Source organism: Schistocerca piceifrons, chromosome 1 (genome assembly GCF_021461385.2).
Source record: "Schistocerca piceifrons isolate TAMUIC-IGC-003096 chromosome 1, iqSchPice1.1, whole genome shotgun sequence".
Taxonomy (NCBI): domain Eukaryota; kingdom Metazoa; phylum Arthropoda; class Insecta; order Orthoptera; family Acrididae; genus Schistocerca; species Schistocerca piceifrons.
In genome coordinates, this window is record NC_060138.1 from 1,002,685,205 (window position 1) to 1,002,973,562 (window position 288,358).

At 41.3% G+C, this 288,358-nt stretch overlaps 2 protein-coding genes across 7 annotated transcripts; one reads left to right on the plus strand and one right to left on the minus strand.

The window, feature by feature from the left end:
• Positions 1–3,518: 3,518 nt before the first annotated feature.
• Positions 3,519–29,063, minus strand: LOC124794964 (acylpyruvase FAHD1, mitochondrial). Of its 3 annotated transcripts, none has more exons than XM_047258899.1 (4): positions 29,017–29,063; positions 26,454–26,550; positions 7,113–7,256; positions 3,519–3,941 (listed from the first exon to the last, which is right to left on the minus strand). In XM_047258899.1, the coding sequence occupies exons 1-4, from the start codon at positions 29,046–29,048 to the stop codon at positions 3,597–3,599; spliced, it is 618 nt and encodes a 205-aa protein (XP_047114855.1). In that variant the 5' UTR covers positions 29,049–29,063; the 3' UTR covers positions 3,519–3,596. The 3 variants fall into 3 exon arrangements, with proteins under 3 accessions (XP_047114855.1, XP_047114768.1, XP_047114685.1); XM_047258812.1 differs by lacking the exon at positions 29,017–29,063 and adding an exon at positions 28,938–29,005; XM_047258729.1 differs by lacking the exon at positions 29,017–29,063 and adding an exon at positions 28,106–28,304.
• Positions 28,955–144,932, plus strand: LOC124794726 (beta-TrCP). Of its 4 annotated transcripts, none has more exons than XM_047258363.1 (12): positions 28,955–29,288; positions 94,813–95,035; positions 95,250–95,436; positions 95,530–95,623; positions 95,715–95,885; positions 100,728–100,919; positions 116,898–117,160; positions 123,560–123,670; positions 124,010–124,088; positions 124,811–124,998; positions 136,415–136,463; positions 144,071–144,932. In XM_047258363.1, exons 1-11 carry the CDS (start codon positions 29,235–29,237, stop codon positions 136,419–136,421), a joined length of 1,569 nt encoding a protein of 522 aa, XP_047114319.1. In that variant the 5' UTR covers positions 28,955–29,234; the 3' UTR covers positions 136,422–136,463; positions 144,071–144,932. The 4 variants fall into 4 exon arrangements, with proteins under 4 accessions (XP_047114319.1, XP_047114479.1, XP_047114403.1 ...); XM_047258523.1 differs by having other exon boundaries at positions 124,811–124,980; XM_047258447.1 differs by having other exon boundaries at positions 124,811–124,976.
• The last annotated feature ends 143,426 nt before the right edge of the window (positions 144,933–288,358 follow it).

Consider the following 288,358-nt stretch of genomic DNA (forward strand, 5'->3'; position numbering starts at 1 on the left):
CCCAATCCGGCTTGTTTAAAGCCCATCTGGGCAGGCATGTGTGTGCCTGACGATGGGGAGTGACAGCGAGATGGGTAAGTGGTCATTACCACACAGGTCGTCATGTGCTCTCCAGTGGATAGATGGGAGAAGTCCTGGCCTGCAAATTGATAAATCAATGGCCGAGTAACTAGAATGAGGCAAAATGAAATGTGTTGTGGCCGCAGTATTTAAGAGGCACATGTCGAACTGAGACAGTAAAGTTTCAACATCTCTGCCTCGGCCAGTAAGCACAGTGCCACCCCGCAAGAGGTTATGGGCGTTAAAATCTCCCTAAATTAGGAAAGGTTTAGCGAGTTGATCAATCAGTGCAGTTAATACAAGCAGGGATACTGCACCACCTGGAGGAAAATATACATTGCAGACAGTTATTTCCTTCGTCGTCCTTATTCTGACAGCCACACCTTCAAGAGGGGTTTGAAGGGGAACAGGTTCACTACAGACTGAGTTTAGGACATAAACATAAACTCCACCCGACACTCGATTATAGTTGCTATGGTTCGTGTAATATCCCTTATATTGCGGAGGGAGGGGACCACATTGCCGGGACCCAGCTTTCCTGGAGGGCAATGCAGAAAGCATGTGTAAAGCTTAACAATTGCCGTAGCTCAGCCAAGTGGTGGAAAAACCACCGCGATTCCACTCGAGGATGACCTCATCATGAGACTGGGAAGGCATGGAACAGTCAAGGGGCTGGAACATTCAATGCGGCAGTTTACGCCTCAGGGTCGCCTGCTGCCACCGACTTTTTGCCTGAGCAGTCTATACCCATTGTGTCCGAGGGTCCAAAGAGATCTACATCGTCAGCGAACGCGAGAAGCTTCACCTCATCCGCAGATGCAGTTTGTAGGTAGCGGTGGTGTGGGTACCACCACAATTCCCTTGGTCTTGGGGACCTTCTTTTTGGATTTCTCTCCCTGCCTGTGAGGACTTCACTGATTCAGTCTCTGGGACTGAGCATGAGCGTGAAGACCTACACCAGGCTAAGGATGGCAGTGAAGCTTGTTCGCCCCGGAACATCGTATGTATGAGAGTTGATGGAGATCTTTCATGTCCATGAAGCCTCAGTTTTTTTGTGGAGTATTTGGAGGATAAGTTTGAGGAGGTGGAGGGCTTGTCCAAAACGTGATCTGGGTCAGTCTTGATAAAAGCAGCATCTTCTGCCCAGTCATGGGCATTACTTGCTTGTGACAAGTTGGGGGATGTTTCTGTTACCATCACGCCCCCATAAGAGATAAAATATGGTCCAGGGTGTTATATTCCACAGGGACCTTCTTTTGCAGTGTGACGATGAGCTGCCCCTAACCGGGGCAATACTAGAGAGTGGCACCCCTCCTCCCTCGAGCGTTTGAGGTAGGGCGCCAAAAATTTTAAAAATTGACTTTTCAAAAATATGTCCATTTTGTAGCGCACCTCTTTCTGAAGGGTCTGATACATAAAATATATGTGTTTGAGTAAATGTAATACATATTATTTGGTCTTAAATGTGCCAAAGTGTAGTGCCACACCTCTTCACACAGCATTCTTTTATCGCAGGTCACTGTATTTCGTTCTGTGGAACTCAACCGTGTAACATTTTGTAATGGTTTTGTGAGACATAAAATTAAATATAGGATACATAAAACCAGTGAAGACAACAGACAAACAAGACAGTACACATTTCTTCAATCCTTAAGTCCTTGCTTTGCTTTTCTCACTAACCTCAGTACAGCTTTACACGGCATGCTTTCCTTTTGGGCAAGATACTATTAGCTCATCATCAAAGCTCGTCAAACGTTTTGCTACATAGAAAAACCAAATATCGTTGTCTAATACTGAAAAAGGTATTAATACGAATAGTACCCAAGACTGGGGTGCTTTTTTGATCTGATTACGTGTATTTTGTCACTGTGTGCTAGATAACAGGCCTGTCTAATATTGCAGGAATTTTAACACACACCAAATAAACGACACTATTTTGGCACAAATGGTCATTTTTATAACACGCCAGAATATAATAATAAAGTACCAATATCAAATGCCCATTACACCTACTGCAAGCAAAAAGTTTCATGTTAGGAAATAGTTTCACATTTCATTCATACGCTCTAGCTTCTGAAGCATGAGATCGAAAAGTAGTAGTACGAAATGTTTATATAAATTTGGAATCATCGTATTCTTCCATAATTTGTGTGATGTCTCCCTTTCTTCTCCTTCCTGATTCTAACAAACAATCTTGTCAACATTAATTCTGTAACTATTCCTGCCAGGGTTAAAACTTATTCTACGGTTAACTTGACTAAACCTGCCACAATCATCATTTTAGTTATCTCGCGTTCATTCTTCGGTTACGCGTTATTACGTGTTGATACAACACGTTTTCTGCGCTACTCCCAGAATAGAACTTTAGCGGCTGTGCTAGCTGGGGACTGTACAACTGGCCCTTACCAGTGTACCGATGTGGCAAAAAAAAATTCTGCCAAAATTTCATTTTCTTGAATACACCGAGAAGATAATACGTTATCTTTCTTATCTGTTATTCAACAAGAATGCGTTTCAAAGTCATACGAATAATCGATAGACCGACGTGCGCAGGATGCTAGGCACTTTTTGGAACAAGGTTCCCCCACCCCAGAAATTGGCGGACGGGCCAGATACACCGGTTTGCTCCCAGCCCCCTATATCCAGGCCTGTTGCGCATGCCTGAATCTGACAGCTTAGGCACGCCAGTAAAATTTTTTCCGCTTAGCCTGTGGCTGCTTCCTGCCACACTTCTGTAGCCAGAAGCGGGAGAAGGTACTACTCTCACGTGACTCAACTGCGCATGTGCTCGCTCTCAACTGCTCAAACGAATCTACTATAAGCAGTTGTAACGTCACACTCATTGGAGGCAACTTGATGTTATGAAGTATTACATAGTCATTCTAAAGCCGTTGACACATTTTGCTGTTGGCAGACGCTTGTGTCAGCACTAATATCCTTTGTTAGAGTATTGTTTCTTACCAGTCAATGTCACGAAAATTTAACTGGAAACTAGAGCAATGAAAAATTCATGGATTTCTATTTTTTAAAAACGGTTTTCTCCTGGATGAAAAAATTCCTGGGTTTTTCCCAGATCTCCCGGGTCATATACACCCTGTGTTTGTGGCAGAGGTGATGGTAGTGGTGAAAGGGAAGGACAAGTGTAAAGCACAATGTGGACACACAGCCTACCCAAGATCACTAATCCACAAAACATGTCACATGCTCACACTGCGCAAGAGACTAATTTGACCCAAGAAACTGGCAGACAGGAACTTCCGCCTCCTCTATTCCCATTGCCAGCCAAATACTGATGACAACTACTTATACTGTCAGATGTGAAAAGGCTGCCTCAGAGGCATGCAAATGTGTAAATGATCCCTGATATGTAGGAGGTTTTTTTTTTATTTGGGGTGGGGGTGTGGGAGGGGATTATCAGGTGAATTAATAGCTAGGTACATATGACAATGAACACAAACTTCAGACACCTACTTTATTTCACAAAATTTCAAGTTAACAATTCCATTGCAATTTAAAGCAGCATACATAATAAACATTTATGTTCTAGCTTTAACAGGGAACTTCATGGCCAGAATATTTCCAATGCCTGCTTCTATAACATCTCCAGGCTGAACACGATCGAAGCCAGGTGGAGATCCTGTAAGGATCATATCACCTTCTTCCAGTGTGATATATTTGGAGACGTAACTTATTAACTCTGGGATTGAAAAAAGCATATCTGAAGTATTGGAATCCTGGAAAGTCTTCCCGTTAACTTTTAACCATAATTGTAGATTTCCTGGGTCCTGTATCTCATCGCAGCTTATGAATCTGCTCACAGGACAAGCAGTGTCAAAACCTTTGCCCAAAGCCCAAGGTAAGCCTTTTGCTTGGCACTCATTCTGGAAAAAAAGCAAAATAATATTAATTAGAATCATTAATTCTGGCTGAAATAAAGAAAAAAAAGCTATAGAAAGCCTAACCACATCTACATCTTGGGACTAACTTCTTTGCCCTCTGAAAAAAAATTTCTATTTTGGCAAAAGCTAATACTTTAATTTTTCACCATTTCCACCCAATCTTTGTGTCATCTTTCCCCATCGCCCTTTCTTTTACTGGGAGCAGTACACCAATGTCAGAATTATGTCCAAGTGGCATTTCAGGTTATCCCTGCATGCTTCCATAAATAGTACTCTCTGCCAATGACTACACAGTCGTTTGCCAGACTATGGATGTAGATGGTATTGAGACTCACTTGTAACATGAGAACCATTCAGAAATTAGGCTCACTCAGCTAGCACAGGAGATACTCATACTGGGAAAAACAGAGAGAAGTACACAGACCAGGCAACAAAATGGAGTGGAAGACATAATTATGACTTCCATGAAAATGAAATGAATATACATCGGGCATGAAGTCAGATTAATGCATTGTACGGTAAAACCCCTTTTACATTCCTGCATTTTATGTTTTCCCACTTTTATGTTCATTTTTGTTGGTCCCAACAGAAGTCCTGTTCTCTCAATACAATCCTTTCACATCATTAACAATGCTGTGTTACAACATTTCCTGCATTTTAAGTTTTCTTTGATGTTATCATGACCTTTAACACTGATTTTAATACAGATTTCTGCAAAAAGTGCATTGTATTCCTGCTCAAAGACAATCCTGGAACAAAGCAGAAAATGCAGACTATACACGAAGTTAATGATCATGTAATGCAGCATTAGCACAGAAAACAGTTTTATTATCAGTGTGCTGGGTTGTTGTTGTTGTTGTTGTTGTTGTCTTCAGTCCTGAGACTGGTTTGATGCAGCTCTCCATGCTACTCTATCCTGTGCAAGCTTCTTCATCTCCCAGTACTTACTGCAACCTACGTCCTTCTGAATCTGCTTAGTGTATTCATCTCTTGGTCTCCCTCTAAGATTTTTTCCCTCCACACTGCCCTCCAATGCTAAATTTGTGATCCCTTGATGCCTCAGAACATATCCTACCAACCGGTCCCTTCTTCTTGTCAAGTTGTGCCACAAACTCCTCTTCTCCCCAATTCTATTCAATACCTCATCATTAGTTATGTGATCTACCCATCTAATCTTCAGCATTCTTCTGTAGCACCACATTTCGAAAGCTTCTATTCTCTTCTTGTCCAAACTATTTATCATCCATGTTTCACTTCCATACATGGCTACACTCCATACAAATACTTTCAGAAACGACTTCCTGACACTTAAATCTATACTCGATGTTAACAAATTTCTCTTCTTCAGGAACGCTTTCCTTGCCATTGCCAGTCTATATTTTATATCCTCTCTACTTCGACCATCATCAGTTATTTTGCTCCCCAAAAAGCAAAACTCATTTACTGCTTTAATTGTCTCATTTCCTAATCTAATTCCCTCAGCATCACCCGACTTAATTCGACTACATTCCATTATCCTTGTTTTGCTTTTGTTGATGTTCATCTTATATCCTCCTTTCAAGCCACTGTCCATTCCATTCAACTGCTCTCCCAAGTCCTTTGCTGTCTTTGAATTTGCAATTGCATCGGCGAATCTCAAAGTTCTTATTTCTTCTCCATGGATTTTAATACCTCCTCCGAATTTTTCTTTTGTTTCCTTTACTGCTTGCTCAATATACAAATTGAATAACATCGGGGAGAGGCTACAACCCTGTCTCACTCCCTTCCCAACCGCTGCTTCCCTTTCATGTCCCTCGACTCTTATAACTGCCATCTGGTTTCTGCACAAATTGTAAATAACCTTTCGCTCCCGGTATTTTACCCCTGCCACCTTTAGAATTTGAAAGAGAGTATTCCAGTCAACATTGTCAAAAGCTTTCTCTAAGTCTAAAGCTGCCTATATTATAGGTTCCAATGTATGGAAGGGTGGGAAAGTATGCCTTAATGATAATCCCAATCTGACAACAGTGACTCTAGTAGCAACCTTCCTTCTGCTCATTGCATTGTATAATAACAGCTTAAATTTAATTTCACTGTCATTTACACAAATAAACTCTGCTTTTGAAGACTGCCATCTGTATATGGCCTTTCACGAATCACTGTTTCTTCCACGTGATATATGCTAATCCACACTAGGCATGCAGTCTTATGTTGGTATGACCTGTTGTAAGATGTAAGCATTGCTCCTCAAGCTGCTCCATAATATGACAATTTCCACCCTCTTTCTCACCCTGGATGTCCTTGAATTGAGTGATCTTTTCAGCGACAAAATGTACATTTCATGCCTATTGCTCTCTGTTTATGAAGACTGCCAACTTTATTGTTTTAACCAATACTGTGTTACAAGTCCTAATTACCATAATTTTATAATGATTATCAGTAATAAACATCAAATAGAACACAAATATCTTTTTAATGTGGTTTCACAACAGAATTATGCTTCCGTGTTTTATTTACACTATGTGACACGATCAGAATGGAGAGGGAAACCAGTGTGCACATTTGAGCGAGCCAGCACTCTGCCACTGCCTTAGTGATTGATGCTTAGTATACTGCAGGGAGACAAGCAGAGCTAAACAAAAACAACTGATTATGTCACATTTTTTAAATGGTCAAAATTTAAATTGTTTTAATTTCATGTTTTGAACAATAAAAAGGGAATGACAGTAAGAATAATTTATTCATTTTTGCTTGTTGTTTGCTATGATTTTCTGTATTTTACACTTTCTTGCACTTTACACTATTTTGGGTCAGTTCGCTGAAATATGTAAAAAGGAGGTTTTATTGCATATGAACCAATAAAGATTTTTCCTGAAACCCAAGAGGTAAGAATAAATCAAGACAATGATCAAACTGCAGTTGAGAAGATTAAATTACAAAAATTGAAATGGCAGCAAGGACACACATGCATGGAGAAGTCTGGCAGCATTTATTCAGAAGTGGATGAGAAGTGGTTGTTGTTGTTGTTGTTGTTGTTGTTGTTGGTGGTTGTTGTTGTTGTTGTTGTTGTTGTCGTTGTTGTTGATGATGATGATGATGAAGATGGCGATGAACAGAAATTAAACTTGCTTGGAAAGGCTAATTAATATTCAACTATTACAAGAAATTACTTACAATAATACTTATTTCAGTCATGTCCAGTCCCAAACAGTAACCACCAACATGAGACATAGCATCAGCTACTGAAATATTTCTTCCTTTTCGTCCAATTATGACTCCAAGTTCCACTTCCTCATTTACATGGGAATCAGGATAAATCTAAGGAAATAATAAAAAGAATACCATATAAAATCTATGCTACAGTGTTACAGAGAATTTAATAACATAATACCATACAAAGAGTCAATATGCACCTATTATAATCATCATTTCTACCAACTTCCTCAGCTCTTCCAGAGGATATGAACTGCAGCAAGCTCCTCCACATGTATGAGGGCAAAGGAAATATGAATGAAAAGGGGGAGTGGTAGTGAGACTGGGGATCAGGGTGGTACGAGAAGTGGAGGGAAGGGGAAGGGAGGGGAGGGGGGTGCAGGATTGCGCACGGGCAATGGCAGGGCAGTATGAGGAGGTAGTAGTATTAGGAGGAGAAGGTAGCAATGAGGGGGCAGTAGCTCTGTGGCAGTTCTGGCACAGTTAATAATGGGCTTATACTGTATGGTTTACAAGTATTTGTCATTGCATGTTTAGTAGTGAGACACAATCCTCTGCCAGAATACTGCTCATGTAAGTGATGGGAAACACTCCAGGCCCTAGCCTCATACCACTGTAGAGAACAGGATACAGCATAGTTAACAGAGATCCAAATCCTGTGTATAGCAGGCAATCAAATCGACTGAGATAGATGGGAGGGAGGGATAATAATTAAACTATTTGTTACTTCAAAAGTAATCATCATAACTTTCAATATATTTATCTCACTTTGAGACAAGATAGTCAGTGACTTTATCAAAAAATGTTTGCGGCTGCCTATGAACCATGATTATACCCAGGCATGCACCTCTTTGTCCAAAGCAAATCGATGGCCACGAATGTAGTCCTGCAGGGCTCCAAAGGTAAGGGAATCACATGGGGAGAGATTGGGACTGTAGGGAGGATCTGTAAGGGCTTCCCTGGTAAACTCCTCCAACGTACTCTAAACAACCTTAGCAACATATGGGCCAGTCTACATTTTGAGTTTCATTGGGAAGCCCTTACACATCCTCCATACAGTTACAATTTCTCTCCATGAGATTTCCATATTTTTAGAGCACTGAAAAAATACATTCGTGGCCGTCAATATGCTTTGGACTCGAAGATGTGCAAATTTAAATCATGGTACCACAGGCAACTGCAAACATTTTTCCATGAAGGTGTTGACTGTGTTGTCTCTGCATGGGATAAATGTATTAACAGGTACGGTCATTACTTTCTTCCATCTATCTCGTTTTCATTTAACTGGCCTTTACATTTGTAGTCTAGGTGGAACAGTATTAATGATGTAAAAGTATGGAGAATTATGTTATCAGGTCCTAGTATGGTACCACTAAAGAAGGGAGAAATTATCGCTTTTGTGGCATGCATGATCATTCTGACGACATTTCGATGATGATGCTGATGTGTTTAACGGACTAAAGTGCTGGGTCATCAGTCTCACACGTGAAAAGGTAAAAGTGAAAAGTGAAAAAAGTAAATCAAAGAGTTTGAAAACGGCCTTGACAGTGGTTATAACACAATAGGTAAAAGAAAATAGAGAGAACCCAGGCAGTATCTTGAGAAGAGAGTCTAAAGGTACAATGGGTTGAGGGCGGGAAAAAAGTAATCTGCGTTCACATGAGGAGGTACGCGCCACAGGGAGAGGCTCTCTCACCCACAACCACTACTAACATTGAAAGTGGAGGCATATTACAGTTTAATTCAAAATCCACTCTCACTTCGGAAATGCAACACTCTTGAAGTGGCTGTCTCATCATCTGCAAGCATCTGAGATAGTGAGGTAGGTAAGTTGAGAGTGTGCCACCGATCATCCCACAGGACACACTCAACAAGAACATGTGCTATCATCAGGAGGCTACCTTAGCTGCAGTGAGGAGGATCCTCCAGATGCACAGGGAATTCATGGATGAGTATCAAGTGGCCGATGTGTAGACGACATAATACAATGGCATCTTTACGAAAGGCCAGGAAAGATGTATCCACATCTTAGTGGGTACTTTAATTACTCTCAACTTGTTTTGTGTCGTAGTAGCCCACCATTCCAATTCCTAGAGTCTCAACATACTGTTTTTATGTTGTAATCTTAAATTGGTGCCCAGTATTCCAGTGTCAAATTGATCTCCTACAGTTGTATCTTCAGCTAGACAGTCAGCTAGTTCATTCCTGGAATGCCTATGTGGCTTGGTGCCCAAATGAAGGTCACTGTCTTTCCTGAGCTGTGGAGGTCAACCAGTAGGTCCTCAATGTTGGTGATCACTGGGATATGCCTTTTAAGCAACTCATGGAATCACTACAGATCAGAAAGTTCGTCATGGCCAGGGATTTAGTGTAACGCATAGCCTGATATATGGCAACCAACTCTGCAGTGTATACACTACAGAAACTCAGCAAATACATAACCAATACTGCCACTGAATTTCGATTTGTCTGAGTAGATGCATACCAGATTAGAATAACCGTGGATGATTGAATAAAATAGGTGTCAGAAGGGTAGGATCACATCCTTCTTGGTCTCACAAGAGGTCTAGCCTATTCACATGACAGGGTACAGGCCACGGGAGGGGGGGGGGGGGGGGGGGTGCTCAAGACTGAATTCAAGGAACACAAACTAAAGGAGTTTTGAGTCAGATCCCAGTTGGTCTATCCAGTTTTGGACAATGTGTGGGGCGTGAGTCGTGCTTGGGTAGTTCAGTTTCTAGAGCACTTGCCCGCGAAAGACAAAGGTCCTGAGTTCGAGTCTCGGTCCGGCACACAGTTTTAATCTGCCAGGAAGTTTCGTATCAGCACACACTCCACTGCAGAGTGGAAATCTCATTCTGGAAACATCTCCCAGGCTGTGGCTAAGCCATGTCTCCGCAATATCCTTTCTTTCAGGAGTGCTAGTTCTGCAAGGTTCACAGGAGAGCTTCTGTAAAGTTTGGAAGGTAGAGGCGAGATACTGGCAAAAGTAAAGCTGTGAGGACGGGGCGTGAGTCGTGCTTGGGTAGCTCAGTTGGTAGAGCACTTGTCCGCGAAAGGCAAAGGTACCGAGTTTGAGTCACGGTCCGGCACACAGTTTTAATCTGCCAGGAAGTTTCATATCAGGGCACACTCTGCTGCAGAGTGGAAATCTCATTTTGGGAATGTGCAAACAGTCTGAACTGTTGGTTGTAGAACGCAGCTGAGTGAAATGGGTGAATAGGCACTTGACAGATTGTGGTTGCATAATTTGTTAGAAGCTGCTGCCGTCTAACTCATAGAGGTGAGATACCGGTTTCTGCCGGGAGGCTATCAACAGGGCTCGTATTGAAGGCCCCCACTGCCAACTGCACGTCAGTGTGGGGAACAGGATCCAACAAGTTCGGCACGGATGGTGCTGCTGATCTGTAGGCAACACATCCATAGTCCAAGCGGAATAAGATCAGCACTTTGTACTCGTAAAATCTCAGAAGAATTATGTGATTCATGCCCCACGAGGAATTACTAAGAAAATGAACAAAATTTAGCTTCTCTATGCAAGCTGTCTTGAGCTGGTAGACATGTGGCACCCACGTTAGTTTGTACTCCAGTAAAATACCTAAAATTGAAAAGTTTCAATGATTTCAAGTAACTGGTCACCAAGATAAATTTCTGGGTACAGGTGCACAGTCCAGAGTCAGCAAAAATGCACAACTTGAGATTCTGCAGGAGACAAATGATAGCCATGATTCAGGGTCCAGTCATGTACTCTCTATACAGCCCCTTGAGGTTGGCACTCAGTGGTGCACAGTGGTGCAGGGGCATAATACAGGCAAAGATCATCTAAATACAGTGACAGAGTGACTGTCGGGCCCACTGCATTTATGACAATAGCGAACAGCTTTACACACAGAACCACCCATGAGAGACTCCAGCTTCCTGTACATATTGATCGTTGAGAGTTGAATCTACTCAGACCTGAAACAGTTGGAGAGATAGGAAATTCTGGATAAAACTGGGTAAAATGCTCTAAAAACCCCACTCATGCTATGTAGATAGGACATGATGCCACCAGCTGGTATCATATGCCTTCTTTAGGTCAAAGAACACAGCAATCAGATGTTGGCAATGCGCAAAAGCATTGTTCACTTCAGATTGCAGATGAACCAGATCTATGGTTGGCTGGAAAGCCAGAAAGCCACTTTGGAATCATGATATATGCCCTACGGCTTCAAGTTAGTTAAAATATGTGGGTTCCTTCACAGTTTCAGGAAAGAAATAATATCTTCCTGCCATTGAGAGGGAAATTCTCCTTACCACCAAATACAATTAAAAAGCCAGAGGATATGTTTAATGCTGTCAGCACAAAGATGTTCTAGCATTTGGTCGTGGATTTCGTCAGGTTCACTTCAGCGAAGTGTGCTGCAAAACAATCAGCAAGTACCATAGGATCAGTGCAGATTTTGCCACTGACAAGGATGCCAGGAACCACCATGGGTGGTGGATGGCTGCAAATGCGGTGGAGTTTAGTCCATACTTGGGACGACAGGGTGTGGGATCGTACAGATGATACATATTGCTCCCAACATTCCTGCTCGACAGGGTGTGGGATCGCATAGATGATATGAGGGCTATGCCGAAAGTTTTTAGCAGAATGTGCGAAAAAAATTTATTTGCAAAAAAAGTTTACAACTTTTCAAAATACTCTCCATTAGCATGTATACATTTTTCCATTCTCTGAAACCACTTAGAAAATGTCTCAGTCCAAGCTTCTTTTGGGATGTCACTTAGTGCACTCTCGTATGCTGCAATGGCCTCTTCATCTGATGAAAACCGCTGCCCTTGAATTTTTTCCTTAGTCTTAGGGAACAGAAAGAAGTCACAGGGGGCCAGGTCAGGAGAATAGGGGGGATGGGGTAACACTCGCACTTTTTCCTTCTCCAGAAAGTCCATCGTTCTGGCAGCCCTGTGCGCAGATGCATTGTCGTGATGCAGCAGAAGGTGCCCACTCTTGGACTTTGGATGCTGTGACTTCCATGTGGCGATGACTTTTGGAAGACAATTGTTCACGTACCATTCAGCACTGACTGTACGACGTAGTCCAAGCTCACAGGGGTGAGATGCCCGATATTTGTGAAAAAATTTGCCACCATCTTTTTCCCAGAGCTCCGACTTCGTTGAACTTTTGTGGATGGTTCCTCCCCTGGAAAGCACCACACAGAAGACTGTCTCTTTGTTTCAGGGTCATAATGGCAGACCCACGTTTCATCACCTGTGATGATCTTGTAGGTGTCTTGGGACTTCCCTCCATTGAATTTTTTGAGCATGAAACGACACAAGTCCACTCTCTCCTCCTTTTGGCTTTCTGTCAGGGAATGTGGCACCCAACAGGCACATCTCTTAGTACGGCCTAAGTGACCATGGTCTGTGCTGCTGTTGATCCAATATTTAGGGTCCCTTCAATGTCACAAAATGTAAGATGTGGATCTTCTTTTTTCCTCACAGCATCAATGTTTTCAGGAGTCACAGCTGTTGCTGGCCGACCGGGACGAGGTTCATCTTCAATTGACTGCCGACCCCTCGAAAACTCGCGAAATCAATTTCCAACTGTGGCCCTAGAAGGGGAAGCTTCACCAAAAATACACAGCAAAAAAGAATGGCATTCTTCGGCACTTAAACCCTTTTTATAATCGTAAAAAATCATGGCGCGAAAGTCGCGACGCGACAGCTCCATCCTGCACCGTCTCTGACTCAGCACTGCCTGTGCTTTCTTACCGCACCATGGGGGGATCACCGCTAGCCAGGGGCCGCGCGCGCACGTCCCAAGGTCAAAAAACATCGCTCTATCAAATGAAAACAACCCCATTGTCCTCCGCCTTATGGTTTACGGGCTGCTAAAAACTTTCGGCATAGCCCTCGCACATATTGCTCCCAACATTCCTGCTTGACAGGGTGTGGGATCGTACAGATTATACATATTGCTCCCAACATTCCTGCTTCCTTTTCTTGAATTGTCTTGCTGCTCCAGTGTTGAGTAGGCAGACATCCAATTCTGAAAGGTGTCCTAATATTCAGCCTCTGGGATACACTCTCATTGCCCCACAGAGGATTATGGGCATTAAAGTCCCTCAATAACAGGAAGGGGAAGGTAGCTCTTCCACTAACTCAAACAGCTAGTAATAGTGGAAAGGTCCATGAGGGAGTATAATTGCATATTGTCATTCGAACTGAGAGGAAGACATGAACGCCCATGGTCTCCCCTGTAGTGGTAAGGGTCACCTGCTCACTGGAAGTGTCTGTGTGTGAGGATAGTACAGACCCCATCGGACGCTCTCTCAAAATTAATGTGACCAGTACAGCAGGGTTTGTAGTTTACTGGAGCAGGGAGGTGTGTTGCCATAAACCCTGTTTCCTGAAGAACTATGCCAATTATGGAGCAAGTAGCCATTAAATGATGGAGTTCGGTCAGATGGAGATGGTAGTCATTATTGCAGTGAACGAGGAGGGTGTGGTTCCAGACAGTTGATACACTGGTGAGACAGATGGCCCTACATCTAATGCTAGGCCGTTAATGGCCACTAAAAACAGAGATACTCTCAATACAGAGCCCTGCAGGACCCCATTCTACTGGATATGGGGGCACTATGAGAGGCACCAACTTTGACACAGAAAGTATGGAGGGACAGAAAATTTTGGATGAAAATCAGGAGCGGGCACCAGAGACTCCACCCATATAACGTGGCAAGGATGTGACGTCGACAGGTTGTGTCATAAGCTTTTTTTTAAAAAAAAAAACGGCAACCAAGTGATGGTGTGTGAAAAAGGCTGTTCAGATGGCAGACTCGAGGAACACAAGATTATCAGTGGTAGAGCAATCCTGGTGTAAACCTCCCTGGCATGGAGCCAGTAGGCCACATGAGACCACGACTGAACATAACCGCCGGCTCACCATACATTCTAGCAGCTCACAAAGAACGTTGGTGAGGCTGATGGGCTGCGGCTATTCACATCAAGCGGGTATTTACTAGGTTTGAGTATGGGAAAGATGGTGCTCTCCCGCCATTGAGATGGAAAGATGCTGTTGCACCAGATCTAGCTGAAGATGAAAAGGAGATGTTGCTTGTAGTCAGACGAGAGATGTTTAATTATCTGACTGTGCATTCGATCTTGTCCAGGAGCTGTGTCGGGGCAAAATGCAAGGGTGCTGAGAAGCTCCCACTCTGTAAATGGGGCGTTATAAGGTTCACTTACATCAGCCATTTAATGGTGCAAAAGGCTGGGGGGTAATTTGCCGACGCAGAGGCTCGAGCATAGTGCTCGGCAAGTGCGTTTGTGTCTGTAGATAGCACGCCATCGATGTTAACACCAGGGACACCTGCTGGGGTCTGGAACCCAAAAACATGTGTGAACTTCGTCCACACTTGGGGAGGGGACGTATGGCACCCAATGGTCAAGACATACCTCTCCCGACACTCATGATTCCGTGTTTTAATAAGCTGGCACAAGCAAGCATCGAGCCGTTTGGAATCTATTAGGTGCTCCAAGAAAGGGTGCCACTTATGTCGCTGTAGGGCCAGCCTATGCTCTTTAATGGCCTCAGCAATTTCCGACGACTGCCAAGGTACTGATTTTCGCTGGTGGCACCCTAAAGAATGAGGGATCATGTTTTCCACCACAGAAACGATCTTTATAGTGACCTGCTCAACCACCACATCGTTGGTACTATGTGGGGGAGATCAGTAACAGCAGAGGTGAAAGCACCCCAGTCTGCCTTGTTTAAAGCCCATATGGGTAAGTGTCCGTGGGCATGACGCTGGGGGAGCGACAGGAAAATCGGGAAGTGGTCACTACCACACAAGTCATCATGGACTCTCCAGTGGACAGATGGGAGAAGTCCTGGGCTGCAAAGTGATAAATCAATGGCCGAAAAACTACCCTGAGCCACACTGAAATATGTTGGGGGCCCAGTATTTAAAAGGCACAGGTCGAGCAGAAACAGTAAAGTTTAAGTAAGCACGGTGCCGTCTCACACGGGGGTGATGGGCGTTAAAATCTCCCAAAATAGGAAAGGTTTAGGGAGTTGATAAATCAGTGCAGCCAAGATGTTCAGGGGTACCACACCATCTGGAGGAAGGTATACACTGCAAACAGTATTTCTTGCATATTCCTTATCCTGACGGCCACAGCTTCAAGAGGAGTTTGAAGGGGCACAGGTTCACTACATACTGAGTTTAGGACATAGATGCAAACTCCACCTAACACTCTATTATATTTGCTACAGTTCTTGTAATATCCCCTACAGCCATGAAGGGCAGGGGTCCGCATTGCTGGGAACCAGTTTTCCTGGAGAGCAATGCAGAAAGCAGGTGTAAAGCTTAGGAGTTGCCGTAGCTCAGACTGGTGGCAACCGATTATCCGTCAGAGCCCAGTGGATGCGCCGGATGAAATGAATTCCTCTCCGCTCTAAATTGGCGTGCAGCTCATCTTTTGCAACAGATGGTCCCTGTGAAATATGATACCGTGGACCATATTTAAGCTCTTGTGGGACATGATGGTAACAGAATCATCCCTCAGCTTGTCACAGGCGAGTAGTGCCCGTGACTGGGCAGAGGATGTTGTTTTGATCAAGACTGACCGAGATCGCATTTTGGACAATCCTCCCACCTCTCCAAAGTTGTCCTCCAAATGCTCAACAAAAGCCGGCCGCAGTGGCCGAGCGGTTCTAGGCGCTTCAGTCCAGAACTGTGCGACTACTACGGTCGTAGGTTCAAATCTTGCCTTGGGCATGGATGTGTGTGATGTCCTTGGGTTAGTAAGGTTTAAGTATTTCTAAGTTCTAGGGGACAGATGACCTCAGATGTTAAGTCCCATAGTGCTCAGAGCCATTTGAACCATTTGCTCAACAAAAAACTGTTGCTTCATCGACACGAAGGATACCCCATCAACTCTCGAACATACAAGGTACTGGGGCAAATAAAATTCGCTGCCATCCTTAGCCTGGCGTTCCTCCCATGGTGTGGCCAGGGAGGGAAATGATTTGGGGTTATACTCCTGTGCATTAAATTGAACACTGAGAGACAGCTGGTGGTTGACCACCAGCAAGAGACGACGTACTAAGCTTCATGGCATGTCATCCGCCCTGGTGCCACTCACTCTGACCACAGGCCTCCCCCACAGGCACCACCCCACCTCAGCAAGGGCCACCTGGCGGGATGGCTATTGTCGGGAGTCTCAATGTCCCTGGGAGACGGGCATCTATTCCTTGGCCTACGTGGGGAGTTAACAATGCAGGCATCAGCAGAGCAATCCCTGTGTAGTCAGGGGACTACAACCAACAGGGTGCATGGCGGCCCTACCACAATGGACTGACTACTGAGCTGGGTATGAGGTGCAAAGAAGTCTATGGTCATGGTCAGCACAGAAAACGTCACCGTATAGTGGAGGGAGGAAAATGCACACAGGAAGATGTCCTTGCCCAATAGATGGAGAATGAGCAGAACTGCAAAATCACAATGAGAAAAAATGGATGCACCACGTAAGGTGCCCTTCCCTAGTTGGCTCGCTCTTCTGGAAAATTTTGAAAAATGGATGTCAAACCCTACAGGGGACCATCACATAAAGGCCAAAATGTGAGAGACTCTTTTCAGTTGCCTCTTATGACAGGCAGGAATACCTCATACCTATTCCAACACCCAGACCCGAGAGGGTGGGGGAGGGGCACAATAGTCTGAACCTTTGGTACCTAAAACATCTCATCAGAGAAGAGGAAAATAAAGCCTGACATGACACCTATAAACCAAGAACTTAACCTTCTCAGGTAAAATGTTGCCTTCAAAGGCTATGATAAAAATTCCAGTGTCTACTGTATTATCCCTGGATCACCTCTGAATGTGGCGAACACAATGGACTCCATGTTGTGCCATATTAGCACCCACCTCTTCATCAGTTTGTAGCATTAGGTTCCAATGGAAGATAACATCATAAATTCTATTGAGCTCATTATGAGGAGAAACAGTGACTGGCATATCTTCTATCTTGACAAAGGCTTCAAGTGCCTGCGATTGGTCAGCATGCAGTATTTTGATCAGCAAAGATCTATTTCTCATCATTTCTATTGCAGCAAACTCCCCAAACCAATCTTCAATATTTTCAACTAAAAAAAAAAAAAAAAAAAAAAAAAAAAACTTGGCAAATTGTCCACATCCATTTCTCCTTACATGGTTCCCGTCTTGAGGCATGATCAAAGACGGAAGTGGTATAGGATTGTAAACCTCTGCATTAACATCTCTCTTCCTGACTGTTGAGATGGCCATGTTGACAAAACCACCATTAAGTTTGACCCATTTTCATTGCAGATCATCCACTCCAATACCACTCACTCCAGTCAGAGGCTCTCCCCTTGGGTACTACCCCCCCCCCCCCCCCCAAGTTGTCAGTGGGCTACCACCAAGAGGGTACATGGAAACCCCACCACGGTGGACTGGCTGCCATACTGGTGTTTGGATGTAAACACAGATCCACTTGATTGGTAGTTGCAAAAGATAACAGTGCAAGTGGAGAGTTAATGCACCACAGTAAGGCATCCTTCCCCAAATGACCAGCACTTCTCTAAAATTTGGAAAGTTGAGGTCAAACTCAAAATGAGGGCCACATTTTAAAAAGCAAAAAAAGGGTGAGGGGGAAAGTATTAAGAAAAAGTGGAAAGAGTGACAACCTTCAGAAGTCCAAAGAATAGTCAAAATACCAAGGTGAAAATGACCAAATAAAAAGACTCCTGTTAGTCACCTCTTATGACAAGGAATGGCTGCAGGCCTGTTCTGGATCTCGACACCAAAGGCGACTAATGACATCTCATGTTGGATCTTCAGCTTCAGTATAGTTATGAATGTAAAAAACCTGAAAACTGGACAATGTGTGCTACAAAAAAGCTCTGGTAATGGGCATTCTGTAATTGGATGATAGAAACAGAGGAGATAGATGGGAAATAGTTGCTGACATGGAATTCCTTGAAGTTACTCCATTACAGGGGTGAGGATGGGACCGCAAACTGGTCAGCCAACACTGGAGAAAGTGATTTGTTTCTCGGTATTGAGAAGGCAGAATTCATGGTACTGGATCATTCAGATTGATTAATATACCTCTGATCGACCCACTTAGGTGCGTAACCCCACAGTGCAGTGTGGGCTATAAAGACTGCCAGTAACAGAAATGCTGAAGACTGTTTCTCTGCTAGCCATTTTCAATCATTACCTTCGTTTTGGGTAGGAGGATAATCTTGCATTCTGGTACCTTGGTATTTACAGTTACGTATTTAGAAGTACCTTGTCACTAAGCACGTAAGTGCAGAAGCGTACAGATCCTGGTGTAGTTTCGGCTTCCGAGGGGGCTTCAACAACTGTCCCTGGGAAAGACAAAGCCAGTATTAGTTTGCATCCTGTCACTGTGGTGCTTTCAGCCACTGTCTGATATCTGGTTGAGAATCACACTTGAAAAGTTCCTCGAGGAAGGTGTCACATTGCACTTCACCTATTAATGAGTTGTATTTTGCGTTATTAGATATGTTGATCTTATCCTTTAATTTTGTGGCTGTCTTTACGTAGGTATTTGTTTTCTCGAGGTTTTTGGCGCAGTTGTGTGTTTAGGTAATTATTTTGTTTCTGTGTGTTTACCTGTTCAAAGATTTCTTTAATTGCTGATCCTTGTAGTTAAGCTGGATGCTTTGCTTAGGTTTGCTTTCCATTCGCCTGGTGCACACCCGAGGGCAGTTCTATTGTTACTATTTACACGTAAACATTTGCTTCAGGACAAGTTGTTAAACATCTGTCACAAATGACTTTGTAATTATTGAAAACTGTGTCACCTTATACCAACTTCTTTGCCTAAATGTATGTTATATACTAGCTGAACTTTATTTCTTGGGTTTTATTTTCTTCCAGATGATGATGATGATTTATGGTGGAGGGCACTAAACAGCAAGGTCATCAGCACCTTTGCATTAATGATTAACCGCCAAACATAATGGAAAACCTATGGAGAAAGGTAAAAAAAATGGACTATCAAGTTTAATCTCACTACAAGAGTCTTAAGGCAACCCCAATAAGGTGAGCTTCAGAAAAGCCCATAATAAAATCCCAATGAGACACAGCAGAGTAACTGGATAAAATCATGGATAAAACACCTGTAAAGACACGGTTAAAAACGATCAGATAACCACTGCTGGATGACTACCTATAAATAATACGTGATCCAGCCACTTTGTGACACATTAAGATCTCGCACCCAATATTTTGAGAAGAATTCTGGACACCACACAAAATCTTAACACACGAACAACACTCACCTATTTATCAGTTAGAATAGAGGACAGATCCTCAGGGAAACCTATTTCAACCCTCAGATCACCATGTAAAACACACTCAGTTAAAATAAGTCATATTGACAGCTGTGTCCCGGCCCTTCTTCAGACAGTCATGAGCAGAAGGAGGTAAACCATGGACACACTGAATTTTTTATGGAATGTAATTTATTATTCCTTGTTTCCAGCCACTGAGCCACCGACACATGGTCTTCCTGGTCACAAATGAACTGTCAGCCTGCAGGGTCCTGAACAGCAAACAGGAGGAAGGGAGCAAGCCACCTTGTCAGCCAGATCAGAGAGTTCTTTTCCCTGAATTCCTATGTGCCCTGGGACACAGTAGAAAATGATTTCCTTGTCTTGCCTTTGCAAGGGAAGGAGAGCATCCTGCACTTGCTGCACCATCCGATCTGCTGGGTACATCTGCCCAACAGCGAGAATACCACTTTGAGAATCTGAGCAGATTAGGAATTTCTTGTCATTATACCTTCTCAACTGCTCCATTGCCCTCAGGATAGCAAAAAATTTCGTGTAATAAACAGGAAACTACCCTGGGAGCCATGTCCTGAGGACACTGTCAGGGAATATAACAGAACATATGAGAAAATCTCCCTGCTTCGAACCATCCATGTAGACAGTAGTAAACTCTGGGTGGCTATGTAAAATCCAATTAAATTTAATTGTAAAAATGCTTCCTGTACGTAGTAAGTTCCAAAAGCACTCTGGGTCTGGGTAGTAGCCACGAGAATACCCTACTCCACCCCTGGCTGGCTTTGGACCTTAATGCCCCCTCCCCCCCCCACCGTAATAGCTCAAGGCTCTCCCTTGCACGGATCCCTTGTTGCTTGTAGCCAATAGTCGAAAAGCTGTACCAGTGGCAGTTGTAAAACTTAGCTGGATGCTGGTACATAGGAACGAAGGAAGTCCTACATGCTTGGTGTACCACCAGACAACGATGCTGAATGGCTTCTGCATACAAGCTAGCAACAGGGATTGTGCAATAGACCCCTGTTGACAGCCTGATACCCTCGTGGTGAATTGCATCCAGCATTTTGAGGTATGAAGGCCTCGCTGACCCATAAATCTGGCCTCTGTATTCAAGCCAGTTCGCACAAAGGCCTTATAAAGTTGGTGCAGACATGCACTGTTGGGTCCCCAAGACACATTTAAGGATGTTTAAGGCCTTGCGCCGTCTCAGTTTCAGTTCTTTAAGGTGTGGTAGGCATGTTCATTTATCATCAAAAGTAAGGCCCAGATACTGCACCTTTCCCCCAGTTTTAAAACAGATAAATTCAAAAGACAGCAGGAATGATTAAAATCAACACAAACTTTTTTCTCCAATGAGTATTTAAAACCTGTTGTGCAAGACCATTCCTCCAACCACCTGATCATCAGTTGCAATTGCTGAGTAGCTGTCACGAGGCTGGAGGATGCACATAAGATGGAGTAGTAGTAGACAAGCGCAGAACACAGTATGGGACGTAGCACTGTGGAGGTGATACTGTATATTGCAATAGGGAATGCTGCGACACTACCTCGTGGGACACCATTCTCCTGCTTAAAATGGTCAGATAGGACATTTCCAAACCTGTATCTAAAATATCTGTCCAAGACAAAGGACCATATGACAATGGGTAGACATCCATGGAATCACCACTGATAGAGCTGCGACAAAATATTATGCCTCCAGGTAGTATCTTAGGTCTTTTCCAAATCAAAGAAAACACAGATAAGGTGTTGTTTATGAAGAATAGCTTGTTGAACTGCTGCTTCTAGCAGGGCCAGGTTGTCAAGTGTGCTGTGATACCTCTTGAGCCCACACTGGGAGTGACTGAGTAGGGACCTGGTTTCAAGAACCCACACTAGGCGCCGATTGACCATGCGCTCCGGTGTCTTTCCTACGCAGCTTGTTACGCTAATACTATAACTACCGGTGTCTGACCGATCCCTCCCTGATTTAAAATAATGATTAAAATAGATCCTTTCCATGAACTGGGAAAGTTGCCTGCCATCAAAATTTCATTAAAGAGCTGAAGGAGGACCTCCTCCGACCGTTGGTCCAGCTGCTTCAACATGCTACAAGTTATCAGGTCATTTCCTGGGGTCATATCACAAGCTACTGACAATGCAGAATCCAGCTCCCACAGAGGGAAAGGCTGGTTGTATTCCTCCATGTTGGTGGAATGGAAATCAAAATCAGCCTTCTCTTGCGTCTCCCAATATCGACAGAAAGTGAGATCCTGGCTAGAATCACCCGTAATGGACTTATACGATTCAACCATTGTCTGAGCTATGTCTCTCAGCGATGTTACAAGAGACCCCTGTATTCGTACAGCTACTATTGGCGGTTAAGAGCTGAGCCTTGAGATCCTCCTGATGGCTTTCCATACTTTACTTGTGGATGTGGACCTGTTAATGGAGTTCACGAACTCTTGCCAAGACCTCTGCTTACTCTCTCAAATTATTTGCCTCACCTTTTCACACACCCTTCCGAAGTTTGCAAGTCTCAACTGCAGTTCATCGACTGAATCTGCACATTGCCACCATCCTGTGCCTGATTGGGGATCGACACTCATGATGCCACCAAGTGACAGGTCGGCTCCTAGGTGTTTCTATTGACTTTGGGATGGCTGCATCAGTTGCATGGTGAATCACAGCTGTAATGTAATCCACCCAGTTCTGGACACTGTCACACTGCTTGAAAACCGCTAACTGCCTGTAAAGCATCCAGTTAGCCCATCTGAAAAGGTCTCTCAGTGGCATCTATTGTATGTATCAGATTCTCAGGTACCTGACCCTTGGGGCAGGTTGTGTTAGAACCCCATAGTCAACTGCATGGCTTTAAGTCCCCTAAAAGGAGAAAGGGACAGGGTAACTCATCAAGATGATGAGTGAGGATTCCACTGTCAAGAGGCTCATGGGGTGGTAGGTACACAGAGCACACGGTGATGGCAACATGGGCCTCTACCTGAACAGTGACTGATTGTCATGTTGTGGTTAAGGGAAGAGGTGAGAAATGAGAAGTGTCCTTGACGAGCACTGCAACCCCACCTTTTGCCCTGTCACCAGAATGTCATCTTTTCTGTAAAGGTGAGCCTCTAAGTACAGGTGTGTGTCATCATCATCAGTCAGATGTGCCAGAATGATATCTGATGGTGCCTGGGATAACTTTTGACCCGAATGCTGAGGTCCTTTCCCTGTCCCCTTCTAAGCAAGGACGAGGGGGAAAGGAGGCAGAGAGCCACTATTCCTTGAAGAAAGTGGATGTTGAGAGGCACTCTATGTTTGGGGTGCCTCTGGGCTGATCACTGTGAAAGCATTACTGGTCTCTTCCACAGTAGCTGCATGGATCGTTATTTCTGTAACTTTGCTTTGGCACATGCAGGTGCAAGTACAGATGCTGTATGTCACCTGTGTCAAAGCGTCGGCCTTAGGAACGGGTTTCCACACCAAGGAAGAATAAGAAGTGGCAAAGACAGGGGGTTTCATCGCCTTATATTCCTTTCTGGCTTCTGCATAGGGGATCTGCTTGGTCACTTTTATTTCCTAAATTTTGCATTCCTCTGCAAAAACAGGGTAGTCTCGGCTCCAGACTGGGAGGCTCCCAGAGCAATTAATGCAGACTGCTTGAGATGTACAGTTGCACCCAGCTTAATGGGCTGCCCTTCCACACTTCTCACGGGCTGCTTCACCTCTGCAACTCAGCTTTGTACGGCCAAAATGCTGGCATTTGAAGCAGCGAATAGGATAAGGTATATAGGGCCTAACCCTGAGTTGGAAGAAATGTGCCATGATGTGTTCAGGTAGCATCGTAGAACTGAATGTCACAGTGAAGGTGGCATTCTTCTCAATTTCTCCATTATTCTTATGTGTCCTTTGCTCCACATCTCTTATCCCCTCTGATGCTCATTCTTGTTTGAGTTCGGCAATGTCAATGTCCATAATATCATGACAGGTGACCACACAAAAAGGTGTTATGCAACTCAACAATGACGTCATACTCACCCAATTTTTGTTACCTCCTGGACTTTGGGGTGCCAGCAAGCCCTCCTGGACATTTATGGCTATAGAAGGGGGCACTGTTTCAAATGTCCCATCCATCCTCTTGAACACTACAAAGACATTCTGAGTCATGACTCCTTCAGCCACGTTACTAACAAGTTTATTTTCATGAGGACTAGCCTCCCTCATTCTTCTCCTCCTGCTGGGAGGAGATGATGATGTTGAGGGTTCCATCTCAGTCCCTTAAGCAGCTAGGGAAATAAGGGTCCATTCAGACAGAACCCCGCATGCCTGAGTAAGCCTTATACAACTGAGATGTGGCAGGCTCCTGAGAGGTTGCCTGCTAACGACTGTTCCACCTCAACGGGCATGCACCTGCTAACGACTGTTCCACCTCAACAGCGCAGCACACCCTGAGACTGAGGTTTTTTTTATAGATGTTTATTCCATCCTCGCAATCTGGGGGTCAAGCCAAGATCCCCATTCCCCGTGACACACAACTTGGCCGAGTCTCAAAAACTATCATTGGAGCAAGAACAAGCAATTGTGCAGCACTGCAATTCCCTTGATTATTATTATTATTATTATAATTATTCTCAGACCATTATGACATTTAATTTTGGAATTTGCTGAAAAATTATGAGTTCTTAATACATTTATCCATATATTTATTTGTAATTCTTTTTATTCTCTTCATTTGGGGATAAATGTATGCCATTGCGTCTCTTGCCCCCAGGCCCATGTACTCTTTCCCCCCCCCCCCCCCCCCTCCTACTTGATTGGAATCAGAGTACGCAAAATTATTTTTTTCAGAAAACTATTATTACTCCCCTAATAATAATTGCATGACGACTTTTACACGATGTTACCAAGATGTCAAATTAGGTGTCGCATGAATGACTGATATAATATTGCTGCAAGTATTTAAAAAATACTTAGTAAAACAAAAAATGTGCACTTTTATCCCCATCTACCCTATGGCTTGTTTTCCTGACAAATAAATCCATCATACATTTTAATTTTACTCTTCACTCGTTTTGTTATATACCTTACTCTGACACTCAATTGCCTTCCAAATTACTAGGATCATTCTTTGGTGGCAGTTTATAAATTATTACCCAATGGCTGCGGTTTAGCGAAATGCTCAGCTCCATTACATCAACTGTCTAAACTACCTTAGATCTAAGAGGATTACTAGCTGCTGAGCTCTTTTTGACTAGGAGTGCTCCATTCCAGTCTCTTTACCAATTTCAGTGAACCTTCCATAGTATTGTGGGCACTGATAGATGACATTATCAAAAATGCCTTCCCTCTTGTCAGACCAAGAGATTATTTTGAACAGAATGTGGTCTTTCACTATTAATGACGAAGTTGTGTTTTAAATCAAACAGTGTGTCATCAAACTGCATAAAAAGGGCTTTATCTAATTCACAAACAAACTCCAATTTTCCAGTACAATAGCAGTAAATCAAAATTTACTTTACATTTTACACAAGACTGAATTAGTGTGATAATTCACTACATGCTGTTAACCCAGTATTATTTCCAAATTTGTTACAAATTCAGAAGACCATATATTCACAATAGCACAACTTACACTTACTCAAGTTTACTAACAGTATAAATCAAGAAATATTACCTGATGATTATTTCACAAACATCATTGAATGCTGACAGGTTTTCAGAAAAGTAAAAACATAACAAATTATCTGATGGGAGTATGCATTACTAATTCAGCAAAAGTATCTGGTCCCCTGCTATGGCAAAATACCTTCTGGCCTTACTAGTTCTTTAGATGCCCCTTGCTGTCCAGACCCATTTCACAATGTGTGCCCACAGTTGAATAGTTGAATTACATACTCAAAAATAGTTTGTTCAATTGATTCCCACTAGTTAACATAAAGATTGATATGATATCTTAAATTTCCATGGCTGGAACAATGGCAGTGTGCTGAATCCAGACATTGCAATGAGCTCACATGGCAAAAACAAGAAACACACAATGAAGTGCAAAATATATAGGAATATGACAATTACAAAGGATGATGACACATGATTTGGGAGTGCCACAATTGATCCAAGAGCACTGTGTATCACTGCAGCAGAGTTTAATTATGGCACTAAAAACAGTACGGGGTATGTTCACCTTTTCTATGGTGACTATAACCTCAGATTTTTTTCCCCTAGGATAACATTCATCCTTGTAGAATTGCTACAACATTGCAAATAATGACACTGAATGAACGGAGTGGTCTCCATATTTGCCAGACATTAATAACATAGAGAATTTGGAGGACACTTTCAGGAGATGTCACTACCTCACACCTTTCAGGATTTATAAAACATATTCAGGAAGGAATGGCGTCCCATACCGACAACACTTTTGAACACCCAAATTGTAAGAGTTACAGACAGATATTTGTTGTGAATTGTCATCTGTAATGAATATACCATTTCTTGAATTATTGAGATGCAGGGAGTAATGGAATTCGTTGTGACTACTGATCAGAGTCTAGGTTTCTGATGTATGCATTAATGTGACTGTCCATTGTGTGGAATCCCTCTTCTGTTGCACGAATAATACTGATATTTTCTCTAAATGTTCATGAAGTCTTTTGAGGCACACTTCTGTATTAGTAGGAACTACAATACGGCTTGAGATTGTTCCTTAAAAGCTGCCAAGAGCTGACAATTAGTTGTTAATTTTTTTTATATTGTTTGATATGAGGTTAAAATCAGCACCATTTTAGCCTTGAGAATAAGAAACATGTCATTGTACATAGACAACACAGGCCTAACTAATAAGACCACTATGCTCTACCTACCTAACTCCCCACCTCTCCCTCTCTCTGATGGATCATTGTTACAAACAAGCCAAATTCAAAAAGCTAAACAAAGGTATCTTGCAAAATACAGACTTCATAAACACAGTGATTAAAAAATGTGTGCACAAAGTGCTCTCTTACCTCGATACTGGAACCTTCAGTAATGTACGCTGATGTTGGTTTTAAAAAAATTATAGGAGTCTTTGGTGCTGGTTGTTTGCTTAGTTTCACCAGTTCTCTGCAATAAATATCACAAAAAGTAATAAAGGTGTTTAAGTGTAACTCAGACAAAAATTCACTATTAAAGCCATAATGGATACAGCCCTGAATAAGCAATCTGAAACTGACAGACTTTGTACAGTTAGTATTTTAGACTTTCAAATTTTGACGTGAACTCGTTTTGTCAGATGTCAGTCTGGAGATAATGCATAAAGCAAGTGATCAAATCATTAAAAAAAAAAAAAAAAAAAAAAAAAAAAAAAAAAAAAAAAAAAAAAAGAGAGCAGTTACTGAATAACAAAATACTCGCACCCCTGCAGCAGTTTATTTTCTTTCTTTCTTGAAAGGCATCACTAACTGTGCTATAAACTTTTTTTGATATCATTGTTTGTGCTGCTATCTGGTAATAAAATATTAACTATAGCGACTTCTCAATTTATCCTATGTTTACATACAACATACATTTTGTGGTGGAAGGTATTCCACACCATGATTACTCTGTTTTCCTGCCTCAAGTCTGAATGGATAAAGGGAAAAATGATTATAAGTATGTTTATTTCCCAGATCTTTCCCTTATGTCCTAGCACCGAACACACAATAAAGGCAGCAGACCTTTGGTACTGATACTTCCCATTTTAATTTCTCTTAAGTATGTTTGTCAAATACTGTCTTCAGTTTTTTAAGGTCAGATAGGAGCTGTTTTAGTACAGTTATATGGTGTCTTTTGGTATGAATGCTGGAAAATGAGCATATGTATTAATAGCATATACAATGTTACACATTCCTCACTGGGAACTGTCACAATACCTTGAGAAAGTTATATGAGGAGGTACTCATTAACCTCAAGAACAAATAGATGGAGGGGAAGAGACAAAATTCTCTTCACCAAGTGTGGTCCTATCTGTTACATACTATGGGGATTAGAATAACGAGGGGAATGAAGTTGTACTAAACCTCTTTAGTGCGCCCAGTGACACACATTACAGATTAATTTTCATTCGTTTTGTAAGTATATACAAATGTATAACATACGGCACCCACACTTCAACTCATCCCTCGTTTGTCGGATGCTGGGTGCAGAAGAGTGAACAGAATCGATTTCTTACATTAACTCTTCCTTTACAGACTTCTCGCAAATATACTCGTCTCATAGTGCCCTAATTTTGAAATTTGGCAAAATACTCTAATACACAAAACCGCATACAAACTAGGGCATTAAGAAAAGGTACAACATTCTCTTCAGTGAGAAGTTTTGTATCATTTTCACAAAATCATGCAAGTGTCAATCGCTGGCTGTAGTTTTCTTATTAACATTGGTAGGGTCCATACGTCTGTATAATAAAGAAATATTCTTGTACTTCCAGAGAACAAAATCTAACAAATGTGATGAGTTGAAAATCTACGGTCCATATTTAAAGTTTCGACAATGATGACAAATAGATGGATTACCCTTGACTACAGAAAAACTTTAAATTGCGACGGAATCGATAAAAGGTATATACTGAGACACGTTCAAAGTACCCCTTGAATATACTTAACAAGAATGTGAATGTTAACATATGTTACAGACATACTTGTAGTTTAACCCAGCGCCAATTATTTTCTTTCCAATTTTAGTGAAATTTTTCAGCTGTTCAGTAGTGTAAGACATTTTTCCTGCTCACTTGACGATCTGCCTACAACGTCACTATATTTCGCACAGCACTTGAAGTAACCCGGCCGATAAGATAAGAGAAAGTTGGCAGCGCGAAAGAGAAATTGCGATAAACTTCACTAATCGGTCCATAATTTATTTATGGGTTGTTCTAAATTCTAATGCGTGGACACTTTTGTGAAACGCCTTGTCGACTACCGGCAATATAAAACAATATTGGTAGTTACTCGCGCCGTTAAGTTATTCTGTTAATCACGAAACGCTACAAAACATACCTTGAAATGTTGATTCATAGCGTACGCACGCTGCATCGTTGGGACAAAATTGCTTATACTCATTCTATGAGCACCACTACAATATTTTACATTACGAATCCACCTCATATTTACTTTTACTTCACTTTTTCTATATCGAGGCAAGTAGTAAGTGTGCAGGTACACAGAATTACGTCGGATTAGATTTGGACATGACTGAGTGTGTACCAAAGTGTAAGAAAACCACTTCAGCTTTAATCATGGGTGAGGAAATATCACACAATGAAAGCTAACTACGCGGTCTTCCCTCTTCGGAAAGCGCTTCGTATCTGTTCGGTGTTTACTGTCAACAAACGGGACACGGCTACACCCGCTTCTCGGTGAATCCAAAACAATCTTCCCTTCCCAATTTCGTTCGTCCATTGTTTCCGTTCCGTACTAGGTACCAACATCAACACGCGAAGTGTAGGAGAAAAGGCGAATGTTGTTAAGGTTTACGAAGTTGTAAGCACTGCTGCAGCGTAGGTGTACGCAATCGGTACGGTGTACATCGTTTGTCACGTGTCGCTTTCTTCACCTTTTAGCCAAATAACCGACGAATGTAATCATGTACTGCACTTAATATGAATGCGAACGGGAGACGGCCCAGTATTGTATGTCACTCGCGTCGTTACCACTGCCATCTATAGAGGTCAATGACGTCACTTCATGAAATAAGGGCATCGACTTCCGGTTTGTTCAAGGAGCAGTGATTGTCTTGTATTTAGACTGATTTTGATAGTACTGGTGTAAACAATGCTCAATATGGAAACGGACAAGATCATGGAAGACAGCAATTCCAGTACACAGGTAACTGCTCGATAAGATGTCATTCAGTTTGTGCTAATAGTTCACTGCTACTCACAGTAATGTTTTATCGCCATCTTGCGACCTACAACCTTATACCTGATGGCACCGACTCCACTTCCTTAAACTATGGTGATGGTAGAAATGTCATTATCATGCGTCTAGACGTGTGTAGTTTAAAATTAAGTTAGTTTGTAAGTTAATTACACATACCTTTGTGTGTCAGTTATTTGTAGAGTGCCCTCAGCATCGTCAGTAAATTTTCCCTCGTAATAGAACTGTTTGAAATTTACTAGTAGAATGTTACAGAGCTAGGAACAGTAGAATTACATTTAGGATTGAGTTGCGTGCTGACATTGCGGACATGCATTTGCAGTGACCTACTAGTTTCAGGTGCCAGAAATCGCTTATCATGTTGGTAGAATGATTTCGGCAATATAGAATATCCCTTCTCAATGCGATCTTTGTTAGGAATCTTACAATTTGTATGTTGCGGAATTTGCATTGATATCGTATGATTTGTGTGAAATGGGTACTAATAATAAAACAACCAAAAAGCATATGAAGCTGTTAAACTAGTAGGAAAAATAAACAATTCATCTTAAACTATTTGAAATATGTGTCAGTAGGGTAAGATTGAACCGTAACCCCAAAATTTAAAAAAAAAAATAAATTCTATTGGCGAATCAGTGAGGAACATCGTTATGGATTCTGTCAAATGTAAATAACAATTCGAATTTGAAGGAACTCTTAATAACTCTCCTGAATATTTATACACCCTCAGTTCATGCAGTGTTTGCAGTTAATTACAGTTAATGGTAATGAAGTTAATATGCTCAAAATTAATACTCAAAGTGTGTTTGCAAACCTCCATCATAAATCGGTAATTTTTATATTAGAATTTGCTGCTTCACTATCAAGCAAAAAGGAAAATAAGTAGATACTGTTTTGCAATAGTTCATTTTCTGTGCCTGGTGCTGGAAAGAATATAATTATTATATTCCTGGAGGATGTTAGTGGTACTATGTTGATTTCTGTTTTTCTTCCCCCCCCCTCCCCCCTCAGTCCTCAAACACTACTTCAGGTTTGTGATGTACAATCATCAATCTCTAATTGCAAATACGAATACTCAATCTCAAGGGATCAGCTGTTTGTGGGAGACGCAAACTTTTAACTTCATCTCATCAGCTTCGTAGTTTTGTGCCCTTATGGATATGTGGTATTCTTCATTTATGCACAAAATGTATAATGAAGATATATTTACAGTCTCCATTTGTGCACAAAATGTATAATGAAGATATATTTACAGTTTAAACAATTCATTTGTGTAGCTGTAAGAAAGTAACTTGTTTAGCTGGATAAATCGCGTGTTAAATCCGAAACTGAAAAATGCTAAATGCATGGCACTCACACTTACGGGATATAACTTAATAGTTGATTAAATGTGGTGCTAGTTCAACATGAAACTTAAATTGACTTTGTCATGTAGTTGAGAACAAATCAGTCTCTTTGCAACGGATTTTTTTAGAGGCGTGTTTTACTTATTCATTCTTGCAGTATTTATGGCTTACACATGTATCCATTGGTGCTTCTTCAGGCACTAGAGGCATAAAGTATAGGTTTCCAGGTGGTGGTGTCACACCTCTACAAATAATCTTTCCTGTTGCACATTCCACATGACCTTGCTATGTGCAAGAGGAAGTTTGTGTGTAATCAAATGTATAAGTGTGACAGTTAGCAATAAAGGTAATTGTGTTCAGCTAGTGCCTTCAGAACAACCCGTGGGCACATGAAAAGAACGTGGAAATTAATACCACTGATGATGAAATATGTTTGATTAAAATAAACATTCAGTTGGAAAAGGCGGCCTGGTGTTACCTCCATGATAAACATGATTGAAGTGGCAACTGAGGATTAATGACAAGTACCTAAACAATATTGAGATCATTACACATTGTGGCGTCACCCCTATTAGAGAATAGTTTGATCGCTAGCTATAGCTGTACTTCGTAGCCTAATATATTGTAAATGAGTCCTGTTAGCGCTATGCATTTCCGCGTGTCATGTCACGTTGTAAGAGCACGGGGTTTATACTTTACGGCGTAAATTTACTATTAAGCCATACGTTTAGCAAGCCGAACTAAAGAGTCTTTCACAGATTATCATGTAGTTATACACCGCTAGTTTTGCACAGTATGTTGTGTAAACTACGTAAAATGCTGACAGTCCCGTATCTCCATAGCAATATGATACGGATTTCGCGTACCGACCAGCAGAAGCATGATGTAAAATTCCACGCATCCTGAGGTAGACATCCACATATCTTTGTTTCACTGCTTGAGCCGCGAAGAACATAACCAAGTCGGAAGAAAGGTCTAGTTAAATTTAGTAGCGTAAGTCTAAGAAAAGTGCTTTCCCAACCGACTGCTCGTCCTGCAAACATGTATGATCAGCATTTTCATCTGTTAATCTATTTAGGACGGCCGATGTTGCGGCATAATTTCATTTACATTTTTTGGCCACACAGGCGACTGTACTCCTACAAACGGGTCAACACTTCTGTTGTAGATGTTCTTAGGCTTATTGGAAAGACATGACTAAAAAAAAGCTGGGCTCCACCCTACAATTGAACAAGAGTGCCTTACTATTGGAGGAAATACACAATTAGCTTCCTTCAAATTACTTACCCAGCCAGTTAACATGAAATACAGTTTCACATGGACCGTGAATCAAGGCGCACCTTGACATTATTCTTGTATGTAAACCACTGACAGACTTCAAAGAAGCGGTGTCAGAAAAAATTAGAGCGCCGATCGGGGGAGGGGGGATCACAGCCATCTGTTTGTAGTCTAATATTGGTATTCTGAGCCAAGGAGGCTATCTACTTCCCATTTATCGCATTAGTTCCATCTGTTCTACTACTGGTGGTTCGTCTTGACTTACTTGAAACCTAGTGGTTACAGAGTAATTGTCATATTTCTTAAGTTTCTTGTTGAATGTACAGTTTTTTTAGAAATTTGCAAACTAATACCTAATATTCATACTATTTATTTTTGAATCGTCCATGCCATGAACTGTTTCAGCCATACAGCCGCAATTTCGAACAGTAAATGGAAGAAAACAGCACACGTGAACAGCAAATCTATTTTCTGTAAATATTTATGCTAGCCAGATGCTTCTGTGTGACAGAGAAACGTACAACTCTGTACAGCTCCATTTTTATGCTTATTAATCTGCTTATGCTTTGACACGTTTGAGCTTAAGCTTTGCTGTCGAAAGTTCCTGTAGATTACAATGGTTCAAACTAGAGGAAAATAATGAATTACTGTTAGAGGTGTTTAGTCACCGGTTTATATAATACAGACACAAACAGGTAGCTGATTGTTTTCTGAACTTGACCTTAATATAAATATCGGTATGACTGGATTATTGTCATTTATTCACAGGATAGGCTTACGCTGGATATAACAGAAATATATTCTTTTATTTATTACTACTGATAAGTAACTAGCAATATATCAACAGAAATTAAAGGCCAGATTACATGCACATTTTACTCAGCATAGCCAAGGTATGCTTGTTGTGTAAGGGGATATAATTTACCAGTGTCATTAAGTCCCTTCTCAGTTGTGTTACGTAATTGATGCAGCCATTTCCGTCGTCCGGTGATATAATTTCAACGACAAAGGCATTTCTGTATAGGTATCAAAATGAATTAAGAACCTTAGGTGTAGTTTTGGGGGAAAGTTTCTTTTGTAGTTCATTCGGATTGAGTTTGAGAGAGCCAACGTTCGCGTGGCCTCCTATTGATGTTTTATATTGGCCTGACAGGCTGGCGCCGCCTCTGCGGCCGAACCGGACCGCTCACATCGATCTCGCGTCTGGCGTCGCGTTGTGGCGTCGCCTGGCCTCGCATCGCTTAGCTTCACTCTTCCCTTCGCGACAACTTTGTGCTCCCCCGATGCTGAAGAGCTGGAGTACATACGGCTGCCATCCCATTTCGTCTGTCTCCGCTACTGGAAAGGGAGCGGTTCTTCGTGCTTGTACTGGTTCTCACGCTTCATGTAATTCGGTAATACGCCAAAAGAGATGAATTGTTCACGGTCGTTGACATGGGCGCAGGTGCGTACAATGTATGTGGTCGGCCCTGAATTCCAATGGGACGTCTCCGACTGGAGCTTTGAAAACTGCATTATCGTTCAAATAATCATTTACATCCATAAACGCTGTGGAAGTAGTTTTCGTGTATTGCATAATTGCATTAACGTAGTTCTTTCAAAAGATGAGGATTATTCGATCCTCTTTAATTACCAAGAAGTCTTTTGTTTTGCTGTGGACAACCAACGTGATTTTTCCTTCGGAAGCCCATGAACGCCTAAATGAGCGCTTTTAGGCACTACATTCAGAAAGTCTTCAGAGCGAGCGTCTTTCTTTTTCCACTTTGAACTTTGCTGTGAGGAGCGAAGAACGTTTAATCGTGTTCTTCCTGCTAAGTTGCGGGTTTGTTTCTGTTGAAAGCTGCAGCGTGCAGCAATAAAGTTTACAATTCAAATGTGGGAAAGCAGCATCAGAAACATTTGAAATGATGTATTTAGTGGAAGACTAGTGTAGATCTAGTTCGAGCTTTCGCATTTCCATTTAAGATTCTGTACTTTAGCTCTCATATTCAGACTTCTGATATACCACCCTCCGACTTGTAGAATGTTAACATTTCGTTGATTGTTCAGTCATTTACTCTTGGACAGTACCCCTTCAAAGTCACAGCTCGATGATCCGAATCAGACTAATCTGGAATGTTTTGCCAGAGGAAAGATAAGGGGTCATTGTTTAAAGTACATACTAAATGTCCTGTGGACACAAGTTTTATATTCTTAAAGCAGTGGTTATCATTGCCCTCTGCAACCTCATGCCATTGATCATTGCTGATCCTTCTGGCCTTCAGGGGCAGTTTTTCACCGTAAGGGCATGGGGATGGGCTGTGGGCCTCTATTTGAACCTCTGCCTTCTGACAGATTGAGGGTGACCCATTGTACCGAAAGTCTTCGGCCGCCGTTCGTGGTGATTCTATATTCATAATATAATCAGTGCCCGGAATTGAATCCTGGATGAAGGGTATTTTGTGTAGACTCGTTTACTCATTTCGGTACTATCTTAACAAACTGTACATGAAATATTACTCAAGGTATTAAACAGATATTTATCTACTGTCAGTGCTAACATCGCGTACTGTAAAATATACAAAGTAAGAAGAAACTATCTTACACCAAATATAGTTCATACAATTTGCCCAGGAGCGGGCGACTATAATTATCTCGTCAGTGACATAAATCCGTAAGATTTCAGTCTGTTTCGTCTTCGTTGTAACGTCATTTCTAGGCGTGTGCTTTTATTTGCTAACATACTAAGCTATTCGCCTCCGTCGACGTTATTTTTTTAGAGGACGGAGATTTCAGCTAGTGCCTATCAGCTGCTATGATACAAATTTTAACACGGATTCGTGAATGCGCGTTATAATGACGACCATGTTAAAGAGCGGTACATATACTATGTGATCAAAAGTATCCGGAAACCTAGCTGAAAATGACTTAAAAGTTCATGGCGCCCTCCATTGATAATGCTGGAATTCACTGTGGACTTTGCCCAACTTTAGCCTTGATGACAGCTTCCACTCCCGTAGGCATACGTTGAGTGTGGTGCTGGAAGGTTTTTTGGGGAAGGCAGCCCATTCTTCACGGAGTGCTTCACTGACGAAAGGTATCGACGTCGGTGGGTGAGACCAGGCACGTAGTATGCGTTCCAAAATATCCCAGAGGTGTGCTATAAGATTCAGGTCAGGACACTGTGGAGGCCAGTCCGTTACAGGGATGTTACTGTCGTGTAACCACTCCGCCACAGGCCGTGCATTATGAACAGGTGCTCGATCGTGTAGAAAGATGCAATCGCCATCCCGGAATTGTTCAACAGTGGGAAGCAAGAAGGTGCTTGAAACATCAATGTAGGCCTGTGCTGTGATAATGCCACGCAAAACAAAAACGGGTGCAAGCCCCCTCCATGAGAAACACGACCACACCATGACACCATCGCCTCCGAATTTTACTGTTGACACTACACACGCTGGGCAGATGGCGTTCACCGGGCATTCGTCATACCGACACCCTGGCGTCGGATCGCCACATTGTGTACCGTGATTCGTCACTCCACACAACGTTTTTTCCTCTGTTCAATCGTCCAATGTTAACGCTCCTTACACCAAGCGAGGCGTCGTTTGGCATTTACGGGAGTGATGTGTGACTTACGAGCAGCCGCTCGACCATGAAATCCTAGTCATAGTAATTGCAGTGGATCCTGATGCAGTTTGGAATTCCTGTGTGATGGTCTGGATAGATGTCTGCCTATTACACATTATGACCGTCTTCAACTGTAGGCAGTCTGTTAGCCAACAGACGAGGTCGGCCTGTACGCTTTTGTACTGCACGTGTCCCTTCACGTTTCCACTTCAGTATCACATTGGAAACAGTGTACCTAGGGATGTTTAGGAGTGTGGAAATCTCGCGTACAGACGTATGACACAAGTGACACCCAATCACCTGACCACGTTTGAAGTCCGTGAGTCCCGCAGAGCGCCCCATTGTGCCGTCTCACGATGTCTAATGACTACCGAGCTCGCTGATATGGAGTACCTGGCAGTAGGTGGCAGCACAATGCAACTAATATGAAAACCGTATATTTGTGGGTTTTCCGGATACTTTCGATCACGTAGTGTATTTGTACCAATGAATTTGAAATTAAGGCTGTTGTAACACAACGCAATGAGTAGAAAAGGCATTCATAACATTTAGTAAACATTTTTGATCACAGTTCATATCACATAATATATTTAAATGTATGTACGTTAATTGATTAGCAACAGTAATCAACCGGTCACACAGATAACACAGCGGCACCTAGTCTGGCAGTTACGGTATCTCAACTTTGGGTCGTTGCAATCTGCAACTGAGAACTGTTGACACGAAGTGTTCCGAATGACGACGACTTTTAACGATCAGCAATAGTTGGCTCGTGGCCGACGGCCAACTTATCGCACTCTTACCATAGTCTACTGGGTAATTTATGTAGTTACCAGCTAATAATAACGGTACATATGCGTTCTGAGATACCGTCCCACAGTGTCAGTGTTGGTTCTTGAGCGAAAGTGTTTGACAACCACTGCACTGGAGATTATAATATTGGAAACATTCTTGCCTAGCTAGTTAAAGTCAATTTCTTCTTTGTCATTCCTGGTAGCTAGTGATGTACATCTCAAATGGTTTCTCTTTTAAGCGGACGCTACTAATTAAGATAAACTGGAAATCTAAATAAAGTGGGTGTACCAGCAGGAGTCTTTTTGGATTTATTCGGACAATTAGGGGAAAAGATCAAAAACCGTGTTAACCTTTAGCATGCACACTGATATGTTTTCGAAGGGTACAAGGAAAGATGTGCAAGTCGAGGCTCTGGGTGGGGAAAAATGTCTGAGTGTAAAGTTAGTATAGATGTATTCACACAGTGGCCTCGAGAGCCACCTACCATTTTAGGTTAAGCTGTTAGTCTGTTGAAGTGAACGTCGGTACGGTATAGAAAAGAGTGATTGAGTTCTGCAGTACCAGTTTTTTCTGCTGCTAACAGAGGATTAGTGCCGCGAGGAAATGAACGAAAAAAAATAGTAATCGCGTAGCTATGGAACTATTGCTGCCAGGAAGAACAATGTTATCAGCTGAGAACCCACAAAAAATATTCGTCTTTACATAAGACAGAAAAAAATAGCAGTTAATGGCCGTGACAGTGAAAGAGGGGATTGAGGGTGACTATTCCATTCTTTATTAATAGCGATTTCGTTATCTTTAGACATTGTGGCATAAACTCTTATACTGCCGCACTTTAAAACTATTGGCAGGTGCCGAAAAGTGATATTCTCGACAAGTAGCTGTCTTGAGTTCTTAGATGTATGCACAATTACTTTAATATAAAGTTGCACATGTGAGGGATCAGTACTTTCATGGACCTGATACTGTCACCCCGAAAAAAACACAATCCCATTGCTTTATGACTTAACCAGTTGGCTTTGCAATTTCTTTATTGTCTGAACATGACAGTTCAGCAAACCGAATGGTATAGTGTACCTGCTTTCATAAAACCATAACCACTGCTAAGCAAAACCCGGCTACCAGTACTCTCAAGAAAGTCGTTGCGTACATAAAACCGTTGGGCCACCATCCAGTTGTATTTCCGATTTTCTTAGATACGTGCTCCTACTGCCTCGTTGGAAACTCGAAGGAAAACGTGCCACCCTTCTGCGCAGTTCAAGCGAAGATACTGAGAAGCACTACGGCTTAGCCCCCCGTCCCGTTTGCAAAGAATCTTTTTGTACGAACTCTTTGTAGTCATATGTAAATTAGACAGTTAAAATGAAGATAGCATTGTGAGGAACCTCGTAGTGACGCATGAGAAGACAAGGAACTATGTTGCTTTTCAAAAGTGCAACCATATGTTCTGTTGGGGTGTCGAAAGGTAACGCTGTGCTGTCTTCTCATCAAAGATTGTTTCGAACATCTCAGTGTGTAACTAGGCATGACCCTCTTAGCGGTGGTATGCCCATGCCTTGTTCGAACCCTCGAACTGACATACCTAGCTAGGCATAGAGGGGCCGACAGAAACGTGGACTTAATCGTCACGCAGCTTGACGTTTTCGTCGCGTAATCTATCACCTGAAGAAACAAAGATCAGAGAAATAGGATGTTATTCTCATTACGATGCAAAGTTCGTTTGAACGTGTATGCATATGGAAGTTCGGGTCTGGTCGTGAGTCATGCACGAATAACCAAATGGTAAGGTGACCGCTCGCGATAAGGGGGAAATCCCGGTCAGAGTCCCGGTCCGGCACAGATTATCATTGTCATTCAGTTCTACAGCTGATGCTAGCCCTTATTCACAATTGCGAATTCATTTAATGAATATCAGGGAAGTCTTTATACTGATTTGAGAATTGGATTGCTGACTTCATGATTCGTAGTCTTCAAACCCACATAGCCTCGAACCCACACTGGTGTTATCTTACACATTCTAAAACTTCCTCCAATCTAATACCAGATCCCCCTCGCAAACTTTTTCACTGACGAGGCTCCGGCGGTGAAGTATACACTTCCTACTCTAGCGATCGAATGAGTTGCAGATTAAGCAGTCATCTTCCCACAGTTTGTCACTGTCACATTCCTGCGTTGTTAAGATGGTTCGCTACTTAACTGAAATCTAAGAAAGAGGAAATCTAGAGCTAACACACTATTAAGACCGCCAGTTTTTCATCAGTTGCTGCATGTAATCAATCTCTTCGTAGTGGCGGAGTAGAAATATACGCTGACTATTTAGTGCGCAAGTAAACACCCGTGCTTAACGCAGTTTCAGATGTGTGATAACTTTACAAATGAGTAAATGTGTTAAATATGCACATAAGTATGTTAGCAAGAAAAAGTTTCGAAAGGGTTTGAAATCATGTTTAGTAAGTATGTTGGAAGTCGCTAAGTGCTCTCATTCTCAATAGCTGGATGAATAAATCCCGTGTATTTGTGCACCGTGTCACACTGCCTCAAGACGCACGGTTACTAGTGGCCTTATTGTGTTAAACTTGCCATAAGGTCATACCTCTTAAAGAATAGATAATGACAGCATTATAAATTCGGCCAATATTTTTGGATCAGCCAGAACATTATGACCACGGACCTGCTATCGATATAAGCCTGTCCAGGCGATAGCAGCGTCATTTGGTGAGGAGTGACAGCCAGACATACGCACGGTGCATGTAGTATCAGTGAGCGAGCTGTCCGTATGTAGAATTGGGAAGGCGCGCGATCTATCAGTTTGACTGAGGGCAGATTGTGATGGCCGGAAGCTCGGCACGAGCATTTCGAAAACTGCATGTCTTGTCGGGTGTTTGAGTGCTGTGGTGTCAACACATCAAAACGTCGTGGGGTTGGGTGGCCACCGCTCATTACAGGTATCAGATGTCGTAGGCTGGGCAGACTGGTAAAACTAGACAGGCGGTGAACTGTGGCAGAACTGACATCAGACTTTAACGCTGGATAGAGTAAAATGTGTCAGAACACATACTGCACAGAACACTCGTAACGATGGGCCTTCGCAGCAGATGTTAACACCAAATCGGCAACTACGACTGAAATGGGACCATGATCATCTGCACTGGACGTAGGCGCAGTGACAGAGCGTTGCATGGTCTGATGAATCCAGATACCTTCATCACGCCGAAGCGAGGGCGCGAACCCGCCGTTTTCCAGGGAAACTTCTTCTTTACACCTGTACTGCAGGACGGATAAAAGCTGGCGGCGGCTTCATTGCGCTCTGGGGAGTATTTCACGTGGGTATCAAAGGGCTCACACGAGCTCATGCAATGCACCATGACGGCCAAGGAGTGTCGTACACTGGTTGCAGACCACGTACAACCTTTCATAACAATCGTGTTTCCCAACAAAAGTGGCATTTCTCAACAAGATAATGCGTCACAAGGCGAGGAGTGTAATGGAGTGGTTCGAGGAACACAGCGGCGAGTTCCAGTTGATGTGCTGGCCCTCCAACTCGCCAGATCTGAACCCGATCGAAACCATCTTGGTTGTGATTGAATGTGGCGTCAGAACTCATCGGCCTCCCCCCCCCCCCCCCTCCCTCCCTTCCGGGACCGGAATTTACGCGATTTAGGTGACTTGTGTGCGCATGTGGTGCTAAATCCCTCTAGCGACCTACCAAGATCTCATTGCTTCCATGCCACGCCGCGTTGCCGTTGTTATCTATGCCAAAGGTGGACATAGCAGCTATTAGGTAGGTTGTCATAATGTTCTCGCTGAGCAGTGCACATACATACGGTACATACTATATACAGGGTGATTCCAAGATAAAGATGATTCCAATTCATTATAGAAAGTGTAATTGTGCTGGTCACTAGTCGAGGAAAGTTTAAAGTTTTATGTCCGCACAGATGCTATACCATACAATCAACATGAGCAGGTTGCGTTGCTCGAGGAACATCGTAATATTAGTCCATTGCATACACGAATCAACAGGTCCCTGTTTTGTATCGACAGATTCACCAATCCGATTTCTCAGATCTTGAAGAGTGGCTGCCATAAATGGGAAAGGACTGTCTTTTATGTACCCCCCCCCCCCCTCCACACACACACACACACACACACACACACACACACACACACACACACACACACACACACACAAAAATAGCAAGATGTGAGCCTGATGACCTGGGAGGCCAGAAGCAATGAACAAGTTGCTGTTGATCACCTTCTTCCAATCTAACGTTGTGGGACGGTGTTAAGATAACGCCTTAGGGTGAATGTGAGGCGGGGCTCAGTCATGCATGAAAAATGAAATCACTGGAATCTTCGCGAAGTGGAGGAAACAACCAGTTTTGCAGCATGTCTGGGTATGACATTCCTGTGACAATTTCCTCCGCAAAAAGGAAAGGCCCATAAAGTTTGTGAAGGAAATGGCACAAAAGTTTTGGGTGAATCTCTTTCATGCTGAACGACGACGACAGGATTTTGTGACCACCAAATTCTTACATGAGGACGGTTCACTTTACTCGTTAGATGAAAAGTCCATATGTCCATGAAGATGAGTTGTTTGGCAAAGGTATCCTCTGCCATATCTGGAGAATTAAAATGCAATATTCATACCTTCTATTATGGTCGCCAGGACGCAATTGCTGTAATAAATGCAGTTTGTAAGGCTTCATATGCAGGCGTCGTTTCAAAACTCGTCACACCATTGTTTGAGGAAGTTCGTGTCGTGTCAGGAGGCTCCATGTTAACGCATCTCGGATACGTCGGCATTTTCCTCCTAGACGTGCGTGGCCACTAGTGCTCTTCCCTTTGCATGTGCAACCAACCACCAAGAATCTTTATGACAGCCATGAATCTGCTTGCGCAGGGGCGGCGGCGGCGTGTTGAATCGGCGGCGGAAAACACATTGCATTTTAGCAATGGATTGACTTCGACTAAATTTCAACACACAATTATTTCTATTATTGTGTAGTCGCCGTGTTGCAACAAACAGCGCAGCTGTGTCAATTTTGAACCTTCCTCTATATAGTGGCATGCACATGCGATTCTATTATAGTTCGTCTTAATAAACAACTGAAATCTGTTCTTTTTGTATCACCCTAACTCTGCAGATCACTATGCAGTGCAGCCTTGAGAGCACTTCGTATAAGTGGCGACTTCATCCATCCCTCCGTAAAGTTGTACCCTGGTTGTGAGTCGACACTGGTGCTATGTAAACGCCTTTCGGAAATCTAATATGATGAACTCGACCTGTTCTCCTACTTCTACTATTTCCGATATTTCCTGTTAGGGAAAATAAGTTTTTCGTAAATAAGTGCTAATTTTTACTACCGAGAAGTTGTCTAGATTGCAGTTAAGCCAGGGACAGCATCCATTTCTTTTTACCTACTGTCTACTTGTGTATCTCTGTTAATAATAAAATCTTCTAACCGTCCATCGGTTACATATAAATGATGGCTTATAAAGTAGGAAAGAACTTAATAAAATTTATAAAGCAGAGTTACAGCACGTTAAAACATATAATAATTATTTACCAGATTCTTTGTCAGTTTTAAGAAATCCTAATGAACAGGTTTTTTATAAATCCCTGCCGCCCACGTTGAAAGCTGGAAAGCCCACTAGTGTGGGATACGGACCAGGTTGACTACCACTGAGATAAGATATATTGCGATCTAGACCGAACGTATGAGGAAAAAGTGGGAAAATTATCGCGGTCTCCTACACACTTTCATCTGTATAATAATGCTTTTGATTCTTTACTATAAGCGTGTAGTCCAGGAAAACAATTATACAATAAAAATTAAATGTAAAATTCCTGATGTACTGTGTTCGGATCATGTAGTTAAGTTCAGCGTGACAAATGAGACGCGCGTGCGTGTAGAACAGCTTTATTTTCATATTCGGCCAGAATATCCTTGTACTTTCTTTAGCTCTTAAGCCAGCTGTTGAGATGTTGCGCCTGATTTTCACCTTGAAATACTTCGGTTTGATGATATCCAACTAGGGGCATTCACCATTGAAACGTATGCTAGAAGTCAATTTACAGAACTTAATTTTCGTGTTGTCATATATATCCATTTTCTTAGTCTCTCAGGACTTGTTAAGCTTAAACATATCGATAAATTTAAGATAAAACTGCGTGACCGAGTAAGTAGGAGAAGGCTGCTAAGAAGTGAAGCATTGAGGGGTGTCGTGAGTCGTGCCTGTATAGCTCAGACTTCAGAGTACTGCACGCGAAATAAAAGGTTCTGGTTGGTCCTGGTCCAGCACACAGTTTGAATCTGCCATAAACTTTCGAATACATTTTTTTTCTTCAGATCTTGCTGTCGCTTTGTTTTTGAATTGCCTATTGAAATTATGATAGTAGCCGCGGGTACTCTGTCCATGAGAATCCTCAACCTGTTAAGGATTTTTTTTTCCTGCACAGTCTTCTTTTACATTGAAACTCATGCATACGGAGGTGAAGAAATTGAAGAAAAACCTTGTTAGCGCTGAAAATGAAAATCATGCAAGTTGGTTACATCGTTTTATGTGCAAGTATACCCAGACAAAGACGACAATTCAAGGCAGTACAGTGAAGACAGACACATTCTGAAGAAGAAAGAGAAGTGTCAGTCCCTGGAGATAAGTTTTAGTGGGCGACTTAATCGAGCACACAATGACCGGCTGCTCTACGTCAGATAATGCTTATCTAAGGAGGAGTAAACTGTTAGCATACTCAAGAGCATCAGTAACGTGATACTGAACGTTATTTATTAAACTACTCGTCATAGCTGTAAATGACGATGCTTCACTCAGAGCCGTTTTTGTCAGCAAATCTGCTGTACTAAGTACAACCGATGTAAACAAACTCTACCGTTAATCAAAAATAACCGTACGTCGCGATGATCCACACGGGCAGTAAAAATGAACAACTTGAAGGAAATACAGGTTGGGAAAAAGAAACGTTAGAAACTTTCAGTTGACGTTTGGACTAGCACAACAGGTTCTGTATAGGCTTTCTGTGTGTGAGGTGCACCGACCGAGGTGGATTCGCATGCGGGAGGGTTGGTGTTAAATTCACCGTCTAGCTATTCAGCATTAAATTTTCCGTCGCCTTCCGAAATGAAGGTGAATACGGGACGTTTCATTTGATACACATTCGATATCCTTCTCCATCTGTCACCAATCAGTTCGTGCTCCGTATCTAGTGACCTTGCCGTCGACAAGAATTAAACTTTACACTTCCTCCGGTGTAAGATGCGCGAGTCTGTATTAATATTCCGGTGTACTGTTAACACCCTCATGAAGTACAGCGAGTGTGATATCTTTCGATTGACCCTGTGAAGCTTCAACGCAAGCGATAAGCACAGTGGTTGTGTTGACTTCAGGGTCGTGGACAGCAGTTACTATCACAAGTAGGGTCGTGCGGTATAGTCCAAACTGAGATATCAGCCATTCTGTTGTGGTTACCGTCCCCACGTCCGCAGCAGACCTCCATCGTGAGTTCCTGGGAATTGATAAAAGTCCGTATGATCGTTGCACAAGGGTATCTGCCCTTTCTGCGTGCAAATTATGCCTGTTACTTATTTGAAATTCTGCTAAACCTTGCCATACTGACAGTACCACATATTAGCTTCGTTGGTGACAGAATGGTTACTGCTTAACAAACCGCAAAGAAGGCTTGGTATGGAAGCCGTAATGAGTGACCCCAGTTCTGCCCAAGGAAGTGGCATGTACTGATCGTGACCTGAGGAAGGAAAATACACTGAAGAGACGCTAGTTTGTTGTAACATTATCGATAGGTGCGTTGTTGCAGGTCCTTTAATAGGATTCTGGCGCGGTGATGTCCAGTAACTTTGGTCCAGTATTATGTAAAAGAACCAGACTAATACGGAATGAGGGTGCTATTAATGTAACGCATTCATTAAGAGTTTTAGAACAAAGCAGATCTCTAAAAATATGATCAACATCTATACAGTATTTTATTCGCCGACGTACGGGGTTTCCCAGAGACCGCCAAATTTCCAGTATGTTTTAGTAAGTTTACCCCTAAAGTGTACGCACAACGTGAGAAAACAAATATTTAAAGACTCCTATGTGCTAGATCTTAGTATTCCATTAATTTCCAGAGGACTCTTAAAGAAAACTCAAAATAGTAGAAATGCCCAGCTTAAGTGAAAGTTCTTTTAATTAGTTGGTGCTATTAACAAGTTGCCTTAAATTCCTACACAGGTCCCATGGAAGCCCAACTGTCTCCACGGGCCCGTGTTCGTAGTGCGGTGCACGTTTCGAGCAGCTGTTCGTCACGTTGGCGTATTCGGACACAACCATCGAAACATTATTCATCCAACCAGGCGACACTTTTCCATTGATCCACGGTTCAAGCTCTCGATTTTATGCTCACTGCGATTGTAATTGGCAACCTCGTTGGGAACTGACGATCTAAGGGGAACTTGTAGGGGCCGTTTGCTAATGAACCCTATGTTCCATGTGCACTGAACGGTGTGTTCCGAACTACTTTTCCTGCGCCGGCTCTGTTATGTCGTCAGATCTGCCACAGATCGCCACCTGTCATGCTCTACAGAGCGGAGAAGACTCCCCTGTGATGAGGCGTGGATGTCCAATTCCTTGTCGCCTACTCGCGGTTTCAATGTCCTTCAACTACTTTCGGAAGAAGCTCGAAACAGGAAGTAGTGCGCCAAACTTTTGGGATTTTTGACTGTGTAAGACGGGTGATGGTGCGTAGTTGTACACGCTATTGTGATCATTATGGTCGACGTTTTGTACAGTGCATGTGAGAGAACAGTTCGGCATTTGCTAGGTACTGTGCTGGATGCTGACAGAATACATTGAACATAGTCTGATGAAAAGTGTTCGTGTTTCGTCTGAAGAATGTTGCACTACTATCTTTTGCGTTACACGTCTTGTTGATTGCATACTGCAGGTCTGTCTTTGCTGTCGTGAAGGTACTTCAACAACCGAAGGTAATTATGGTAACAAACCAAATAAATCATAACTAAATTTTCTCTCTGTGATAGGATGCAGTAGACCACGGATCCCATGTATCAGAATACCGAGAAAATGTTCCTGAACACCCTGCGGGTTCACTCTGTTAACATATTCGAGCATTTGCTCCATGTTACAGGCATGTCGAGGAAGAAGTATTACAGTGTAGCTTTTCTGGTCTTTGTTGATGACAGTTGATGACCAAAATGGTGTCATATTATATGATGATTGGAAGAAGATGAAAAAAGTAATAAGAAAACTGTACAATGAACAAAATCACATTGAAAAAAACTAACAAAATCCTGTATTAAGAATCAGTGCCCCAAAATGTGAAAATTGTCGCTCAGCCTAGTTAATCACGCATGTATTTCTACACCGTCCTGTCACGTCAATGTGACCAGACTATGTTCGACGTCAGCGTGCAATAACCACTCAAGCGGCAGGTGGCAGCAGTAGCAGTGCAGGGTATACGAGGTTTGTCCGGAAAATACGTATAAAAGTTGAATAATAACTTTATTTTACAATTATTCAGGTATTACAATATGGTCTCCTTCAAAGTACTCGCCCTGAGACGCGATACACTTCTGCCAACGCCGTTTCCACTGTTGATAACATTGCTGAAAGTCTTCAGTTGTGATGTTGTGCAGTTGCCGTGTCGTTTCCGCCTTGATGGCTTCCACATCTCCCAAGTGCCGCCCCCGAAGCACCATTTTGCATTTCTGGAACATGAAGAGCTCACACGGGGCTAAATCGGGTGAATAAGGCGAGTGGTCTGTCACGGTGATTGAGCTTCGGGCCAAAAACTCGCGCACAACGAGCGACGTGTGAGCGGGCGCATTGTGATGAAGGATCCACCAGCCCCCTTTTGCCAACTCCGGTCGAACTCGGGCCACACGAGCTCTGAGACGTATCAGAACTTCAACGTAAAAATTTCCGTTCACTCTCTGGCCGGTAGGGACAAATTCCTTGTGAACAATGCCCCTAGAATCAAAGAAACCAATCAACATTGTCTTCACATTGGACCTTGATTTTCGCGACTTTTTTGTTCTTGGTGCTCCTGCTAGTGTCCATTCCTTGCTTTGAGATTTGAGGTCCACATCGAATTCGTAAAACCAGGACTCGTCTCCAGTGATGACTCGGTTGAGAAAGTCCCCTCGTTCCTCTGCTTCCAACCAATCCTCACAGCACTCAACGCTCTTTGCTTTCTGTTCTGGCGTCAAGAGCTTCGGTACGATTTTCGCACACAATTTCTTCATTTCAAGTTTTTGTGTCAGGATTTCGTGGACGATTGTTTTGGAGATTGACAGCTCATCAGCAATCATTCTGACTGTTAATATACGATCTTTAAGAACACAAGCCCGAATTCGTTCAACATTTGCATCGGAACTCGATGTCGACGAGCGTCCTGGGCGAGGGTCATCGTTCACTACTTCTCGGCCATCCCGGAACCTTTTTAACCACTTGTTCACGGTTGGTTCCTTCAGAGAATTGCCTACGTAAACCTGTTTCAAACACTCAAAAATCTCACGGCCATTCTTGCCTAGCTTTGCAAGAAACTTGATGTTGACACGCTGTTCTTCAATCAGAGAGAGCTCCATGCCGACTGCAGGTGAAAAAGGGTAACTGTCAACAAGGTGACTGCAACCTGTAACATAAAGACATTATTCAACTTTTATACGTATTTTCCGGACAAACCTCGTATAAAGCGTATCGGGGGACGCAGAAAACAGTGCTGTCGTTTCGTAACACACAAATGGAGCGACTTACGACGTTCAAAAGATGATGATAATTGGCCTTCGGGCCAAGGGTGGAAGAATTTCCGAAACGGCTATGCTTATAAACTGTTGCGTGGTGCCGTGGTTGGAGTACACCGTGCATGGCAAAAAGGTGCTATCCAAAACTGGCATCAAAGTAATTTTTACGCATCACGGGCCATGGATGACAAGGGGTGAACGACGGCTGCGGAGATCCGTACGGGCGAATAGACGTGTAACTGTTGAGCTGCTGACTGCACAGATGAACCTAGTGGTCTACCAACAGTGTCTCCTCAACGACCGTTCAGCGAACGTTGCTGCGTATGGGCCTCTGCAGCAAGCGCCTGGTTCATGCACGCAAGCTAACTGCTGCTCATCGGCGACGAAAGCTGGAATTTGCACGCAATTGGACGTCCGCTGAGAGGTGGCAAGTGACCTTTTCAGATTAATCAAATTTTATGCTCCATCAGGCAGATGGCCGTTGGCGTGTACGGCGTGAAACGTGTGAAAGCAAAAACCCTTCAACAATCGTCGGAAGGGTGAGGCCGGATGAGGGAGCGTTATGGTGTGGGGAATTTCTCGTGGCATCTCGTGATTCTGGAAGGCACACTGGATCAACACAAGCATGTATCTATCTTTGAGGGCCATGTCCATCCCAACGTGCAGTTTGTTTTTCCTCAGCATAATGGTATCTGCCAGCAGAATGTTTCAACGTGTCACACGGCTCACGCTGTCCGTGTGTGATTCGAAGAGCATCAAGATGAATTAGCCGTACACCCCTGGTCACCAAACTCGTCGGATTTAACCCCTATCGAGAATATGTGGGACCACTTTGGTGGGACTGTTCGCACCGCGGATCCTCAACCAAGAAACCTAGCGCAGACGGCCGCGCTGGAGTCGGCATCGCTTCACATCTCTAAAGACACCTTCCAGAGAGCGAGGTGGCGCAATGGTTAGCACAGTGGACGTGCGTTCAGGACGACAACGGTTGAAACCCGCGTCCGGGCATCCTGATTTAGGTTTTTCATGATTTCCCTAAATCGCATCAGAAATCACCAGGATGTTTGCTTTGTAAGGGCACGGCCGACTTCCTTCCCCATTCTTCTCTAATCCGATGGGACCGATGACCTCACTGTTTGGACCCCTCCCCCGAATCAACCAACCAGCCTTCTAGAAACTCACTGACATTCTTCCTGCACTTCTCGCAGGGGTTCATCTACAAAAAAAAAGTTCATGTTTTTGACAGGTGGTCGCATTAATGTGACTGGACAATGTGGAACCGCCATTGCCCGCAGTCGGATGGAGCGAAGTTCCGCGGAGTGAGGTTAGCACCTTGGAGTAGCATTCGGGATGAGCAGGATTCAAATCCCCCCCCCCCCTTCCGCTGTAAAGTTTTAGATTTTCGCTGTATCTCTTGAGACAAATATCGGAGCCTTACTGACATTCATCCTGCACGTCTGGCAGAGGTTTAGCTGCAAAAGGAGGTTGTAAACGACATCTCTTCACAGAATGACTTCCCACTGTGCAGTGGTGTGACTGCCGATTTCAACCTTCCTCGTAAATTAAAGCTGTTTGCCGGGCTGGGACTGAACTGGTCTTCCTTCCAGCAGTACTAGTCCCTCCAGGTATGTAGGAGAAGTTACGTGAAGTTTGGAAGGCAGGAGATTAGGTTCTAGTGGACGGGTTGCGAGTCGTGCTTGAGTAGCTCAGTCCTCGCTAGCGGAGGCATAGGTTCCAGGTTAGAGTTCGTGTCTAGCGCACAGTTTTCATTGCCGTGAATTTTGGACACCCTTCTCCCATATCCGTTGCGATTTTTCAACACGTCTGTAATGAGTTCTTCAACAGAAAGTTAAAGCAATCGAATTTATTTCGGAAATCTTCTGAATAATCACAGGAACCTTAGAACAATTTAAATTTAGCTGTCTCGAAAGGAATAAAAATAATTTAGCAGCGTAATTGTCGTGGCTATAGAGTAAGCTTTCGATAAAGCAAATTAATGGCAGTTCCATGAAGCAATAGCTCTCAGTAACAGTATCTGTTTCAAAAATGTCGCCACTTTTCAGTTTTCTGGTGACACGAGGGAAATCAGACAGTGCTCCATCGACCGGCCAGTTATACACTGAGAAATTCTCCCAGTGAAATGCAGATTAACACACAAGCGTACGCATGTTGATTTATTATGAAAATACCAAACATAGCATATAGTGTCACACTGATACCACGTAGAAGGCGCGGAGCGTGCTAAGACTGCGTAATCAGCGCCAAGCACAGCTGCCGCCGAAATTCGCGGGGGGGGGGGGGGGGGGGGGGGGAGAGGGAGAGGGAGAGGGAGAGTGTTCAGTAAACGTGAGAGCGTGCTGAAATTACTTTGGTAGAGGTTGCGAAGTTTGTGGACCCAGACTGAAGCTGGGGAGTGGATGCGTGTAAGGAGATCAAATATTTTAATTGCATATGCACTTGATTTTTGGTCTTCCAAATTGCTTGTCTTACGCTGACTAGTTCCTAATCTGTTGCAAGCATCGTAGCTACTAGACTGTAGCAAGTTGCGCGCGCACACGCACGGAAAGGTCAGCATCGGTGGTAATGCCACCTGCTGTTTTTTTTATTGCAGATCTGGATTTCAGCGAACGATGCAGCTATTTTAAATGCGTTATAAGTTGTGTAGCTCGGCGTAATCATAACGACACATACTCCAATCCAACTTCGGCGGCATATACAAGCATTAGTTGGACTTACGTTTGTACATGCCTACGTTACATGGGAATATCTGCCCTTGTTATTACGTTGAGTCTTCAGGGCTATTTACTACACACTATTGATGGCTGCATTTCTAGCCGAATTAACAGATCTGCAATAAAGGAGACAGGTGACATAACGACAGATGCTGATCTCCTTTCCCTTGTGGATTGCATCACGATCGAGGGGCACAGTCATTCCTATGGAATCGAACATGAAGTTGCACACAGTTGCAAAGTCATTTTAGCTGGTCGTCTGACAGTCTCAGGTTTCGGTAGATAAATCTGGTAATGGGGCCAGTTTGTGTGAAAAGAAAACTCTAAAACTAATTTATCAAATTTTCGGGATGTGCAATTGATAAATTTGCTGTTCGTAGGATGTCGTAGCACAGAGGTAGGGCTGTGGGATGAAGGTGGTCGAAAACTGTAGATAAAAGCTGACATCCAATCCTTAACCACGACAAGATCCAAAATATTCGCGGATTAATCTAAATCTAGTCGACGTTCTCTCAACGTAATAAGCACGTCGATGCTACAATGGTTTTTAGGATATTCACACACCCTGCAAGTACGACTTGACTCCGTCGACGTTAACTTTTTAGCGTAAGCGGAAATTTTATCAGAAGTACTCGCTGAAGAGAAAAATGGTAGAAACCGATAATAGAATGTGTATACAATATGAAAGGGAGATCGGATTTTTCATATGAGTGAGAGTTTGATTCGTGGTGCAAGGGATTCAGATTTGTTACTCAGTTTATGCGATGTTATTGTTTGGCTGAGTGATTATCTTTATAGAGTAGGGAAAGGCAAGTACATACTACATGAAATAGGACCACACCAAAAACCCACTGTTTTTAAAATTTACATCAGCTGTTACGGACTAAGTCGGCAAAAAAAAAAAAAACTCGTAATTCATGAAGCCGAAATATGGTCTCAAGCAGAACAAAAACACTGTTGCAGGAATGAGTGATAAAATAAGAATTCTATGGAGACAGTATGAAGTTGTGGACCGAAGAGTTGAAGCGCTTTAACGCATTATCAGAAAAGCATTAATTACATTATTTGACAACTTGCGTCTAAATAATTCCAGGGATAACCAAAATGGGATAAAAGGGCAATTTAGATGGGACAAAGGGCTGGACAACGAGAGTACGGCGTGTGTAAAACGAGATATACAGAAAATGAAGACTCAGAAAATAAACCTGAGCAACGTGACATTGTTTAAAGTTGAGATTGTATTCGGGGGAGCGTGGTTCAGATCCCCGTTCTGGTCGTGTAGTGAGGATTTCCAACTAAATGTTACTGCCGTCCCTTCAGAAATACTGCGGCTGCTTATCTGCGCTGCTCTTACCCGGCTAAATCTGTGATCAAACTTTAATGACTTAGATATCGATGGAGGATTAAAATATAACCTACCGCTCAGTTTGTGCGAAAAACTCATGCCAGAATATCAGAATACAGAAGACGGGAGGAGAGATGTACTGAAGCTCAAGACCTAATGGACTGTACGATCGACGAGTAAATGAGTATCTAGAAATCAACGAGTAACTAATGGATAATAGAGTTCGGTTCTTGTACTGTCGGGAACGTGATCGGGACGAAACTGTACACCACCCACGCAAGTGCTAAGTACTCCGTCTTTGTAGGTCGAGACGTAAAGTGGATTGGCCTGGCTGTGTAACAGGTCAAGTGTGCTGCTAATGGACGCGAAGACGACAGTAGCACTCCGTGACAAGCAGATCTTGAAGAACCCGGAAACACGGCGCGTCGCCGCCGCCGTACTGTAGGACGGCTAACAGTAAACTCGGCAGCCGGCTGCAGACATGTACCTGCACGACCGCATGCTGCTGTGCTTGCGCTCTCTCTCTCTCTCTCTCTCTCTCTCTCTCTCGCTGTTTTTCGGCCGTCGCTGCTAAATGAACCGCACAGACAAAGCGTCGACTAACGGTACTTGTCCACTGCCTCGTTGCCCCCGATTCGCCGCATGGCCAGCTTGTCGCTTGCCTAGTGTTCCTGAAGTTCAGCTTTGTTGCTGTTCCTGTGTAAAGTGCTTCTTCGGCATCACGAACGAACGAACGCGTTGCCTGTCTGTCTTTCAAAAACAGAGGCATACATACTAGGTAATTAACAGGGTGACAATTATCGAACTATATGAAAAAACTTACATTAGTTACAAACTACGCCGTGCACACACTTTATTCAATATAGAAACGTCACTACAGATATTCGGATTTAGGTTGACATGTTCGATATGCCTGCCACCATTGACGATGATGTGGCGCAAACGAATAGCGAAATTGTGCATGACCCGCTGAAATGTCGGCACAACGATATTGTCGATGACCTCCTGAATGGCTGGTTTCAGTTAAGCAACGGTTTTGGGGTTATTGCTGTACATCCCGTCGTTAACACAGCCCCACAAAAAGGAGTCGCATGTGTTCAGATCCGGAGAATTGGGCGGTCAACAGAGCCTGAAGTGCTCCTCCAGGACATAAAACACTCTCCTGCTTCGATGCGGTCGAGTTCCGTCTTGCGAGAACCAAATCTTGTCGAAATCAGTCACTTCGGGTAATGGGAATGAAATCATCTTCCAGAAGCTTCACGTACCGTTTGGTAGTCACCATGCTATCAAGGAATATCGCACCGATTATTACTTGACGGGACACTGCACACCCCTAGAGGTTGAAGATTCCTCAATCGCGAAATGCGGATTCTCGTTCCTCCAAATGTGGCCGTTGCGCTTATTGACGAATCTATCCAAATAAAAGAGGGCTTGGTCACTAAACCAAACCATGTATGTATTTATTTATTTACACGTCTGATTCCGTAGGACCAAATCGAGGAGCAATTCTCCAAGATAATGGAATGTGTCAGTACATGAAATAACATAAAAATAAGCTAAAAATAAAATGTTTATCAACCAAAAAGTCAGTTTCAGTAAACACATTCTACAAATAACATAAGAATCAGCTTAATTTTTTCAGGAACGCCTCAATAGAATAGGAGAAGTGACCCATGAGGAAACTCTTCAGTTTAGGTTTGAAAGACTGTGGATTACTGCTAAGATTTCTGAATTCTTGTGGTATTAACTTATTGATAATGGGTGCAGCAATATGCCTAATTTTCGTGTCGAACGATTGCTTACTTAGATGCCATTCGAATAGTAAAAATGGCAGCATTAATTCTTTGAACAACATACTGAACATGGGCTTTCCACGACGGTTTACTATCTGAACACCAAGAAATTTGAAATGTTCAGTTTTACTAATCATATGCCCATTCTGTGAAATTAAAATGTCAGGTTTTGTTGAATTGTGTGTTAGAAACTGTAAAAACTGAGTCTTACTGTGATTTGGCATTAGTTTACTTTCTACAAGCCATGAACTTACGTCATGAACTGCACCATGTGAAACTGAGCCAATGTTGCACACAACATCCTTTCCTACCAAGCTGGTATCAACAACAAACAGAAATATTTTCGACTTAATACTAGAGGTCACATCATTTACATAAATAAGGCACAAGAGTGGCCCCAACACTGATCCCTGGGGCATCACTTGACAGTACCCTACTCAAATCCCACATCACAGCCATTCTCAACACTGTGAATAACGACCTTTTGCTGTCTCTTGTTAAAGTAAGAGGTGTACCAATTGTGAAGTACTCTCTGTATTCTGTAATTGACCAACTTCTGGAGCAATATTTTGTGAGCAACACAATCAAACGCCTTAGTTAAATAAAAATTATGCCTAGCACTCTGTTGTTAAATGACTTCTAAAGCCGAACTGTACATTTGATAGCAAATTATGTGATATAAAATTATCAATTATGCTTGCATACATGGCCTTTTCAATGACTTTAGCAAACAATGATGGCATAGAAATAGGTATAAAATTGTCTACATTCTCTTCCCCCTTTTTAATATAGCAGCTTTAGTACTGAGTTCTTTAATTGTTCAGAAAACTGGCCATTCTGAAAGGAAAAATTACAAACATGGCTAAGTAAAGGACTAACATGTGCAGCATAGTACTTTAATATTCTACTAGGCACTCAATCATATTTATGAGACTCCTTAGTCTTCAGTGATTTAATTATTGACTCAGTCTCCCCCTTGTCAGGATCGCAGAGGAGTATTTCAGAAATCAGTCTCAGTATTTCAGAAATCAGTCTCGGAAAGGCGTTTTCCAAGAGTTATTGATTCCCTGTAGAAACTAAGTTTTTATTTAGCAATGCTCATAAATTGATTGTTCAATACTGTGCATTATATGACTTATCAGTAACGGAACTATTTTTACTACGAACTGACTTCATATTGTCGACCTTGTGCTGCTGACCAGACACTTCCTTCACAATTGACCATATGGTTTTAATTTTATCCTACGAATTAGCTATTTTATTTCCGTACCACATACTCATTGCCTTCCTAATATTTTTAAGCACCTTAAACGGTTTGTTATGGGCTACTGTAGCTTGATTGTGTTTACTATTAACATTTTTATATAATTGCCACTTTGTTCTACATTCACTAGTCACCCACCCAGGCTGCCTTTTACTGTTAGTACCCCTTTTTAGAATGTTCTAATGGAAAGCAACTCTCAAAGAGCATGAGAAATGTGTTACGGAAAGCATTGTATTTGTTATCTATGTTGTCGGCACTATAAATATCGTGCTACTCTTGTTCCTTACTGAAGTTTAAAAAACTCTTTATTCGGAATGTTTTCCTACATAGTTTGTAATTATGTGACAATTTGTTCAGTACAAAAGCCTTTTACTGTTAAAATTGGTGCATCATGGTATGAAAGGCTATTCACTCTTTTACTAACAGAATGCCCATCTAGTAATGAAGAATGAATAAAAATATTGCCTATGGCTGTGCTACTGTTCCCCTGCACCCTATTCGGAAAGAATAGTGTCTCCATCAGGTCATATGAGTGTACGAGATCTGCCAACATCTTTTTTCTTCCACATTCACATACAAAATTAAAAGTGAAGTCACCACGTATAACTAATTTCTGGTACTTCCTATAAAGTGAAACAAACTTGAGCAGAAATACTCTTAAGGCAGTCAGGGGACCTATAGACAACAAGAATTAGTTTAGTTTCACTAAATTCAACTGCCCATGCACAACATTCAAATATCTGTTCAGTGCAGTGCCATTACAAGTCTGTGGACTCAAACGGAATACTGTTTATGTTCATGGCCACTCCCCCACGCCACAAGGAGCTCCTTGAAAAATAGCCAGCTTATCTGTATCCTGGTAAAGGAAGCCTCTGAAGTGGTGCGTGCTAATTCCCATCATGCCCCGCAGCCAACCATGAAGTTTAAACGTCTAACGCAAACTGTTCAGAAGGTATGACGGTTTTATTTCATGTAGTTCAGTAACTGTCGCCCTGTATATACGCGGACTTAAGTTACGTTTTCGGATTTTCAGAAATTCTTTGTGTGCTAGGACAGAATTCGTTGGCGCAGAAATCCGTAGCGGTTTTTCCCTAAGTTTAATAAACACAAGAGATAGATATGAGACTTCAGACACCAGTAAGAGATTCTCCTTGACTATTTGTCTGCCAACGCTGGGATATTTTTTCGATCCCGCGGCTGTAGAAATCATGTGGTTTTGAGGCGAAGAAGTCGTCGTGCCATGTTCGGAGTATGTTTTTATGAGGAAAGAAAGTTCCTTGAAAGCTGTTCGATAAGGAGCGGAAAAGATGAAATCTTAGGGCGCAATATGACTTCCCAACCAAACTGCTGCATAGTGTTCTTCGTCAGTCTGGCACAATGTTGGCGGACGTTATCGTGGAGTAGCATCACTTCACGCAGTTGTGTATTGCCTCAGCAGTACGTCTCAGTTGTTTAAAATAAATGTCGTCGGTCATGGTTACACCTCGGCGAAACAATTCGTGGTATACTACACTGTCGCTGTTCCACTAGATGCATAGCATTATCTTCTGTGGACGCGCGCAGATGTCTGTACGGGGAGTTGCTGCTTCGTTTAGGTTCAAACATTCCTTTCTTTTCCTTATGTTAGCATAAAGACACCATTTCTCGTCTCCAGTAATGATACAGGATAGGAATGGTTAGTGTCGTTCACGAGCCAATTTATGATGAGCAAGCAGCGATTCACATGTGGCCACCCACTGATTTTTGTGATTTGTGGCTTGGAGCATGCAGTACCAATGCAGTCCATTTTTGGATCTTCTCCCATTGCATGCAGACATAGCACTATTGTGAAATAACAGTTCATCTCCCCCTGCGGGTCCAGGTGTTAGAATAGACCCGAGGTATTCCTGCCTGTTGTTAAGAGACGACTAAAAGGAGTCTCAAACGTTTCGCCCTTTATGTGATGGTCCCCTGTAGGGTTTGACCTCCATTTTCCAAAATTTTCCAGAAGAGCGAGCTAATTGCCAAAGGGTGCATTACATGGTGCATCGTGCCCATCGTGCACTGAGACTTATCGCATCCTTCTTCGACGTGTGCTCATTATCCAACTAATGGGCGAGGTCTCCTTCCTGGGTGGGTATTTTTCCATCAACTGTGCAGTTTTCTACACTGACGATGATGATAGACTTGTTTGCTTGGTTGCACCTGATACCCAGCACGGTAGCCAGTCCGTTGGGGTGGGGCCGCCATGTACCCTGTTTGTTGTAGCCCCTGACCAGACAGGGATCGCTCTGCTGATGCCTGCACTGTTAACTCCCCATGTATGCCGCGGAGTAGATGCCAGTCACCCTGAAGCATCAGGACTCCCAGTAATGGCCATCCTGCCAGGTTGCCTTTGCTGCAGCTGGGTGGAGACGGGGGGAGGGCCCCTGGTGGGAGTGGGTGACATCAGGGTGGATGACAAGCGATGAAGCGTAGTACATCATCTGTTGCTGGTGGTCAAACACCAGCAGTCTCTAAACGTTTATGGGCTCAATTCAACCACAGAACTAAGATCCCAACTTGTTCCACTCCCCGACCCTTACCAAGGGAGGAACGTCTGGCGAAGGATGGCAGTGGCTCTTACTTGCCCAGGTACCTTGTATGTATGAGAGCTGATGGGGAATCTTCCATCAAATCCCAATACTCAATGTGCCCTGCCTCCCATCTGTTTCAACTGCGGAGAGCACCATTCACCTTTCTCGCTTGACTGCAGGATTCTCCAGAAAGAAAGGAAAGTCATGGAGTACAAGACCCTGGACAGACTAACCTGCACTGAGTCTAAGAGGACATTTGAACGCCTACATCGTGTATGTATGACATCTTCTTACGCCGCCGCTACAACAGTTTTAGCCCCATCAGCTCTGCCATCTCCAGTCACCTCTGACAAGGGGAGGCCGCCAATTGTGAAATTCAGATTCGATTCATACTGCGCATAATAAAAGCTCATGGCCAGAGGTGTAATGTGGCAAAGCACCAAGATGCACTTCTCAGCCGTTGTCGAGAAAATAGACAGTTAAAAGAAACCGGTGCGGTGAAATACTCTCTACGATTAATAATTTTCTACAGCGTCGTGGCGCAGCGGTAAGCGCTCGGGTTCATAATTCGAAGGTCGCCGGTTCGAATCTCGCGCCATGCAATTTTTTTTATTATTAGTTTTAGTAATTGAAATATATATATATATATAACTATTAATGAATTGCTTATGCATGTTGGTAAAGGCGCATCGCTCTCCAATTGTACGGCCTCCATTTTTCCGTTTGTTTAACAGGGTGTACCAAAGCTCTCCCGTCCGCACTGATTTTCGACGATGTTATAAGTTGCGCTAGCGACCGCATCTACCTTCTTTCGAAGTTAGCAGGCAACTACGCTGTTATGCGGCAGCTCGTTTCGGCCCATTCAACATCTGTCCTTAAAGTGTAACGAGCGAGTAACAGAGTTTATACACTCCTGGAAATTGAAATAAGAACACCGTGAATTCATTGTCCCAGGAAGGGGAAACTTTGACACATTCCTGGGGTCAGATACATCACATGATCACACTGACAGAACCACAGGCACATAGACACAGGCAACAGAGTATGCACAATGTCGGCACTAGTACAGTGTATATCCACCTTTCGCAGCAATGCACGCTGCTATTCTCCCATGGAGACGATCGTAGAGATGCTGGATGTAGTCCTGTGGAACGGCTTGGCATGCCATTTCCACCTGGCGCCTCAGTTGGACCAGCGTTCGTGCTGGACGTGCAGACCGCGTGAGACGACGCTTCATCCAGTCCCAAACATGCTCAATGGGGGACAGATCCGGAGATCTTGCTGGCCAGGGTAGTTGACTTACACCTTCTAGAGCACGTTGGGTGGCACGGGATACATGCGGACGTGCATTGTCCTGTTGGAACAGCAAGTTCCCTTGCCGGTCTAGGAATGGTAGAACGATGGGTTCGATGACGGTTTGGATGTACCGTGCACTATTCAGTGTCCCCTCGACGATCACCAGTGGTGTACGGCCAGAGTAGGAGATCGCTCCCCACACCATGATGCCGGGTGTTGGCCCTGTGTGCCTCGGTCGTATGCAGTCCTGATTGTGGTACTCACCTGCACGGCGCCAAACACGCATACGACCATCGTTGGCACCAAGACAGAAGCGACTCTCATCGCTGAAGACGACACGTCTCCATTCGTCCCTCCATTCACGCCTGTCGCGACACCACTGGAGGCGGGCTGCACGATGTTGGGGCGTGAGCGGAAGACGGCCTAACGGTGTGCGGGACCGTAGCCCAGCTTCATGCAGACGGTTGCGAATGGTCCTCGCCGATACCCCAGGAGCAACAGTGTCCCTAATTTGCTGGGAAGTGGCGGTGCGGTCCCCTACGGCACTGCGTAGGATCCTACGGTCTTGGCGTGCATCCGTGCGTCGCTGCGGTCCGGTCCCAGGTCGACGGGCACGTGCACCTTCCGCCGACCACTGGCGACAACATCGATGTACTGTGGAGACCTCACGCCCCACGTGTTGAGCAATTCGGCGGTACGTCCACCCGGCCTCCCGCATGCCCACTATACGCCCTCGCTCAAAGTCCGTCAACTGCACATACGGTTCACGTCCACGATGTCGCGGCATGCTACCAGTGTTAAAGACTGCGATGGAGCTCCGTATGCCACGGCAAACTGGCTGACACTGACGGCGGCGGTGCACAAATGCTGCGCAGCTAGCGCCATTCGACGGCCAAGACCGCGGTTCCTGGTGTGTCCGCTGTGCCGTGCGTGTGATCATTGCTTGTACAGCCCTCTCGCAGTGTCCGGAGCAAGTATGGTGGGTCTGACACACCGGTGTCAATGTGTTCTTTTTTCCATTTCCAGGAGTGTATTTCATACCTGCCACAGCAAGTTTACGCTATGCGTATTCGTTTCGGAATATCGTTTCTACGTCTTCCGTTAACTATACGTGGTTAACATTATGAAGATAATTAATAACATTTGTGAAATACAACTTTGTTTGCGGAAAACATAATGATGTTCGAAGTCGCCAGTTTTTCCACGACAGACTACTTTCAACAACTTATTATATGCATAATTGTTGCAACTGATTGCCGGGAATATATATGCTTACTGGCCGAGGTAGAGATGTCGAAACTTTACTGTCTCTGCTCGACCCGTGCCTTTTAAATACTGCGGATATTCAAATATATATATATATATATATATATATATATATATATATATATATAATTTGAATTACAAAAAACAAATACTAAAAAAAAAGTAGCATGGCGCGAGAATCGATCCGGCGACCTTCGGATTACGAATCCGACCGCTTACCGCTGCACCACGACGGTGTAGAAAATTAGTAATCGTAGAGAGTATTTCACTGCAACCGTTTCTTTTAACTGTCGATTTTCTCGACAACGGCTGAGAAGTGCATCTTGGTGCTTTGCCACATTATACCTCTGGTCATGGGCTTTTATTATGCGCAGTATGAATCTAATCTGAATTTCACAATTGGCGGCCTCCCCTTGTGTGCCGGAAGACCACACCTGCCCCCTTGATGGTGGGTGGCTCTTCCCTCCCTGCTGCTCCTGCACCACCTACTTCAGGAGCAACACCCCCCACCCCATCCAACCATCGGGGATATTAGTTTCCACTTCTGTGCCGGAGGAGCGTAAGTCTACTTTGGCTCCTCTCGCTAGGAAGGGGTCATTTGGGTCACTCCCTTCCCAGGTTTCTGTTAGTGGGAAAGATGACACCCACCAGCGGCTGAAGAGTCCAAAAGCAGCTGGTCATAGGGCTTCACGCTCATTCTGTCCGGGAGACTGAATCAGTGAAGTCCTCCCAGCCAGGGATACCCAAGGAGCAGCGAGAGAAATCCAGAAAGATCCCCAAGACTAAGAGAATTGCTGTGGCACCCACACCACCGCTACCTACAAGCTCTGGGTCTGCGGATGAGGTTGAGATTCTGGCGTCCGCTGAGGACCTAGATCTCGCCGGACCTTCGGACACAATGGATAGAGACTACTCAGGCAATAAGTCGGTGGCAGCAGGTGACCCTGAGGCGTAAACTGCCTCATTGAATGTTCCATGCCTTCCCAGTCTCGCGATGTCGTCCTCCAGTGGAATTACGGCGGTTTTTTCCAGCGTCTGGCTGAGCTTCGGCAACTGTTAAGCTTTGCACCTGCTTTCTGCATTGCCCTCTAGGAGACCTGGTTCCCAGCATTACGGACCCCTGCCCTTCGAGGTTATAAGGGATATTACAGGAACTGTAGCGACTATAATAGTGTGTCAGGTGGAGTTAGCAAAACGTTCGAAACTCAGTCCATTGTGAAACTGTGACCCTTCAAACCCCTCTTGAAGCTGTGGCAGTCAGAATGACGACACAGTAAGTAACTGTCTGCAATGTATATATTCCTCCAGATGGTGCAGTATCCCTGAGTGTATTAGCTGCACTGATTGATCAAGTCCGTAAATCTTTCCTACTTCTGGCACTATGCTTACTGGCCGAGGTAGAGATGTCGAAACTTTACTGTCACTGCTCGACCCGTGCCTTTTAAATACTGTGCCCTAACACATTTCAGTGCGGCTCATGATACTCAGCCATTGATGTATCAGTTTGCAGCCCAGGACTTCTCCCATCTATCCCCTGGAGAGCACATGACCACCTGTGTGGTAGTGACCACCCCATCTTCCTCTCACCGCCCCGACGTCGGGTCCACGGACCCCTACCCAGATGGGCTTTAACCAAGCTGGACTGGGAAACCTTCACCTCTGCTGTCACCGTTGAATCTCCCGCACACGGTAACATCCAAAGTGATGGTTGAGAAGGTGAGTATAACAATACTTTCTGTGGCAGAAAACGCGATCCCTCGTTCTTTAGGGTGCCCCCGGTGAAAGGCAGTCTCTTGGTGGTCGCCAGAAGTCGCTGAAGCAATTAAGGAGCGTCGGCGAGCTCTACAGCGGCATAAGCGGCACCCTTCCCTGAAGCACCTCATAGTCTTTAAACGGCTCCGTGCCCGCGTTCGCCATCTTTTCAAAAGACACCAGCAGAAATGATGGGAGAGATACGTCTCAACCATTGGGTGCCATACGGCACCTTCCAAAGTCAGGGCAAGGATCAAATTTTTTCTTGGGTACCAGACCCCAACAGGTGTTCCCAGTGTTAACATAAATCGTGTGTTATCTACCGACGCAAGCACGATTGCCGATCACTTTGTTGAGCACTATGCTCGAGCGTCTGCGTCGGAGAATTACCCTCCCCCCCCCCCCCCCCCCCCCTTCCCTGCCTTTCGCACACTCAAACGGCGGCTAGAAGGGAAGTCTACTCGTTCACTACACGCCACAGTGAATCCTATAACGCCCCATTTACAGAGTGGGAGCTCCTCAGTGCCCTTGCACATTGCCCTGATACTACCCCTGGTCCAGATCGAATCCACACTCAGGTGATTAAACGTATCTCGTCTAACTACAAGCGACATCTCATCGTGATCTTCAACCGGATCTGGTGCGATTGCGTCTTTCCATCGTAATGGTGGGAGAGCATCATTCCGGTGCTAAAACCCAGTAAGAAACCGCTTGATGTGGATAGCTATCGGCGCATCAGCCTCACCAACGTTCTTTGTAAGCTGCTGGAACGTATGGTGTGTTGGCGGTTAGGTTGGGTCCTCGAGTCACGTGGCCTACTGGCTCAATGTCAGGGCGGCTTCCGCCAGGGTCGCTCTACCACTGATAACCTTGTGTCCCTCGAGTCTGCCATCCGCACAGCCTTTTCCAGACGCCAATACCTGGTTGCCGTCTTTTTTTGATTTAAGAAAAGTGTAGGACACGACTTGGCGCCATCATATCCTTGCCACATTATACTAGTGGAGTCTGAGGCCCGCCCCTGATTTTTATCCAAAATTTCCTGTCCCTTCGTACTTTCTGTGTCCAAGTTGATGCCTCCCATAGTTTCTCCGCATATCCCGGAGAATGGGATCCCGCAGGGCTCTGTATTGAGTGTGTGTCTATTTTTAGTGGCCGTTAATGGTCTAGTAGTAGCTATAGGGCCGACCGTCTCACCTTCTCTGTATGTAGACGACTTTTGCATTTCGTACTGCTTCACCAGTACTGGTATTGCTGTATACTGTATTTTTCTAATTGGACATACTGTATTTTCCCTCAAACTCCTCCATTTTCCTGTATTTATTTATATTTATTTATTTCTGTTTATCTTATTGATACTGCTTAAGTTCCTTGTGTATTCTGTAGTTACTTTGATAATTGTTTCTTCTCTTAATTGGTTTGTGTATCACTCTCCATGTTTTATATCTCCTGAAGTAGCCTTGTCGAAAGACTAATTTTATTATTTTTGTTCATTAATAGAAACTGTTATGTAGACATGCTGTTCCTATTTTGTTAGTTTTCTCCTGTCTACTCCATTTTTATTTACTGTTCAATTTTTACTTTTTCAATGCATTACCATCACTCTGTCAAAGACGTTACCTACTGTATGTCTCTGCTTCAGTCTAGATGTGCAACTTATCTTCCAATGTAGTTTACAAACATTGTAACTTCTTTAGTGACAATACTCGGTAATCGTCTGAAGGTGGCCTTGTAAGCCGAAAACCGGTTAACACAATAATAGTAACACTGTAGAACAAAAGCAAACTCGTGCTTTCCATTTATTATAATGTTGTTCTACAAAGAATTGACGGCAGGTTGAGATAATATCGCATCTCCAACATCGCTGCGGCCAAGAAAAGGTCCTGCAAGAAGGGGACCAACGACGACTGGAGAGAATCGTTCAACGTGACAGAAGTGCAACCCTTCTGAAAATTGCTGCGGATTTCAACGCTGGGCTATAAACAAGTATCAGCGTGCGAACCATTCAATGATAGATCGATATGGGCATTCGGAGCCGAAGGCTCACTCGTGTACCCTTGATGACTGCCTGACACAAAGCTTTACGCCTCTTCTGGACCCGTCAACACCGACATTGAACTGTTATCCGACATGGCAACATTTTTCCAGTCATTGAGTCTCGTTTCAAATTGTATCGAGCAGTTGGACGTTTACGGATATGGAGACCGCCTCATGAATCCATGTACCCTGCATGTCAGTAGGAGACTGGTCAAGCTGGTGGAGGCTCTGTCGTGATGTGGGGCGTGTGCAGTTGCAGTGATATAGGACCCTTGGTACCTTTATATACGACATTGACAGGTGACACATATGTAAGCATCCTGTCTGATCACCTGCATCCATTCATATCCATTGGGCAATTCCAGCAGGATAATGCGACACCCCACACGTTCAGAATTGCCACAGAGTGGCTCCACGAACACACTTCGGAGTTTAAACGCTTCCGCTGGCCACCAAACTCCCCAGACATGAACATTATTGACCATATGTGGGATGTCTTGCAACGTGCTGTTCAGAAGAGATCTCCAGCCCCTCGTACTCCCACGAATTTATGGACAGCCCTGCAAAATTCATCGTGTCGTTTCCCTCCAGCACTAGTTTAGACATGAGTCGAGTTCATGCCACGTCGTGTTTCGGCACGTCTGCGCGCTCTCGGGGACCCTACACGATATTAGGCTGGTGTACCAGTTTCATTGGCTCTTTAGTGTAGCATGGCAATTACCAGTTAGTAAAAGCTTTTGTTTTGTATAGCATAGAAGCTTTCAGCATGTACATTCTCAGTAATTTCGTAAAATTTGTTTTCAGCAAGGGGGAAGTTGTAAGTAACGATGAAAATGAAATAAGATTGCATATTTATTTTCGACATTTAAATTTTCGTTAACCGCTGTCATAGGATTGTCAGATTATTACCAGATCAACACAGTACATCAAATACACGTGGGCGAGAGTAACAAAGGTATTGACAGCCAATGAATTCAGTTTTCTCGTTCAGATTGGCGTGGTAGCAACAGCTGAGTGACTCCGTAGTACAGGAATTCTGAAGTTCACGCTAACACGCAGCATTAAATTCGTTTTGTAAATCTACTAGTTATCACTTTTATCTAAAATTTCGCTGTTGGCTTCAGACGTTCTATAGCATAAAATGAATACGCTGCACAAAGAAGCAAAACAGACAACGAAAATTAGTCACAACGGTGACGTTACCGGCTGAGACACTTCATTTGCAACTAACCGTTATAACCAACACATAAGGTTTTACAGCAATATGGCAGAACGGAAGCAGCGATTCAGCTCGCCCGCATTGGTTGTCATTGTGATAAATACCTTTTTTCTGGTCCGGATATACGTCGCCACTTGTCAGTGGGACTTTTTTTTTTACAAATAAACTACCGCAGAAGCAGCCACGCTGTGAGTGACAGTGCGGGCAACAGAGTACTGCGTAACTAATGTGAAGGACAATGGATACCCCTGGAGTAACCACCGCTATTCTTCGTTGCTAGAGATACGCGTCAAAAAATTTATTTTGCTGTAGTAAAGTTCATGGTGTGGGTTCCTGTAGTCATGTCCTAGTTCATGAACCACGGGCAACGTATGAGTGGCCAAGTAAGTGGTCCCGACAGTCGGGATACCAGTTACTTTGGAATAAGGCTGGGCATCTCGGACATATTCTGAGTCGTGGTCACCTTTGTGCTCATACGGCAAAGACTACCAAATCCACCGGTTAGTCCCTCAGCCGTTAGGGGTAAAACCCAATGGGACTCGGGGCAAGTAAGGCTAGCAACCTGCTTCCCTGGTACTTTAAATATGATGCTGGCAACAATCAGAGCAAAATGCCTCGGAGCTTTGGAGGTGACGGAGTCCCACCTCTAACTGACAAACCAGGGACTCATAAGATACGACTTGGCAAACAAATGGTAATGAGATGGGGAGCTATTAATATCAATGGGGACTACTCTGGGAAGAAGGTAGAGCTGGCAGAGGCTGCAAGTAAGATGGGGCTGGAGGTTTTAGCTGTTAGTGACATTCGGGTAAGGGGTGAGAAAGAAGAGGAAGTGGGAGAATACAAGGTCTACCTGTCAGGAGTCAAAGCAGGAATAGCACAATGGGGTGTAGGGCTTTACATCAGGAAAGAAATGGAACCCAGCGTAGTTGCAATAAGGTATGTAAACGAACGACTGATGTGGATAGATTTGACAGTGTCTAGCAAGAAAAGTAGGATTGTGTCAGTATATTCGCATTGTGAAGGGACAGATCAAGATAAGATGGATAGTTTTTATGAGGCACTCAGTGATGTAGTTGTTAGAGTAAAGGACAAGGACAGTGTTCTGCTCATGGGTGATTTTAACGCCAGGATTGGAAATCGAACAGAAGGGTATGAAAAGGTTATGGGTAAATTTGGAGAGGATATGGAGGCCAACAGGAACGGGAAACAACTCTTGGATTTCTGTGCAAGTATGGGCTTAGTAATCACAAACTCCTTTTTTAAACAGAAGAACATTCACCGGTATACTTGGGAAGGCAGGGGAACCAGATCTGTCATTGACTATATAATAGCAGATCAGGAATTCGGGAAGGCTGTGAGGGACACACGTGTATTCAGGGGATTCTTTGATGACACTGATCATTATTTAATCTGCAGTGAAATTGGGATTGTGAGGCCGAAAGTGCAGGAGGTCAGGTCCATTTGTAGGAGGATAAGAGTGGAGAAACTTCAGGATAAGGAAATCAGGCACAAGTACATAACAGCGATCTCAGAAAGGTACCAGTTAGTTGAATGTAGTCAATTACAGTCATTGGAAAAGGAATGGACAAGGTACAGGGACACAGTACTAGAAGTGGCTAAAGAATGTCTTGGAACAGTAGTGTGTAAAAGTAGGATGAAGCAAACAGCTTGGTGGAATGATAGTCAAGGCAGCCTGTAAAAGGAAAAAGAAGGCGTATCAAAAATGGCTACAAACCAGAACCCAGGTAGACAGAGAAAGTTATGTTGAAGAAAGAAACAAAGCCAAACAGATAATTGCAGCATCCAAGAAGAAATCGTGGGAAGACTTTGGAAACAGGTTGGAGACTATGGGTCAAGCTGCTGGAAAACCATTCTGGAGTGTAATTAGCAGTCTTCGAAAGGGAGGTAAGAAGGAAATGACAAGTATTTTGGACAGGTCAGGAAAACTGCTGGTGAATCCTGTGGATGCCTTGGGCAGATGGAGGGAATATTTTGAAGAGTTGCTCAATGTAGGTGAAAATGCGATCAGTAATGTTTCAGATTTCGAGGTAGAATGGGATAGGAATGATGATGGAAATAGGATCACATTTGAGGAAGTGGAAAAAATGGTCAATAGATTGCAGTGCAATAAAGCGGCTGGGGTGGATGAAATTAAGTCGGAACTCATCAAATACAGTGGAATGTCAGGTCTTAAATGGCTACACAGGATAATTGAAATGGCCTGGGAGTCGGGACTGGTTCCATCAGACTGGACAAAAGCAGTAATCACACCAATCTTTAAACATGGAAACAGAAAAGATTGTAACAACTATAGAGGTATCTCTTTAATCAGCGTTGTGGGTAAAATCTTCTCAGGTATTGTTGAGAGGAAAGTGCGAGTATTAGTGGAGGACCAATTGGATGAAAATCAGTGTGGGTTTAGGCCTCTTAGAGGTTGTCAGGACCAGATCTTTAGCTTACGGCAAATAATGGAGAAGTGTTATGAGTGGAACAGGGAATTGTATCTATGCTTTATAGATCTAGAAAAGGCATATGACCGGGTTCCTAGGAGGAAGTTATTGTCTGTTCTACAAGATTATGGAATAGGAGGCAAACTTTTGCAAGCAATTAAAGGTCTTTACATGGATAGTCAGGTAGCAGTTAGAGTTGACGGTAAATTGAGTTCATGGTTCAGAGTAGTTTCAGGGGTAAGACAAGGCTGCAACCTGTCTCCACTGTTGTTCATATTATTTGTGGAACATATGTTGAAAACAATAGACTGGCTGGGTGAGATTAAGATATGTGAACACAAAATAAGCAGTCTTGCATATGCGGATGACTTAGTTGTGATGGCAGATTCGATTGAAAGTTTGCAAAGTAATATTTCAGAGCTAGATCAGAAATGTAAGGACTATGGTATGAAGATTAGCATCTCCAAAACGAAAGTAATGTCAGTGGGAAAGAGATATAAACAGATTGAGTGCAAAATAATAGGAACAAAGTTAGAACAGGTGGACAGTTTCAAGTACTTAAAATGCATATTCTCACAGGATGGCAACATAGTGAAAGAACTGGAAGCGAGGTGTAGCAAAGCTAATGCAGTGAGTGTTCAGCTACGATCTACTCTCTTCTGCAAGAAGGAAGACAGTACCAAGACTAAGTTATCTGTGCACCGTTCAGTCTTTCGACCAACTTTGTTGTATGGGAGCGAAAGCTGGGTGGATTCAGGTTACCTTATCAACAAGGTTGAGGTTACGGATATGAAAGTAGCTAGGATGATTGCAGGTACTAGTAGATGGGAACAATGGCAGGAGGGTGTCCACAATGAGGAAATCAAAGAAAAACTGGGAATGAACTGTATAGATGTAGCAGTCAGGGCGAACAGGCTTAGATGGTGGGGTCATGTTACACGCATGGGAGAAGCAAGGTTACCCAAGAGACTCATGGATTCAGCAGTAGAGGGTAGGAGGAGTCGGGGCAGACCGAGGAGAAGGTACCTGGATTCGGTTAAGAATGATTTTGAAGTAATAGGTTTAACATCAGAAGAGGCACCAATGTTAGCACTGAATAGGGGATCATGGAGGAACTGTATAAGGGGGGCTATGCTCCAGACTGAACGCTGAAAGGCATAATCAGTCTTAGATGATGATGATGATGATGATGATGATGATGATGATGATGATGATGATGATGATGATGTAGTAAAGCAGTTGGAGAAGGGGAATGCAAATTTTATGTTGCCACGAGAGTGTATAATGGACCGGTCTGTTGTCTTTTGTATGCCGCGAAAGCAGCTAATTCAGCATTGGGCTGTTTAAGACTTTCCCGACGTAGTAACTGCTTCATTGGTTCACGGGCGTCGCGTCGGATAATGTTGCGGAAGCTGCACAGTATTTCTACGAGACAATTGCTCGTCATCCTCAGGTGCTTACTGACGTATAGCTGACGCATTCAGCATTGGTAATCATGAGATTATTATTATAAATAACAATTCGTCACTATTATTAACATTCCACTCAGCGTAGTCGACGTTCACTTTTGGTCGCACGGTGTTAAAACTTATTTGTAAGGACTGGAACCCTGTATTTTCCTTTCTTTAACGCTTTTAATAAATTCCCCATTGACTATTTGTTGCATGCTTTAAGCGCAGTTCTTTTCTAATAAGAGGAAAATCAACATGTTTTATATGGATCACATATTTGAGAATACCAGGTTGTCTAGTCACCGCTTATCAGCTGAACGTGTATGCAAAAGCTTGGAGCACGTCGTGGGAGATTAGACAGACAGATAAACTGATATAAGTCTTTGTAGTAGCTTTCAGGCTTGCAACAGTAATAGACCTGTTGCACGTATTGTTCGTGAGAGTAATACTTTCCTTTCGAAATTTCAGTGTACGCAGTAGCCGGGAGATTAATTTGGAAGCCTAGTTCATTTTTTCTGCTTTACTGCTTCATGAAGCTTTGTCGCCAAATGTCGTTAGCAGTGAACGTTTGCGCGTTTGTCGGATGCTATAACTGTTTTCTGAAATACTGTCACGGCTGCTTCGCTGGTTTTTTCCGTGTGGATAACAAAGGAAACTTTATCCGAGTATAATGGAGCAAAAGAGTATCATATCGAAAAGGCGATTCCACGGTCTGTCTTCATTCCAGATGGTACGATCGTCTGTTTTTCAGCAGTCAGGGATTACTTTAACATCATAACAAGATTTTATTTTTATAAAGATACTCTTTTCAGTATGCCACCCGTATAAAATAGTCAGATTTTAATTATCTCATTTGCCTCATTTCCAAAACCCTATTCTCTATTGACAGCCATGTGAATGATTTGCCGTCTATTAAATGCGATCCTTTCGTTTGATAGTAGGTTCCCTTCAAATATAGTTGATTTTGAAGCAAGTCAAGGTAACTATGGCAAATATAGTAGTATTACATGAAACCAATGGCGAACTAAGCGCTCTGGTAGGAGACCAGAGAAAAATAATGTACTAGCTCCATAAGTTGCAGTGGAAAAGTTTTTTTAAACAGAAAGTTATTTAATTTCTAGCTCGACCAGATGGCTAGAATTTATACATTTCCCGTTGACAAGTTGTTTGCGAGTCTGTTTAGTAAGATTTTAGTGTTCTCCAGTGAGGCCATCAGACATGGTGCTTCCACAAGGACGGTGGAAGGATACAGCTATGACCTTGGTGGACGAGCCATCCTGTCCATCTGAAATCTGAGTAACTAAGGGAAATCACTTGACGGTTAAATAGGAGAATACTGTATTGGCACTGAGGCAAATGAGAATTTATTTTATATGACTAGCATACTGAAATAATTACCTATATAGCTCAATGTTTCTTATCCTGTTCCTGATCAGAATAATACCACATTCCTCAGTAATATGCAATGTGTTGCAAAGTTCACAGTTGTGTCGGGGTGCTTTGCACAAAAAGTGATATACTTAAGAAACGAATATCGTTCGTTAAAAGTGCTCCTTTCCAGACTGCAACTCGCTGTGTACAGTTTTGGACAGTTTCGCTCAATAGCACGCAACTTGGCGCGAAGTGAATTTGAAATGGCAGTAAGACTCGTCAATCATTACATTATTATAGCGTTTCCGCGAACTCGGCGTGAAGCTCGCACCTAAAATATCCCTGTGAAGTCTGTTCGCTGAGACGTGATGCGTTGCTTGAATTCGCTGTACCAAATAAGAACATTACATGCTCTATTCAAGGGACGTATAGAACGTGGATAAAAGTAAACTTTGTCAGATGTGGTTCTCTGATAACACTTGTTTACTTGCCCTACCTTTTCCTTTCTCATCTACAAAATGGCAGGCTGTGGCGATGATCTTGTCAGAGAGATGCATAACAAAAGTAGTTTAACTCATTATGTAAGTTTTACCCTAAGTAGATTTTTGACGAACATGTTTCTGCTCGAAATTGTCTACTTATGGTGGGTGCGCGTCACTTAACGTTAAAGCAGGCACCTAGCGAGTTGTACAGTAAAGTTAATCACTAGGTTTACATGCGGCACACCTTCCGAAAGAAGCAAACCTAATTTCGGAAACCGGTTTTCGCTGTCGTGTTTGCATGTTAAGGGCTGAAGCGGATTTGCGAGCTCAGTTAAATATGGCGTCTGGAAAACGGTGATTCCAGTTTCTGATTTAGTCAGCACTATCCGTATTTCCCTTCACTTAAGTTTCAGAGGTTGACAGTTTCGTGCCCGATCTAACATTTCTGCTTGGCTTTCGTTGCATTTCACCACGTCCACATTAGTCGAATATTTTGAAAGCAAAACGTAAGCTGATAGTCAAATTGCGTTTCAAAAACGGTTGTACCTTTACATGGGAGCGACAATCGATTGTGGACGTGGAAAACCGGCAGCTAGAAACGGATTACCAAAATCGATTTAGGCGTGTTTATATGACCAATCACAAACGGTTTTGGGAGCTTTGCGTAAACATAGTGTACATATAAGAATCCTCAGTTCGTCCCCCGTTTCTGCTCATGCAGTCTGCAAAGTAGCATCGTCTTCTGACGGTGGAAGTTAACCTATTCTTACTGAGTTCACTCATATTACAGTAATGGATTTTGTGTGTGCTTTTGTGTCTTCCTAAGACTTCGACACACATTCCAAAGTTTGGAGGAGGACTTCTTTCTTTTCTACTAGTATTCTAACACCAGGGAGCAGTATTTAGGTTCTACAACACCTGGACAAAAAAGCGCACACACAGCATAAATCTATAAATAGGCAAACGTCTTTAATTTAATCGATTTGCTGTTATTTGACACTTAGAAAAAAGAAGTTGCAAAGGATTAAGTAAAAAGGCACCATTTATTGCCTTATAAATAGTTCAATGTGTTGGAGAGTATAAATTTTTTCGAGCAAATAAAAATACATGTTTTGAAATGTTTGGACGACGCTCTCCCTATTCTTTTCTCAGCAGCGTAGAGAATTTACCATACGACCTTCGTCGAGAACGTCCACTACGAATATTGCTTTGTTCGATAATAAACTGTTACTATTGCGGGAGACAGTCCACACAACACGAGCAGTATCGGTGCTGACGTGTACTCGAAAATTAGAGACAGGCGAGATTCAGCACATGAATAAAAAGCGAAGGCCGCTGCGGTAGGTTCCCGCTGCGGTAGATTCCCTTGCCAAGAGTACTCGATTGAGACAGTCGCTTCGTTCGTGTAAAAGGGCTTAACACTTTGCAATGCTAACTTTGAAGTCACAGTATATAATACCGTCTGGAAGTGTAGATTAAAGCTAAAGCAAAAGTCGTATATAAAGTGTGATATATCTCAGCGGGAGAGACGGAGACGTGGACTCTCGCTACTCCTGAACAGTACGTGTCGGACGACAGGTGCATAGCCTCCCACTCGGGCGGGCGGTGAGCTGTGCCGGTCACTGCTGGTGGGTGAGTCATGAGCCGGGCTGCCTCATCTTGGCCGTCTCCTCGCTGTAGGAGGGGAGGCTAGGGATGGCGTGGTGGGGGTCGAGGGTCTGCACGCTGCCTCTCCGTCACGCCGCTAGCGCCAGTGTCGCAAGCGGCGCACTGGCGAGACCCGCTCGCTGCTCCCGCGTCACGGAGAAAATCAGACACGAAACCGCGCTCGCGCCAGCTTTCGTCATTTCCCCACTCCCACCTAGTCCAGATCAGCCCAGGCGTGTCGTGGCCTGCGGCTAGCTTCTGCGAACGCCGACAGCCCTTGGGAGTCCCGCCGTTTCGTTCGGCAACGAATATAGCTCACGCGTGTGTTGGCAGCGCAATACAGGTAAACCACGCGAGTGTCGTGACTGCGAGAGTGCTTACATACAGTGTTGTGCAACTTCAGTTATTTTCCCATTTTTTTGTGCCGGAGACTTAGGAACGTGAAAGTGCGATCTGCTCGATTCCTTTGTTTTGTTGTAGATAGAGTAGGGCGAATCAAGTTAGATCTTGTTATATTATCATAATGGTGTAAGCATATTGAGATGAAGACTGAAGATGTTTCTAGGCACAAAAATTTGTGCAAAATGTAATTTTTCTGTGGGTATTTTGATGGAGTATGGCAGTCTTCTAAATTTGGCGTGATAAAAAAATAAATCTTGTCATCTTTTGTCGAAAGCAAATTACCGTACTCGAGAGAACAGTGAAATGAGAACACACAATATGCGCAATTGGCATTGAGAAGACAGTAGAAAATAACGGCGAGACTTGGGTTACTAAGCACAAACTGATTTCGATACAGTCATAACACGCTTCCTGGGCCAAAACGATAACATACCCTTGATTGCTGCTGGCCTTTTGAGTTTTACTTTTACGTATGTGAGAATCTTGCGTTGAGATTTGTGTCACTTGAACGTTTACTGTGAAGCGGCTTCAATACAACACGTTTTACGTCCATTGCGAGACTAGTTATACATATATCTATGGAATTAATTTCAATTAAGTGTTCAACTTCGCCTACTTTTGACATTGTAAGGAATGAGAGTTGATTTAAATCCTACTTGTATAATCGGCAATTCTCATGTCCAGCATCTCAGCTGAATCAGTACTTTGAATGCTTTCTTGCTCAAGCTTGGAAACTCTCTTCCTTACTGAATACCAAAATGTTGGCAGTGTCGCTGATGAAAATTTCACTTGTAGCGAAGAATGTGTTCACTTGTAGCGAAGAATGTGATGGAAGTTCCATCATATATTTCTCATCTGCTGTAATGAACTATGAAGGAGAATCATTACTGAAGGGATTTTGGACCCTCTGAAGCCTATCACAGTTTTCAGGAAAGCATTTTTCAAAATGAACATGAAGTTCAGAAAAGTCCTTCAGTTATAGAAGTAGTATCTGCAGTAAGGCCTATCTCATTGTCGTGTGTAAAATGCGTGGTAACATGGAAAGTAGTCCGTTCCTCCTCCGTCATTCATTTTCCTCTCCAAAAGAAGCAGATTCTTTTTTGAAGGCCGAAACTTTGTCAATAAGCTGAATGAAATGAGTTTCACTTCCCTGCAGTGCCTTATTCGGCGAGTTTTAATTCTCAGATATCACACAAATATGCGACCTTCAATAAAAATTACGTCCAGAAAGCACCAAGCACTGATAAGATTTTCTTCATCCAGGTGAGAGCAGGCTTCTCACTTAAGTTCAAAGACGCGATAATATACTTCCCCTGGAATGCCAACGAGTGCTGCTATAAAATAAGAGATGTTTGTACAGCACTCGTGTCGTGAAACATTTGTCTAAAAATCGAGCCTCCTGAGGACGAATTTTATTAAATTTCGCCTTATTTGACAATTTGCTGTACTTCATTTAGATAAACAACCAAATGTTGCGAAGCGATCGCTTCTTTGTAGATAACGCATTGGGTCCACATAATGTCAGGAGTTTCGCCCCGGATAAGTGCTTGTAGACCACAGTAACGCTCCAACATGGAGTTTTATCAGTACACACATCAGCACAATGGGCCCATTTAATTTGATTATGAAGTTGTCCACTATTTCGAACAAATCTTTGCCTGACGTACCTGCATTTGTTTCCTTTCAAAAATGGTCTTCCATCATTTTTCATCAACAAATCGCATACAGCAAATAAAATGAGCATCTCTATTGCTATCAATGATCGCATCAAGCTGCAAACCAAAATCCCGTCCTCTAATTTTTTTTCTGTAGTTTGTTCATGAAGATCCTCTCCAGACTCTTCGACGACTAATTTTGTCAGACAGGGGAAATGGCAAAGTCTGTTTCGCCATGGACTCGCCTAACATCATCGACACCACGTCAATAGCACACGGTAGATTTAGTTGTTCTTCAATCTTGTGGGCTTCCTTACGTTTCGCTACTCAGTAAGCTATAACATACGACGCTAGAAGTGATGTATTATATATTTTCTCCTACTTAGAAAGCTTTTTTCTTTGGTTTGATCCAGTTTCTAGAAAGTATTTCATTTCGTTGACCATGTCATTATTATGATCACTTTCTAAATGACGCTTTAATTTCCTAGGTAGTATACATCCAACAGAAAATACTTTCAAACACAGAACACTTTGTGGACGCTCTCATTGTTCTACAACAGTGCAAACCAAAATCTAAGTAGCTATCATTTTCTTACACTAGAGTTTCCTATCTTCATTACCACTTTCCTTGTTACCCTCAGAAAGTTCTCCTGTTCTACTTCCGCTTGACAAATGTGAAAACTTTTCCATAGTTTATCGCCTTTATCAGCTTCATAACTATATAATAAAAACTGGTTGAAAACACTTCTGGCGCTAAGTGTAACGCGCGATAGTTCAGCTAAGAGGTTATGATAATTTAGCTACGAAGTTGACTTCTTCCACAGGCTGGATAACATTTAAAGTGGAATTTCTCCGACGCCACACAAATTGACGCCAGAAATGAAATTTCCCACAACTGTCTTCTATGCCACTAACTGAGAAATAAATCCATGGCGTCCCAGGCGGTCGTTCATGGTGCACCAAGGCGCCGTGGCACACAGGTTGAATACATCAGAATTCGAGGAAGAGGTCTGTTTAAAGCCACATAAGAGACGGTGCGCCCCGCTAAGAATTCAGGTTTTCGTAACATCAGAGCACTTTCTTCTAGAGCTTTCAAAGATACCTCAAACTGATTTTCTAGTGTTATATCAGTCTTCTGTTTGACAAGAAAAAAAATAATGTGCTTGTAGTGGAAAAATCCATTTAACTTTCTACGCCTCCAACCCATAGCCGGCCGGAGTGGCCGTGCGGTTCTAGGCGCTGCAATCTGGAGCCGAGCGACCGCTACGGTCGCAGGTTCGAATCCTGACTCGTGCATGGATGTGTGTGATGTACTTAGGTTAGTTAGGTTTAATTAGTTCTAAGTTCTAGGCGACTGATGACCTCCGAAGTTAAGTCGCGTAGTGCTCAGAGCCATTTGAACCATTTGAGATAAACCCATATTTAGGGCTTGTGTTTGTGTGTGAACGTAACAATTTTGAAAACTATTGGTTCGACAAAAGTACGGGTCGGTTCGTTTTTCTTTATTATTCTTCGCGTCACTTTCCCACCTCTGGTTCAGTGTGTGTCAATAAGTTCTCCCAGTTAATGAACTGGAGAACAATTGTGTGTTGAAGCCGTTGGTATCTAAGCATGCTTAAAAGAACGTAGTACTGCTTAACCCAACTTTTGTGGTCTCAAAGCTGCTAACACGTATTTTGACCATTATTTGCATCATGTGGCAGATTATGTAGTGGAAATGTTGGGGAGTAAAATAGTCGTTAACGTAGATTAACGGACGGATATCTGACAACTCACCTGAGTAAGGTGCATTGATATGTCAGATTACCTACCTGTCTTCAGTTTGTACTTCATTCGACACCGTCTTAGAGTGCAGTCACGTCGCAGTTAAATGATTTTAACATTCATGTGAAATGCATATCAAAGTACACAGTCACTTTAAAATTATGAAGACTACGAACATTTTTTAAACATGGGGCTCTGTGCTTTACAACAGTTGTAATGTCAAAGCAGTCTCCAAGAAAATGACGCACGCAGACTTTAGTCCAAAGTTAGGAACAAAATTTTTACTCTGATTTGTAAATTACTTTCCCAAATTGAGATGGTCATTTATAGAAGATTGACTCAGAGGCTTAATGGTAAAGTTCCATAGTATGAATCTCATAGGTATAGAGTTCCATCCCCGATCAATCTTGGATTTTTATCTATCACTTACCACTTCTTTCACGTCTGGCAATGTTTATTAATGTGAAATGCAGAGTTGCTCCGTGGTAAGGCCCATATAACCGGCTGGATAAGTCAATTCAAAGATCGAAGTAAGGCAATGGCAACAGAACGATAGTTTGTAAAGCACTGTGGTGCTCAAATCAAACTACGGGTTGGACAACTTTTTTGAAAATTAGATGTCTATAGATACCCTCACTGTGAAGGACGTTTAGAGTTTTCCTTCGGTTTCTGCACATAGTTACTCTCTTTCCTGCATGTTCGACTGAATGATTAACATCCCCTGACTCCTTGTTGCCGCAATTACAAGTGTCGGTAAGGTTGTGCGCGACGGACAGCTTCGTCGTGAAACCTCTGAGAAACCTCTTCCGCTTTAAAAGCTAGGCTTTAATTGCTACTCATTGCGTAAGACTTGGGAGGAAACGTCGCCTGTGTTAAACATCCTAAACCTGTTATTTCACAACTTCGTCTGGGTATGGGACTGCGTAGAACCTTGTAGGTTGCACACGTAAATAATGTTCATTGTTAATGATGTTAAGTTTCCGTAAAATTCTTGTTTTCAGCACTTAATGATTATGCATTAGTGTGAATGATGGTGAAAACTACTTCTGGTACAAGTTTGTCGGAAAATCTCCTTATCTTTTCACTGTTCATCAGTTGATGAGCGGAACGGAATGTCCTAGCGCCAGTAATACGGCCAGTCAGCTGGGTTCAATACGAATTTTTCGCTCTGTCGCGGAGTACTCTTACGAAATTTCGTGACAGTACATGCTCACTGAGATTCGAACCCAAGATTACTAATGCATATGATTTAACATGCCCGAAAGATTTAGATAACGATATCCGAAGTTTTCATCATTTAAAGAAAATGGTAGAAGATTGTAAGATGAAGTTCCGTGAGAGGTCTGCTTTTACTTTCATGGGCATAATCTACAATATCATGAATTCAGTAAGGAATTCCGCTCGCCGTTCTTTTGCCACATAAATTTCCATCCGATTGTGCAGGTGGCCAGCTTTAATAGCCCCGTGACGTAGTAAGGCTTGCAAACCGCTAAAAACAGCGTAAAGGCTCAGGAGGAAAGAAAATATTTAAGATTTTCTATGAGGACTCCGGCATAATCAAAGGTTTCGAGGACTTTAGAAGATGGTCATTGTGCATCAATCAGGAAGAGTTAAAAGAAGTGTCGTAAACTAGTAAGTTGGTTTGTGCATCGTGGTGCTAGACACGGCCTGTACTGGGGGGGGGGGGGGGGGATTGTGGTGCACTTCTGCCTTTCTTAGCTCTTAAAACTCTTAACACTCGGTAAGGGAATTTGATACGTTATCCGAGAATCCGGACAACGGTGCATCTTGATATTTGTCACGTACAAACCACTGCTGAAAGTAAGACATAGTTAGAACAACGTCGTAATAGCAAATGGTGATTCAACTACGGACATGTGGTCTACTACGTACCGCTAAATGGTTTTTAGACGTAGCCTTCTACAGCTTCAATAAAATACTGTTATTGGTAGTGTGAGACCTTAATGTAAGTTCGCAGCAGGTGTATATTGCCAGTTGCGTGTGAATTTGTTCGCAGATTAGTAAAGACGGTGTTGACATTCAGACAAATATAGTCTCTGCTAAATTACCTGAAGTTGCTCGGGGCAAGAATTCAAATTTTATTCACTTACCAGCAGCTTAACAAGTTTACGTGCTCTAGGGGAAGCAAACTATCAGTTCAATAGGCACAACTGTTGATCTCCCTACGAAGTTTGAAGGGGTTAGAAACTTAAGCCCTATCATCATACACACGGTACAGCAAAATGTAGTGGGCATAGTCAGAGAGTGCGATCAGCGTTTTGATTGCAAATAGTTGCGTTATCTTCTTCACATTTGTTGCACTTTTTTTTAACCATTCCATGTTTTAGATAATTCTACATCGGCAGTGTAGCATTGTCAAACTAAGCACTCAACCAACGGCTAGTGCTTGCTACTTTCGAATCTTCTATTTCTAAAAACTAAGAAAAAAGGAAGATTTAGGATTTATCATCCCGTCGATGGCGAGGTCGTAAGAGACGGAGCATAAGCTCGGATTGAGGGAGACAAGGGAAGCATATCGACCGTGCCTTTTTCAAAGGAACCACCCTAGTATTTGTCTTAAGTGGTTTAGGGAAACCGCGTAAAATCTGGTTGGGGGTGACGGAGCTTTGAGTTCGTGCTCCCGAGTATTGGTGTAGTCTACTAATAATCATACCAACTCAGTCTGTCCTAAAACCTAAACAGCGATGCGCGCTATAAATGCTTGTACTCACACACATCGAAAATCTGCACTTGCAGACACAGCCATTTCACTTGTCTGGTCACTATTATCACCATGTCTTTGTGTCTCTCAAAGACCAACCCCACGTCCAAGTTCGTGAGAGATGGGCAACGCCTTGAAACAGGCGGCCGACGGGGCTCTGGTGAAGCTGCGACAGACGTTTCTTAACATGTTACCGAAGACGCCACTCCTGGTGGCAATACAGAACTAAAAACAGTAGTTTTAAATTATCCAATGTCTGGGTCTTGTTTTAAAAGTTTTTAGTTTCTTCTCAGACGTCATTTGTTTACCTGCTGCAGTTAGTAAGATGTTGACTTTGATTATAGCCTTAGGTCACAGCATTGGGGAAGCGGGATGAGATTTTACAGATTTATATAAACAGGAGATGCTAATTCGCAACTCTTGTTATAATGCAGGAATATACCTTTAGATACAGAATAGTATACTGAAATACTGTATGTTGTTCCATGATGTTTCGGGCATGCTGTCGGATGGCGTCGACATTTTGCAACAGTATTTAAGCTGACAACCATTCAGCCATATTCATGTGAGCTGCAATCTCAAAACTTCACAGAACACCCATTACGTGAGACAACTTAGTCAAATGTATTTTTGTTGGCAGTTAGTAATTCTTGTTTACATAGCTGGGAATTTTGTATCGATCAAATTGTTGAGGAGGAGTAGCCTAATTTCTGTTAACAAATAAAATGTGTGACCAAGCACTACGCAGACTGCTTTTAAACATTTTTTAAATATAATTTTTGTGTTCATCTATATTAAATAAATTTGGACCATAGGTGTGCTTTCAGATAACGAGTCTTTGGTATTTTTATAATCTTTAAGAAGAAAATGAAAACTGCGATCCAGCTAGATCTCCATTGGCGAATCTTTGTTGCAAGCGTTTAAAGCTTTGTTGTTCGCATTATATGGGGTACTACTTTAGGTTCATTGGAGTTTTGGGGCTTGTCTGAAACATAATCATATAGGGAAAAAATCTGACGATTTGTCGGTGCTAAGGAATTTTTTCTGGGCGAATCTGCAAAGTTTTCAGTGATAGTTTAAAAGAGATCTAACAATTGTAGGGACACAACGAATGGAAACACTGTAAGTATCCAAAGTTGTATATTTACATTAGGAAACAGCTTTAAGTAACGGTAGCAAATGCCAATGTACCATAGAATATAGGTAGGGCAGTAGTCATTTGTTGCGAATTACCGTAAACACTATTCTTGCGAATGTAATTGAACAACTGAATTCTGTTTTTTAATGTAAATACCAATGCTTAATGCGGGTATTATTTCTGTATTAATTAACTCAAAACCCTTAAAAAGCGAGAAAAAACCACAATCGAATCGAAAGTACGCGTGTTCTAAGTAGCCCCACCTGTATTTGAAAAACTGACACTTCCACAAACAAAAATAATTTAAAAAGGCATACCACACTAAGATGAATTTTTAACACGCAAAATCCATTAAAAAGAACCAGACCATTATTTACGTAAATTTGAAAATCATACGTATTACAGTTCTTCCTAGATCCATGACTGCAAATAAAAAATGCTACTTTCGGCGGCCGAAGAAAAAGCCTGTAACCATAGTATGTGTACTTTCAAAGATAATAGAAATAATTCTGTATTGTAATAAAGCAAGAAACTAGGATTCTAAAAGATGAATAAATGGTCATTTTTTGGTCATGCTGTATTACATTTTTGGTTTGGCCATTTTGCCAACACCCAGCGAGGTGGCGCAGTGGTTAGCACGCTGGACTCTCATTCGGGAGGACGACGGTTCAATCCCGCGTCCGGCCATCCGGATTTAGGTTTTCCGTGATTTCCCTAAATCGCTCCAGGCAAATGCCGGGATGGTTCCTATGAAAGGGCACGGCCGACTTCCTTCCCCGTCCTTCCCTAACCCGATGAGACCGATGACCCCGCTGTTTGGTCTCTTCCTCCAAAACAACCCAACAACCCACCATTCAACAATAAGATCACTTTTCACATTTTGTTAGAGGTAGCTCCACTGTTCAAAGTAGAACTGCGTATTGCTGAAGAATCCCTGGAACAATGAGGGGCTAGCCTGTATGTTCACAGCTAATGTCATCTTTTCTTTTAGTAAAACCGTCTGAGCTCGTAGCAACGGTGTTGCGCTATGTTCCAAATAATAAACATTTTACACAGTTTCTAAACAAACTTGTTGGCTGTCAGACTCTGTACTAAATACGCTCGTGTGGAAAGACAGAGCTTCAGTCAGTAATGCACGCGTCCACGGTGTTTGATTGCCCGATTCGAATGCTATGATACCAAATGAGACGTACACAACTCGTCTGCCTGTGTCGAGGCCACCTCAGCTAACAAGATTGCGGGCACTTTGGGCTAATATTCCACGTCTCGTCGTAGCTGAGTTGCAATTTGCCGTCTATTTCCATGAGCCGTGAGTCAGAGGTCCCGATCAAGATCGCCTGTTGACTGTATTTACTCGTGGACGACATTGCACTTATCTTCTTTGGAGAGTTGTCTGAATCTGAGTATACGGATGTGGGTTTGCACTGTAGGAAATTTCAGTAATTTCTGCTGTATCACGCTGTCATTGGCCAGCTCTTTTGTCATACCATTGCGTCGCCGTCAACAGGTCATTGCACGATGTTTGTCCTTGTCGATGTGAGCGCTAGAACCAGGCGCAGTTAGTTCGCAAAGCTCCGGTATTGAGCAACGTTCCCCTTCACAACCACCTGCTTTAGTAAACGTGTCCATCCGAGCGCAACGTCGTTTTTCCTCGTACTTAATTTTCCTCTTCTGTAGTAATATTAGGATTTGTTCTTATGCCCTAATTGTTTTTCGAATACTGCGTTTCGCGACAAAATTAAAAAAAAAAAACCGAAGTCTCAAGAGGAATAGTCATTATTCGGGGATGGATATGACAGGAACGATAATTCGAAGCAAAAAGTCTAGCAAACACGGGCTGCAAAAAAGCGTATCTCAAGAGCTATGAGCAGTTGTTCATCTTCGGTACTGTGAAATCTCTCTCTCTACTGAACAAGTGCTCCTAGCTCTTGAGATATGCATTTTTGTAGCCCATGTTTGCTAGACATTTTTGCTTCGAATTATAGTTCCCGTCATATCCCTGAATACTGGCCATTCTTCATGGGACACCTTGTATAATGTAACTCTTCGTAAACGCGACGAGATCCGATAGTATTATTTGAAGGAATGGTTGTGACCAGGAAAGTGATCGTGTCATACACAGTGGATCATGCTGGGCTCGTTGTTAATTTATATTAAAAGCGCTGAACAGAAGCGTCGTCCGCGGTGAATGTGTTCACTAGATGGATTCATACAGTCACGGTGCACAGATCTCAGTTTTTGTCAAAGCCGAGCATTCATGAGCACAGTCTACACATTTCTATCTACAGCACAATGTGCAGTTACTTGCAAGCCGAATTTCTGCTGTGTCCAAAGATAATGTGGATTTCCCCAGATAGTAGTATGCTACTCCGGAGAAAATTCTTGTAATTAAGAATATAAGAAAAATTCAGTACAAATTTTGAGCAATATTGGTGCACCGTAAACTTAAAAACGGATACAGGGTAGCAGGCAGCGTACAGAACTTTGTATATGTACGAGGGGGCTTTCTTACACAGAGGTATTGTAGAACTTCAGTAATTTTCTGGATGCACAGTTGACTCTTTCATATTGGTCACTATAGATTTAGAAAAAAGTCACCACGGATGCAAGAAGAGAGCATGAACCTGTATCTTTAAAAGAAAACATTGTAGGATCTCTGACGTCTCCGCGTTGGCAGAGAAGGAGGTCTTGGTGACAAACGGCTCCACCTGTAGAGATTGCCGTACCCTTTGATACCGTGGTACTGTTGTTTACAGACTCTGATTAACGGAGAACACTAGTAATATTTACGGGATTTAAGATGGGGTGCTATTAGGATGAGTTGCTCGAAAGAATGAAGTCGCAGCAATTGTACACTCTTCACTGTCAGACGTTCTTTGTGTTACTCTTCGTGCGGCAGATCAGTAGTTAAAGTGAAGATCCTGTATTCACTGTTGGATATAAAAAGCGTTACTGCAGATACATTTACACGAACTGAGTTGCTGAGTCAAAATGAATATTCACGTTGCAGGTATTGAACGTGCGGATTTGAGAGGGGTGATGTCTTTTGCTGTGCCTTGTCTGCCGTACTCAACAATATTGTTTGTAATCGATGACGTACATAGACTTTTTACACTGAAACAGCGAAGAAACTGGTATAAGTATATGCATATTCAAATACAGATATATGTAAACAGGCAGAATACAGCACTGCGATCGGCAACGCCTATATAACACAAAAAGTGTCTGGCGCAGTTGTTAGATCGGTTACAACTGGTACAATGGCAGGTTATTAAGAGTTAGGTGAATTTAATGTGGTTTTACAGTTGGCGCACGAGCGATGGGACACACCATCTCAGAGGTAAAGATGAAGTGGGAATTTTCCCGTACGACCATTGCACGAGTGTACCGTGAATATCAGGAATCCGGTAAAACATCAAATCTCCGATATCGCTGCGGCCGGAAAAAGATACTGCAAGAACAGGACTAACGACTGAAGAGAATCGTTAGACGTGACAGAAGAGCAACCCTTGGTGCAGATTTCAATGCTGGGCCATCAGTAAGTCTCAGCGTCCGAACTATTCAACGAAACATCATCGAAATGCGCTTTTGGAGCCGAAGGCCCACTCGTGTACCCTTGATGACGGCCCGACACAAAGCTTTACGCCTCGCATTGGCCCGTCAACGCCGACATTGGACTGTTGGTGAGTGGAAACTTGTTGCCTGGTCGGACGAGTCTCATTTCAGACTGTATCGAGCGGATGGACGTTTAAGGATATGGAGACAGCCTCATGAATGCAAGGACCTTGCATGTCATCAGGTGACTGTTCAAGCTGGTGGAGACTATGTAACGGTGTGGGGTGTATGCAGTTGGAGTGACATGGGACCACTGATAAGTCTAGATACGACTCTGACAGGTGATCACCTGCATCCATTGACTTCCATTGTGCATTCAGACGGATTTGGGCAATTCCAGCAAGACAATGCGACGCCCCAAACGTCCAGAATTGCTACAGAGTGGCCCCAGGAATACTCTTCTGAATTTAAACACTTCCGCTGGCAATCAGACACTCCAGATACGAACATTGAGCATATCTGGGATGTGTTGCAACGTGCTGTTCAGAAGAGATCTCCAGCGCCTCGTACTTTCACGGATTTATGCACAGCCCTGAAGGATTGATGGTGTCAGTTCTCTCCAGCGCTACTTCAGACATTAGTCTAGTCCATGCCTTGTGTTGCGACACTTCTGCGTGCTCGCGGGGCCGTACACGGTATTAGGCTGGTGTACCAGTTTCTTTGGCTCTTCAGTTTATGTACTTTTGGCTTGTTTGATGCACACACAGTGAAAATTGCGTCAGATGTAGTTAGGCGCTCGAAGAAGCAGCACAAATTTTATCCCCCTTTTACTATAACATAAAATTGGCGAGAGGTAGAAATGGACCCTACAGGAATCTCGGGTACTGCGACTATTGAAGATCAGAAATCGTACATCAAGATCGAAACTTCAAGCGACAAAAACTTGACAGAAATCCACAGTGCGTTAAGTGAAATTCGTGGTGAGTTTACAGTGGACAGTTTCACATTGGGATACGAAGTGTGAAATTTGTGGCAGGTGCTCTAAAGGTCGCAGTGCGACTTGTGAGGAACTCTCTGGAGCCACAGGAATTTACCACATCAGTATTCCGTATACTGACAAATGATTTGAAGAATATGAAAATTTCTGCTAGATAAGGCCCAGACTGTTTGACTGCCGAATAAAAGCAGAAACTCGTGGCTTCTGCAGTCTTGCTCAAACGACGATTTTGGTTTGAAATTCAAGGATTCGTGTGTGGAATTGTCGCTATTGGCGAAACGTGGCTTAGAGACTTTGAATCGGAGTCGAAATCACTGTCTAGTAAGTGGAGAGCTTCAGATGCTTCAAAAAAAATTTCGAGGCGCTCAATCAAAGCTCAAGCAAATGACGATTTTGCTTACGATCACCAAGGAATCGTAAACAGTCCCATGTGGAAAAAGTGTAATATCAATGCAGTCGTTGGAGGCTGGGGCGCCCATTCTCCACGAGAATGCTCGCCCGCATATCGGCAATGTTGTAGCCCAAAAACCGCGCAAATGCGGATGGGAAGTTCTGCTGCATCGTCCCTACAGTAGCCCGGATGTGAATCCACCAAACTTCTACTTCCCAAAGTTGAAAAAACCTACGCATTGGTATCATGTGGGAGGGCTTTCTGCCACAGTTACTGGAGCCATTCGACATATGAACAGAAGTTATGTCCTGCATGGAATAATAGATCTTCCGAGACGTTGGGATTCAGCTATAGAGATAAAGGGAGATTATGAAGAATGATACACCAGCAGTGAAGAGAATGAAAGAAATATACTCCGATGAGCCAAAACATTATGATCACTTGTTTACTTATGTGTTGGTACACTTTTCAAACAGCGATTCTGGTTGGATGACTTCTACAAGTCCTTCATAGATTTTCAAAAGTATGTGACGCCAGATGTCTAATCACAGGTCACTGAATTCCCGCAAATTACGGGGCGGTGGTTCGTCGGGACGCAGCTGGCGCCCGATGTGCGTTCCAGTGGGTACAGATCAGGGGCATATGCTGGCTATATCACTTTGTCACGCTCCTCAAACCACTGCAGCACGATTCTGGCCTTATCGCGGAGAATTATCTTGATGGAAGATGTCATCGCAATCAGAGAAGACTTCATACATGAATGGATGCATGTGGTCCGCAATAATTATCACATACTTCATTGCCGTCGTGGTGTTAGAGCACCACAGTAAGTCCCATATAGACCAACTAGATATACCCCATAGCATAATTCTGCTCGCACCGGGTCTCTCTCTGTGGCACTGTGCACGTTTCGAGCAGCCATTCGCTTGGATGACGGCGTGCAAGGACACAACCAACGTCCTGGTGTAACAAAAAAAAAAAATGCGATTGTTCATTGATGTCCCCACTGCAATCTTAATTGAATGTGTCGTCTAGTCAGCCCGGGAACACAAAGGGAACACAAGTTCCATGTTCAACAGTGGTCTTCGAACCCTGCGCTCCGAAACACTTCTGCCTATCCTGAGTTACACAGCCGACGATCTTCCGAGCGCCACTTTCTGTGGTGATGCTGGACGCCCAATAGTTTCACCATTCTTAAACCACTTTCCATAGGTGCTCACGACAATAGCAGGCTTAAATTTATTTATTTACACGTAAAGTTCCGTAGGACCAAATTGAGGAGCAATCTCTGTCATGGAACGTGTCAGTACGTAAAATAACAACTTAAAAGTAATAACAGATAAAAATAAAATGTTTATGTACCCAAAAAAGTCAAGCCATAAGTTTCAGTAAACGCAATCAACAATATAAAATAAGAATCAGCTTAATTTTTCAAGAACCTCCCCAACAGAATAGGATTGACCCATGAGCGATATGCTGCACACCTTTCTGCACAAAAGTTAAGGAAGTCCGATCCAAATGCAGGTCGGATTTCTGCCGAATATTAACTGAGGGAAAGCTGCTCATTTTTCGAAATAAGCTGATTTTGTTGACAAGACAGTAAAGAATATATATATTGGGAGGCCAATGTCAAAATACCCAGGCTAGTGATCAGGGGTCGACAACAGGTTCGCGAACGTACACCACTTATTGCCCAAACCGCTTCTGAGCCAAGAATAGCCTTTTAGAATGGGAAGAGTTACCCCAAAATATAATACCATACGACATAAGCGAATGAAAATGAGCAAAGTATGCTAATTTTCATGTCGAACGATCTCTCACTTCAGATACCGGTCGAATAGTAAAAATTGCAGCATTAAGTCTTTGAATAAGATACTGAACGTGGACTTTCCACGACAGTTTACTATCTGAACACCTAGAAATTTGAACTGTTCAGTTTCACTGATCATATGCCCATTCTGCGAAATTAAAACGTCGGGTTAAATAAAAAAAAGTTAGCGCTTAGTTGTTAAACGACTTCTGAAGCCGAACTGTACATTTGATGGCAAGTTATGTGATATAAAATGATCAATTATCCTTGCTTACACAGCCTTTTAAATAACTTTAGCAAACACTAAATAGGTCTAAAAATGTGTTCGCCGTTCGAGATTCTCGTTTCCAGTCGCAGCGTCACAATAATGTGCCCTTTGTCAAAACCGCTTATATCAGTGGATTTCCGAATTTGAGGTCTGTATATTCGCTATTATGACTACACACTCGCCTCTGTTCCGCTTAATTCTTTCCTTCCTGCATCACGTGCCCGCAGCACCACCAGAAGGCATTCAGCCTCGCGGTGGGCAGTGGTCGTAATGTTTTGACTCGTTAGTGTATGGTGTTTCCGACTGCATGCAACAAACTTACCAGCTGTGAACTCCATTGTTGTGTGTAGGGCCAAGGAAAAAGAGAACCTGATTCGAGAACAAAATCGCGATAGGCAGTCCCAAAAGATGTACTTCGACATTACCCGATCTTCGGTGCGTCGTAGAGTATATGAAGATGTGTAGATGAAGGCAGGAAATTTAATTTCCCACTGTTTCTGCACTTTGTTCCCCGAAGTTACTTTGAACGCAGAGGCAGACAGCGGCCAGGCCTGGGCTGAAGGCCGGGGCCTCGCTGGCTGCAGGGGGCGTGGCCCGCCACTCGCTGCAGCGCTTGCGTTCGACCCTGTACCGGACGGCCGCTTTGAGGGCTGCTACTCGAGTGAAAATGAGCGCGCGGAGGCTGTGCGCTCGGCAATGGCGCGGGGGATCTGAACACCCAGTGGAAGCAACAAAGTGCGAACTTTTCCACGCCTCCTATCCCGTGCTGTGCTCATCCAAGTCAGTTAAAACACATGAACTGGTATTATATTCAATTACAGCAAGATCCCAGTTATCCGGCATTGTTAGGCGATTTTTTTGAAAAAAAAAAAAGGAAAACTGAATTATTGTTATTATTAGAACGAATATTTTCGTTTAGAATTCAAATTTCTGGTCGTGAAGAAGTAGATTTCGGAAAGTCCGTGGGTGGTTAACTAGTGACACCTGCGAAGGGAGATTCGAGCAGCAAAGTGGCGTGGATATACAGGGTGGCGCAGTTAAAAATAGCCCGCCTCCGCTTCGAATACGAATGCAATATTTCGACTTACAAATGAAACAGCTACAACAGTTTTATACAATAACAGATTATTAGCATTCTTCTGTCAGCTTTTCAGTTTATTTCATGTCACATTCGAAATTTCTCATTGCGGTCTGCAAAATGAGTTTTTCGATGGAAGAAAGAATTGAAATTGGGGAAGCATGCGAGAACGGGTTCGATTTAGGAAACTCCCGAAATTTTCCAGGTTAGGTACGTGGATAAAGGACTACCAGCAACGATAGCAATACAGTGTCTGTATAAAAGTTGGAGCTTCTGCAGATCTATGCAAAATATAAAAAGACAAAGAATTACTTCAGTTCCCCCCACTAGAAGCTATTGCAGGTATACGCCGACAAATTATTCAGAATCCAGAAGTCTACACGTAAATTGGCCCAATAGGCGCTTGTAAGTAGGAGTTGCCAGCCGATATTGAACAGTCTTAATATGAAGCCACATTGAGACCCTTTCCTTTATACCATGAGTGATGAAGCATGGTTTTATCTTTTTGGCCACGTAATTTCGCGGAACACGAGGTATTGGGCAACGGAGAACAGTAATATCGTGTGTCAACAACCACTTCATGATGAGAAAATCGACGCTTGGTGCAATGTAACAGGAATGCGCACCATAGGACATATAATTTCCGACACCACTCTCAACACGGTTGCATATATGGACATTTTTGATACATTTTGTGCTCAGCTCACTGAATGTGAAAGTCAATACTGCTTCTTCCAGCAAGAAAGGGCAACATGCCACCCGTCTAAGGTATCCCTGGACCAAGTACATATATCTTCACTGAGGAACGAACTCTCAGGAAATATTTTGGTCACTGCTTTCGCTGGATCTAACATAATGTGATTTTTGCTGTGGGGACACTTGAAGGGCAAGGTCTTATGAAACAAATTGACAGAATACAGAACTTTACGACGGTTGTATCTGAACATACTTAGACGTGCACAGCTGTGTATTGATGTCGCAGGGGATCACTTTCAACGTCATCTATAAATGTAATTTCACTGTAAACAAATGGTAAGTCAATTTCGGTTCCTCGTTTCTGTAATGTCACTGCATTTCCTTTATGCTTAACACGGGCTAAATTCCAGCTGAGGATCTATTACCGCTTTATAAGAGGGTTCTGAATGAATGGGACAAAGAATGGCAAGATTCTCGGGTAACGAAAGGAAAATACGTCCAAGTAACACCAGTACTATCAACCGTACCGTGGTACCATGGACTGACGTGTACACTGAAATTTGCAGTTGCAGCAGCGTGGTTGAAATTCAACCACTGCTGCTGTGCTCAGCACATACACTGCGCAAGCATAGCGCTATCTCCACGTTGTGACTGCGACGAAGTGGAAGACATAAACTTCACATATTTTTGGATACATCAACCGGTGGGGCCTCAAATTAAAATTTATATGGGATGTTGAATATTATTACCAACCACCGACTTTGCGGTTTATGAAGAACTTGACTCCTTTCTAACAGAAGCGAAACGAGAAATACGAAAAGAAATAACTCTCTGTAATCTCAGTACGTTATTTCATGCGGTTTTTGCTGTTTTATTTCGTCATTAGCGATTGCTTACCCGTTCGGTTTTGTTGTAGTATTTGTGTTATTTTCGTTTAACTATACCGATGTCTTGACGCTTTGGAAAATGAGAACAGTCATTAGGAAAAGTAGGGAATGATGAACACAAGGAAAAAAACTCGGACAATTGTTTCGCTAAACAAAGTGCTGCGAAATAGCGTATTTTAAGTGTAATTGCCGGGCTCAGTGGAGAGCGGTTTGAGGCGCCATGTCACGGACTGCACGGCCCCTCCCGCCGGAGGTTCGAGTCCCCCCTCAGGCATGGGTGTATGTATTGTTCTTAGCATAAGTTAAAGTAGTTTTTAAGACGAGGGACCGATGACCTCAGTTTGGTCCCTTAGAAATTCACACACATTTGAACACACAAGTGTAATTTTGTAAATAAGTTGCCAGTTTCCGGCGAGTAACTAGTAATACAGTGAACTTTCAAACGTCGCATATAGCATGTTTTGCAAGTGGCATAAATAAGTTTTTCGGTGCATTTGTGGTTTGGATCCATATCGTCTCGGGTCCGCATTAAACTGGGTAATAGTGAGCGTGCTGTAGCCGTTTCTGAAATTCCGCAGTCTTTCATATTGCACACAAGTACTTAATCCTTGTACCATAATTATATCCACTAAAATGTCAGACAGCAATGAATATGGGGTGGGAAAAGTGCAATTCTTCTTTCCCGTGGTGTGACAGATTTTACAGAAAAAATTGTGCCTTCGTTACTTACCTGAGAAACGATATATAGAGGTAATCGTAAGCATGAAAGCATTACGAACCCTCCACGTACCTTTTTCCTAGGAGCTAACACGCTCCTTAAACCAGAATGGAATGTAGGTTTGTAATAAACTGCTGTAATCATTTAAGCACTGTGAACTAAACTTTATTTACGCAGGAGTGTAGCTGCCGTTTAAGTTAATATGCGAATAGGTTGAGGCAAATTTAAACCACTATTACTGCTTTCGCTCGTCATATGCGAGTATTTAACGACGAAATCAGATAAAGGACTCACGAGAAGTGTACTTAACAACACGTGAGGGATTGGAAACATCGCTCTGTAGCACAGATCTGGTGACGAGCGAAGTAAGTAATAATCAATTACATTGTGCACTAACTGTTTTATTTGAATATTAACCAGAATGTATTGATGAAGCATTTTTCTCTAGCAAAAGACTAGTCGCTTTTAGGAACCGACGGGATACAGACGAAACGCGACATCGTACTGGGTGGTTGTAATTAAAGTGCAGCTATTCACGGAGGTCCTGTGTGGTCTGTAATTACCGTATGGCAGCGAATCGTGTCAAATACGCAAATGCTTTAATGCAGAACAGATTTACGCTGGAAAAAATTAGTTCCAATTTTTGCCATCAGGTGGAAATCTGGCGCTGTACAGCATGTTGTCTCCACTGCTCACACTGAACAAACTGTCAGCTGCAGTTAATAATAAAATCAACATTATACCTTTCTAATTTGTTTGACCTCTTCCGTCGACATCCTGTTCCTAGTCCATTACGTACGGAAAGATTTCTATACGTGGTTTTTTTTTTTTTTTTTGCGTTCACAGCGCCAGGTTTCCACTTGGTGGCCAAAAGCGAACAAATTTTTCCCAGCTTAAATCTGTTCTGCAGTAACACATTACAATATCTACAAATTTTCGCTGCCATACGATAATTACAGCCACATTGGACTTCGGTGAGCAGCTGCATTTTTTATTATAACCATCCGGTAGATACTGTTCTTAGTTTTTCCGAGACCTCACTGTCAAAGGTTTACCAGGGTACACGGAAAAGCTGTTACGTTGTCGAAATCCGTTGTTGGAACTTCCAGCCAGCTGCACTTCGACAGCGGAAACTAGCCAGAGAGAATGGCCGACGTGGAACAGCGACGCCGAAAAGTGAAAGCGGAGCTTCCCTCGGCGTTTAATCGCGTGACTCTTAAAGAGGAAAGGAGACTGGACTTTCTCAAGCAGCGAAGACTCTCACAACGCTGTGAGAACGCATTATATAGGACTACTGCAGAAATGTTCCCTTTGGCTCCGTGTCATGTAACAATCTCGAGTTGGAACTGGGCAGACATCATTATGCAATACATACACATTGCGATAATGGAACGCTGTTGCGAAAAACGCCTTCTTTACATATATCTGATTTTGGTGTGGTTTTAAAATTGCTTCACCACGCAATAGTGTAATGACAATGTTTTTACTCAAGATTAACATCTAGAAAAGTTAGGATATCAATGTCTTTCATGGAAGGCATAGATTGAAGGAAAAAGAAAAAACACTTGAAGTAGTTTGAAATTATTTCAGTGCTATGCATGCGGCACATACTTCAGATACAACATTCTAGAACTCCTTAATTTATGCTGTTGAATTCTTCAACTTGCTATGCTATTTTAAATGTGCAAGATTTTAGCTCAAAACTTAAGAACAATAATTCACACCTGAAAAGAATAGGGAAGTAGCCAGTATGTTCTTTAATCATCAACATAAAAAAATGAACGGATGCCACCAGTTGACATAATTGGCAGGAACTGCACTATACATGACACATTTTTAACTTTATCGTTTTTAGTAAAAAATTCGCAACATTTTACTAACCCATTCTCTATCCGTAACAGTGAAGTTATTGTTGGAAGGTACTACAGACAAGATCATGATATAAATTCTAGTTATATAATAGTCCATATTTATTAGTGGTAACACAAGCCATGCTGCAATTATAATGTTAACCTTTACAAGCATCTGACTTACAGCTGAACACAAATTTAATGTGTTTTTGCTTATTTTTGGCCAGTCATGCTGTAGCACTTCAATGCAATAATTAAAGCATTGCAGTTTTCCGATGCTTTATCAAAGGGATTTTTTAAAAGTGAGCAAATATATCTTGCATAGGAATGCAGTGACAATCTCTTTTTTACCAAAAATGGAGGAATAGAAAAGTGTTAATGTTCCGCTCATATTGTGTGGAACGGTGTACAGGATTATAGTTTTTCTTCAGCTTGAAATCTGCGAATTTACTCTTGCTATGTTGTTTTAGAATAAAAATCAATATACTACAGGAGACTGCTACGTAAATCATTTTCTTACACCACTGTTGCATCAGTGGTACATTATAAATATATCTGACAGTGACCTTCTTTATGTAAAAAAAGTTAAAATTTATGCTGCTGCTTCGTCTTTCAGGTCAATGCATTTCGTCCAACATTTTTTTATCTTGTAGATTTCATTTGTACTGCACTTCTGAAAGATGTGCAGCATACCTGTCTAGGGCTTCCATAACACAGTACTCAGCAAAAGGGTGCATACAGAATTTAGGTAAAAGTATAACTGGGGAGACCAGAAGAGGCATTCACACTATAAACAAATCTTTGTATGGTTGGTAGAACTGAAGACTGTACTTAACTACACAGTAGTACAAAGAATGCATCTCTTAACTTGCAAAAACAATTTTTTTATATCCAAAATTTTTACTTGTTTTTGCTGTATGACTACATCTTACAAAAAAATTCATGTTGTGAATACTTTTAATCTTGTATTTGCAATTTAATCATTGCAGTCTTTTCACTATTCCACAATTTACTGTGGCCATTAATTCTGCCAATCAGAGTGCACAAATGTTCACATTGTTTATGCTGAGTGCAGAGAAGTTGTTCTGAGTTGTTATTTAGTTTCTTCATACTTCACTTCCCCCACCCATCTTTTTTTACACACATTTGATTGCAACTTTCTGAGAAATTGAAACTGGAAGTCTGGAAATCATACAATTTGTGTGATTAGAGGCTGGAATGATCCAGTTAGGATTTAAACTTTTTAATTTACTACAGCATCATTTGAGAAACACTGCACCTATGTAAAAAGGAATGAATGAATGAACATGGGAGAACAATAACTCTGGATAAGAAACTATATTATTATTATCATCACATCCAGGACAGTAAAATAAAATTATTTACAAAATCAAACATACCTACTATGTATACATGGGATACTTAAGTCATAACATGTATTGTACTTTGGAAGATGTAGTGGGTTTGTGCAATGTTAAATTTACAAGAAGTAGTAAAACATCATACAGCTTCATACATATTATAACATAAACAGGAGAAAACATGTCTACAATCGAGTCAATTTACGAGCTGTGTGTATTGATGCTTGTGTGATATGCCACCAAGCAGCTATGTGGATTACAACCTCTGATTTTATTTAAATAGTTGGGCATGTAATGTCTGTGAAATATGGCCTCCTTTCAAACATTTCATTATTGGCAGCTCAGTTTACTGATATCCAACAATGGATATCAGGTGTTCTCAGTCTAAAATGTGAAGGAAGTCTTGTGTAAACTTAATCCTACATATTGATGAATTGTGTGAATTTCAAATGAACAGGAACAAAGAAACAATAATGGTCACATCTATTATTGATATATTGTTAGGTTCACAACCGGTACCTTCATATTTGTACTGTCATTTATATTTGTCTTGTACCATTTTGTTCAGTTTAGCGGTATTTTCATTACCAACTTCAAGAAATAAGAGTATTTCTATAAAATAAGAGTATTTCTATAAAATAAGAGTATTTCTATAAAATAAGAGTATTTCTATAAAATAAGAGTATTTCTATAAAATAAGAGTATTTCTATAAAATAAGAGTATTTCTATAAAATAAGAGTATTTCTATAAAATAAGAGTATTTCTATAAAATAAGAGTATTTCTATAAAATAAGAGTATTTCTATAAAATAAGAGTATTTCTATAAAATAAGAGTATTTCTATAAAATAAGAGTATTTCTATAAAATAAGAGTATTTCTATAAAATAAGAGTATTTCTATAAAATAAGAGTATTTCTATAAAATAAGAGTATTTCTATAAAATAAGAGTATTTCTATAAAATAAGAGTATTTCTATAAAATAAGAGTATTTCTATAAAATAAGAGTATTTCTATAAAATAAGAGTATTTCTATAAAATAAGAGTATTTCTATAAAATAAGAGTATTTCTATAAAATAAGAGTATTTCTATAAAATAAGAGTATTTCTATAAAATAAGAGTATTTCTATAAAATAAGAGTATTTCTATAAAATAAGAGTATTTCTATAAAATAAGAGTATTTCTATAAAATAAGAGTATTTCTATAAAATAAGAGTATTTCTATAAAATAAGAGTATTTCTATAAAATAAGAGTATTTCTATAAAATAAGAGTATTTCTATAAAATAAGAGTATTTCTATAAAATAAGAGTATTTCTATAAAATAAGAGTATTTCTATAAAATAAGAGTATTTCTATAAAATAAGAGTATTTCTATAAAATAAGAGTATTTCTATAAAATAAGAGTATTTCTATAAAATAAGAGTATTTCTATAAAATAAGAGTATTTCTATAAAATAAGAGTATTTCTATAAAATAAGAGTATTTCTATAAAATAAGAGTATTTCTATAAAATAAGAGTATTTCTATAAAATAAGAGTATTTCTATAAAATAAGAGTATTTCTACAAATGCCAAATAAAAGTAGCAGATATCATTCATGCTTTTGAAATAATAAATTACTAGATTGTTGCTGTTATTGTATTGTATGATGTTTGCAACAACTGCTTTGCTTATTGTGGAAAAAAGTAATTATTTCTTGCACTTTTTTTCAGTACCCAATGACGATACTCTATGATCCTGCACGGAAGAAAGAACCATCACCACAGTATGTGACTGAAAGAGAAGTGTGCTTAAAGATGTTTGAAAAATGGAGCGAACAAGATCAAGTAGAATTTGTGGAGCACTTGCTCTCACGCATGTGCCACTATCAGCATGGCCATATAAATACATATTTGAAACCCATGTTGCAGAGGGACTTCATTTCACTTTTACCAAGTATGTTACTGTTTTATTTGCTGCACATATTTGTTATAATTTCTGAAGTTTGGGTTCCTGTTTTCTGAGTCTGTGTGTTGTAGCATAAAATATCACTGTTGTTATTGTAAGTATTGATCCTAATATGGTATGAAGTCATTTTTGTAATTCTGATTTCAAACTGGTTCTGTTGTAATTTACACTGGGCTTATTGCTTTTCCTTTTTCTGTGGTAGAAAAAGGTCTGGACCATGTTGCAGAAAATATACTGTCTTACCTGGATGCAGAGTCACTGAGCTCTGCTGAATTAGTTTGTAGAGAATGGTACAGAGTTATTTCAGAAGGGATGTTGTGGAAAAAATTAATTGAAAGGAAGGCAAGAACAGATTCCCTGTGGAGGGGGTTGGCTGAAAGGAGAGGCTGGTAGGTTTGAGAGGACATTTTTTCCTCTCTTCAGCATATTGAATAAGAGTTCAGTTTGATATAATTCATTTATTTCTGATTTTGTATTTACAGGATACAAGACTTGTTCAAGCCCAAGCCTGGTGAAAGCCATCCTAATCACTCATTTTACCGATCACTGTATCCCAAAATTATTCAGGATATTGAGGTGAGTAGATGTACGATCTTGTCATTGCCCATGAGATTGTTATGTGCTGTAATTACCCAGTGACACTTACCTGTGGCTTTGTTTTGTGCAGAGTATAGAAAACAATTGGAGAATGGGAAGACATAACCTGCAGAGAATTAACTGCAGGTCGGAGAACTCTAAAGGTGTATACTGTTTGCAGTATGATGACCACAAGATAGTATCTGGTCTAAGAGACAACACAATTAAAATATGGGACAGAAGTACACTGCAGTGCACATCGGTATAACGCATTTTTATTTGATTTCCTTTATCTGATATCAATATCTCTCGTAATTGATGAAATTCTCAAGTTTAAAATTCAACAAGCAATTTTTTTTACCTCTGCTGCTTGCCTAATGCATTTATATTTAAGTTTACTAATAGTCAATATGATGGGTTCAGTTGTCTTCCTCTTAAGGCTGCAGTCAGTCAGATGGCCTCATGTAATCAACAAATACGTTAAGGAGCACACTGCATTGAGCCTGTGGCATGATAGTCATAAAGATTAAACATTATCACTGTTGTGAAAAGAGACTAGTGCCATATTCAAAATTAAAAAGGAAACCTGAAATAAATAAAACCTATTGGCAATAAGAGGACTAGTTTCCAAAACAGAGAAAATTGGTTGGAGTTAATGTAGAAAATTTGAACTATAAGTAACTTTCTAGTGAAAAGAAGTCCCAGTAATTGTAGTTACCATATTTGTTGACTAATAAGACATACTTTTTTCTTTTTGAAAATAGAACAAAAACTGTGCGCGTCTTATTTACTAGTGGCAAGTTAAGGTAGATGTTGATATGCTACATTTATTCAAAATGGGCTTGAAGCTATTCATTGTCAGTTTCCTTGTGAATTTTGGGCATTTTGGTTGTAGTGTGTTCACTGGATGTTCAGGCATCAAATATTGTTGTTCTTAGTCTGGAGCTCTACTGGTCATAACTGTATTGTGGTTTTATTTACAAACTGTGGCTGAAAAATGCCATTGCTGTACAATAGCATTTAAGCTGCAAGTGATTGCATTTGCTGGAGAGTGTGGGAACAGGACTACAGAGAGGTGTTTCAGACCAACTCCAGCTGAAGAAAATAAGGTCTTTGCAGAATCGGGAAAATCTTTTGAAGAAAGAACCTAGCAATAAACATAATCCGAGAAGTGGCACTGCTAAATGGCCAAAACTTGAAGCAGAACCCAATACTTGGATTTTAGAGAACAGGTGAATGAGAATTTAAATTTCTGCAAAAATGATCATTCAAAAAGTGAAAGCAATATCCACTAACAAGGCATCACCAATTTTCCTGGATAAACATTGTGTGTTAAAGCTGTATGAAGATTCATCAGCTTTGTATGTGGGCAGAGACACAAATATCACAGAAGATGCCAACCAAGTGTGAAGAAGAAATTTTTGAATTTCATAGATTTGTCATTAACGTGAGAGAAACAGAAAAGTTTGAACTTTCACTGAGAGGAAACAGTGACAAGGCTCCACTAATGTTTGATGTGCCTTCTAACAGAACTGTGTATTCCAATAGCACAAAAAGAATTATTGTTAAAACTTCAGCTCATGAAAAGACTACAGTCATTTTATCCTGCTATGCTGATGGGACAAAATTGCCACCACCTTTCTTTCTTCGAAAGAAAGCCACTTTTTATAGAGCGGTTGACAAAAGGGTATTAGCCCATGTACACAATAATGGCTGGATGGATAGATGGAGTAGGAAGGAGCTTGTGGATGGATAAAATTTGGTCTATGTGACCTGGAGCCTCATTGAAGAAGTCTACAGTGTTAGCATTTGATCAGTTTCATTCTCACAGAACAGAGGAAGTTAAAAATAAGACTGAATGAATTGAAAACTAGGTTACCTGAAGTTCCAGAAGGGCTAACTAGTCCACTTCAAGCAATAGATGTAAGCTTGAACAGACCATTTAGGGAAGTTACAAAGGAGGAGTGGATCAGATGGATGCAATCTACAAATATTGAAAGTACACTGTCAGGAAGGAGGAAGAGACCTTGCATTTTTCAAGTTTGTGAGTGGACCAAAGGTTCATGGGACTCGTCAAAAACTGAAACGGTGATTAAATCATTTAAGAAGTGTGGAATCAGTAATGCACTGGATGGTACAGAGGATAATTTATTGTATGAGGATTCAGATTCTGACATGGTGGCTTCAAGTATATCTTCCTTCAGGTCTGAGGATGAATTTTTGGGGCATTGAGGATGCAAATTAAAAGGTAAGCACTTTTTCCTACTTACATGCGTATATATTTGATATACATGCATGTATGTTATAATTGTTTTGCAGTAGATGTATTAAATGAGAGTTTTTTTCCCTAAAAATCTTTTAAGTGATGTGCGCCTTACATGTTGGAATCTTAAAGGCTCTTAAATTATTGCAAAGAGAGCTGAGATGACTTGGTGTGAAAACAGAGTAATAATTACATGGGTTTATGTGTTTAATGGGGAAAATGACACATATGCTTACAGAGAAATGGGCTTATTGGCAGAAAACTTGCATTATTAATACATTATTGAAAAAGAAGAAAAATATCTTAAATACTTCTAAAAATGGGTTAAGATATATTCACATAATGCTGTCTTCGGGAAGTGTTTTTCCTTTCTCAGACCAAGTGTGACAATATGACACACAGAAATAAAACATTTCTTGATGTATGTAGGTTAACAGTTCGCAGATTATAGAACCCACATCCATAACAGTGTGCTAATTTACTTGTTACTTTGAAGTCCTGGATGGAACACACAAAAATTAATCATCAAAGTGTGGGCATTGAAGCACTGACAGACATAAACAAAATGGAAATTGTTGTTGCTAAGCTATTGGATATTGTGCTTCTTCAGCTCAGAGCTAAAACGTCCTTCCCTCTCTGCCCTTGCAAGCATGCATATTACATTACCAAGACTATGACAACTACTATATAGTTGTTACCTTTACTCTCTCTCTCTCTCTCTCTCTCTCTCTCTCTCTCTCTCTCTGTGTGAGGTACCTGACCATGCGTGCCACTGTGAATTATGTATGGCAAGAGAGACTAAATAAATCTCCATATAAGCTATAATTTTTATGATTTTCTGATCAAGGTCATTTTGAGAGACAGAAGTTGGGAATGGATGTTCGTAGAATTTCAATATTGCACCTCTAAACTTCTCCATGATGATTCACAACGCGTCCCTTGTAGCAACTGCCACTGGAGTTCTACCACCAGTCCCTGCACCAATTGTCAATTATGTACAGGTCTTTCAGCATTTCACTTAAGTCTTCCTGCAGGTAACAGCATAATCTGTGAATTGCCTAATGTAGCTTCCAGGTAGATTGTTTACAGTAATGGCCCTATATTGCTTCAGAAATTATCTCTACATCTGTTCGTTTTGTCCCAATAATTATTTTGTTCAGTTATATCTGCCAGAAAGTCTTACATCAATTCATAAATGTGGCCCAGTAATTGATAAGCTCTTATTTTGTTCATTGAACATCTCTGTGGAACTGTATCAAATGGCTTCTGGAAGTCAAGGAACACGACACCAATCTGGATGCTCTTGTGTAGAGTGCACTACATTTTAGGAAGAAACAGAGCAAGCTGAGTTTTGTGAAATTTGTTTTGTTTGTGAAATTTGTTTTGTTTGTGAAATTTGTTTTGTTTGTGAAATTTGTTTTGTTTGTGAAATTTGTTTTGTTTGTGAAATTTGTTTTGTTTGTGAAATTTGTTTTGTTTGTGAAATTTGTTTTGTTTGTGAAATTTGTTTTGTTTGTGAAATTTGTTTTGTTTGTGAAATTTGTTTTGTTTGTGAAATTTGTTTTGTTTGTGAAATTTGTTTTGTTTGTGAAATTTGTTTTGTTTGCGAAATTTGTTTTGTTTGCGAAATTTGTTTTGCGAAACCCAGGTTGATTTTTATAATAGAGATTGCGTGAGCACATCATATTTTCCATAACTCAAAAGGCAGACATCAGCAATAGTAAAGCCTCAGTTAAGTGTGCCACTACAGTGACCCTTGTTTGTCGGCTACACTTAAATCTAAGTAATATTTCATTATAGTGTGTCATTTCGAGAATACTTTCTGATCCAGTTGTGAGCTTGAAGTGTCTAGAGAAGCAGAAGGAATACTCAGTTTGCTCAGCAGACTAAATGTAACACCTGCAGACACTAGCGGCTGCCTTTCTGCTGCAGCCAGGAATAGACATGTTTTGGACCTAGAAGCTCCCTGTAGGGGGGGGGGGGGGGGGGGGTGAGGTTTAAGCCAGTGTAGGTCTGACCTGCAGTGAGTTAACTTGCACCCTTCGAAAATAAAATTGCTACAACTACACTTCACACGCCTGATCTCGTCCCTCTTTGAAGTGTGAAGTGTGCGTGAGGAAGTGTTAAGCAGCATCACCAGTCCTGGGAATGAAAGGTTGAAAAAGAAATTTCTTTCTTAATATGTAGAAGGTACAGAAAGGTAAGAGTCCTCAATCCTCTGACATGGTCATTTCTCATGTCTGGAAAATTTCATTGCAATATGAATAGCATTTAATTTTCTGAAATGTATTTCTGTTCTATACCAAAACTAGAGCTGCTATGTTGCTGCTATGTTGTGTGACATAATTTTAAATAGGTGAGCTTTATTTGTGACTTCACGGAATATTGTCATATATAAATTCATTTTGCTTTATGCAGTAAAGTCACTGACTTTCTTTTGTTGTACTCTATACTTTCACAATTTTCCTCCAGTGACCATACTTCCCTTAGTTGGTGTCTTATTAAATTGTCACGTGATAAAAAAAATTCCTGGTTGAGGAGACTCAGCTTAGAATAGAAATTTTTGTATGATTTGTAACAAATTCTTTTGTCGGTGGCTATAATTGCCTGGAAGCAGTCTGAAATCTCTGCAACATTTAAATTAAGTCTACCTTCGAGTACTGTTCGTTATGCAAGTTTTTGGAAGAATATAAGATAAAGTAATAGTAGCAGCTATTTTTCACCCAATAACAACTGTTGTATTGTGTGTAAGCTGATCATGATAATCGTATAAGTAAAAATTTTGTGAGAGTTTCCTGTTTTGTGATTTGTTAATGTTAGATATGTTTTGTTTTTTTTCAGGTCCTGACAGGTCACACAGGTTCTGTATTGTGCTTGCAGTATGATGATAAAGTCATCATCAGCGGCTCAAGTGATTCAACAGTTAGAGTATGGGAAGTAGAAACAGGTGAAATGGTGAACACATTAATACATCATTGTGAAGCTGTGCTTCACTTAAGGTTCAACAATGGAATGATGGTTACTTGCTCCAAGGTAAAGCTGTTAATTTATAGAAGCTTTACTTTAGTATTTGAAAACCAAAGAGAGATTCGTAGAATAAAGATAGGCTCACATTTTTTGTAATAAATAGAGCTTTGATCTGAAATCTGATGAAACCATTGTTTGGAATATTACTTCATTTTTTTATCTATAAGGTGCTGGTACTACATGTAACAAGGCTTGAAAAAGACACATTGAATTGCTGCTGAGGAACTGAGTTTTATTTTATGTAAAAGGCTTAATTATTGTGGGTATTAAAGGGGCATCTAGCTTCTTGAAAGGAAATGTAGTTAAAAAAATTAATTCATTAATGTACAGCAAAATCAGTGTGCCTGACAGGCACGATAATTACCATTATAAGGTGCACAGATGAAGTGGTCCTGGATGTGACAAACTAATTATCTTCCTAACTGTCATTCATTATTTGCATTGTAAATAGCCAGGATGCCTGTCTGGTGCTGTACATGTTTCTCCATAAGCTGTTGAATCTATTTGATTGACTGAAAGTATTAAGTTTCATTTACTAGCAAAAGCCACTGAGAACTTTGGTTGGTGTTCGAGGTAAATATATTTTGGTGCCATATGAACCTTGACAGATGGGTCCAGTGTTAACAGTTCTCATGCATTAGAAGGGGAAAGAGTGACAAAATTATGATGAACAGTGAAAATTTTTTAACAGTTTAAAAAGAGCAATGTAGTGACTCCCCAAATGAGGGACGAAAGTTCAAACATATATTCAGCAACAAAAGGCTTATGCTAACAATCTTCATAGACTAAAATGAAATTTTGTTTGTCACTACATGCTGACCGAGATGACAATTGGTGAAGTTGCATATTACATAATTCTCCTAACACTGATCCATTAAAAATAGTGTGTTGTCATTGTGGTGTTTGATGCTGCATAACAATGTTCATTGAAATCCTGGTGTATCAATTTGACAACTTTGATTGAAAGGGGGGGGGGGGGGATCACAGTCTTGATTTGGCTCAAATTGACTTAAGACTATTTCTGGAGGCTGTGAAATGGTTGGGAGGTGTTTCATCTCGGATAAGGAATTGGCTGGGATGATATGATCTTGCAGGAGGAATAGAAAATACAAATGTCTCAACTGCTATTACAGTTATGTCAAAACATTACCTGTAATTGTATTTCATCATACTTTGACATGAATCATGCTTATATTCACACTTTTTATAATCTCAGGTTGTGTTGAAGGTTTCAAGAAAGCCCTCTTATTACTTGGAACTGAATTTGCTTTTTTAGTTTAATATGCAGTTAGTTTCACTCAAAGTTGTGATTACTATCCCTTCAAGCAGATACAGTCTCACAGTGAAAGGCATACAAGGCACACCAGTGTTTGATGTTAATCTTTCATAAACAGTTTGCCTGAAGTGTAATGACTTGCAAAATCAGTTCTGCTAACTGGTAATGAAATAATCCTTATCAACTTTAGGGCATTGTATATCATTTTTGGTGATACAATTATAAGGTGCAGCTATATGCTGAAGTAAAACTTCGTTTGTCAATAATTTTAAATAGTTTTCATTTAAGAAAAAAGTATTGTGAAGGCACTGGCATTGAAAGATCGTTTGCAGGTAAGTTCTATCACAAGAAAATTCTTACAAAATATAGTTCAGTCTAACAGTTTCCTTTCTACAATAACGTGGGACCTGAAAAATTTGCATTAGTGATAAATGTGAATATAGGTATGAATTCTGCCTCAGAATGCAAGGGGGGGAGGGGGGGGGGGGTAATAAATGTGATTTCATAGTGAATTGTACCCTGATGAGCTATTTTATGGGAGAGGGTTTGAAATAGCTTTATTTTCTACATATAAATATTGAAGAAGTAACCAGTTTTTGGTTACTGGTATTATGCATCATCTGGTGAAGCCCAGTTCAGAAAGAGAATGTATGTAAGAACATCTTTGCTAAGTAAAGATTTCACCTATGTCCGTACAACATGCCATTGTGCTTGTAAGATGTATGCTATCTGTGGCAGTGTAGGAGTTAGCAGTGAGATTTAACATCTTAGAACAAAGAAACACAAATGTTTGTGTTACTGTAATGAAAAACTGAGGGCTCTATAGCTTAATGGTGCATTATGAAGTACGTTTGCATAAGATATCAGTGGAAATTGTGATGTTGCTAGCCTCATCAAGCAGTTGTACAGTAGTAGTCTTTATCAAATGTTTTGTGCGCTGCACTTTGCTTTACATTGTGCATAGCTCATTATGTTTGTTTTTCATTTTGAAATAAGTGAAGAGACTATTGCTGGTACATTATGGAGTCAGAGTATGAATCTCTCAACACCAGAATTATGCTTTCACAGAAAATCAGAATGTGGGTGCTTGCTGGCTGATCTGCAGAGGAGGTGGGGCTTGGGGCTCATTTCCTCTTGCATGGTTGCTAGAAGTTACCAATTATTTACTCTTGCAACTACCTGCTATATTGCAGTGCCCATACTGTAGAAACTATGCCGAGAGTCTTGCTGTGAAGCGAGATTAGTTACTTTAGATTTTACTTCTATTATAAGTACCTTGTCAATCCTGTCTGTAATGTTGTCAAGTATACATTGCATGGCCCCCAAAAGGCCTCTGCAATATGCTCTTTAGGCTTATATGCTACAGTTTGGAAGTAAATATTTTGTAGAGTTGTTAAAATTGCTGAACCAGTGGTCGTTAGATGATACCAAGAAGCACATTCAATCAGAGGCACTCTTAAATCAAGTCAACAAAAAAAATCATGTAGTCACAAATCATACAGTGGTAAGAGCCCTTAACAACATACTAAAAATCCTGACAGGTGGGGTGTGAGCACTGGGATGAGGGGGGGGGGGGGGGGGTATGGGCGGTAACTTTTTTGTTTTTCTTGAATAACTCGGAAACAGTGACTTCTAGTGAAAATGATTCCCAGTATGAAAGTGACGTACATTAGATATTCTACAAGAATGTTCCTTCCCCCCCCCCCCCCCAATCTATGTGCGGAGCATACAACTACCACCACCGTCACAACTAGGCAAAAGATCTGACAGAGAACCAGAGAAAATTTTGGTCGTATGTAAAATTGCTAAGTGGGTCTGAGGCTTCCATTCAGTCCCTTGTTGACCAGTCTAGTGTGGCAGTTGAAGATAGCAAAAGGAAAGCAGACGTTTTAAATTTTAGGTTCAAGAAATTGTTCGCACAGGAGAATCATTTAAACAAATAAATAACCAGGTCTGAATGGATTCCCAGTTTGGTTTTACAAAGAGTACTTTATGGCATGGCATTGGCACCTTACCTAGCCTGCATTAATTGGAATCCCTTGCCCAGCACCAAAAGTCCTAAGTGACTAAAAAAAAGCTCAGGTTGGCTCCAGTATATAAGAAGGGTAAAAAGAAAGGACCTACAAAATTACAGACCAGTATCCTTAACTCCAGTTTGCTGTAGAATCCCTGAACATACTCTCAGTTCAAATACAATAAACTTAATTGGGACAGAGAAGCTTATGTCCACGAATAAGCTAGATTTTAGAAAGCATCGCTCGTGCAAAACTCAGCTTGCCCTTTTTTTCACATGATGTGAACTATGGATGAAGGGCATCAGGCAGGTGCCATATTTCTAGATTTCCAGAAGCCATTTGATACGGTGCCCAATTGCAGCCTGTTAACGAAGGTGCGAGCATATGGCATAAGTTCATGCATATGTAAGTGGCTCGAAGCTTTCTTAAGTAATAGAACCCAATATGTTGTTCTTGACAGTGAGTGTTCATTAGAGATCAGGGTATCATCAAGTGTGTCCCATGAAAGTGTGATAGGATCCCTCTTGTTCTCTATATACTTTTTGATTTGGTAGTTAGGGTGGGCAGCAAGCTGTGGTTGTTTGCTGATGATGCTGACCTGTACAGTAAGTTGTTGAAGTTAGGTGACTGTAGGAAGATAAGAGACGATGTAGGTGAAATTTCTAGTTGGTTCAGTGAATGGCAGCTAGCACTAAATGTGGAAAAATGTAAGCCAATGAGGATGAGTAGGAGGAACAAACATATAAATGTTGGGTTACAGTATTACTAGTTTTCTGCTTGGCAGTCAGCTTGTTTAAATATCTGGATGTAAATATTGCAAAGTGATAAGAAATTGAATGAACATGTGAGAATTGTATTAGGAAAGACGAATAGTCGACTTCAGTTTATTGGGAGAATTGTAGGAGAGAGTGGTTCACATGTGAAGGAGACTACACTGCGTATAGAATGCTGGTGCGACCTATTCTTCAGTACTGCTGGAGTGTTTGGGATCTGTACCATGTTGGTTTGGAAGAAGATATTGAAGCAATTCAGAGGCATGCTGCTAGATTTGTTACCAGTAGTTTCAAACACCATACAAGTGTTATGGAGACGCACTGAGAACTCAAATGGGGATCCCTGGAGGGAAGGCAACGCTCTTTTCAAGAAATGCTGTTCAGAAAATTGAGAAAACCAGCATTTAAAGCTGACTGCCACACAATTCTACTGCAACCAACATACATTGCGCATAAGGACCACGAAGTTAAGATAAATTGGGCCTCATACGGAGGCATATAGACAGTCGTTTTCCCTCACTCTGTTTGCAAGTGGAACAGGAAGGGAAATAACTAGTAGTGGTACACGGTACCCTCCGCCATGCACCGTATGGTGGCTTGTGGAGTATGTATGTAAATGTAGATGTAGATTTTTGCATCATGTTTTCCCTTGTTTGAAGTTCACTGCGAGGCCACTAGGAGCACTACTGTCATTCTCAACTGGGTATTTGTGTTGTCCTCATAATATCAGCATAAGCATGTCGTTCTCAGTTTCTCTATCGTCACATGGATCTTGAACTATTTATGATTTGGTGTTACGAAATGAACACTAATAACAGAGATAGACATAACTTTGTATTAGTGTAGGTTCTTTTGTGGTGCTGTATAAATGAGAGTAATGTTCTTGAAAGTTCATACATTCAGATAAATCTCTGAATATTAGTATTGCTTTGTAGCATTGTGCTACGTCGATGTAATTGTCCTTCCTGCAGTCTTCCATTTTAATACTAATTCTATAAATGCACGGAATCTGGGGTGAAGCTCGGAGTTGTGGCTGCTTTAAATGACGTGCCGACTAATTGGTCGCAGTATTGAGGTCACATCAAGGAAGCATTCTCTGTTGGGGTGTGTGTGCATGTAACAATTGTGCACGTGTGGCTGAACCCATCAGAGAATAGCGAACAATGAGAAGAGTGAGCTAGCCTGGCAGCAGCGTGCTGGCGGGAGATTTAAATGTGCTCGCTCACATAGCTATAAGTGGAATGTGGCATGCATGCGGTAGTAGAAAATTCTGTCGATACCGCATTCCTCTCTCCCTAAATTGTGCGCTGTTGTCGCATAGTGAAGTGCGGGTGACAATTAGGTAAAGTCTGTGCCGTAGTGCTACTGATTGCAGAATGGTACCAACTAAACTGCATCTTGACATTTGTCTTGCGAACCACCAGGAAAACCTGCTGAGAAATTGGAGATAGGACGTCCCTGCAGCGGCACTGTAAATGCCAACGGGTGCAGCAGCTGGTGGCTGTGGAGCTATCAATGACTGCATAGGCAGGCAGGCAGGCAGGTAGGGGTCAATCTCCATGGCAGAAAAGTCAAAAGACCCATGTGCCTGGGCGTTAGGTACTGGCAAGGGCTGCCTATGGGCAGCAGGCTAGGTTACAGGCGGCTGTCGGCAGGTGCCTGATGCGCCATGGATGGTATAATGAGTGAGTGCAGCCAGACATCTGATTGAAAGTGCCAGATTTCCAGTTATGTGGCTTGATATAGATACAGAAGAAAACATGCAGCAGAGGGCAGTGCCGGTGACCCATGTAAGAGTTTAGCTGTTGAAGCATTGTGAGTAGGCATAGTGTGATAGGTGCTCATAAACAACAAAAATAAAGCATTTTTCCTCTAGTGCAGAGCATGAACTTTGGACATCTTAGTCTTCAAAGTGCAGGCTAAACATTCAGCTTCACTGTTCGATTGAGGTGGGAACAGTGCCATTCAGATATTTTGAATTCCATTATGTTGGCAAATTTGTTGAAATTATGATAAAGAAAATTGCAGACCATTGTCCTAAACAATTGTTTGTGACAAACCTTGTAAACAAAACAGGAGTGAGTGCTGTGATAGTGGTCAACTGTAGTAGTAGAGAGCATTGGAAAGACGAAAGGGTATTTGCTGTATGCATTGATAATGATGATTGATGTTATATTCCAGAAGGGACCATCAAAACTGTATGACTATGATGCCAAGGAGTATCAGGTCTAGGCAAATTGGACAAAATTTTTGTTGTGGTGTTGCTGGATTCGCGCATGTGCACGCACCAGTGGGAAGTCATATCGTCTTTTTTTATCCAGCGTGAGCCACATACAATGCTGGAGCACTACCTGTTCAGTTCTAAAGATTCTCGAGTCCTCTATGTTGTAGTTCCAGCACACATTATTGCATAGATGCCGGAATCAGGACTCGCGCTGTTCTTCAGGACAGTGCAATAAAATTACACCATTCTGAAGAGAGAGGCTGTTGCGTTGTGCATGATATTTGGAAACTACTGCATCTGAAATTTATTTTTGATTGAAGCCAACTCATCCAAATGTACTACTTCAGCATTCTTAGTGACCAAGTTCAGTAACCTGGGCGATCTGCTGAGAAACAATGGGAAAAGTTTGGAGTGCTTGTAAACAGAACAATCAGTTCAAAGAAAAGAAACTTGTGATGCATAGAAATCCAGATCATTTCCCTTATGTAAGCAAGACAGTGTGTTTGCTTTAGCATGCTGTGCCATAGGGTGTTAAAGAATTTCATGTTGATAATAGGAAAGAAATACACTCGTGCTCATAAATTAAGGATAATTGCAGAATGTGGTGCCATACAACATGGCACTACACAAAAGTGGCACTAATGACATAGGCACATAGGGAACACACACAACACAGATCTATAAGTCCACGGTATTGGTGATAAGTTGAGAAAATCGTCCCGAAATACATGTGCTACAAAAGACAACTGTTTCCTGCGCATGTACCCCAACATCAATATGGTATATGATCACCATGCACAATGTGGTTTAGGTCTGGAGAACAGGCAGACCACTCCATTCGCCTGATATCATCTGTTTCAAGGTACTCCTCCACAGTGGCAGCTCAGTGGGACTGTGTGTTATCATCCATCAGGAGGAAGGTTGAAAAGGCGGACATACTGGTGCAAAACGACGTGAAGATACACCTGACTTGTTACAGTTCCTCTGTCAAAGACATGCAGGGGTGTACGTGCACCAATCATAATCCCACCCCACACCATGAAACCACGACGCCCATACAGGTCCCTTTCAAGGAAATTAAGGGGTTGGTATCTGGTTCGTGGTTCATGCCAGATCAAAACCCAGTGAGAATCACTGTTCAGACTGTACCTGGACTCGTCTGTGAACATAACCTGGGACCACTGTTCCAATGACGATGTACAGTGTTCTTGACACCAGGCTTTACAGGCTCTACTGTGACCAGGGGTCAGTGGAATGCACCTTGCAGGTCTCCGGGCAAATAAACCATGTCTGTTCAGTTGTCTGTAGACTGTGTGTCTGGAGGCAACTGTTCCAGTGCCTGTGGTAAGGTCCTGAGCAAGGCTACCTACAGTACTCCGTGGCAGTCTGTGGGCACTGTTGGTGAGATATCAGTCTTCTTTTGGTGTTGTACGCTGTGGACGCCCCATACTGTAGCGCCTGGACACGTTTCGTGTCTGCTGGAATCGTTGCCAAAATCTTGAGATCACACTTTGTGGCACACGGAGGGCCAGTGCTACGACCTGCTGTGTTTGACCAGCGTCCAGTCACCCTAGTATTCTACCCCTCATAACGTTATCAATATGTGTTCTTTGAGCCATTTTCAACACACAGTCGCCATTAGCATGTCTGAAAACGTTTGCACATTTACTTGCTGCACTGTACTCTTACATGTACCAATGCACCTCTGCGTATGTGGACTGCTGCCAGTGCTACCATGCATGGTCATACCCCGAGGTGATTTAAACCCGCAAACCATCCACCATTGTGTTGTTTCACCATGTATCCATTATCGTTAATTTATGAGCATGAGTGTGGCAACCAGTGTTGCAGTTTCTGTTCTGTAAGATCAGATAAATCTTCTGCTGTATAAGAAAGATCAGTCAGTGGCTTATGATGAGTCAGAAGGAAAAATTTTCCATCTTGCAGGTATTGATGAAATATTTTGAGATGGTAAAGTATGGGTAAAACTTCCTTCTCCAGCCGACTGTAATTGAGTTGTGCCTTGTTCAGTGCCTTGGACACACATGCTTAGAGGGCATTCAGTTTTGCCAACTGTGTGGACAAACTGCCCCTATTCCATGTGGCGACGTGTCAGCTGCAAACACTACTGGTTTTTGCGGGTCGAAATGAATAAGACAAGGGCAGTTGAGCAATGCATATTTCAGTTTTGGAAAAGATTGTTGGCATTCGCCAGTCTATTTAAAAGGAACATTTTTGTGTCTGAGACAATGGAAAGGAGCAGGTATTTTCACTGCATTTAGAATGAATTTGATGTAGTCTGCAAAGGAAGGACAGCTTGGAGTTCTACATTTGTGGGAGAATACAGTCTCTTTATAGCCTCTAAATGCTTAATTGAGGGGTGAGTGCCATGGGCATCAATGACATGTACCTCGAAAAGTGAAAATTTCTGTAAATTACAAGAGGACTATTATCAATTGAAACTGGAAAAAGAGACTGCATATTTTTGAGATGGTGGTCCGGTGTTTCTCCGGATACACCAATGTCATCTAATTAATTTCAACAGGGACAGAACTTACGATGTCACTTGTTCAAGAAAGTATTGAAATGATGCAGGAGTGGAGACACTTCCGTGGGGAAGGCACTGTGTGGCATGGGGGGTTATGGTTGTGGTGTGGTGTAGTGGTTTGATCACTCTCTCTCTTCGTACTGTGCAATGCACAAATTCCACCTACCTCAGAACGGCATCTGATCGCCAGCCAGTTTCTCAGCATATGTAGATACTGTTCAGGCGGCATTAAAAGCAGCGTTTAAGAAAAACACCGTCAAAACTATCCTGTAATATCTTGTAACAATTTTCTGGTCGATGGCGATTGCCTCAGCTCTTTAGAAAAATGTCAGAATTCTGCAACAGGTTCTTTTATTTCTTTAGGTTCAAATTAAAACTTGCCAACAGCCCACATTTAATTAATGAATAATATCACTGTCCTCAGTTCACAGTTCAGACAACCCAGTACACACACACACACACACACACACACACACACACACACACACACACACACAGGAGGCTGCCAGGAATGTACTTTAGTCAGACTCGAATTATTATGCGATTCACAGTCATTACTCTGCTACAATATGAGTTTCACATTCGGTCCTTTTACAGTGGATATCTAATAAAGAAAGTGCTCACAAAATATTCCATGGATGAATATGAAACATGCCATGCGGAATTTTACAAAGGCCAAAAGTTCACATGCGGTTCTCTTTCCAACAAAACAATGCAAAAACGTCCAAACTTCACAGAATTGTCTGTAAATGCAACTGATATTATGGCCACAAAATCTGAATGCGAGAAGCCAATTATTTCTTCATTTTACACATAATAAAGTCGGAAGCGTTCAATGTGACCAACAAGTCCAATAGCTGACTAGCGACTGACTAATGCCATTCCTTCCAGAGCCTATAATTACTTCCAATGCACGGAAATGTTTAACTCTGATTGGTTGTTAGAAATGACCAGGCAATCAAAAAAATCTTTTGAGATCATTTTTGCACTAAAACTGTCCTACGCCAATCATTATTCACAGATGCATTTGTCACTTCATCATGCAAATATTAATAAAATGTTTAATAAAACCAAACAAACACTAATCTTGAAATAACTTTAGAAAAAGATTACTCTACAAACGACTATTCTGGCTGCCTTCCTACAAAAGCAAGTACCCTTGGGCATAAATCAGCAAGGTGGGGAAAATGCAGCTTTCCCATGACACACTTATGCAATGCTGTACATGATATGATATTGAATCTTTATGTATGTCCCACATACACACTCTCACTCATTATCATTTACTCACACAACAACAAAAGAAAAGACATGCTCTCTCTACAGGAAAAATGTTTCATACAGGAGGACACAATTAAAAATCAAAATATTCTCTATAACCAGAAAAGCAACAACAGAAGACAGTCAAACTAATTCACAGTCTACCATAAACAATAAAAATCATTACTGAAGGTGACTAATAGGAATATGTGGAAAATGTCTGGCACATAAGAATAAATTTCAGTTGCAAAAGACTGAAGTCGTCTTATATTTATGATGATAGATAAAGTGCACATACAGGTGAGAATGAGTCACGCTAAGATACAAGTGACTTTTTCTATCACTGCCACCGGCTCCAAAGCTTAGATCCGCACAGCAAAGTAGTGCAATACATCTACATCTACATTTACACTCTGCAAGCCACCCAACAGTGTGTGGCGGAGGCCACTTTGCGTGCCACTGTCACTACCTCCCTTTCCTGTTCCAGTCACGTCTGGTTCGCGGGAAGAACAACTACCGGAAAGCCTCCATGTGCACTCGAATTTCTCTAGTTTTACATTGGTGATCTCCTCGGGAGGTATAAGTAGGGGGAAGCAATATATTCGATACCTCATCCAGAAACGCACCCTCTCGAAACCTGGACAACAAGCTACACCGTGATGCAGAGCGCCTCTCTTGCAGAGTCTGCCACTTGAGTTTGCTAAACATCTCCGTAACGCTATCAGGCTTACCAAATAAACCTGTGACGAAACGCGCTCCCGTAAATGCTATTGCGTATTGACCCGTGATGTTAAAACTGGTATGTTAAAAGCCAATGTGCATGTTAACCACCATTTTTTTTCTTTTTCCTCCTTATCCAGGGAAAGCTGAAGAAAAGCATTGCCAAAATAATTTTTTGAAAAGAATCTTCCACGTGCTAGGCTATCCTTAAGCTTATCAATATGAGGAAGCGGGAAGGAATCCATTACTGTTCGAGCATTAATGGTAGCATTAGAATATGCCTAAAGTCTTATCTTCCTGTTTGCTTTTCTTATCTTAAGAGGAGATGCCCATTGACTTGCAGAATTGGGTTTCAAAACTCTGATTTGTTCTAATTTGCTGAGTTCAGAAGTAGCTTCATCACAGATAGCGTGGGGTATGGGACGACTCCCATGAATTGTCCTGTAATGGGAATGTGAAAATTCTTCATGTATCCTTGTGTGTTGTTGAACAAATGCCCATATTTTTCACGTGGCTGAAGATTACTGCCTTGGGAGATCTGCATATCAGTAGTATGCACATCGTCCTGAATACGTAAACCAAATAAATCTGAAGCATCCATGCCCAAAATAATGGGACTAGAACAGGATCAACTACTGTGAGTAGCACTGATTTACTAGTATTTCTATATTTTGCTTGCAAAATGCACGTTCTAAGAACAGAAGTGCTTTCGCTATTGTAAGCCATCAGGTACAGGCATGGTTTCTGTAAGTGAGGATGTCCCACTTGCTGAGAAATATTGTTATTAGTCAGTATGCATGAAGCACCGGTTTCTAACTGAAATAGCGGGGAGGGGGGATAAACAGTTTCAGGTTGACTTTTGAATAGGACTATTCATGTTCCGGAAGACTGCTTTTGTCTGAATTGTTATTGACAAAGTGTTTAGCTGTACTTGTAACAGAGATGAGCTGTTTAGAATGAGGCAAATTTTACACAGAATGTGAGTTGTTGCGCTCTCTCTCTCTCTCTCTCTCTCTCTCTCTCTCTCTCTCTCTCTCTCTCTCTCTCTCTCTCTCTGTGTGTGTGTGTGTGTGTGTGTGTGTGTGTGTGTGTGTGTGTGTGTGTGTGTGTGTGTGTGTGTGACCTATTTCAATTGTCTTGAGTCACTACTTGGGTAGAGGAGACTCTGCTTTTTGTTTAAAGTGCAAGCACACTTGCTGTGTGTGCCTTGATTTATGGTAGTGTCAAAATTCTGTGAGGTGATGAAAACAGTTTTTGTGATCATGCATTAAATAAGATTTCATGCAAGTCTTTGGAAGATTTGAATGATATAAAGAAGTAGCTAAATGCCTCACATTGTGTTTATGCTGTTGATTGTGATTGTGGTTATCGTATGGCCTGCAAAACTGGGGCCACTTCCAGCTATCCACAGTCAGCGTTTCAACAACAGGTGTGTTAAAAGAGAGTTAAGCAAAGTCTTGCACTTCCTGGGCTCCAATTACTTTAAACTATTCATTCAGACCAGGTATGCAATACTTTAGAATCTCGGCCCATATTCTTATATCGGCAAGGTTTTGAATAATGAGATCACAAAGCATTTTGTCTTAAAATGAGGCTCCACAAGAAGAGTTGAATTTACAATTCCTAATCGTGACCTTATGTTTAGCAATCCATTTCTTGTGAGATTGATTATTATGACGTGTGTGTGAAAAAAATTTGAAACAACCAGCAGCTGTGTGAATCTGAGCTTTGAAGGAGTTGTCTAATGTTTGAATAATGTCGTTGTAGGGGAGGGTTTGGTGCTGTGAAGGAACTGCACACAATCAGAAAATACACACTCCTACCCATGAAGAAAAGAAAGCTCATCGTGATACACCCGATACATTGTATGCAGTGAAATGTTCCTGTAGCTGCATGCTGTGCTTCAGTCATTGATATTTGTTGAGCTTGTCGTGCATCCAGCAATCTGCCAATAGTAGTGTGGAAAGAGATAATTTGTTGGCTCTGAAACTGAATAACTGCAACGAGTGGTTGCTCTCCAGAAGTTGTCTTTCCATACACAAATTAGACATTTGAAATAGATAAGTGTTTCACACAAAAATTATGAAAAATGCTACATTTGCCAATTACTGCCACAGTGAAACACTCATCGCCAGGTCATGTCTGTTGTGTTTGTAGTATCGGTGGTTGGTAAAGATGATAGGAAATCTACAAGAAGGTAACACATTAATAAGTTTATTTACAGTATGTGAACTTATATCTATCATCATAAATATAAGACGACTTCAGTCTTTTGCAACTGAAATTTAGTCTTATGTGCCAGATATTTTCCACATATTCCTATTAGTCATCTTCAGTAATGAGTGTGAGTGTATAATTTTGTATTTCTTTCTTTAAATTTTTTTTATTGTTTATGGTAGATTAGTTTGACTCTGTCTTCTGTTGTTGCTTTTCTGGTTATTGAGAATATTTTGATTTTTAATTATGTCCTTCTGTATGAAACATTTTTCCTGTAGAGAGAGCATGTCTTTTCTTTTGTTGTTATGGCATAAGACCACCATTTCTGTTTCTATCCCAATATGATGATTATTTTCTTTTATTAAATGTACTGCATATGTGAAATGGGTACAGTCACTCTTAAGTGTCCTTACATGATCTTTATACCAGATGTTGAAATTTCAAATAATTTACTACTTAAATAATTTTATGTTTATTATAGACCAACGAAGATGCCTAACATGAATAGGTGGCACATGTTTGGTACACAAGAATAAATTTGAGTTGCAAAATATGGGAGTTTTCTTATTTTTATGATGAAACAAAACCGAAATTACAATTGAAGAAAACTGCTGCAAATGTTAAAAATATAAAGAATAGTTTGTACTACTGTAGGTTTTTCGTGGTGCTGAGCATATGCAACAAGAGTAATGGTCTTGAGAGTAACAAATAGTCTTGATAGCTGATTCAGTTACGTAAGTCTCTGAATGTGAGTAATGCTGAGTAGGGTTGTGCTATGTCAATGTAGTTTTCCTCACTCGCAGTAGGTGCTGTAGATAATGCACAGTCGTTACCCATTGGTTGTAGGGCTGTATTGTAACTCACGCAACTGCAAATAAGTACTCAATTTTAAAAAACTGAAAATTACTCCACCATATACATGTGAGCTCAATAAAGCTCTGCCTACACACATAAGAGAACTGGAGAGTAAATGCTAGGGAGGTAGATTTTGTCACTGAACTGAAAAGCAGGCAGTGCTCATGGTGGGAAGTTGCCCTTCCTGGAAGAATACTAAAACTATCATAAAGGATGACTAAGAATCAGTTTCGTCTCTAGCAATGATTATGTAGAACCTCCCCATATGTGTTAATATTATTGGTAACTCATTCCTGCATTTCAGTGGTTTACTTTGTGGAAAAACAAATGCTCTCTGGTCCTCTGGTCATGTCAGTGCACTGTATCACCAGCGATTCATAAGGTGATTTGCAGAAGGATCAGTATAACTTTGTGAAACACACTGTAGTTACTTTTTGTGATATATTAGTGTAGTAAGTGGTGGGGACTTGCTGCTTGCTCTACAGTTTGAAAACCTACTGAGGAGGAAAGTACACAGCCAGTCTGACAACCTGCCTTCCCTCTTGCAATCATCCTTCACCATCCATCAACCCTAGTCCTACCATGCCACCAGAGTACAATTTATGCTTTAATATGGCAGTACCACACTTAGATACGGTACACACATTTAATATTTGTTCCTAATCCACTTCGTTTTAAATTAAACATCAATTTTATACTTTTAAATCACTGCGTTTAATAATTTGTGATGGTGAAAATGATAGTGTGTTTCTTCTAGGAAATTTAAGGTAGTTCAATTTTGTACTGGGAAACATTGCCATTAGAAACTGTGGTTTTAGTGTTGTTCAAGAAAATATAAAGAAGTGATGCTAGGAAATGGCTGTAGAAGCGTCAGAAATGCCAAAGAAACATTATTAACTCATAACATCTTTATTCCTGCCGAGTACAATGTGGCTTGGTGATATCAACGACCTTCCCAGAGTCCTTGCTGACTCGTAGCAATGACACCAGATCCGGGCCACGCAGTCTTGCTAGCACAGCGCCGCGTGCTGTGAGGTAGCGGAGGAATGCCCTTCCATCGGCCGCGCGTGGATGGCAGCGTCCGGCTTGCCGGCGGACAGCAGGTGGCTCCGGGTTGGAGTCCATGGTGCTGTCGGCACGAGAAGCGTTCTCGTAGTGCGGAGTGTACTCTATCCCACCCTGTCATCTTCCCTGCTCCTCCTGGTGGCTCATCCGCGGTGAACGGGCGGAATGGGCTGCAGTTCCCCAGCGTCGTCGGCTCACCCAGTTGTGACGGCGGATGCACAGGGCCTAGGCCCCGCACGATCTCAACGACGGCTCACTGATGTGGTCAGCAATGTCCGGTGAGCGAGTCTGCCGCGATGTCTGCTAATCCTGGGTTGATGATTGACAGCGGCAGCAGAGAGGACCGGAGCCGGTACTGTCCCCTCACGTCTGCTGCTGGATGGGCTGCCTTTACTGCAATATCTCCTTAATAAAGATTACCATGTCGATCACCGAGCTGAGCGCTACGCAGCGACCCAGTACACATCTAACTGAAAGTCTAAATGCGAGTGCAAGTGCCTTGTTGCTATCAAAGCTGGCGTATTTAAAGGAAGCACGAGCGACGTCCTGACGTCATGCTCATTTGTAATGACGGCATTCGTTCCACTTAGACTGCTGATTCATCTGTCGTACTCGCCCCTTAGGTGTTCTTGCGACAGAGTTACATGTTGTTGCGGCAGACTTACGCGAAGTTGTGAAATGCAGTACAGCTGACGCAATACCTCTGTCTTTCACTCTACGAAAGTCTCCATCTGACACACACCCGCGTGCTAAGCAATTCTCTCTCGCCTGTTATGCGTAACCAGACCATTGCCCCTGCATGACAACACATTCCATACATGCGCAATCCTCTTAACTCTTGCCTAACCTACTGCCTCTGGCTCTCAGCATAGACAGCGAAACTTTGACAATATTCCTCGTTTCCAACTCTTTACTATTCCTCGACACTACAATGCTAATAACAAACTCGTAAGTTAAATTTCTGAGGTTGCTGCATCATTCATCACTGCTTTGGTGGAGTGCTATATTCATGAAAACTTGTCTCTTTCTAGGATCGCTCCATCGCTGTTTGGGACATGACGTCTGCAACGGAAATCATGCTGAGGCGTGTGTTAGTAGGTCATAGGGCAGCTGTGAATGTTGTAGACTTTGATGAAAAATACATAGTGTCGGCTTCTGGTGACAGAACTATTAAAGTGTGGAATACATCAACGTGTGAATTTGTGCGGACTCTTAACGGTCATAAACGAGGAATTGCGTGTCTACAGTATCGAGATCATCTTGTTGTCAGTGGGAGTTCTGATAACACCATCAGGTGATGTTACTTAGATTTTGGATTTAGTTTCCTTTCTGTAGTATGTATTTCTGTCTGATTATATTTTAGTGATATTATGTGAGTATTTTCTAGTAATTGGAAAAGAGGTGTTAAGGTAGGAATGAAGGCAAAAAAACTTCAAGTAAACGTTTTTGAATTTTTTGCTTGATGCCCTTCCTCGTTATAAATCTTAAATTGCTGTGGGAGAAATTACTATTATTTCAACAGCACTATGGAAAGTGAGATTCCATGATTATTTTTCATTTTCCTGATTTGTGATAACAGTTATTCAATTTTGTGCTAAAATACATAGTTCTAAGCAGCCTGACCTTCAGTGGCATTTATGTTACCTGCATTTTCCTGCATCTCTGAGGAATGAAGATTTTGATTTTGCGGTTTAATACCTTCTAATCTAGTGATTCTGTGTCAGTTCTGTTTTACTCATTTATGATAGTGACTAAAGTATGGGCCATTTACTATTAATAATCCATCTGTTGCCACAATTCTGTGCACAATTCTCAAATTCTCAGTGCAGTCTTGGTTATTATTCTTCTGCTTCGACCGCCCCGCCCCGCCGCCTCTCCCTTGCTCCCTTAATTCTCACTGCAGTTAGTTTACACATAGCCTGGTCATCAGTGTAACACATTCTGTGGAAATGGTTTCGGTGTTCCACTGCTGTTACTTGTGGAACAGAAGATAGTGAAGTGGAAATATATTGTTCCATATTTGGCTCCAGTGTAGAGAGATAATTAGGTTGTCAAAATGCAATCAGAATTTCTCTGTTCAACACTGAGGAAAAAGAAAAAACTTAGTGAGTCTTGAAATTCCAGGGAGGAATTATTTTTGCCCAGTTTACTGCATGAGTTAGGAAACATTAAAACAATGTTAACGAACTTAAGATTTAATTTTTCCATTAACAGGGTGTCTTTTTATGTTTCCTTTGTAATATTATTATTGTTGCAGTCTTTGGGGAAATTAGTCAGAAATTACAGGTCTATTACTACTCTATAATCACAAGCTGCAACATTGTCACGAATAAAACAGCAACCCACTTATACAATAAGTTTCCTTTAATTTACGTATATGGTCACACTTTTTGTTAACAGATTACCATTTTCAGTCTATAATGACCATCATAATATTTGTTTTATAAAAACAGAGTCCTAATGTACTGCAGTCATAGTGGCATTGTGAAATGTTAAATGCAGAATCAGCACCAGCATCGCTCGTTTTGAACAGTACTGCTACTGACGGCAATTTGTGCATGTTTTTATATATATTTGATGATGCTGGTGCTGATTTTGTATTTAACATTTGACGTTGCCACTATGGCTGCAGTTACATTAGGACTCTTGTTTTTATAAAACAGATATGATGATGGTAATTATAGACCAAAACCGGTAATCTGTTAAAAACAAGTTTGCGACCATAGATGTAAATTAAAGGAAACTTACTTTAAATATCTTTTCAATGTGAAGGGGGTGACTCAATAAACGTTGATGAAAGTTACCAAAGATGAGCAATGCTGGCCTACCTATTAATACAAGTGAGTGAGCACTTGTGAATGGCTAGGGAATGTCACACTTGTCCACAGTGATACCGCACTCTCTCACTCACTTGCATATAGGCTGTGAATTTGCAGTGCGTGCGTGTGTGCGTGCGTGTGTGCGTAGTGTGCTTCCTTATTGCAATGTGTGGGGCAGCATGAGGCGGCTTGAACCAACACGGAAAATATCCCCTTCTTATCGACTGAGACAGCGCACACTGACAGCCAGGTGGTGGTGCCAACGGGCATAGTCTCATAGCTGCTGGTGAGATGCAAGAGAGATTCTTTGCCTGCTTGTGGCGTACTGGCTAGCAACGTTCTACACTGACAGAATTGAGACACATGTTCTGCAATCTTTCTTAAGCAAATTTACACAAGTTATTTGGTAAAAGAATTGAGTTTTATGTTGCTTGTAGTGGTAGTATAGGTCAGCTTCATGGTGAAATGCTCGTCGTCTCACTAATGCTCCTACTTATTGCGATATTCACATTTAAGTAAGACACTGTGTGAAACTCAAAAAGCTTGCAATGAAAAATGTGGGTTGCTATGGTTTTGTGTTTGGTACATATTACACCATATGGTGTTGCATATGAAATTTAGCTATCATACTGAATTTGTCACAAGACCACTTTGAGGGGTGGTCTCTCTCTCTCTCTCTCTCTCTCTCTCTCTCTCTCTCTCTCTCTCTCTCTCTGTGTGTGTGTGTGTGTGTGTGTGTGTGTGTGTGTGTGTGTGTCAAAGGCCTTGTTGGCCAAAAGCTTACATTGTGACTTGACAGTCTTTTTGCTGTGCCTATCTGCAACTCCGTATCTGTGCTATATAGATAGTAACAACTGCTCTTTTTGTAATATTGTTACATTCCCTCCGGGATATTCCATTTTTAAAACATAACATTTTACTTCTATGTTCCTGAATACCATTGAGGTTTTCTGTAAGCTATTAACCTCTTTGTTGCCAGTAGCTTGTTTAATACAACACTGTTTAACAATTACGTTGCAATAACTACTGCAAGTCCAGTTTGTTCAAATTACACTGTGTTTTGGCAAAAGAAGCAAAATTAAATGTGTCACGAGAAAAACATAGCCGTTACTCATAAATGATAATGCTTCTTCGAATGAGGAAAGGTTAACAATTCAGACAAAAATAACATGCCAGTTGTGTTGCACTTTGGCGGAATAATTTAACTTGTCTTATTTTTAATTATGAGCAGCTGAAGTGGAAATTTAGCAGTGGGTTTTCTCTCTGTTCTTCATCTGAGAAATATGAAAATAAATTGCAGAAAATGTTGTACCATCTTTCTGTTTCTATCCCCATTCAGAGTATAGTGGTGATCTTCTTCATCTTAATTGTCATTTGATGTGTTGAAGATAGAATAGAGAGAGGCTGCATTTTTGCTGCAGAGTAAAACTGACTTGGTAAAACTCTTTTGTAACTCTGAAGCTGTGAACACAATGGCAACTTGCAGAACCTTGCCAGAAATTTGACTGTCAGATTAACTGCCGAATTAAAAGATATTTGTAGTAAGATGATTCATTGGCTCACTCTGTACATGGATGGGAATGGGAAGATGGTATGCTACTTGTTCCACTTTTTCACTTGTTAGAGTGTAGAAATATAATACTTTAGTAAGTTTCTTCCAGCTGTTCATTGCTAAAGGTAAGCTGGATTTTAGAATACCCTGGAAATTGCAATATAATGGGCAGATTTATTTTTATCTGACGTGTTACACTTTTCCACTACAGAAGTGTAAATAGTGATGAGTTTTGAGTAATGCATATGGTTCATTTATCTAGAGGTCACATTAAATTTTGCCTCTTTTCCCAAACTCGTCTTGCAGTAGCTATTGCCACAGAATGTTGAAAAAGTGTCATATTAAACAAGCAATAGATGATAGGAGAGGTCAATATCTTTACAGAAGTTCTCATTGTGTTGGATAGCAGTAACAAAAGAAAAGAAATTTCACTTTTATTTTTATACTACCAAATTGTTTTTTCACTAGCTATTGATGACTTTCTAAAAAAATTACGGTAGTGGATTGAAAAGAATCTTAAAAAAAGGTATACGGCTTCAGCTCTGTCGATGTAGATAAGAAAGTTCCAAATGTTAACCAAATGGCAAAATACTCACTTCCCATTTTGATACCTGGAATGGTATGAGATATAAGGTATGTAATCAATATTTCTTTCTCTTGTGCATGCATTTGGAAGTAAGCGTGCTACGTGAAACCCATTTTCTCAAGACTGGAGGTAGAACAATTCACTTTGTTAGCTAAATTTCATATGCAGTGACGTAAGGTAGGGGTGTGTGTGTGTGTGTGTGTGTGTGTGTGTGTGTGTGTGTGTGTGTGTGTGTGCCATATTTTTCATTGCAAACTTTTAACTTCGCACAGTGTCTTACTTAAATGTGAATATTGCAATAAGTATGACCATTAGAAGATAAAGAGCATTTCACCATGAAGTAGGTACAGAGAGCTCTGAGTACCATAATTTTTCTTTGTATTTTCTCGTGCAGATTTACGGTTTCGCAGTTTCATCAGCGACCAGCAGTAACATCCAGTATTAAAATATATCTTCAATTTTTGTTGTACGTAATCATATGCTGTGGTAATATTTGATGAATCTCAGATATGCAGCATATACCGTATTTACTTGAATCTAAGCCGCACTTTTTTTCTGGTTTTTGTAGTCCAAAAAACCGCCTGCGGCTTAGAATCGAGTGCAAAGTAAGCGGAAGTTCTGAAAAATGTTGGTAGGTGCCGCCACAACTGACTTCCGCCGTCGATTATATGTAGCGCTGCATGGGCATGCTTTGCCGGCACAAAGATAAATACTAGCGCCAAAACCTCCGCGTCAGTAAATAAATTTAAAAAAAAGGGCGGAAGACGAGCCTCCTTCTCCGCCCAGAGTTTCGACCACTGCATTTTATACATTATCCACGAAGTAAATACAAATTCCGTATTGTTCATCTTCAAATGTAGCAGCATTTCGATGTACTACAAAAATCCGACTGGCAAGACTGGGATGTTTTGTCAATATGGCCAACCCTACGTTCTGAATTTTTCCCTACCTGTGGGAAGAGATGGTTGCTAATAGGAACTTTTATGAATTGTGAATCACATACAGTATTCTCTTCGCCATAAGAATAATACGAATATAAACATTTTGCCGTGTATTCTTTCGTGTTTGCTGCTATCTCGTTTAAATCCTGTCTGCCTAATAAACTACAAAACTAGGGTGAGACAACAGCAAACGCGGAAGAATATACATATAATGTCATGTTTATATTCGTATTATTCTTATGCCTAACAGTGATACAGTCAGAAATGAAGCACGGCAATTGACTCGATTTTTAAATCTAAGATGACTCTAATTTCTGTGCAGAATGTAATGTACTAAAGAGGCGTCTGCAAAGATTTTCAAACGGAGAAAAATTTTCGCTAAACTCTCGTTCAGAACGCTTTCTATCAAAAGCAGTCTATTATTTGGTTCTTGTTGATCATTATCAAAGAAAGCTGCGGTGTAAGTAACAACAAATAGCAGTCTCTTGCCATTGTTTTCCTATGAATCGATTCCTCTCTTTTTTTTATTGTAAGCGGCGGTAGCGCGCACAAAAACAAGCCATGCCGCGAGCGGGTACAGGCCGTAAACACTCATCAGAATGCGACAAACAACTTATGACACAGTACAGTAATGCATTTTCAGCTTAGAGTGACGTAAACACCTATAACAAAGAGAACGGCACTTACCAGATCAAAGCAAAATAAGCAATCAATTCAAGCCAGACGAGGCACGTTAAAAAGGAAAGGTACCCGTATAAATACGGACGGAACGCGTGACGCATAGCAATGGCTACCTAGTAAAGCTTAACTGCTAAGCTTACGACTCGAACCTACTGTAGCTGTATCGTCATTCATTCGACCTAAATTGTGTCTCATATTACAATGGGCCAACTTTGTTTCGATTTGGAGGTGTGGCCTAAAACTTTTCTCTCTCCTTGAATTTAGAGTCTCAAATTTCGGGTGCGGCTTAGATTCGAGAAAATTTTTTATCTTGATTCGAGTCTCATTTTTCAGGTGCGGCGTAGATTCGAGTAAATACGGTACTTTTTCCATAGAAAACATGGAAACTGGACCACTACAAAGAAATTCTAATTCCAAAAAACACTCCAATGCTTGTTAGGCCCATTAGTGCTTCTGTGTTGTGACGAAGCTGTATAGAGTGGAGGCACCTATTTCCTGAAATAGTTCTTGATAATTTTGAGCATTTATTGCTAGCTTTCTTTTATAAGTCTGCCCATCTCGTAAATCCACAATGATAGTTTTCTTGAAATAAAAGTTGATATGTGTGGAATGGAGACACCGAAAAACACAAATTACATTCTTACCCATCTGGATATTATATCCTGATTCTTAACAATCTGGATATTATATTCTGGACTTTCCATCATTTAAATTATAATCTTAAGATTTTTGCATGTCAAAAATGTAATATTGACTTCACCACTGCCGGCCGCTGGTGGCCGAGCGGTTCTAGGCGCTTCAGTCTGGAACCACGCGACCGCTACGGTCACAGGTTCGAATCCTGCCTCGGGCATGGATGTGTGTGATGTCCTTGGGTTAGTTAGGTTTAAGTAGTTCTAAGTTCTAGCGGACTGACGACCACAGATGTTAAGTCCCATAGCGCTCAGAGCCATTTTGAACCATTTTTGAACTTCACCACTGTAACATGTAGTATGTCTTTGAGAATTGTGCTGGTGTGGATTACTGAAGTTTGACAAAAGTTTGAGATTATGAATGTATTACCTACTGTTTTTTAATTAGAACAACATCTTTTATTAAAGTATGACTGTTACAGACTTTGGGACATTGAATGTGGAGCCTGTTTACGTGTTCTTGAAGGCCACGAAGAATTGGTTAGGTGTATTAGGTTTGACAGCAAAAGGATTGTCAGCGGTGCATACGATGGGTAAGTAATAAATGCTCTGTTGTTATATACTAGGTGCATGTCAGTGTGTGTCAAAATGATTTGAATAGTGTGTGCATTGGGTCAGTGTTGGAGAAATGGTTTCTTTACTCCAGTTTCTTAAGATGATTTGATTGAGGGTTGCAATAAAAATTGTGTAATTTACTTTTATGTTGATTGGTGTGCTATGTAATGGGAAGTTTCACCATAGTTTTGTACTTGTGATTGAAATATTTATGTAACTCGTGATTATTTTTTTTTTTTTTTTTTTTTTTTTTTTTTCCACTGCATTATTACTGGAGTAAATCTAGAGTGTCAACACACTCTTTTTTTTTTTTCCAGGAAAATTAAGGTCTGGGACTTGGTAGCTGCCTTAGATCCTCGTGCTCCTGCAAGTACGTTGTGCCTACGAACTCTTGTGGTAAGTTAAGCCAAGATGGCCTGCACACTGTTGAATTGTAATCATTATCCCCTCCCCCCTCCCTCCCCTCCCCCCTCCCTCCCCTCCCCCCTCCCTCCCCTCCCCCCTCCCCCCCTCCCCCCTCCCTCGCCCTCGCCCCCCACCCCCCACCCCCCACACACACACACACACCTACCTTTGGTTTTGTTTATAGCCTTTGATAGCAATAATAAATTTTGGTTTCAAAAGACTGTTTTTAGGCTAAAATAGGGTTTATGGTATCCGATGTGTTACACTCTTATTTACATGGACAGAAGCACAAACATTACAGAATTTTTAAGTTGTGCCTAACTTTTGAAGAAATTAATTTGGTGAATATTGCAGCCAACTAAACTAAAAATTTAACTTTTCTGTTCCGCCAACAAATTCAATGTGTCAGAACTTGTGATTCTACATTACGTGCTGTAGGCAGTTACGTGTATAATAGTTTTTGTAAGGTCCTTGGTGGAATATAACTAATAGAGGGCATAAAAATGGTGACATTTTCAGTCTTGTGTGTTTCTGAACCTTCTCATGATCTTTTCCTAGTCTTTCATTAGTGGTTTAAAGAAAATCATCTTTTGTATGTGCTCTCAATTTTAACAGAACCTTAAGTTTGCTTAGAGAATCTGTTTCTATGCAGATAAATGGCTGGTAATATATTTTAAATAACAGTTTCATTGATCTTGAGTTTTGCTTTCTAGGAACATACGGGAAGAGTCTTCCGCCTCCAGTTTGATGAGTTCCAAATTGTTAGCAGCTCTCATGACGACACCATTCTAGTATGGGATTTCCTGAACTGCAACCCGCCAGAAGGAACGCCCCAGCAGCAAACGTCTATGGTGCACGTTGACATCCGCTCTCCAACACGCACGTACACTTACATCTCAAAGTAATTATGTACAGTGATGGCTCTTCCAGACCAGGACACAATCAGGGCTGTAGTATGTTAAAATATTTTTTTTTAAATTTCAGACTGTCATAATTACATGACCAAGACATACAAAGAAAAAACTGAAATATTATATAGACATGTGTATGGTCCCAGTTGGTCTGTTCTGAATCTTAGTGATGGAGCATTGGTGCAACGTACCTGATTGGGTATATATGAATTTTTAACAGTATTGTGTGTTCAGTCAGAGGTATAACTTCCCAAGCAGACTGATTCCTTCACAGTGGCTACAAATAGAGTGAACAATCTCTTTTATTCAGAGACAGTATGTACTAATGGCATAAATGGGTATTGAACATAAACGTGGCCCCCCTCTCTGGTTCTGTGTGCACACTTCTCCTTGTTTTCACATATATATTTGTCAGTTGCTGTGTGGTCAGTTAATTTCTAGGTTGCTACTGTTATTTTGACCAAAACTCCTTAAGGTTATTTTCTTTATTGATCTCAGTAAGGTACAAAGAAACTTTCAGTGTGAGTGACAGATGCAGGAAAATTCAACCCAAAGAAGGATCAGTTTGTGGTTGATTAGGTGTAGTGCATAACACATACGAGGCCAGTGTACAGTCATGTGAAAAATGTTCCTTTTAATAGTTTCAGAAGTAAAGATCTCCAACTTTGAAGATGCTACAAAATCAGAAGACAGAATTACTGTCCAGTACTTGTCTTTGAAAAGTGAAATATTAATACTGCTTATAGGAACACATAAAAGTACACATTATTGTAGTGTTCAGAACTACTAGTTATTCATCTTGGGGTTAAGAGACAGATAGGTTGGGGAAGGTTAAATAGGAATGGCAGGTCACTTCAGGTAGAGGGAACCCATTTTTCACACACTAGATTCTACTACATCCTGGAATAACACAAACCTCAATCAGTTACCAAATATGTTCTTGACTTGTCTAAACTGTGTCAGCTTTTAAGAATGCAAGAGTCAGATGTCATAAGCACTGTGTTGGGGACTCAGAAGAGTATTTCTTTTTAAGCTAGTTCAGAGCACCTTGTATTGTCACTAGGGAAAAGTCTCTGAGCATAATGTTTGTATTTGTGTGGTAGTCTTGTAATGAAAAGGCATGGAATTCTGCCACTGTAGACTACATTGTGCCTGTAGTAAAGCACTGCCAGGGTTTGTAAGACACTGTTTGCCTTAATCCAGCAAAATGCAAAAATGTGATGTGGAGTAAAAAAATGTTGGGTGCCACTAGGTGCAAAAACCCCAACTACAGAATCTCTGAAGCTAAGTACAGTATATGTGGAAATCCCCCAATACAATAAACAAACATCTATGTTAAATTAATCTAAAGTGAAGGATGCAAAATTTACTGAATTACTGAGATAGTAAGTTATTGAATAATGTTTACATTAAAAAACTGCAAATATGGGAACCCTAAGGGCAAATTGAATTTGGAATCTTATTATTTTTGAAAATTTATTTATGTAGTTAATATTGATGTGGGAGCAGAGTACCTGCCCTTCACTAGCTTGACGTTCTTAGGGTATGCCATATTAACTTGTTGTTTTTGTAAGTGGGCTCTTGTACTGTTTTGCTTACTCGATCTGAGTTCCCTTCACATGTATGTTGGAGATTTACAATAAACATTTTGGAATATGACAATTGGTGCTAATAAATTTCACTACTGAGGGCCAGGTAATTGGCTAAGTGAGGAAGTTGCTATCTATGGATACTTCTTGTTTGTGTTCATATGTGTCAGGAGCCTGAGAGGTAAACATGATTCAAAGAATTTGTCTGTGTGTGTCCTTTGCTTCTCCCTCCACAAAAATCTTTACAGTTAGTTCCCTTGTTAATGCTTTGTAGAAAGTGAAGATATCGAAAGAGGTTTTTGCCACGAATATAAGAATGACTCGGTCTGCTTCATGGAATAAATATAAGCAATAGTAAAGTGAATAACCTGCTGCATCAATGACATGTATTAAATATAACATACAAAAGTAAAATTTCATAGTACTGTTTATTAAAGATTGAAATGTTACACAGCCCTGATTGTGAATGAGGAGATGTGTGTGGAATGAAGAAAACATCTTTACTAGTCTTTTGGTGATATCAGATTGCTTCATCTTGAGTATGTTCAAATGTTTCACGTTGCTTCTCTTAACTTGTATTCCCTAATTCTTCATGGGTGATTACCATTGCTGTTGTAAATATGTTGGAAACAGTCTTGTTTTACTTAAGTCTACCTTCTTTGCTGCTGATGGATTGTTGCACAAAAGTGATGTGTGTATCCATGCAGCAACAGTTATGTAATTTGTGTGAACAACACATCAAAATACTTTTTAATCTTCTTGTTGATTCTATACTTCCACATCTTGTATTAATCCTTTCTTTACCTGAAGAAGAGTGCAGAAGATAGAGTAGAGAAAGTATTAGAAAACTGATAAGCTGCAGTTGTATAAATTGCAGATAGTATTGTTGGGCAATGATGTTGGTGTAGGAGAAGTGGATGTGTGAATTGGTGAATATAGAGAACATAAAGATTTCAGTGTTAAACTCAGTAGTGGTTTCGAGGAGTAAAATAAAGTGGAAATCAACACGAGTTTAGTGTGGGAAAACTACAGTAGAAACCAAAAAGAGAGGTTCTGGAGACAGTAATAATCCTGAGCACTTAACCAGCACACAATGCATGAAAATGTAGATGTAAATCATTTAGTATAGAAGAAAAGATTTGAGACCATCCAGTTCTTAATATTCAGGCTACCAAGAGCAGAGTTTTTTTGTCTATACATACTGGGTGTACATAAAGTGCAGGAACACTTTAAATTATTTATTGCACAAGAACTTTCATACATATTGCATTTTGAAGAAAGACTCTGAATTTTTCTTTTTACAAACGTTCAATATGCGAACCACGAGTGACGCGGCAGACGTCAATACGGTAATCGAATTCTTGCCATACCCGTCCCTACATGGCATTGTTGACTGTGGCAGTCACTTCCCTTATTCTCTCCCAGAGCTCTGCTATACAACAGGGTAGAGGTGGTACTTACACCAGATCTTTAATGTGTCCCCACAGAAAAAAGTCACACAGATTGAGATCTGGTGATCGGGGAAGCCATTTTATGAAACAGCTGTGCCCTTCTGTAGTACAGCCGATCCATCGATGCGTCGTTGAGCTTCTGCACTACCTCCAATTTGAATGGTTTCATAGATAGTTTCTGTTGCAGGACTTTCCACACTGTCACTGGAGCCATTTAGAGTTCATGGGATGTATGACTTGCAGATTTCTTTGGATTCCTTATGACTGTCTCTCGTACACCGTCCACATTCACTTCACTTACACTGGGGCCCTTCTCTTTGCTGGGCACAAGCAACCTGTCATAACGAAATTGTTGTGCCAATAGTAAATGGCTTTCCTTGTTAGTGGCTTTTTACCATACTCCGTTCAAAACTTCGGTTGAGCAATTGTAACACACTTGTTTTTGTCGAACTCCAACACATCGAAATCTCGCACCGCACCTGAACTCGCCATGTTTGTGTGACTATCGGCAAATTTGCCAAACTATGTTTTGGCGGTATACATGCAAGAAAAAAACTTTCAGGGTTTCTCTTCAAAATGACTTATGTATGATATCTGTAAAATGTTTCATTCTTGTGCAATAAGTAATTGAAAGTGTTCCTGGACTTATGTACACCATGTATAAGATGATGAAAACAATGTGCCATGCAAAAGAAAGATTAAATTAGTAATGTGGACTGAATAGAGGAAGGAAGCAGTAGATAGCGATAGGGGTTCAGCTCATTGTGACACTGGTGGAGATGTTCAACTTGTCTAATGGGTTAATTGGAAGCACTTTCCTGAGTCATGTTAGTATTATGGATTTTCATCACCGTAGTGCAACTAAAACTGCTGAGGAGATGCAAAGAAAAGCTATGTGATTTGTACCATGGTTTTCTAAACTAACTGCTCATTAATGCAAACATAGCCAGAAGGTGACAGAAGAATACAAAGCCCATAGATTAAAATTTCAGTGCGTTTGTGAGTTGAACCACTGTGCCCTGCTTCCTCAAGTTCCTTGTTGGTCTGTTTGAATTGGAGCAACATTAAAAGAAATTGTCCATTGGTTGTTATTTGCAAGGAGTGATCCTCATATTACTATCTGGTCATGAGGATTTAATCACTGGAAGTGAATGCTACTGGTTTTCTTAACCAAAAATGGTGGGCTATTTTCTTCCTTTCTCGTCCAATCCGAGCTTTTGCCCCCTCAAATTATGTATACAATAAATTAATTCTGACCTTCCTTCCATCCCTGGAACTGCAACAGTAAAGATTGTTAGACTTTTTTCCCCCTTCATTATGGAAGAGTCCATCAAGATACTGAGTAATGTAATGGAAGACACTTTGAAGATCTTTTGCTTAGTTGTTACCTTCCATTTTAGTCTTTAAAAAGCAGTACTACTGACATGGAAACTTGCAGACATTTGATTGGGAGAAGATGGATGCATTTATGTTCAGTGGAAGAAGTTCATCTTCTGCAACATTGCACTAAACTTGATAAATGGGAAGTTCTCTTTGAAGATACACAATTTTTGTGTGTATTGTTGTAGTGTTTACAAAAGTTGTAGTTCTCTGAAGTCTGTCCAAACAAGAGACAAAAGGTCTTTGTTGTGAATATTGCATCCATAGAAAGTTACTCATGGTTTCTGATTCATAAGGTTACATCTTGTGATTTTTTAAAATGAAGTTTTCAGAGCCATTTTTGTGTATTTTAGGTTGTGACAGAGATGTTACGGAGTTGTAATCCCTTCTTTTTTTATTCATTCTTCTTACACATTAAGGAAGTCCATCACTGGAAATTTTACTAGCATTATTACATCAAACATATGGTGCTGGGTATATATAATTTTAATTTTAGGATCTACTCAGTGCTGTTACCAGTGTCAAAATACTCAAAACATAAAATTTAATTAACATATTGCATGATCTCATTGTGAATATTGATGGGAAGATTTCCTTAACATTTGTCGAATTTGTGTTCCAATTATCTTTATGTAAAAACCAACTTTCTGCTTAGCAGATGATTAAATTCAGTACAATCAGAAAAATTCAGTGCTAGCAAGTGTCGACACATATAAACTTAAATTTCATGAAGTGAAGTGTTTTGTGGAAATGTAGAAACAATAATAAAATATCAGTTACTAACGAGCAGTTTCCAAGTACAATGATTCTAGTGGTGTGGTTAACATTTAGGTATCATTTTTTATGCATTACCTCATTTTAAGCAAGTTTGCAGAGTCTTCCTTCAAAAAGGTCAAAGTTAATTTCTTCTACCTTCCTCCCCAAATCGGATGACTCCTTTCTCTCATGAGCAAGTTGTTCATGAGATTTCAATGATTCTATTAATATATTCCTCATGAACTAATAAGGCTAAGCATAAACCCCCCCCCCCGTCCGGTCCCCAAATTAATACTATGTGTCTGATAAAATCCAGACTCAGACTCGGTCACAGTGATGCTTCTCCAAACATTGTCACTTCATAACTCGCGATATGAAGCTATATTGCTTCCTTCACCATTGTTAAAGGTTGTTGATTTTGATCCATATTTATTTAAACACTAGATATCTGCATATCTTTAAAAGTTCCGCAACTATTTTGACAATAATATGCGTTTGATGAAAGTGGGAAGAGGGAATACTGAGAACTGTAAGAGAAGTCAGTAGTACATAAAAGGCAGTAACAGTATTGTGAGGTAGAGTAAAAAATCTTAAAATTTATAATATTTGTATGAGATTAGTGATTTTTAGGTAATACAGGTGTACAGGATAAATTGTACACCATTTTGGGAGATGGCTGGTTGGTGACTGGTTATCCTGCACGGCTTTGGCCCTTTTTGGCTTACTTAAGCTTTGTTTTCCTAGGTGCAGAAATTTATCATAGTTTCTGTGGAGTACACTTGCATCTTAAGCTGTCTGTTGCTGGCTGCAGGACACTGTATGAAATGATTTCCTAGGCAGGGGGCAGTGCACATTAGAACGTAAAAAAAGAAAGTGGTATTTCTGATTTGGCAACTGTACATTATAGAATTAAATGAGAACTACCTTCTGATGCATTTTTCTAATTCAGAAAAAGCTTTTAAGAAAAGTTGGTTGCTTTTTCACAATACTCAGTGTTTATCATGCCACATCTCCTAAATATTGTGTTGTTAAAAAGCATAATTTTATAGTTGACCTCAGTGGTACATGTTGATGACATGTACAAACCTCCTGGCCAAAAGTCAGTAACTGTGAAGCAATAAGTTAAAATGTCACAGATGATTTGGAATTTTTAGCAAACCAGCATCTGAAATGTAGTAAGTGACGAACTTTCTCCCTTTACACTTTCCGTGGGGCGGGGGCGAAGGGTCAAAGTGAGAAGTAGTTTTGGAAAGGTTTTAATTCATTTTTACAGTTAGTTGGAAGTTGATGGGTGCTACAGCTTACCCTAGCCAAGAGCAGTATTTGTGGTTCGTTGGTGTGATGAGAGTTCGTTCCATTAAGAGGTACATTTTGCTATTATAGGAGCAGTGCAATGAGACAGTAGTGGTAGAGACAGCCAAGGTAAAACATGTAGTGTTGTGTTACATGTAAAAATCTGTTAATTTTGGTACTCTGAAAGTACATGGAAGTTACGGAAGAGAACGATGACTGTATATTATTGGGAAGAGTACCCAGGAAGTGCAAAGCGGTCTGAAAAATGTTCTTACATCGTGAAGAACAACAAGCGTATAATGTTTTAGTAACAAAACAGTTGTTCAATTAGGCAGAACACTGCCAGTTCCCAATGCCTTATAATGCAAGTGTATCAGAAATTAATGGACTGTCAGAGGACAACATGACGACCTTCTTCGGTGTCAGTGCTTTCGCCAAAGCTGAGGGATTCACTATATCTGTGATTACGAGCTCAGTACAAATACATTTAGAAATGTATTACATTGGACATAATCAAAGACATTTCATCTTGCATGTTCCATTCATTTTTCTTCTGATATCTGCCCAATTAACTCCTCTTGAATTTAGTTTTTCAACATGTCAGCCATGTTCCACAAAATATGCTGTTCACATGCCAACTCGACAAGATGCTCATCCTTGGAGGCAGAGAAGCAGCCATTCAACGTACACTACTGGCCATTAAAATAGCTACACCACGAAGATGATGTGCTACAGACACGAAATTTAACAGACACGAAGATGATGCTGTGATATGCAAATGATTAGCTTTTCAGAGCATTCATACAAGATTGACGCCGGTGGCGACACCTACAACATGCTGACATGAGGAATGTTTCCAACCGATTTCTCATACGCAAACAGCAGTTGACCGGCATTGCCTGGTGAAACGTTGCGATGCCTCGTGTAAGGAGGAGAAATGCGTACCATCACATTTCCAACTTTGATAAAAGTCGGATTGTAGCCTATTGCATTTGCGGTTTATCATATCATGACATTGCTGCTCACGTTGGTCGAGATCCAATGACTGTCAGCAGAACATGGAATCGGTGGGTTCAGGAGGGTAATACGTAACACCGTGCTGGATCCCAACGGCCTTGTATCACTAGCATTCGAGATGACAGGCATCTTATCCACATGGCTGTAATGGATTGTGCAGCCATGTCTCGATCCCTGAGTCAACAGATGGGGACGTTTGCAAGACAATAACCATCTGCACGAACAGTTAGACGACGTTTGCAGCAGCATGGACCATCAGCTCGGAGACCATGGCTGCGGTTACCCTTGAACTGCATCACAGACAGGAGCGACTGCGATGGTGTACTCAACAACGAACCTGGGTGCACGAATGGCAAAATGTCATTTTTTCGGATGAATCCAGGTTCTGTTCACAGCATCATGATGGTCACATCCGTGTTGGCGACATCGCGGTGAACGCACATTGGTAACGAGTATTCATCATCGCCATGCTGGCGTGTCACCCGGCGTGATGGTATGGGGTGCCGTTGGTTACACGTCTCGGTCACCTCTTGTTTGCACTGACGGCACTTTGAACAGTGGACGTTACAATCCAGAGATGTTATGACCCGTGGCTCTACCCTTCATTCGATCCCTGCGAAACCCTACATTTTAGCAGGATAATGCACGACTGCATGTTGCAGGTCCTGTACGGGACTTTCTGGATGCAGAAAATGTTAGACTGCTATTCTGGCCAGCACATTCCGCAGATCTCCCACCAATTGAAAACATCTGGTCAATGGTGGCCAAGCAACTGGCTCGTCACAATACGCCAGCCACTACTCTTGAACTGTGGTATCATGTTGAAGCTGCATGGGCAGCTGTACCTGTACACGCCATCCAAGCTCTGTTTGACTCAATGCCCAGGCATATCAAGGCCGTTATTATGGCCAGAGTTGGTTGTTCGGGATCTATGCACCCAAATTGCGTGAAAATGTAATCACATGTCGGTACATGTCAGTTTTAGTATAATATATTTGTCCGATGAATACCCGTTTATCATCTGCATTTCTTCTTGGTGTAGCAATTTTAATGGCCAGTAGTGTAACTGGTGATTGTTTCAGTAATTAGGTCAGGAGAATTACCTCCTCTCTTACTGCCTGTAAGCATGAAACAGATAGTGCACCTGTTGCCTAGTAGTTTGCTGCTGCTGCTGCTGCTGCTGCTGCTGTTAGACTTTCTCCAGTCCTCCAACCAAGCAAATTGCTGCGACGTGCAGGACAGATACCTCCCAAAGCAAGCAAGCTTGCAATCATTTCCCACAGGTAGAGCCCACAAAGCACTGTGTTGTCTGCATCCTAGGAAAACGGTCTATGTTTGCACTGTGCAAGTGGGGAACGAAGTCTCGCCCTTTTTTATGCTGAATTACAGGCTCGTATCACTAACATCAATTTGCAGTAGGGTTTTGGAACATACACTGTATTCGAACATTATGAAGTACCACAAAGAAAAAGATTTATTGACACAGTCATCACGCATTCAGGAAATATTGTTCTTGCAAAACACAACTAGCTCTTTATACTCGTGAAGTAATGAGTGCTATTGACAGAGGATGTAAAATTGATTCCATATTTTTAGATTTCCAGAAGGCTTTCAACACTGTTCCTCACAAGCAGTTTTCTAACCAAACTGCATGCCTATGGAATATTGCCTCAGTTGTGCGACTGGATTCGCGATTTCCTGTCAGAAAGATCACAGTTTGTAATAATAGTCGGAAACTCGTGGAGTAAAACAGAAGTAATATCCGGCGTTCTCCAAGGAAGTGTTGGAGGCCCTCCATTGTTCCTGATCTGCATCAGGTGGGAGTGATAGATGACATCGACAAACTACAAAGAAGGGCAGCTCGTTTTGTATTATTGCGAAATAGGGGAGATAGTGCTACAGACTTGATATGTCAATTTGAGTGGGAATCATTAAAACAAAGGCGTTTTTCATTGCGACGGGATCTTCTCATGAAATTTCAATCACCAGTTTTCTCCTCCGCTTGCGAAAACATTCTGTTGGCACTCACCTACAAAGGGAGAAATGATCATCACGATAAAATAAGAGAAATCAGGGCTCGCACAGAAAAATTGAAGTGCTTGTTTTTCCTGCACACCGTTAGATAGTGGAACGGTAGAGAGACAGCTTGAAGGTGGTTCATTGAACCCTCTGCCAGGCACTTTATTGTGAATAGCAGAATAAGCACATAGATGCAGATGTAGACGTAGCATGTTGCAGGGTTGGCGTGGTCCAGCACATCATTGACTTGAAATACAGCATTATGCAAGGCTAGTTGGTGGTGTCTATGAAACAACTGGATAATAGCCACATTCATAGTTTGTATTTATACAGTCCAAGAAGACTTTTGGTGAGGCGGCTGATGGATATTGTTGAATCAGTAAATCAAAATGCATTGACTTGAATGCTTTGTGGTAACTATCACCTTCAGCTAGCATAACATATTAATAAATATGAGGGTGAATTAGTGCAAACCTTGAAAGTGCAATGAAAATCAAAAGTTTTCCTATTGATTTGTCAGTTGACAGCCTGTTGTTGTATCACAACGGAAAAGGAAGCTGTTTTAGTTCAAAAATGACAATCCCATTGTTGAATTGCACCACATTGGAACAGCAATTGGTGATAAGTTTTCTTTGAATTGTGAAGCTGTTAAACTTGTGGAAATTCATAGCAAGATGAAAGCACAGTACAATGATTCATAAATTTCCCTGCAGCAAGCATTACAGTAGTGCAGATAGCTTCAGGCATAACTTCTGTGTAAGATGCTCTGCACCTGGGTCTAGTGCACCATGAAGTGACGTATGAAAAGATTGCTGCAGTGCAAGAGTTAGTTAAGGAAAATGGTGTATGGCTGTCGGTGAAATAGCCACTATTTTGGATATAAGTGTTAGTCAGCAAATAATATTATCCATGATGCGTTACATTTCAATAATGTGTCCACAAGATAGGTGCCACATCACTTGACTGTTGAACTGAGAGATCATTGTGTCCATGCATTTCTAGGTCAGAGGTAATGGATTTGTGGACAGAATTGTTACTGAGATGAAATCTAGGATCTCTATCACCAGTCTGAAACTAAAAGATCAAACAAGGAATAGAGCCAAAGCTCTTAACCCCTGCAGTCCACTAAAATAAATCCACACTCAACTGTTGGTAGAGGAAATCACATTCTCTCTTTTTCAGATCCAAAAGTGATAATTTTGGAAATTTACATTGAAATGGGAGTAAGAATGACCAGTAATTAAACTCAAATACACTACAAAGTCACCTCTGCCTTGCATCTTGGAGTAAACAGTGAGGATTTATGAGTATTATGTAGGCTTGCTTACACTTAATACAATACAGTTTTCACCTCTTAGAAATACTCAAGAGAACTTCAAATGATGTGACGTTGAAAGGTGGTGTGCAGCAGTGATTGAAGGGGAGAGAGAGAGAGAGAGAGAGAGAGGGGGGGGGGGGGGGGGGGGGGAAGAAAAAAAAAAGTTTGAAAAAAAAAAAACTGTACTGGGTTGCAGCAAACAGATATGCAATTGAGAAGTATGATTATCCTAACATTTTGTTGAACTTACGATTCTTCGTATTTGTAATTAGTTACTTTGTTTGAACAACCAGATCAGTTTTCTAGGCCCTTCACAATCCCCAACACATGCTCCCTCCCTCCCTCCTCTCCCCCCCCCTCTCTCTCTCTCTCTCTCTCTCTCTCTCTCTCTCTCTCTCTCTCTCTCTCTCTCTCTCTCTCTCTCTCTCTGTCTGTCTCTCTCTGCTCTCTACCTGTTTGTAATATGGAGGAGATAGAAAATTACAACATTTCCACAAAGCACAACTTTTGTAATATTGACCAGAGCATGTATTTTTAAGTAAGGAAGATATGTTTGTGTAATGTGTTTCTTTTTCTCTTACAGCTTTTGAGTGACGTTCCTTCAGTGTAACTGATTTCCTCTGTGATAAACGGTAAGAATAAAACTTGCTGCACATTTGAGAATGTAATTTAAAATTTTGAATTGATGTTATGTCATAAGTATCAGTTATTTAGCATAATGTGTTTAAAGACGCTTAGTAATGTGGGTTAGTATTTTGTAACATTTAGCAGATATTAGTAGGAAATAACTTCTTGCATGAGAAAATTAGTCGTGAAAGTACAATTTACCCCTTTGAAAAAAACCTACTCACAATAACATTGTTCTCTGACATGGAAATAACACTGAAATTTTTAATGTTGGAATTATAAGCACATAATTTAAGAGTAAAGGAGACCACTCACAGAACAATAGAAGCACTGAGTTGCTGACAGGCATCCACACAAGAGGAAGGAAACTTGCTAGCTTTTGGAATAGAGCCTTTGTTGAGCTAGAACACTAAAAAATGTGTGTGGATCATATATCCATGAAAGATCCAGGTGCAGGACCTGTCCAATCCACCCACCCAGCACTTCCTATTCCAGTCCTATCTCTGGCTTGTCCTTGCCCATCAGAGGCAGGGCCACCTTTGAAAGCAGCTATGTCGTATACCAACTTTGCCATAATCACTGCACAGGGTTTTATGATAGTATGGCAGCCAACCAGCTGCCCTCCAAAATGAATGGCCATTGCCAAACTGTGGCCAAGAATAAAATTGACAACCTAGTGGCACAACATGCTAGATTTCAATGGCTGCCTCAAATCAAGGCTAAATGGGTTCTTCACTCCACAACCGGCTTTTATGAACTTTGCAGATGGGGGAGTTATGCTTGAAACGCATTGTTCACCCCCTTGACTTTCCGGGCCTCAAAATCTTTGTTAACTCACTGTTTTGATACCTTACACCCAACACTTTTCCCCTTTCTCAGTCCTCTCACTTCTTCCAAAACAGTGCCCCACGTCACCTTCATTGTGTTCTACACCCCACCACCTTCGGTACCTGTGCACCACATGCCTAGCCTGTGAATGTGCCACCCCTCCCTCCCCACATTCCTAGCATGCACGCCTACTGCCTTCCTTGGAGCTGCTAACTACCCAACCATCCCCAAACTCTCTTCCTGCCTCCTGCCACTCTTTCCCCTCTACCCACCAAACCAGAACAACTCCCAGTCATATCCTAGTCCACCTGCCAAAATGCAATCCTGGCATAAGTGTGTTCAGCCAGCATGATGAAGGATCATAAGTGTGGGTGGGTAGATGGGTGTGCACGCTCTATTTTCAACAAAGGATTTATTCTCAATGACTCAACACTACTTCTTTTTGGTGAGAAGTATTCTTTATTCCTAAATTATTTAAATTCTGCTGGAATTATGCAATAGCACTGAGTTAAGTCCGTAGCTTCTGCAGCTGAATGTAAACAGAACATAGGAAGAGTAGTCATACAAAATTGGTTGATGGGAATGGAGGCCAGACATATGAATATAACAGAAAATTAAAAGCTTCTTTAATTAAAGACTTTGAGTTAGTGAACGTCTGTCTGTTTCTCTCAGTTTTTCTGTTAAGACTTATGTCTGTTCCGTGTGAGGTTTCAAGAAATCAACTATGTGTACAGACACATACACTGTAACATCTCTGGACTTATACACTTCAGAATTTGCATGGATTTTCGTAATTTTCATTGCTCATAGTGTTAGTGTCGCTAAAGTAATAATGTCTTTGGTAGGATTCCCAGACGCGTTATTTGCTTTTAATTATTTCAGATTTTGATGGTTTATTTTCTTATTGTGTGTAAACAGACAGTAACTTGGGGGAGATAACTAGTGATTTCTTTCCTGGTCTCTTAAACAGTAGCATATCCTCAATCCGTATCAGTGCCTGGTAAACTGGAAAGTCTGAGAATAATTGACCACAAAACTACTTCTATATAACTTTTTTAGTGTTTGTAATATTAACTATGCTATTAGCAAACATTTCATGGCATTTGGTATGCATATATTTGTTACTGTTGCCCAGAAACAATCCTGTTATGCCAGCAAGGCAGTAGTATTGCACTACAGAAGCAAATCCATACACACTGGGCATAGATATTTCATCTGTCATGTGTTCACTGATTAGCTTAATGTTTTCTGCTACGTGATAAAAATAAATATTCAATATAGTGACTTATTCACTAGTTTTTAGTAAAAATTGTCAGAATCTTCATGATGACCTGTGCTTCTTGGCATAATTCAAGTAGTATTCCTGTTTTGAGATAAATAAGAATTTTTGCAGCCAAGATTGCATGTTGAAATATTTTTATATCCTCAGTGACTGTTTTCAACAGTCTGTAGTCTTCAAATCAACAGTATACCACAAGAAAAACATTACTGTGACGATCTGCATAAAAGGACAACTTGTATAAAAGTAGAAAAGCATAGTAACCAAATCACAATATTTTATTACACACCTACTGGAGATATTACTGTGTATGAATCTCGCAACCATAATGAAAGCATGCTCTATTTACAAAACACAGGCCTACATTGGCTTGTCAAATACATAAGAGAGTAGAAAAGTCCATAGCACCATCAATGTGCTGTGCTGTGGAGTGGAGACAATTTAATCATTTGAGCCATCACAGCTACGGCCCTTCAGGAAAGACTAAGCAAGCCTGCAGCAGAAGCATTTATAGGCAGTTACGTGCTTGGACAACTGGTGGTGAGCCATTACATAGATTATTAAATATTCTTAGAAATACAACAATGTACTCACTAGAAACATTGACATAGGAATGGTGGGTATACACTGAAGAGCCAGAGAAACTGGTACACCTGTCAAATATCGTGTAGTGCCGCAACCTGACATGACATTAACTTTACTAATGTCTGAACTAGTGCTGGAGGGAATTGACATCATGAATCCTGCAGGGCTGTTCATAAATCAGTAAGAGTATGAGGGGGTGGTGTTCTCTTCCGAACAGCACATTGTAGTGCATGCCAGATATGCTCAATAAAGTTCATGTCTGGGGATTTTGGTGGCCACTGGAAGTGTTTAAACTCAGAAGAGTGTTCCTGGAGCCACTCTGTAGGAATTCTGGACGTGTGGGGTGTTGCATTGTCCTGCTCTAGAATTGCCCAAGTCTGTCGGGATATGCACAATGGATATGAATAGATGCTGGTGACCAGTCAGGATGCTTGCGTTCGTGTCGCCTGTCGATCGTATCCAGACGTTTCAGGGGTCCCATATTACTCCAACTGCACACACCCCACACCATTACAGAGCCTCCACCAGCTTGAACAGTCCCCTGCTGACATCCAGAGTACATGAATTCATGAGGTTGCCTCCATATCCGTACACATCCATCAGCTAGATACAGTTTGAAGTTAGACTCATCCGAACCGGCAACAAGTTTCCACTCATCAACAGTCCAGTGTCTGCATTGACGGGCCAAGGCGAGGCGTAAAGCTTTGTGTCGGGCAGTCATCAAGGGTACACAAGTGGGCCTTCGGCTCCGGAAGCCCATATCGATGATGTTTCATTCAATGGTTTGCATGCACACACTTCTTGATGGCCCAGCATTGAAATCTGTAGCAATTTGCAGAATGGTTGCAGTTCTGTCGCATTGAATGATTATCTTCAGTCATCGTTGGTCTCATTTTTGCAGGCTTTTATCTTGCTGCACCGATGTCAGAGATTTTATGTTTTACTGGATTCCTGATATTCATGGTACAGTCTTGAAATGGTCGTATGGGAAAATCCCCACTTCATCGCTACCTTGGAGATGCTGTGTCCCAATCACTCGTGCGCCTTATATAACATCACATTCAAACTTGATTGAATCTTGATGCCGGCCACGGTGGCCGAGCGGGTCTAGGTGCTTCAGTCCAGAACCACGCAGCTGCTATGATCGCAGGTTCGAATCCTGCATGTGTGTGATGTCCTTAGGTTAGTTACGTTAAGTAGTTGTAAGTTTAGGGGACTGATGACCTCAGATGTTGAGTCGCATAGTACTGCCATGGTAGCAGCAGTGACTGATCTAACAACTACACCAGATACTTGCCGTCTTATATGAGACTTCGCGACCACAGCGCTGTATTCTGCCTGTTTACATATATCTCTATTGGAATACACGTGCCTGAACCAGTTTCTTTGGCACTTCAGTGTATAATAGAAAAATTATCTATCGGTCTAAGCATAAACAGCCATAAGCATTACATAATATCACAAAGTAGGATTAAGAATGTCGATTCACCTGAATCAACAGTACAATTATGTTCTTCCTTGTTTATAGATGAACATGAATTGTCTTGTTGAAGGTAACAGTGCATAAACACACAGTTCCTACATTTATAGGATGATCCAAAAAATCATACTGAGGACACTGTCATGCTGCATTTGAAGTGTAATGTCTGCAACAATTGGCTAAGGAGATTCTCATAGGCTGGACTGCCTTAGGGTTACAGGTCCAACATTTGAACATTCGTGGAAAAATAAAATTGACAGTAAAAATTTAAAAAAATGCTCACCATAAGGTATTAGTATGAAGAACCTATGGGTAGGGTAGTACAGATATGAGAGGGCTCTCATTGTAACATATATAGCCTATCAACAGCTCCACAAATGAACTCTCCTCCACTCAGTGGCACTCTGTTGGTGCTATGCACTTTTTATCTACTCTGTTTCTTGATTTTTGAGACTTTCTTTATAGATAATGAATTTTCTGTATATGACATAATTAGGCAAATGTGGTGTGTTTGTTTTATAGATAGTGTGCTCTTGTTGTGGTTGTGAGATTCATGCACATAAATATTATTTCAAGAAGGTATGTAAAAATATATTGCGACGTGGTTATTATGTTACTCCACTTGTATACAGGTTGTACAGTTATGTAGATTTTTCAGAGTAATGTTTTTCTCCTGATATATTGTGGATCCGAAGATGACTGTAGACTCTGTTGAAATCGGTCATTGAAGAAATAAAAATATTTCAACATATGATCATGGGTGCAAAAATTTTTATTTATCATCAAATAAATCACATCATGCCCAGAAAAATGTGCAATTTCCATAATCCTAGTTTGTTGTCTCCCCATTCCCACCTTGCTATTCCTCTTTCCCTGTCACATTTTCTGTATTATACTACAAATGATTCTTTCGTTTTTAAAGTTCTGTACGTTTCCAAAGTTTTACATGTACAAATATGACTTGGTGCATGATTAGAAACATAAACTCACGAAGTTTGTGTTAACACACTGCATGTGTTCTAAGAGTGCCCCTTTGATCACACGTCCAAGCTATAGTCTAGTTCCTTATGTACCGACATCCTTTCAGTGGTCATCGCAGCAACGCTGATAAGTTTTGTAGTTATCTTGGCGGCGGGTGTGGGGTGTGAAAATACAGTCCTTAATGTACACTCAAAGGAAAAAGTCACAAGAGAACAGAACCACATCAGCGTCATCCCAACAGCAAACCCAGTGACACAAAAGTTCATTGTTCAGATAATGGCAAATAGTGATGCTCCAGTGAGCAGCGGTCCTGTCTCATTCGAAGGTCAGACTCTAAGAATCATAAGCAGTCAGTTGTGGACACAACAACAAAACTGCAGCAGCAGCTGCAGCATATCTAGGTAAGAGGTACCTGCCAACCTTCTCACAGAAGAAACATAGCCCATACATCTTTGTCTGTGACATGGCACAGAAAACATTAACCTTCGGCAAAACTTGTTCATGCACAAAGATTTTGTGAGGATTTTCAATGCCCCACACTCTCACATTGCAGTGAGTAACATTTTCATTGCTACAGATGTGATCTCTGCATTCTGTGTGAGTGCAGCTTTGTTGTTGCTGTAGAGCTCACCAAATGTTGTTAGTTGTTCTGAGACGGCATTTCAGCCACTACGAAATAGTTATCATCCAATTTTAAGAAAACTATTTCTTGAAGAAAATTGATTTTTGCACATCTTAGTCTATCTCTAGTCAATAAAGGTCTTTAAGTTATTCATTATACAGTGTATAAAATTGAGTAGAACAGTGAATGAAATTTTAGAGTTTGTATTTGTAAAAATGTATTGTGTAAACCTTGTGTATGGTTGATTTTTAGCTCATACATTGCTGTGTATGTTGATACGGTATCACAATTCTATTTAAAATTGGGAGGAGAATGCTATCTTCTTTTGTTCTTGAGTTATTGGAATTTTATTTATTTTTTTATTTTTTTAATTATTTTTTTTTTTACAGCACACAGTCTTATGTTATTTGATAAATACTCAAAACTTTGTTTGCTGTGATATGGAAGTAATTTGTCTGCAAATGGCTCTGAGCACTATGGGACTTGACATCTGTGGTCATCAGTCCCCTAGAACTTAGAACTACTTAAACCTAACTAACCTAAGGACATCACACACATCCATGCCCGAGGCAGGATTCGAACCTGCGACCGTAGCAGTCGCACAGTTCCGGACTGAGTGCCTAGAACCGCTAGACCACCGCGGCCAGCAATTTGTCTGCAGCAATGAGGGGTCGGCAGAATGGGAAGTATAAAAACATTGATAACGCTTAAGGGAAAACCCAGGGGCTGCATTTAGACATGTCTTCAGAACCTGTCCTGTGTCAGAGCATGGTGAGTTGACTTGTCCACAGCAATCAAAGGATTAACCTTTCCAGATAAATGGAAAGTTGCTTCATTGATGGATGGAAGGTTGCTCCATTGCTGAATATCAGCTTGGAGGCAAAATGTTCATCCTCGAATGCTTTCAGCATTGTGATGCAAAATTGATTTCAGTGGCCATAATCTTCCAGTTTTAATTTCTGCAGTGGCTACAGACAGTATGATTTGAAATATAACAGTCATCACAGGGTCTTCTGCTCATTTTGCTATGGTATTCAATGTTCATGGCAGTCCACAGAATTTTTGAACTGTTTACAAAACTTGCGCTCACCTTGTCCAAAGTTCCATATGGCATCCTTGGTCAACAAGTACTTCGCTGTTTACAAAGGCCCAATTGTCCCTAAATTGTCGATACCAAAGTACAGTGCTCTGTTTACATGGCAGCTTTTTTCCATAATTCCTTGTGAATGCATGCTGCACTGTTACCACAAACATATTGCATATTCCAACACAAAAAATTTGTTCCTTGCTTTATCATCCTTCTGTCAAGGCACTGCAATCTTTTAACACCAATGGTGGGTACAGTGCAAACCCTAAGGCTGTATGGTTCTATTCATGCATCAATAATGTTTGTACGTGTAATACTTTGGTAAATACAATCCTTAGAGATTGAGTGAATCATTTATAGGAACCCTGTATTTTAGCTTTAGTTTGCCCGTTAATTCGAATAGTCACTATTATCACCTCCTGTGACTGTCAAAATAACTTGTCAAAAAGCTTTCGTTGTTGTGCAGTCTAGTAAGAGTGGTACAATCTTGAATCATCTTTGTTTATATGAAATGGTACTGACTGACAATCACTTTCAAAAGGCAGGTTATTTATGTTGGAGGGGAGTATTGGAGATAATAGAGGGGTGAGACATTTACTTTGTGTGTTTATTTTTTCACTGTTTCATCAGACACCTTACATTCTGTGTAATTTTCTTCTTTAACAGTAAGCATCTTTACACATTGGTATTATTGTTATTATTATTATTATTATTATTATTATTATTATTATTATTATTATTTGCCTGCAGGAAATTCTGCTGTAACATGGTGGACAGCAGAAATTGTTTGCACCGTCGGTGTTACCACGAGCATCAGAAGGAATACCTTAGTGGCAGTGTGTTGCTGAGGTGGTGTGCTGTAATGGTCTGCTGCATGTGTACTCTTTGTGAGGAATAACTTCAGGTTGCAAGATGTGCTCATGCATACACTAAAGGCTTTATAAAATTTTGTAAAATATGAATTACGGACTTCTCGCAAACTGTTGCGCAGTGAACTAAAAAATGGACAAGCCACCAGTTCATCAAGTGAATATGTATTGTGCAGCATGCCTTCTGTGGATTGGTGGTACTGAAACTATTCTTAGCTGCATCACGCTAGTGAAAACTTTCCATAAATTGTAATTCATTGTGATATGGGAAAAAGTTTTATTTATTACAAACAGACCTAACATGTGCACTATTTGACTAAGGAAACTGTTCAGCTAGTGAGCTGTGGCGACCTCAATGTTCGATATTTTTTTCCTAAGAAAAATATGCAATTCATACGAACATCTTTGAGTGGAAATTGTGCAGAAAGTATTATTTATAGGTAGGTGCACATTTATTGCAAGTGACAATGTAGTGCTTTCGTTAAATTGTATATTGTACTTTAATCATGCCTTTAGACCGCAAGAGCAGGACAGTGTCTGTTAACAGGCTTTGAAGGCTCTGTTGTTTTATAGGCCTAAAACACTGCTATGCAGTGTTAGAAGACTAGCTGTGTTGTATATCTGTAAACTAGTGCTTGATATTGTATTATATTAAATTGCATTCCACATGCAAATTGTTGTTGTTTTTGTGTGAGTCATCTGCAGTTTTTGACATAGGAAAATAAAAAGTTTTTACAAATGTTTTGATGTGGAATAGTTAAATAGAAAATGTTTCCTTCACCTTCGATTTGTGACATCAGTGTAGTTGTACATGAATTGTCCTCTGCTGTTTCATGCCACTTTTTTACATAAAAAAATGACTTTGCATAGAACTCTAGATAGATTTTGCAGAAATTTTTTGCAAATTTTCAATTTTTGAGGATGGTACATTTGCAGAAAGGTTAGAACAAATTGCCATTAGGAGTAGGTCCTCAGTAAGAGACTGCACCTGATGTAATGTTATTATCAGCTTGTATTGTCTTGTTTTATTTTTTTTAATAAGATCTGTCTTGCCAATGGTGCATATTATATGCTTTGGAGCTGCTGTCACAGGCTGAAGCATTACAGGTGTGAAAAATGGTAACTTTTTAAGGAGGTATAATCACCCATCTTTGTAATATAGCTTTATATTTCACTTCATTCTACTTTGTTCCTGTATTTTAAAATTAGACTGAAACTTAATTTTTGTGTGATAATTTTTTTTACTTTACTCTTTATCTACGTATTTGTTGAGGTTCTCCCTTTTTATTGAGCTCTGTTACATAGTATATTTATGGTATCATGTTAGAATTTGACAATTAAATACAGATAGGCTGCTATGTCACATTCTGCAGAGACATGAAATTTAACTGCTGGATGCCTGTGATAAAGTGGATGAATTTTGTTATTAATAATCTGTAACAGCTTCTCTGCATTGTTTGACGCAGTCTTTTTAAGGCACAAGAATTTCATTGTTCTTATGTTATTGTGTTGATAATGGCATGATCTCACGAGATGCTATCTAGATTGATGTAAAGCTGAATTTTTGGTTTGGATATTTGATTCAAACATCTTGAGTGAGAGACTGTATCTATTAGATATGGCTAAATGCACTTCAGTTTGTATGTATAGCTTCATTATATTTGCTTTTCCTGTAATAGGATTGCATTGTAGTGACTGAGCTGCCTTCATTCTAAGGTGGTCAAGGATCTTGTAAAGATAAGAACCTAGGCTTGCGTGGTGTTACATAGCAATATTTCAGAGCACACAATTTAATGTTGTTTTACATTTTGTACTATTTTATTGCTTCTGTTGAGTTTTGACTGTGAAAATTGAATGAAATTGAGAATTCAGCCTGAAAACAGTCCAGATATGTACATGTGTGTCATGGTGTGCATTAAATTTTTTAATGACAACATATAAATAATGCAAATAATTATTGAGAGAATTTCAGCCAAATAGTTCCTCATGCATGTGTCAGAGTAAAGTGGAGATCTTACAATAGACTTCGCATACATTGGGGATCTCTCTCTCTCTCTCTCTCTCTCTCTCTCTCTCTCTCTCTCTCTCTCTCTCTCTCTCTCTCTAAGCATCTGGATTGTTACAAATATAAACTTGCCATTATTTGTGAAATAAGTTTGACGTTAGCAGTGTGATTAAAGTATTTGAAGGAAGTTGGGTTTAGTAACATGTTGACGTCCAATATTGTATCTGAAAGCTTAGCTTTTCTTGTAGCTATATTCCATGTGTATTAATTTATACCATTAACTTTTCCTATTTGTATGGTTGCACTACTTAACAAAGACTTAGTCAACCAATAGCAACATCATGTGTCCTATACCATGAATACTGCTGCATTTGGATGGTGAGATCAGGTGAAATGAGCTATCACTGGCTGATAAAAGCACATCTCTATCTCGATTTCAGTGCTTCAGAAGCTAGTGTGCTGTATTTGGTAAAATTCGTTTTTATACTTTCGTAATAAGAAAATCGGCAGTATAAATGTTGCCATGTATCACAGATCATGCCAAGGTACGTTCCTTTTTGCTGGGTTTCATTTCCTGAAGTGCCAGGAAGTCCTAAGCCAGTGTCTAAAATCTTTGCCATTCAATGGATTGCCAAGTTTACAGCTGTGAGGGAAAGTAGATCGTCAGTTAACATGGAAAAATGTATTTCCACCCCAGAAAAAGTGTATGATTAATCCAGGGGAAATCCAGGAAATGTTTTTTCTTATCTGCTATACACTGTACTGAAACCTACATGCATTTGCCCATTTGAACTTTCCTGCTGTATTCAGTCCTAGGTCTCCTCTACAATCCTCCTCCCCCCCCCCCCCCCCCCATTTTCAAAAACTTTCCTCCATAATCAAACTGATTATTCTTGGATGCCTCGGGATGTGTTCTGCCAATCAGTGCCTTCATTAAGTCAGGTCATGTCATAAATTTCTTTTCTCCTCAATTTGATAAATTACCGCCTCATAAGTTATTGACTCTACCCATCTGATCATCAGCATTCTGTAGCACCAAATTTCAAAAGATTATATTCTCTTCTTGTCTGAACTGTTTATAATGCACATTTCACTTCCGTACAAGTACACTCAAGACAAATACGTTATGAAAAGACTTACCAATACTTCTTCTCTGAAGGTATTTGTCTTCAGTGTTCTTCTATGGAAGTGAAATTTGTGTCATAAGCAGTTCAGACAAGAAGAAAACATAAGCTTTTGAAAAGACTTCCTAATACTTCTTTTACCAAGTGAGGTGGTGCAGTGCTTAGCACACTGGACTTGCATTTTGGAGGATGACTGTTCAAACGCACATCCGCCCATCCTGATTTAGGTTTTCCACGATTTCCCTAAATAGCTTCTGGCAAATGCTGGGATGGTTCCTTTGCAAGGGTACTACCGACGTCCTTCCTTAACCCATTGGGACTGATGATGTCGCTGTTTGGTCCCCCTCCCCAAATGAACCAACGAACGAATACTTCTTTCAGATTTGAGCGCGCACGGAAGCTTTCCGGCAGTCGTTCTTCCTGCAAACCATACGCGACTGGAACAGGAAAGGGAGGTAATGACAGTGGCACGTAAAGTGCCCTCAGCCACACACTGTTGGGTGGCTTGCGGAGCATAAATGTAGATGTAGATGAAATGTTTCTGTTACTATTGCCAGTCTGCATTTTATATCCTCTACTTCAGCCGTCACTGTGCTACCCAAAAATCTACCTAATACTACCCAAATTAAGACTTTGTCTTATTTCTCAATCTAAATTCCTTGGCATCTCCCGATTTAATGTGACTGCATTCCATTATCCTTGTGTTACTTTTGATGATGCTCATCTACTTTCCAAAATACTATCTATTCCGTTCAACTGTTCTTCAAAGTCCTTTCTCATCTGTTACAGAATTAAAAAGTCACCAACAGATCAAAGTTTTTATTTCTTCTCATTGAACTTAAATTCAGTTTCCACGTTTCTCCTTGGTTTACTTTACAGCACGCACATTGTACATATTGAATAAAATTAGGGCTAAGTTATAACATTGTCTCACGTGTTCTCAATTACTGTTTCCTATTTATGTCCTTTGACTCGTACAGCTCCAGTGTGGTTTCTGTACAGTTGTGAATGACCTGACACACCCTATATATCATCTTGCTAGCTTCAAAATTCCAGAGAATGTTGGCCAAATACGGGGCTGAAACAAACTACTGAGAAAAGAAACTCCCCCTTGAACAACAGACTTTAGAGGTTCTAAAAATTATTTCAACTCTACACTTGGTCAACAGTTTCACAGTGGGGCTCCGTAATTTCCTTAATAAAAGGGAGGAAAACATTCCCAGTTTTTCCTCATTAGTCTTGGCTTTCCCACATCTTGGATGGATTGCCTGACCCGCCACATTACAGGAGTAACCATTCTTCTTGAAAGCTGACCATACATGATTTAGTTTAGCTTATGAATAAAGTGACGTACAAAATTAATTAGCTCTGACACTTTTTTCCCCCCTTGTGTACGGCACAGTCCTGTCCACTCATTTGATTACTGATAAAATACAGACAAATTATGTTTCTCATTGCTTGTTTCCTCCCTCAAAAATTGAATTTTTCTTGATACAATTGGGGTGTGCCGAAAAGACATGCAACTCCGGTACTCCACCGGTCCATACTGCAATGGGCACTTCAGGTAGCCAATAAGCAGCCAGCTAAGTTGTACCATCGTATGGATGAAACCTTCAGACATAGCAGAATGTGCTTTCCAAGATGGGAACTATGAAATGCAATTCACTGAGGTTAGCACTTTCCCAAAGACATCACCCTGTTGTGTGCTTGAGTAGGAAGGCCATAGAGGTTTTCAAACACTGTGATTATTTTAAGAGGAAAGGAGGTGGAGTTAAGTTCAATACAATGTGGCAGCTGACTAAGCACCAACAGAGGGCCAGTAGATCACTTTTAATTGGAAAAGATGAGCCCAGCCAGAGAAAAATCACACATTTAGAATCACATTACAAGTGACGCTGCCCTGTGTACAGCTTTGTAATTCTTTGGGACACTCAAGCCTTCGTTGCAGTTGCCATTTTGTTCCGAAGGTAGGTTTCACAGTTGGAGGTGATACATTGGGGAATAGTTTTAGAGTACAATAAAAAAGTTGCGGGAATTTTATTTCGAATGCTTTATATATCAGACTTAACAAATATATTGGTACACATGTTCCTGATGCATGTTTGCATTTTCAGCTGTTGTGAATATTTATTTATTGTTGACAGTCAAAAAAGTTCTGCATGCTTTCAAGTGCTTGTCGTATTTTTACTTCAGATAGAGATATATAAAATAATTTGCATTAAATTTTGCTTGAAAGGTAAATAAAGTGCAGCACCACATTAGAAATTTTGACTGTGACTTCTGGTGAATCTACTATGAGTAAGAGAAGAATTTACAAGTGGTATAAATGCTTCAAAGAGGGCTGAGATGATGTTGAAGATGACTAACCACCTAGCACATCAATTACTGTTGACAATGTGGAAATAGTAAAGAAAATTGCCAAATCACCACCAGAGGTGCTGCTGATCTCGGCATATCCTTTGGCTCATGCCAAGCAATATCCCCCCTCCCCGGGCGAATGTTTCGGTCATGAAACGTGTAGCAGCAAAGTTTGTTCCTAAATTGTTGAATTTCGGCCAAAAAGACGTTGCATGGACATTGCTCAGGAATTGCAGAATGAAGTCAAAATAATCAGAACTTCTAAAGGAGGTTATAATAGGTGACAAAACATGGATATACAGGTATGATGTCAAAACTGAAGCCCAACAGTCCCAACCGAAACTGCCTGAAGAGCCAAGACTTAAACAAAAAGTCTTATCACGTGAAGCTTCTTCTTGCTATTTTCTTAGATTACAATGGGATAGTGCAAAACAACTCGTGGATATTGCAGCATGATAATGCTCCTGCTTACATCTCAGTGCTTGTCCTTGATTTTTAGCAAAAAAACAAAACCGTTAAGTTGCCTCAGCCACTGTATGCATAGGATGTGTCCCCCTGCGACTTCTTTCTATTCCTGAGGCTGAAGAGAACTGTGAAAGGATGTCGTTCTGCCACCACTGATGAGAGAAAAATAGAATTGCTGAACACCATAATGAAAAGTGAGTTTCAGAAGTGCTCCCGAGATTGGAAAAAGTTCTGGCACATGTGTATTATATCTGAGGGGGATTAGTTTGAAGGGGACGAAGTTGATGATGATGATGATGATGAATAGAAATGCTGTAAATCGGAATTCTTGTTACTTTTTGATCACACCTCGTGTATCAACTAACACTGCTCATGTGGAAGTTTTAACTGAAGCAATGCTTCAGAGATTTCAGTTTTCATACATTTTGATGATTTTAAGTGTGTATTTTGTTCTGTCAGTGTTGCCTCTCCTTTAAAAATTCCAGGACAAAATTTTATTATATATATAATATAGTTCATTGCAAACGAATGGAAAACTTAAGTTGCACTTTCTTCAGATGCCAGTGAACGTCATATTGTGTGTCAGTGTGTAATTTTATTCATATTTCGAACTGATGTATGTTTCCTACCTACACGAGAAGAATTTGACATGCTGTGGTTCAAGTGCATTTATAAGTTCTGTCATCTGATGTGTCTCTCTCTCTCTCTCTCTCTCTCTCTCTCTCTCTCTCTCTCTCTCTCTCTGGACCATTCTTAGTCACATCACTGTGCCTGATTGTGTTACACTTCAGTTAGGTGATCCAAGACATGCTGGTGAAATTGAAAATTACACCTGCTGAAGTATTTGTTGAACTGAGATGTACTTTTTTTACACTGCCTGACAAAAAAAAAAAGTGAAATACCAGAAGGGAAGGCGGAAACAATGTGGAAACTTCATGGTTTGAGGGTATGAGATGATAGTTCAGTGATTAGAGAATAGTTAGATTTACAAAGAATTTGACAGTATGAGGCCACTTATTTATGGCCCACAACTGTTGTAACTGGCCCTTGATATACTGGCTCTGGATTGGAGTTTGTGTACAGACTGGTCCCAAACATTTTCTATCTGGGACAGATCTGGAGAAATTGTGGGCCTCGGGAGGACCTCAACGTCATGCACACAGTTGATAGAGAGATGTGCCATGTGTGGATGAGTTGGTGGTCTGTTGAAAAATGGCACCATGATCGTATTTTGTGAGAGATAATACAGGATGTAGGATGACCATGATGTACTGCTGTGCCATCAAGAATTCCCTCAGTCCAGTCACTACCAGTTGTGACCTGAAGTCATACCCAATTGCTCTCCACACCATGATGCCAGGAGTAACACTGGTGTACCTCTCAAACAGGTTGATACAACACTTGCCAACAATGGTCACCCAGGGTAGTGCAGAACTGAGACATCACTGAACACAGTGTGACGTCGTTCAGCAACAGTTCATGCTTTCCGGGTATGGCACCACTCCAGACACAGTTGTTTGTGTTGTGGTGTTAGTGCCAGTACACGCGAGATGATAATTCCTTAGTCTAGCTGCTTCAGTTCTCAGACCAGGGGTGCAGGATGTGGTAGGGAGTCCATTACTCATTTTCAGACAGCATACAGAAGAGGAGGGGTTACTATGTGCAAGGTGCACAACATGGCTCTCTCAGACGTGGTCGACCAGAATCTTGACCTGCCATCACATTGGGCCACTGTCACAGCCAAATGCCCCACAAATGGAGACCAACAATGAGGCCCTTTCCAAACTGTCTGGTGCTGATAAAACACTCTCACTTATGAGTAAGCACCATCCTTTTTTTCTTCACAGCAATCACACCAACATCTCACTGCTTATGCCCCTTACATACCATACCATACCATACCGTACCATACCAGGCCTGGTAACAATAGAAACCATGAACAACAGGTAATGCACTCTGATGTGGGTGCTTCTTTTTTTTTCCCCAGGCAGTGTACTTTTTTTTTTTTTTATTCAGTTGGGTACTGATGCAAGAAACAACTCGTAGAATTTAGTATCTTACACTTAATGTAGTGATAAAAAAAGAAACAGACTGTAAATAACTCTGTAAAACAGCCAACAGAAATAAGTATAGTTCTAATAATATACAGTATGATAATTGACTACATTTTACATGTCTTAAGAAAAGGGCAGCAAAGCAGATGCTGTCATAGTCTGTAAGCAGAAATTTTCCAACCATTTACCTTGAATGATTTGTGAAATTCATGTGAACTCCGTATAGGAAGATAGTTTAAGCTACATCATATTCAGCAGCCACCAAATTTTGTGGCAGAGGGTAATTGTGGTACTACTTATTGATTCACCCCTTCCCTTTTCCACTCGCGAATGGCATGTGGGAAGATTGATTTCTGAAAGCCTGTGTATTAGCTCTAGTTCCTTGATTTTTCTCATTGTGGTCATTACACAAGATATATTTGGGAGGAAGTAATATGTTTAACAACTCTTCTTGGAAGCTACTTTATCGAAATTTCATTAGTAATCCTCTGTTTAAGTAAACATCCCTGTGGTTTTTTCCCCCCTTCAGAAAAACTGTCCTTAAACTTCCCAGAGCATGTTAGTGACTTACAGCTGCAATTTTGCAAGTAACTGATGAAAGTAAATGAAATTTCCGTGGTCCAGTCATTTGATCCAGCATTTGCCATTCACGGGATGGATCTTAAGGATTTCTACAGAGAATAAGTTTGGCAGCAGAAGAATCTTCAACTTGGATTTCAAAATTTTATCACTAGCAGCCTTTCTCATGATTGGAAGACTATTGAACATTAGCATGGAGTCTTGCACATGTTTTTGAACAGTAAGTGAAAAAGTTGCTCCAAAATTTTATCCCACACAATATCAAGCAACTAAAGTACGTGAAGTAACACAAGTTCAGGATTATTGACGGTGCGAACTGTGGTTGCTGTTTGAATTGTAAAGGTACCTGGACTTAACTTCTACCCAAGTCATTGGTGTGTCAACATTCATTTGTTTAGTTTATTTAGTTGTACTGTTTTATTACAGCTGTATTTATTAAATAAAAGCAGAACGTATAAACGTGTTGGTGGTTTCACTAACATGCATGTCTGCTACACTCTTGCATAAAATCTTCCTCAATAGTGGTGGCTTATTAAATACATGAACAAGATACTAGATTTACATTTGAGAGGAAAAAGATTCCTAAATGACTCTACACAAATGCCAGGATGGTTCCTTCAGGAAGTATTCTTCCTCCATCCTTTCCTAATCTTAGCTTGTGCTCCGTCTTTAGTGACTTTGCCATTGATGGGACTTAAACGTTGTTCCCTGTTTATTATTCTGTGATTTTTGCTCCACATTTGTTTTGATGTGCATAATTTCCTTGTTAAATCTTAAGGTTTTTCTCCATGGTCATTACTGAATGTCCATTCTTTAGAGTGTGTTGCTATGGTTTGTTTTATATCCATTAATTAATGTTTTGAATACATCTAGTACAGAATATTCTGCCAGTATGTCTTATGTAGTAACCTCAGCAAATATGACACACAATTTTACATGTGACTGCCCGCCCGCCCGCTTAGCTCAGTGGTAATGCGTTTGCCTACCATGCAGCAGGCCTAGATTTTTTCTATTCATGGACTGGGTGTTCATCATATCGACATGCAAGTCGCCCAGTGTGGCGTGACCTGAAATAAGAGTTGCAAGCAGGTAGCTGAACTTCCCCAGATGGGCCCATCAGTGCCACAAGATCATGTCATTTTTGTATATGACTGTTTTTAGGAATTTATCTGACTTTATGTATCAGGTGTGATTTAATTTCAGTTGTGGTATAGGTTTTTTTTATCATCATCTACATAGGCTAGCTTAGCTTGCACACTATGGTTTCAATGGAAGACTTCTGGCTGCAAGATAATTTAGATTTTCCAGTCATTAGTAGAAATATTTACTGTTGTGATAGGTATGGAAGAGACAATGGCTAATCCATCTGGTTGCTGATCAGTGATGCCATTAGATGCAAAATAATTGTAGTGTAGGCTTAGTCAAAGCAGTGTTATGAATTCCATAACTTTAACAATAGGCATCTTGTGTTTCAACACATTGACTGCCACACGCATAGTGATGTGTGTGTCATCACCACTTGATGAGGCCAAGCCACACGGTCTGGCATGAGGGAAGGTCTGCTTTAGCCGCTAGCAGCCTCTTGACGGTCAGCGTGGTAATGGAGTATCACCATGACTATCGTAAGCTACAACATGTACAGAAGAAAATAAATTTCACAACTGACCAAGGAAAAAAACTTAAGATCTCATGTGGTGAAGCTAAAATTACAGAAGTAAAAGAAACATTACCTCACGGTAAGTTTTTGTCTTCCGAAGATACAAACATTGCAATAAACAGCAAATCAAATATAGCTTTAGGAAATTATTAATGAAATTTTCATGGACAATAAATGATTTCTAACAAATTCACCCTCATCAGACTTCAAAAAACTATATGCAGTTTATATATTGCACGACATTTCCATCCAGCATATGTATAAAATACAGGGTGTTTCAAAAATGACCGGTATATTTGAAACGGCAATAAAAACTAAACGAGCAGCGATAGAAATACACAGTTTGTTGCAATATGCTTGGGACAACAGTACATTTTCAGGCGGACAAACTTTCGAAATTACAGTAGTTACAATTTTCAACAACAGATGGCGCTGCATGTGATGTGAAAGATATAGAAGACAACGCAGTCTGTGGGTGCGCCATTCTGTACGTCGTATTTCTGCTGTAAGCGTGTGCTGTTCACAACGTGCAAGTGTGCTGTAGACAACATGGTTTATTCCTTAGAACAGAGGATTTTTCTGGTGTTGGAATTCCACCGCCTAGAACACAGTGTTGTTGCAACAAGACGAAGTTTTCAATGGAGGTTTACTGTAACCAAAGGACCGAAAAGCGATACAATAAAGGATCTGTTTGAAAAATTTCAACGGACTGGGAACGTGACGGATGAACGTGCTGGAAAGGTAGGGCGACCGCGTACGGCAACCGCAGAGGGCAATGCGCAGCTAGTGCAGCGGGTGGTCCAACAGCGGCCTCGGGTTTCCGTTTGCCGTGTTGCAGCTGCGGTCCAAATGACGCCAACGTCCACGTATCGTCTCATGCGCCAGAGTTTACACCTCTATCCATACAAAATTCAAACGTGGCAACCCCTCAGCGCCGCTACCATTTCTGCACGAGAGACATTCGCTAGTGCACAGGATAGATGACGGCGATATGCATGTGGGCAGCATTTGGTTTACTGACGAAGCTTATTTTTACCTGGACGGCTTCGTCAATAAACAGAACTGGCGCATATGGGGAACCGAAAAGCCCCATGTTGCAGTCCCATCGTCCCTGCATCCTCAAAAAGTAGTGGTTTGGGCCGCCATTTCTTCCAAAGGAATCATTGGCCCATTTTTCAGATCCGAAACGATTACTGCATCACGCTATCTGGATATTCTTCGTGAATTTGTGGCAGTACAAACTGCCTTAGACGACACTGCGAACACCTCGTGGTTTATGCAAGATGGTGCCCGGCCACATCGCACGGCCGATGTCTTTAATTTCCTGAATGATTATTTCAATGATCGTGTGATTGCTTTGGGCTATCCGAAACATACAAGAGGCGGCGTGGATTGGCCTCCCTATTCGCCAGACATGAACCCCTGTGACTTTTGTGTGGGGACACTTGAAAGACCAGGTGTACCGCTAGAATCCAGAAACAATTGAACAGCTGAAGCAGTACATCTCATCTGCATGTGAAGCCATTCTGCCAGACAGGTTGTCAAAGGTTTCGGGTAATTTCATTCAGAGACTACGCCATATTATTGCTACGCATGGTGGATATGTGGAAAATATCGTACTATAGAGTTTCCCAGACCGCAGCGCCATCTGTTGTTGAAAATTGTAACTACTGTAATTTCGAAAGTTTGTCTGCCTGAAAATGTACTGTTGTCCCAAGCATATTGCAACAAATGGTGTATTTCTATCGCTGCTCGTTTAGTTTTTATTGCCGTTTCAAATATACCGGTCATTTTTGAAACACCCTGTATGAGAAGCACATAGAATAGGCTGTGTGTGCTAAATTCTTGAGATAGAAACTGGATAACTACTTCAGTTGTAAGGGGTATACAACAGAACTGTGGAAATGTCTGAGCTAATCTTTCTGTGTGGTTGCTGATATTTTACTTTCCTTAATTCACATTGCCAGATGACGATATATTTTGGGATAACTCATCAAACACGAACTTTTGTGGACAATGGCATTATCTATAATGAAGTACTGCACCATCTGGTCACCTTAATGTAACCACTTGTCAAAAATCTGAATAACCACCTTTTACAGTGCGGACCTGTGTGAAACGTGCAGGAAGAGTGTGTCAGGTTCTGGAAGGTACAAACAGGGTCGTGGAGTTGTGCTGACTCCAATGCCATGGCAAGCTGCTCTAGGTTTCTTGGTTTAGTATCCCTGGTGTCAGCAGCGCAATCAAGTTGGCCCCACATATTCTTGATTGAGTTTAAATCTAGGGAGTGCAGCGGCCAGGAAAGTGCAGTACTCTCTTCCTGATGCTCTCCATGCACATACTTTGCGAGCTGCATGACATGTTGCATTGTCTTCCTGGTTGATGCCATCAGGCTGGCCATGCTCCCTAATGATAGATGCATACTTGTGTTGATGCATTGTGCTTTGCAGATGAGCAAGATCACCCTGGGATTGCTGTGAAACATTCGCCAAACTATAATGCTTCCTGCTCCAGCCTGGACCTGACAGTTTTTGCAGGGTGTTTGCTTTGAAATGATTCGTGCTGATAGAGCATAAAATATGATTCATTTGAGAAGGCCATATGTCTCCAATCAGTGGACATCAATTTGAAATATTGATGTGCAAATTCCAACCTTTGTCACCAATGAACAGCAGTCAGCATGAGCCAGTCACCTGCTGCCCATATGCAGCAGCTGCTGCGCTCGTTGAAGAGATCCAGGTGGCTGCCCCCCTGGTTGTTATTGGCAGTCTGTTGCTCATCTTTTTGCCCATTCACATGGCTGTAGCCATCGTTCACCTCTGTCATCTCTGCATTACAACAAAGAGTACACTGTCTTCCAGATCTCCCATACATGATTTACATTCCTTCCATTGCTAGTGTTGGCACCTGAGGTCTGTGAGTGATTACTGTACGGTGAAGTTGATCATAGACGGCTGTCAATTTGTGACTGGACAGTGTACATGAAAAAAAAAAGCTGCACAAACATCCAGTCAAATTATAACAGGATTTCAAAGTAGTGCAAATAGTGGGTATTTGCTTGAACGTGTTGTGGTGCTAATTTGATGTTATTTTATGTAATTGCATTATTAGGGTAGGTTTATTTATATGGAGTTTACGTTGTAGCGTGTTCGTTATCGTATTGGGACGCGCGATTTATTGGCTCATAATTTCTTACGATCTGTTGTATTTCTGAGCCTCGGTTGGGGGTTTGATCTACGCCTTCGGGTCCTTTCGTGTCTTTCTTATTTAGTAGATTTTAACTTTCCTTTTATGCTCCAGGTACACCCTGTAACAGTTGCCTGTTTAGAACTTAATGCTATTTCACGTCATACACGTGACACCAAGTCGGTCTGAGAACTGTGTCTCGCACTACTCATGGGGCCGACAATTGGTGGTCGAGCGTGACAACTAGCCGTTGTCCACGCTGCCTGTTGTGTACGGCGTTCGTGTCTCCACCTGGTTGGCGCCTGGACCTCACTGTATTTATAAATGTCGTCTAATGGTCCATGGTTCAGGAATTTAAAAAGAATTTCTGTGTCATTCACGAAGTTTTATATCAAAGGACCAACATTCATACTAACTTTCAACTCATGGATATAGCTCTGCAAGTATTTTAAAGTAATTCACTTACGCAACTGAAATTTTCTTCACTTTACCTGATCTGTAGGATACAAAACAACTGTCTAATCCGTGCATATGTGAAGGTCTTTACGTCTGTATCTAGTAAAAAGGACATCATTTGATCTGTAACAAAAATGTTAAAAGTTGTGCACTATAAATGCGTGTTGCTCGTCTTCGAGCACCGAATTACGTAACTTAGATACTGGTTTCAGTAAAATGACATCATGCACAGTCTGTTATGTAAGGTCTATGGTTGTGAATATGGAAACGATTTTCTTTTGGCTGTGTTGTTTTGTGTTCGTTTGTGGCATATTATCGCACAAGATGCCTAGAATTCGTTGCTTCAGCCGTAAACAACGTTACCAGGCAACAGATTCACATTAAAGGGTGCTACAACAAATATTACACCAGTGGCTCAAGACTACAACCTCTCAGAGCAAATAAACAAACCACTGCCGAGTGCTTTAAGAAGGAAACTTGTTTTTGGTGCTAATGAAAATGGAGGCTGTGAATCTGAAGGCTCGTAAATATTATTGCTGATGTTAACATACTGTCACAGTTAATATTGGACAATGTTATGTGCAAGCATTACTTCGGTGTGCAGTGTGTTTCCGTGGTGGAAGATGAGAGTGCCAGGACAGGCCTTGCTACGAACTTATCTGTGATATGCAGCAAATACAACGTTGGTGCGTCTGGCATGACATCTAAAAACGTAAACGAAGGTTATGACGTGAATTTGAGGGTAGCACGGGGTGCGCTGTATTGGTAAGGGACAGAAGGCAGCAAGTGATGGTTCTTCCACCCCCTCCAGCAAAATTTGAGAGATATTATGGCTTACTCCTTGGGACTGTAAAACAAGTTGCAGAATCATCAGTGAGCAGTGCTGCAGGAGAATCTATTATAGAAAATGATGATGAGAGGGACATAGTGGCCGCTTTTGATATACCTGGCAAAAAAGGGCACACCTCATTGAATGTTTTTGTTACAACATCTGTTGACACTGGCAAAGTACTAGATGTTAAAGTGTTGAGCAAATTTTGTCATAGTTGTGTGAAAGGGATTCCAGATTATGAATATAATATGTACTATGAAGGCTCAAGTGGAGGTATGGAAGTGCATGGAGTTGTCAGCTTGTTTACCAGATTTGCTGCCTCCCGTGGCCTGTGATAAGTTAAGTACCTTGGTGATGGTGGTATTAAAGCTTTTCTTGAGATTAAAAAATTTGCTCCATATGGAGCTGAGACTATTGTGCGGAAGTTAGAATGTGTGGGATGTGTACAGAAAAGACTTGGCACTAGACTTAGAAGGCTGAGGCAAGATTTGTCTGGGGAAAAATTATGCGATGGGAAAGATAAAAGGGAGAAGGCGACTGACGGATGCATAAATGGACAAGCTACAGACATATTACGGCCTGGGAATAAGAAGGAACACAGGGGACTTGAAAAATATGAAGTAAGCAGTTTGGGCCTTATATTTCCACAAAATGTCCACCGACAATAACCCTGTCGACATCTTGTGCCAAAAACGAAGTGAATATGGTGTGGCTACCAAAGGTAAATTGCTGGTGGTGAAGAATATCATCACAGGAATTCTCTACCAACTGCTGTAATGGAAGCCATCAAACCTATATTCAGGGATCTTTCAAATGAAAATTTATTGAATAAATGTCTTCATGGTGATACCCAAAACCCAAATGAAAGTTTTAACCAATGTGAATGGGAAAGATTGCCAAAAACCATCTTTGTGGGAAGAAATGCACTTGCTATTAGTGTTTATGATGCAGTTTCATGTTTTAATGATGGTGTGCAAAGCAGAAAATATGTTTTAGAGAAAATGGGAATTAAGACCAGACTGAACTGCATTGGAGCTTTGTATGTGACAGAGAGCATGTAGTGAAACCAGATAAATCATATTTTGGAGGTGATAAAATCAAGAATTGTGCATTATAGGAAAGTGAAAAGCAAGAAAACTGATTTAGAAAATGAAAAAGAACCTGATTACAGTGCTGTACAGTTCTAAAATAATGCCAGATACAAGTAGAAACTAATGGCCATTTTCCACAAAACCCAAATTTCTGTATTCAGGTACATGTAACATCCAAAATAAATATTCTATTACTTTCAAACTTGGTATGCTTATTAAACACAAACTCCTCAATGCAAAACTCTAGAATTTTTGAAATCTTCTAAATATGAAGTTTTAAATGTAACAGCTAATTCATTTTTTTACAAATTAAATATGTAGAGTTTCGTTTTCCTGTAAGTATGGTTTGAATATAATAGAGGGAAACATTCCACGTGGGAAAAATATATCTAAAAACAAAAATGATATGGCTTACCAAACGAAAGCACTGGCACGTCGATAGACACACAAACAAACACAAATATACACACAAAATTCTAGCTTTCGCAACCAACGGTTGCTTCGTCAGGAAAGAGGGAAGCAGAGGGAAAGACGAACGGATGTGGGTTTTAAAGGAGAGGGTAAGGAGTCATTCCAATCCCGGGAGCGGAAAGACTTATCTTAGGGGGAAAAAAGGACGGGTATACACTCGCGCGCACACACACACATATCCATCCACACATATACAGACACAAGCAGACATATTAAAAGGCAAAGAGTTCTATGGCTGTGTGCGTTCCCCATATGCCGCTGTGCAAGGCGGGTGACCTTGAGCGGGACTTAGCCGCAGAACGAGGCGGTTGCGCAAAATGGTCCCTAGTTTTACTAGGACCGTGTTGCAGAAAAACTCAGCTGCTGTTGTGCAACGGCACTGATAACTGCCGCGTGATGTCTTATCAGTGGCGTCATCCGGTCCTGAGGCAGCTGCAGGCTCATTTGACTCGAGGCAGCCGCACGCTACACATCGCTATGGCGTACCGACGCAGAAGATACATGAGGAGGAGCAGATTGCCAGTGTTGAAACTCTTTGCCTTTTAATATGTCTGCTTGTGTATATATATATATATATATATATATATATGTGTGTGTGTGTGTGTGTGTGTGTGTGTGTGTGTGTGTGTGTGTGTGTGTGTGGAAAACCCACATCCTTTCGTCTTTCCCTCTCCTTCCCTCTTTCCTGACGAAGCAACCGTTGGTTGCGAAAGCTAGAATTTTGTGTGTATATTTGTGTTTGTTTGTGTGTCTATCGACGTGCCAGCGCTTTCGTTTGGTAAGTCACATCATCTTTGTTTTTAGATATATGTAAGTATGGTTTGTATGCTGTGCAAAATTCGTCGAAGAATCTCCATTAATTATGAAGAAAAGTGTACCTATAGCAACAAATGCAGTTAATAGTAAGTGAAAAAAAGATGAAATTTCAGATGTAAAAAAAATATTTTGTTGTGTGTTTGAACTTCCACTGCTATGAGTGTGAATCCTGAATCCTTCCTGGTCATGCTGACAAAGCTTTATAAATTTATTTGTAAAAGCATAGACAGTGAAAATTAATAAGCCCAGTGGTGGCTCTCCTGCTCCAAGTCGGCCCGTTTGACGTCTCGCTTCCCCCCCCCCCCCCCCCCCCCCTCCCACCCCTAAATATTGAGAAATGTAAAACTGTACATTTCACAAGGCAAATAAAACTCTACAACTACAACAACAGAGAGTTATAGTTGGAACCTGTCAACTCTCACAAATACCTTGGGGTAAGAATTTATGAGGATATGGGATGCAAAATTCATGTAGTATCAGTTGTAGGTAAGGTGGACAGCAGGCTTAAATTTGTTGGCAGGATACTGGGAAAATGCAGTTGATCTACAACAGGAACTGCTCACAAATCACTTGTGGGTCCTATCTTAGAATGTTGCTCAAGTTTTTGTATGGAATTCACGCCAAATATGATAATGGAAGGATATAGTACATGTACAGAGAAAGGTGACACAAATTTCTTTGATTTGTGGGAAAATGTCATGTATATGTTGAAAAACCAGAATTGGCAGATTCTTGAAGACAGATACCAGTTCTCTCTCCTTTCCACTCCCCTTTCTCCCCCCCCCCCCCCCCTACCCACCTACTCCCACAGCCTCCTGGCACTGCACCAGGTAGTTTTGTCGGCCACCTCTAGTTCCTGCATCACTGTTTCCTCCCCCCCGCCCCCCACACTGGTACCCTGCTATTCCTTCCACTCCACTATGGACTGTTGCTCCCATTCGATGTTTCAGTTTGTGTGGTCTGAGCAGTCAGAGACAGCAGTTATGTGTGTGTGAGATGTGCTTGCTTGTGTGAATGCAAGTGTGCTTTTTTATGATGAAGGCTTTGGCCAAAAGCTTTATGTGTAACAGTGTTTTCTTTGTGCCTGTCTGCAACTCAACATGTCGTCTTTATGGTGAGTAGCAATCTATCCTTTCCTTTTTTTAAAGTCACTGTTCTGACTGATTTATGTGGCCTACTACGAATTACACTCCTACACCAACCTCTTCATCTCAGAGTAGCACTTGCTCCCTACTTCCTCAATTATTTTCTGGATGTATGAGATCTGTTCAAAAAATTCTAGGATATTCTTATTTTCACGCCAATTGTGTATTGGAGCGAAAAACAGTTGGCATTCCTGCGCACACCTGTGTTTAATGTGTAACTGCTGGAAGTTTCATTGTTGTATGTCTGTTAGTTATTGTTCAGTGATGTACTGAGTAGAACATTGTGTTGCACAGTTTGCGAATTTCGAGATGGCAAAGTCAGAGGAGCAATGCATGTGCATTAAATTTTACGTGAAACACAAGAAAACCTTCACAAAGACACGCCAAATGATGCAGGAAGCCTTCAGTGATGAGTGCTTAAGCTGTACTTGGCGTTATGAATGGTTCACATGGACTAAAACTGGCTGCACGGAAGTAAAACATGACCCTCGTTCAAGACGCCCTTTGACATCTACCAGCGACTCTCATGCCAGGAATGTCAACGGAATTGTATGTGCCAGTCGAAGACTGACTGTCCAAGAGATTGCAGAAGAAATTAACATTTCAGTTGGATCATGTAATGAAATCCTAACACAGCATCTTTGAATGCATAATGTTGCCGCTAAGTTCGTCCCATGGCTCAAGAGTCAATACCAGGAAGACCTTCGCCTCACAATCTGTGAAGAGCTTTGGGATGGCGCAAATGATAATGAGTTCATAGTATGAAGGCTTTCACGACCGGATGACATATCTTCTGGTAAACCTTGCGGGATGTAAGGTCGTGGTCCATGAAACTCTTCAGCTCCTAACGTTTCGTCCAGTGCTTCGCTGGACATCTTCAGAGGGGTGTTTCTCCTCCGGTGAGTCTTGCCGACTGACGGGTCAGACGTCTGAGAGCGACTTATGTATCGTAGAAAGTGGGCGTGACCAGAGTTACACGTGATACGCAGAGATAACCTTTGTCAGAGATAAAACTTAACTATCGATCGTAATCTTGTCACGGATAAAACTGTCTAGCAATTCTGTAGTGCTACTGTCCAAATATCACTAAGTTTCATGGTCTCTTCTTTCCGATTGAAATTATCCCTATGTCTATATATTTCAATTGCTTCTCTGCAAAGCCGTGGGTAATAGTTCGTCGTCGTAGATAAAATTTTTGTTTCGGAAAACTTCACTTGATGATTTCCTGGCTGAAAAGCGTGTTCTGCTACAGCCGATTTATCTGTTTTTCCTAATCGGCAAAGACTTCTGTGTTCTTTTAACCGTGTATTTACGCTTCTTTTTGTTGTTCCAATATAAACTTTACCACATGTACACGGAATTTTATATACGCCACTGGCTGATAGAGGAGCGCGATTATCTTTTACAGACCGAAGAACGTGACAAATTTTCTTCGTTGGTCTAAAAACAGGTCTAATATCATGTTTACTCAAAATCTTTCCAATCTGATCCGTTACTTTCTTTATAAAAGGGAGAGAGACTGTATTCTTCCATCGTTTTTCGTACTTGTCCTTAAGCTTTTTGTTGTTTGGGTGCAGAATTCTGCTTACTTCTTTCTTTGAGTAGCCATTTTTATCAAAAGCGTGCTTCAGATGTTTTAATTCGTCGTCTAGATACTCTGGCGTGCAAATCCGTCTGGCTCTGTCAACGAGACTTGTAATCACACCTCTTTTTTGCTTTGGATGGTGGTTAGAGTTTTTATGTAAGTATCTGTCTGTGTGCGTTATTTTTCTAAAAATCTGTTGTTTCAAGCTTCCATCCGTCTGTCTCATAACTAAAACATCCAAAAACGGTATTTTGTTATCATTTTCTCTCTCCATGGTAAACTGGATTCTTGGATTTATATTATTAAGGTAATCAAAAAATTCGTCTAAGGCTTCTCTACCATGTGGCCAGACCACAAATGTATCGTCTACATACCGATACCAGCGAGATGGTTTCTTATCTGCTTTCTCTAAGGCTGACTTCGAATTTCTCCATGTAGAAATTAGCTACTGCAGGACCCAATGGGTTACCCATTGCTACGCCATTAAGTTGTTCGTAAAAACTCATTATTCCACTGGAAATGACTGGAAGTAAGACAGTGTCTGAAAAGAGCAGTCAGATCTTCTGGAAAAATATCCGTTATAAAATCCATAACTTCATTAACTGGAATCATAGTAAATAAAGATACTACATCGAAACTTACTAAAATATCTTCAGGAGTCAGAATTAAACCTTCAATTTTCTCTATAAAATGACGTGAGTCCTTTATATATGAGTCCGTTTTTCCTAAATATGGTTGTAAGCGAGTTGTTAGATATCTTGCTATTTCGTACGTAGGAGAATTGATAGTACTAACAATCGGTCTCAAAGGAAGGTCCTTCTTATGTACCTTGGGTAGGCCATAGAGTCTAGGACACATAGCTTCAGTCTTCAATAAAGCTCTTTTTTCTTCTTTTTGAATAGAAGTGGCCGATTTTATCAAATTATTTGTTTTCCGTAGTACGTTGGCTGTAGGATCTTTCTTAAGTTTTTTGTATTGCCCTGCCGTTAAAAGATTCAAAATTTTGCTTTGATAATCTTCTGTATTTAAAACGACTGTAGCATTCCCTTAACCAATGGCGAAAGAAAGGCTCTGAGAGATTTAAACGCAGATGAAGACATAGTGATTGTTCCTGCTGATAAAGGGAATGCTTAATTCTGACTCCTGAAGATATTTTAGTAAGTTTCGATGTAGTATCTTTATTTCCTATGATTCAAGTTAATGAAGTTATGGATTTTATAACGGATATTTTTCCAGAAGATCTGACTACTCTTTTCAGACACTGTCTTACTTCCAGTCATTTCCAGTGGAATAATGAGTTTTACGAACAACTTAATGGCGTAGCAATGGGTAACCCATTGGGTCCTGCAGTAGCTAATTTCTACATGGAGAAATTCGAACAGTCAGCCTTAGAGAAAGCAGATAAGAAACCATCTCGCTGGTATCGGTATGTAGACGATACATTTGTGGTCTGGCCACATGGTAGAGAAGCCTTAGACGAATTTTTTGATTACCTTAATAATATAAATCCAAGAATCCAGTTTACCATGGAGAGAGAAAATGATAACAAAATACCGTTTTTGGATGTTTTAGTTATGAGACAGACGGATGGAAGCTTGAAACAACAGATTTTTAGAAAAATAACGCACACAGACAGATACTTACATAAAAACTCTAACCACCATCCAAAGCAAAAAAGAGGTGTGATTACAAGTCTCGTTGACAGAGCCAGACGGATTTGCACGCCAGAGTATCTAGACGACGAATTAAAACATCTGAAGCACGCTTTTGATAAAAATGGCTACTCAAAGAAAGAAGTAAGCAGAATTCTGCACCCAAACAACAAAAAGCTTAAGGACAAGTCCGAAAAACGATGGAAGAATACAGTCTCTCTCCCTTTTATAAAGAAAGTAACGGATCAGATTGGAAAGATTTTGAGTAAACATGATATTAGACCTGTTTTTAGACCAACGAAGAAAATTTGTCACGTTCTTCGGTCTGTAAAAGATAAACGCGCTCCTCTATCAGCCAGTGGCGTATATAAAATTCCGTGTACATGTGGTAAAGTTTATGTTGGAATAACAAAAAGAAGCATAAATACACGGTTAAAAGAACACAGAAGTCTTTGCCGATTAGGAAAAACAGATAAATCGGCTGTAGCAGAACACGCTTTTCAGCCAGGAAATCATCAAGTGAAGTTTTCCGAAACAAAAATTTTATCTACGACGACGAACTATTACCCACGGTTTTGCAGAGAAGCAATTGAAATATATAAACATAGGGATAATCTCAATTGGAAAGAAGAGACCATGAAACTTAGTGATATTTGGACAGTAGCACTACAGAATTGCTAGACAGTTCTATCCGTGACAAGATTATGATCGATAGTTAAGTTTTATCTCTGACAAAGGTTATCTCTGCGTATCACGTGTAACTCTGGTCACGCCCACTTTCTACGATACATAAGTCGCTCTCAGACGTCCGACCCGTCAGTCGGCAAGACTCACCGGAGGAGAAACACCCCTCTGAAGATGTCCAGCGAAGCACTGGACGAAACGTTAGGAGCTGAAGAGTTTCATGGACCACGACCTTACATCCCGCAAGGTTTACCAGAAGATATGTCATCCGGTCGTGAAAGCCTTCATACTATGATCAGAATACTCTACGGGGAGCAATTCTCAAAATCAGTTAGACGCCTGGAAATTTTACGTAAGAAGAGAGCGCATTTAATTTGTACTTTAACATTCTTGTTGCGTTGTAGGGATTCGTCTACCATACCGAATTTTCTAAAGTTGAAGAGGATGTTCCAGACAGCCCGCGTTCATCGGATATTTGATTATACAGAAGCAGCACTACTTCGAGAGAGGATACACTATACAAGACGAGAGATGAATTCTGTTGACCGTAAGTTACTGCAGTTACATTTATTCCTTGCTAGTAAGATACAGAGAGCCCTATGGAATAAAATAGATTGCCTTACATTTCGATCTATGGAAACCATGATGGAAACGACTACTAGAAGGCATAAGAAGAAGTTCGAAAAGTTACAAACTGCAGAATCTAAAAATAATATAGTGATGTCCGAAACTGTTATTAATAAGTCAGACAGAGTTTTATCTCAAGACGAAATTTCAGTTCTTGCAAAAGGAGGAAACTACTCTATAACACCTCCGAAAGTTCCTGTTGAGGATATTATTGCAAATGTAGAAGCAGGTATACGTACTCTCCCTAAAGAAACTGCAAATGCAATCCGGATCGAAACCACTAGAGTATTATGCCGCAGTAAACCTCTGGAAAGTAATTTAACCAATGGCGAAAGAAAGGCTCTGAGAGATTTAAATGCAGATGAAGACATAGTGATTGTTCCTGCTGATAAAGGGAATGCTACGGTCGTTTTAAATACAGAAGATTATCAAAGCAAAATTTTGAATCTTTTAACGGCAGGGCAATACAAAAAACTTAAGAAAGATCCTACAGCCAACGTACTACGGAAAACAAATAATTTGATAAAATCGGCCACTTCTATTCAAAAAGAAGAAAAAAGAGCTTTATTGAAGACTGAAGCTATGTGTCCTAGACTCTATGGCCTACCCAAGGTACATAAGAAGGACCTTCCTCTGAGACCGATTGTTAGTACTATCAATTCTCCTACGTACGAAATAGCAAGATATCTAACAACTCGCTTACAACCATATTTAGGAAAAACGGACTCATATATAAAGGACTCACGTCATTTTATAGAGAAAATTGAAGGTTTAATTCTGACTCCTGAAGATATTTTAGTAAGTTTCGATGTAGTATCTTTATTTACTATGATTCCAGTTAATGAAGTTATGGATTTTATAACGGATATTTTTCCAGAAGATCTGACTGCTCTTTTCAGACACTGTCTTACTTCCAGTCATTTCCAGTGGAATAATGAGTTTTTACGAACAACTTAATGGCGTAGCAATGGGTAACCCATTGGGTCCTGCAGTAGCTAATTTCTACATGGAGAAATTCGAAGTCAGCCTTAGAGAAAGCAGATAAGAAACCATCTCGCTGGTATCGGTATGTAGACGATACATTTGTGGTCTGGCCACATGGTAGAGAAGCCTTAGACGAATTTTTTGATTACCTTAATAATATAAATCCAAGAATCCAGTTTACCATGGAGAGAGAAAATGATAACAAAATACCGTTTTTGGATGTTTTAGTTATGAGACAGACGGATGGAAGCTTGAAACAACAGATTTTTAGAAAAATAACGCACACAGACAGATACTTACATAAAAACTCTAACCACCATCCAAAGCAAAAAAGAGGTGTGATTACAAGTCTCGTTGACAGAGCCAGACGGATTTGCACGCCAGAGTATCTAGACGACGAATTAAAACATCTGAAGCACGCTTTTGAGAAAAATGGCTACTCAAAGAAAGAAGTAAGCAGAATTCTGCACCCAAACAACAAAAAGCTTAAGGACAAGTCCGAAAAACGATGGAAGAATACAGTCTCTCTCCCTTTTATAAAGAAAGTAACGGATCAGATTGGAAAGATTTTGAGTAAACATGATATTAGACCTGTTTTTAGACCAACGAAGAAAATTTGTCACGTTCTTCGGTCTGTAAAAGATAAACGCGCTCCTCTATCAGCCAGTGGCGTATATAAAATTCCGTGTACATGTGGTAAAGTTTATGTTGGAACAACAAAAAGAAGCGTAAATACACGGTTAAAAGAACACAGAAGTCTGTGCCGATTAGGAAAAACAGATAAATCGGCTGTAGCAGAACACGCTTTTCAGCCAGGAAATCATCAAGTGAAGTTTTCCGAAACAAAAATTTTATCTACGACGACGAACTATTACCCACGGCTTTGCAGAGAAGCAATTGAAATATACAAACATAGGGATAATTTCAATCGGAAAGAAGAGACCATGAAACTTAGTGATATTTGGACATTAGCACTACAGAATTGCTAGACAGTTTTATCCGTGACAAGATTATGATCGATAGTTAAGTTTTATCTCTGACAAAGGTTATCTCTGCGTATCACGTGTAACTCTGGTCACGCCCACTTTCTACGATACATAAGTCGCTCTCAGACGTCCGACCCGTCAGTCGGCAAGACTCACCGGAGGAGAAACACCCCTCTGAAGATGTCCAGCGAAGCACTGGACGAAACGTTAGGAGCTGAAGAGTTTCATGGACCACGACCTTACATCCCGCAAGGTTTACCAGAAGATATGATAATGAGTTGTTCCTTAAGACAATCATACCTGGTAATGAGACGTGGGTCTTCGGTTGTGATGTTGAGACCAAGGATCAATCTTCACAGTGGTTTTGGAAAGGTTCTCCAAGACCAAAACAAGCTTGTCAGATCACGTAAAATATAAAAGCCATGCTGATAGTTTACTTTGACATTGAAGGACTAGTTCATAGTGAATTCGCGCCACACGGACAAACTGTTAATCAATGATACTGTCGGGACGTGTTGCAACGCCTGCGAGAAAATGTGAGATGGGAATAGTCTGAAACATGGCACCGACAATTCATGGCTCTTGCATCACAATAACGCAACTGCGCATTCATAGCTGTTGGTGTGTGTCACCGTAGCACAAATAATGAAATCACCGTGCTATCTCATCCTCCGTTCTCTTCACACCTTGTCCCTGCGGACTTTGATTTTATTTCCAAATTTTGAAACCCCATTGAAAGGACGAAGCTGTGCGATGATAGATGAGATAAAAGAAAATTTGTTGACAACACTTCGCGCCATCCAGCAAGAGGTATAACAAGACTGCTTCCAGACGTGGAAACGGCGGCAGGAGCGGTGTATTAATTGTGAAGGAGAGTATTTGGGAGATCATGCACAACAAGAAAAAAGTAAGCGTACAAAAAAATTGTGGACAAAGTTCCGAAAGTTTCTGAGCAGACCTCGTATTCCAATCTCTGTATTGTTTGCAGTTCTTATCCTTCAGTTTCTTTTAGTACCATGGAGGTTAATCCCTGATGCCTTAATACATGTCCTATCAACCTGTTCCTCCTCCTTTATCAGTGTTTTCAATATATTCCTTTATCTGGAAATACTGCAGAGAACATCCACATTCCTTATCTTGTCAGCTTATCTGATTTTCAACGTTCTTCTGTAGCACCACATCTCAAACACTTTGATTCCCTTCTGATCTGGTTTTTCCACTGTCCATGATTCACTATCATACAATGCTGTGCTCCAAGTGTACATGTTCAGAAATTTCTTTCTAAAATTAAGGCCTATGTTTGACATCAGTAGAGGTCTCGTGGTCATGAATGCGCTCCTTGCTAATGCTAGTCTCCTTTGTATGTCCTCCTTGCTTCATCTATCACACGTTATTTTACTAGCAATGTAGCAAATTTCATCTACTTCGTGACCACCAATTTTGATGTTATCTTTCTAGCAGTTCTCATTTCTTCCACTTCTCATTACTTTCGTCTTTTTCCAGTTTATTCTCAATACATATTCTGTACTCATTAGACTGTTCGTTACATTCAACTGTAATTCATCTTCCCTTTCACTGAGGGTAGCAACGTCATCAGCGAATCTTATCACTGATATCCTTTTACCCCGAATTTTAATACCAGTCTTGAAGCTTTCTTTTATTTCTATCATTTCTTTTTCAATGCATAGCTTGAGCAGTAGGGACAAAAGATAGCATTGCTGTCTTACATGCTTTTTAATCCGATTATTTTGTTTTTGGTCTTCCAATCTTATTGTTCCCTCTTGGTTCTCATAGAAAATGTATGTTACATGCCTTTCCCTGCAGCTTCCTCCTATTTTTCTCAGAATTTTGAACGTCTTGCACCATTTGACTCCTGCTCCTGTATCTTTCCTAAAGCCAAACTAATCGTCATCAAACAGATCCCCAATTTTCTTTTCTATTATTCTGTATATTATTCTTGTCAGAAGCTTGGCTGCATGACATATTAAGCTGAGTGCACTATAGTTTTTGCACCTATCTACCCTTACTATCTTCTGAACTGTGTAGATGATATTTACCCGTAAGTCTAATTGTACATCACCAGTCTCATAGTTTCTGCACACTAACTTGAATAGTCATTTGGTTGCCACTTTCCCCAGTGATTTTAGGAATTCCAATGGAATTTTATCTATCACTTCTGCTCTATTTGATCTCAAGTCTTCCATGGCTCTTTTAAATTCTGACTCTTGTAATGGATCCCCTGTGTCTTCCTTACTGACTCCAGTTTATTCTTCTACATCATCACTGGACAAGTCCTCCCCCTCATAGAGGTCTTCAGTCTACTCTTTCCACCTATCCGCTCTTTCCTCTGTGTTTAACAGTAGAATTCCCATTGCACTCTTAATGTTATCACCCTTGCTTTTAATTACACCTAAGGTTGTTTTGATTTTATGTATTCTGAGTTAGTCCTTCTGATGATCATTTCTTTTTCAGTGTCTTCTCATTTTTCCTGCAGCCATTTCGCCTTGGCAGCCCAGCACTTCCTATTTAGAGAATCATCATGCTCAAGTTGGAAGCTTCTCGACATTTTTTCATGTTTGTGATTAAAAATTTGATTTCCTTTTTTTTAAAAAAAAATCTGCCTTATGCAAAACACTATTTGTTTCTTTTTATTGACCCAGACATGTTTCAACACCTATGTGTCATCTTCTTAAAGTCAAATTTATTTCTGAGAATTACATTGCCAGTGAACATACATTTCTACAGATCGGTTTTTGTGCCCTTTTTTTGTCATTTTGACAACTTGCTATATTTTCTCTCTCATTTTGTGTCTGATGGATATCTCTTTCTACCATTATTGAGTGCACTGTTTTCAACCCATTTTTATATAATTTCACTCTCACCTTTACTTCACACATATTTTCCACAAAACGTAATTTGAGTAGACACTTCTATCTCCATACTCTGAGGTGTACCTATAAATGAGTATGGGAGTGGAAGCGTCTGCTCAAATTACATTTTGTAACATGTGAAGTAAAAGTGAGAGTGAAATTATTGTATAGACACACACAGTGTGAAAACTATGTAGGCTACTGCTGTCAAAATGACAAAGTGCACAAAAACTGATCATAAAATACATTTTCACTAGCAGTGTAATTGTCAAAAATAAACATGACTCACAGAAAATGACACGAAGGTGTTGAAACATGTTTGAGTGAATAAAAAGAAATAGGGTTTTGCGGATTACAGCTTAAATAAACCGAACTTCCTATTTAGTTCATTCCTAAGAGATTTATATTGCAGTCTTTCTTGTGTTACTCAGGATTTCTTTGGAGTTGCCTTCCTTGTAGCTATGCCTCACTGTCCAACATCTATGATTGCTCTCTTTATAGATGTTCACTCCTCTTTAACTGAACTCCTTGCTGTGATATTCTTTATTGCTTAGTGAACATAAGGCTTGTCTCATCACTCCTCAGTACTGTAACGGCAGAAGTGTACGGCCGTATCGGACAACGGGAGAGCCGACGTGGTGTGCGCTTATCACGCGGAATGCTGACGGGAAATGCAATCTGAACCGTGCGCCGTGGCGCGTACACAGCCACCGGCTACGAAGAGCAGTCTGAGACCAGCCAGTTGCGAACATGTATCGCTCTCGACACAGTGATGACGGGTTACCAGACGCGCGTAATGCATTGTCGCAGCGTAAAACTAAGTTTTCCGTGTTCCACTTTCTGCACTACCCGGAACTACCGCCCACGCATCCCATCATAACAGCAAATGGACGCAATAACATTTTACTCGGCTGTCCACAAGACCTCGTTAGAAAAGTAATGCCAGGTGTGGGATTATTTTCGGAAAACCTAAAGTCCTGAAAAGTGCAGCAATGTGTAAACTTAACATCGGAGCATCTTCACAACACAGCAAGCAGCAGCAGCAGCCAAGGGCATCGTCCGACAACACGGGGACATCCAGCGCTGGAATTCAGGTTAGTCTACTCAGATTGGCTTAAAACGAAAGGCAGTGATGGATTTTAAATTTTTCTGTATTGAGTGACCGGTATAGACTGCATTCAAAATGGTAGACGCAAACGCGAGTAACACGGTCGATCTTCAAACCGTTATAGAAGAACTACGAAGAGAGATTGAACAATTAAAAGCAGATAAAAGCGAGCATAGCCTCCCGGTTGATTTGTCACATGACGGCACTTCTGTTCCAATAAAGAATTTTTCACTGTTGCCATCTGTACCAGTGTTCAGCGGAAAACCTGAGGAAGATGTGAAATTTTTTTTTCGGAAATTCGAAGGCGTAGCTCTGTTGGGTTCGTGGACTGATTCAGATAAGCTAGCAGTTGCTAAATTGAGAATCCAAGGAGCTGCACAAGATTTCATTAGCGCGGAGCCGATTTGCGTGAAAACAGAAGTTTACAATGATTTTAAAACGGTAGTGGTTCAGAGGTTCAAACGCAAAAATGCAATCCGATTCTACCGTGAGCAACTTCATAGTTTGCGCATGCGGTGTGAGGAATCTATTGAGCAATTCGCTGATAGAATCCGAAACATAAATGCTCAGACTTACCAGCTTGTAGAGGACGAAAATGAGAACCGGATCCAGCTTTTCGAAGCTGATCAGAGAGAACTTGACACATTCATCCATGGGTTGTATGGGGAAGAAGTAAACAAAGCAGTCAGACTCGCACGCTGTAAAAGATTTCAAGAAGCACTAGAGGAAGCTGTTGGTTTTGTTGAAGCATTGAGACGCCCAAATGACATGTGAAAAGAAGAACGTCGCGTGTTCAACTCAAATGTGGAATGTTACCGATGCAATAGGACCGGTCACAAGCGCAAGGACTGTAAGGAGAACAGGATCTGCCACAACTGTGGGATACAGGGTTACTTAGCGAGGAACTGTCGCAACAAAAGAAACCAAATGTGAGCAGCAGACAACTCAGCAGATCTTTAAACGAGTGCGGGGACTTACGTGCCACCACAGCGTCCGCCCCTTGCCAGGGGCAGTGATTCCTGTTAGTGCCGCTGAAAATCAATTCGATAATGACTTCGTGATAGGTGCTGTTTATCGCGGAAAAAATATTAAATTATTGATCGACACGGGAGAACAGACCTCATTGAAGTGGTGTTCTATAGACGAAAGGGACGAGCTGAGACAGCCAATGTTTAATGTGCGGGGGCAGAACGGTGTGAAACTACGTAACTATGGAGACGTTGACGTAGAATTGTACCTAGGCCAGGACAAATACACAGCAAGGGTGCAAGTGGTTTCTAATAATGTAACGCGCTACGATGGTAAATATCGACGGGAGGCCCTCGTCACACGGCTACGATGGCGTACTTGGATTCGATTTCTTATCCGCTAACGGGGCAGAGATACTTGTCGCAGAAGGAAGGATAAGACTAGGTCGTAACAATTACAACCTGGAAAATCATTCTTCATGTTGCACTCAAAGGAGCTGAAATTCTGACGTCGAGTGACCGATCATTCCGACCGACGCGTTGGAACCCTTTGAGTCGAAGTACATATTACTCATCCACAGCAAGTTCCTCAAGGAACAGGAAAGACAATCCATGTTAAAGTAAAGTCGCCACTGATCAGAAAAAGGAGCTCTGTTGTTGACCGAACGGTCGGAAAATTGTGAATTATAGGACACAATGCATTGTTATGTTGCCTGAAGTATAGCCGTAGCTACAATGGTGAGGCCGAACGAGGCAAGAGTCCCAATAACAATAACGAATGTGAGAAATACAGATGTCGTTTTGCCACGAGGAACGAAGGTTGCTGAAGTGTTGAGCATAAGTAAAGATGATGTAATACCGATTCCAAATGAAGCAGCAGATGTAGCAGTCACGGAAACAGATTCTTGTAGTGATATTGAAACATTGAAACAAGGAGCTGAAAATGAAATCGAATTAAAAAGAACAAAATTTGGAAGAAGACTGAACATTTGTCAGCTGATGATCAGAAGACTTTAGCACCTGTTTTGTTAGAGTCTTCAGGTCTTTTCAGAGAACGTTCAAATTTACCTGTTACTCACTTAATTCAGCATCGCATACCCACTGGAAATGCAGCACCAATCACGCAGAAGCCTTACCGAATTCCATTCATTCAGAGACAATTGGTCGAAGATATGGTCAAGGAACAACTAGAGGCCGGAACTATTAAACCAAGAAATCCTGCTGATCCACCATGGTCATCACCAGCGGTCCTAGTAAAGAAGAAATCTATTTCGGGCGAACCACAGTTCCGATTTTGCGTTGATTACCGAGCTTTAAATGCCGTCACCACACCAGATATTTACCCATTACCAAACTTGGTAGAAACCGTGGACTATTTGGGCAGATGTCGCATATTCTCAGTTTGTGATCCAACTAGCGGATATCACCAATTAACTGTGCACCCAGATGATCAAGCAAAAACTTCATTTGTAACTGCAGCAGGAGTGTACAAATACCTCCATATGCCCTTTGGACTACATAATGCCCCAGCTACCTTCCAACGCCTAATGGATTCTGTTTTATGTGGGCTCACCTCAACACAAGCTCTTGTATACCTTGACGACGTGATAATTTTTGGTGAAACCATGAGGCAACACACTGCGGGACTTCAAGCAGTATTTGAGCGTATCAGAAGTGCGAACTTGTCTTTATCAATAGATAAATGTCACTTCGCACAAAGTGAAGTGAAGTACCTTGGACATGTTATAACCAGTGAAGGTGTCCACCCTGATCCAAAATTAGTCGAAGCTGTCAAAACTTTTCATGAACCACAAACAGTCAAAGAACTACAATCATTTTTGGGTTTATCGAATTTCTATCGTTGCTTCATAACCATTTATGCAGATATTGCAAGGCCAATGACACAGTTACTTAAAAAAGGCGCCACATTCAATTAGTCAACAGAATGCAAAAATGCAATGGAAAAACTGAAAACTGCTCTAACAACAGCTCCAGTTTTGGCCTATCCGGATTTCAGTAAGCCCTTCATCCTCTCCACAGATGCTTCAAATTTTACAGTTGGTGCTATTTTGTCCCAAAAATTTGATGGTCAAGAACGTCCGGCATCATTTGCTTCCCGGCAATTAAATAAGGCGGTATGTAACTACACTACCACTGAAAAGGAACTTTGTGCTCTGGTCTTTGGTATCACACAAAACAGATGTTTCTTAACAGGAAGAGAATTCACTGTAATCACAGACCATGCCGCACTTAAATGGCTGTTGAGCTTAAAGGATCCCAGTTCAAGACTAACAAGATGGGCATTAGAACTGAACGCTTACCAATTCACAGTTGTCCATCGTCCTGGGAAACAACGTGTGAATGCTGATGCGGTGAGTCATAAGGTTCGTGTTTGTTTCTCCATAGGCCGTGAGGAGGAATTAAAAGCAGCCCAAGAAGAAGATCCACAATGCGAAATATGGAAAAATGATCAACGGTTCATTGAAATAGATGGATTGCTGTACAAAGTTACTAACAAAGGGAATCGACTAGTTATTCCAGGAAGCATGAGAGAGCAAATCCTAACTGAACAACATGATTCCTTACTATCAGGACACTGCGGTAAAAAGGCAACGAATATCAAAGTATCTGAAAAGTATTGGTGGCCAAGTCGTAAGGCTGACGTATTTGAGTTTGTCTCACAATGTGATTCCTGCAACAGACGGAATAATTCGGGAAGAACTAAGGCAACATTACAAGAACTGCCGGAGACTAATGAACCTTTTGAAAGAATTGGGTTGGACGTCAATCATTTCTCGAGATATCTTATGATGGTAACAATACCTGATCAAAGTGCTGAAACCATAGCTAAAGCTTTTGTGAAGGAATGGATTCTAAAGTTTGGATCTCCATTAAGCATTATCAGTGACCAAGGGACGAATTTTATGAGCGATTTACTTAAACAAACATGTAAGCTGATGCAAATAACGCAGTTGAGAACCACACCAGCGCACCCTGAAGGCAATGGTCGCGTTGAGAGAGTACACAGAACCATCATTAAAATGCTTAGCCACTATGTAAGCAGCAAACACGATAATTGGGACGTCTGTCTTCCATATGTTGTAAATGCCTACAACGCTAAAATGCCTCCATCAACGGGCCTCACACCCTATGAAATTGTCGATGGACGGTAAAGATGCGTTCACCCTTTGCACGATCGACAGCTGGAATCAGCAATGAAACGTAAGGGAATTAGCTCGCAAACTGAAGCACGCATGGAGGGGAGTGAAATAGCGGAATCATCAGTCCTTCCTTCAGCAAGCCAAGCAACATGATTGCCAAGCAGTCGCGCCGCAGTATCGAGTGGGAGACTTTGTCTGCCTGAGCAACGTAGTGCTAAAGAAGTCGCAGGTCAAAAAGTTTAAGACGTTTTGGAAGGGATCATACCCGATATTGGAGGTGGTGTCACTTGTCACTCTAAAGCTTCAACTGCCTTTTCGTTCGGTTGTCGTCCATGTCAACAGTGTAAAGCCCTAAAGCCCTACCTGGGTATATTCGCTGTAGCAATGCAGGACGACGACGAGGACTGACCGAGGGACAGACCAGCTGCTCCAAAATCCAGGAGCCGAGCACTGCGAGTTCACAGTCCAGACTCGAGCCCGAGGCGTCGCCGCCGCCAACCCAGCGGTGAATGCAAGGTATGTTGCGTTTAGCCAAGTGCATATGTGAATGTGCTGTGCAACATAAAACCGCAGCTATTGAGCAAGGTGCTCAAGTGTAAATAATATCTGTTCCACAGGTCGCCAAAGACGCATATTTCTTCATATTCATTGTTTATTCTAATGTGTAGAACTTATTAACCATGTTTACTGTAATTCTATTCTTTGTTATGCTAGTGTGTTCCATTAGTGCTGTAGACATAGTATCACAGAATGCAGGTGTGTTGTTTGAACCATAATCAGACATGGTAGTCTCAACGTACAGTGCTACAATTGTGCTTAAATATAATTTGTCTGAGATTCACCAACGATTTGATTCTGTTAAAAAGCAAATTGATTTGATCCGTTCAATTAAGAATAATGATACAGTCTTGGAAACTGGAACCTCTTGGTTTAACAACTGGATTACTGCAAAAATGCAAGTAGAATCCACTTTCGCTAGCTATGAGCAAGAGATTAACTGTCTCTTAAAACTCTTGCCACATAAAAGCTTGATTAGGCGCAAACGTGCCTGGTTTGATTTTGGAGGTAGAGTTCTTCGTATTGTATTTGGTACCTTAACTGCTAGAGCAGCAGTCTAACACAAATTCAATTAACCTTTCTAATGAAATAATTGTGTTAAGAAATATGCAAAAGACCGTTACTAACCACACATTGTTTATTAAACAAATTGTGAAAGAGTTCATTACACATTTTAACACAATTAGTGGTGAAATGAATGCAACCATCCCTGAATTATATGCAATTCTTCAAGCTGTGAGTGCACATTTAGACTGAAGGAATAATATATTCGTTTAACCCAAATCTCGAAACCACATTTACCTGTAAAACGTTTGACACACCCTACTGTTAAGACATTTAGACTGAAGGAATAATATATTCGTTTAACCCAAATCTCGAAACCACATTTACCTGTAAAACGTTTGACACACCCTACTGTTAAGAATTACTGACAGTTTATCAAACGCTAAATTTGATGCTCTTAATTTAAGAACAGCCTTAGAAAGTAGTTTAAATGCTTGCTTGAATAGTGTTTTATTGTGTCCAGACCAATTTTTACAAATGTTGTTGTTGATTGAACGTAAGCTAGATGCATCATCTACCATGATTTACCCTGTCAATTCCTACAATTTATATGCTTATTACAGATTAACTACCAGATATTCTTTAATGAATGAAGATCAATTAACTGTAATTGTTTCTATACCGATTGCCAGATCCAAGCATAATTCTGAAATGTGTAAAAGTCATACTTACCCTGTGAAATGGAACCAAGTAGGTATTCACCCAATGTATCTGCTAAAGGATTATTTATTAATCAGTAAAGACAGAAGATATTTTGTATCCCTGAATGAACATGACGTTCGTAAGAGTAAATGTAGTCATAAGCTAATTTTCCCAGAGACGGCAGTATTCTTAGATACTAGAGTGTGCAGTTGTGAGAAAGATTTGTTTATGAACAATCCGCCTCGCGGTGATTGCCCTAGGATTTTAATGCATCTTCATAAACCATTCCTTAAAAGATATTCTGAAGGAATAATATATTCGTTTAACCCAAATCTCGAAACCACATTTACCTGTAAAACGTTTGACACACCCGAACTACCTTTCACATTCGAATTAACTGGTAGTGGATTAATTCTGAATGTTACGCACTGTGCTTTATCATGTGGTCTGTTTGAAATGCCTTCTGTATTACCAACCACCTTTCATGCAGATGCAAAATTACTTTTAACAAGGATGTTACCCGTTTATTACAATGAATGATACTTACTGACCTATGCAAATCATTCTCTGTTCAGCTTACCCGAGGATGACAATTTAATTGCGGATATCTATGAAAGTGTAATAAATACAAATAATGAGTTAAATTTCTTAGAAGTAGGTTGGTTGGTTGGTTGGTATGTGGGATTAAAGGGACCAGACTGCAACGGTCATCGGTCCCTCTTGGAAGTAGCAACTAAAATTAAGTCTATTGAATCTTCCAATAATGCTAATCCATATTCGATTGTCAATGTTGTGTTCTTTGTGCTCTTATTGATGTCTCTTGTATGTACAGCCTATGTAATGTATGAAATTTTTGTCCTGAAAACCCCGCTCGTCAGTGCCCATCGTCACTGTGTCTGCAAACAGAATAAATGTTGAAGTGCCCCCCAACGCCGCCATTGGCGAGACAAACGCATGACGCCCAGGAGGTCGTCTCGAGCAACCTTTGATAGCTCGTTTTCATGAGGAGGGTGTTGTAACGGCAGAATTGTACGGTCATAGCGGACAGCGCCAGAGTCGCCGCGCCGTGCGCTTATCACGCCGAATACTGACGGGAAATGCAATCTGAACCGCGCGCCGTGGCGCGTACACAGCCACCGGCTACGAAGAGCAGTCTGAGACCAGCCAGTTACGAACATGTATCGATCTCGACACAGTGATAACGGGTTACTAGACGCGCGTAATGCATTGTCGCACCGTCCTTATTTATAAATGGTAAAGCTAAGTTTTCCGTGTTCCACTTTCTGCACTACCCGGAACTACCGCCCACGCATCCCATCCTAACAGGAAGTGGATGCAATAACATTTTACTCGGCCGTCCAAAAGACCCCGTTAGAGTACATTAGTATTCCACGTTCATCCGCACTGATTCTTCCTTACTGTCCTCTTAAAATTTAGGCTAATCTTCCTCATTACTAAACTACCGTATGATTTGAGTCTATATCTGCTCCTGGGTACTCCTTAAAATCCAATACCTGATTTCGGAATCTCTGTCTGACCATGATGTAATGCAGCTGTAATCTTCCCCTGTCTCCATGCATTTTCCAAGTATACCACCTCCTCTTGAAATTCTTGAACAGAGTATCCGTCGTTACCATCTGAAATTTATTGCAGAACTCTTTCCCCTTGCTCACTGCTCTGCCAGGCCCCTATTCTCCCCTCATCATTTCTTCTGTTCCTCCCCCTACAGCTGCGTTCCAGTCCCCCATGACTATTAATTTTCATCTCTATTTACATACTGAATTATCCATTCAATATCCTCATACACTTTCTTTATCTCTGCATCTTCTGCTTGCAATGTTGGCACATACCTGAACTATCACTGTCAGTGACAGAAAACGCAATCAATGGACTGTTGACAGTAGCTCACTGTCTTTTTGTTTGCTGTCGAATCTGATGAGAAAACACTGTCAATGGACTGTTCACAGTAGCTCACTGTCTTTTTGTTTGCTGTCGAATCTGATGAGAAAACACTATCAATGGACTGTTCACAGTAGCTCACTGTCTGTCTATTTATAATGAATCCTACTTCCATTATATCGGTTACTGCTGTTGTTGATTTTACCTCTATTCATTTGACCAGAAATCCTGATGTATAACAACTGGATTACTGCAAAAATGCAAGTAGAATCCACTTTCGCTAGCTATGAGCAAGAGATTAACTGTTTCTTAAAACTCTTGCCACATAAAAGCTTGATTAGGCGCAAACGTGCCTGGTTTGATTTTGGAGGAGAGTTCTTCGTACTGTATTTGGTACCTTAACTAGCCAAGATCTATTGGACATAAAGGGTTTTCATTTAACTTCACTGATCCCCACTATATCTAGATGAGCCTTTGCATTTCGCTTTTCAGATTTTTTAGCTTTCCTAGCATGTTCAGACTTCTGAAAGTCCATTTTCCACTTCATAGAATGTTATCCCCTCATTGGTTTTTCCATCTGTTTCTCATGATCACCTTTCCCTTAGCAGTTCCTTCCTGCCGATACAAATGGTGGACTAATCCACAATCTTTTGCCATTGGAGATATATCATCATGATACTTTCAGTTACAGGCCACATGCCCTGTGGCTAAACTTTGCATGTCTTTAATTCAGTGTTTTCCATTGTCTTCTGCGTCCTCACACCATTGATCATTGCTGATTCTTCTACGTTTTTGGGGCAGTTTCTCAACCCAAGGGCAAGAGAGAGTGCCCTGAACCTCTGTCTGCTCCTCCACCCTCTTTGACAATGCTGTTGGCAGAACAAGGTTTCTTCTTAAGTTAGAAGTCTTCAGCCGCCATTGCTGATATTTTTATTCAAAATCTAAGCAGTGACTTCGTTTGTACCCAGGACCCATGATTTTTTTACTACTAGTCAAAAACACAACCCCTAGACCGTTCGTCATATAGGGACTTGGTAGTTCTATGAAATCTAAAGATCAATGAGTGGCTTCATCTGGATATGGCATATCTGAGGAAACCTACCGAAACCCTTCCTTGCCAAAATGAGGCCATTATTAAGGTTACATAGATGATGTTGGTGGTGATGATGCTGATGATGATGGGTTTGAAGAGACTAACATTTATGGTCATCAGGCTCTTATTCACCCCCCAGGATAGAATCTGCATCCTCCATCTGTGCTCGTCTAGAGTAAATCTCATAAGCAAGTGTGAGAACATTTTCTGAATGTTTTTGTATAACATATCTGAGGTAGTATTTGGGTACCTTCCTGGTAGTCACCTAGTGGGCAGTGGGGAAACCACCTAAGAAACACATCCGGGCTGCCCAGTCACCAGCCCTCATTGGTAATCCATGGGATAGATTCGAACCAAGTGAGGCTTGCCTCCCACTGCCATGGCAGTGTTGTGTTTATGTTCTTGGTTACCTAGGCCGTTGTTGTTACATAGTATTAGTGTAATGTCTCGTACATTTGACTAATGTTTTGCCCAGTATCCTTACATACCTCCAAACACAATTTGAAAAAAAAAAAAATTACAGCACAGAACAGAGTTATTTTTCCCCAATGAGTTGTCAATTTATTCTTCTGACTGTGCAGGCTCTCTTCAGCGATATGTAGCATATGACTCTTACTCTAGTGACTACTTAATCATTTTCAGTCAGTCTTATACAGAGAACTGACCTGGAAATAAAAATGTTAAAAGTGATGTTTACATGGTGGAATGTATCCCTTTGCTGTAGTAGTCAAGTGGTTGGCACTGTGAAGATTCAAGAACAGCTGTATCTTTACAATAATTGGTTAGCAAGTGCATACGCTTGAAAAACCATCAAAGACACCAAGAACAGTTTATGACGCTAATTTCTGAAATCCTTATTTTTCTTTATATATCTATACTTATAGTATGAGAATCAATGGGGAGGATCTCTGAAAAAAGTGTTACTTGTCCGTTAGCTGTCATATGAGACAATGGATTGTTCAATTGTACTAAAGCAAGTAGCCCAAATTATGATTTTGTACTTTTGAATGGGTCACATTCGCTAGCACCAGTCCATGGGGTGCTGAGGAGCAGAAGAGGGGGAGAGTGTTAATTTCCATTCCAACAATGAAAAACTTGATGGAATAATAACTTCAACTTCTCAATATGTGGAACTTTCAGTGAGGCAGATTCATGACTGTATTCTGCAACAACTGAAAATCCAAAGAAGTCTTCCTCACATTTTTTCTTCATGAAATATGAAATTTAAGTCAATACACTCGTAGAGGTAATCACTAATAGCCATGTTTCTTAAATAAGGGAGGATCGCACACCTCCATAATCGACTCCCAAATTGTGTGTACTCCTCAGAAATCATGTAAATTACTTTCAGCTAGGGGTTAGATAGTATTATTGCAGTTATGATAATCCAACCACACTGGAGGCAGCCATAAAAGAGGCAGTCCTTTGTAAGCAGCATGTTGTATGTATGTTTGATATAAAAAGGAAATGACACTATCAGGAAACACAATATTATGTCAGCTACACACTTCAAAGCGATAAATATGGCTATCTAAAGTTAGATTTTCTGGTTTTCTGAAAAGGACACAGCCAATTTCCTTACCTATTCTTGCTGTTTTCCATCTCTAATGCACTCTGTGTTGAAAGGATGGTAAACCTTATCTTTCTTCCTTTTTACACATACAAAAGAATATTCTGTGGTCTTAGTGTTATTTCAGGAGATAATGATCAGAGGAATTTAAGCAACTTAAAACATTAATCCTTAGGAGAGTGTTTTAAGTGTTACATTATTCTCAACAGAAAATTGTCCACAGTAATGATTTAACTGTGCCAAATCTTGCTTGTAGATAACATCTCCAGTTTCTGTTGTAATTCTAGCCTCCCATCATCGCCAAACAGATGCTGAGGTGGGCAAGGGAGTGGGCATCTGATAACGGTAGCTTCAAATAAGAGCGGGAAGATTAAATGTGTAAAAATGATCCCATATTTCAGTGTATGGGATGCAAAGGGCACGCCTGAGGAAGTAGAACATGCCACCAGCCGCTTGAAGAAGGCACCACAGCTGAATTGCGGTGGACCGAAGTCCAGAGAAAGTAGGAGAGCGTGTTTTGTCAGGTCCAGGTCCGAGAAGTGAGAGCGTGTTCTGTCTGGAACCCTGCGATGACCACATCTCCCAGAATGCAACATGATCATCTTCCCCTTACTTTCCATTTGCTGCTGCAGATAATGCTTCCAAAACTCGTCTCACAAGCAGCCCGTAGCCAGTACAGCCTTCTACTAGGCTGTAACATAGAATGGTTCCAGTCAGGGGGCACCTGTAAGATTTGGCCAGGAGGTGCAAAAACATTTCACCCATACATGTGATTTAGAAATTTTGATTGTCAACAGCTCACCATTTTCTGCTATTGGTTTCCACAGTCCAATTTTAGTACTTGGTCATATCATAAACAAGCTAGTAGTATAATTAAAATAAAACCTTTTATTACATTCCTAGTTTGTATATTTTCCAGCCACTTATGTTATTTTTTGTTGGTACCATCGCAAGCCCTGTTCTGTCAGTTAATTGTTTTACTGCCATTAAAAGTTTCGTCTGGATAACATTTCCCATATATTCGCTTTTGAATCACTACCACAAGCTTCAACATCCATTTTAAAATCGACTTATGTTGGAATTACACCGTGTATGCACTCACGCACAACCTGTAGGACAAGGGCAGTCTTAAGCAATATACTATGCAGGAGCCCCTGGCCTTGGTGGGTAGGGGGTCTGTGGGGGATTTGACCAGCGAGGCTCCTCAATACATCATTTCGGGCTATCGAGCGGCACTGAGCAGATACTCACCGCCAATTTAGTCAGGACTCAAGCTGTCTTACTGTAGGACGTTCAGTCCGCAACAGTGTGTATGTATAATGTAAATAAAGTAATGTGCTCTAATGTATGGATTCATGTCATATCATATCACACCCATCCCAACCCTACAGGGCACTTTAAAAATAAATGAATTTGAATGAAAACATCACAATATTGTACATTTGTTTAGTGATTTCATTGCTTAGTATCATACAAACCAAATACAAGTGATTGGTTCTGCAAACTGGACTATATTCAAATTAATGGTTTCTTCTGAGATTTCCTCAGTGCAAAATCTTCTGTTAATTCCTAAAGTTCAACTGTTGAAGGGTGTCACTTCCTGTGAACATGGCTGAAAAATTAGTAGTCTTCCTGTAACATGTAATCTAGTTTTTATTCTCTTTAGTTGTGAAAATGAAAATTCTCCACTGCAGTTAGTTACAATTAGACAAAGAAATATCGTGGTAGGAACTTCAGCATTCGGGAAAGTTTCTTGTATTTTATCTGACTTCATTAGAGAATGTAATGCTGAAATACCCAATTCTGGAGATTCATTTGTAATATTTTTCAAGTACTATGGAAAACATTCTGTTATGAGCTCATTGGTGGTGATGTCTTCGTGATAGGATTCTGTAAATTCCTTGCAGCAATTGCACAACTGGTCAGATTCGATTCGTTTTAACTGTGAAAGGAACGTAAAACTTTTGTTAACTTTTTCGTATATTTCCAAACGTTGCTTTAAATGAGAATCTAATATGGCGATCACAGGCAGAACAGTTTCTACACAAATTTTTTCTTTGCTATTCAACTCTACAGTCTCTGACGATTCTTCGAAGGAAAAAAAAAGGTAATGCTCTTTTCCCGATTCCCGCAAATATGACATCAGTTTGACGTCACGTGCAATATCCACAACCGCAAGCTCGGCTATCGGCTTTGTGACAAGGAAAAATATGAACGTTATTGCTCCTCGATTCACTCACAGCAATTAAAGCTGTCCACTTAGGTTGCTGCCTAACCATGCACTCAGAAATCGCTACATATTAGGGAATAAAGAGTCAAATATATGTGTAAAGTCAGATTATGAATTTCATTGCAGTTATTTTCAGTCGCAAAACATAAGCTGTATTCTTAGGTTCCCACTTAACCCCCACACGAAATCGCCACATATTGGGAAATAAGTAGCCAAATATTTGTGAAAGGGCAGAATATGAATTTTATTGCAGCCCGTTTCAGTCGCAACAATTAAAACAGTCCTATTAGGTTCCTGCCTAACCACACATTCAGAAATCGCTAAATATTTATTTCATCTTTTTTCTCTCATATCAGACAATGTAAATAACATTGAATATTGCAGAACATACTTGAATTACATTTGTAAGAAACTGCTAGAGTGTGTTAACTCACTAACACGGAAAAAAGAATTGTTTGTCTCCAGTATTGGTTATATTCTCTCTTGAGCACTTGTATTGTTGATTCGTTATTAAGTGACAAATAAAGATTTTAAACATGGCCGAAGCAGCAGCTGTTGAACATCTTCATGGTAAATGATAACAGCCAAAATTTTTTGGATAGTTTGTAACTCCTTGTTCTTCTAACGTAATATAGTTTGGCTGACTAGAAGCTAGTTTTCTTGACTTTTGATGCTGCTGAGAGGCTCCTTTCCTGTCTTGTTGGTATTTTACGTATTTTTGATGATTATTGTTCACGGTTCTCGATGTGTATGTCTGGTTTAAATGAATCTTTTATGTTTTTCATTCATGACAACAGATGTTTTTGATTTACTACAACATTTTGTTTGTTTTTGCTAGTATGTATCCTAGACCGTAATTTGCACGAGATTCTCGCGCATAACACTAGTGCCCTCTCTCGTTAGATGTGTTCTTTAGTGCAAGCTTCACCTGCTTGACACTATGAGACAGGGAAATTGGTGTTCATATTTTCTATTATATGAAAGTGTTTTAAATGGTTCTGATACGTTTTATTTATTAAAACAGAGGGTTTGAATTAGCACAACCTTTAAAATTTTGATGCAAATGAGTATGTATCACTGGCTTTTATTGTGAGTGAGTGTCTTGTGCATATCACAAGCGCCCTCCCTTGGTCAAACTGTCTGCCGTAGTGCTTCCACACCCTCTTCATGCTGTTCACAGGCTAAGTACTGATAATATGCCATGTTCGCATCGACCATCTCTTCATAATTATGCAGTACAGAGGGAGGTGACATTTTAATTTTAACTATTGACGACGCCTTTGGCACGATTGTTTTATGCATCTTCACTACAGGATGTGGTTTAAGTGTGTAACTAAAAGTTATTGTGCTTGTAATATTTTGGTAATTTTTATGGTTACTTAAGGCTATAAGTGTTCGTTTATTTCTTCTATCTCAGTTATGTTGCTAAGTTTTTTGCTAATGAAGGTGTCTTCCTGCTCAGGTGTATTTTTGCTTCTGATGAATGTATTTTTAGATATAACGAAACCGTGGTAAAGGATTTGAATAAATCTTTATCATGCAACTGTTTGGCTGATATCATTTACCGAGATGACATCTAAAGATAATTGTGACGTGTTTGTGATAAATTTTCAATGCTCTGTTAACTTTAAATGGCATAATGCAGATTATAAAACAAGTGCCTTTCATGATTAATTTGTAAATTCATTTCTGAGAGAGCACTCTTATATGAAGGCATTAACCGTCGATAAATAACATTTTATTATAAGAATAATTACGATAAATCATTCCAAGAATAATGCTTTTTTTGTAATTCTTCGGCACGTATGCATTAAGTCCTGTGAGAGGCACGTATGGAACGCTAACAAACGTCGATAGTCGAGCATGCGGTCGTCGATCTAGCGTGTGACGTCAAGTTTGGGGAGCCTCTTGTGAAACGAGCATTACCAAAACCGACTCAAAGGAAGGCCTCGGCGCTTGTTCGTGACGTCACGTCAGTTAGGCACGACGAACACCAGGTCTGTTGCAGACATACTCATAATGGTGGTGTCTCCTTCTCTGACACAGGAAAATGTGAAACTATTGGCGGTAGTTGACCAACACACATTCTTCTGAGAGATTTCTGCAGTCAATTAATTGTACAATTCATTACACTTCTTGACAAATAGTGTACTCCTGAACTTAAATTTCCACCTGTTTTAAGGATTGACATACAAAAACAACTTCATGGTCCAGCAGCAACAGAATTCATGCTTCTTTGCGTTATTTGTAAATCTGAGGAAGTTACATTTGTACTGGGTTGCTTTTACAAGAAACTGTGAACATATTGGTGCTCTTCTGTAGGTATCTTGGTTGACTGTGGGGTGAGGAGCACTGAATGTTAATGAAACATCTTGCGATTGTACATGTTGGGGGAGGGGGTGGGGACAGAAGAAGAGGCAAAAGAGAGGGAATTGCTTTATCAAATAAATTTTTTTATCTTATAAAGTTTCTCCTTTCAGTTGCAAGAGGGGAATATTTATCTTTTCTAATGTGCATGTTTAAAAAAGTTTAAGCTTTGCAGTATTTTCGATGTATGAAGCTATTTTGTTTCCTGTTTAGAATTCCTTTCGTTGAAAACGACTGTAATCTAATGACTGGCAACAGTTGGACATTTACACATGTAAATTAGTTCACATTTACAAGTAACGATGTCGAACTAAAATAAATGAATAAATAAAAGAAACGAGTTCATTGTAAGGGGGTTGGGGTAAGTTTAGATAACAAAATGGATCAAGAAAATATAGTTTCTTGAATGTACAATTTCCGAAGGTTGCAATGGAGCAAAGCATCTTCTCATATTGATCTACGTTTGTTTCGACAGGATTCAGTAATACAGAACTATGATCTTCATTTGAAGCTTTACGATAGTAAGAAAATCTTTCATCTAAATAAAACTGCAGAATCCAAAACAATACCAAACAGTTTGTCCAAAAAATAGAGATTTATAGTGATAAGCACGCCCAGGCGGTTCTGCCTGCAACAGACCTGGCGTTCACCATGCCTAGCTGACATGACGTCACCAACAAGCGCCGAGGCCTTCGTTTGAGTCGGTGTTGGCATTACCCATGAACAAGAACTTGTGTCTCGCGACCCGCTGGTCGCTATGCTGTTTGGCTGACAGTTAAATTCATGACGTCATATAGAGTAGCGAATGAGAAGCTAGTCGAGACGCAAGTTAAACAAGAGGGGGTAGCATTCACCTCACGCGAGGTGAGGAGAACCCTACGTCATAGTGACGTAACGCTACGTCATCGTGACATAAATATACCAAAGTCGACTCGTTAGTACATATATCGATCTTTGCAATTGTACCACAGAGGTTGCACGGTAACATGAAAGCTAAATGTAAATACACGAGCAGAAACGAAGCTACAGCAGTTGTGTGGTATGTTCAGCCCAGTTGAATTAGCTATTCAGTTGGAATCATAACAGTTTTGTGTGTTTCAGAATCATAACCGTATTGTGTGTTTCATGAACATTACGAATATCTGAACCAAGGAACCATATCCACAACGAAAGTCAAAAAAAGCGAGTAGTCATTAAAAAAAATCCGATTAATTGTGCATAAATCATGAGAATAGAGACGAGAAATAGGGAGAAATTAAAGTGTTTCATATTTTTATAAAAGCCAATGGATTATATATAATTCTGCTGGGCAGAGAAATTAATGTGGTTCCAAAGATAATTCCGAATGTTGCTGGAATTTTAGTTTTGCCTTCATGCTGCAGATCAACTCAGAAAATTTTGTTGTTCAGAAATAAATTATTGCTGATGATTATAATGTATAATGTAACTTCTTTATAACAATGTCATTATTTTTCTTTATACGATGTATACTGTGAAAAAACAACGATATTTTGTCTATAATTGTTACTCACATTTTAATATGTAAGCAGTATCAACTATAAAAAAAGAATTAGTTTCATAGTAGTTGCCAAATGATGTTGAGCACTGACTGTGAGCCACTTGATAAAATAGCCTCAACAGCCCACAGTTTTTAGCAGCACTAAGTGATGTTTCATATTCGATGGTGGAACACTGTGTTTGTTTACTCTTTCAATAGGCATGGTATAAATTTTGAGGGTGTTTGGAATGATTACTATAGCTTTTTCCATATTGCCTAAGAGTCATACAAAAAGTAGCTGAAAATGGCGATAGCAGTCACTGCTTTCAGTTGCTTAAAATGCTGGTAAATTTGTAGTAGTAGTAGCATTATGCATCTGTAGATCTCTTTTTACAATGATATATGACATGTCAAAGTATTTACTATTTAGATCAATGTAAAACAAGCTAATTCGTCTACACGTATATTTACAGACTTCTAGTTAGAGACAATCATTAGGTTTACTCCTGGTGTACAATACTTTTTTTACAAATAACTTATTAAATAATGCAATGCCACATTGTTCACTCATATCTCACTATCAGTCACTACACACTTTGTTTCATAAAACACACACACACACACACACACACACACACACACACATACACACACACAAAACGTGTGCACACGATCTCTGGGCCATTTTCTGCACTGCAACTTCCCATTTGCTGTCCTGAAAAACTGAGTCAGTATCCCTCCATAATGAGTGAGATGTTGAGCTCAGAAAGAGGAAGAGGTGTTAGTACTGTGCTATGCATAGCTTGGGGGTAAGTATTTCTATACAGGAAAAACAAGTTTTATTCCTTGGTAGAAAATGCTGTTTTGAGTTTTATGTTTATTTACTCTTGGTAAATGTAAGTTGAGTCTATCTCTTGTTGCATGGTCATGGACAGAGCTGTTTGTGCAGTAACTACCAATGTTATTTTTGATGTGTACAACTGACTGGCAAATGTATTCACATGGAGTAGTTAAAATCCCCAGTGTTCTGAACAGATCTTTACTATGAGCTCGACTAGTATTTTTGGTTATTATTCTTATGGCTCTTTTCTGGAGTTTGAAAATTGTGTTCATATTTTGTACATTTGTTCCCCAAAAGAGAATACCCAAGCTAAGAACTGAGTGTGCATATGAATAATATGTAACTAAAAGACACTGCATGTTACCCACTGATGATAGGATTCTAAGGGCATAACATGCTGATGACATTCTTTTTGAAAGTACCTTTGTGTGTTCACAGCACTTCAACTGAGAACCGATATTCGTTCTTAGAAATTTTGCATTTGTTACACAGTCTATAGAGGTGCCACCTACATTTAATTTAACATTGTCATTTTTCCTCTTGAAACTGAAATTCATGGCATTAGTTTTCTTTATGGTTTGTTTTTCTCTGTGACACCTGGTATATGTGATGTTTGAGGTGTTAAAATCTGCCTTGTGAGTGATTGTTTCAGTATTTTTTAAAGTGCTCAAGATACTCTTTAGGCAGGGGAACCTGCTGTCTGGATTTATCCTAAAAAAGACCTACTTTTCCTACCTATGAGAACAGGTATTTGACTAGTTGGCCCGAGATCCACCCCCTATACTTTTATGATTCAGCTATACCAATCTTCGTTTCCCAGTCCTGTTTAGGTGTAGGCCATGCCTAGTGAAACCCCATCTGTTGATAGTCCCGATGGTCACCAGAGAAACATGAGCAAAGTTGGCTGTTCTCAGAGCAATCCCTAACCCCGCATTTATTCGCCTCACATCTTCATTAAGGTGTGGTCGATGATGGCGCCAGAACATGTGACTTGCATGTCATTGTTTTTCCACAGTATGCAATGTATAAAGAAAAATGACATGGGCCAGTACATTATAATCATCAGCAATAATTTATTTCTGAAGAGCAAAAGTTCTGTGCTGATCTACAGCTTGAAGGCGAAATTAAAATTCCAGCAATATTCGGAATTATCTTTGGACACGCATTAATTTCTCAGTTTAACGTTTCTGCCCAGAAGAATTATGTTCAATGCATTGGCTTTTATAAAAATACGAAACACTTTAATTTCTCCCTATTTCACGTTTCTATCCACATGATTTATGCACAATTAATTGGATGTTTTTAAAAAATGACTAGACGCTATTTTCGACTTCCGTTATTGTTATGGATCCTTCGTTCAGGCATTCATTACATCAAGAAACGCACAATAACATCCAAAATTGTTGAGATTACAGCTTAATAAGTAATTCAACTGGGATGAGCATACCACACAACTGCTGTCACTTCGTTTGCACACGTCTGTTTAGATTTAGCTTTCACGTTATTGTTGCAACCTCTGTTACAACTGCAAAGATCGATATACGTACTCATGAAGTCGATTTAGGTTTATTTGGGTTACGATGACGTACCGTCACGGCACTATGACGTAGGGTTCTCCTCACCTAGCGTGAGATGAAAGCTACCCAAAAAGAAATGATTTGTCATTACATCACAAAGTTGGAGCCGACGTCCACCACCTTAAGTAGTCCACAACATTAGGTTCACTGTATTTATACCTCCACAGTTCACTACGGTAATACTTCCCTGTGACTCAATGTGATGCACCCGCGCCCAGTTTCGACCGTATTGAGAGCTTTGACTGTGTGGAGACGTAGTTGTTTCACAAAAAATGACAGCTTGCGTTATTTACAGGTGTACTAGTCGATCCGATCGTAATCTAAAGCTTAAAGGAATCACATTCCGTTTATAAGTCGAGTTGTCCAAGCTAATATTTTCTTTTGTGTACAGGTTTTACTCTTCACTCTTCACTTTTATTGCAGTGGTTTTATTTCTGTCATTTGAAGTTAGATTTGCCTTACTTTACTCAGTGTCTATTCTTTCTCCTCTTTCATGTGTTTTTCATTGGCTTACAAATCGCAAACGTTCCGACATTCGAGCCACACTGTATCAACAGTCTCGTCCCCACATGACACACGGCTACATAACAGCGCTGATTGCTGAGAACAGCATCTCATGTACTAAATTCCTCTCGCCAATAATTATTAATTGTTCACATAGCGTCCCCCTTTGAAGAAGATTCGAGCTCGACTGACTCAGTCAGTAGCGAGCCAGTGTGTGTGTTGGATCTTCCATCAAGCTACGGACCCCCTTGAAGATGTCTCCCGCAGTCGGAGACGAAACGTTGGGAATCACCTCAGAATTCATCAACCGACCACGGCATAACAGCCCGGATAATTATAATGGACATGATATTTCCGGCCGTGAAAATTGTTACAGCATAAAGTCAAGCGCCAGCACGGCAGTCGGGAACGACAAAGAAGGGAAAGCGGTGAGAAGAGGTCGGCCAATCGCATGCTGACTGAACCTCCCACCAGGACGACAAGGCGACAGCAGCGGCCCCTATGTGAAGAGAACATAAGCGACGCGACTGACTGATGATGCCTCAGTTCAATAGCACCTTCAAGAATAGACACTTGAATAGAAGCATTAGCTCTAGTTACTTCGCTTGTACCCTCTACGTAGCACAGACTTGAAATTGTTTATACTGAAGAAGAACGATTAATTCGTATGTCACCCTTTGCTTGCAACATATCTGTGTAATTGCAATAGTTAAGTATTGTATCTTTTCTTATTGTAATAAAACTCATTAATACGATTTGTTTGAATGTTTGTCTAGCGAACCAAGCACACAGGATTCCTAGACACCACATAAATGGTGATGGGTAGGAATTACTGTCCTCTGCCTGTCTTTCATTAAAAAAGGAAAAACTAATAAATGATCAGCACGGAGGCATATTTAAAATAAACTGATTTCGGTATATAATGACCCATTCCATATCATTATGACTTTTCGTGCAAATGATAATGGTCCATGAATATATCTACCTATGTAACTAACTATTGGTATATTGCAAAGCATGTTATAGGTTCATATACCCTGAAATCCTCAAAATGAAATTCAAAAGTAAACTTAAGCAGATGATCAAAGCAGATGTACATTCCAGTTGTGCTATGTTTGATTATTCCTGAAAACTGACAGAGTTGCCAGAGTAAAATAATCTTCGAAAAGAAGCAAATAGGCTACTGTGGGAAAGGTAGGCCTAGATCTTATAAAGGTTACGCTATCATTACTAAAAAAAATACTTACACACAAGTAAAAGCAAAATATCCCTTTTATGGGGTCTTAAGCGTTTGAATTGGGTTAATTACATTTTTAGTATTCCGAAATGTTGGAAGGAGTTTAAAAAACATATATATCGTTTGTTTTAACCTGTAAACTGCTATTATTGGCCACACACTGAATGGCACATAATATGTAAGATTTCAGAATGGGAAGATATGTAAATTAAGTGAGACTAGCACACTGACAATCTAATAAAACAAGAACTATATTCCGCATACGAGCTGAAAATTGAAAATGTGATGAACAATAAACAGTTCCAGGAAGCAATCAAGCATAGGTTTCAGAGTTCCAACTTCATTTGCTATCGACATAAATACGAATAAAATGCGTTGCGAAAGCATTCTTTTCATATCACATCCTTCTACATCTACATGATTACTGTGCAATTCACATTTAAGTGCTTGGCAGAGGGTTCATCGAACCACAATCATACTATCTCATTACCATTCCACTCACGAACAGCGCGTGGGAAAAACGAACACCTAAACCTTTCTGTTCGAGCTCTGATTTCTCTTATTCTATTTTGATGATCATTCCTTCCTATGTAGGTTGGGCTCAACAAAATATTTTCGCATTCGGAAGAGAAAGTTGGTGACTGAAATTTCGTAAATAGATCTCGCCGCGACGAAATATGTCTTTGCTTTAATGACTTCCATCCCAACTCGCGTGTCATATCTGCCACACTCTCTCCCCTATTACGTGATAATACAAAACGACCTGCCCTTTTTTACACCCTTTCGATGTCCTCCGTCAATCGCACCTGGTAAGGATCCCACACTGCACAGCAATATTCTAACAGAGGACGAACGAGTGTAGTGTAAGCTGTCTCTTTAGTGGACTTGTTGCATCTTCTAAGTGTCCTGCCAATGAAACGCAACCTTTGGCTCACCTTCCCCACAATATTATCTACGTGGTCTTTCCAACTGAAGTTGTTCATAATTTCAACACCCAAGTACTTAGCTGAATTGACAGTCTTGAGAATTGTACTATTTATCGAGTAATCGAATTCCAACGGATTACTTTTGGAACTCATGTGGATCACCTCACACTTTTCGTTATTTAGCGTCAACTGCCACCTGCCACACCATACAGAAATCTTTACTAAATCGCTTTGCAACTGATACTGGTCTTCGGATGACCTTACTAGACGGTAAATTACAGCATCATCTGCGAACAACCTAAGAGAACTGCTCAGATTGTCACCCAGCTCATTTATATAGATCAGGAACAGCAGAGGTCCCAGGACGCTTCCCTGGGGAACAACTGATATCTCTTCAGTTTTACTCGATGATTTGCCGTCTATTACTACGAACTGCGACCTTCCTGACAGGAAATCACGAATCCAGTCGCACAACTGAGACGATACCCCATAGGCCCGGTCCGCAGCTTGATTAGAAGTCGCTTGTGAGGAACGGTGTCAAAAGCTTTCCGGAAATCTAGAAATACGGAATCAACTTGAAATCCCCTGTCGATAGCGGCAATTACTTCGTGCGAATAAAGAGCTAGCTGCGTTGCACAAGAATGGTGTTTTCTGAAACCATGCTGATTACGTATCAACAGATCGTTCCCTTTGAGGTGATTCATAATGTTTGAATACAGTATAAGCTCCAAAACCCTACTACAAACCGACGTCAATGATATAGGTCTGTAGTTCGATGGATTACTCCTACTACCCTTCTTAAACACTGATGCGACCTGCGCAATTTTCCAATCTGTAGGTACAGATCTATCGGTGAGCGAGCGGTTGTATATGATTGCTAAGTAGGAAGCTTTTGTATCAGCGTAATCTGAAAGGAACCTAATCGGTATACAATCTGGACCTGAAGACTTGCCCGTATCAAGCGATTTGAGTTGCTTCGCAGCCCCTAAGGTATCTACTTCTAAGAAACTCATTCTAGCAGCTGTACGTGTTTCAAATTCTGGAATATTCCATTCGTCTTCCCTGGTGAAGGAATTTCAGAAAACTGCGTTCAATAACTCCGCTTTAGCGGCACAGTCGTCGGTAACAGTACCATCGGCACTGCGCAGCGAAGGTATTGACTGCGTCTTGCTGCTTGTGTACTTTACATACGAACAGTATTTCTTCGACTTTCTACCAAATTTTGAGACAATGTTTCGTTGTGGAACCTATTAAAGGCATCTCGCATTGAAGTCCGTGCCAAATTTCGCGCGTCTGTAAATTTTAGCCAATCTTCGGGATTTCGCGTTCTTCTGAACTTCGCATGCTTTTTCCGTTGCCTCTGCAACAGCGTTCGTATCTGTTTTGTGTACCATGGGGGATCAGTTCCATCTCTTACCAATTTATGAGGTATGAATCTCTCAATTGCTGTTGCTACTATATCTCTGAATTTGAGCCACATCTCGTCTACATTTGCATAGTCAGTTCGAAAGGAATGGAGATTGTCTCTTAGGAAGGCTTCTAGTGACACTTTATCCGCTTTTTTAAATAAAATTATTTTGCGTTTGTTTCTGGTGGGTTTGGAAGAAACAGTATTGGGCCTAGCTACAATGACCTTGTGATCACTAATCCCTGTATCAGTCATGATGCTCTCTATTAGCTCTGGATTGTTTGTGGCTAAGAGGTCAAGTGTGTTTTCGCAACCATTTACAATTCGCGTGGGTTCGTGGACTAACTGCTCGAAATAATTTTCGGAGAAAGCATTTAGGACAATCTCGGAAGATGTTTTCTGCCCACCATCGGTTTTGAACAAGTATTTTTGCTAACATATCGAGGGAAGGTTGAAGTCCCCACCAACTATAACCGTATGAGTGGGGTATTTATTTGTTACGAGTCTCAAATTTTCTCTGAACTGTTCAGCAACTATATCATCGGAGTCTGGGGGTCGGTAGAAGGAGCCAATTATTAACTTAGTTCGACTGTTAAGTATAACCTCCACCCATACCAATTCGCACGGAGTATCTACTTCGACTTCACCACAAGATAAACCACTTCTGACAGACACAAACACTCCACCACCAATTCTGCTTAATCTATCTTTCCTGAACACAGTCTGAGAAGTTGTAAAAATTTCCGCAGAATTGATTTCAGGCTTTAGGCAGCTTTCTGTACCTATAACGATTTCAGCTTCGGTGCTTTCTATTAGCGCTTGAAGCTCAGGGACTTTCCCAGCACAACTAAACAATTTACAACAACAATTCCGACTGTTCGTTGATCCAAGCATGTCCTATATTTGCCATGCACCCTTTGAGATTGCAGCCCACCCCGTACTTTCCCGAGGCCTTCAAACCTAAAAAACCGCCCAGTCCACGCTACACAGCCTCCGCTACCCGTGTAGCCGCCAGCTGAGTGTAGTGAACTCCTGACCTACTCAGCGGAACCCGAAACCCCACCACCCTTTGGCCCAAGTCAAGGAATCTGCAGCCAACACGGTCGCAAAACTGTCTGAGCCTCTGATTCAGACCCTCCACCCGGTTCTGCATCGAAGGTCTGCAGTCGGTTCTGTCAATGATGCTGCAGATGGTGAGCTCTGCCTTCATCTCGTAAGCAAGACCGGCAGCCTTCACCTAATCAGATAGCCGCTGGAATCCAGAGAGAATTTCCTCAGATCCAAAGCGACACACGTCATTAGTGCCGACATGTGCCACCACCTGCAGCTGGCTGCACCCTGTGCTCTTCATGGTATCCGGAAGGACGCTTTCCACATCAGGAATGACTCCACCCGGAATGCACACAGAGTGCACACTGGATTTCTTCCCCTCCTTAGCCGCCATATCCCTAAGGGCCCCCCATTACGCGCCTAACATTGGAGCTCCCAACTACCAGTAAGCCCACCCTCTGCGATTGCCCGGACCTTGAAGGCTGAGAATCATCCTCTGAAACAGGGCAGGCAGCTGCATCTGGCTCAGCCAGAAACAGTACCTGAAACCTGTTTGTCAGACGCACCGGGGAGGCTTTCTGATCAGCCTCCGGGGACGTCTTTCGCTGCCTGCCACGCCTTGGAACGACCTCCCAATCAATCACAAGCGAGGGCTCAGCCCCACTGGGGGCAGCAACCGGGGCAACCACAGCGACAGACCGATCTGGGGACAGAGGGGACGAGGTTGACATCCCCGTAATACCCAAGTCTGGCTCCCCATAGTGGTGCCCATTGGCAACAGCCTTAAGCTGCGTGACTGAAGTCAGCGCCGCCTGCAGCTGTGAGCGAAGGGATGCCAACTCAGCCCTCATCCAAACACTGCAATCACAGTCCCTGTCCATTCTAATCGATGTTGAACACCAGTTACTGAAACACGAGTCCGTGCCTAGATAACACAAGGGAAACACGCAAAGAATGTATGAACCAACGTGTACAAATGCCTAACGACTGCGCTACAACCTGCCTGAATTTACCATTACAGTAACTAAAACTCGAAATTACAACTCCTATACGAAACTCTCACGCAATTTAAGTAAGAATCTACGAAGTAAACACAGAAGAGAAGCTATATACGTATCTTTCTCCGCTGTCGATGTGCACCAACTGGGAGCTCAGGCCACACTCTTCTTGGTTATTCGAAATAGATCGATGAAAACAAGTTGCATTAACGAGGCCAAATATGTCGGATTACTTGAGAAAATACGTATTCAGGAACAGAAAAACGTTCGAAATTTCCTTCCTTACTCTGTTATTCATGTAAGCACCTTAATTTTTAGTATTTAAAACAGTTGTTGCATGCACTGACAGAAATAATTAACAATAAGCAATTGCAAACAATAGTCTGCTAATGTTTTGGGCTATTTGAGATGGAGCAGGCCCCACCCACTCTGGCATCGAAACAACTTACACCGTAAGTCTATAGCACCGTCTCCCTTCTTTTTTTTACCCCCATGATTCTTTCCGTTTGTGAACTACCTTTACAGCACAGTCTAACGCGTTTTAAATCATGATTATAGCTTGACGATCTGTACTGATCGAATCTACAGTGTACACTGCTGATAAAATTGGGAAGAGATGTTAAAACTTTTGCTGCAAAATCTATTGTGGTAGTACTAAATATTATAATTAAGCTTGTTTTATTGATAATTCTCAAAAGGTCATTCCACATCTCAGTTAGGAGAATGGTCTCCAGCTTTTCAACTTTCTTAGAAAGGCTTTTAGCTTCATTTCTTGTTTCCCTTGGTTGAATTACGTTTCTAGTAGTTGACATTAAAGTTTCAAAAATATGATTGTAGCCGTTATGAAAAGCGTTAAGAACATCAGCCCATGGAGACCATCTGGTTTCAGAGAGGGACTTCCGAACTTTATATACACCTAAACATTCGGTCAAAATTTTCCATCGATTGGTCGAAGTCGAAGAATCGTGATTAATTATTTCGGCGAACTGGAAGTTTTCTACTGCTTCTGAAACACACCCATTCACCTCAACACCTACAAAATTCAATGAATGAGCGCAAACTGGACAAAAAGAACAAATTTACATTTTTTTTAAATTCTAGCTGGAAGATCAGAATACTTTCCAGCCGTATCTGCTGTATTACCATAGATCTGCCCTTTATTCAAGGCTATCCAAAAAATTAAAAGCAGTATCTGTTACGGTTTCAACCCTATGCTCCTCCGTAACCAAAAATCTCTCAACACGTTGACTGTCTTTTATGTACCGATTGATGGAAGTCAGCTGGTCAACATGGGAGGGATATGATGAGGAATCCGCGTTTATTTAATGGTATTTGGCTGCTTTTAGTTTCTTGACAATCGTCTTTAACACTTTCTGTCCCATTACATTAATAAATTCGTTGCTAATATTCGCAGACAAATATGATGCATTTCCTTTGCCACAATTGCCGTAGTTTTGTATGTCATCAACAAGAAAATGGTCAATGTCACTTATTAATTGAAGGCATTCCAAATAATTTCCGCTATTTTGAGACCTCTCCATGAAACTCAAGTCTCTTTCAAACGAAAAATTTCACAACTGCAACAATTCTTTTTAGTATGTATTTTCAGCAACTGACATGAGCATTAAATTGGGAAAGCAATCTACTATCCATCTGGGCAGCAATTTTGCTTCTTGACACATAATTCATCATTGATTCCCTGTGCTGAAACTGTTCTCATGCTCCCTTAACCCTTCGGTAGACGCGCCTTTCATACTTCCATGAGAGCGCGCGTTGCGGCTTTTGCACCGCAATTAGTTTTTTCATTTTTAACCTAAGGAAAAATAATCATCCCATCAGTAATAAATAGGTAAAATGCATCAATTTCTTTTTCCGTAATTTCAGCACTTGCATCTGGACCTGGCAAAACTTTTAGGATGTTCTTGGCCTTGGTTTTAGGAGAAGAAGGAAGCAGTTCACTTATCCAAATAGTTTATCTTTTCCTGCGTAAAATCGGTAATCCTCTGTTTGTTGTCTCTCCTCTTCAACCAGATGGTCATCTGTTTCCTCTGTGATTGTTTGGGATCACTGCTGTGGTTTTCTTCTTCAGTAGCTTCCTCTTCCGACTCAGATTCACACGAATCTTACAATTATTGTAATTCTTCTTCTGATGATTCTCGCAGTACTTTCACATAGTCATCAGGGCGTACAGTTACATGGTGCCTGTCAAATGCCTTCTTTTTCTCCATTTCCACGCTTTTATGAGACCTAATGAAACACATGTTTTTTAAAAAGTAATATATTGTAGCATATCAATATCCAAGACAAGTAAAAAGTAATAAAAATTGCATTTGGGAACTTCGATTCGGTTTTTTTTCTTTATTGTTATTCTACACCTTACACAAGGTTGGCTGGCAGCAGCAACATTACGCCGCTCTTCAGCCACAGGTAGTACAAGGAGAAAACATTGAAGACACAGAATTAACTGAACATACCGTTGGACAAAAACAGTAGACACAGTAATTAAAAAACACGAAGCCGTTCACACGCGAAGAGGAAAAAAAAAAAAACTGTCAGCACCGATGAACGAGATGACACAAGTGAAGAATGGAGCATGGGCAGCGAAAACACTGAAGCACAAACACGACGGCACACACACACAAAACCGATGGCGATGATCTCTGGCGCACTAATGTGCACGGGATGTGTGCGAGTTTGGGGACCTGCCAAAAGGGGAAAAAGGTAGGGGAGGAGGGAGAGGAGAGAGTGGAGATGCCAGTGGCAGAGGAGATGGGGGAGGAAGGAAGGTATGGTGGGTAGGGGAAGCCCAGGGGGAGGAGGGGGGAGGAAAGGAGGAGGGAGAGAAGGGAGAGAAGGTGCCCAGAGGAAAAAATACAGGAAGTGGGAGAGGAGGATCAAAGTTGATAGGAGGGGTAGATGGAGGGGAGGAGGACATCATCAGGGAGAGGGAGCTGGTGGAAGCCACCTTGGGAGAGGGTAAGGAGAGTGGAGAGATGGCGACCAGGTGCGACGTGGGAATACAGGCGCGACAATGGACGGGGGTGGGAGAGGATGGGAGAGACAAGTGGGTGAGGGGGATCTAGTTTACCGGAGGTTTAGAGGATCCGTATCCGTTCGAGGAAAAGGAGGAAGTGTGGGAACGGAATAAGGAATAAGGTCGTACAGGATGCACGTGGGGGAGGGGAGATGGATGCGATAGGCAAGGCGGAGAGCATGGCGTTCTAGGATTTGAAGGGATTTGTAAAAGGTAGGAGGGGCGGAGATCCAGGCAGGGTGGACGTAACAGAGGATAGGGCGAATGAGGGACTTATATGCGTGGAGGCTGGTGAAGGGGTCCAGACCCCATGTGCGGCCAGATTTGATTCGATTCGAATATTCGTTGTATACTAATATAAAAGAAATTTTGCCTTGAGATGGAAAAAAAAGCACAAATATATAGAATACTTACATCAAAAGACGCGTAGCGGCAAACACAACGCAAACGCAACGCTCGCGTTTCAGACAACAATAGCGACCAAACTGCTGAAAGCGAGAATAGCGCAAATGTAATAAGTGGTGACAACCATTGAGAACAACAAATACGTAGCTGGACGTGGACGCAACTGTAACGCTATCTGTGATACCAATAGAAAACTAAATCTTGCGGCTATCTGCCGCAGGCGGTCCCACTGAAGGGTTAATAAATTGTTTCTGTGCTTCCACTCTCCATATCCACTGCCTAGAGTATTACTAAATAGACGGCAGCAATAACAATACAAGAATTTCTTCGATGGTGAATATAGAAGCCACTTTCTTTCCAAAAGCTCACCATTCGGCAGTTTGCGAGTGAAAGTATTTCTAGTTAGCTTTCTGGTTTTTGTTTCACCGCTTACATTAGAAAAACGTGTAGTTTCAGAGAAGTCACTACTTTTATTTTGGAAAATCTTTGGCCTTTTACGAATCCAAATATCGCCTACTTCTTCCCTCAAAATTTCAGCGCTGCACTTATCAGGGTCATGAGATATGTTTTCTAAAATAAGTGGTTTGAGCTGGAAGATTCTTGCTGTAAGTCAGTTTAGGTGCCATAGTCTATCGATATTTTCTTTTTGAACTGCAAGTTGTTTTTCTTTTTTACGAACCACTGAAGTATGTCACTTTCGACATTATTAAACGAGACTACAAAACTATTCAGGAACACACACTTTACGTCACTTTCTAATAAATAACCTTGTAAACAAAGCGAATCGTGTACAGTCAAACGTCGCTTCTCGAGCACCCCTGACAAAGAACTAAGGCCCTGTAAGTAGGAACAACGCCATATTCAGATGAACTGGTAGTAATGCGCCTCAAGTCGCAATTGTTGGTAACAGCGTACCGGCGTTCAAGGCGATGTTGCAGGCTTTCTGCAACGATGTTGCACCTTTTTTCCTTTCTTCGACGTATTGCCTTGCAGTAGCCTATCTGTTCATGAATTCCGATTCTGTCTTGTCGTCGTTAGCTAACACGAAGTCAGTGAAGGTGCCTGTAAAGCAATTGCTACGCGTGCTACCTATTTATTTTACGACAATGACACGTCAATTTTCTTGAAGTATAATCGTAAACAAATATATGTAGCCAACTTCTCTGTATGAAAATGGTTATACTGTATTATAAATGAAAATTGCATTACAGGTAGTGTAGTCTTACAGATCTGTTTGAATATTATTTTTGGGATGTAATGGGTCATCCCTTTTTACATGGATTTCACTAGAAATTTTTTTTTCACATGACGAGTGACTGGTGTTTCGAGTCATATTCAGGAACGAACTGACCGTTACGCCAAGTGCTACGGTTAAACTTATAGAAAGTAAGTGTGTTCTCATAGCGCGGAAAACAATCAGGAGAATTGTGATCTAATCACTGAGAAGTAACTCTACATATTTTTCTTATGGAGAAGCTGACTTACTTAAGAAAATACCCCAATTTATTGAAGCATTAAACAAGAGATGAATAGCGGATCCTCCAGTGACGGTCATGGGCTCTTTCTTTCTTACGTTCTTTTTTGGTGAGAGGGACTGTTTAAATTTTCAATTTTTCGAAAGCGTGAGAAATGCTTGTAATAATTTTAATTATTTGTTCTTCGATTCCAAAAATTCACTTAAAAAAGGCAGTTTTCAGAATAAAGGAAATGAGTTTAGGAATTTCATGGGCGCCGTCAGATTGTGTCTGATAATGCATAAAACGTATATCTCTACAGTTAATTTCAGACTTCAAATAATTTTCGATTTGAAAAGAGATATATGTGGCATTTGAAGGTGCACTTTCTAAAGGTTTTCGCAATGTTTCATCATCTACTCTACTCTAAACTGCAACAAATCATGAAAAGCAGCATTTTAATTCATTTGCCATTTTAAAGTCAAGATTTTCACAGACGAATTCTTCTACACTCTTAGTTGGGCTTGTTATAATATTAATAAAATTACTTAACTTTTCAATTGCATCCTTAAAGCCATTCAAAATTCATATTCATTTTTGCAGACTCGTGAAACTTTTTGAAGTTGGTGAATGCATTATATTGCAGTGGCGGATACATATACCCCCCTTGCGGATCCGGCCGCATTGTCACCCGCGTCGCCCCCGCCAGTCAGCTCGGACGCTATTCATTCGTTTCTTTCGTCAGTCGACTCGACTGAACCGAGTTATCGAGTAGTTGTAGTTTCCTATGTAGCGCGAAAGTCTGGTTCATCGTATTTTATACGTTTCTGTCTGACACATAGGTAGCTAACATATACCTACGAGAAAAGTCGCGGTCATTCTAGTGATCTCGATACATTATGCTGATGACGCCATAACATACTGGAAAAGAACTATTTTTATTCCAACACTGGACCATGTTACGACTGACACGAGAGAACGTTTTGCTGAAGAAAATATTTATTATTTAAAATTCAACACACTTTTGCCCTCACACTGCTGAAGCATGATGGTAATGATCTGACACATAAATTGAATCAGTGCATAACTGAACTACCGTTATTTGAAGAAGAATCAGTCTTTGTGATTAAAAAGACATTAATGGAGAGATTTTTCAACACAAGCAAACAAGCATAAACGCCCTTATTGATCGACATTCTGTTATGCGTTGTCTATTTGTCCTATATCTGACTATCCTACTTTGCACACGCTGTACAAAATATTTGCTTGTCTACCTACATCTATTGTACGAGGGCAGTTCAATAAGTAATGCAACACATTTTTTTCTGAAACAGGGGTTGTTTTATTCAGCATTGAAATACACCAGGTTATTCCCCAATCTTTTAGCTACACAACACTATTTTTCAACGTAATCTCCATTCAATGCTACGGCCTTACGCCACCTTGAAATGAGGGCCTGTATGCCTGCACGGTACCATTCCACTGGTCGATGTCGGAGCCAACGTCATACTGCATCAATAACTTCTTCATCATCCGCGTAGTGCCTCCCACGGATTGCGTCCTTCATTGGGCCAAACATATGGAAATCCGACGGTGCGAGATCGGGGCTGTAGGGTGCATGAGGAAGAACAGTCCACTGAAGTTTTGTGAGCTCCTCTCGGGTGCGAAGACTTGTGTGAAGTCTTGCGTTGTCATGAAGAAGGAGAAGTTCGTTCAGATTTTTGTGCCTACGAACACGCTGAAGTCATTTCTTCAATTTCTGAAGAGTAGCACAATACACTTCAGAGTTGATCGTTTGACCATGGGGAAGGACATCGAACAGAATAACCCCTTCAGCGTCCCAGAAGACTGTAACCATGACTTTACCAGCTGAGGGTATGGCTTTAAACTTTTTGTTGGTAGGGGAGTGGGTGTGGCGCCACTCCATTGATTGCCGTTTTGTTTCAGGTTCGAAGTGATGAACCCATGTTTCATCGCCTGTAACAATCTTTGACAAGAAATTGTCACCCTCAGCCACATGACGAGCAAGCAATTCCTCACAGATGGTTCTCCTTTGCTCTTTATGGTGTTCGGTTAGACAACGAGGGACCCAGCGGGAACAAACCTTTGAATATCCCAACTGGTGAACAATTGTGACAGCACTACCAACAGAGATGTCAAGTTGAGCACTGAGTTGTTTGATTGTGATCCGTCGATCATCTCGAACGAGTGTGTTCGCATGCTCCGCCATTGCAGGAGTCACAGCTGTGCACGGCCGGCCCGCACGCGGGAGATCAGACAGCCTTGCTTGACCTTGCGGCGATGATGACACACGCTTTGCCCAACGACTCACCATGCTTTTGTCCACTGCCAGATCACCGTAGACATTCTGCAAGCGCCTATGAATATCTGAGATGCCCTGGTTTTCCGCCAAAAGAAACTCGAGCACTGCCTGTTGTTTGCAACGCACATCCGTTACAGACGCCATTTTAACAGCTCCGTACAGCGCTGCCACCTGTCGGAAGTCAATGAAACTATACGAGACGAAGCGGGAATGTTTGAAAATATTCCACAAGAAATTTCTGGTTTTTTCAACAAAAATTGGCCGAGAAAAAAATGTGTTGCATTACTTATTGAACTGCCCTCGTACAATAGAAAGAAGTTTTTCAACATTGCGGCTTACAAAGACATGGCTGAGGTCGACAACGCAGGAGGATCGACTTAATGGTTTAGCTCTGTTAAACGCTCACCCTGACATTCATTGTCCTGTTGACGATGTAATTAACCAATTTGCCAGGAAGAACAGGGGCATAGAATTCAGCATTTAAGGAAGAGAACCACGACTGTAACTTTTTTATATCATAAGATGGCATTGTCTTGAACTTTCTTAACCTTTGCACGTGACTTGATTATTTTTTATTATGCTAAAAGTAAAGGTAACTCAAGATAGCTTTAGCGATCCCTCCTTAAGGTTTTTCTGTACCCGCCACTGACTACATGTAGATGAGATGGAAAAGCACAAATAGTTTTCAGAACGCACTTTTAACTGCTTTAGAATAAACCAGTCATGGATATAATGACAGCACTTCCAATCAAATTGTTTTCTTTGTGTCATTTATGTCATTCTTGAAATAATAATTTTTGTCAGATTGCCATAAATTCAATGACATTTTATACTTTTGGGAATCATCAACCTCCTTTATTTCAACAAAGTTTCCAAAATCACAAATACTGACCAGGAGGGTACTACCCTTTTCATCAAAGCACTTCAAGCCAGCAGAGTTAGTGGCTTCTACATTTTCTCCATCAGTACAATTCCTAGGATTTTTATTAGAGATATTTGAGTTTGACTCACCCATTGCTTGTGATATTTCATCCCATGTAGTGTATTTTTTGAATCTCCCTCCTTCAATTTTGTTTTCATTCAACTGTGAAGTAGAAAAAACTCTTTTTCGCTCTATTCCCTATGCTTTTACAATTCGCTGTGCAAAGAATTTTAAGTAAACCACATTGGTGCACCCTTGCTGATATTCAACTTCATTAACTACCGCAACACTCGTGCCCCGTACACATCAGCTGCGTTTCGTGACAGTGCTTTACAGAGACGTCTGTGCTCAAATGTGGTGTTGGTTTGCAGCAGTGATTATGAAATTAATTAAATGAAGGTTGTCGTGCGACACTTACTCAGCGAGTGCCACCCACTGTTAGATCACATAGTTGACAATTCCTTTCTTCAGCAAGTGTCGATCAATAGAAACCAATGGCAGAAACACTGTAGAAATGAACTCCCCTTTAGCAAATGAAAAGAAGTGTAACACATCGTGTTACTTTAAATTAGCACCTGACAGTTGTTGTCCGTTATCTGAATCTTGAAGGAGTAAGCTTTTTACGAGTGTTGTTGGTACAAATGTTATGTTACAACAATAGCCATTTGAGTTCTACCAAGATGTGTGCACCTAGTAATATGGAAAATAGAATGGTGACTTCTTTTGTTCTCTAGGCAGGTAACAGTTGTGAGACAGACGTCTCATGGCAGAAAATTTAATGGGTGAAATCTGTGCCTGGTAAGTTAATTAAGGCTGCATTAGAGCGACACCGACAATGATCGTCAGATTCTGTCACCAGATATCACCCGATAACATCGGCCCACAGTGTGCCGAATCTCCTTCGCCAGTTTTTGACAGGGTGGCGTTATAAACTATTCTATATAGGGTGTGTCACTAACTATTGCCACCTATGATAGTAGATGAAAAGTTTATGGGACAAATATCCCATCCCTGTCCATTGTCGCGCCTGTATTCCCACGTCGCACCTGGTCGCCATCTCTCCACTCTCCTTACCCTCTCCCAAGGTGGCTTCCACCAGCTCCCTCTCCCTGATGATGCCCTCCTCCCCTCCATCTACCCCTCCTATCAACTTTGATCCTCCTCTCCCACTTCCTGTATTTTTCCTCCGGGCACCTTCTCTCCCTCCTCCCTTCCTCCCCCCTCCTCCCCCTGGGCTTCCCCTACCCCCCATACCTTCCTTCCTCCCCCATCTCCTCTGCCACTGGCATCTCCACTCTCTCCTCTCCCTCCTCCCCTACCTTTTTCCCCTTTTGGCAGGTCCCCAAACTCGCACACATCCCGTGCACATTAGTGCGCCAGAGATCATCGCCATCGGTTTTGTGTGTGTGTGCCGTCGTGTTTGTGCTTCAGTGTTTTCGCTGCCCATGCTCCATTCTTCACTTGTGTCATCTCGTTCATCGGTGCTGACAGTTTTTTTTTTTTTCCTCTTCGCGTGTGAACGGCTTCGTGTTTTTTAATTACTGTGTCTACTGTTTTTGTCCAACGGTATGTTCAGTTAATTCTGTGTCTTCAATGTTTTCTCCTTGTACTACCTGTGGCTGAAGAGCGGCGTAATGTTGCCGCTGCCAGCCAACCTTGTGTAAGGTGTAGAATAACAATAAAGAAAAAAAACCGAATCGAAGTTCCCAAATGCAATTTTTATTACTTTTTACAGTCTTGGATATTGATATGCTACAATATATTACTTTTTAAAAAACATGTGTTTCATTAGGTCTCATAGAAGCGTGGAAATGGAGAAAAAGAAGGCATTTGACAGGCACCATGTAACTGTACGCCCTGATGACTATGTGAAAGTACTGCGAGAATCATCAGAAGAAGAATTACAAGAATTGTAAGATTCATGTGGATCTGAGTCGGAAGAGGAAGCTACTGAAGAAGAAAACCACAGCAGTGATCCCAAACAATCAACAGAGGAAACAGATGACCATCTGGTTGAAGAGGAGAGACAACAAACAGAGGATTACCGATTTTACGCAGGAAAAGATAAACTATTTGGATAAGTGAACTGCTTCCTTCTTCTCCTAAAACCAAGGCCAAGAACATCCTAAAAGTTTTGCCAGGTCCAGATGCAAGTGCTGAAATTACGGAAAAAGAAATTGATGCATTTTACCTATTTATTACTGATGGGATGATTATTTTTCCTTAGGTTAAAAATGAAAAAACTAATTGCGGTGCAAAAGCCGCAACGCGCGCACTCATGGAAGTATGAAAGGTGCGTCTACCGAAGGGTTAAGGGAGCATGAGAACAGTTTCAGCACAGGGAATCAATGATGAATTATGTGTCAAGAAGCAAAATTGCTGCCCAGATGGATAGTAGATTGCTTTCCCAATTTAATGCTCATGTCAGTTGCTGAAAATACATACTAAAAAGAATTGTTGCAGTTGTGAAATTTTTCGTTTGAAAGAGACTTGAGTTTCATGGAGAGGTCTCAAAATAGCGGAAATTATTTGGAATGCCTTCAATTAATAAGTGACATTGACCATTTTCTTGTTGATCACATAGAAAACTACGGCAATTGTGGCAAAGGAAATGCATCATATTTGTCTGTGAATATTAGCAACGAATTTATTAATGTAATGGGACAGAAAGTGTTAAAGACGATTGTCAAGAAACTAAAAGCAGCCAAATACCATTAAATAAACGCGGATTCCTCACCATATCCCTCCCATGTTGACCAGCTGACTTCCATCAATCGGTACATAAAAGACAGTCAACGTGTTGAGAGATTTTTGGTTACGGAGGAGCATAGGGTTGAAACCGTAACAGATACTGCTTTTAATTTTTTGGATAGCCTTGAATAAAGGGCAGATCTATGGTAATACAGCAGATACGGCTGGAAAGTATTCTGATCTTCCAGCTAGAATTTAAAAAAATGTAAATTTGTTCTTTTTGTCCAGTTTGCGCACATTCATTGAATTTTATAGGTGTTGAGGTGAATGGGTGTGTTTCAGAAGCAGTAGCAAACTTCCAGTTCGCCCAAATAATTAATCACGATTCTTCGACTTCGACCAATCGATGGAAAATTTTGACCGAATGTTAAGGTGTATATAAAGTTCGGAAGTCCCTCTCTGAAACCAGATGGTCTCCATGGGCTGATGTTCTTAACGCTTTTCATAACGGCTACAATCATATTTTTGAAACTTTAATGTCAACTACTAGAAACGTAATTCAACCAAGGGAAACAAGAAATGAAGCTAAAAGCCTTTCTAAGAAAGTTGAAAAGCTAGAGACCATTCTCCTAACGGAGATGTGGAATGACCTTTTGAGAATTATCAATAAAACAAGCTTAATTTTAATATTTAGTACTACCACAATAGATTTTGCAGCAAAAGTTTTAACATCTCTTCCCAATTTTATCAGCAGTGTACACTGTAGATTCGATCAGTACAAATCGTCAAGCTGTCCCACGAGAGGGCTCCAAATTCTAACGTGTAATGTGATAGTGTGTAATGTAACTATGTCAGTGCATGGGCGACCCTCAGAATATTGAAAGCATGAATTCAGAGAGTTCATCCACACATGGAGCACCCCGTCCTTCAGCATCACAGTGCCGATCACACATGAGCGCTGTGACATCTGGAACAATCCGACGACTTGGGTTCACTGTCACCGATCATCCTCCATACAGCCCCAACTTGGCCCCATATGATTTTCATCTGCTTTTGAAACTTGAAGAACACCTTTGAGGACTTCACTTTGATAGTGGCAGAGTGGTACAATCAGAGGTGAGGTTGTGGGTTCGTCAACAAACTCAAACATTCTCCAGTGACATCATAAACAAACTGGTCTCCTGTTGGCAGAAATTTGTTTTGTCATCAGGGTGATTATGTTGAGGACTAAACGTGTAAAACCTAATAACGTTTGTTTTATTTAAAAAGATTTAAGTGTCTTCACGTAAAAAATATTCTGAGGCATTATTCTTCAGCATGGCCTCATACAAGCATGCGTTGTCCATAAACAGACACTCCTTCACTTTCGAAACCTCTGCATGCTGACTGTCATGCACTGCGATAGATCTAAGATGATTATACAACAGTTGCTGCACATCTTTAAGGGATGAGATTTCTTAAAGAAAGACATAGCAATTTTAAATTTATTGTTTTTGCCTCATATGTTGTGTTGTGCACTTAATCAGACTTCCATTTCAATACATCTACAGCCACTATGATGTGACTACTTTTGTATTATTGGTTTTGAAAAACGTGCAACAGACCTAGGAAATGATGTCAGCATAATCACGTCTCCTGAGCCAACTGATTGTTTTGCATCGACTCTCAGTTGATACACAGCAGCGGCCTTTTTAATGCCCTATGCCAGACCTGATGTCTGTTGCCTCTTACAGCAGTTGAATCATGAATTAGAAGCGCCTGCTTTAACTTACAAACGCTTGAAAACATGTTTGCTGGACTATTTTGATTTGAAAGCTGTCAGGCACAAATTTTTTAGCTGCCGTAAGCAAAATGGACAGTCCTACTGGGAGAGGATAGGACAACTGCAAGGACTTCTCTGCAACTACAGTTTTCGGTTTTCCAGTACTAAATGAAAACTATCATATCATCAGTTAGGGAAGTGAGCCTAGGGCATTCTCTAGATGAGGGGCTCCAGAATGTCTGCTGAAACTGAATGACCTGCCATTAGTTATATGGATCCCCCTTATCTGTTCTTAGGATCAGTCATTAACGCCCTCAGCAGCCCTACAAAACCGATCACCCTCACCTTACAGAAAGGACCAGGCTCAGGCTTGCCGTCCCCCCCCTCCCCAACCCTACCTCTTCCACCAGAGTAGTCTCGCGCTCTAGACATCACGGGGAAGCGTCGCAATCAGAAGTTACCCTCATGCAGTAATTGTTTCATCATGTATCAGCACCAGCAATGCTACTTTCACTGTGCAGCATTCAAGGCTTGTGGTAAAACTGGATATAAAGTATAGGTTTTACAGTACTTCCTAAAAATGAATGTATGTAGTACTCCTATAGACACACTGGACTCTGACTCGGAGGCAGATTATGTACAAGGCCCAGATGTCCTCCTCATACAGGCTGTGCTGTCCATCTCCAATGCTAGAGGTGGTCATCAACACTATCCTCACCCCTTTCAAACAGATACTACACCTCTGCACTCTCCACCACTATTGTCATTTGGTTCACATGCAGGTTCGACGAACCGTCTGCCAGGCACTTAAATGTGATTTGCAGAGTATCTACACTTTTGGAAATTGAAATAAGAACACCGTGAATTCATTGTCCCAGGAAGGGGAAACTTTATTGACACATTCCTGGGGTCAGATACATCACATGATCACACTGACAGAACCACAGGCACATAGACACAGGCAACAGAGCATGCACAATGTCGGCACTAGTACAGTGTATATCCACCTTTCGCAGCAATGTAGGCTGCTATTCTCCCATGGAGACGATCGTAGAGATGCTGGATGTAGTCCTGTGGGACGGCTTGCCATGCCATTTCCACCTGGCGCCTCAGTTGGACCAGCGTTCGTGCTGGACGTGCAGACCGCGTGAGACGACGCTTCATCCAGTCCCAAACATGCTCAATGGGGGACAGATCCGGAGATCTTGCTGGCCAGGGTAGTTGGCTTACATCTTCTAGAGCACGTTGGGTGGCACGGGATACATGCGGACGTGCATTGTCCTGTTGGAACAACAAGTTCCCTTGCCGGTCTAGGAATGGTAGAACGATGGGTTCGATGACGGTTTGGATGTACCGTGCACTATTCAGTGTCCCCTCGACGATCACCAGTGGTGTACGGCCAGTGTAGGAGATCGCTCCCCACACCATGATGCCGGGTGTTGGCCCTGTGTGCCTCGGTCGTATGCAGTCCTGATTATGGCGCTCACCTGCACGGCGCCAAACACGCATACGGCCATCATTGGCACCAAGGCAGAAGCGACTCTCATCGCTGAAGACGACACGTCTCCATTCGTCCCTCCATTCACGCCTGTCGCGACACCACTGGAGGCGGGCTGCACGATGTTGGGGCGTGAGCGGAAGACGGCCTAACGGTGTGCGGGACCGTAGCCCAGCTTCATGGAGACGGTTGCGAATGGTCCTCGCCGATACCCCAGGAGCAACAATGTCCCTAATTTGCTGGGAAGTGGCGGTGCGGTCCCCTACGGCACTGCGTAGGATCCTACGGTCTTGGCGTGCATCCGTGCGTCGCTGCGGTCCGGTCCCAGGTCGACGGGCACGTGCACCTTCCGCCGACCACTGGCGACAACATCGATGTACTGTGGAGACCTCACGTCCCACGTGTTGAGCAATGCGGCGGTACGTCCACCCGGCCTCCCGCATGCCCACTATACGCCCTCGCTCAAAGTCCATCAACTGCACATACGGTTCACGTCCACGCTGTCGCGGCATGCTACCAGTGTTAAAGACTGCGATGGAGCTCCGTATGCCATGGCAAACTGGCTGACACTGACGGCGGCGGTGCACAAATGCTGCGCAGCTAGCGCCATTCGACGGCCAACACCGCGGTTCCTGATGTGTCCGCTGTGCCGTGCGTGTGATCATTGCTTGTACAGCCCTCTCGCAGTGTCCGGAGCAAGTATGGTGGGTCTGACACACCGGTGTCAATGTGTTCTTTTTTCCATTTCCAGGAGTGTATGTAGATGTAGATGTACCTAGATGTACATCTCAGCCCTTTTCCAGTGGCTTAGAAGCTACAGCAATGACACCAGTGACGTGAAGGGCCAGTTTAGTGATCAGATTCTGTATCAGTCAACAAGCCTGTCAGCTGCATCTTAGTTGATGACATGATGGGAGCCGCCTAACATCTTGAGTGCCCATGATTCGACAAACTGCTTCCAACCATTTGTATATGGTACCTATCTTCAGGAACTTTTTCCAAAGTACACCTCAGTTGCTCCTATCAATTGACTTGAATTATAAACTTTGTGCACATATTTCCTTGATGATGCTTAGGTTTTTCATGTCATGGCATGTACCTTTTGAATTGTAAGACAAGCTTCACCTCGAGCTACAAAGACTGCAAAAGGAAGGAATCTTGACTCGAGTTACCAACAGCCAGTGGGTTACTCCTGTTGTGATAACTGAAAAACCAAATGGATCCTTGAGAATTTGTGGGGATTTTAAATCTAAAGTCAACGCACAGTCTGTGATCAATGTCTATACTGTCACAAAGTTTGATGACATCATGAGAAAACTGGCCAGTGGCGAGGTGTTTGCAAAAATTGACCTTACAGATAACTATCTACAACTACCGTTGGATGGAGCTTCCAGATGCATCTTAGTCATTAAAACGCCTTTTGGCCTTTGCCAACATCGCCATCTCCCTCTGGCATCAACAGGAAGACAGTCCTATTTCAAAGACATTTGGAGCATCTCACTCAAGGAGTTCCAGCCATGGCCAATTAGCTGGACGATATCATTGTCACAGGCAAAATCACAAAATATCTTACAACAAATTTGGAAGCATTATTCAACATGCTCCAACAACTAAACCCGAAAAGTAACAAGGACAAATGCTGTTTTCTCATACCAAAAGTTGAATATCTAGGACATGTTTTAAGTGCCTCAGTGATGTGCCCCACTCCACACCATGTAGAGGCCACACAAGTACTGCCAGTCCCAAGAGATACCAAACAACTAAAATCAGTGTTGGGTCAGCTGAACTACTATTGAAAATCTATTACACTTCAGTTGTCATCACTGAAATGCTCCATCACCCTTTTCACAAAAATGTTAAATGGCATTGGTCCCCGTTTGCGACAAGGCTCTTTTAGGACTTAAAACAGGCATTGCTCCAACTGACATGCCTCATGGCTTATGATACTATGCAGTTGCTGAGTATTACTGCAGATTATAGACTTGGAGCCATTCTTTGGCACAAAATCAGTGGCATGGAGTGCCTGACAGCATTTGTTTCAGAATCTCTGACAATACAGTCAACTAGAAAAAAAAGGCCCTGGCCATTATCTTTGCACTAGAAAAGTTTCATGATTATGTGTGTGGACAACAATTTTTTTTTAACAGACTGTAAGCCCCATCCACCTCTGTTTAACACTCACACTAAAATGCTTATGAGGCTTACCTGGCACATGCAATGGTGAACACTGTTCCTTTTGATGTATATAATTGCTCTTTCCATTTAGTAAATAGTTACTATTGGTTGTTGTCAATGTAAAAGGCAAATGAGAGAGGGGAAAATTATAATGATGAGATGCAAGATGAAAACTGGCAACACCTATGTTACCAGTGTATATTCAACATAATGATGTGTGACCATGGAAAGATGATTAAACTCTTTTGTGGATCAGGATGAACTGTGCAAAAAATGACGCTCATTTTCTGGAACATGCTATGAGCACTTGAGGTTGTGACAATTGTGGCCAATCTATTGTAGCATGGTATTAAGACTATCATCAATGAATATTTGCTGAAAAACATTAAAATTGTCAGATGAGGACAAGGTGTGAATTAAATAATATGAATGAACAAAGTAAATATTTAGAGCAACGTAATCCAACTTAGTACATGAACATCATACGGACCACCTTTTATTCCATCCATTCACTGAGATGACTGTGACTGAAGAGAGAGCATGATAGTACTGAGACACTAGACTCTGTCCTAAAAACAAATTCAGAGCGAAAAAAAGTCATAGGACATATATGCAGGATTAAATTATCTCTGAAACTAGGAAGTTATGATGATGATAATAATAATAATTTTTTGAATTACACAGCTGCCTTGAATAGTGTTGGCACAACTTTCACCACAAGTTTGACAACACCATTCAACAAGTTGCTGTATAATGTGTATTCATTCAGTTGTATTCCTTAGTAATAATTATTTATGTCATTTCATTTATTTTATTCCTAACTCAAATAACGTTTAGTACGTTTTATCACATACACAACCAAATGTGCAGTGATTTATGAGCAACATAAGGAAGAGATAGACTGATACTCACCATAAAGGTGACATGTTAAGTTGAAGACAGGCACAATGAAAATCTGTTAGCTAAAGCCTTCTTCAGACAAGAAAACACACATACATTCACTCATGAATGCAAGTACACATCATGCACCACTCGCACATGACTGTCATCTCTAGTAGCTCGAGCTGAAATGCAAATGTCACATAGAATGGCAGCAATGATCTGGAGGGGGATGAGGAAAGGGAAGGAAAAGTGGTCTACAAGTGGAGAGAGAACAGAGTGCTTGGTGTAGGAGCAGGTGCAGCTTTGGGAGGTGGTGGTACAGGTGGGGGGGGGGGGGGGGCGAGGGGGAGAGGAGGAGAAGAGGGTGTGAAAAAAGAGAAGGAGGGAAAAGGAAAACACTGGCGAGTGTGTTGGCAGAAGGTAGCACACAAAGAGGGTGAGGGGACAAGATTAGGGGGAGGTGATAGGAAGAGGGGTCAGAAATGGTTGGGTGGAGGACGTGAGTATGGTAGGTTACCATAGCTTGAGGCTGAGATAATGTTGGGAGTGGAGGATAAGTTGTAAAGATAATTTCCATCTGCATGGTTCAGAAAAGATAGTGGAAGAAGGAGGATCCAGATGGTCTGGGTTAAGAAGCACCCATTGATATCAAGCATTTTATGTTCAGCTGCATGTTGTGCCGCAGGGTGGTCTACTTTGTCCTTGGACAGAGTTTGATGGTGGCCATTCATCTCAGTGGACGACCCCTGATGAAGGATGTGGTTCAGTTGTTTCAGTTCAGGGTGGTACTGGGCGATGAGGGGCAGCTGGTTCTTGGGGTTGATGGGAGGATTGTGAGTGTGTGGGGAAATGTTGTGGGACATCTGTTTGCGCACTATGTCTGTGGGACAGTGCTATGCAGCGAAGACACTGGTGAGACCTTCAGTGTACTGGGCAAGGGAATTTTTGTCACTGGAGATACGCCATACTTGGGTGGCCAGGCTGTATGGAAGGGAGGTTTTGACATAGAGGGGGTGAGAGCTGTCAAAATGCTGGTACAGTTGGTGGTTGGTGGGTTTAATGTAGACAGAGATGTGGATGGAGCCATCAGAGAAGAAGAGGTCAACATCTAGGAAGGTGGCACGCTGGGTTGAGGAGGATCAGGTGAAGTGGGTGGGAGAGATGGTGTTGAGGTTTTGAAGGAATGAGGATAGGATGTCTTGGCCCTCTGTCTAGATAATGGAGATATCAGCGGTGAACCTGAACAAGACAAGGGGTTTGGTGTTTAGGGAGGCTAGGAAGGTCTCCTTTGAATAGCCCATAAATGGCTTGACATAGGAGGGCACCATAGAGGTATCCATGGCTGTGTCAAGGATTTCTTTGTACACCATACCTTCAAAAGAGCAGTAGCTGTGAGTTATTATAATGTTATTAAGGTGTATGAGGAATGGGATAGTGGGTTTGGAGTCTGGAGGACGTTGGGAAAGATAGTGTTCAGTAGTGGTAAGACTGTGGGCAAGAGGGATGTTGGTTTATAGGAAAGTGACATCAACAGTGACGACTAGGGATCCAGGAGATAAAGGGGCGCAGAGGGTCGAGAGTCAGTGAAAGAAATGGTTGGTATCTTTGACATAGGAGGTTAGATTACAGGAGATTAGTTGGAGGAGTTGGTCAGTGAGGACAGAAATTCTTTAAGTGGGGGCATAAAGCCAGATACAGTTGGAAGTCCAGAATTCTTGGGTCTATGGATTTTGGGGATCATATAAAAGGTGGGTGCAAGGGGCATCATAGGGGTGAGGTGGAAAGTGAATTCAGTAGAGAGGTCCTGGGAAGAGCCTAAGACTTTCAGCAGGGACTGGTGGTAATGTTGGACTTCTGCAATGGGATCACTTTGGCAGAGTTTCCTAGTGGATTGGTGGAGAAGGCAGATAATTGGAAGAGGCTTTCCACCAGGTAGTCACTGCTATTTGTAACAACAGTGGTGAAACCTTTGTCTGCAGGTAGGGTGATTAAGTCAGGATTTGTTTTGTGGTTGTGTATAGCAGCCCCTTCTGCTACTGAAGGTTGATGTTCTGAGGAAGGGACCTTGGAAAGAATGGCAAGGCCAAGTTTGAGATAAGGAATTCCTGGAAGATGACTGGCGGGGGGGGGGGGGGGTTAGGTTGGAGGGGGGGTAGGAGCACAGTTGGATGATGGTATAAATTGGGTTCAGTCTTGGGATTAGGTTGGCTTTGGTTTGAGGGATTGGTAGCAACAAAGTGTTTTCATTGCGGAGATAGGGAGAAAGAGAGTAGGTTTTTCACAAGTCTAACATGGTTAAACTTGGGTGTAGGGCTATAGGTGAGGATTTTGGAGACGACTGAAACTTCTGTGGGGTGAGAGTTTTGGTGGAAAGGTTGACAATAGTGTTATAAGAATGTTTTGGCTCTGGATTTGATGGAGTGTTGGTGGGGAGTTTTGGGAGAGGTGGCAAGTTGGAAAGGTTAGCCTGGCAGAGTCTGGGTGCTATGACAGTTTGAAGATAAGGAACACTATAGTTAGTTAGTGGTTGGATAATGGTGCCCCAAAGCATTAGTAGGGTATCAGCAGGTTGGATAACTTTTGTAGATGGCATCTGGAGTGCTTCTCCAGGTGCTGGAGGGTAAGGGATTCAGTTTTACATTGTGATGTATATAGCAGGGACTGCACAATAGCATCATGTTGTGAAGGGAGCGGTGGTGGTTCTGGGATGCCTGTGCCATGGAGGTGTGTTTTTGCAGTACCTAGTTTTTGAGAGCCAAGGACTGGTGGAATATGAAAAGGTGCAAGTCATTGTGAAAGGGAGTTGTGGAAGCCAGAGAAAGGAATTTTCATGGTTAGGCCATTGAGAGGGGGGAGGGGATTCCAACCACTTGCTTCCCCTACTCTTCGCCATTCCACCACTTTGCCTCATATATCCATAGTTGTCACTGTTGACACCACTTCCTTATGCACCAACATCTCTCATGCCCATGTATTACCACTACTGCACAATACCTATCAGAACGTCCTTCAGAGTCCAAACCCACTACCTCATTCACCTTGCTAACATTATAATAACCCCTCAACTACTTCTCCTTTGAAGGTATGGTATATAAATAAACATGCAGCACAGCTATTGGCACCCAGATGATGCCCTCCTCTGCCAACCTGTTTATGTGCCATATGGAGGAGACCTTCCTAGCCTCCCAAAACGCAAACCCCCAGTCTGGTTCAGGTTCATAGATATCTTCATGATCTGAGCTCAAGGTCAAGACACCTATCCCCATTCCTTCACAACTTCAACACCTTTTCTCCCATCCATCACACTTGACCCTCCTCAACCATCATGCCACCTTCCTGGACGCTACCCTCCTCCCCACTGATGGCTCCAGCTACACCTCTGTCCACATTAAACCTGCCAACCACAATCATGCCTGCATTTTCCCAACTGTCATCCCTCCCACACCAAAAGCACACTCCCATATAGCTTGGCCATTTGGGGATGGCGTATTTGCAGATACAAAAGCTCCATTGGCCTGTTTGCTGAGTGCCTCACCAAGGCCTTGACAGACAGGCACTATCCCCCAGACCTAGTGTGCAAAAAGATCTTTCATGTTATTTCCCCACACATCGTCAATCACCCCACCAATCCCAAGAAACAGCTACAAAGGAGTGCCCTCTTCGTCACCCAGTCATCCTTCATCAGGGTGTTAATTACCTACCATCAGCTGGTGAAGTGAGGGACAACTTTCTTCCCACCCCTCCCAAAGTGGTGTTCTGTTGCCTACTCAACCTCCACAGCATCCTAGTTCAACCCGATGCCACTTCCATTCCCTACCGCTTGTCACAGTGACCATATCCCTGTGAAAGACCCAGGTTCAAAACCTGCCCAATCCATTCCTCCCCCCCCCCCCCCCTCCAATCCAGTACTTCCTATTTCAGTTCTGTCACAGGCTTATCCTATCCTGTAACAGGCCGGGCCACCTGTGAAAGCGGCCACGGCATGTACCAGCTCTACAACAATCACTACACAGTTCTAGTTGTCCAACAGGATGAACAGCTACTGTCGAACTGTTGCCTAGAGCAAAGTAGACTGCAATGTGGCACAACATGTAGCTGAACATTACAGGGTTTGTGCATATTTTTGTATATGTATACATATAAATAGCAATAAGAAGAGGAAAGGGTACATAAATAAAGAGATTAATAGAAATCAATTATTTTCAGTGCCCGGGACCGATGACCTCTGCAGTTTGGTCCCTTTCATCCCTAAACCAACCAACCAATGCCCAAATTTTGGATTTTTTTATATTTAGTCTGCTTTGACTCCATTTTAACGTGAACTTACTTTCATGTAGTCAAGATCTACCCACTCCTGCTAGGTGCTTCTTCTTCCAACGCCGCAAAACTTATGATTGACCATGTAAGTAATGTAATTTTCATTTATCGGACTTGTTCACCATTTACAGGCAGCAGGGCTAACACGACCTTTTCGTGGTGCGCGGAGGAAAATAAAAAAGGCCACATATTTTTGCACTGAGAAAAATTATTATTCAGATACCATGAAAGCTACTACACGCATCTCATATCTAAACACGTCCTCTCTCCACGAGAACTCAAGACATAAGGTGACAAAAAATTGAATGAGGTCTTTATCATTTGTAGCAAAATACATCTTTTGCGGGCGCTTACAGCGGTTATCCTTGGCTTTTCCTACACCCCAATACAATTGCCCCCACACGGTGCGGTGACATGCAATGGAAGCGCACAGTGTTTTGCATGAAACTGTATAGCTTAAATTTAAGTTTGTGCTGAAAGGGGTACAATGACCTTTATTTTTCGGCGTATTTTTATTTGTAATTTGGGTTGGAGATGTCAGCTTGGCTTACTTACTCATTATCTTACAGGAAATACATAATTTACATATGGAATGATAATTTAACAAGTATTTGCATGAGGGCGTTCCAAGAGCGGTTACTCGTCTCTTTGCTAACATTGCTAGTCTCTGTGTGCATGTGCACTAAATATGTTTGTTGATTGCGCAACAACCGTTAAATGTTCCACATATTATTGGATAAGGTCGCCCGCGATTCCACTCGCACTTTTAGTGTCATTCTCACTCCGAGCGCCGTACTCTGCGTCGAATAGGTCGTTGTAGCGTGGTTTTCCAACGTGAGTGCGATGCATGTGCGTTTACTCTTCAAGAACCGATGCTGCGACAGATAATTCACCTTTCATACGGACCGGGAAGGATCTTCTCTGTCATATCCACATTTTCAGTGGGGTGAATTCTGCACCCGACGCCAAGGTAAGTGATGCCTGCACAGTTGTAGTTCGCTGATTAATATATCAGACATTACGTAGCATAATATCACAAAAATTTTTTTCGTAGTACTATTGCACACGCGTTTGGGTACTACTATATGTTTTGTCTTCACTTTGGTGTGAATCGCTTTTAGTGCTTGAGGTTTTTTTCCTTTTAGACAGTTATTCAAGTTCATCATTTACATATGACTCGATATACACAAAATTCACGTAAATATTTTTGACAAAACAATGCATATTACAATGGCTTATATCTATAACTGACGTTCCACCCATTATTTGCATCAAACATTGAATATTCTTAAATACTAAAACATTACAAAATTCCTTCTCCAATTACAGTAACTGGTTAGTACAGTTTGTTTGTTAACTTAAAAAATTCCTTTATGTATAAATACAAGTAACTTATTTACATTCCTTTACATCGTGTTGCTATATGTGCATTTAATGCATCTGCATTTTATTTTCCAGTCATGCATACATCAGTTATGAGACTTTAATATTTTCCTAGGGAGAAACAGAGAAAAACATTTACATCAGGATTTTACTTTACGCGTTGGGGAGGGAATAAGGATACTATTCTACTGGTTTATGGATTACTAAGGAAATGCTATTCGTCCTTTCTTAAGTCACTTATCAGGGAACTCTGACGCGATATGATTAGTTTTGAGATCACATGCCTCCGTGTTTATGTGCACTTTGTAGTACGGGTAAATGTTTTGTAGTTGCACTGCGACGATGTATATTCTTATTATTCATTTGCTTGATGACCAAAATATACACATAGACATACTAATAACTAAATCATTTCTTTGAGGTGCGGGCCGTTTTTTTCATTTGGTACCTGAAACACCCGTCGTAAATCTCTTCTGCGCCGCGTCGATGCACTGGTCGCTGCAATCAAAAAAACTTTTAACTAACTTAAAAACTAATTGTGTTTTGTAGCTCATAGGCCACTCGTATACTCGGTCATCACATTAGTTTGCAGACGTTTCCCATATTTCATTCTTATTTGTTTATATATTTACCTACTCCTGTATGTTTCGTTGTAATGATTTCTTTTAATTCTAGTTACAATGTATATATTTTAGTACTGACGCAACTTCGTATGTTGATATAAATGTAATATTATATTCCTTCGTTCCCTGATAGTAAATATAGTTGTTACGTGTTATTGTTTATTTTGAAATTGGACTTATTACTTGCGCAGCTTTGCGTTTCTATTTGGTTGCGCCGCGAGTTAGCCTGTTGCGCTTGCTCAAGGTCAATGTCTCTCCCCTAGTACCGACGTAAAGATGCATTGTTGAGCACGCACAGCTGAGTCGTACGCTGCTCCAGTTCGCATTTCGCTTCATGTGAAGCTGTGTGTTTTCACTTCCTCCCAAACAAATGTTTGTCTTTGATTACAATACAAGAAAATTATTTGAGTTTATACACATTTCATTTAAAAATACACATAATAAAATTTCTTACTTCTAAAACTATGACATTACTTATAAATATAATTTATGACAAGAAAACTGCTGTGACATTGTGTCACTACTCGTGAAAAGCTTTTAAGTCTTTGTGAGGGTGGAGACCTTTGTCTCTCCCTGTTCTTTCATATACCAACCTATCAGTTCCAGGATCAGGTATTTTTGCAATAATATAGGGCCCTGAGTATAGTAATTGCAATTTTTTGTTCAACTTACCGATCTTTGTCGATTTGGGATGTGTTCTCAAAAGGACTCGTTGCCCTTCGAAAAAATGTGTAACTCGTTTTAACTTTTTGTTGTATATTCTCTTTCTGTATTCTGCTCTAGTCTCTAGTGTAATTACTGCTTGTTTGATTTTATCCTATAAAGTTAGCTCTTTAGTATGTAATTTTGGTATGGGTGATTCCCATTCGTCAGTTTGCTTGGTGTTAATAGGAGTGAAACCTGTGGAAGAGTGAGGGAGATTGTTTACTATTTGCATAAATGGAGTCACGTATTCAATCCATCGTCAATGTTTATTATGAGCGTAAGTCCCTATAAATCTATTGAATTCTTTAAACACCCGCTCCATGGGACCTGCTTCTGGGTGGAAAAAACTTACCAAGATGTGTTTAATGCACTGTGTGCTCATGAAATGTTTCCATTTTCTTCCTACGAAATAGGCTGCATTGTCTGTTAATATGACTTTGGGTTTCCCTACTCCTCATGAATAATCCTCTTCAATTCTCCTTATGATTCTACTGGCTGTAGTGATTTTGATAGCATGAAGTTTGATGTTGAGGGAATATGGAATAGTTGTAGATAAACAACTGGAATTCTCTCAGATACAGATTTATTCACACTTAGCTTCTACACAGATACAAGTCCGGAGGCTAACTGCCGTTAGCGTCCAACATCCTGCCCAAATCCCTCTCCTCAAAGATAGCCCACTTACGCACAGAACAAATATCGATATTTATGGCGCTCTACGCCACATAGCCCCCCCCCCCCCCCCCCGCACAGTATGGAGTACGTCCCTGTGAATGGGGGAGGGGGGGGGGGTGAGAAATTAGGAAGGTAACGTACAGTTCTTCTGCGTCGACGGTGAAGTCAGCAAGCGGCGCCGGCGGCTGAAGACGACGTCCCGTCCTGGAGTGGAAGTGTAGCACTTCGTCAGCCGGCAGGCGGAGAATCACCTTGCCAGAAGGCCTAACAAAGGCACGCAAATTGCCACACGCACCACTTCTGCTCAATTTAAAGCGGCGCACCACACGAGATTCTGCACTTCCTTCCTCAATATTGTCACACGCGAGTACCACACACACTGTATCGCCATCTACGACAACAGATAATTTATGTATGTCATCAGGGTGCACATGTTTGTGAATTCTTGGATGGCACCTGTACGAGCAATGGTAGGGAGGCAGGGAGGTGTGGGAAAGCCATGGCAGGGGGAAGCATCTGCTAAGAGGGGGGTGACAGGTGCACTGGACTGCGCAGGAGACAACCTCGGGCGATCAGCTGACAGACGAGGGAGCGTGACCGAAGGCAACGAGGAGCCAGCGTGGATTGAACGGCGTGACAAAGAGCTGTCACACGAAGATGGTAACACAATGGTAGAAGCCGAGTGGTTGGCAGTTCGACTGCGAGGGCTGTGAGGAGTGAAGCCCCAAAAAGATTGGCCACTCGAATTAGATGAACACGGAGAAGGAGCAGTGCTCGGCAGAGAAGCGCACTGTGGAGAATCAATACCCGAATGCATGGCGTGGGAAGATGGATGGCCGCTCGAAGCAGGAGTAGGAGAAATAGTGGCAGAATCAGGAAGGTTCACCTGAGGCTCAATGAAAGCTGGTTTCACTCGGTTGAGTGAGACCGTGGTTACAGAGTCTTTTATGAGGAGATCCATGTTATTCTCAGAGCGTTTGACGACCTTGTAAGGACCTGTGTAGGGCGACTGAAGCGGGGCTTTGACTGAGGCGTCTCTGAGAAACATGTACTCACAAGAGTCTAGCGTGCGCGCTACGTACACACGCAGAGGTGTATGAGCAGCCGGAGGTGGCGGCTGAATTTTGCTGCAGTGCAAGCGCACCCACTCGAGAAGTGAAGGGAGTTCAGAGGGCCATGGAAGTGGGGTCGGAGTGACTAATTCTCCAGGCAAAACCAGAGGTTGGCCATACACAAACTCGGCTACGGAACCCTTGAGGTCTTCCTTGAAAGTCGCACGAAGGCCAAGAAGCACGAAGGGCAGTGCCTCTGTCCATAGTGAGTCATGGCAATGCAGGGCAGACTTTAAGGTGCGATGCCATAGCTCGACAAGCCCATTACTTTGGGGGTGGTATGCAGAAGTATGAATTTTGACAATACCCCACATTTTATGTAAGTCAGAGAAAACTGAAGACTTGAATTGTCGCCCCTGGTCAGTGGTGAGGTAAACAGGTGAGCCAAATCTAGAGATCCACGAATCTAAGAATGCTCGACTTACTGTCTCAGAGGTAATGTTCGGAATAGGCACAGCCTCAGCCCACCGAGTCATCCTGTCAATAGCTGTAAACAAGTAACGGAAACCCTCGGAGGGGGGCAAAGGGCCTACGAGGTTCACATGAACATGGTGAAACCGGCCTGGCGGTTGGGCAAAACAGCCAAGGGGTGGAGAAGTGTGCCTGGAAACTTTGTTCTGTTGACACACCATGCATGCCCTTGCCCAAGACTGACAGTCACGGCGCATGTCTTTCCAGACAAACCGTTCAGCTACCAGACGGGTGGAAGCTTTGATACCGGGGTGTGCTAATGCGTGTAGTTTGTCAAAGACCTGGCGTTGAAGGGGCTTAGGGGAATGGCAGCAACGTACCAGTCGATTCATCACACCACACTAAGTCAGATATGCCAGGGAAAGTAGAGCGTACCGGTTGGAGAGAGGAGCTGTGGTCTGAAATTAACTGCATGGTATCGGGGTCTGCCGATTGCAACCGAGGTAGGTCCGTTAAGTCAATTAAGGTTGTGACAGCACCAACACGCGAGAGAAAATCAGCGACCACATTGTCCGCTCCTTGGATATAGCGAATGTCATTTGTAAATTGCAAGATGTAATCGATGTGACGAAAGCGTCGTGGGGGGCAGATCAGCCGCAGGATTTTTAATGGCAGGAACCAACGGCTTGTGATCAGTGAGCACATAGAAATCTCGTCCCTCAACATCAGTTCTGAAGTGTCTTATGGCCTCGTAAACGGCAAGTAATTCTCTGTCGAATGCTGAGTATTTCTTCCGCGCGTTGTTTAGCTTTTTTGAGAAAAGCTGCAGGGGGTCGTAACATCGTTGTATGTCTGATTCAGTACTGCACCGATAGTATTGTCGCTAGCGTCAGTAGTGATAAACATTCTGGCGTCCGCACGTGGGTGAGCAATAGTGACAGCGGAGGCCAACAGCTGTTTGAGTTCGTTAAATGCCTTGTCCATGTCTGGTGTCCATGGTACCTGGCGGGTGCCAGAAGTTTGTGGGCCAGCGAGAGCATCTGTGAGAGGAGCCTGCACCACAGAAGCAGCTGGCAAATGTTTACAGTAATAATTAACTGTTCCGATGAACCTGCGTAATTCCCTATAGGTCTGAGGGCGTAGCATCTCGAGAACAGGCTTGATCTTGTCCTGTGGTGGTGTCAGACCGTCCGATGACACAACATAACTTAGGAATGTGACGGACGACTGGTGCAATTGAGTCTTTTTATTGTTCAGTTCAATACCAGCGGCTGCTAAAATACCTGTCACGCCTTGAACACGCTCCTCACTCTGTTCCAAAGTAGAAGCAAAAACCAATATGTCGTCCATGTATACAAAACAAAAGTCTAGATGGGATAAAGTTTGATTGATGAAACGTTGCCACGTTCGGGGGGCGTTTTTCAACCCAAACGGCATAAATTTGTATTGGAACAACCCAAAGGGAGTGGTTATGGCAGTCTTTTCAATATCCTCCGGAGCCATAGGAATCTGATGAAATGCATGCTTACAGTCCAAAACAGAGAAGTACTTCGCACCTGCGAGCGCATGATTGAAGTCTGCAATGTGTGGGGCCGGATATTTATCAATGATGGTGCGGGCATTTAAACGCCTATAGTCTCCGACCATACGCCAAGTACCGTCTTTCTTTTGGTCAAACAGGATAGGACTAGCCCAGCAACTGGAAGAAGGTTCAATTATTCCCTTTTGTAACAGATCATCCAATTGTTCTTTAGCAATTTTCATAAATTCCGGCTTGAGGCGGCGTGGGCGTTGCGATATGGGCGGCCCATCGGTTAGACGTAACCGATGAACTGTGCCATTAGTGACTACTGCAATACGTGGCACGGCACGACAGTCAGATGTCCGTGAAGCGGAGCAGGCAGTGGCGGACGGGCCAAGCTGTGTCGCTGAGGGCACGGAAGTACAGGTGTGCCACCCGCTCGTAGGCTGCGTAAAGGCCGCACACGTGTTAACATGGGCGAGGTTGGTACACTGGTTCTTGGTAGCGGGCCGTGCCGCTACGAGCGCTGTAGGCACGAGTGGGCGTGGCCGAACAGCAGATGGCCGTAGTTCATAGCCACGAGCTTGGCAAGTTAATTGTCCATTCGGAACGCAAGGAGCATGAGCACTCGGGCATACACTGTCATTACAAAAGGGGGTGCTGACACAGTTTACAGAGTTCACAACATTGTCGTTAACGTGCGCGGGCACGGGAACACCAGATTGGCATGGACTGACCTTGTCTGTAGCCAACGAGTCGTCTGCTTGTAGTGCCGCAAGGCGTTGTTGTGTGGAGGCCAACTCGTGGTGTATGTCACGGAGATGCAGCAGCATTTCCGTACGTTCCATCCGCAACTTCGAAGACTTGGCGCACTCCACTAGCCACTTGTTTGTCCAAAATTGCCGCTCCAAGGATAGGTTTACACACTTCTTAGCACAGCACACGTTTGGTGTTAGCCGAACTGTCACTCGGCGAAGCGAAAGGAATATGTTTGTTAAGGGGGGGGGGAAACACAGTATTTTGCACAAAATCTAGTGACAACTGATAGTGCTTGAGGAAATCAATTCCGAGAATAGGTTCTTCAATTGTTGACACTAGAAACGTCCACTCCAGCTTGCACTTGGGCGAAAGTTTCACTGTATACAAAGTGGAACCCGAGCACTGTAGGGTAGACAAGTTCACTGCACGAAGTACTGTTTTGTGTGGTTGCACTTTATTGGTTGCTAGGCGAACCGGCAGCAAAGAGACGTCTGCGCCAGTGTCTACCAGAAAACATACACCTGATCGTAAATCGCAAACATAGACTCGACCACACTTACTGTTATTGTCCGAAATGGAGTGCAACGTGGGATGGTGCCCGTTGTTTACATCGCAGGAGGTGGCACCGTAGCCTACCTGCGGTTGGAGTTTGGGTAAGAACACGGTGACTTGCATTTGCGAGCTTGCTCCCCGAATCTCGCGTGGAAGAAACAGTAAGGTTGGGCGGGCCTGTGCTCCTGTGGGTAGTTGCTAGGTGACGGAGTGTGTGCCCCAGAGTCTTCCACAGAGGCCGATGCACTGCCGTTGCGGGGAGTTGAAGGTGCAGGCAGGGCGGCTAGTTTAACAAACTTGTTATTAGCAGCACCAGACAAGGGCGTGGCGTCAGAAAGCGTCTTAGTGCGGTCACGTCCAGAATGCAGTGCACGGAGCTCGCGATGCCTGGCGGAGTATGCTCTGTCGGCGGCGTGTAAACGTTCATTTACTGGCCTATCTTCATACGCAGAGATTGCAGTCTGGACAGGCAAAGGCAGCTTTTCAGTCCAGATTTCTGCGAGCGTGTCATCAGGCATAACTTGCTCATCAACGAGAAGACGGATGCACCGCCACAGCTGGGACAGAGACCTGTCGCCGAGACGCTCTTCGTAGGTGAGCTGTCGCACATTTTCTCTCCTGGTTTTAGAGACGCACTCCAGTATCGTCTGTTTCGCCACAGCATACTTCCCTGCTGGGGGGGGGGGGGTGCTTTGACCAGATCGTAAATTAAATCGATGCGGTCGTGAAGATGGTTCATGAGGCAGGCGAAGCGTGCGTCGTTGTCCAAAGCACAGACATTGAATGTTTGCTCAACCAGGTTAAACCAGAACTCCGGGTGAGCAGGCTTGAAGTCTGGTAATTTCGGCAGATTTGGTACTGCAGTCACTGCGGAGGTGAGCCTATTACTTCGGACGGAAGTAGAGCATGCAGAAGATAGCGAGTCCGAATTATTGGCGTCCTGTAATGCGGGAATCGCGAAATTCACTTGACGCCGGGGGGGGGGGGGGGGGGGGGGGGCGGCTGAGAAGCGACGGACGCTCGAACGGTGTGAGGATCGTAGTCAAAATGTGCATTCTCATTGACGTGGTAGCTAGGAGAGAAGCCACAAGTGCTTAAGTACGCCGGTGAATGTCCGTTATGCACACAGTATTCACTCGACCGTGAGTGGTGGGGGTGGTTGTAGATGTCGGAGTAATTACTGTCCAGCACAGAATTGTTGACTTGATTAGAAGCAACACAATGATCCCACACACGTCCACTAGAATGCACACTCGGTGTGATATTTGCTGTTTGGCGAGCACTGAACACCTGTTGACTAGCCGGCGCGGAAGGATACTCACGTGGCGGGAACTGATTCGAGTTTGAATTTACTACTGGATTTTCCAAAGTAGCAAAACTGCGCTCGACGCCATGAACTGTATTGAATTGTGCGTTCAACACAGGAGCAGGAATGTTCCGACCAACACTCTGTGGAGAACACATGGGAAGGTCTAGGCTAACAAAGCCAGAGTCCACGACCGTTGGCGGTTGGAAGAAACTGGCGGCACTCGATGAATTCCACTGCATGTTCTGGCTGAAGGATTCTGAAGATTCTTGCGGCATGCCCACTACGACGGCAGGAGTGCTGGAGAGATGTTGCTGGAATCCGGGAGGCGGTGAATGCTGAAAGGCCATTGTCTGGAGCTGAACAAAGGCCCTCGCGATTGCGGAGAAACCCGACGCGGTAGACGCGTAAATAGCCTTCGGGCAGTAACTCGGACGCATATTACACAAAAACGGGGTCACCAGTGAGGGACTATGGAATAGTTGTAGGTAAACAACTAGAATTCTCTCAGATACAGATTTATTCACACTTAGCTTCTACACAGATACAAGCCCGGGGGCTAACTGCCGTTAGCATCCAACATCCTGCCGAAAGCCCTCTCCTCAAAGATATCCCACTTACGCACAGAACAAATATCGATATTTATGGCGCTCTATGCCACAATGTATTTTGTGAAAATATCATAAAGGGCTATTATGTATTTGACATCACCTTTTTCTCTAGGATATGGCCCTGCGATATCCAGAGAAACCATTTCCAGTGGAGCTTTGGTTAGTATGGGGTGCAGTTCTGTACACTTTGACATATTGGATGGTTTTGTTCTTTGGCAAATAGCACACTTTTCAATATTTGTGAAACACCTCGTCATAAATTAGGAAAGCAACAAAGTTTGGAAATCTTGTCTGTACATTTTGTTACTCCATAGTGTCCCCATACTTTGTGTGTGTGTGTGTTTCATAAATTCATCGATATATTCCTCTGGAAGGCATACACACCAATGGTTAGAACTTTTGTGCTTCCGGTGGAACAAAGCGCCTTTGTATAACTGATACCATTTACTTACCTTGTGGTCTGCATTGATTTTGTATTACCTTTTGCACCTGTTGTCTTGCTGTTGTATTATTCCCATTTGTTTACAAAAATTTTTGTAGTCTGATTTTTGTGTATTTTTTTGCATCAATAATGTACAGATTTCTGAATCGTCTTCAGACTGTTCACCGAACTCGTCTAGTCCCTGCGGTAATCTGTATATGTATATTATTTCAAAATTGAATTCCTGGAGGTACAAACACCACCTCGCCAGTCTTCGGTGTAACAGTTTACATGTTAAGAGAAAAGATAATGATTGGTGATCACAATAGACTTTAGTGTTTTTACCCCAAAGCAAATACTCAAATTTCTTAAACGCCCAAATTACTGCTAAACTTTCCAGTTCTGATACGGAATATGATCTTTCCGCCTCTGATAAAGTTCTGCTGGCAAAGCTGATGACTTTAGGTATGGTTTTTCCTTTTTCTTCTTGTATCTGGAACAAACATGCCCCCAGCCCTTGAGACGAGGCGTCCGTGCATAAACAAAGCTCTTTGGACATGTCAGGATGACTCAAAGTGTTTGCTGATATTAATGTATTTTTAATTTTGGTTAAGTCCTCCTGGCATCTCTCATCCCATAACCAAGGCTTATTCTTTCTCAACAGGTTAAGTAGGGCATCACTATTCATAAGCTGCTGTGGTATAAATTTTCGGAAAAAGGAAGTTAGTCCTAGATATGCTTTCAATTGTTTTCTGTTCCCCCGGGGGTTGGCAATTACGTATGGCATCTAGTTTCTTTGGGTTCTGATACGATACGTCCTAAAAATTTCACTTGTTATTTGCCAAAGTTAGATTTCTTTAGATTTGCTGTTACTCTGTACTTTGTAAGTCGCTGAAATACCTTTTCTATTATATTGATGTGTTCTGCCCAAGTTGATGTGGCTATTAACATATTGTCAACATAAATGGTAACTTTGCTGAGCAATTCAGGTCCTAAGACCTTGTCCAAGGCTGATATAAATATACCTGCGCTAATGTTTAAGCCAAAGGGTAGAACTTGAAATTCATGACTCCTGCCGTTTCAGACAAATGCTGTGTATTTTCTGCTCTCCTCATGTAACTTTATTTGCCAGTAAGATTTTTTAAGGTCAAGGGTGCTGAAATATTTAGTGTTATGAAATTTTAGCAATTGTTCATCTAAATTATCTGGTTTTGTTCTTACTGGTACTAGAATTTTGTTTATTCCTCTAGCATTGAAAACTAGTCATACTGATCCATCAGGTTTGCTAACTGGTAGTATTGGGCTGCAATATGGAGAAAATGATGGCTGTATGATTCCCCATTCGCCCATTCTATTGATTTCTTGCTTAACTGCTTCATGCTTTGCCCACGGTATAGGGTAAGAAAGTTTGCTCAGGCATAGATAATTCCAAGTCTTTATAACAAAGATAAATATTCTCTATCCAATTGTGTTTATACAAGCATTAAAAGGTATGTTATCACAGTCTTGGACTGAGCAGCAAATAATCCATTTCATCGCAGGGTATATACAAGATGATGGAGCTTAACTCTGTCAAACTTAAGAGCAGTTTGAAAGAGCAAAAGTTCAAAATGTCGTCAAGAGAGATTGTGGAAATCAATTTTCAACCCAGAGCCTTTCCATGTTGCACAGGGCAGTCGCCTCAGGTTTCTTGAGAAATATTTAAACAAAACTCTTTGCACGGATGAGCCCATTTCTCACAAACATGTATTAAGAATTCTGAATGCAAAGTTGCTTTTAGATATTCATGAGAAAGGCATACATGTGCCAGAACATTTAAATCTGTTCTAGATACTGTTGATCTTATTCATGAAAACATGAAGGTCCGTAATCATAACAATAATGGCCACAATAATATGCCATATTCAAGTCAGCTGTGCCCACAGGATCATAATGCTGTGTAAAGCGACAGCCTCCTCTAGAATTACTTTTCCTCAACAGAAGTAGTTGATACCAGAAATATTTTTTTAATTTTGGACAGGTCAGTGTTGTCTCAACTGTTTTCCTAACAAAATTTTTGTATTATTTGGTACACAGTGTGTAGTATTTAAAGCTAAAATTTATGAGAAGGAATTACTTTGTTTTTGTTGTTACCATCAATATGTACTAACTCTGAATGTACAGTTAAAATGATTTTTTAAAAATATTTGAAGTAACAAAATATGTAGCACTCTTAAAATTTCTGTTATTAATAATGCAATCAAGTACTGTTTATTATGTTTATTTCCGGATTCATTTATAAAATAATAATCTAAACTAATAGAAATTCATTTGTAAAAAAAAAAAAAAAAATTGTAAACTCTTTGGAATGTTGTTATTACCACAAAGTGAAGCAGCAGTAAGCATACCTCTGATGTGATCAGACATATTTTTGTAGTATGGACAAACAATGTCATTTCAGCTTTGCTAATGTGAAAATTCAGATGACAGTGTGATATATTAAAATGTGACACAAATAAATATTGAAAAAACAAAATTTCTGCACAGACATATTTCAAATTTATTTAGATCAATTGAACCATTAGAACCGTAAATTTTAGCTTTAAGAATCAGACACGTAGACATGAAGAATTGGGACCAACCACATGAGAAATGATAACTAAGAAGTTTATTGTACATCTTACTCTCCTCAAATCTTATGAAAAGACTTCACCATCATAGACAGTAGCAACAACAGAGGAGGGAGGGGTAAATGATAGCAGGACATACTAATGGGCACCGTGCCACTCCTGTGATGTCAACCCCTGCATCACCCGTCATGTGTGTTGCATGGATAATAGTAAGATGAAGGTTTAATAATAACCAGTACAAACCTGGGTATCAGGAAGTGGCGACAGACAAAATTTCAGAAATCACAATAATGGTTACTGGAATCAAAGAAATCACAGCAAGAACTGAGGAAATATAGACAATACTTATTCACAAATAGTTACATACAATATTGTGCACTTCCTAGTAATTGAAAAAATCAAGACCATGCAGTAAACAGTGTTGAAGCCACCAATAAACCATTGCCTACTACCAACACAGCAGCTTTGTTAAATTAATTTCAGCATCATTAAGTCCACAGTCTGGATGATTGACTGATCTGGCCTTGCAACATCAACCAAAATGGCCTTGCTGTGCTGGTACTGCGAATGGCTGAAAGCAAGCGGAAACTACAGCCATAATTTTTCTCAAGGACATGGAGCTTTACTATATGGTTAAATTATGATGCACCCTCTTGGGTAAAATATTCCAAAGGTAAAATAGTCCCCCATTTGGATCTCTGGGCGGGGACAACTCAGGAGGACATTGTTATCAGCAGAAACAAAAGTGGCATTCTATGGATTGGAGCATGGAATGTCAGATCCCTTAATTGGGCAGGTAGGTTAGAAAATTTAAACAGGGAAATGGATAGCTTAAAGTTACGTATAATGGGAATCAGTTAAGTTCAGTGGGAGGAAGAACAAGGTGAATACAGATTTATAAATACAAAATCAAATAAGGGTAATGCAGGAGTAGATGAAGAAAAAAAAATAGGAATGTGGATAAGCTAGTATGAACAGCATTGTGAATGCATTATTGTAGCCAAGACAGACATGAAGCCCATGCCTGCCACAGTAGTACAAGTTTATATGCCAACTAGCTCCGGAGATGATGAAGAGACTGAAGAAATGTGATGAAAGAAATTATTCAGATAGTTACAGGAGGAGAAATTTAATAGTCATGGGGGACTAGAATTTGATAGTAGGAAAAGGAAGGGAAGGAAAAGTAGTAGGTGAATATGGATGGGCGGTAAGGAATGAAAGAGGAAGCCACCTGGTAGAAGTTTGCACAGAGCGTAACTTAATCACAGCTAACACTTGGCTTAAGAATCATGAAAGAAGGTTGTATACATGGATGAGGCCTGGAGACACTGGAAGGTTTCAGAAGGGTTGTATAATGGTAAGACATTTACTGTAGCATATGTGGACTCTGGCCACAATTTATTGTTTGTGAATTGTAGACTAAAATTGAAGAAACTGCAGAAAGATAGGAATTTAAGCAGATGGGACCTGGATAATTTGAAAGAACCAGAGGCTTTAGAGAGTTTCAGAGAGAGCATTAGGGAATGATTGACAAGAACAGGAGAAAGAGATACAGTAGAAGAAGAATGGGTCGCTTTCAGAGATGAAATAGTGAAGGCAGCAGAGGATCAAGCAGACAAATAGATGAGGGCTAGTAGAAATCCATGGGTAACTGAAGAGAAAATATAAAAAAAACTGAGGAGAAAATATAAAAATGCAGTAAATGAATCAGGTGAAAAGGAATACAAACATCTTAAAAATGATATCATTGGGAAGTGCAAAATGGCTAAGCAGGGATGGCTAGATAACAAGTGTAAGGATGTAGAAGCATGTATCTGTAGCACAGGCCCCAACTCCATGGAGCCTGAGGGGGCCCGAGACCCCTCAAAAATTCTTTTAGGGGGGCCGAGCACCCCCCCCCCCCCCCCCCCAATAATTTAAGAAAATTATTAGTTATATTATGCTTTGTAAAATCACAAAATTATGTTGGAATTTTTTATTTTCCTTGTTTGATGATAGTTACCTTTTAAAATACATTCAGTAATGAGTTAAAACAAATAATTATTATGGTAGTAAGCAGGTTAACTGAGAATGAGTGCTGTGAATATGATAGTGTTGCGGTGCTGCGGGCACACTTAGAATTTTTCTTGGTGTGCGAACCTTCAGGTAAAGTATGGCGTTGGTGGGCCATCACTGTGGCTGCGGTGACATCAAAAGGACTGGAGCAGAAGTGCCTGGAACTCTCCACCTCATGTCACCTTGATGCTACGAGACATTACAATGCCGCGGCTATATAAAGCCCACCCTGCTGTCGCAGTCATTCAGTGCGGATTGTTTCGTTCAGCGCATGCTGCAGACCTGTTTAATGTTCTGACTTCAGTGTCTGGTGGACTACTCTATATGACTATATTTTATTCATTTTCTGACTTAAGTGTCCGGTGGGCTACTTTACATGACTATATTTTATTCATTTACTTTAGTCTCTTAGTGTATTGTGAATTAAGTTTGCAATGGATAAATTTGTTACCAAAAAGGTGCGCTTGGAAGTTGATGATACTGCAAGTCAACCTCCAGCAATTATTGTGTTGTCAATTGCTTCATTGTCTTCAGGCGAGAACCGTTCACAACCGAAACCTAGACAATCCGGTAAGGGAAGAGCATTTCAGATGTCTTGGTTGATCAAATATACATGGCTAGAATATGAAGCATCTAGCGAAAAAGTTTTTTGCAAAACCTGCAAAGAGGCAGACGCTAAAAATCTATTACAATTTTCTTCAAAAAAAGATGATGCATTTACTGCCATAGTGTTTTTTAACTGGAAAAAGGCTTTGGAAAAATTCCGTCCTCATGAAAATACGTTGATGCATAAAGAAGGTGTCCTGAAACTAAATTCTATCACTAATTGAAGTGTGGCCTCCAAATTGAATGAACAGTTAGATAGTGATACGAAGAAAGGCCGTTTAGCTCTTGAGACAATTTTTACTACCGTGCAATTTCTATGCTGACAAGGAATTAGAGGGCACGAAAATGAAAACTGCTTTTTTTTTTTTTTTTTTTTTTTTTTTTCAATTGTTGGAACTCCGAAAGAATGACATACCTGAGTTTACAGATTGGTTAGGATGTCATTTTCTACTATGGTTGTTGAAACAAGTGATTCTTCGATTCATAAACAAGTGACATTTTGTATTCAGACTGTTGATGATTCCTTAATGATCAATGAAGGCTTTATTGGCTTATAAAGACCCCGAACACTGAATCACAAACTCTGTTTGATATTTTAAAAGACATTTTTGCTCATCTTGATTTGTCAATGGATAACTTAAGAGGACAGTGCTATGATGGTGCCTAGAATATGAGAGGTAAGTTCAAAGGACTAAAAAAAGTTAGTTTTGGATATATAACCAAAAGCACGTGCCATCTTACGTCTATGAAGGATACTATGGCTTTAGCCAAGGACTTAATAAACACTGAAGGGAATCCAATGAAAGGATGGGACCTTTCAGAAGCATACACTGTGAAAGCACCAACGTCCAAGCTGGTCTACGACCCTTTTGCCCAACTTGAGAATATTGAAAAACTTTGAAGAACTTATAAAGTTTTTTGAAACATTTTCTGCAGAGGACAAAACAGGCAGGTTACAAATGTGCAGGCTACCTTGAGTCAATGTTACAATTCAAGACTTATTTCTTTTTACATTTTTATTGCCATGCAATGAACCCAGTAGAGGATGTCAACGAAAAAATTCAATGCCCTCATCTAAGTGTTGCTGATCTGAAACAAATATATGAGAGCTTGATTTGTATATTGAATGGAAGGCGTGATAGTTTTGAACACTTTTGGAAATTGTGTTTAAAAGAAAAACCTTCACAAGTTGATGATCCTTCACTTTCTCGGAATCGAAGTATACCAAAGAAGTATGAAAACAATGAAGCCAGTTCACTGCACACTTTCAAAACCCCAAAGGAATACTACAAAGCTATTTAAATTGGATAAATCAACTGAGTTTTTCAGAAATGACCTAGACATTGAGAGACTGCACTTACACTTGAATATGTATGCTGATATCTCTAATAAAAAGCAACTGGTCTTAAAAAGTGTGTGTGATGTAAAAAAGTACATTACACAAGAGCCTGCAGTTGGAGAAATGTTATTTGAAGTAGTGAAGTGCATTAAGCTTCTCCAAGTAGTTACAATCATTACACCAACAGCAGCACAGTCATTTAGCGCCCTTAGATGCCTGAAATCATATCTCCGCTCAACAATGGGACAGAAGCGATTGAACAACTTGGCTGTTCTTCATGCCCACGAAGATGTTTTGGATGAACTGATATCTGACAATTCATCAACCACTTCATATTCAGTAATCAAGTTAGATGGTCGACATTTACACCTATCTAAAGACACTATAGCCCCAATAATGGCATTTAGAGCAATATTAAAAATCTGTATAAAATAAAGAATTAAATACATAAATAATGTTAAATTTTTAGTTTCAAAATATTAGTACTAGTTTAGTACTGTATTACTATATTACTATAGTACTGTATTAGTTATTTTCAAATACTTAAATATTTTTAGGTTTTAAGACTCAATTAAAACCCACTATTTACGTACTTTTTGACTGAAAGTGTTAGTCATACCGTATTAACTTTATTAACTGTATTGAAGCATTAACTTTGAGATATTGTTTTAATTTAATGAACCCTGTGCCTTAATCAAAGTAAGCTTACATTAGCTATTTCACTTATTAATCAAAGTTCTATTACTGTGAGACAGCAATATTTTATGTTTTATTCTTGTAATGATAGGTTAGGACTTATTTAAATATAATTTCAGTCTTTTCAGAACTATATATTCACTACTCTGCAATAGTCTATAAGGATGTGTATTACTGTAAATTAAATTAGCCTTCTACAAAAATACCATGTGCGTTTTTGTTTTGTTTCTTTGTTCAAAGCCAAAAATCTGTGTCGAGTGTCGAGTTATCGAGAGTCAAGTTTTTGGGGTTCTAATGTTGCTCATATGACTCTAGAACGCTTAAGAAAACTTTAAACACACTATTTTTCATCTATAATTTAGAAAATTTCCCAGGGCAAGACCCCCAGTATGGGCCCCCCAATATTTTTTATAAGCCAAGGCCCCTGATCACTAGGGGTAAGATAGATACTGCCTACAGGAAAATTAAAGAGATCTTTGTAGAAAAGAGAACCACCTGCATGAGTATCAAGAGTTCAAATGGAAAAGCAGTCCTAAACAAAGAAAGGAAAGCAGAAAGTTGGAAGGAGTGTATAGAGGGTCTATACAAGGGTGATATACTTGAGGGCAGTATTATGAAAATGGAAGAGGACATAGATGAAGATGAAATAGGAGAGATGTTCCTGCATGAAGTATTTGACAGAGCACTGAAAGACCTAAGTTGAAACAAGGCCCTGGGAGTAGACGACGTTCCGTTAGAGCTACTGATGGCCTTGGGAGAGTCAGCCCTAACAAAACTCTTCCATCTGATGAGCAAGATGTATGAGACAGGTGAAATACCCTCAGACTTCAAGAAGAATATGATAATTCCAATCCCAAAGAAAGCAGGTGCTGACAGGTGTGGAAAGTACCAAAATATCAGTTTAATAAGTCACAGTTGCAAAATACTAACACGAATTCTTTACAGATGAATTGACCTCAGGGAAGATCAGTTTGGATTGCTTAGAAATGTTGTAACACATGAGACAATACTGACCCTATGACTTGGAGGAGGAGGAGATTAGTGTTTAACGTCCCATCGACAACGAGGTCATTAGAGACGGAGCACAAGCTCGGGTTAGGGAAGGATAGGGAAGGAAGTCGGCCGTGCCCTTTCAAAGGAACCATCCCGGCATTTGCCTGAAGTGATATAGGGAAATCATGGAAAACCTAAATCAGGATGGCCGGACGTGGGATTGAACCATCGTCCTTCCGAATGCGAGTCCAGTGTACTAACCACTGCGCCACCTCGCTCGGTCCTATGACTTGTTTTAGAAGATAGGTTAAGGAAAGGTATACATACATTTCCATCATTTGTAGACTTAGAGAAAGCATTTGACAATGTTGACTGGAATACTCTATTTCAAATTCTGAAGGTGACAGGGGTAAAATACAAGGAGCGAAAGGATATTTACAGTTTGTACAGAAACCAAATGGCAGTTATAAGAGTGGAGTGCCACAAAAGGGAAGCAGTGGTTGAGAAGAGAGTGAGGCAAGGTTGTAGCCTATCTCCGATGTTATTCAATCTGTATATTGAGCAAGCAGTAAAGGAAACAAAAGAAAAATTTGGAGGATGAATTAAAACACTTGGAGAAGAAACAAAAACTTTGAGGTTTGCAAATGATGTTGTAATTCTGTCAGAGACAGCAAAGGACCTGGAAGAGCAGCTGAACAGAATGGACAGTGTCTTGAAAAGGGGATATAAGATGAACATCAACAAAAGCAAAACGATGATAATGGAATGTAATTGAATTAAATCAGGTGATCCAGAGGGAATTAGATTAGGAAATGAGGCACTTATAGTAGATGTGTTTTGCTACTTGGGAAGCAAATTAGCTGATGACTGTCGAAGTAGGGAGGGTATAAAATGTAGACTGGCTTTCGCAAGGAAAGCTATTTCTGGAGAAGAGAAATTTGTTAATATCGAGTATAGATTTAAGGTCACAAAGCTTTTTCTGAAAGTATTTGTATGGAGTGTAACCACTTACGGAAGTGAAACATGGACAATTACTAGTTTAGACAAGAAGAGAATAGAAGTTTTCGAAATGTGGTGCCACAGAAGGATGGTGAAGTTTAGATGCATAGATCACATAATTAATGATGAGGTACAGAACAGAATAGGGTAGAAGAGGAATTTGTGGCACAACTTGACTAGAAGAAGGGATCAGTTGGTAGAACACATTATGATGCATCAAGAGATCACCAATTTAGTATTGGGGGGAAGTGTGGAGGGTAAAAATCATAGAGGGAGACCAAGAGATGAATACACTAAGCAGATTCAGAAGGATGTAGGTTGCAATAGTTATTCAGAAATGAAGAGGCTTGCACAGGATAGAGCAGCATGGAGAGCTGCATCAGACCAGCCTCTGGACTGAAGTCCACAACAACAACAACAGCAACAACAATAACATAAGCCCACCAACGATGGTTGCATGATGGGGTGGGGACAATCAGGGCAGATACATCAATCTCTTGAAGTATAGTGGGAATATTGATATCAAAGAAGAGTTGACTATGGGCCAGCCTATGCATACTAAACAAATACAGGTTTTACTGCAAGCCTCAATACAAGCCATAGTGGGAAGAAATTCATACCGAGATAGTTTTAGACACAAGTGCATCTATTAATGTCTTACTGCAAAATTTATTTTAAAAGATTGAGAAGTTGACAAAGTGTTGACGTACCTAGCACAAAAAACCTGTCAATAGGCAGACACAACCAAATAATGTTATTGGAAATGGAGTTCCTGATCATAAAAAATCTTATCACACTGCTTGCTGAGTATGGAGTTTTTCTTACTTACACACCAAGAGCAAGGATATTCAAGTAGATTTAATACAAACCCCAATGGAACATGGTAAGTACTACCAACAAAATAAAGGAAAACTTTTAAAGGCAAAGAGGGTACCTGAATATTTTTTTTCAACTCACTATGGTGAAAATGAGAGCAACAAAGCATATATACAGGATAAGGCAATGGAATCTTCTTATCTGGATACAGGACACCAATTATATTTGAGAAACATACTTTTGAAATACTTACATGTTTTTGAGGAGAAACCTAACACATATATGTGAATGTACCACATGGATGTGATGCCACATGACAAATTCTGCCATAAATCTTACTCCACACAGTGGCAAAAATGAGAGGCTGTTGATCAAGAAATAAGATGAATGCTTCAGTGGAAAGTAAGTGAACCTTTTGCGTTCACTGTACGTAGTCCGTTACTATCAGTAAATAAACCTAAAGACCAAGTATGCCTCTTTCTGGATGTACATGCTATTAATAAAATAATTGTACCAGTCTGTAAGCCCCATGCTATGAATAAAATAATTGTACCAGTCTGTAAGCAACCAGAAAATCTAGAAGAGAAATAACAATCATTTCAATAGGATGCTCTGTTACTAGTCTAGATCTCTGCTGCCCTATTGGCAGATCTTACTGTTAAATGAATCTATGAGATACACAACTTTAGTCCATGATGGCAGAAGTTATCAGCTTTGTGTTTTTCCATTTGGACTTAATATTAAGTTTTACCACTTGGAATTGTGTACTTATTGTGGCACTAGACACAGTTCTCAGACCGGGTCTCCTAGACAAAATAACTTTATATGTTGATGACACCTTGATTTCAACTTCTATGTGGGACGAACACCTTGAATTAATGGACTGAACGTTATGTAAATTTTCACTGGCTGGAGTTGCAGTTACCTTGCAGAAATCAAAGTTCTACTGCTGCTCCTCAGCTCTATAGCCCTTGGAGGGCCTTGGCCTGCATCACAATATCCTGCCATTCTATCCAGTCCACAGCTCTCCATCTCCATCCTCTGACACCCAGCTTTTTCATGTCTTCTTCAATTCTGTCCATCCATCTCTTTCTGGGATGTCCCTTCCATCATCTGCCTCCTGCCTTGCCATAAAAAATCTTCTTACAGGCTCTGTCTTCCTCCATTCTGACCATGTGCCCTGCCCATCGCAGTCTTCTTATTTTAGTGCTAGGTCAATGTCAGGTTCTTCAAAAAGTTGTTCTGACTCTGCATTCGTACAGATGCAGCAGCCTTTTTGATCATATATTGGGCCATATATTTTACACAGAACCTTTCTCTCCTAAATGCTAAGGATTCTTTCCTCATTTACAGTCATGGTCCATGTCTCGGCACCATACATAATAACTGGTCTTATAATTGTTTTGTAAATGAGGATTTTAGATTTTCGTGATAGAAGTGAGCTCCTAGGCACGGTTAGTGTGGAAAAGTAGCATCTGTTGCCTGCTGCTATTCTAGCTTTCACTTCACTGTTGATGTCATTTGTCTCTGTGATAGTCGATCTGAGGTACTCACCCTTTGAAACTCCTTGTCAGCTATCCTGAGATTTGGTAGGTTTTGCTGGTTGGTCATTGCCATATATTTGGTCTTTTTGACATTGACTACCAGGCCAAGTTCCCTTGCACCTCTCTTCCAGTTGTTGATTGGCATCAGCCAGCACAGTGGTGTTTCATGCAAGTACTACCACATCATCTGTGTAGGCCAGGTACTGCAGCAACTGATTAAAAATGGTTCCTCCTCTATTTATCTCTATCTGACTTATGGCTTTTCCTAGGCAGAAATTGACTAGCAGTGAGGAGATATTGTCACCCTGTCTCAGTCCCTTTTTCACTTCCACTTCTCTGGAGATTTCGCCCTGTATTTTTCTTTACAGTTGGTTTCACTGTGTATAACGAAGTTTAATGAACTTCTTAGGTATTCCTGCCTCTTCCATCACATTCTGCAATGTCACCCTTGAGATGCTATCATAGGCTTGTCTAAAATCGATATAAAGCTGATGTATGTTTATTTGATGTTCATAACATTTTTGAAGTAGTGTGCGTAATGTGAATATTTGGTCAGTTGTTGACCTATTTCTTCTAAAGCCACTCTGATAATCTCCAATTCTCTCTTCCACATGAGGAGTAAGCATCCTAGATAGGATCTTGGAGAACATTTTATATGTAGTATTTAGCAGGGATATTTCTCGGTAATTCTGGCAGTTTAATGTATCTCCTTTTTTAATTATGGGGCACATAATAACCATTTCCACTCCATTGGCAATACTCTCCTCCCACCAGATGTTCAGTATTACTTTACGTATTGCTTTCCACAATGCTTCCCCACCATATTATGTGAAATGAAAGCAGCTGTCAGAAGGACAATGAGAGATTCTTTTAACAAATTTGAAAGCAATATTTTATCTGTAGATTCTAAAAATAGCCCCAAAAAATTTTGGTCGTACTGAAAATCTATGAACGCTACAAATAATTCAATACCTTCTCTTGCTGACAGTATGGGTAATGTAACTGATGATGATAAACAGGAGGCTTAAATTCTAAACCTAGCTTTCAAAAACTCATTTACAGTAGAGGACTGCAGCGCCATTCCCCCTTTCAATTATCGAACAAACGAAAGGCTGACATAGTGTTTAGTGTATCTGGGATTGTAAAACAGTTAAGATCCTTAGATGTCAGGAAGGCATCTAGCCCAGATGGTACCCCCATAAGATTTTATGTTAACTATGCTACTAATATAGCACCATTCTTATCCACCATCTATCAGAGATCATTGGAACAGCGGAAAGTTTCACAGGACTGGAAGAAGGCCCAGGTCATAGAAATCTATAAAAAGGGTAGAAAATCGGATGCACATAATTATCGGCCAATTTCACTGACATCGATTTGTTGTAGAATCATGGAACATATTTTGTTTTCAGACATAACGAACTTTCTAGACTCTGAGAAGCTCATCTGCAGAAACCAGCACGGTTTTAGGAAACAGTGGTCATGTGAGACACAGCTGGCCCTCTTTGTGCATGATATAAAACAGGCTCTAGATACTGGCTCCCAGGTTGATGCCATATTTTTCGACTTTCGAAAGGCATTCGACTCAGTTCCACACTGTCACTTGCTACAAAAAGTGCTCGCTTATGGTCTATCCAATGACACATGCAGTTGGATAGAAAGTTTTCTAACAGACAGGGAGCAGTATGTCGTCCTGAATGGGGTGATTTCAACAGAAACAAGTGTAACTTCAGGTGTGCCCCAGTGCAGCGTAATGGGTGCGCTGCTTTTTACGATTTACATAAACGATCTGGTTGATGGTATTGACAGCGGCCTGATACTGTTTGCTGATGATGCTGTAGTCTACAGGAAAGTAGCATCACACAAAAGTTGTGAACAAATCAATGAGGATTTGCATAAAATAAATGCGTGGTGTAATGACTGGCAGTTATCTCTCAATATTAGTATGTGTAACCTACTGTGTATAACGAGGCGAAAATCCCCATTAATGTAAGAGTACAAAGTAAATGCCCAGTCTTTGGAAGCGATAATGTCCGTCAAGTATCTGGGTGTGACTATTCGGAATGATCTCAAATGGAATGACCAGATTACACAAGTAATGGGTAAGGCAAACTCTAGATTGCGGTTTATTGGTAGAATCCTGAAGCAATATTGTCCTTCAACAAAGGAAATAGCTTACAATACGTTAGTTTGTCCAGTCTTTGTGTATCGTTTGTCAATGTGGGACCCTTATCAGTTTGGTCTGATTCAAGAGATTGAGAAGGTCCAAAGAAGAGCGGCAAGATTCATGACTGGTACATTTAGCCATCACGAGAGCATTATAAATCTCATAGAAAGTTTGAAGTGGGGCACACTTGCAGACAGATGGCGCACTAAACAGAAGGGGCTGCTCACTAAATTCTGAAATCCAATCTTCACCGAGGATGTAGAGCGTATATATTATTACCATCAACTTCCAAATTGCGCAATGATCACCATTCAAAGATAAGGGAAATAAGAGCTCATACTGAGGTGTTCAGACAGTCGTTTTTCCCTTGCGTGATCCGCGAGTAGAACAGAGGGGGGGGAATATGACTTTGGCATGAATTGTATGCTGCGCCACACACCGCTTGGTGGCTAGTGGAGTATAAATGTAGATGTAGATGTAGATGCAGATATTCAAGCAGTTCCGCCTGGATCTGATCTTCTCCAGGTGCCCTATTATTTTTTAAGGTCTTAATGGCTTGTATCACTTCCCCCAGTGTGGGTTCTGGTGTTAAGATCTCTGGTCTATAATAAGTTATTTCCACCAGTTCTTCTTGTTCTAATCCTTCTACTTCTGGGTTCAGTAACTCTTGGAAGTATTCCGCCCATCTGTCGAGTATTTTATTATTCTCCCCTATCAAATCCCCATCTTTATTTCCACATATATTTGGTCTGGATTAAAACCCAGCCTTTCCTTCTTTAATCTTTTGGTACATTTCACATACTTGCTTCTCTTCTCCTAGCTGTTCAGTTTCTTCCATTTTTTTCTTTTCTAGTGCTCTTTTCTTCTTTCTGCAAACCCTCTTAGCTATGCGGCGCTTCTCATTATATTCATTCAGATTTGCTCTAGTTCTTCTCTGCAGTAATTTCATTGGTGCTATGTTCAGTTGTGAGGAAATAACGTTTTTGAGTCATGTCATATCTCCTGAAGGAATAACACTTGATCCTGATAAGAAAAGTGCAACGAAAAATTTTCCAGCTCTGCACACAAAATAGCAGTTGAAAGATTTTCTTGGCCTTTGTTCATTTTTTTGTCATTTTTTTGCTGAACATTTACTTAACAGTCCAGCACCATTGAGTGTATTAAAAATGAATGCTGCACGGCTCTGGTCAGAAAAATGTCATGCAGATTTTGACACAATACAGAATGTCTTACTAAATTCTGAAATCCTATGTCATCCTAACATGCATTTAGATTTTTTGATTGCCATGGATGCATCCTTTTCAGAACTTGGTGCTTGTGAATTTCAGGTGCTTGTAAAGGATGGTAAGATTGAAGTTAACATGATTAGTTTTGCTAGTAGAACCCTTTCAGAGTGTGAGCATGGATATTCTGCTACTGAGTTAGAAGCTCTGGCTGTTGTATGGACGTGTGAGAAGTTCAGTTATTACATTTATGAAAACACATTATGGTATTTTGTTACCACCATGTTCTGAGCTTTTTATTAACCTGTAAGTTACTAAGTCCTAGGCTTACAAGGTGTACAGCTTTACTACAGGAATGTAAAACAACTTGTCTACAATAAAAGATGCAGACCTGAGGTGGTATAAAATAAAGCCTCTCCTTACAAAAAACCCACTTGAGAAAATTTCACAGTATTACAGAACTCAAAATAATATTTCATTCTACAGGTGTAATGTTTCTGGTGACAACTGGTGTGTGTGCATTCCAGATACTTGTAGAAAAACTTTGGTTTAGAGTACTCATTATGTTTGGGATCATGATGATGCCACCAAATGTTATGAGAACTGAATTCAATATTGCTAATTCCCGAATATGTGAAAGCACTCTGTCTGACCAACACAGCCATTGCAAATTGTGTCTCCCAATGTCAGCAGGCCAGTGCCCACTGGATGAGATGGTGTTAAGTATTTATTAGCTCAGTATGATCTTCTCTCACATAATGTCAAGCTATATGCTACAAGATTGACAGCAACATGAACTATTATTTGGACGATCCTCAAACATTACATACCAACAGTTGGTAAGACTTCCATATTCCTCTAAGGCAATGCATCAATTTTTACACACAAGAAATGTAAATATTTTTTACAAGACAGTAGTATTAACCATATTTTGCTATCCTATTACCACACTCAAAGTAACCTGGTTGACCACATTTTCAGAGAACTCAATCGATTTATGAGCAGTTAAACTAGTACACAGCATACACACTGGATAGAACTTACTGAACCATTTGAAAATATTGTAAATAATCTAACAATTTATACAACTCCATTAACATCTGCAGATCTTCTTAATACGTATCCTTGTATATATTCTATACATGTTGGATTAGAAGGACTAAATAAATAAATAAACCATAAGGAAAACAATGGATGGATAAACCCATTGTCTAACCTGCCTAAAGAAGAACTTGCTCAGGAATAGAAGATAAGGAATATATTTGTTGCACTCATTGTCATACCAGAATTAGAAAAAACGCATATGACAAAAATTTAGTTCATGTACAGAAATATTTAATTGGAGAAACAGTATTACTCAAATCTCATCCAAAATTGTCTGCTTTACATCAAAGACATAGCAAACGGCAACCACTCTATACAGGACCCTATTGAATAGTCATTATACCACACCCAGCTAGTTACCTTTAGTCTTGTGGCCTTTCCTAAAACTAGCAAAATTAAAAGACTTTTGTCACCAGGATCTGAAAAGGTATCTACATATCTACATGTGTGATGGTAACGATCTTGCCCTGAGAAAGCATTAGAGGTATGGAGGTTTCTTACAAATGACATGTGTGAAAACTGAAGTACAGAAAGTACAAAAGTTATGGTTTTACACTGCGAATTTTAGATTAATTAAATATGTGTAAGAAAAGTACAAAAGAATAGATCACAGCTTATGATAATCCTGCTGCAGTAAGTACAGATTTTGTACTTATACTGCTTTTATTTACTGAAAAGATTTCTATGGTACCAGAGCTCCTGCGAATCATTACATGATATACTATGTTTCTAAAGAAATTATTTTATGGTTCATCATGCTGTAGGTACAGTGTACTTGAATGTGGCATTGACAGAAAACTGAGATGAGAAGCATTGAAGCATCAAGCTAGAAGGTTTATTTATAAACAGAGTCATATTTTCTTCAGGAGAGTCTAATCAGTAATCCTCACTATTTCAATTAATTACCCTTTATTCATTAGTGGATTGTTATTATAAATATGTGTATATACTAGGCCTTAAATTCTGTTGTGGAAGGAAATGGTAAGTTAACCATGACCTTGAACTGGCTGAAATTAATATGAGCTCAAGAAGAGCACTAACAGTGAACTGTAAATATTTCTGTTGGAAACAGGATCTTAAGGTATATGTGTACTATATTTTATTAATTTATTTATAAAATAAGATCTTTGAGTGTAGATGAGGTACTGATCCATTAGCTTTAAGTAGATAAGTACTTGTAAACAATGAGTGATGGATGAATATTTCAATATGAAGTGTACATTTGCTAAGATGCAATGCTCCTTAGTTTGAGCTATTCTTTAGTTTAGTTTTTTTTTGTTTACAATGTATTTTCACATGTGTATGAGGAACCTTTACCCACGTATATGAAATCGGTGTGTTTAAAATCAAACAACGGAAACTCCAGATTGGAATAGTAACAATGTAAGGCAAAGGTACTAATCATAAAGATGATACCTCGAGTTGCAGACAGGCACAATAAAAAGACAGCTACAAATTTAGCTTTCGGCCGAAGTCATCTTCACAAAAGGCAATACAAATACATTCAATCACACAAGCAACCACACATGATCTCCATCTCTGGGGCCTTGATCAGAATGCACTGTCCCATAGAATGGATGCAGCAACCTGGAAGGGGCAGAGAAGGGAAAGTGAAAGCAGAGTATGGGTCGGGGAAGGAAAAAAGTGCTGTCTGGCTGAGCATGCAGGGACTAGACTGTTAAAGGTGCAACATTGGGAGGCTGTAGGCCAGGAATGTAGTGGGGCAAAGAGAGGGGGGAATGGAATATGAAAAGAGAGAGGAGTGGTGAAGGGGAGAGACAGATGGGTGAATTGGAAGAGGAAGGCACACAAAAAGAGTGAGGGGCCAAAAACAGGGAACAGGGGATAAGGCAGAGGGGGTGGAAATTGTCAGGTGGAGGGTGTGGGGGCAGTAATTTACCATAGGTTGAGGCCGGGATAATTTCACAAGCATAGAATGTGCTGTAAGGATAACTCCCATTTGAGCAGTTCAGAAAGCTGTTGGTGGAGGGGAGGATCCACATGGTGCAGATTGTGAAGCAGTCATTGAAATCAAGCATCTAATGTTCAGCTGCATGCTGTGCCACAGTGTGGTCTATTTTGCTCTAGACCACAGTTTGACAGTGTCTGTTCATTCACCAATCAAAATATTAAACATATGAGTCTTTGTGGTTCTGATCAAAGATTTACTCATGTCAACAACCAGGATGTGGTCCTTGCTCTCATAGACTTATATTATGCTGGAGGACTGCTCAAAAGCAGTAAAGTGAATTTAGAAGAGTTGTGGTCTGACAATTTTGGGATTGCATCATTCCAAACAAGAATGAGCCTAAGGTGCTTCATGTTCCTCTCAGCTTGCCTACAATTTGATGATAAAAGTACAAGGACAGGAAAGTGAGAACTACATAAACTGGCTCCTATTATAGATGTGTGGAATACTTTTGTAAGTAACTGGAAAACATTATGCAGTCTGCATGCTTACTGTACAATAGATGAGCAGCTGTTTGGTTTCTGAATCCATTGCTCTTTCAAGGTCTACATATCACAGAAACCAAGTAAATATGGCATCAGAACTAATGATAAATGATCCCAGGACTTATTACACGGTAAATGGTGAAGTGTACACTGGTTCAACAGAAAGAAACAAATAAATCTGTAGCAGAATACCACGTAAGAAAACTTTCTGAACTTATACATGGTACAAAGTGACATATGATCATGGACAGTTGGTTCAAGCGTGTACCAATAGCAGATCATATGCTCGTGCCTTACAAATAAATGATTTTGGAAATGCTTAGAAAAATAAATGCAAGATATGCCACCTTCATTTGTTTCTAGAAAACAAAGGGAACATGACCTTACTGTTTTGAGCAGACCCTCCCATCTTAAACATCAAGCAAGAATAAGGTCATCCTCCATTTGTCAACCATGCATACAGACATCACTACTAATGAAGAAACTGGAAAACCACAGATTTGAATTGATACCTTTGATCAGTTATGCTGCACATCTACTGTGATGAGACAAATAAAGTGTTGGCTGCTTCACCTGTGGTTCCAAATAATGGATCAGGTATATGTCAGTGCAATGATTCTATATAGAATGGCCAACCACAATTATAAGGATCCAAGACAACAGTTTTTTTAAGGAATCTCTCTCCCTGCCTCTTTGCAAAAACCATTTAAGGAAAAAAGGAAAAGAAAGTCTTGATTCTAGGTACACAGTAAACATCTACTGAACATGAATAAATTATTCAACAATCTACAAAAATAAAAAGTTTACGATAGTGAACTCCAGTATCTTGTTCAGACATCTCCTGTGCAGTAAACTACGTAAATTTAAGAATTAACTGAGTTTTTCTTACTTGTCACTTCTTTTGCCATGTGTTTTTGCTTTTAGGAAGCTTTACTTTTTGAGTACTAGTAATAGTGTTCCATAGATTTCGTGTTTGTTTTGAATACAGTCCAGAGACAGTTAGTGATTATTATCATTGTTTCCAACAAGAAGTGTCTAGTAACCACAGTTTAGTCAGCTATCAGCCGCCTTTAGTGAATTAGCAATATAGTTAAAAGTTGATTACTTAACTCTCTACAGTAAATTGTTGATTTCTTAGGATGGATAGGATGTGTGATTGTTGTGCATGGATGCAGGAGGAGCTGGCCACTGTTCTCGGAACAGCTGAACGTGCTGATGGCTACAGTCAGCCATCTTCAGGCTGCTGCCTCAGAGTGTAGTGGCAGTGGGGAGTCTGGCTCGTTGCATGGTACACCCCAGGTGTTACATGCTTCACCCATGGTCCCTGCTGTCGAGACATCTTTGCGGGTACCGGGAGCGGCTGGGGCGCCGTCTCCCCAAGGGGAGTGGCGGGTTCAACAGCATTCGCGTTGCACAAAGCGGAGGGTTGTGTGGCATTGCCTGCTCTGCCTACAAGTGGACATGTGGCTGCTCCTTCAGCAAGGTCCGAGCAGGCACACGGGGCGAGGAGTTTATTAGTGACTGGGAGCTCCAATGTTATGTGGGTGATGGAGCCCCTTAGGGAAATAGCGGAAAGGTTGGGGAAGAAGGCCAGTGTTCACTCTGTCTGCTTGCTTGGGTGTCTCATCTGAGATGTGGAGGAGGCCCTGCCAGCGGCGATAGAGAGCACTGGGTGCACCCGACTGCAAATTGTTGCTCATGTCGGCACCATTGACTCCTGCCGTCTGGATTCAGAGGTCATTCTCAGTTCATACAGGCGGTTGGCAGAGTTGGTGAAGGTGGAAAGCCCTGCTCGCGGGGTGGAATCTGAGCTAACTATTTGTAGTGTCGTTCCCAGAACCGATCGGGGTCCTCTGGTTTGGAGCCAAGGTTTAAACCAGAGGCTCAGACGATTCTGCGGAGATCTGGGGTGCAAATTTCTCGACCTCCGCTATCGGGTGGAGAAGTGTAGGGTCCCCCTGAATAGGTCAGGCACGCACTACACACAGGAAGCGGCTACAAGGGTAGCGGAGTACGTGTGGAGTGCACATGTGGGTTTTTTAGGTTAGAGAATTCCCTCCCTAGGCCTGACAAGAAGCCTCCTGAGATGCGACAATGTAGCAGTAGGCAAAATGCAACAGAGAATGACAATATTAATGTGGTAATAGTAAACTGCAGGAGCATCTCTAGAAAGGTCCCAGAACTGCTCTCATTAATAAATGGTCACAACGCCCATAGTACTAGGGATGGAAAGTTGACTGAAAGCAGATGTAAACAGTAATGAAATTCTTAACTCAGATTGGAATGTATACCACAGAGACATGCTGGACAGTAAAGGGGGAGACATGTTTATAGTGATAAAAAGTGCGATAGTATCGAAGGGAATTGACGGAGATCCAAAATGTGAAATAATTTGGGTGAAGGTCACGGTTAAAGCAGGCTCAAACATGGTAATTGGAAGTCTCTATAGGCCCCCTGGCTCAGCAGATGTTGTGGCACAAATCTGAAGGAAAATTTGGAAATATTTCGAGTAGATTTCCCGACCATGTTATAGTTTTGGGTGGAGATTTTAACTTACCAGATATAGACTGGGAGACTCAAACGTTTATAATGGGCGGTGGGGACAAAGAAACCAGTGATATTTTTTTAAGTGCATTATCTAAAAACTACCTTGGGCAGTTAAACAGAGAACCAACTCATGGTGATAACATATTAGACCTTCTGGGGACAAACAGACCTGAACTATTTGAAACAGTTAATGCAGAACAGGGAATCAGCGATCATAAAAGGGTTACAGCATCGGTGATTTCAGCCGCAAATAGAAATATTAAAAAACGTAGGAAGATCTTTCTGTTTAACAAAAGTGACAAAAAGCAGATTTCAGGGTACTTGACGGCTCAAAACCAAAGTTTTATCTCAAGTACAGATAGTGTTGAGGATCAGTGGACAAAGTTCAAAACCATCGTACAATAGGCATTAGATGAGTATGTGCCAAGCAAGATTGTAAGAGATGGAAAAGAGCCACCGTGGTACAACAACTGAGTTAGAAAACTGCTACAGAAGCAAGGGGAACTTCACAGGAAACATAAACATAGCCAAAGCCTTGCAGACAAACAAAAATTACACGAAAAAAATGTAGTGTGAGGAGGGTTATGTGAGAGGTGTTCAACGAATTCGAAAGTAAAGTCTATGTACTGACTTGGCAGAAAATCCTAAGAAATTTTGGAATATGTTCCTAAAATTTACCCTGCATTAATTATTTTTTTGCCTATCAATGTAATTTTTTTCAGTTATCAGCCTTCTGACTGGTTTGATGTAATACCAACCATAAATCACAATCATGGCTCCCAGACTTTATATAGGGTGCACATTCACACACAATCAAATCCATCTCTACTTCTGCTATCTTTTCGCACCACCAACTACTCACTGCTGCTAATGCTACTACCTAAAGAACTAGAGTTCTTCCTGTGATAGAATGACAGGTATCAATATGCATAAATTTAATCCTAATCATGCTCACAGTGTAGAGGTCGTGACAGAACTACTGGACATTAAAGCACATCCACAGTCTGCAAGAAAAATATATTGAATGAAACATATAACACTGTGGTCACCTCCCCTCCCCCCATGTGAAATATAACTGCCAATAAGCATTACATTCAAAGCACAGAACTTGCTCCATTCACTGTGCACTGCACACTGTACTCAGTCAACATGACTCAGTATTTGTGCAGCTGACCAAAGTCACTGCCAGCCACTATAGCACACATGTAGTGCTCCTTTTCTCGTGTGATAACCAAAGGCTTTGTCTGCATATCTCCTGGAGCCACTGTTCTCTCACCACCAAGAAAGACACTGACCACTCTCTTTGCTTGTGTTCAAAACAGTCAGCGACATCTTGCATTGATCGTTAATGATTCCAAATGTACCGGTACCACGGTACTTCATCTCACAGTTGACTTACTTCCAGTTCATTCTCCAGTGAGTAACTCTTGTTGTCTGTCTCCATCACAGCACCTCTTCTTGGGGCCCACTGTGATGCCTTTGGTCTGCCATGCCTCTTCAAATTAGTCAGGCCAATGCCGCCAACCAGACTTGGCTACCACGCCCCAACTAGTCAACCATCAGATATCTTCCTACAGAGGCTCTCATAGATGTTGCTGCTTGACCTCTTGTACTGTCCACACCACCAAGCTCATGTCACTTCCATGAACCTGCCCCCAGCTTGGCCATGCTCCATGTTGACCACTGGGTGATGTGCCACAGCTTCCCAAGAGCTTTACTGCGGTTGTGGTGCTGGCTTCTGAGAGATGTTCCTCCTTGTGTGCAGAGGAGGTGACTGTCGTCCACTTCTTCATTCCACCCCAGCTCACTTCGGAGCATCACTAGCCATGGCATAAATACCACTGGGTGTATCATCTGGCCAAAAACATGCACCAGAGCAGTGCCATTGCAGCCATTGGAGTGGGCAGGAAGCATGATGTACAATGAATTTTTATTTCATGGGGTAGTGTTAAGATTGTTCATCAGCTGTGCATAAACAATGTACGCAGTAGGACATATACCAAAAACTAAGTAGAAATTTAAGATATCTGTAGGGACCAGAATAATGAGTTCAGCAATTATTTTTAACCACGTCTATCCTCTCAGTGTTATGACCTATCACCTCATTGTTTGTGGAACCATGTTTTGAGAATGATGACTGATAACTGAAGCAATCACCAGAAGAAAGTGCTAACCCACAAGAGCATATTTTGTGTTGCTCCATATTATATGTTTGATTAAATTTGAAGACAAAAACATAAATACAATAAGACAAAACAAATTATACAGCAGACAGTTCTTCCTAGACCACTAAAAAGCTTGTTACGCAACAAATAGTATGAGCAGACTAATCCTTACCAAATTGAAGGTTAGCACTATCTCCCAGCGACCTCTTCAATTTATTGCAACAGATGTTGTGAAAAAGTCATTTAATTGATCTGTAGAAGTTTGATAAAAATGTCAGACTTTGTCTCTCCTGTGCAGATGCTGTGCCATTCTTTTCATAGGGCTGCAAGATTTGACTTTTTCCACACAGCAGAATGGTCGAATCTGAGATTGTCATGGTACCTATTTTGCTTCACCATTTCTCAGTTTCTTACATACTTCATATTTTTCAGTTGTTTAATTTTTATTAAGGCATGTGTATGCTGAATTGATTATTCATTATCTAATGTATCTGTACAGTCAGCCACAGAACAGGATCTCTCTTTACAGTACCTGAATGCTGAGGAGCAATTTAAGAAATTTCCTGAATTTTAACACTTAGTGAGGCCTCATTGCTTATGCCCTGCCTTTGGTTTATCTGTGCATCAGCTACCTATTGCCTGGAAGAAAGACAGTGTGCCACACTAGGAACACTAAGTATTCTTCAGGGGTGGACAAAGCTGATTATGCCCTGCCTTAGGATATCAGAACATGCCTTTTGTGGGGCCTAATGGTTGATGTGTTTAGATTTTTCTTCATTATTTTGCATGGCTTTTCTCTGGCAGAGTTATACAGAGTAAATTAAGAATGTCAAATCTTGACCATTAAGCTAACGGCTGACATGAGACTGGCACATATTACTATATTTGTTTACCTTTCTAGTGTAACAGCTGTGAGAATGTGAGAATTGGCGGGGTTGAACACAAAGGTGTAATTTTATTATGAGAGTGAAACTGTCTGCTTGTTTTCTCTATAGAGCAAGAGTTTAGCTGCAGGTCTATGTTTTTGTGTCTTATATAATACTCATATTGTGACATCAGTGAGGGTGAAACTGAGTGGAAGAAAGATGCATCAATTTTGAAGTTTGCAGATCACTCTAATTGTTTCTGATTCTATGCATTTATTTTGAGTAAAAGGGACTGTGCTATTCTTTTCATTAGCATTTGTTGTGCGTTATATCCTCTATTTTAAAGTGGAGTGAATAAAAGCAGCAGACAGGCCTCACAATAAGTTGTATGATTATTTGGAAGTTATAGCTGCTGGCAAATCTTCTGAATTGTGTGGTTATGATCTATGAAACTTTTCTGTTCCTAACATTTCATCCAAAATGGGAAGGTTTTGTGGACTATGACCAAACACCCCAGAAGATTTACAAACAGCTGTTTGTGAAAGCCTCCACTGTATTACTTGGAAGTTCGTAGAGTTGAACAGATTGTGGAACTTATAAAAATGAGCAATTAATGCATGCACACTGGAAAGAGTCATAAGAAACTCAGAGGTTAAGTCCCAGCATTTCTGCTCTTATGTTTAACTGTGCATTGGCTACCTACTGCCTGGAAGGGAGACAATGAGCTACACTAGAAACATTAGGTGTTCTTCAGGGATGGACAACATACTTATCTTGGCTCTATATTAATGACTGTTGTAGGTTTCTATGAATCAGAAAATGTTGGAGGGTGCAGATGATGATTATGATGATGATGAGAGGATTATTTGAATGCTGACAAATGTTTTTAGTGACCATACTAAAATCTGATCAATAAAGTCAATATGTTTGCGAGATTAAAAATCTGTACTATAATAAAAAATAAAATACTTTCCTAAAGTTTCTTAAAAGTTCTTATGTAAAAAAACACACACACACACACACACAAACACACACACACACACACACACACACACACAAAACTGGCCTATAGAAGTTTTTGTAATAATGACAGAGCTCAGTGAAAATGTATTTTTATGGCTTTTGAGATTCACCCATAGAGCCATCCTCATGCAATAAAAACAACAATTATTTGTGACATCCATTTAAAATGAACTAAACAATATAAGTAAATTAACATATATAATATATTACAGTGCAAAGAAGTTCCTCTTTCTATATACTTATTTGAAGCTCTATCATAAAATTTTGTAGGAGCTAACAGACTTTTGTGTCTTCTGTTGCTAAAAGAGTTTTAATGTTTGCAGGCAAGGCATTTCTAAAGGTCATCAGATGCTGTAATAGTTTCATGGTTTTTTGAAATCTTCTGTGGCAGCTGAAGGAAATGTGATTAACATCTTCCTCACTGTCACATTCACATGAAGAAGACAAGTCAGAATATCCTGTGTTTGAGGTGAAGTTGTGCAATGCAATTGTCATTATAAAGTTTCTGTTGTATCTGCAGTTTTGGCACCAATGATGTGATGGAAGACTAGGCGCCGCTGTGTCATACTGTCTGCCTTTAATTTTGTGAGGCTGTTGGAGATCTTCGTCCCACTGGATCCTCATTAAAGCTCTTGTGTAGTGAAGGATATAACTGGGTGGCACGTTATCATATTTTCCAGAACCAGAGTATCTACTTTTTTATTTCCTTTTATTCTGCCTGAATTTATGTCCTCAATTAGTCTTACCATCTATGAACGCACTTCCTGCCCTGTCTTTTTGCTTAGACCCATCTGTGTAAGGTCTGTCTTGATGATGGCCATGTTGCGAGTGTGTCAACTAACATGTTATCATTCAGTGAATCTTCACTGAATACTGCTCAAGTGTTTGGCATCCCTATCAGGTCAGATTGAGGGAGGACATGGAAGCAATTCAGAGGCGGGCTGCTATATTTGTTACTGGTAGGTTTGATCATCATGCGAGTGTTACGGAAATGCTTCAGGAACTCGGGTGGGAGTCTCTAGAGGAAAGGAGGTGTTCTTTTCGTGAATCGCTACTGAGGATATTTAGAGAACCAGCATTTGAGGCTCAGTGCAGTACAATTTTACTGCCGCCAACTTATATTTCACAGAAAGACCACAAAGATAAGATAAGATTGATTAGAGCTTGTACAGAGGCATATAGGCAGTCATTTTTCCCTCATTCTGTTTGGGAGCGGAACAGGGAGAGAAAAAAGAGACAGCATTGGTCGTATATTTTTTACTATTGCAAAATCGATTTTCTGTCACTGAGTGACCATCTTCAGTGCTATATTGTATAACTTAAATTGGGATGCACTGTTGTCACTAAGCTTACGGCAATCACATAGACTATGTGATTGCCGTAAGCTTAGTGACAACAGTGCATCCCAATTTAAGTTATACAATATAGCACTGAAGATGGTCACTCAGTGACAGAAAATCGATTTTGCAATAGTAAAAAATATACGACCAATGCTGTCTCTTTTTTCAAGTATACCTGTTACCTGGTCGTAGTGCACAAGACAACATGGAGTCGCCAATCAATAGGGAGAGAAGATGCTAGTTGTGGTACGAGGTACCCTCCGCCACGCACCGTATGGTGGATTGCGGAGTATATATGTAGATGTAGATGTACTTTCACCCATAATATGATGGTTGTCTTATTTAAACAAGAAAGTTCCTGCATTGCCTCTATAATCTGATATACTAGATAATTTTTGGTATTGCTGATGTGGTAGCATTTTAACAGCATCATTGCTGAGTGTGAATCTGATAAAATTGTGATTGTTCTTCTTGCACTACTTTTGCATATTTAAGTCCCTCTAAAATTGCTGTTAGTTCTGCAGTAAGTATGGATGCAACTTCTGGGAGCCTGAATTTATGTCCTTGATTAGTCTTACCATCTATGAATGCACTTCCTGCCCTGTCTTTTTGCTTAGACCCATCTGTGTAAGGTCTGTCTTGATGATGGCCATGTTGCTAGAGTGTCAGCTAACATGTTACCATTCAGTGAATCTTCACTGAATGGAAGGTACATTTTGATATTCATTTTGACTAGGGTGTTAGGGAAGCAGCTTCTATTTTGGGAAGTGGTGACATATTCACAGAAAGTCGAAACATTGAAGTAAAATTCTGCTAACGGTGGTAGTTTCTTCTTAATCCAATACCTCTCTGTGCAGCACTTTGTATTGAGATCTCTGATCTTTGCTGTTAAATTGTCATTTAAGAACTGAAAACGTTTCAAAAGGAATTTGACTGTGATGTATTTCCTGCATAGTTCTACTGGCATTTCATCTACTTCCACCAGCAAATCATTAATTGGAGTTGATTTGAATGCTGCAATACAGACTCTGATAGCTGTTTGTTGGCACCTATTGAGTTTCTCTAGTTTCTTTTGTGTTGCCAGGCCATAACAGATGCATCCATAATCTATGTAAGGTCTTATTAGTCTCAATTTATGTTAATGCAAATTCTTGGGTCTGCTCTCCAACAAACACCTGTCACAGTGCGATGGATATTTATGGCGCCTTCACAGTTTTTACTTGCGTGATTAATGTGATGTGATCATGTTAGCTTGTGATTGATGCATTCATTGTTTCATTAAGCTTATATCTTGCATATATACACATACAGCTGCTTTATGAGGTGATATGTTAAGGCAGTTATCATTCAGCCATTCACTGAACACTATCGTAGCATTATTCATCTGCTGCTGACACTCAATAAAATTATCAATGTGAGCATAAATACATAAATCACATGCATACTGAAGTACTTGTACAGTTGGGTGAAGCACTGAATGTAGATCTGATGTAAGTAGATTGAACAACAATGGAACCAACACTGAGCCTTGTGATAACCCTTTGCTTGTTCTCCTTGGTCCTACTGTTTCATTGTTTCTTGTAATAATCAGGCTTGTATCAGACAAAAATTGGTGTAGCTTGTGAATAAGCAACTGCAGGATGTCATGTTACTTCAAACCTAGTTATCAGTACTGATATAAGAACACTACTGTAGGCATTTTTGATATCCATATACACTGCTAGCAAATATTGATTGTCACTAACTGTTGGTACCAGCATTTCAGTTGTGCCATTACTCTTTCTATCCAGTGATTGTGGCTCACCAATGGTAGCCACATGAAGTTTACCCAATAAACAACTTTTTCAGCAAAAGTGCTGGTCAACTTCCTCATATAATGACCATGACACTTGTCTCTGATGGTGTTCAGTTAATTGTGGTCATCACAAGAACATACAGAAGATCCCAGCAGAGGGATTGCAACATTGATCATATGGAAGAAATATGACATAACCCAACAACCCAGAAGATTTTACTATCTATGTCCATTATACTTTCAATGTCCTTGTATACTTCACTCACTTGGTGGTGCTTATCTAAAATATTATTTTAAAAAAATAGTTAAAAATTACATTTAGATTCATTCATTCTTGAACAAAGCCAATCCAAAGTTAATTTTGGGCCTCTTGAGAAACAAATGTGCATTTTTATGCCAGTTTTTGAATAAACTATTGGTATTTGCCACACTATTTTCTCAGAGGAAATCCTTCACACATATCCCAAGAGGTCTTGCTGTCGAACTGGAGGTATTGCTGGTGGTTGGTGAAGCGGGATCAGGTTAAACGGTCTTGGGAATGGGTTTTAAGGTCCTTGTTGACTCAGCTACTTTCCTAGATGTTAATTTCCACCTCTCAGATAGCTCCATAAATACATCTGCTCATATCAAGTGCACTAACCACCAACAGTACCTGCATTTTAGCAGCTGTCTTCCATACAGACCAGCTAACCATGGATGCTGAAATGGTAAGCAGGAGTTGTAGAAATATACTGAAAACATTACCAGAGCCTTTATTGACTGACAATATCCTATCCAGCTCATCCATAAACATATCTCCCATGCCATCTCCTTCCCTGACACCAGCAATCAACCAGCACTCCTCTGATGACAATGGAGCTTTGACTATCTCCCATTGTGCCCTGAGATGAGGGATATCCTACCTAAAATTATATCCACATTGCCCAGAGTAGTGTTCCACTGCTCACCCGACATACAGAACATCCTTTACTACCCCGACTTCAACCCTGCTCCCAATCCTGCACCCCATAGGTCATTTCCCTTCAGTCGATCCAGGTGCAAGACCTGTCCAGTACGTGTGCCTGTCCCCTCTTACCACAGTCCAGTCACAGGCATCTCAGATGTGCCATTACTCTTCCCATCCAGTGATGACGGCTCACCAATGGTCGCCACATGAAATGGCTGAATGGAGCTGGGCCATCAATAAGTATGAGTGTGCAAACCATTCAATGAAACATCATCGATATGGGCTTTTGGAGCTGAAAGCCCACTCGTGTACCCTTGATGACTGCATGACACAAAGCTTTATGCCTTGTCTGGGCCCATCGACACTAACATTGGCTGTTGATGACTGGAAACATGTCACCTGGTCCAACGAGTCTCGTTTCAAATTGTATCGAGTGGATGGATGTGTACGGATATGGAGACAACCTCATGAATCCAAGACCCTGCACATCAGCAGGTAACTGTTCAAGTTGGTGGAGGCTCTGTAATGGTGTGAGTCGTGTGACTCTGACAGGTGACACGTACGTAAGCATCCTGTCTGATCACCTGCATCCATTTGTGTCCATTGTGCATTCTGACAGACAATGTGGGCCCACACATCTGGAATTTGCTAGAAAGTGGCTTCAGAAAAACTCTTCTGAGTTTAAACACATCTGTTGGCCTCCAAACTCCCCAGATATGAACATTATTGAGCATACCTGGGATGCCCTACAGCATGCTGTTCAGAAGAGATCTCCATCCCTTCTTACTCTTACAGATTTATGGACAGCCCTGCAGGATTCATTGTTTCAATTCCCCCCAGCACTTGTGCCACTTCTGTGTGCTCGTGGGGACCCTACATGATATTAGGCAGGTGTACCAGTTTCTTTGGCTCAAAGTGTATATCAGCTATATGCTGCATTACTGTTGAGTATTCTGTGTGGGTATGACATGTAATCAACTGTCCACTCACATGAATGACCATCACCAAACTGTTGCAAACTGAAAACTTGGCCATCTAGTTGCTGTACAGTTGTACACCACAACACTAATGACATCAAATGGTACTCACTACATGGGGCAATTGGGTACTCCCATCCAGCACAAGTCCCTCCAACATATCATTCTCTTGCAAGCCCCCTATCCTAAACCTCTGCTTACTTCCATGGCCAGTGTAATTATGAATAAAATAATTTTGGGTATTGGGCTGCGAAACTATAATACGTTACAGCAAGTAAATTACCGATGTATTGACTGACTTGCTGCAGTCCTCTTCAGGGCAGGGGCAGATTAATGAAGTTTTGTGGGTGGGGATGGTTGCCTAGAAGAGAAAGAAGACCGAGGGGTCCTCTCCTTGAAAGTTAAGGGGAAAAAACCTACAAAAACTACTGTTTCTTAGCTGTTTTGGTACCTAAGAATATCAAACAACTATGAAAATGTGTTTTATTTTATACAAAAACTTTTAAATTTCTTGAAATGTGTACCATTCATAATGTTTTTAAGAGTAACTTGTTTTATATAATTGGTAACACACGCCAACAACCTCATAAGCTGTTAACACAGAGGTGATAAGCAAATTAGAATCAAATAAACTGAAATTAGAATAAAATACTATTAAAACTATAATTCTCAATTTGTTGACAGTTATATTTTTGTCAGTTTATTCAGATAGTACATATATAACAGATAGTACATTCTCTCAAGGACACAAAGTAAAATGGCTTCAGGAACACTGAATTAAATGACTAAACCCACTGACCAAGACTATAAATTCATGTGCTTGACTTTGGTGCAGATTACAAAAATTACCATTTAATTTTAATTTAGTTTCAACTCTCGGAGGGGATGATCACCCCCTCTACCTCCCCCCCCCCTCTAACTGCTGGAGGATGGTGGTTGTTTTCCTCTATATACTGTCTATTTCGGTTTTCGGTTATCTAGTGGCTACTGATGTCAACATATGTGGGATGTCACTGGACAATTTTGAAGAAAGGTTGCAATGGTTGGGGATAACTGTACTGTGAGCTACTGCCTGTGCTACTCTGGTAGCTGACTGGAAGGCAACTCCAGCAGGTGATTGGTAGAAAACAGCGAATTGGCAGGATATTGTCTGTGCCACTCTAGTAAGCAATTGGCAGGCAACATTCCTCTCATTGGTTACTGGTAGGCATGAAAACAAAGATATCTACTTTTCCCTCACCTGACAGGACCAAAAGGATGTATTGTACCAATTCAAAAGTCATGCATCCATCTCCTGTAAACTTAATTGCAATGCATCAGTTCATTAACCTTTTTGTGTTTCACTTGAAATGTTTCAAAATACTGCTCTATTAACTGTATATGTTTCAGGTTTGATACATCAAAAGGGTCCATATAATCCAAATTTTTTACACAATTGGCTCAATGAGACGTAACCTACCATTAAATGACAAAGCACTCTCATTATAATTCGTCTTCGGTATAATGTTATGTTTGTAAGGTACAACAAAGCTGCCTTCCTAGACCTATAACTCTGAATATCAAAAACACAAGTAATGTCACCAAATAACCATACTAACTCATTACGTATGTCTTCTAAATATGTTTCTTCCTTTTTTTTTAAATATAAACATGTGAGTGAGTCTTATTACCTTCAGCAAAAGGATTCTAACCAATACAGTATTCAATAGTGTAGGAAAAGATAGATTGCTACTTACTATAAAGATAACACACTTAGTTGCAGGTAGGTACAATTAAAAGACACTTATACACAAGCTTTTGGCCATGACCTTCATCAGAGAAAGAGAAACATACACTATTCATTCACACAAATGAGCACACCTCACACATGCATGACCACCAACCCTGACAGCTCAGGTCAGAATGCTGAGCTGGCAGTGTCATGACAGTTTGGATATCAACCATTCAATCTTTTTCAGGTGAATGTTTTACACTGGAATGTTAGCTTTATACCAAAATCTGGTGTGGAGGTACATGCACATGGGTTATCACTGCACAAGCACCCTCTGTCAAGTTAGCACCCTCTTCAGATATGCTCAGTCAGCGGAAAGCAGCTGCATTCATAATAATTGTGATATGGCATGCATGTCCTCTGTCAGGCAGATCCATGGAGTTAAAATCATGCCAGATAAATAAAATTAATTGTTGCTGGACATGCCATTAGGTGTTTTCTTTCTGAAGATATTAAAGAAATCACTGGGTTACATGCCTTATCCAGTCGAAAATTTCCATTATGATTAATAAGATCTTCTGCCAAATTTATTTCCACGGATTCCTTGATAACTGAATCCCAGAAAGGTGTCATCGAAGCCAAGAAGTGTGTGACAGAATAATTCATGGAATGTCCTCTGGAGATCCAAAGTTTGGCTCTGGCTGACTTATTGGGGTACAAAAGGTGAGCATGGCACGCTGTTAAACGTATTGTTCATGAACAGCTTGTGTGGTCTTACCAACGTAGGCTTTGCCACACTGCCATGGTATTTGTAGACTCCATCCTTCTGCAGCTCCTGGTCATATTTTACCAAACCAAGAACAGTACAAGTCTTTACTGGTGGGCTGAATATTGCTTTAACTTAACATTTTTTTGGGACTGTGCCTAATTTTGATGAAATATTGCTGACATATGGCAGGAACACAATGGACTTGAACAGCTCCTTCTCCACTTGATCTTGCGGGTGATCACATTTCTTCATCCTTAAAGTTGTGCAGGTCTGATGTAGAGACTATCCATAATGTTTTAACACAGATTTTAGGTGTTCCAGCTTCTTTTGCAAGGCAGGCCCTGTCAGACACAACATACACCTGTGCACTTACATTCGAACAACTGTGTTTGTGAATGGTTATGGCAGCTAGATGTGTGCGAAGACAAGTCCGTATATATGACCCTATGGTAAAAGGAATGCCCCAATGACCCATCCATTTTCTGACTGATCAAGATGTTCAAAAATGTCTGACAGCTGCCATTCTCCACTTCAATAACAAATTGGATATTTTTGTGGATTGAGTTCAGATACTGTAAAAATCATGAATCAAATGCCCTCTTCTCAAAGTATTCTGCAAAAAAGTTTGGCACCAGACGAGATAGAGAGGACCACCTATGGCTACAACAGCAATTTGTTCAAAATATTCACTGTTGAATGAAAAGTAAGTTGAGCAAAGAGCATAATGAAATACTGGTGTTATATCAACTTTAAACTTATTGCCAGTGAGTGACAAAAAGTCCATGACAGAGACCCTAATGAAGACCAATATTACATAGAAACTTACTAATAAGTCCAATTCATTGAGTTGTAGTGATCTCAGTCTGTTAATAAAGCCACCAGGATGCCAGAGGTGTGAATATGATGTGAGCATTCTCTCACAAGAGGTCTCAGTAATGAAGCAAAAGTCTAGCTAAGTCATATGTCACTGTGCCAATTTTGCTCACAATAGAACATTTTTCTTCTTGAATTTTTGAAAGATTGTGTAACTTTGGTGGAACAGAGTTGTTAGGTTTTAATCTTTTTGGAACTTTTTGTGGAAGAGGAAAAGAACTCAGCAATGCCGATGTTTTCCTTTCTACTCTCCCTGTAGGGTCTTTATCAGTCTTCCGGTATGTTGGTTCACTGAATAGGCTGTAAATCTTCTGGTTGTAGATCTTGTGTAGCAACAATCTTATATAGCATTGGTGTTTCCCTTATCTGCTGGAAGGACCACTGTGAGTGGAAAGGGCTGCACTACATAAGCCATGAGTAGATCTCATACAATGGGTAGACTCTGAGGACAGTAGAGGAAAAGTGACAGTAGACATGCTGAACTCAAGCAGCCACAGAATCTGTGGTTATAGAACATTGCATAGGTATATGGGACTCAATGAAACATGAGCAGATGGGAGTTATCAGACAGGCCTCGTTTTGGGATTGTGCTCTAAGGGAGGCTGCTGAAAGAAAAATGGCTATGAAAAAATCTAAACTTCACCCGAATAGGCCGCAAAGGCCCAACGGTACCAAACGGCCGCTGGTACATCCTCAGCCCACGGGCGCCACTGGAAGCAGATATGGAGGGGTAAGTGGTCAGCACACCGCTTTCTCGCCAGTTTTGTAAGTCTGAGACTACTTCTCAATCGAGTAGCTCCTCAATTTGTCTCACAAGGGCTGAGTGCATCCCACTTGCCAATAGCGCTCGGCAGACCAGACAGTCACCCAGCCCAACAGCACTTAACTTCAGTTATCTGACGGGAACCAGTGTTACCACTGTGGCAAGACGAATGGCCTACAATCTCATCAATAGAGATGGTGGCTTCACTCTCAGTAAAATGTGGGACCCAGTGTTCAGACAATAGAAGTCATAGTATTTTCTGCGAGCGGCTTATGCAACCCGTGAGGACAGAAGAAGCGCTAAGGGATCGAAGTTTGCACCCAGCATTCAGTGATTACTCCACTTCTCGCCCCAGCCTCCATTTCTATGCCACCCGACGGGGCATGCGGCTAGTTAGTGAGTGATGGAATGAGGGGAGATGGGAGTAGCTGTGGCTATTGATGTGGTGCGCCACGTTCAGAGCAGCAAGGTGCGGCGAGCAAAGCAGTGCTGGCGAAACAAACCAGTGCGCAAGATAAAAGTTGCGCTGCAAGCAGAGCGGGTGGAGCAAAGTGGCACAGAGAGATACCGAGCAACTCAAGCGTGTTTGCTTCTGAGCGCAGCGATGACAGCGTTCGAATGACCCCAGCAGCGTTTGGGCAACGCTGGCAGCATTCGGCTGTTGCTGCGAACAGCAGAGTCAGTACTGTTGCTGGCATTTCCGTTTCTTTTGTTGTACTGTTGAGAAAATGACATTAGCTGTAGAAGCCTTTATAGCAGTTGTTTTTACTCGGTGTCCTTTATGGAACCAAGGAGACAAGTATCATCACAACTGACTCATTCTGGATAAGTTATCTCAAGAGAACCGGCCGCTGTGGCCAAGCGTTTCTAGGCGCTTCAGTCCGGAACCGCGCTGCTGCTATGGCCGCAGGTTCGAATCCTGCCTCGGGGATGGATGTGTGTGATGTCCTTAGGTTAGTTAGGTTTAAGTAGTTCTAAGTCTAGGGTACTGATGACCTCAGATGTTGAGTCCCATAGTGCTTAGAGCCATTTGAACCATCTCACGAGATGGCAGCGGTATTACAAACTACAAATACAGAATACGTTTCCTTAACCTCTTGCTTCTTTCGTTGTCTTAAAATGGTAGGCGATAATAAAGTTGATGTAGCGTAGCTGGCAAACACATGATAATCGTCATACAATGTAAGCTTCCACGGCTGGTACTGACGTCACTTAAAATTTCGGGTCTATTAGCTCGCGGTCAATGTATACAGCTTTCTCCTAACGTTTCCTCTCCGACTCCGGAAGACATCTTCAGAGGTGAAATGGCTAACTGCCCATGTAAATCGTGTTTTATTACGTGCGAAAAAGTTTTCAAAAGCGTCTCATTTGGACAACTTTATCTGAAGCTCTATTAAAGTTTCGTCCTTACTGATGCCTGGTATGGAACGCTCGATTTCTAATGTATGTTGCTCATCGACACTCAGGGATCCTTCTAGGTCAATGTCAGTGTTGTGGAGAACATGTACATTCCACAATATCGTCAGTAAATTCTAGCCATGTTTATATTGGCTTCCAAAATATACTCCAAATAGCGTTCATTATCCCAAAAGCACATTCAGTTGATTGCTGTGATTTGGAAAAGCTTTTGTTGAAATATTCTTTACCTGTATCTAAAAGCCATCGAATGTTAAGTGTTGATAAAATCCCTCAATAACGGATGTGCCTCATCTTCAGTGACTAGTGGGGAGTTTGTCGGTGAATTAAGCTACCTTCCACAGAGTCTCCTTTATTGCTAATTCTCAACAGGCATAAAAGTCACGGCAAAAACCTTCACGTTACAGAACGTGCAAGGGAGAACCAGATTACAATCGTAATCATCCCGCCTAACGCCTCTCATGAAACTCAATCCCTTGATAGGTCTTTTAGGGCGCTCTCAATACCTATTATGCTGAGTATGTTCGCCATTGGTTGCGGTACAGCAACTGGCCCCCGAGCCCTCATGACGTATCTGAGTTGTTTGGGAAAGCCAACTTGCAGTGCCAGCTCTATTGCTGCAAAAGGATTTTGGAGAATGGAATTTTTCTGTGTGACAGAATTGTTTTTGCAGGAACTGACATTATCGCTGCTCAAGCTCCGCAAACACCCGTCATCAGGTGAAGCCAACAGTTTGAGAGGAAATGAACAAAACCCAGGAACTGATGGGAATCAGCCTCTCCGAGTGTAAATAATGACCTGACACAGGTGATTGAGTTGATTTACACTTACAGCAACAGAGAGTTCTAGTGAAACTGAGCTAAAGTAGATGTTCAACATTATTGGCTAATACTTCATCAAACAAATGTTTATCCCCACAAGATATCATGCCAATCCTCCCGCTAAAGAGGAATGTTTCCAACAGAGGTCGTAAGCCAGGTTGATCAGTTGTTAGGGTCATCAGTTGTTTTCACATCTTCACCTTATAAAACACATCTCAAAGACTGCTCATTAAAAGTTAAACAGAAGACGCATAAGACGCCTACTAAAAGCAGAAAAAAACGTGAACCTGTTCCTCGAACAACATCCAAAATAACATATTAAATTAACTGAGGAAGAAGCTAGTACATCAACCACGTCTTCAAGCGAATCAGGTTTAGATATTCCCCCTGCGAAAGAAAATCCTACTAAAGGAGATACCTCTTTTGTGGGCGCGCGTTTTCCGAAGACTTTTACGTAGAATATGGTGGATTAAGTGTACAGTGTTTGAGCAGTGGAGTCACTCTTCGTGTGCTGGAGGTGACGGTGACATTTACATATCCGATTTTTGCAAGTGAACTTAGTTTTTGAAGCACGTTGCTATTACAATTATGTTTAAAAATACTTTTGTGTAATATAAATTTAATCTAAAGTAAAATAGTTTCTAACAGTAGAGATTCTCAGTTTTTCATAATTTTCCGCATTACCCACAACTTTTAAGGAAATTAAAGAACTGCAGTACAATGATAAAGTAGTTTTAAATTTTTTTACACACATAATTTTTGTATTCAGTAATACGGGGTGACGCAGGTAAAAGTAGCCCATGTAGGAATGTAGTGAAAATACAGAAACGAGGAGTTGAAAAGGACTTACCCTTTATTTAGAATGAAAATATGGTTAAAAATACATTTATAGAAGATGCTGACTGTGACCCCCTGCATCACCAATACACGGCTGTGCACGTCTAACCATTTTCAGTTACACCCGGCGTAAAGTTCGGATATCATGGCGGTAATTTCACAGTTGACGTTGTCTTTCAGTTCCTGTATTGTTTGTGGATTTGTTTCATAGTTTCGTAGTTGATCTTCAACTGTCCCCAGAGGAAAAAATCACATATTTTTACATCCAGCGTACGTGCCGACCATAAATGTTTGCTTACAGTTCGTTCCTCAGTGAAGACGTCGTGGACACGTTCCAGGGGTACCTTAGAGTGTGGCATGGTTCAAAATGGTTCAAATGCCTCTAAGCATTATGGGACTTAACATCTGAAGTCATCAGTCTCCTAGACTTAGAACCACTTAAACCTAACTAACCTAAGGACATCACACACATCCATGCCCGAGGCAGGATTCGAACCTGCGACCGTAGCAGCACCGCGGTTCCGGACTGAAGCGCCTAGAACCGCTCGGTCACAGCGGCCGGCTGTGGCATATTGCCCCATGTTGTGGCGCGGGAACTTCCTTAATAAAAAAAAAAATAAATCATAAATCAGAATGTATTAGAGACACCAATTTAATTTTTTCTTTACAAAGAGTAACATCTAAAGTTTCGTTCCATAAAGTTTTGAAAATGATATCTTGAAGGTGGTCTCCGTTCCGCTCGATGCATTTGGAGAGTCGAAATCGGAAGTTTCCGTCCACTTTTTCCAACATGTCTCTGTCGATGTTGGCAATAGCAACACGAATATTGTTACGTAGCTCAGCCAGGGTCTGCGGACGATTGTATACACCAAGGACTTGACGTAGCCCCATAAGAAAAAGTCGCATGGCGCTAAATCTGGCGAGCGTGCTGGCCACTTGTGATCGCTCCTCAAAGAGATGAGACGATCGGGGAAGTGTTCGCGCAACATCGTCACCGATGTTCGTGTCGTGTGAGCTGTGGCGCCATCTTGTTGGAACCAGACATCACCCACATCCATTTCTTCAAGTTCTGGAAGAAAAAAAATGTTCAATCATTGGAAACATAACGCTCAGAAGTGACTGTCACACCCTTATCGTTCTCTTCGAAAAACCATGGGACAATAATGCCAACACAGAAAGTGCACACCAAACAGTCACACGTTCTGTATGCAGGGGCTGCTCATGAAGTTCTCGGAGGTTCGTGCCACTCCGGGTACCGCATTTTTGTTTATTCATGCATCCAGAAAAATGAAAATGTGCCTCATTGCTGAAAAACACTAAGGCGTGATGAGGCAGCTCATCGATAAAGGCTTCACACGCATTTTTTCGTGGATGAAGTGTATGCACCACTGACAATTTGTACGGATGAAATTTCAACTCATTATGAAGCATTCGTCTCACAGTGCGTACAGAAACCGCAAGGGCAGCTGCACGTTGGCGTGCAGATTGCTTGGGGGAATTCAAAATCGACATCATTACCCCCTCGATGTTTTCAGGCGTTCTGGTGATTTTTGAAGGTCCTGGTTTCTTTTTCTGCACACTTCCAGTATCCATAAAGGTGTCTACCCACATCACAATTGATTTCCCATCAGAAGGACGACCTGCAGGCGCGATGTTGAACTGTTTCTTAAATGCACGCTGAGTTCTGATGACCGAACGTCCATTTGAAAAGTAGGCCGCAACTGCGAATGCGCGCTCCTCTCTTGCCCACTGCATGATCGCTACTAACAAGGGGAGGCCGCCAATTGTGAAATTCAGATTCGATTCATACTGCGCATAATAAAAGCTCATGGCCAGAGGTGTAATGTGGCAAAGCACCAAGATGCACTTCTTAGCCGTTGTCGAGAAAATCTGCAGTTAAAAGAAACCGTTGCAGTGAAATACTCTCTATGATTAAGGGGAGTTGGAATGCCCTATCTCGCCAATGTTAAATTTGCTAACTTTGTGTACCTTTTTCTTTGGAACTATTATCTTCAGAACTTTGAAATTCTGGCAGAGGTTTTCAGCATATATTGTGAGCCCACTGAACTAGAACCAATGTTTTCTTTTTGTTGGTATAGTATTTATGAATTTTTTACCATTAAGCCATTTTTTATTGGAAAAAGTATAACATAAACTTCCCTAGTTCAGAGAATAAGCCAGTTCTTGTCATGATTCTAGTTCAGTGGCCTCTTTGAACTGTTTTGCAGCATTTCTGAAAATTTGAATGTTGTTGGTTGAGTGGTTTATGAGATAAAGGTACATGTAACACTAAAAATGTCAAATGCCAGAAAATGCGATTAAAGTAATTTATTATGAAAATTCACAAATACCTTTTATTCTATTATCAAAAGTGTCCAGCAGAGTAATCAGGGTCATCTTCTAGTTCTTCTTCTTCACCTAGAAGCTTTCTTCTCCTTGCTGCCCTTGCTTTTTTTGTATTAAATTCAGCTGCATACTGAGCCTTCCTTACTCGCACGCTGTCCAGAAGCTGAAGACCTCTGATGGTGTTGATACCAGGAGCAATGCCGAGCCTTGCCATGACCTTTAGCCTACCCATATGACCATCATTGAATGAAATAACAGCATCACTGACTCCCCATTTCAATGTTTTTATCCCAACAAATACATTCTTAGGTACACGAGTCCAAATGAGGTTGTTGAACGACTCGTTTTGATTCTGGGTACAACCATGAAGACATTTTCGCAGAAGATCAGGATGCCCCAAGTCTCTATATATTGGTTTAATTACTTCCATAACAGCCAATGGAATATAATTTTTATGGTGATAAGGATCCCCAGTAGCTTGAGATTTTCTATAATTGCACCATGACTGAGGACCATCTGGACAAGCAAAATGTTGAGGATTATCATCAGTTGATGATCGATGTAAATATGTGGCCCATACAGCTTGTCTCATTTCCTGCAAATTATTTGCATTATTTCTTATTGCCATACCATAGTATTGTTGTAATTCATTTATAATTTTATCTGACAGGCGACCTCTAATGGTTTTACCATCTGACAAAATTTTGTCCTTCAGATTCTGTTTCAGTTTCCTTAGACGAGTGCCCATTCGTTTCTGAACATGACCGACACATTCTAGTTTAGTTATTGTCTTATTGACATATGGCATGGATTCTGTAACACTTTTGTATGCCTTGGAGTCCCCATCTCCAAGGAATTTTGTGTAAAATACTCCCCGTTCTTTTTCTGATCTGCTAAACATTTTCACAGCAGCGGCAGCCTCCATGCCTCCACTCGTACCTTCATAATTCTTGCTACATATGTGAGCTGCTTCTATCTTACCAGATGCACAATGGTAACAATGTTTAGTGAGCACTTCATAGTCCAAAACTTTACCGCTGTCCACACTAGTAACAGTAGCAACAGCATTTTTGGATGTGTGACCCCTTTTCTGCCAGGTTCCATCAAAAGCAACAGGGATATCTGGGTTTCCTTCATTTATATATTTTGCTTCACTGGCAGCAGCTTTCATTGATAAATCTGCTACAGACTGAACAGCATCTCCTATCACTTCAGTGTAATTGTCAATTTTAGCAGGTGGAGGTGGAAGATTCATTATGGCACAAAATGTTTGAGCAGCAGTATGTCCTTTACCAATTGCTCTCATTGCATACATTAGCCTGATATTACTCTCAAACAAATTGCTACTGCATGTTTTAGAGCTCCAAAAACAGGTCTCATTTTCACAACTGGCACAAACTATAGCAATTTTGCAGGAAAGTCCTATAGATTTTGTTATGTTCATATCAAAAGAACCTCCACAAAGATTACAACACAAACATTTCTTCATAAACTCAGTAAAAACAGGAAAGTCGACTAAAACATATTGTTCATTAGAAGCTTCATCTGTAATTTCACTTGCACAGTTTGATAACTTCTTTTTTGATGCACTGGTGGGCGTGTCTCCTTCACACATCTCAGCTGTACAAACGTCAGAACTTTCACCAGCATCAACAGGTGCTGAAGCAGAATCACTTGAACAAACGTTATTTGTAAATCTATTACCGCGAAACTTTCGCTTTTTAAATAATGATGCACTCCTAGGCATCGTAGAAACTACGCACTCACCACTGAAAGTCAAAACAAGACAGATAACAAACTCCAAATGAGCGACAAACTAAACTCGAGGCTCAAAACAAACACTCACAGATCAAAAACTGAACAATAAACACAGCTAGTCGTAAAAACAATGGTACCTATGGAAGGATCAAAGATTCTACAACTGAAGAGTGAAATCCACAGCCTTCTATATGTAATGTTTTCGGAAATGCGAAGATTTAAATGTGTACAAATCACAAGATGGGTAACTTTGCTGGGCGCACATGTAATTTTGAAAAATTAAATAAAAATACTTCCAATTGGAATTTCTTAACAAATTTTGCACCATTTTAAGCAGAAAATTTCAAATTAAGTTATAAGGTTAAAAACTGAAAATGTGAATTTTTTCCATTTTCCGGCATTCCAACTCCCCTTAATAATTTTCTACAGCGTCGTGGCTCAGCGGTAAGCGCTCGGGTTTGTATTCCGAAGGTCGTCGGATCGAGTCTCTCCCCACGCAGCTTTTTTTTTTTTAGTATTTTTTTTGTAATTCAAATGTGTATAAACACACACACACACACATATTATATATATATATATAATTCCCGGCAATCAGTTGCAACAATTATGCATATAATAAGCTGTTGAAAGTCGTTGGTCGTGGAAAAACTGGCGACTTCGAACATCATTATGTTTTCCGCAAACAAAGTTGTATTTCACAAATGTTATTGTCTTCGTAATGTTTACCACGTATAGTTAACGGAAGACGTAGAAACGATATTCCGAAACGAATACGTATAGCGTAAGTCAAACGTTCGAATTAGAGTAGAGACCCAAGAACACAAATTTGCTGTGGCAGGTATGAAATATGAACTCCGTTACTCCCTCGTTACAGTTGAAGGACAGATGTTGAATGGGCCGAAACGAGCCGCCGCATAACAGCGTAGTTGCCTGCTAACTTCAAAGGAAGGTAGATGCGGTCCCTAGCGCAACTTATAACATCGTCGAAAATCAGTGCGGACGTGAGAGCATTGGTACACCCTGTTAAACAAACGGAAAAATGGAGGCGGTACAATTGGAGAGCGATCCGCCTTCACCAACATGCATAAGCAATTCATTAATAGTTTATGTGTGTGCGTGCGTGCGTGTGTGTGTGTGTGTGTGTGTGTGTGTCTGTGCGTGTGTGTGTACATTTGAATTACAAAGAACTAATAATAAAGAAGTCGCAAGACGGAAGATTCGATCCGGCGGCCTTCGGATTACGAACCCGAGCGCTTACCGCTGCGCCACAACGCTATGGAAAATTATTAGGCGTTGAGAGTATTTCACCGTAACGGTTTCTTATAACTGTCGATTTTCTCGACAATGGCTGAGGAGTGCATCTTGGTGCTTCGCCACATTACACCTCTGGCCATGAGCTTTTATTATGCGCGGTATGAATCGAATCTGAATTTCACAATTGGCGGCCTCCCCTTGTAAGCTAACCTTTTTTTAAAAACAATGAGTAACAGCTGCTGTGTGCTGCGCGTTTCAGATAAGGAAGTTCCCGCGCCGTACCGTGTATGAGGAACAGTATTGTCTTTCATATTCAATGGGTTGAGCACAAAATGTATCAAAAATTTCCATAGATGCAACCGTGTTGTCGGTAGTGTCAAAAAATGTCGATCCAATGGTGCGTGTTCCTATTACTCTGCATCAAATGCCGCTTTTTTCGTCATGGAGTGGTTGCTGACACACAATATTCGGGTTCTCCGTTGCCCAGTACTTCGTGTTCTGTGAATTTACATGACCGGAAAGATGGAACCAACCTTCATCACTCATGATGTAATGGAAAGATTCTAACAAACCATTGTTCATGTTATTCAAAAGCCATTCTACACGTTTCTCACTGTCATCTTCCCGTGACTGCTGCACAACCGTCGCACACTATGGCTTCAAATTAAGACATTTCAATAAATACTGACAACTCGCCCTACTTACGCGCATCTGTTAGGCTAATTTACGTGTAGACTTCTTGGGGCTCTAAATAAATATTCGGCGAATGTGTGCAGTAACTTCCGGTGTGCGTATTGAAATAATTATTTATCTTTTGCATTTTGCACAGGTCCGTAGGTGCGCCAATTTTTATACAGATTTTGCATAGTTCTCTTTGCTGGTAGTCGTCTATCCAGATGCTTGATCCCGTCAATTTCGCTAATTTCATTACTCGAACCTGTTTTCACATATGCTTCCATAATTTCAAATCTTCCTTCAATCGAGAAAGTCATTCTGCAGATCGCAAAGCGTTTAACTTCGCTGATGAAATAAACTGAAATGCTGACAGAAGAGTGCTAACGATCTATTATTGCATAAAACTGTTCGTTATTGTAGCTACTTACTCTATTTCAGAAGTCGAAATACTGCATTCGCATTCAACGTGGAGGCGGGCTACTTTTAAGCGCACCCTGTATATTCCTTTTTAAAACATTATTAATTATATTAATTAGCTCTGGGTAATTTTTGAAGCTAAAAGAGTGGTAAACATTTCTTTTCTGCAGCAAGAACAAACTTTGTTTCCACATTTACACAACCTCCTCTACTCATATAGAGGTTGTCACACACTTAATTACTCAGGTTCAATTGCCAGTTTTCACACTATGTAGATATCCTATCAACTTTGCAATTCGTTTTAATTTTCTGATGACTTACTAGACAGTAGACGATAGCATAATTTGCAAGCAGTCTAAGAGGGGTACTCAGAATGTCCCCTAAAATCGTTACAGAGTGTCACTAGAGGACTCGGCAATATTCAGTGATTTGACAGGAACAACCATTTGAAGCTTTAAAAACTTCATTCGGGCGAGTGCCCTATTCCGAATGGTTTCCGAAATAGGACATATTTAATGCACACTGATACAGTATTGGTTTTCTGTGCTATTCAATACATTTCAGGTTTACATATTTGCAGCAGTAAACATTACAACATGTGGTTTAAAAAGTATAAATAGAGATATACGTATTTTTTATCGCATGTACCTCTAAGTATTCTCGTACAAGTCACACTGCAGCTGTTGTATAGTTCACAACAAATGTTCGAATATCCCCCCGTCAAAATCAGTGAATTTTTGCTCTCTTGGATGAATATCTGCACATCCCCTAGTGAGGACAGGATGTGACCAAGCAATTTGTCTCACGTATTCACTTATCTTTTCTATACTTCAGACATCCCCAGTAAAGAAGTGAAAGCAACGAGGTAAGATGGGCTGGAATAAAACGCCAAAGAGGTTTGGTGGGCGAGACGGATAGGCACGAGCTACTTGTCCAAAAAGAAGTGTACATTAAATGTATTCTATCTCAGAAAGTATTCGGAGTAGGGCATACGACCACATGAAGTTTTTTGCTTCAAATGAGCATTGCTGTCATATCCCTGAATATTGACCGTTCGTCCTAGGACACCTATATAAATTGGGACCAGCACAGGGCCTATAACACTTTGTGGGGCGGCTGGTGGAATTTGTGTTGTTACATAAAATGTTTGGTTTGTAACGTAGAAAGGATGCATTTCCCGGCCGATTAACCATATGTGAGGCGGCGGGTAGAATTATTGTTATTTAAATGTTCCTATTATTTATTTATTTAATGCTGTCTTTTGCCGTTCTCAACAGTGGCTCTCTAACTACAATATTGGCAACCAGAAAGTAATTAGCAAAACGTGAAGCCTGTGATTAGAATTCCTAGTGCCCACTTCATCTGAGAAATACACTTATCGCTACAGCTTACAGCTCTGAGGAATTAGGAAATTGTCTGGGATTCATAATCAAAAACTATTCTCTAAAAATGTTCACTATATTCTGAAAGTCAGACCAAAAAGAGTCCACACAATCAAACTAACAGAGCAGTTCAGAGTCTAATGCGCTGATGCAACTATAAATGTCCAAATTAAATGCTTAAGTGAATGCTCGCCATAATTTGATGATAATGTTCATCAAACGCCACGCTAAATGATGGTAGAATGTCTGTCCCGTGGCGGCACGTGAAAATACGACATACGCAAACTGAAGATAGATCATTAAAGTCATCCCAGAATTAACACTTAACTCAAAAACGATTTCAGGGTTACGCGTATCCCGAGTAACTTATTATGGCATCCAAGGCTGTTTATAGCAATGATACCGACGCGACGCGACTCCCGACACAGGTGGTGCGCTAATCAGCGTCTGGAGAGAACTGGGGCCTTTCTTCCTCACGCAACATTATTATATATAAAGCCGCGGTGCGGACGGCTAAGGGAACGCATGATCAAATCGGCTCTCCCGACTAGCCGCTGGGCTAGTAATGCACCACTTTAAGTTATCGAATAAATAATTGCTTCCTTTGCTGATGGCCGATGAAGCTCTCAATTTAAATGTGCATTCAGCACAAAGGTAAGTAATCACAATAAAAGTCTGACGTGGCTAAGTCAAATATTTTGGGCGAGAGAATTAATTTAATTACACTGCACGCAGTAGACGAGCTCTGAACTTGCCCTTTGGAGATACGCTATCGCTATAGTTTTATAGTTATTCAATTGAAATTTCTCATATCTTTATGATTGTAGCGGATCTCCCTTCTACTTAAATTTAAACAGCCTAGCCTTATTTATTCACCTACTTAATCTATCTTGCTTCCTTGATTTTTAAGACAAAAACCAGAAAATCATGAATTTCAACTAAAATTTTAATTTGTGAGATCCAGAATATTGTTTCTCCTAAATTATTATGAAAAAGGAATCTAAATATAAATTTTTAAGTTTCTAGCTCTTTTCTGTTGCGCCAATGATTTTTACAGAAAAACATCCAAATTTCGAAAATGGTTAAAGTTATTGAACTGATATTCCACACATATTGATTTAGTATTACTCCTGACATGCTAGAAACGTTTCAGGTTATTTACTTGATTTTGAAAGTGTTGCGCAACATTTATGACGTAAGAGCTAGTTACAGCGGACTGGCTGGCACACAATGGAAAGACTGATGTGAATTTTATACGGCGTGAGTAGGCTGCTTCCCTACAACTTCCTTGAAGAACTCCTGATATCATTTCTATTTCTGTTCAGACTTCCGTTCAATTACTATGTACTGTGGTATTTCCGTCAGGACATCAAGAATCCTGTCGCACAACTGAGGCGATACTCCACAGACGCCGGCCAGTGTGGCCGTGCAGTTCTAGGCGCTTCAGTCTGGAACCGAATCCTGCCTCGGGCATGGATGTGTGTGGTGTCCTTAGGTTAGTTAGGTTTAAGTAGTTCTGAGTTCTAGGGGACTGATGACTACAGATGTTGAGTCCCATAGTGCTCAGAGCTATACTCCACAGACACGCAAATCATTAGAGTCCGCTTGTGAAGAACGGTTTCAAAAGCCCTCTGGAAATCTAGAAATATCGAATCAACTTTAAATTCCCTTTCGATAGCAAACACTACTTCGTGTGAACAAAGAGCCAGTTATGTTTCTCAAAGACGATGTGTAATCGATCAATCCCACCTACCTAGCTGAGTCCTGGGTACGTTCTTGATTCAAGCAGTTACGGGACTTAAGCCGAAGGTTCCCGAACTGTTGTCACGTTGATGTATTGCTGCTTGTTGCCGGCCTTTAGTGACGGTGATTTCGTGTTTCGTACCGTGAGTTTCATTGTGCGACGAGCATTTTATCTCCCGCAGATGATCAATTGGCGTCTCGCATAAAGCATCCGCAACAGTTACACTGCGAGCAACCGCCTGGAGCCTGTTCAGGCTCCCTACCGTAAAATAGTGACGTATTGGAACTTCCTGCAGTAGCTCATCTTTAACTTCCCCCACGACCTCCATTGTTTCACACAAGGCCGCATTCGCACCAACAGGCGCGGCAACTGACGAGCGTTCGTGGACGGAAGACAGTCCTTTTCAGCAGAGCAGTTCACGCCACTCTCCCGTGATGGATGGTCTGTCCTCATTTCTCTCTACGGGGAAATTTGCGGCTTTTTGCCGTGTCATTTGAAAAGACCTGGCAATGATTTGTGACATGGACTAACTTTGGAAGCATGTGGAATAAATATGTCGGGAGCATCTTTTTTCTCGCCATTTGTCGTTCTACCATTCATTGTGGTGCATTTCGTAAACAGAGCAGGGAGCTCTCGCAAAGGCAAAATGTGCAGAAATTCCTGTAACCATTCAACTATCTGGATCCAAGGGCTGAAAACTCTAATCATAACTTGATGAATTGCAATGCTTTTGAAAATTAACTTTATTCCTATATAACAGTTATATATGACAGTTACAAGTACGCACGCGTGAATATTAAGAAATCATCACCATTCAACTATCTGGATCCAAGGGCTGAAATCTCTGATAATAACTTGATGAATTGTAACGCTTTTGAAAATTAACTTTTTTCCCATATAACAGTTATACATGACAGTTACAAGTATGCACGCGTGAATATTAAGAAATCAGTAGTAGATAAAAAGCAGGTACTTAACGTAAGTGGAAAAATGGCAGCTTTTCTTACAGTGTAGCGGCTTTCCTATCAGTTTCCTACCTTTCAATATAGCTTTTCCTGTTGTTCAGACAACCTACAGAAGTTGAATCTCAAATCTACTTCTCCCTGATAAGTTATACATTTATTAATTCCATTTAGTAGAGGTCCGCCCCCGGTAGCTCAGTGGTCAGCGCGACAGAATGTCAATCCTAAGAGCCTCAGTTTGATTCCCGGCTGCGTCGGAGATTTTATCCGCTCAGGGACTGGGTGTTGTGTTGTCCTGATCATCCTCATTTCATCCCCGTCAACGCGGAAGTCGCCGAAGTGCGTCAAATCGAAAGACTTGAACCCGGCTAACGGTCTACCCAATGGGAGGCCCTAGTCACACGACATTTACATTTGTGCACTAGAGGCTCACTTTCGTTGTGTGATTTAGGAACATAATGGCATGAATCAATGGGAACAGTAGTCATCACCTTATTTATTCACCTTTCATTCATTCATCGAACGTTTTTTGTAAATCGTATCATGAAGTATAGCTTCAGGAGTGTGGGACGAGTCAAATTATACATTGACAGGCTGAAGCAATGGACGAGTTAAATTACTTATCATTAAATTGGTCGTTTCGTTCGCAATTTTAAGTAATCACTCGTAATTTAACCTCTCAGGTTACTGCAAGCCTCACGAGATTCAAATCGAATTTTACGATTGCTGCCCTGTACTCTTTTTTTTATCTTGTTTGTAAATGTACAGAGAGTGATAGTGAGTAGTAAGGCAGAGAGCGGTATAGAAGTCGATCACTAATGGAAGGTTGTCTATACATTTAATTCTGAACGAAGTTCAAGAGTAGAAGCAAAAATACGAAGCGATGTTGAGAGTGAGTACTGCCAATGCTTTAGTTCTGATAATAGTGTTGATATCAAAGGAAAACCTTTCACCGTATTCTATTATGAGCAAAATGGTTGCCAGAGGGATGATGGGTGACCGTGTTGCTAAAGTAGGAAGTTTGTGTAGTGTTACTCTCTTCATAGTGAAGTAATTAATAATACTGATCTCATTTCTCATCTCGCTATGGCAAGGATACAATTTTTATTATTTCAGTGCCGAATTAACTCATACGCATTTAATTTTTCCTAACCTTTCATGTATATGGAGAACGTGCCGTTTTCATTTCGCACTATATCCACTGGTGCACCAGGTTCGCAGCACCGATGGTTGTGGCAGTGGAACGAGCAGTGGATACGCCAGCAGAGGGATGGTCCCGCGTTGTGACATCGATTTAAGGGCTGCCGCGGTGGTCATCGGACAGGCAGTGAGGCACGAGTAAGAGCAATGGGTTTGGGGGCGGTGCGGCGCGAGGCCTGGGGATCAGAACGCGTCGGAACGCAAGTCCATGCCATCTTGACGTGCCGATAGTTGCTGTTTGGGCAGTGAATATCTCCGTTACTTGTGTTTCGAGTTTGGGTCTCTGGAGGAACTAAGTGTCAGCTGTAATGGCAGAATTTGATGCCTCTCAGTCAAGTTCCCATCATTGGTCGTAATGGCTTACGGCAAGTCGAAAAAGAGATTGTGGGAGGAAGAGGTAGTTGGTGATATATACACAATGTGATCAAAAGTAGCCGGACATCCCCAAAACATAGTTTTTCGTATTAGGTGGATTGTACTGCCACCTACTGCCAGGTACTCCATATCAGCGACCTCAGTAGTCATTAGACATACTGAGACAGCAGAATGGGGCGCTCCACGGAACTGACGGACTTCGAACGTGGTCAGGTGATTGGGTGTCACTTACGTCTGTACGCGAGATTTCCACACTCCTAAACATCCTTAGGTCCACTTTTTCCGATGTGATACTGAAGTGGAAACGTGAAGAGACACGTACAGCACAAAAGATGTTGACTGACAGAGACCGCTGTCAGTTGAAGAGGGTCGTAATTTGTAATAGGCAGACATCTATCCAGATCATCACACAGGAATTCGAAATTGCATCAGAATCTACTACAAGTACTATGAGAGCTAGACAGGAGGTGAGAAAATTTGGATTTCATGGTCGAGCGGCTGCTCATAAGCCACACATCACGCCGGTAAATGCCATACGACGCCTCGCTTGGTGTAAGGAGCGTAAACATTGGACAATTGAACACTGGAAAAACGTTGTGTGGAGTGACGAATCACGATACACAATGTGGCGATCCGATGGCAGGATGTGGGTATGGCGAATGCCTGGTGAACGTCATCTGCCAGCGTGTGTAGTGCCAACAGTAAAATTCAGAGGTGGTGGTGTTAGGGTATTATCGTATTTTTCGTGGATTGGGCTTGCACCCGTTATTTTGCGTGGCAGTATCACAGCACAGGCCTACATTGATGTTTTAAGCACCTTCTTGCTTCCTACTGTTGAAGAGCAATTCAGGGATGACGATTGCATCTTTCAACACGATCGAGCATCTGTTCATAATGCACGGCGTGTGGCGGAGTGGTTGCACGACAGTAACATCCGTGTAATGGACTGGCCTGCACAGAGCCCTGACCTGAATCCAATAGAACACCTTTGCGATGTTTTGGAACGCCGACTTCGTGCTAGGCCTCGCCGACCGACATCGATACCTCTTCTGAGTGCAGTACTCCATGAAGAATGGGCTGCCATTCCCCAAGAAACCTTCCAGCACCTGATTGAACGTATGCCTGCGAGATTGGAAGCTGTCATCAAGGCTAAGGGTGGGCCAATGCCATACTGAATTCGAGCATTACCGATGGAGGGCGCCACGAACTTGTAAGTCATTTTCAGCCAGGTGTCCGGGAACTTTTGATCAGATAGTGTAAGTGCGTATCACAAGTCCTTTCTCTCGGAAATATTTCTCTCTTCCATACCTTCTTTGTTACCATAGATGAGTGTCACTGATCTCATTTGTTCTAAGATTGCGGTACACGCCAGGTGCCTATTTGCTTCCACCGCCGTGACTGGAGTGGATAAGTTCTATAAACGTTCACCAACTTGCAGTCTTCTATAGTAGTTGTGCCCTGTGCAGAAAACATCACGTAGGTTGTGAATCCGTTATCTTGATACTGTGAGAAACTCTTAGCGAGGAGATTTAATTTTAGAAATAATTAAAGTTCCAATCTGTTCGTTTATACGGGATGCCACTCGATTTTTATTAGCAGAACACGAGAAACTGCACAATTAAATTCCACTTTAGAGTCACAAATATTTTCTACTCTTCAACAAATTAAAGAACTGCGTATTTCTGCAATTACAATCACACTGTTCTCAACTACACGTCCATATAACCATATATTGCTAATAAAGTCTTAACCTGACATCGACTACGGCAGACATCTCTCTCCTCCGGCGCTGCCCAACCAGCTCTGCTCTCACAGCTGAAATTCTTCGCACGCGATCCGAAGATCACCGAAGTGCTTCGTCTGCCTTTTCGTTTAGCAGTTGTTTATTATTCTGCTAGTTATTAATAATTGTGAAATAATGGAATGATGGCACGCTGTTGAGAGATGCTTTAATTTCAAATTAGAGTGAATACGCTGTTTATTTTTTCAATAATAATAATAGAAGATTAGTATTTTGGCGCGCAGCTTTCGAACGCAACAGCCAATCGCGGAGAAGGGCTACAATTTAGGCGGTCTTTCTCACGATAGACACACCGAACAAGCCATCTGTCATCGGTGCCTCACACTATATTACGTCATCTTGCCACTGCTGCCGTCTCAACTGTTCTAAGGACAGCTTCTTGTTGCTGAATATGATGACTGCAAAGTCAGAAATATTACAGGCCGCCTGTTGAGTCCTGAACGACGATAGCTGAACGGCGGAGGTACCCACTGACTAGCAGTCTGGGGGCTGCTGTTGCCTCAGACTGTTACGTCGTTTTGTGATGTGTCCATCTGTGTGTTCTCCGTCGTGGTTAATCAAAAGCTTATCAGAAGCACAGTAGAGTCAGTGAACAAGTTACATCAGGTTGACTATTTAGTAATTTCCTAGCTAAAAAAAAGTGTGTGAAATCTTATGGGACTTAACTGCTAAGGTCATCAGTCCCTAAGCTTACACACTACTTAACCTAAATTATCCTAAGGACAAACACACACACCCATGCCCGAGAGATGACTCGAACCTCCGCCGGGACCAGCCGCAAAATCCATGACTGCAGCGCCTTAGACCGCTCGGCTAATTTCCTAGCTATTGGTTGTTACTAACTTTGCGGTAGCCTATCACTGGAAGTGTTAGGCCGATTTCGGTCGTGTTAAATGTGGATCTTATTTAAAAGGGCAAACTCGTATGTAATTTGAGTCACCTCTGCGACGTGGTAGTTAAAGCTTTATTTCTCGTTCTTTACTGTATCGTGTGTGGACGAGTGGTCCCTTAATCTCAAGTCGGTTTGTTCTGTGTACGTATCATTTGTAAATTTATTTTGTTTATTCATCTGTGCATCAAGTGTTACAGGAAGAGGATCTTGTAATTCTGTCTGGCCATTTTGTGTGTTCATGGACCTTGGATTCGGGGACAGCATATAATTTTTATGCTTCCGCTAAAACGGAGGGATCACTTACCACTAAAAGCTTAGTTGTCCACGAGCAAGAAAGGGGTTAGGCTGGCCAGCCGTTTACTGTAGCACTCCTAAGTGAAGGTTCTGTTCTGCTTGCGTTTCCGTTACCACCTGACTGTCCCAAGCTTGCAGACGGAGTCTGGTGTTGTCTGCTGGTGAAGGTGTATACTACTATTTTGCTTTTCATTAGGTAAAGGAAGGCGTTGTAGGGCCGATACTGGAAAATATATGCGCTTCGATATTTTTGTGGACTGCCCTCTCTCAATAAGATTTAAGCTCCAATTTAATGGCCTATGTATATTTACACAACTTTTTTAATGGTTCTCTGGTTAGCAGTTGCGTTTCGATTAATTCATTGGATCTTTCTGTTATTAAATTCTGCCACCAGTTGCTCACTATTTTATTAAACTCTGCCCCCAATGGCTTTCTATAAGTGTATCTGTAATCCTAGAGACCAGTTGCTGCTTTTCTATCGGCATTTAATTAGTTATTAAATTACGGTACCAGTTGCTTATCATTGTTTTAAATCCTTCCCCCACCGGCTTTCTATAAGTGTACCCGTAATCCTGGCTACTTTTTTATTTCGTTAATTAGTTATTTAAATTCTGCCACTAGTTGCTTATTATTCTTTTAAATTGTGCCCCAGTGGCTTTCTGTAAGTGGAACAGTAACTCTGGTGATTAGTTGCTGATTTTTTTATTGCTTTTAAATTCTGCGAACAGTTGCTTTCTGTAACTTGTAACAATATCCCACTGGGAAGTTGGTGTTTCGTTCATTGTAGTAATTAGTCTTTAAATTCTACCCTCGTAGCTTAGCTTTTCTTTAAACTCTACTGCCACTCGCCTTCAGTAAAGTGTGTGAGCAGTTGCGGCTTTGTTTTTTGCACTGATTACACTTGCAAAAATTTGATTATTTAAATAAAAGAATTTGTTTGAATTTAAATGAAGTTATTTTACTCAACACCACCTCACTAACACTTTCAGAGAAGAACTATTCCAACTTGGTTCATTTTGACAGGACTAAGCCGGCCGGTGTGACCGAGCGGTTCTAGGCGCTTCAGTCTGAAACCGCGCGACCGCTACGCTCGCAGGTTCGAATCCTGCCTCGGGCATGGATGTGTGTGATGTCCTTAGGTTAGTTAGGTTTAACTAGTTCTAAGTTCTAGGGGATTGATGACCTCAGATGTTAAGTCCCATAGTGCTCAGAGCCATTTGAACCATTTTTTGATCGTGACGAACTGTCATCGAAGAGGTTTGTCACTAAAAATAAGAGGATGACAGCTGCAAGAGTAACTATAAAACTGAATGTTGCACTCGCGAATTCTATCAGCACCACACATCACGAAGAGACCTTCAAATGTAGGGAATTCCAGGGCGGGTCCTGACAAAACTCTACCATCTGGTGAGCAAGATGTATGAGACAGGCGAAATACCCTCAGACTTCCAGAAGAATATAATAATTCCAATCCCAATGAAAGCAGGGTTGACAGGTGTGAAAATTACCGAACTATCAGTTTAATAACTCACAGCTGCAAAACACTAACACGAATTCTTTACAGACGAATGGGAAAACTGGTAGAAGCCGACCTCGGGGAAGATCAGTTTGAATTCCGTAGAAATATTGGAACAATTTGAGGCAATACTGACCTTACGACCTATCTTAGAAGAAAGATTAAGGAAAGGCAAACCTACGTTTCTAGCATTTGTAGAATTAGAGAAAGCTTTAGACAGTGTTGACTAAAATATTCTCTTTCAAATTCTAAAGGTGGCAGGGGTAAAATACAGGGAGCGAAAGGCTATTTACAATTTGTACAGAAACCAGATGGCAGTTATAAGAGTCGAGGGACATGAAAGGGAAGCAGTGGTTGGGAAGGGAGTGAGACAGGGTTGTAGCCTCTCCCCGATGTTATTCAATCTGTATATTGAGCAAGCAGTAAAGGAAACAAAAGAAAAATTTGGAGTAGGTATTAAAATCCATGGAGAAGAAATAAAAACTTTGAGGTTCGCCGATGACATTGTAATTCTGTCAGAGACAGCAAAGGACTTGGAAGAGCAGTTGAATGGAATGGACGGTGTCTTGAATGGAGGATATAAGATGAACATCAACAAGAGCAAAACGAGGATAATGGAATGTAGTCGAATTAAGTCGGGTGATGCTGAGGGAATTAGATAAGGAAATGAGACACTTAAAGTAGTAAAGGAGTTATGCTATTTGGGGAGCAAAATAACTGATGATGGTCGAAGTAGAGAAGATACAAAATGTAAACTGGCAATGGCAAGGAAAGCGTTTCTGAAGAAGAGAAATTTGTTAACATCGAGTATAGATTTAAGTGTCAGGAAGTCGTATCTGAAAGTATTTGTATGGAGTGTAGCCACGTATGGAAGTGAAACATGGACGATAAATAGTTTGGACAAGAAGAGAATAGAAGCTTTCGAAATGTGGTGCTACAGAAGAATGCTGAAGATTAGATGGGTAGATCACATAACTAATGAGGAGGTATTGAATAGAATTGGGGAGAAGAAGAATTTGTGGCACAACTTGACAAGATGAAGGGACCGGTTGGTAGGACATGTTCTGAGGCATCAAGGGATCACAAATTTAGTATTGGAGGGCAGTGTGGAGGGTAAAAATCGTAGAGGGAGACCAAGTGATGAATACACTAAGCACATTCAGAAGGATGTAGGTTGCAGTAAGTACTGGGAGATGAAGAAGCTTGCCCAGTATAGGGTAGCAAGGAGAGCTGCATCAAACCAGTCTCAGGACTGAAGACCACAACAACAACATTTATTTAAACACTTAGAGGCAGTACCACCATCAAGTGTAGTCTCCATGGGGTCCAGAGTCCAACTCACCTAGTACACAGTATTGCCACCAGAGGGCACTGTCGTCCGTTTCATGACGTAGTCCACGATGGCAGTATGGGGTGGGGGAAATGGCGGGAAACAGTGTGGTCGCCATGGGGTCCAGAGTCTAACTGACCTAGTACACAGTACTTCCACCAGATGGTGTTTTCGTCCATTCTGTGAAGTAATCATCGATGGGGGGGGGGGGGGAGGGGAATGGAGGGGAACCATTGTGGTCCCCATGGGGCCTGGAGTCCAACTACCCTAGTACACAGTATGGTCACCAGAGGGCACTGTTGTCCATTCTGTGATGCAACCCAAGATGGCAGTCTGGAGGGGAAAAGTATCTCAGCCTGCTTGGGCTGCTGGAGAGAAGAAGGAGAGTACTTTAGTCTTTATTTATTTTGGAAAAATTTATTTAGGAATGGATTTTAGATAGTGTATTTATCACACTGATACAAAACACATGCTCTGACATGCTTGGGGTCGCGCCACACAGCCTATGGACCTGTAATCTACTCATAAATTACCGAAATTATGCTCTGCACACACGCAAACAACTCCTAAATTACCGAAATAATTTCAGTACACAGCACACAGACATGCAAACTTCTCCTAGATAATGCAGTACACTGATGTGTAGACACAAAATCAAATCGTAAACTGTCCAAATCACACATAGCACAGCCTACAGACCCGCTCACAAAATAATGCAACAGACACGCAAACAACACAGGCATCCCCCGCTGCACCCATGTCCACTGGACCGCACAGGAGGCTACTGCACATTCTCCCACAAGTGAGGAGCCCCCATGAAGTGATGAGGCTGTCAGCTGCCAAACCATGTGCAGGGGACTGTTCAGGTCTGTCACACGAGGTGGCAGTGTACCGCAGGAGAGCTTCTGTAAAGTTTGGAAGGTAGGAGACGAGATACTGGCAGAAGTAAAGCTGTGAGCACCAGACGTGAGTCGTACTTCGGTAGCTCAGATGGTAGAGCACTTGCCCGCGAAAGGCAAAGGTCCTGAGTTCGAGTCTCGGTCGGGCACACAGTTTTAATCTGCCAGGAAGTTTCATATCAGCGCACACTCCGCTGCAGAGTAAAAATCTCATTCTGGGTACCTTTCCTACTTGACACTTGAGAAATTCCTCTCGAAATACGTGATCGCCTAGGCACCGTTGCTCACATGACCAGACGAGACCAAAGACCTATTTGCGGAGCATAGTTGCTCCAAGGGCACACGCATGTCAACGCCGCCACCAGCCGCTGCCGAATAAAACCCAGCACTCTCACGCCGCTGTTGCCTACAGCGATCAGGTGAAAGTTGGATCTATTTTCGGGTATACAGTTAGAGTTCTCCAAGTGTTATACTGATGTCACAGAACTCCCAACGTGTGCTCATGCTGGTCCCATACGTGATACGCCTCTGTGCAGCACATGTGTTTACTATTACTGACGCGACATCTGTGGATACTGATGTCACAGAATAGCACAGGGTGCATTGTTCCTGGTGCTAACAGGATATGCTAACTGCGTCTAGCCGTGCATGCGTACCCATCGTGGCTGATGCATTACGCAAAATTCTCGTCCTGTTATCAATATACGTCTCAGACATGTTAAACGTTCTCGCCGATAAAAGCCGGTGCATGCTTGCGAAAACACCATTAATTATAAAAGCATTCTTGTTGTTTGGAAAGAGAGCACTCTCTAAGCATAGACGGGGGAAATCACAAGAATTACGCAAACAGAATTCGATGCACTGTCTTACAGAAAAAATGGCCAGAATTTTTGATATCCTACAGCTACAGTTCTGGAGATGTCCCTATGCCACAGTGGCGGATGATTGACGACATCCCCGCCAGAGATGGATGGTCTGCTTCTACTTGTCTTTGAACACTTGCATTCTCAGAACTTTCCGTACATATCTTGCCTCCATCTTGTTCGAATCAGTTTGTAGACGCTCCGACATCCCGACACAAAGGATATCTTGTGAATGAATAGAGTATTATGTTTGTATTTTGTACAGAACACCGTATTGCATCGACAGTTAAACCCTGCAAAGTCAAATACAGGAAGACTCTTACTCAAGTACACTGGTCTCCCACTGCAGACAGGTACTTGAATATTAGAGTGCGAAATGATCTCCAACTCAGCAATACATCACCGCATAAAGTGTCGATGCAGTAACCATACGATCCATGTCCTGTGCCATACAAAATCAGCCCTTATACATCATTCATACATATACCGCACAGAGAGACAGCACCATATACACTCCTGGAAATTGAAATAAGATTACCGTGAATTCATTGTCCCAGGAAGGGGAAACTTTATTGACACATTCCTGGGGTCAGATACATCACATGATCACACTGACAGAACCACAGGCACATAGACACAGGCAACAGAGCATGCACAATGTCGGCACTAGTACAGTGTATATCCACCTTTCGCAGCAATGCAGGCTGCTATTCTCCCATGGAGACGATCGTAGAGATGCTGGATGTAGGTCCTGTGGAACGGCTTGCCATGCCATTTCCACCTGGCGCCTCAGTTGGACCAGCGTTCGTGCTGGACGTGCAGACCGCGTGAGACGACGCTTCATCCAGTCCCAAACATGCTCAATGGGGAACAGATCCGGAGATCTTGCTGGCCAGGGTAGTTGACTTACACCTTCTAGAGCACGTTGGGTGGCACGGGATACATGCGGACGTGCATTGTCCTGTTGGAACAGCAAGTTCCCTTGCCGGTCTAGGAATGGTAGAACGATGGGTTCGATGACGGTTTGGATGTACCGTGTACCATTCAGTGTCCCCTCGACGATCACCAGTGGTGTACGGCCAGTGTAGGAGATCGCTCCCCACACCATGATGCCGGGTGTTGGCCCTGTGTGCCTCGGTCGTATGCAGTCCTGATTGTGGCGCTCACCTGCACGGCGCCAAACACGCATACGACCATCATTGGCACCAAGGCAGAAGCGGCTCTCATCGCTGAAGACGACACGTCTCCATTCGTCCCTCCATTCACGCCTGTCGCGACACCACTGGAGGCGGGCTGCACGATGTTGGGGCGTGAGCGGAAGACGGCCTAACGGTGTGCGGGACCGTAGCCCAGCTTCATGGAGACGGTTGCGAATGGTCCTCGCCGATACCCCAGGAGCAACAGTGTCCCTAATTTGCTGGGAAGTGGCGGTGCGGTCCCCTACGGCACTGCGTAGGATCCTACGGTCTTGGCGTGCATCCGTGCGTCGCTGCGGTCCGGTCCCAGGTCGACGGGCACGTGCACCTTCCGCCGACCACTGGCGACAACATCGATGTACTGTGGAGACCTCACGCCCCCACGTGTTGAGCAATTCGGCGGTACGTCCACCCGGCCTCCCGCATGCCCACTATACGCCCT

Coding starts and splice junctions, on each gene's coding strand:
- LOC124794964 (XM_047258729.1), bottom strand. CDS start 28,182: ATGTCTTACACTACTGAACAGCTGAAAAATTTCACTAAAATTGGAAAG. Junction 26,551..28,105: donor GGCGCTGGGTTAAACTACAA/GTATGTCTGTAA, acceptor TATTTATTGCAG/AGAACTGGTGAAACTAAGCA. Junction 7,257..26,453: donor CTGAAGGTTCCAGTATCGAG/GTAAGAGAGCAC, acceptor TTATTTCCTTAG/ATTTATCCTGATTCCCATGT.
- LOC124794726 (XM_047258363.1), top strand. CDS start 29,235: ATGCTCAATATGGAAACGGACAAGATCATGGAAGACAGCAATTCCAGT. Junction 95,624..95,714: donor AAATTATTCAGGATATTGAG/GTGAGTAGATGT, acceptor TGTTTTGTGCAG/AGTATAGAAAACAATTGGAG. Junction 117,161..123,559: donor AGTTCTGATAACACCATCAG/GTGATGTTACTT, acceptor TGACTGTTACAG/ACTTTGGGACATTGAATGTG.